Raw genomic sequence first — 209,422 nt, forward strand, 5'->3', positions numbered from 1 at the left:
ATCTTCACCTGTTCATCTTGGCTGTTAATGACAACGAGGTCTGCTCCTCTCTCTAAACAGTCCTGTCTGCTGTCCTCCCAGGATTTTAGTTCAGCAGAAACGTAGTAAAAACTGTTGTTAAACATCGCACATCCAGTTTCACAGAAGCGGCCTGTGAGAACCAATCAAACTTCATTAATGCACGTTTCCTACAATCAAATGCAAGGCAGTGTGCTTCATAAGACTAGAATGCATTATCTAAACAAATATACACTACTCACAAAAAGTTAGGGATATTTGGCTTTGGGGTGAAATTTATGGAAAATGTAAAATGTTCACGCTACAGTGATATTATATCATGAAAGTAGGGCGTTTAAGTAGAAGCATACACTGGTGATTTCCTCATCTCAAACAATTTCTTGAAACAAAAGCCAACAACAGTGGTGGATATACCACAACAAAAAAATGTCAGTGTCAATAACTTGTCATGTGCCCTTGAGCATCAATTACAGCTTGACAACGACGTCTCATGCTGTTCACAAGTCGACTTATTTTCTGCTGAGGCATGGCATCCCACTCTTCTTGAAGGGCGGCCCTCAGGACATTGAGGTTCTGGGGTACAGAACCTCAATGCCTCAACACGGCGACTCAGCTGATCCCATAGGTTTTCTATGGGATTCAGGTCTGGAGAAAGAGCAGGCCACTCCATTTGAGGTACCCCAGCCTCCAGCAGCCGTTCCCTAATGATACGACCTCGATGAGCTGGAGCATCAAACACCTGATGTGAATTTTGCCGTTAAACTCCTTGTTAGAGAACAGCAACTTGTGCAAAAAGTACTGAAACATTGAACAGTTGGACATGTGCATTCAAAAGTTTACAGAAGGTCACATTAAGTTCACCTGTAAAGGTTATAATGCATTTTAGGTTCATCCTGAAATTTCACCCAAAAGCCGAATATCCCTAACTTTTTGTGAGTAGTGTAGGTGTTATGTGCCGGGAAGTGAGGGCTGGGTGATGACGAGGACCTCACAATATGATACACACACATTGCAAGGCTGTGGAGAATGGACAGGAAATCTGCTGCATAACACCTGGGCAGATTAATAAAATATACAGCAAAATAAGGTAGCAAAGTAACCTGTTCCTCAAAATCCCCATTCCTGTTTGTTTCAACAGAATGAGCACAGTGAGCAAACCAAACTGCCATAACATCATCAACACTAAATTATCTGCACTAAAATATATTCTGATCCATTGTCTGTCCATTGTCTTACACAGCTGTACCGTAAATGCACACACACACACACACACACACACACACACACACACACACACACACACACACACGCCTGTTTACTCACTGAGCTCAAGCAGAGTTTCCTTTGTGTGTTGAGTGCAGGTCTTGCTGAGACTCTGCATTCTGTGTATGTGTGCAGACGAGCCAGAATTACACATGAAGAGCCTCCCCTCTGAACAGGCCTCAGCTTTTTTATCTGCAACAGAAATGAACCAAAGCTGTGGACCTGCAGTAGAAGTGAAGTCGAGGTACAAATATGCAACTCTCTAAAAATTAAGATCCAATACAATTAAACTGCACTCTTAATTGTGTTTATGAGGAAACATATTTTGTTTCTGACATGTAAAATACATTTCTAATCATACCCTGTGTATCATGTGGGGCAGCATTTTAGTCAGTTTTGTTGCCTCTGGCCAAGCTTGAGCCTTTAGCCAATGGAGAAGTGAAGTTTAAGCAGTTAAAACCACTTGTTTTGTTGTCAGCAAAATATCTTTCCCTCAAAACATAACTGAGAATGCAGTTTGGCTGTATGACAGTGTCATTTTAAGGAGTCAAATATACAAAATGGATGCTCAGCGATGCAAATATCTTTAAATCTCTTGTGTGATGAAGCAGATTTCTCACATTGCACTGCGAGGGCTGTAACGGCGGCCAAGAGGAGAGCACACAGCAGCAGCAGACACACTGTGAAGACCCAGGGGAGACTTTTCACTGGACGGACGATGCTGCCTGAGAAAATAAATGTCGATGTTAAGTTGAGGAGCACATGTTGAAGGCCGGTTTGTTGCATGTGGTTTTATCTGTGCTGTGTTTTGTGGTGTGGCTCAGACAGAGGACAGCAGCTTTATATGTGTATGTGTGTGTGTGTGTGTGACTCACCTGGCCTCTGCTCTGCTGCGCTCTCCTCTGCAGGTAAGTTGTCTGCAGTGTAGAGAACCACCGTCCTCTCCTCCACCTCATCGCTGCCTCCGTCTGTGCTCCTGACCCCCTGCCCTGCTGTTTCAGAGGGATGCATGTTGTCGTAGATATGACCCCACTCGCTCACCTCCAGGCTCGCTCTGCACCGTCTGGATCCAAGGCTGCTTGACATGAGTTGGTCTCTAGTTTGGCACTAAAACACACCAAAGAAGAACACTGTGTTTCTGCATAAAGACGTTGGCTGCCTTGTGTCTCTTCTTTGTGGTTGTTTTTTTCTGCACTGCGGCTGACCTCCCACCCAGAAAGCAGCAACCAGAAAGAGAAGCTGCCTCTCAGCAGAGCCTTGTGGTTGCTGAGAGCAGAGTGAAAGTATTTCTAAACCAGAGAAGTCAGAGTTGATTTGAGATGCTGCAGCTATCTGGTGTTGTAAATCAGCAACATCTGGCTTTCAGGCTGAGGATAAACTTATAAAGAAATTAAAGCTGATCAATGCAGGGCCTCCCATATATCAGAATTTGCACCTTTTGCACTAAACCTCACTGTGGATCAAACATTTTTCGGAGGAAATCCACAAACTGAAAACTTTTTCACTTGAATGTTTTTATGATCAGTTCTATCTCAAATCAAGTATCAACTTTGAAATTAAATTTAACTTATAATTTCACTTGATAAGAAGGATGTTAATGAACAGTGCACCATTTAAACCTGGAAAAATGTCAATGAAATTCTGTTTATTATCTTCCAGAACGTAACAATTTTGTATGACATTCATAAGACATTAAGACTCAGTTTAAACAGTAATCCATATTCCGACTGCACTCATGCCAGCAATCATTTTAATCAGTACAAGAAATAATTAACCCTGCTGAAAATAACCAGCGCTTGTTCCTGTAAGTCTGACAGAGTGCTTTCAGGGGAAGTGATGCAGTACAAACTGGCAAAACAGAAATCAGCCAACAGGATATATCACCAAGTCTAATGTCAAGTGATGATGCCAAACTCCTTCTGTTCACCAACGATTAGCTACTGCATATTTTATTAGGACGAATGATGTAAAAATAATAGTAATAATAATAATAACCACCTTTGCAGGTTCATTTTCTTTCTTATTTAGACTAAGGAACATGAACATAACGTCTACAGAGTTATTCTGATTAGATCAGATCAGACAAACTTTATTGTCCCCAAGGGCACCCAGAAGATTTCTCTCAGCGACAAGACACGGAGGGGAGTTACAATAAAAAGTGAGTCAAAGAGGCGGCGGCACAAGCTGGAGCTACACAAACAGCAAATAGCAAAAACAGTGTGAACACCAGCTAGGTGTCTGCTGTTCAACAACAGAGGATTATTTCATGAAAAGAGGCAAAAGGCCGAGAGAGGAAAAGATCAAGAATGGCTACATAAAACTGCCTCATGTTAATTTGTCTTCCTTAAAGACAAAACCATTCAAGATTCAGTTAAACAAATGGCACAAAGTATTTTTAGAAGAAACAAAGAGTAATACTCAGAAATAGAGATACTTCAAATGGAAGATTCAGGAGATAGCTATTAAAAGTAGCAGAGATATTAAGAGGGCTGGCGATGCAAAGAAAAAGGAAATGAAATAGAGAAATGACACGTTTATGCCACTACAGGAGCCTTTGTTCGATCCAGGGCAGGAAAAGGGTGAAAAAATTATGTCAGAATACAATGAAGAATTCTTAAATAAAAGTGAGGAATATAATCCTACCATTTCAAAACAGTTAAACACTAAGTGTAAAAAAAACCTGTTGGAGTCGATGACTTTGTGAAACCTGAAAACTGGAGAATTTCCTGGTGTCGACGGTTTATCTGCATCTTTTAGTTGTGCTTTTGGGAAGTTACTGAAGCCCCACTTATGGAAATATGAAGAATGTGTTGATAAGAGGGATTTGACATACAGTACAGGCCAAAAGTTTGGACACACCTTCTCATTCAATGCGTTTTCTTTATTTTCATGACTATTTACATTGTAGATTCTCACTGAAGGAATCAAAACTATGAATGAACACGTGGAGTTATGTACTTAACAAAAAAAGGTGAAATAACTGAAAACATGTTTTATATTCTAGTTTCTTCAAAATAGCCACCCTTAGCTCTGATTACTGCTTTGCACACTCTTGGCATTCTCTCCATGAGCTTCAAGAGGTAGTCACCTGAAATGGTTTTCACTTCACAGGTGTGCCTTATCAGGGTTAATTAGTGGAATTTCTTGCTTTATCAATGGGGTTGGGACCATTAGTTGTGTTGTGCAGAAGTCAGGTTACTACACAGCTGACAGCCCTATTGGACAACTGTTAAAATTCATATTATGGCAAGAACCAATCAGCTAACTAAAGAAAAACGAGTGGCCATCATTACTTTAAGAAATGAAGGTCAGTCAGTCCGGAAAATTGCAAAAACTTTAAATGTGTCCCCAAGTGGAGTCGCAAAAACCATCAAGCGCTACAACGAAACTGGCACACATGAGGACCGACCCAGGAAAGGAAGACCAAGAGTCACCTCTGCTTCTGAGGACAAGTTCATCCGAGTCACCAGCCTCAGAAATCACAAGTTAACAGCAGCTCAGATCAGAGACCAGATAAATGTTCTGCTCTGTTCACACAGAGTTCTAGCAGCAGACCCATCTCTAGAACAACTGTTAAGAGGAGACTGCGCCAATCAGGCCTTCATGGTCAAATAGCTGCTAGGAAACCACTGCTAAGGAGAGGCAACAAGCAGAAGAGATTTGTTTGGGCCAAGAAACACAAGGAATGGACATTAGACCAGTGGAAATCTGTGCTTTGGTCTGATGAGTCCAAATTTGAGATCTTTGGTTCCAACCGCCGTGTCTTTGTGAGACGCAGAAAAGGTGAACAGATGGATTCCACATGCCTGGTTCCCACTGTGAAGCATGGAGGAGGAGGTGTGATGGTGTGGGGGTGCTTTGCTGGTGACACTGTTGGGGATTTATTCAAAATTGAAGGCACACTGAACCAGCATGGCTACCACAGCATCCTGCAGCGACATGCCATCCCATCCGGTTTGCGTTTAGTTGGATGATCATTTATTTTTCAACAGGACAAATACCCCAAACACACCTCCAGGCTGTGTAAGGGCTATTTGAGCAAGAAGGAGAGTGATGGAGTGCTGCGGCAGATGACCTGGCCTCCACAGTCACCGGACCTGAACCCAGTCGAGATGGTTTGGGGTGAGCTGGACCGCAGAGTGAAGGCAAAAGGGGCCAACAAGTGCTAAACACCTCTGGGAACTCCTTCAAGACTGTTGGAAAACCATTTCAGGGGACTACCTCTTGAAGCTCATCGAGAGAATGCCAAGAGTGTGCAAAGCAGTAATCAGAGCAAAGGGTGGCTATTTTGAAGAAACTAGAATATAAAACATGTTTTCAGTTATTTCACCTTTTTTTGTTAAGTACATAACTCCACATGTGTTCATTCATAGTTTTGATTCCTTCAGTGAGAATCTACAATGTAAATAGTCATGAAAATAAAGAAAACGCATTGAATGAGAAGGTGTGTCCAAACTTTTGGCCTGTACTGTAGATAGATAGATAGATAGATAGGTATACTTTATTGATCCCAGACTGGGAAATTCACACGTTACAGCAGCATCATCAATAAAAACAAAAAATAAAATTAAAATAAAATTAAAAAAATTAAAATTAAAAGTATATACAATAGAGACTAAAAATGTGAAATATATACACTAAATACAATAAGGGCTAAGTATATACAATAAAGTGGCCTGAGAATATAAGATGTTTAAGTGTTGAAATGTAAGAAATGTAAGATATACTGATGAAAATAATAAATATGAAAAATGAAAAATACAGATAGTAGATGGTATGGCACAGGGTAAGCTTGACACCATGGTACCAGGAAACCAAGTGGCAGAACCCGACGCCCGGTAATGGGATTCGGCGACTGTCCGACTTGATTTGATCCCATGGAATCACCACTTCTAATAAATAACAGTTAAGGTGCTGAGTGATGGATAATAAAATAAAATAAACTAAACAAGTAAGTAAGGTGCTGAGTAGTGGATAATAAATAAACACTTTAAGGTGCTGGGTAGTGGAGTGTTAAAAACAGAGCTATACTGCAGAGAGAATGAAAAAAGGATGACACGTCACTGTTCTAAATGTGGATTTGCAGTCGTATTTGTTTTGCTTGCAAAAATAAAAACCAGCACATAAAAAATTGGTAACACTTTACAATAAGAGTATAACAGTTAACGTTAGTTAACATTAGTTAATGCTGTAATAGTTAATTAACTGTTAGTTAATGATTATTTACTTATGTTAATAATATCTACAATAACCCTTAAATAACATATAAATTAATACCTTAGCATGAAAAGCATTAGTACATGATTCTTAGACACATTAGATAATGGTTAGTTAACTGTTATTTACTTAATGTTTATTATGGCATTAACTAACGATAATTGTTGTACTCTTATTGTAAAGTGTTACCAAAAAATTAAATATTCCAGAAAAGAAGGCAGTTTTGAATGATAAAATTTTATCGATTTAAACGATACTTTTATGTTAAAAGTAAGGATTAAAGAATGTTGTAAAGTCCCAAATTCTCCTTGGTAGTTTATTCCAAACAATCTTTTCAGAAAATTGGGTGGTTTTTATTTTATCCTTACTTGTAATTTTAACATTATTGCCTAAAAATGATCTAAATTTCATCAGCAGGCCCTCCCAGCTTGGAAATTATAACTTTTGCCCAACAAAACCATCACATGGACTGATGACTAATGACTAATGACTAAAGACTCAAAAATAAAGGACAAAGTGGGTCCCTTATTGGTTCAATACGGGACGTGTCTTTTAGTTGCCAAATTAGGGATGATTCCGTATTTGAAGGGACGGTTGGCAACCCTTCTACTAGAGTAGGCTACAGCTTTAATTTTCAAATACAACCAATGTCATTCTGGACTTTAGGTTAGGCACGCCGCTCTAATTGTCCGAGGCAACACGTTAAGCATTTGGCGCGATTCGGCGTGTTTCATCTGTACTGTGGAAGCATTGCAAATGACCACTTTGGCTTTGTTCAGCATACACTGAAAACCCACACAGCCATCAAAGTCATAGTTTTCCACTAAGTTGAAGATAAGTTCGGTAAGCTTAATAAATTCTTCATTTACGTACTTATAGTGTTAGCTAGTTTAACTTTGTTGTCTTAAACTACCTAAACCTGCTGTGGTTACAGTACAAGCCGGATGCCCAGTGTAGTTAGTGTTACACACTGAATGGGTGACTCATAACATCCAGGTGCCAGATGACTTTATTCTGTAATCACATCAAAAATACAAATTTACAAATGGTTTTCGGCGCTGTAGTCTCTTCACAGCCGTTTTGGTTGTGACTATTCTATTTCCGGCTTTACCGAGACATGACTCAGATTAATTTAATCCACAACATAAACAAATGAAAATAAATTCTGCCTGGCAAAGATAAACATAAAATGAAATGGCCACCTGTGTTCAGTAACAAAATATTAATCTAGGTTCAACATTGTATTTTTCTGAAATTCTCTGAACATTACAAAACAATAACGTCCCACTAGCATGACTGTATAGCTAGCATTAGCTCCCGAGGCTAGCATCAATTAGCTGCTTTATCGGCATTCATATTAATAATCAACATGTATTAAACAATATAAAAGATGTCATTGGGAACCGAGAGGGGAATTTGACCTGAGTCTATATGGTGCTTGTGTACTTAACTCACCTGTAATCACATCAAAAATACAAATTTACAAATGGCTTTCGGCGCTGTAGTCTCTTCACAGCCGTTTTGGTTGTGACTATTCTATTTCTGGCTTTACCGAGACGAGACGTCTCTAGCCACAACCTGGCAAAGCCGCTACTGCCACCTACTTGCGAAAATGAATATTGCCTAAATATTATTATCACGACATCAGGTCAGTTCCTCCTTGTTGCAGGTGCCATAAAGCATCTGAAATTATAAAAATCAGAAAAAAATAAAATATTGGGGGTGCAAGTCAATAACATGAACTATGAACTTTGTAATCAACATTTACCCCTAAAATGTCCAGGGTGCCACATTAGCATCTTTTAACGGCACACATTTTTTGTTTTGATTTCATTTGCTACATTTTGTGGCCATTTGTGGTGAATATGTTATCGATTCAGATTGACGTTTGGTGGCCAAATTCTGGGCGCCCCAGTGCATCTTTCAGCTAATGTTTGATAAACATTGACCTTATTTAAAATAAATTGGAATTACTTTGTGAAACGACCAAAAATATTCACTTAACCGAAGCTTAAACGTGAACAAGCATTATTCAGTCGTCACTATTCAATAACCAGAGCAAGGCTGGCAGCTAACCTAAGCTAACTAGCTAAGCTAGTGAAAAGAACAATCTGCTAACTTTAGCCTATATCTAGCGTCTCCCACAAGGCAGGGGATATGTTTTTGTTCAAAGATTCAATATTCAAGATTCAAGAGTTTATTGTCATATGCACAGAAGAACAGGTAGTTATACTACACAATGAAAGTCTTAGTCTGTTCATTCTCCCCAAAAAGACTTGCATCACATAAAATAAGAAAAACTAGAAAAACAACAACAACAACAACAATAATAATAATTAAAGCTGCAAGCAGCGTTGGACGGGCCCTCGCACCCATGCCCCGCGTTCCCCTCGTGCCCGTCGGGAACGGTCCATTCACGGTGCCATTCACTCAATCACACTCACACACACACACACACACACACACACACACACACGCACACACACACACAGACTCACGCACACACACACACACACACACACACACACACACACACACACACACTCACACACACACACACACACGCACGTACAGGTACACACACACACACACACACATACACACACACACACACACACACACACACAAACATATGCACATGCAGGCACATACACACACAGACACACACACACACATGCACGCTCAGGCACACACTCACACACACACACACACACACACACACACACACACACACACACACACACACACAGTTCTGGCCCAGTTGCTAGCGGTGCTCCTCCAGCAGATGTCGTCCTAAGCTTGAGTTTGAGTTTGAGAGTTGTTTCTGATGCCTGTCAGTCTTGACCAAGGGGCTGAGTGGGGGGAGGGGCAGTACAAGCAGAGAACAGAGCAGAGAAAAAAAAAACAGAGTCCAAACCTGTTAAACTAGTCTTTACAGTGCCCACAAACTTTTTCCAATCCACAGCAAGACCTCCTATTTTTGTAGGAGAATTAGTCCTCTTTCCATCGGCATAGGTTTGGAAGCTGTCAGACTTTTACTTTGGACTCCAGGGGCCTAATTAGTGCCTATGCTCACAGTAAGTGCCTGTTAATTCACAGCAGGCACACCAGGGTCCATGGGAAAAAGTGGAGGCGTTGGTTGTGGACACTCTGACTTTGAGGGCTTCTGAAATCCAAACGGTTTGAAATTTTACTATTTCCTTTAGATCGTTGGTTAAGCACTGGTTACTCTGTCATATATTAAATTTTCAAGCCAATTCGATTAACGCCCTGGGAGGAGTGCGATTTCATGCAAAGTGAAAATTTGGGCAAAAACGTGACTTTCAAACTCAAATTGTGGACTTCCTGTTGGTTTTAGGTTGGGGGCACGAGCACGAAAAATGTCGGGCTTGATGAGATCTACGTTTCGGTGCTGGTTTGGGCTCTCTATCACATTCCTGTGGGCCGCAGCGGCTGCCTTTGCGTCCCTAGGTGGCGCTACCGAGCCCATTTTTGCACCGGGGGGTTCTGTTTTTTGATTTTATCGAATTTTTCGCCAGACCTGGTGTGCGTGCCCAATTTGGTGAGTTTTTGAGCATGTTTAGGAGGTCAAATTGAGCGTCAAAGTGGCGTAATAATAAGAAGAAAAAAGAAACGAAGCAAATACAATAGGGCTTTGCACTGGGACAGTGCTCGGGCCCTAATAATAATAAAAATAATAATGGTTCACATTATAGATACACACAGTGCAATATTGAGTTTAGCAGCATCCCTGCAGTGCAGGAGTTGTAAGGTGTATGAACGCATGAATAATGGGTAATGAGCAGTACTTAAGTGACAGTCACACAAGTGATGATGGGGGGATCAATGTGTGAGGGATTTATTGAGAAGCCTGATGGCCTGTGGGTAGAAGCTGTTTGCCAGCCTCGTGGTCCTGGACTTCAGACTCCTGTAGCGTCTGCCTGATGGTAGGAGTGTGAAGAGTGTGTGTTGTGGATGTGTACTGTCCCTGATGAGGTTGTGTGTCCTTCGTAGAACTCTGGTTTGGTAAATGTCTTGCAGCGAGGAGAAGGCTGCCCCAGAGATGTACTGTGAAGTCTTGATCACACGCTGGAGAGCCTTCCTGTCTTGTGCTGTGCAGTTACCATACAAGACTGTGATGGAAGTGTTGAGGACACTCTCAATCGTACACCTGTAGAAGTTGCTGAGAATTTTGGCTGACATACCAAATTTTCTCAGTCTTCTCAGAAAGTACAGTCTCTGTTGGGACTTCTTGATGATCTGTTGGGTGTTGTGAGACCAGGTGAGATCCTCGCTGATGTAAGTGCCGAGGAATTTGAAGGTTTTCACCCTCTCCACCTCAGTCGCATCTATGTATAGTGGTTTGTGCAGCTCCCTTATCCTTCTTGGATCAGTAAGAATCTCTTTGGTCTTGTCTGCATTGAGGTTAAGATTATTGTCGCAACACCAGGCCACCAGATCTGCCACCTCTCTTCTGTATTCTGTCTCGACCCCACCAGTGATCAGTCCGATGACTGTAGTGTCATCTGCGAATTTAGTGATGCTGGTGTTGTTCTGGGAGGCCACACAGTCATACGTGAAGAGTGTGTAGAGGAGGGGGCTCAGCACACAGCCCTGTGGTGTCCCCGTGCTTACAGTTCTTGTGCTGGATGTGCGGTTGTGGACTCTGACTGACTCTGGTCTGCCTGTTAGAAAATTCAGCACCCAGTTACAGAGGGAGGGTATCAGTCCAAGTGTGAGGAGCTTATCTATGAGTTTGTGGGGGATAACTGTGTTGAATGCTGAGCTGTAGTCGATGAATAGCATTCTGACATATGTGTCCTTGCCCTCTAAGGCTACGTTTACACGTAGTCGGGTATTTTGAGAAACGAATATTTCCCTCCCTCCGTTTTCCAAAATAACATTGTGCACACGGCATCGTTTTCAAAAAAATTTACGTTTACATCAACCCGCATAAATACGCCGTCGAGCGCCATCATAACTACCCCAAGCCTATGGGCGGTGGTGTAGAAAGAAGGAGAAAGCCATGCAAGCCAATCAGAAGCCAAACCAGACAGCAGTCTGCCCAGGTCGGACCCAAAACCGGCGATGCTGATGGTGCCGCGGACTGGCTCTCTGTGTTGGAGGGAGGAGACTGGCCTCCGAGCCCTCATTCATCTCTGCTCCTCTATATAAAAAAAAGCAGCTGTATTGCAAATGCAAACATATGGAAAGTGTCTGCACCAACAGAGATGCGACTGCTACTGTGAATGCATCCATGATCATCACCATCATAGACATAATATACGTATATCATGTCTATGATCACCATGGCCAAATGTAAACATTGCGCGCACTTTTGGCGCATAATGTGACGTCGGCTGCCTGAAACTCTGTATTTCTCCATTTTTCTCAGTTTACATGCAAACGCGAAACAGGAGTTTTCCTAAATCTCCACTTTGGCCGGAGTTTTTAGAAAGAATCGTTTTCAGAGGCGAATTCGCCGTTTGCGTGTAAACGAAGGGCACAAACGAAGGGTAATGTCTCCGTTTTTAAAAATACCTGTGTACGTGTAAACGTAGCCTAAGTGCGTAAGGGCTGTGTGGATGGCAGTGTTGACTGCATCGTCAGTGGACCGGTTCTGAAGATATGCAAACTGTAGGGGGTCCACGGTGTCCGGGATGCTCTTTTTGATGTGGGTCATGATTATCCTTTCAAAGCACTTCATTGTGATTGGAGTGAGTGCTATGGGGCAATAGTCATTTAAGCAGGTCACATTGCTTCTCTTAGGTATGGGCAGTATGGTGGTGGACTTAAAGCAGGTGGGTACAGAGGCTTGTGCAAGGGACAGGTTGAATATATCAGCGAACACATCAGCTAGCTCTGACGAGCAAACCCTGAGTGCACGGCCGGGGATGTTATCTGGGCCTGCTGCTTTCCGTGGGTTTGTTTTACTCAGAACCTTGCGCACATCTGCTGATGTCACCATGAGTGGTGAGTTCTGTGTGCTCTCCATGCCCAACATCCTTCTCTGCTGATCAGGATTTTGGGCCTCAAAGCGCGCATAGAACTCATTCAGCTCATCTGGCAGTGTGGTTTGGCTGGATGTGACTGCGCTGCTCCTCTGCCGATAATCTGTGCAGACAATCTGTCTCAGATGTGCAGTAGTAGCCCTCCAGCTTCCGTCTGTACCGTCTCTTGGCCTCTCTGATGGCTCTACTCAGGTCATATCTGGCCTTTTTGTAGTCCTCAGCAGTGCCTGAGACGAATGTAGACGAATGTGCACGCAGCTTGGCCCTTACATCACAGTTTATCCAAGGTTTTTGGTTGGGGTATTTTCTGTAGTGCTTTGTGGTAGTAACAGTCTCTATACATGTGCTAATGTAGCCAGTAACCACAGAAGTATATTCATCCAGATCTACAGTACAGTCTTCTCTCAAAGCTGCAGTTCTGAACACATCACAGTTTGTACAGCCAAAGCAGTCCTGAAGCACTAGTTCAGTTTCTTCATTCCACACTTTAACAGCTATACTTACTGGGGGAGCTTGCTTGAGGAGTTGTCTGTAGGTTGGATACAGGAACATGGAGATATGGTCAGCTTTTCCAAAATGTGGCCTTGGGACAGCCTTAAAAAAAGCACCTTTCACGTTGCTGTAGACTTGGTCCAGGATATTTTTTTCCCTCGTTGGAAAACTTACGTGCTGATGGTATTTAGGGAGAACAGTCCTGAGGTTGCAGTGGTTGAAATCCCTGGCAATGCTGGGTGCAATTTCTCCGGATGCTTCAGCCAGGCGGCACACGAGGCCCGGCTGAGCTGGTCACTGGTACAGGCCTCAAGGCCTATTGCTAAAGTGGCTATGCCTTTACTGTACAAACTTTGTACAGTACGACTTCTTTATATAAAGTACTGCACATAATTTAAGGTACTTTTATTTGAGTGTTTACATTTGATACTTACAAACCCCTGTACATCTCAGGCAAATGCTGTGCTTTTACTCCACTACAACTATTTGACTTGTATGGTGTGTATATTAATAAGGCTTTAGTTGCGTGTTTAAACTAATTTTGTTTCTGTCAGGTCAGGTGCCGTGACGTGTCTTTCACTGGGACATGTTGTGACTTTATCCTTCTTTCCTTGGCAGCATTTACAAACTCATAGCATGTTGTGTGCTTGTAGATTGGCTATTTTGGTTTGTAGAAACATCACTTATTTTTGGCAATAACACTGTTGTGTGATGGAGTATGAAAACTTTAAGGTGTCTAACCCATTTGTTTTCCTGTCTCTCAGGTGCTGTAAGGTGTCTTCTCTATCATTGGAACGTGAATTGTGAACTCATCCTTCTTTCCTTGGCAGCTTTACAGCAGGTAATGGACTGCCAATCTTCTGTTTTGTAAATGAAAAGCTGATCTGCAAGCTCATAAGGCGTTGTGTGCCTGTAGGTCGGCTGTTTTAGGCAGGGGCGTCATAGTGGGGGGAAAAGCGGGACTGAGCACCCCTGGTTTTAGGTATTTGTCTTACAACTGTAGTCTGTAGTCTGATGATGTCGCTTGTTCAAGAGAACATATCTGTTCTTTCTGGCAAACAACACCGCTGTGCGGTGGAGTATTGAGTATTGTAAAGCTATAGTTGCGTGTTTCTAAACCAGTCTTATCTTTGTCAAGTGGTGTGGAGTGTACTCTTCATTTTGGATGTGGAGTAAGATGTCCTGCCCTTTAGGAGCTAAACTACCTAAACAAGGTACGTGTTGTGAGCTCATCCTCCTTCCCTTTGTACAAGCCCCAGTCAAATAAACAGTAAAACTAAACTAACTTAACAAGTCTGTGTTTACAGATGGCTTTGAGAGTAAGAGAATGGCGAAAACATCAAAGAGAACTGGATCAACTGCTGCATTATCAGGGTAAACTCATGTAAAAACAATATCTGATAGAATTGACAAAGTGAATTCATTTCTTCAGTTCTGATTTTAGTACAGAAAAAACATCCATCCATCCATCCATCCATCTTCTCATTTCGGCATCTTCTCATCAACTCATTTCGGCCGCTTGTATCCGCGATCTTGTCCTTTCGGTTATTACCCATAGCTCATGACCATAGGTGAGGGTAGGAATGTAGATTGACTTGTAAATCGAGAGCTTCACCTTTTGGCTCAGCTCCTTCTTCACCACGACAGATCGGTACACTGACCGCATCACTGCGGAGGCTGCACCGATCCGCCTGTCAATCTCACGCTCCATCCTTCCCTCACTCGTGAACAAGACCCCGAGATACTTGAACTCCTCCACCTGAGGCAGGACTTCTCCACCAACCCAGAGAGGGCATGCCACCTTTTTCTGGTCGAGAACCATGGCCACGGACTTGGAGGTGCTGAGATTCTCATCCCAGCCGCTTCACACTTGGCTGCAAACCACCCCAGTGCCTGCTGAAGGTCCTGCCTCGAAGGAGCCAACAGGACAACATCATCCGAAAAAAGCAGCAATGAAATCCTGTGACTCCCAAACAGGACTCCCTCGGGCCCCCAGCTGCGCCTAGAAATTCTGTCCATAAAAACTATGAACAGAACCAGTGATAAAGGGCAGCCCTACCAGAGTCCAACATGCACTGGGAACAAGTCTGACTTATTGCTGGCAATGTGAACCAAGCTCCTGCTCCGGTCATACAGGGACCGAAGAGCCCTTAGCAAAGGTCCTTGGACCCCATACTCCCGGAGCACTCCCCACAGGGCACCACGAGTGACACGGTCAAATACCTTCTCCAAATCGACCAAACACATGTGGACTGGTTGGGCAAACTCCCATGAACCCTCAAGCACCCTACGGAGGGTATAGAGCTGGTCCAGTGTTCCATGGCCAGGATGAAACCGCATTGTTCCTCCTGAATCCGAGGTTCGACTATCGGCCGAATCCTCCTCTTCAGTACCCTGGCGTAGACCTTCCCGGGTAGGCTGAGAAGTGTGATCCCCCTGTAGTTGGAACACACCCTCCGGTCCCCCTTTTTAAAAAGAGGGACCACCACCCCAGTCTGCCACTCCAGAGGCACTGTCCCCAACCGCCACGTGATGTTGCAGAGGCGTGTCAGTCAAGACAGCCCCACAACATCCAGAGACTTGAGATACTCAGGGTGGATCTCATCCACCCCAGCTGCCCTGCCACTGAGAAGCCTGCAAACTACCTCAGTGACCTCAGCTTGGGTGATGGATGATTCCACCTCTGGGGCCTCAGCCTCTGCTTCCTCGACGGAAGACGTGACGGTGGAATTGAGGAGACCCCCAAAGTATTCCTTCCACCACCCGACAATATCCCCAGTCGAGGTCAACAGCTCAGCACCTGCACTGTAAACAGTGTCGGCAGAATACTGTTTCCCCCTCCTGAAGCACTGGACCGTTTGCCAGAATCTCTTTGAGGCCGACCAAAATTCCTCCTCCATGGCCTCACCGAACTCCTCCCAGGTTTGAGTTTTTGCCTCTGCCACTGCCCGAGTCGCGGCACGCCTGGCCTGCCGGTACCCGTCAGCTGCCTCAGGAGTCCCACAATCCAACATGGACTTGTAGGACTCCTTCAGCTTGACAGCATCCCTTACTTCCGGTGTCTACCACCGGGTTCTGGGATTGCCGCCACGACAAGCACCAGAGAACTGTGACTAGCACAGAAGTCCAATAACAGAACACCGCTTGGGTTCAGATCAGGGAGGCCATTCCTCCCAGTCACCCAACTCCAAGTGTCACTGTCGCTGTTCACGAGGGCGTTGAAGTCCCACCGGAGGAACAATGGAGTCCCCAGTAGGAGCACTATCCAGTACCCCTCACAGGGACTCCAAGAAGGCCGGATACTCTACACTGCCATTTGGCCCGTGGGCACAAACAACAGTGAGAGCCCTCTCCCCAACCCGAAGGTGTAGAGAGGCGACCCTCTCGTTCACCGGGGTAAACCCCAACACATGGCGGCTAAGCTGGGGGGCTATGAGCAAGCCCACACCTGCCCGCCGCCTCTTACCGAGGGCAACTCCAGAGTAGTGGAGGGTCCAGCCCCTCTCAAGGAGCTGGGTTCCAGACCCCAAGCTGTGTGTGAAGGTGAGCCCGACTATTTCTAGCCGGTACTTCTCAACCTCCTGCACAAGCTCAGGTTCCTTCCCTCCCAGCAAAGTGACATTCCATGTCCCCATCGCCAGCCGTTGTGTCTGGGGATCGGGTCGCCAAGGCCCCCGCCTAGTTGTTGCATGCAGCTCACTTCCACTTCTTCACCAACCACCTGGATGACATGTCCAACGAAAGGCTTATCTTCATATCTGACCAGGACAAACTTGCCTTTCAGATCCTGCTGACAGTCGGTAGATGTTTAGGGGAGGTTTTCTGTTTGGTTGTGGAAATCGACTGCAGCTGGATCATAGCACTTGCAGATTCTAGGTCTTGCACAGAAACATGAAAGTTCCCTCCTCTTAATAACAGCTGGCTCTTCAGAGGTCACTTAGTGAATATTCAGTGTACCTTTCACAGCTGGAACATTTGTTGGTACTGATTCATCATACTTTGCAATGGCTTCCTCAGATATCCAATAGTATTTGATGCTAGAGGACTGATCTTTCAGGAAGTTGTAAAGTTCCTCTGCCATTTGCAAGTCAGTGCCTCTTTGGACTTCTGTATCCGCAATGCGCTTTACAGTCCCACCCGCTCCATCAGGAGCTCCTTTGCCATACGATTTCTCACTGAAATTCTAAGTGACCTTCTTGAAGCCACTCAGAAAAGACACTGTGCTGAGAAGAAAAAAGTTTTTCTTGTTCCTGTATTGGGTTACTGGTCCATCACTGATGATATGTAGAGTAGAAGGTGTTGTGTTACATTTGCCCATGACATCCATCAGTACAAGATCCATGTGAGCCCATACAGCACGTTCATCATGGCAGGCAGAGGCAGAGAGAGTGGCGTAGGAGAAAGATGATGAGGCCATAGATACTACACAGGTGTGGATTGTAACTTGCTTGTAACTTTCATTGCTTAGCTTGCAACCATAGTTCTTAGAGAAGTCTACATGAATGCAGACTTCATCCTCATGTAGTTTTTCTTTCAGCTCTCTGAGTGTTTTCACTTGGTGGAGCCAGTTGAACTGGTGCTTTGCTAGAGCATCCAGCTTCTTGTTAAGCAAAGCCAACAGATCTTTCTGCTTTGAGTGACTTTTGCAAAATTAGCAAAGTTTTTCTCTTTCTCCGATGTAATTAGCCTTCCTCTAGAGGACCTTCAAACTCAATTTCAGCAGCACTTCATACAGGTGTGATACATGCAATGCTTGCTGTTGGTATCACATGCAATAACTGCTAGCAACTGTGAAATGCTGTTTCACGAGAAGAATGCCTTTCTGATGTAGTTTGTCCACAAGCAGCTTGACATTTTCATGGTCTATACAAGCACATGTATTTCTGTCAGACTCTTTTGCTGGTGTTACATAAAAAGGACAGTATCTCACGAATTGTCAATATGACAATTTGAGGTGTCTCATGACTGTTGTGTTGTACTCTGCATGGAGGTCCTTCAGGGAGGAAAGCAGTACCCTTCTTTGCTGCTTGATTTTATTTTTCGTCACAGTGTCCTTTTTGCCTGATAACACCTATTCTCATCCCTACACAGAAAGCTGGCCACTTCCTCTCTTCTCAGTTTTGAGTTTTTCTTTTTGTTTTCACTTTTTTCTCTTCATTTACCATTTTTTGTTGTTTCTTTTGCTTCCTCAATTTCCTCTGTAACTTTTGTGTCTTATTTTTTGCTGCCTGGAGTCCCCTTATAACTTTTCTAAATTCAGAACTAAGCCTTTCTCTCTCTTTCAATGCTAAAACAAAGTTTTTGTTAGATCTTTCCTCTGCTTTCTTTCTTCTCCATGCAGGCATTGAGGATGCTTGAGGCTTCTCAAAAATTGGTTGCTCATAGTTATGATCATCAGGGTGATTATGGATTGGTTCAGGATTATCTGGATGCTGAATCTGCTCATCTACTGAAGTGTTCACAGAAGGTGGAGTTAAGTTGAGAACATCAGCAAGCACCTTTTTCTTCCTTCTGTAGTTTCTCTGATACTCTCTCCACTTTTCCCTCATCTTTTCCTGCTTTTGTTTGGGAAGCTCGGCTACTGGAGTACCTTTAGTCTTTCCCTCTCTTCTCCTTTGATAACTACAAATACATGAAAGCAACTCTTACTGACAATGGCTAACCTTTCAGAACACCTAAATCACTACATTACTCTGATTTTAGCCTGACATTCTTTTAGTCTTTCACAGGAAAAAGAAATTGTGTGTGCATGTGACTGTACTTGCATCATGTTCATGTGTGAAAACTACCTTTCTTGTCTTTTTACAAGGTAATTGTCCCTTGCATCAGGATCTGCATTCACTTGTGCTCTGTGATGAGCCACATGACACACCAAGAATTGTCTTCGTCCGACTCCAAAGCATAAGAACCAGAGACGAAATTCTCTGTTTGGTCCGCAAGAGAAAGACACTCTACCATAACACCACGAAAATCTTTCTCTTCCCGGATTATAGCCCTGAAATACTGAGCAGAAGAAAGGAATATGACCGCGTGAAACAAAAACTGAAGGAAAAAGGAATAATGTACTCCATCCTGCATCCGGTCAGACTGCACCTTCAATATAAAGGGACTACAAAAATATTTGACACTCCAGCAGCAGCAGGGAACTTTGTCCGAAAGATGGAGTAGCCAGATGGGCAGAGGAAACCCAACGAACGCTTGCTGCAAATCTGATGAGTCCTGTGAGTCTGTGAGTCCTGATATGAACTTGACCTGGTCCTGACATCGGCAAGAGACACTAAATGGATACCAGTAGATAAATAAAATGAAACGGCATAAGTGAGTAGCATATTGATCCAATGTAAAGTGCCGAAATGACTGAATGCTGACTGATCTGCTTATTGAGGAAGCCTGATGAAAATGACTGAAGCAGCTCATGCTGATCAGCCGAACTTATCAACACCAGTTGAGAAAGAGAATTTTTTTTTCTTTTTTCTTTAATGGTTAACTTAAGGTTGATGGGGGGAATGTGTGCTAAAAGTGGTGACACAAAAACAGCAAAAAAATTATCTACACTATATTACCAAAAGTATTCGCTCACCAGCCTTTACTCATACTATGAACTGAAGTGCCATCCCATTCCTAACCCATAGAGTTCAATATGATGTCGGTCCACCTTTTGCAGCTATTACAGCTTCAACTCTTCTGGGAAGACTGTCCACAAGGTTGAGGAGAGTGTTTATAGGAATTTTTGACCATTCTTCCAAAAGCGCATTGGTGAGGTCACACACTGATGTTGGTTGAGAAGGCCTGGCTCTCAGTCTCCGCTCTAATTCATCCCAAAGGTGTTCTATCGGGTTCAGGTCAGGACTCTGTGCAGGCCAGTCAAGTTCATCCACACCAGACTCTGTCATCCATGTCTTTATGGACCTTGCTTTGTGCACTGGTGCACAGTCATGTTGGAAGAGGAAGGGGCCCGCTCCAAACTGTTCCCACAAGGTTGGGAGCATGGAATTGTCCAAAATGTTTTGGTATCCTGAAGCATTCAAAGTTCCTTTCACTGGAACTAAGGGGCCAAGCCCAGCTCCTGAAAAACAACCCCACACCATAATTCCTCCTCCATTAAATTTCACAGTCGGCACAATGCAGTCTGAAATGTACCGTTCTCCTGGCAACCTCCAAACCCAGACTCGTCCATCAGATTGCCAGATGGAAAAGCGTGATTCATCACTCCAGAGAACGCGTCTCCACTGCTCTAGAGGCCAGTGGCGGCGTGCTTTACACCATTGCATCCGACGCTTTGCATTGCACTTGGTGATGTGTGGCTTGGCTGCAGCTGCTCGGCCATGGAAACCCATTCCATGAAGCTCTCTGCGTACTGTACTTGGGCTAATCTGAAGGTCACATGAAGTTTGTAGCTCTGTAGCAATTGACTGTGCAGAAAGTCGGCGACCTCTTTGCACTATGCGCTTCAGCATCCGCTGACCCCTCTCCGTCACTTTACGTGGCCTACCACTTCGTGGCTGAGTTGCTGTTGTTCCCAAACGCTTCCATTTTGTTATAATAGAGCTGACAGTTGACTGTGGAATATTTAGGAGCGAGGAAATTTCACGACTGGATTTGTTGCACAGGTGGCATCCTATGACAGTTCCACGCTGGAATTCACTGAGCTCCTGAGAGCGGCCCATTCTTTCACAAATGTCTTGTTTCACAGTCTGCATGCCTGAGTGCTTGATTTTATACACCTGTGGCCAGGCCAAGTGATTAGGACACCTGATTCTGATCATTTGAATGGGTGAGCGAATACTTTTGGTAATATAGTGTATTTTCACGGGGATGTGTGTTCATGTGCGCGCCCACAAGACTGGCGGAGCAGGAGGCAGAACTTGCTGTGGTTGTGGTTTATGTCTTTTTTCTTTTTTTTTCTTTCCCCCTATCTATCTATTTTTTATGTATTTGAGTGTTTTCATGGAAACGTTGCAGCCACGTATTCTACCATCAGCAGTGCCTACAACAGGGGTCCCCAAACTTTTTCCTGTGAGGGCCACATAACTTTTCCCTTCTCTAATGGGGGGCCGGGGTGAGTTTGTAACAGAAAAAGTGTGACGATCGCAGTGGTGCCTAAATGTAAACATTGATTGTTTTCCAGAAAGCCACACATAACCAAATATTAATAACCCTTTCCAGGATCTTCACAGAAAAAAAACTCAGGAAATAAATACTAATAACACTATTAATGAAATAAATTACACTATTAATGAAATCAATAAAAATCAAATAACCCTCTCTGGGTTCTTCACAGAAAAAATAAAGTCAGGAAATAAATAGCACTATTTGTGAAATAAATAATAAGCAAATAACCCTCTCTGGGTTCTTCACAGAAAAAATAAAGTCAGGAAATATATAATAACACTATTTATGAAATAAATAATAATCAAATAACCCTCTCTGGGTTCTTCACAGAAAAAAAAAAGTCCATGGAACATTAACTTTCTGTTTTGCGGTGCACAATCTTAACAGGTAAAAGTTCAGCTTAGTTGTCAGAGCAGAATCTCTTACTTAAATGCAGGTACGGTTTTTGCTATGGGCAGTGTGGGCAACCGCCCAGGGCGCAATCTACTTGGGGGCGCACGAGAAAAAAAATCGCCAGTTTTCTAGACTACCGTATTGACCCACACATGCCATCAGTACCATCAGTCGGCATCAGGTGGGCCGACACAGAGCCGTGTAACAAGCCAAGCCTCGGCAGACCGAGGCTGAGCGCTGGCATGGAGCCTCGTGTAGGTCAGATGTTCACCAGAGCGACGAGGCGGTGGCTCGACAGAAACACTGAGAGGCCGTCTGCCATCTGAGATCTGCACTGAAGCCATGACAGCGACTAACAGACCTCACCCTCTACATGAAGTCTAAACTGACTTTTTTCTTCTAAATGTACTTCAGTCTTTTCCATTTATTTGTTTATTTATTTGCAGTGCATACATTAAAAATGACTTCAGTATATTTGTCTTTGTTTAATAGTATTGTTTATTAGTTGGGGATGTGCTATGGCTACTGTCAGGGCCAAGGGTCGTGTTTCCAGCAGATGTTCGGTCATTGGTGGAAATTTGGGAACACTGGGAGCCTCAGGCGGCCACTCCCACCCGGGTAATACTGTTTTTTATGTTATTTTATTTTATTTTACAGTCAGAGAATCTAACCCCATCTGGATGGCTGAATGAAATCACAGACATGGCGGTGTCAGGGTCATTAAAACTCAAAATGCTGTTTGTTAAATTAGTCAAAAAACAAAATGCTGTCAGCTTTGGCGAGGCGGCAGCGGAAAAGAGGAACTGGTAAGTGATGATAAATTCACACTTCTACGAGACTAAAGCCCACTAAGATAAGCCTTTAAGGGGAATATTTTTTGGCTCTGTGTAAAAAAAAAGACAATCTTGGTACTGGATGTACTTTATACTGATGTAGGATTCTAATAATATTAAAAATCAAGCAGTTTTTCACAGATCCAGTGACACCGTTTGGCACATTTGTCATCACTCCAGCTGTTGAGGTTGTTAAACCAGTAAGTGTAAGCACAGTGCTCCCTCCCGGGCTCGCCGTGTCCCCAGAACCTGGTCAACAACACAGAGCAGACACATGTAATGGATGGAAAACAAGACATATAAATCATAATCATTAAATAGGATGGATGATGTCGTACCCTGTGTCGAGACGTGTGCCATCCACCCATGTCCAGTTTCCTCTCTCGCCCCTGTCGCTCAGGCCCAGCCACATTATTTTTTTGAAAGAATTGATGAATTTCTGTTGAATTGTTTAAAGGACAAACACAATTTGCGACTGTGATTGTTTCAGTTTTAGGCAAAACGTAATTTTAGTGAGCCACAAATTTTACAGTAAGCAGGTGATAATTAGCATGTAATGCATTTGAAATTTCTTGGAAATGACTCCACATTTACATCATTTACACCAATCATAACTGAAAACACTCCAAATGATGTTGCAAACAGAATTTAGGATTTTTATTCAATGGTTTTCCTGCAGAACAGAAACACAACTAATTTGCACCGAAGTTGCATCCAAGTTGTACATACAAAAACTTATCACATCTTATCATTTCTGGAATGTCATATTTATGATATTCCAGAAATGCCATGAGTGGTGGCAAGCCTGGTTTCACTTTTATGATCTAATAGATTTGAAATATTTATCTGTAATGGGTTTATAAAAAAAGAAAAAAAGAAAAAAAAGAAAAAACAGCAGCTCAGGGGGAAAAATCTTCACCTGTTCATCTTGGCTGTTTATGACAACGAGGTCTGCTCCTCTCTCTAAACAGTCCTGTCTGCTGTCCTCCCAGGATTTTAGTTCAGCAGAAACGTAGTAAAAACTGTTGTTAAACATCGCACATCCAGTTTCACAGAAGCGGCCTGTGAGAACCAATCAAAGTTCATTAATGTACATTTCCTACAATCAAATGCAAGGCAGTGTGCTTCATAAGACTAGAATGCATTATCTAAACAAATATATGTGTTATGTGCCGGGAAATGAGGGCTGGGTGATGGCGAGGACCTCACAATATGATACACACACATTGCAAGGCTGTGGAGAATGGACAGGAAATCTGCTGCATAACACCTGGGCAGATTAATAAAATATACAGCAAAATAAGGTAGCAAAGTAACCTGTTCCTCGAAATCCCCATTCCTGTTTGTTTCAACAGAATGAGCACAGTGAGCAAACCAAACTGCCATAACATCATCAACACTAAATTATCTGCACTAAAATATATTCTGATCCATTGTCTGTTCACACACACACACACACACACACACACACACACACACACACACACACACACACACACACACACACACACATGTTTACTCACTGAGCTCAAACAGAGTTTCCTTTGTGTGTTGAGTGCAGGTCCTGCTGAGACTCTGCAACCAAAGCTGTGGACCTGCAGTAGAAGTGAAATTGAGGTACAAACATGCAACTCTCTAAAAATTAAGTTCCAATACAATTAAACTGCACTCTTAATTGTGTTTATAAGGAAACATATTTTGTTTCTGACATGTAAAATACATTTCTAATCATATCCTGTGGCACATGTGTGGTGGCATTTTAGCCAGTTTTGTTGCCTCTGGCCAAGCTTGAGCCTTTAGCCAATGGAGAGGTGAAGTTTAAGCAGTTAAAACCACTTGTTTTGTTGTCAGCAAAATATCTTTCCCTCAAAACATAACTGAGAATGCAGTTTGGCTGTATGACAGTGTCATTTTAAGGAGTCAAATATACAAAATGGATGCTCAGCGATGCAAATATCTTTAAATCTCTTGTGTGATGAAGCAGATTTCTCACATTGCACTGCGAGGGCTGTAACGGCGGCCAAGAGGAGAGCGCACAGCAGCAGCAGACACACTGTGAAGACCCAGGGGAGACTTTTCACCGGACAGACGATGCTGCCTGAGAAAATAAATGTCAATGTTAAGTTGAGGAGCACATGTTGAAGGCCGGTTTGTTGCATGTGGTTTTATCTGTGCGGTGTGGTGTGGCTCAGGTAGAGTTCTTATGCAGCTTTATTTGTGTATGTGTGTGTGTGTGTGTGTGACTCACCTGGCCTCTGCTCTGCTGCACTCTCCTCTGCAGGTAAGTTGTCTGCAGGGTCATAGATATCCACTGTCCTCTCCCCCACCTCATCGCTGCCTCCGTCTGTGCTCCTGGCCCTCTGCCCTGCTGTTTCAGAGGGATGCATGTTGTCGTAGATATGACCCCACTCGCTCACTTCCAGGCTCACTCTGCACCGTCTGGATCCAAGGCTGCTTGACATGAGTTGGTCTCTAGTTTGGCACTAAAACACACCAAAGAAGAACACTGTGTTTCCGTGTAAGGACGTTGGCTGCCTTTGTGTTGTGTCTCTTCTTTGTAGTTGTTTTTTTCTGCACTGCGGCTGACCTCTCATCCAGAACGGAGCAACCAGAAAGAGAAGCCGCCTCTCAGCAGAGCCTTGTGGTCGCTGAGGTGCAAAGTGAAAGTATTTCTAAACCAGAGAAGTCAGAGTTGATTTGAGATGCTGCAGCTATCTGGTGTTGTAAATCAGCAACATCTGGCTATCAGGCTGAGGATAAACTTATAAAGAAATTAAAGCTGGTCAGTGCAGGGGCTCCCATATATCAGAATTTGCACTAAACCTCACTGTGGATCAAACATTTTTCGGAGGAAATCCACAAACTGAAAACTTTTTCACTTGAATGTTTCAGTTGCAATCAGTTGCATCTCAAATCAAATATCAACTTTGAAATTAAATTTAACTTATAATTTGACTTGATAAGGAGGATGTTAATGAACAGTGCATCATTTAAACCTGGAAAAATGTCAGTGAAATTCTGTTTATTATCTTCCAGAACGTAACAATTTTGTATGACATTCATAAGACATTAAGACTCAGTTTAAACAGTAATCCATATTCTGACTGCACTCATGCCAGCAATCATTTTATGAGTACAAGAAATAATTAACCCTGCTGAAAATAACCAGCGCTTGTTCCTGTAAGTCTAACAGAGTGCTTTCAGGGGAAGTGATGCAATACAAACTGGCAAAACAGAAACCAGCCAACAGGATATATCACAAAGTCTAATGTCAAGTGATGATGCCAAACTCCTTCTGTTCACCACCGATTAGCTACTGCATGTTTTTTTAGGACGAATGATGTAAAAATAATAATGATAATAATAATAACCACCTTTGCAAGTTCATTTTCTTTCTTATTAAAACTCAGGAACATGAGCATAACATCTACAGAGTTATTCTGATTAGATCAGATCAGATGACCTTTATTGTCCCCAAAGGGAAATTTGTTTTAGGCTAAAAAGTGCCACAATCATAGTAACGTGAAAAACAGTAAGGTTAAGACAGAGCAGTGCCTGGTGCCTGTCCCAAAGAAGAGTCAGCGCACAGATCATAAAGACTTCAGACCTGTTGCACTCACCTCACACATCACGATAACGTTTGAGAGATCGGTCCTCCCTCACATCCGGGCAGGTGTGTCAACTAAGATGGCTCCCCTGCAGTTTGCCTATCGGCCTAGCATTAGTGTGGATGACGCCCTCATATACATGCTGCAGAGGACCCTCTCACATCTGGATACCCCTGATGCCTCCGTGAGATTTACATTCTGTGATTTTTCAAGCGTCTTCAATACGATCCAGCCCTGGCTGTTAAGCGAGAGAATGAGAGAGATGCAGGTGAATCCATCTTTAGTCTCATGGTACTTGGACTTTCTTTCCTCCAGACCACAGTTTGTTTGTTCTGCAGAGCGGGTCTCTGATATAATCCAGAGCAGCCCTGGGGCACCACAAGGTACCGTCCTGGCCCTGTTCCTGTATACCATCTCCACGGCAGAATACACACACAACACCAGTGATTGCCTCATTAAAGAAGGAGAGGATGAGGAGTGCAGGACATTAATTAAGGACTTTGTTAACTGCAGTGACAACAACTTTCTCCATCTTAACACCACAAATACCAAAGAGATGGCTGTGGATTTTCGGAGGAAGAGGACTCAACCTGCACCTGCACCAGTTAACATCAAGGGTTCAGAGGTGGAAGTTGTCTCCAGTCACAGATATCTCAGCATGCAGCTGGACAGCAAGTTGGACTGGAGGATCCATGTGGAGATGGTGTGCAAAAAGGGGCAAAGCCGACTCTATTTCTTAAGGAGATTAAGGTCTTTTAACATCTGCCAGTCCCTACTGCACAGTGACTATCAGCTCTGTTGTCAACACTGGACTGGACACTGGCCAGCAGGTGGCAGAAGAAAGGATGCTGTCCAAGCTGAGGACAGTAATGAACAACCCCTGCAGGAGCACCTGCAATGACAGACTGATTGCACCTAAGTGCAAGTCGGAACGCTGCACGCTGATCTTTTTTCCCTGCTGCAAGAAAACTTTTTAATGAGGACTAGGTCTTCAACGCACAAGCACGTTCTTTTAAGGGTCTGCATGTATGTTCTTAGATTGTTTCTAACTTAATTATGTATAAATGTGTGATGAGATGGCTGCTGCAACAGTGTAATTTCCTGTGAAGGTTTAATACAGTACTCATCAGCAGCAGCATGGCCCAAGAACACACACACTGGAAGCATGCATATTTTTTAAAAGCTCAGCAGTCAACCAATAAATAGATCAAAGTTAATAACACTTGATAAGACCTGGTATGAATAAAGCTGAAGTCATACAATAGAAAATTTAAAATAGCAATTGTTGCACTGAAAAAAATGGCACCTGTTGCACCCATTTGAATAAATATGGTAAGTTCATAGGAAATGTATAATAACATTTTGGTGCTACCATTGATCTAGCAGACATAATAATAACACCTGTTGCAGCAGAGACCTTCAGTATGACGTATGAGTGATCTATTTTAAAAGACTAAAACCATGAAAAATACAAAACTGGCTGATGGTCAGATGTGGTGGGAGCCGTGTGGCCACTGATTTGTGAAGAGGTGGGATCTCCCATCATGCCTTTCATCAGCCTCTTCTCCCGGCCGGGCACAATCACTTCTGTCACCTGGTTTTTGTCTTTATTCTGTCTGCATTCAGTCCAGGAGTCTGTTCACTGTTTACCGTTTGCTGTGCAGTCCAGGATCTGCTGAGCTTCCTGAGGTCCACCGAGTGCTGCTTCATGGCTTCAGCTCAGAAACACTGCAGACCAGGAGGAAGTGAGCTTCTTCTTCTTTGTCTCGTGGCCCGGCCCACCGGGGAAATCCCCGGTTTCCCCGTACACCAGTCCGCCCTTGGGGTTAGGGTTAGGCAAGCTCAGGTGCACCACAAGGCTGTGTACTGGGCCCTTTACTGTTCCCACTGCTGACGTATGGCTGCTCTGCTGGTTTCAATAACAACCACATCATTAAGTTTGCAGATGACACCTGTGTTGTTGGTCTCATCACCAACAATGAAGAAGAGATGGAGCAGCTGGCAGCCTGCTGCTCAACACACAACCTGGATCTCAACACCAAACACACCAACCAGATGGAAGAGGACTGGGAAGACTGGTCACCAGCACCATCAGAGTTTGACTATTTGTTTAATCTGTCCTCGCTATTTTTAACTTATTTATACACACTTTTATTATCAGATTATTTTATTGCTTTTATGGTGAACTGAATACTGAGCAGTGGATGTGTGAAACAACTTTGCTTTAATGTGATGCATAAAAATGACAATAAAGGATCTATCTATCTACCTATCTATCTATCTATCTATCTATCTATCTATCTATCTGCAATAAAACAAATTTTGCAAGCTCAGGAACTATTTTTAAAATTTCTTTTAACCAATTTTATCCAGATATCAAGTTGTTTTTTTCCCACTGACTTCAGCAGTAAATTTAGATATAAAAAAAGAAAAAAGAATGGTCTTCACCTGGGAAAGAGTCCTTTTTAATACTAGTAGTTAATATTACATTTAATTATTTTATCATTTTTTTATCATTCATATTTTTTTCATTCTTTGCCTTCGTAAATAAATTTAATGTGCTTACCCAGCTGGCATTCAACCGACGTTCAACATTGAAATATAATTTAAAACATGTCAGTTGTTGTTTCTACACTGAAACAATGTTGAAATAATATATAAAGCTAACAATTGCGGAAACGTTGACAACCTATCAATAAATCAACGTTGAAATATAAACAAGAGCTGTATGTTGATTCAACCTATTGGCCTCTTCCACCCAGCTGCCATTTTAACATTTATTCAACACTGAATCAACATCATAACTCATGGGTGAATCAGTGTTGAATTTGGTTTTGATTTTGCAAAGCGAATCAATGTTGATATCGTGATATTGTTTCAATGTCTTATGTTTCAACAAGAGTGAACTAATGTTGAAGGCACAACAGTGAATTAATATTGAATTAAGTGTTGATTTTGCAAAGTGAATCAACGTTGATATTGTGATGTTGTTTCAATGTCTTCCCAGCTGGCATTTTACATTTATTCAACACTGAATCAACATCATAACTCATGGGTGAATCAATGTTGAATTTGCTTTTGATTTTGCAAACCGAATCAACGTTGATATTGTGATGTTGTTTCAACATGAGTGAACTAATGTTGAAGGCCCAACAGTGAATTAATATAGAAAATTCCGTTCCCGCTGCTGGGGAGTGCGCGTCTAAATCATTAGGAAAGTAGTAGGAAAGTAGTAGGAAAAATAGTTCTGCTTTGAAAAATGTAACTAGAAAAGCAAAGCAATGTATACTTTTTACACTGTGCCACTTGACGAGGCAGGAGTGCCAGCTGTCTCCCCCATTGACTCCCATAATACCTGGAACCCACAAGCTGAGGAGAGAAGGACAAACACACACTTTTTTAACTCGCCGAATCTCAGGTATTTTGGGGAGTTGGCAAATAAGACACAGTTTGAAAGCCCAAAGCCTTACCTTTCTCATGATACCTTTTATTTTCCGCTCGGACTTACTGTCTTTGAGAAAAAAAGCATTTGTTTGACCAGTACTTTTAGGCGATTTTCTCCCAAGAGCCACTGTCACGCATGCTGTGTGCTCACACACTTTATAGAGCCTCATTTCTGGCTCAGCCCACACAAGCAGCATTAGTCCAGCGGATAGGCTGCCTGCCATGCAGGAGACCAGGGTTCAACTCCCCACCTGGGCAAAAGCGACAATACTCCACAACCTACTAACAGCATAGGGCTGGTGGGTTACCACGTGGTCGCAAAGGTGGCAAGCACATTCAGAGTTTCTCCTTATTAATTTTTAGTGATTCAGATGCGCACCCCCCAGCAGCGGGAACGGAATTTTCTATATTAATTCACTGTTGGGCCAACATTGGGTTCAACATTAGTTCATGTTGAAACAACATCACAATATCAACGTTGATTCGGTTTGCAAAATCAAAACCAAATTCAACATTGATTCACCCATGAGTTATGATGTTGATTCAGTGTTGAATAAATGTTAAAATGCCAGCTGGGTATGGTCACACCTTTTTTTTTTTTTTTTGCTAAAATTTACAATCTAACTTCAAACTCCAAAATAAAACATGAGAAAGTTAAACAAAAATTCCAAGGCAGCTCTTCTTGTGCATTAAAAAGCCTTTATTTGAGGTGGCTTACATGATTACAAAAGCTTCAACATGTTTGGGCCAGAACATGGCAGGAAGAGTTACACAGGTGTCAACCATCACATGTTAAATAGGCAACGTCACTGATAGAAAATACATAGCTATACCATAAATAACCATTAGGGGTCAACAACACATTACAATTAATTTGTTTAGATACATTATATAGAATACAGAATACATATCTGACAAAATATACACAGCTGAGAATATACTGATGACCCACATGGATCAGCAACTATTTACATTTATTACACATTTTTAATTTAATTGAAACATTTCCTATGAAAAGGAAAGTATCTGCTCATAAAAACAAAAAAAAGGTCTGAGATTTATGTGAAATTTATTGGGTGATTCCTCGCATGAATGTGAAAAATGTTCAGAGTGGACAAGAGAAAATGCTGGTCAGCCAAAAAATAAAGCTCAAAATATAAAAACTGTAATTTTATTATTTAATTTTATTTTACTTCATTTTAACACTTGAATCAGTGGCTGCAGCTACTGAAAACAACATTTACAGTTTTATATTGACTTCTTTTCCACATTTAAAAGTTATGGACAAAGTTTAGTTTTCACGGAATGACTCATTTATTTTAATTCATACTCTTATTTCTTTGTTCACCATTATGTTGAACACGTGTTTGCAACGTTAAGAAATAAAGATGTTTTACAAAATCAAGACAGGTTATTATGGGGCCAATTTGACCCCATAATAATTTTTTTTCTCTTCATATTTAATGAATTTTCCTAATGTAATGGGTACTACCGGGTAAACATGAAATTCACATGATATGTTTTCAATGTCCTGTACATACGCATCGGTTAGAAATAACAAAAATCTGTACTTAGAAATAATATAAATCAATTAAAACACCAAAGATAAATATTTCTTTCCAATTTTAGGTCAATCAGTGAGATTTTATGGTGATTTGCAGATTTTTCCATAGTGGCGTAATAGGAATACTGGATGTACAAGTGGGGGTGGGGTGGGGGGATTATGTTTTATTTAAAGGGCTATTTAGGTCGTCAACAAAGAAACATAAAGTACCTGACACATACACTTTGGCAACAGTTTTAATCATAATCGTAAATTTGAACATAAAAGCAGGGTTCCAAAAAACAAAAACAAAAACAAAAAAACTTAAGTTTCAGTTTCGTTTTTGTTGAAACGGTCCTGGCAGCGGCGGGTTGAGCTCAGTCTGCCGTCCCAGTTATAACTCCGCTGGAGCTTCAGTTCCTGTTGTCGGAGCCGCAGCCGCCCAGAGGAGAGCATGTTCTGCTGGGGAGAGCACAGCCGCCGCGCCTGGACTCTGAAAACTAAAGATGGCTCGAATGTCGCCAGAACAGAGGACGGCATGGACTTCTTCGAGCTCAGGTTTCACATGAAGAGCATGTCAGTAGGTGAAAACGTGGCCGCTTACATCAGGAGCGATGACAATGTGTTTGTAATCCGCAAAGCAGGACAACAGAGTAAGTGTCTGTACACAGCACGTCTGTTTGTCCAGCACATCCCTCAGACACACAGGAGGAGGGGGTTCACATCCCGCCGCCTGCAGCCCAGTGTGATGCTGAAGCCCTGATGGTGTCGCTCTGTGTTTTGTCCATGTAGAGAATGTGAAAGGTAAAGAGAGGATCCGGGCCGTGAGTTGTGGGGATGATGCTGTCATTCTGCTGTCTGAAGAAGGCAAGCTGCTCAGTGTGGATGCAGCTTACACTCTGAGGTGAGAAGAAACACACACACTCTATCTAGCAGGTTAGTTATTATCTTGTCTAGTATTACATATGTCTTACTTTTTGTCCATCAAGTAAAATCTAGATTTCTGTCACTGAATTGGTCCCTGGATCCAAAAATAAAATTACTGATGAATCAGAGGGGAAAGATTAATATATGGTAATGTGTGTGTCTCCTGCTCTCTCAGGCCGCTGGAGGCTCCGTGTGACATACTAGTCTCCCAGGTGGCGTGTGGGAGCCAGCACTCAGTGGCCCTAACCAGAGGTAACACACCCTGTCATGTGCAGCTCACACAGGGATCCCATCAGGTCATTTCCCCTCCAGGAAACTAAGCCAAGGCAAATTCATTCTGTGTTGCTGCATGTCAAGGCCATGTATGTCAAGTCCAAGTCCAGTCCTGGAGTCAAACCAGGCCGGACCAGAGATCAGGCCAAGATCAAGACCAGAGTCCTGATCAATACCAAAAATAGGCAATAAACACTGTGTGTGCTTTTCAAAATGTAACACTAATGCATGCACAGTTTATGAAGGATAAACATATAGTTGTACAGTGATTTTCAGGGTTAGGGTTTCTCTATAGATCCTCAAAAATCCAGCTAATGAATGCATAGGTTTATGTGTAATCAGTGTATTCAGGTTGGGGTTATAACTCTAACTGGTCATGTGCCAGGGGAGAAAATAAACAGCTTTTGTAGAGGAAAGACAAGACCAGTCCTAGGTCCAGCACAGCAGAGAGGAGTGTTTTATAGCGGAGCACCACAGCCCTGCTCTGGTGGGCACTAAGTTGTGGTGATGTTGCTGCAGATGGCCAGGTCTACACATGGGGCCAGGACTCCAGTGGCCAGCTCGGCCTGGGGAAGAGGAAGCCCGTGGTCGGGTCGCCTCAGCTCGTCAGGAGTCTGTGGGCCAACCCCCTGGTGCAGGTCAGCGCCGGGGGAGAACAGAGCTTCGCCCTCGCCGTCTCCGGCAGCGTGTTCAGCTGGGGCAAAAACCACCGTGGACAGCTGGGGCTGGGAGACACCACAGGTACTGCTGGGACGGGGAACAGTTTATGCTTTCATTGGCAACATGTTGAAAGATCAAGTCAAAACAAGCGGCTCCCAGCAGTCTGCTGCACAGATTAACATACAGATTGTGTTAATCCCACACTGTATTATCTTGTCATTAACACTGAATAACATTTGTCCAACCTGCAAAGTGAATTCCTGTGTGTTTCCCACAGACAGACACACACCAACTGCTGTTCAGTGTCTGAACATGAAGAAAACTGTTCACGTTTCCTGTGGGAGGGAGCACACTGCCACGCTGACCAAGGTTTGACTCAGCAAGCCTGGTGACACTTCACTTAAAAATAAATCCAATATTATAAGACAGTGTCATGTGCATATCCTGTATCTGCGTGTTGCAGCGCTTCATTAAAGCTACGTCACGTGTATTGAGTTAAATATTCAAACCCTAGCTGACACTGACATACCAAACATCTAGATGTCTCATGCTTTATGTTATACACATTTCCCAGGAATTCAGCAGCACATATTTAGGATCTTTGGAAACACTGGCATCTCCATTAGAGTTTAAAATAAAGATCTGTGATTTTGATTTGAAGAAACACAAGAAATCAGCAAATATCCCAAATGCAATTCTTTTATCCACATTCAGCTTTGTTGTGAAGCACAACAGGCTTTATAAAGTGCTGTGTAAATCAATGTAATGATGATGATTTAGATCTGTCGTACAGCCTTCAGATCCCTGACTTGACATATTTCATTTAAGAAATTGTCCATTGGGGAAAAACTAGATAGTGGGCTCTCCTACAGTTGTGGCTGTGATATGTGTCAGAAATTACAGATATGGTAAAAAAAAAAAAAAAAAAAAAGAAAGAAAAAGAAAAATGAATAAAAATAAATCCAGAGGCTGATGAATCAGATGTCAGGTGGACAGTTTGTGTTTTTATTAATTAATCAGCTGCTTTATAAGATGCTTGCAGTTGAGTTGGCATTTGGTCCATCAGCGCCAACGGTTCAGAATCAGCAGGATAATTTTTCATTTGGAAAATTGACGGGTCGGGCCTGTGCCAGGATGAAAGCACAGGGTTAGGGTTGACTCTGGTCGGGTACATCTTTCATGTTTAGGCCCGTAATAATCTCTAAACATTTGGATCTTAGCGAAACGATCAAACGTCAGCCCTGGAATGATATAAATATAAGAGAAAATTTGACCGAAGAACGCCTGCACTAACATTTATTAAATGATACCGCTATAATTCTGAATGCCAGATAAACTAGGTGGAAAATTTCTCTGGACTTCCTCAAAGGATACACCTGTGCATCGTCGCTCAGAACTCCTCCAGCGAGCCTCCGCTCTCCGTGCTCCCTTCTCCTCCAGGTGCGTTTTAGTGGTGGATCTCCAGGTCACATGCAGCCGGACGGAGGTGAAGCTGCAGGCGGGCTTGTAGACTCATGACAGGCTGATGTCTGGGAAGAGACCAGGGGCTGAATGAGAACTGGAGACGTGGATGTCTGCCGGGTTCCTGTTGTATGGAGATAGCTGAACCCAGGTGCAGGTAGGCAGGTATGGCAGATAAGGATTTACTGAAGAACACTGGGAAGCTGAAGAGATGGAAGGCTTGGGTGAAGCGGTGTGGCTGGCTGGAAGGGTTGGGTGATGTTGCTGGAGGCCTCATGGCAGACTGAGCAGTGCAGGGATGCAGCAGGGCCTGGTGGCTGGTGTAGGGTTTCAGTATCAGGGTGAGGGCATGATGGCCGGCGGGCACACAGGGAGCCGCCCATGCCACACACCGGGAGATGGTGGGAAAACACTCAGGGATCATGGACCGTGTCTCTGTTTTAACATTGTGCTGGTGTGGTTGCTTCTCCAGGGCGGCACAGTGTTCACGTTCGGCTCCGGTCAGTTTGGGCAACTCGGCCACAACTCGTTCAGAGATGAACTGCGTCCTCGAGTCGTGTCAGAGCTCTGGGGGGCAAAGGTCACCGAGATCTCTTGTGGACGGTACGGTGCACTCATCACCTTTCACTCTTACGCAGAGATAGCACCCCAGTGTGTTTGTTCATACTGAAAGTGCAGTTTGTTATGCATCATCTGCTCAGACATCACACATTAGTGCTAACGGGCTCCAGGAGGGTCTACTCGTTTGGCTGTGGAGAGCAAGGGCAGCTGGGACGCAGAGAGGAGAGCCGGCAGTCTGTGCCTCTGCACGTTCAGCTACCGCACGGTAAATATGGATGTTTCTGTACAGTTACTGAGGCCAAGAGTGAGAATGAAAAAAACTTACTGAGATGAAAGAGAATGTGTGTTTTCACAGCTCCAGACGTTACCGATGGTCACCAAATCGGAAACATCTACGCAGGAGGAAACTGCTCTTTTGCACTGTGCGCTGTTAACAAGGTACCAGAGCAGCGACAGGATTCAAATGAGCCCAAAGATATGATGCAGATAGACTATGTTTTTCATTGGAATTGTTTTCTGCACAGGGAGTTCATCAAGGGTTAAACCCCTGCCGTGCCCAATACGTAGCACAGCAATGTCTGGATGATGTCATTGAAAAATGGATCTCCAAATGCAACGCAAAGACCTGGAAAAAGACTCAGAAGACACAGGCCTGGAAAAACACACAGATGTAAGTCAGAATGGAGTCGCTGTTATATTTTGCAAGATGTTTTCTTTTTTTTTCACAGAGCTGCATGTGTTGTCGGTGTTAATGAACGTAATGTGTTAAAACTTCACAGGGAAATCAAACGAATGTTCTCCTCAGCGTCCTGTGTGAATAAAAGCTTCCTCGACCGAAGGTAAAAATCTGTGTTACTATGTTTCTGTGTCACTGCTTTTTAATTTGGGTTTAATTTTTGGTGCCATTACCTTCTTTTGTTCATTTATTTTATCAGTGGTGATAAGCATTTCCAGACCTCACCAAAATACTCGGGGCTGAACTTGTCAATCGCACAACTTGCTTTCAAGAAACTGGCGACAAGGCAGAACCTGTTGACTGAGGTACTGAAACTAGAACTAACTGGTAACCTGTGGTAAATTATGGTTTGGAAGTAAGATAAAAAAAAAAAAAAAAAAAACAGTAATGTAATATCTTACAGATTGCCAGTAGGAATGAATTTGATTTTGACTCTTACTGTCAAGTAAATACATGAATGTGCATTAAAGGCACAACACAATGAAAGTGTCACATGTTTCTGCATACCGTATTTCACCAATTAATCGCCCGGGCGTTTAATATGCAAAATCGACTTGGACCCCGGGCGTTTAAAAGAACCAGGCGGCTATTCGCTGCAGGCCTTTATTTATTTTTGCACCAGATCATTATCGTGATGACAGCTACTGTCCAACATATTTTCAGTCGGTCGATTTAATATTACGGTACACCCTTTTGTTCTAACGTTAGCTAGCGCTCTTATTTTGACAGAAAACAGAAGTGCCGCACAGTTATTGTGCGGCTAACTGTTTACTTCTGCAAAAATAAGGTGAGTAGCCTTATTTTAGGTTACCTCATTATGATGCAAATAATCGCCCCGGCGATTATTCGGGTGGGCGTTTAATACGCAAAATGCGTGCAGACCCCAGGCGTTTATAAGAACCCGGCGGCTATTTGCGGCCGGGCGATTAATTGGTGAAATACGGTAATTCAGCCTTTAACATGCCTCAACCCTTTAACTCCTCCAATGCTAAAAAAAAAGTCTTCCAAAGAAAGAGGAGTTCTGCCTTCATGCAGTGTTGCACAGAAAAGAAAGATCACAGATTTCCTCTTTTTGTAATACTTTGGTTGTATTTAGTTCAGTCTTTGCTTTTTGTTTGTATTTCACATTTGAATGCATTACCTCAGTTTCATTTTTTTAATACTTAATTATTTTTGCATTTATTTATTTATTTTTTTGTTTTGTTTTCATTGTGATTCTGTTTGGCCTGATCGTGACTCCATTACAAAATGTTGTCCCTCTTGCACTAATAAAACACACACACTAATCGCACCATTATGAGTGAATGACCCTGAATGACATTTCTAATCACCAGGTTGAGGCTGTGCTCATGCAGCAGCTGCTCCCCTCCCTCGGTGGGAGGCAGGTGGGAGTGGAGGGACTGAGGATCTACCTGCTTCTCAGCGAGCTGCTCCATGTGATCCAGAAACACAAACCGCAGCAGAGCACACAGCTCGCAAAAGCAGTGGCTGCCGCCATCCAGAGACTGCCTGCTGAGAGCCTCCAGGTCCTAGGTACTGTCCCCACCTCACTGAGACTCCACCAGGCTCTGCTGGCTGGAACAGAGACCACCAGACATGAGCTGGATTTTCTTAGTGGACCTCATTAACCAGTAGTCGTGTAAGGTGATGTCACCAAACCCTGAAACAGCTTCAATGGACCATATTGCTCTTATTTAAACTCCTTGTCATGAGGTGTCTGTCTCAAATGTTTGTTGACTGCAATTATCATAAATCCCTTAAAATTTGCACACTTGAGGGCACCCTGGCAGCTCGCCTGGTCGGGCTGTGTGCTGCTTGGCGGGGCTGGGTCCGACCTCAGGCTATTTACTGCATGTCATCTCTTCTCTCTCTCCTGCCTTGCCTGTCTCTCTCTGCTGTGACTGTTAAATGAAGTAGAAATGCCAAAAACAAATGCATACTTTACATATTTGGCTCCAAATGTGGAACTCAACGAGCACAAGAAATCGGCCAATTTTTTTAAAGGTAATTTCCAGGTTGTTTTCTTGTTCATCATGGTTTTTTTTTTTTAAGAAATCAAGGCAATCAAGTTTCAAAGGGTGAAGATATAACAGCAACAAGCGTGTGCCATGAACAGGTTCTGGTGTGAAATACCGTCTGACGCTGCTATTTACAAATTTTCACGTGCTCCATAGCGGACTGGTGGTCCTCACTGGAGCGCTCGACCATGATTAAATATGTCAAAGTGTGGAAGCAAGCCCTGTCGGAAACCCTAAGCAGTGATGTGACGGCTCCTCGCAGCGCTGCAGTCAAAGACCTGCTGCAAGTCCTTCAGTGCCTCTACAATGTCAGTGCTCATTCTCTCAGTCACATGTTTCTGACAGTGCTGAATGTAATCCTGCTCTTCTACTTCATGTTACAAAAGTAAATCATTTATTTCATGCTAAGCCTTTTACTAAATTACTTTTATGTATTTGTTTTAAAGGCCAATAAGAAGATTGCAGAGCCTCAGAGAATTGCAGAAAGCATGTTTTGCTTGGAGATTGAATTCAACATACTTTTTCTTCTGCGAGATCTTATGCTGTGGCGTGAACAGGTAAAGTACCAGCTGATAAAACTTGTTTCAACAGCTCTGTAGATAAATGAGCCTGTACCGTGCACAGTCCTTGACTATTACAGGGACCTGCGTCGGTGAAAATAAAGTATGCCCTTTCTTCATTTAGGTTGTGGGTGATGAGCTGCCTATCCTCTGCTGCTTCCCATTTGTGATGAATCTGCAAAGCAAGAAAATAATTTTTGACATCAATTCCATATTGACACAGGTATGTAAAGTCTCTAAATGGAACTCGTAAGAAAAAGACTATATTCAGTAGGTTACTGTCAGGTTCCTAAGGAAATCACCAATACATTTTCATTCATCTTGTTAGTAATTTGGCTTAATACATTTGAGACCAGGTCATCTGTCAGCTGTTTAGTGAGTAAGTAAGTAAGAAAGTAAATAAATAAAGTGAAGCGAGGATCATGAATATGCAGCAAAAGCAGGTGTGCAAAACTTAAAAAAGAAAATTTAAATGTTGAAATGTATTGCAGGCACAACACCAAGTGGTTCCAAAGCTCTGGAGGTTTTTCTTCTGGCTTTTTGGAACTGAACCTCCCACCTCGTTCAGTTTCTTTGAGCTGAGGCTGAAGCGAGCATCACTCCTGGAAGGCACCTTACAACAGCTGGCTGATGCTGATCACACTGCCTTAAAGAAGCCCCTTGTGGTAAATACACAGCTCTGACCACGTTGCCACGTTCACGCTTTGGTGTACGTTTGCAGGAAATTTAATACTTGCATTTTTGTCTCCCAGGTCTATTTTGATGGGGATCCACAGTTAACAAATGTCTACATGAAAGACTTTTTCCACAAATTGTTTGAAGAGATGGCATCAGCTAAATCGGGGATGTTTATGTACAATGACTCCAAAACACTGGCATGGTTCCCCTGCAGAGTAAGACTTGTCATTCTCATACAGGCATATAACATTTTTTCTTGTGCATAGCATAAAAATAAGAAATAAACAATAATCACTTAAAATGCACAGTTGGTATGAAAAAAAACACAGCTAACAAGTGAAATTAAATACACTTACATATGAAAATATTACTGCCCTCCATACAAAAATGTATTGAGTGGAATAACATTTATTTTGAGATACTGCTTTCCAAAAGAAACCGTTGATATGTGTATGTGTGTGTGTGTGTGTGTGTGTGTGTGTGTGTGTGTGTGTGTGTGTATAAATGGAATGAAAGTCTGGATATATTAAACACATTCTGACCTTAGAAATAAAAAGAAATAGAAAGTTAACAGCCTGGAAATATGAGTACAAACTCACAGAATTTATGTGTTTTTTCAGTGATGACACCTACAAAATTTGAAGCACTATTTCTGATATTAAAGGATAATTTGTTGCATTTAAACTAGATGTTAATCCTATCCAGAACATTTTTCATATAGGTCATCAGCCTATATTTACCTTCATCTGTAAGAAAAACATTGGTATCGTCAGCATATAGACTAAATATTTATTTTGGTAGCAAATGTAGATTATTGATGTTAATCAGGACATTTGAATGCCAAGACAGTTTTATGAACTGTGCACAGTTTGAACAGCTCAGGTCTCAGGAAAGCCTGAGAAATTTTCCACGTCTCTCATATCTTTCATCACCAATTATAGACAACTCCAGGCGACAAGACGTACTTCCTGTTTGGCGTTCTGTGTGGACTGGCCTTATACAACCAGAGTATCATACACTTACCCTTCCCAATGGCTCTGTTCAAAAAGCTGGTCGGTGTGGAGCCTTCGCTGGACGACATGGTGGAGTTCAGCCCAGTTGTTGGAAGGTAAATCCATCTAAACACTAATTTTTGATTTGAGACACTGATACTGTCATTGTATCTGCTATAGAGTCATTTTGATTTGAAAGAGCTGTAATATTTTAAAGAATTTGTGTTTTGCCTTAATCAAGGACCCTGCTCTACATCTTGGAGGACTATGTGGATGATGATATAGAAAACTTGTACATGGATTTTTCTGTAGGTATTTCATTTTAACCGCTGGCCTAAAATGTTATCCAAGTTGAAATATGCAATCAATTACTCTCAAAGATTATTGCAGTGATCATATATACATCATCACTATTTTTCCCTTCCTTATAACAACAGATTGTCTGGGATGAGAAACCAGTGGAACTTGATCCCCAGGATCCTGGCAAACCTGTGACAAGTCACAATAAGTAAGTCTGTGGAAACAGTAATACTATAAGTCCAGTGCAGTCAGACCGCTAAGTTTTATTTTAAATGAACAAAAGTCAGTTTTAATATATTCTGTATGTTCTGTATGGCATGCATATACATATTGTATACACTGTAAATACATTATGTAAATTAAAAATGCCAAGCCCACAGACCTCTAGCCACATCATTTACATTTTGTGTGATGTATTCCTCAAAAAGTGGCATAATGTTGACCCACTTTAGTTTGTGATCACCAGTGGTGCTGTAGTGTACTTTAGGAAAACCAGAAAGTTTACATGACCTGTGCTTCCAGCCATAAGCATGTGGGCAACATATAACACATGCCAATATAAACAATTCACCTTTCAAAATATTCCAAAGTTAAGGCTTTGGTACTTCTTTGATATGCAAGGCAAGCAAGTTAGGTTTGGTTAAGGTTTGGGCTTGATTTGCAATATTTACTCTGATCTGGTTAAATTAAGGATTTAAGGATTTAGTTTATGTCACCAATAAAACGGTGGCTATGTAGGCTCATTGTTGTTTTTTGTACGTTTATTTTGTACAGTTGGTTGTTTTAGAAAGGCTGAGATTTGTTTAAGTTCAGGGTTTGAGTATTTAGTTTGGATCGGACCCTCAGTGTACAATGGTGTTTTGCCACAATTATGAAGTAAATAAGTTACCTACAGAAGCTTTACAACCCAAATTAAACAAACTCTAATTTTCTGTGAAATAGGAGGGAATTTGTGGAAGCCTATGTGAACTACGCCTTCAGTGCGTCGGTGGAGGAGGTGTTTGAGGAGTTCAGCCGGGGTTTCTTTGAGGTGTGCGAGCGGGACGTGGTGAAGCTGTTCCGACCAGAGGAGCTGAAGGGAGTGATGGTGGGCAAAGAGAGCTATGACTGGGTAAAGCTCAAACAGGTACATGTAGTACAGGTGCAGCTTCAGCCTGGCCTGCTTTCCATTTACTTCATCCTCATGTAATCTGTGTTTTATTGTGAAGGTAACCATGTTTATTTCAATGTGTCATTAACTCTAATTAGAACACAGTGTATCAGGACGTCTACCATAAGGGGCACCCCACCATACTGATGTTTTGGGAGGTTTTTGAGGAGCTGACTGAAGAGCAGAAGAAAGCCCTCCTGTGTGAGTACCCGGTGTCTGCAGCTCAGAGATGTGCTGACGCTAAGCTGTCCTCTTTCCCATGTCACATAAAAATAACATCACCCAAAACATTTGTTTCATTATTCAAAATTATTTAAAAGTTTGTCAATCAAGCCAAACCCTAATTATTTTATTCCTTGATAAAGCCCTCATATGTACCTCCTATATGATTTTGTATTATACTCATATTTGAGAATTAGCCATTTCCTGTGACCTTTTCCCTTGATGCAGGTTTGAGAGTTTTGCCCTTTTTGTGTCCTGTTATTTAATTAATTTTTCTTATGCAACAAAATTAGAGATTTTAAGCCTGTAAACATGGGTTTTGGAAGTGAACTGCTTCTTAGAATATTTTTAGATCATTTCATGTTTTATACTTGATGCACTATAATAAAGTTAATTTTTTATAATTAGATTACATTCTACACAGTGGGCCCTCCTAATGTACTTTGATCTCTATGGACAAAATATATTTATATGAATTTGTGGCTAAATTGTTGTATTTTAATCTTTATATACTCTTCTATGTAATTATTTATATTCCTATGTAAAACTTTCAATTATTTATGTACTTCCAGTAGCACTTGTAATACATCCAGCAGTTGACCTGCTTTCTGAAGAAGCTGCACACTGAGACGATCTGTGATGCCACAGTAAATAAAATCCTAGCTGCTGGAACAGCTCAGTGCTGCCTGCAAGCATGCACTTTCATGGTGTTTTCATAAAAATACATGTGCCTTTATGCTTTGTAACAGATTGATATAGCATAACAGTGATTCAACCAACAGCCGGTTTATAAAAGCTTTTGCATTAGCTGTGGTAAACACATGGTGTCTGGTTGCTCTTTACTGGGAAAACTCCCCTGGCTCAAAGGCACTGACGTGATTAAAGCCACCTACTGAAATTCAAACTTTATCGACAGAAAATCCAAGGAAGATTACATCACAGTGTTGGAGCCGCTGTTTGATTGACAGTGATGTCTGACAAATGCAGAGCACATAACCACAGCAATGTGCACTTACCTTAAAATATGTTCTGTCTTTCCATGGTCGTCCTCCATAGTGTTCGTGACCGGCTTCAACAGGGAGCCTATTCTGGGCATGGACCAGGTCCGAATGATTATTCGAGTCCTGAACAATTCCACCGAGCAGCACTTCCCTGAGGCACATACATGCTTTTCTATCCTGGAGCTGCCCTTTTACTCAACCAAGGAGGTGCTGAAAGCCAGGCTGACAGAGGCTCTGAGCCACAACAGAGGTTTCTTTGACTGATGGAGAATGATTAGATGTACGCAGACAAGATATGTGAAACAATTTATACAAAGGCAAGAGAATGTAAAACAAAGTCCACATAACATTTTAGTAGGGGACTTTGTGACTGGCTGATCAAACAGCAGTAAAATGCAGCTGTTCTGCTCAGCAGTGCTGCTGTGAGCAATAATAAGCAAGCTGAAGTGTTGCTTTAAAATATCACATGTTGCCTTAACAGGAAACTCTTACCTGAAAGCCATGATCTTAAAAAAAAAAAAAAAAAAAAAATGTTGTATGAAGGTATAAATTTAGTGACTGATATATTTTTGTGATAGTGGGTTTGACTTTGTTAAACAGGACAACTTATTCAGGAACATGATCTGTGAAATTCTCCTTAATATGATAATAGTTCTGTGGGTTAAGATGTTTAAAAAATGTTGTATATGGTCAAAATGGTAAGTAATGTAATATTTTTCATAACTGTAATATAAGGAAGTATTTGTTATTCGTATAATAAATTACTTTAAAAAAAAATGCATTCCTCCGTGTCTCTGGAATAGGCCTAATTGACATTATATAACACATAATTCATTACCAAGAGAAATTTGCACTGCACACGGACACAATGGCCTGTCAACACAATAACTCCTGAACGGATTTGCTGAACGGATCACCGTCAGTCTGTGGGTCTGACTCGCCGGCATGCAGCATGTGTTGCCCTCACACCTCTCATGGTCGCTGTGGTCGGAGAAAGTGATCGGTAAATGCAGAAGAAGCAGTTCAGAGCTGCTGCAGTGATAAAGGGGGAAACAGGATGCGTTGCACATAAACAAAAACATCTGATGAGATGTGACGTCAGCCACACAAACACAGCAGCCTTGTCGCAATTACGAAGAAAACTAAGTTTCACTTTCGTTTTCGTTTCCAGCTGAAAGGACGCGTTCTTTACCTGCGATGTCACCCCGATTTCAAACTGTGACTCTGGAGCGCCTGGTCTGCTCACCGGGTGGGTTTTCTTTTGTATTCAGGTTCCTTTTTGTCCACCTCCAACCATGTAGCTGTCGCTTAACTACAAGTTTAGCTTTCCACTGCACCGACCAGTGGTTTCTGTTCTCGGGAAACGAGTTGCCAAACAAGTCTAAGCTTTCGTTTCTGCCTGTGAGTGAGAGTCAGCTGATAAGAGGCAGCCGGGAGCCGCAGCCGCCCAGAGGAGAGCATGTTCTGCTGGGGAGAGCACAGCTGCCGCGCCTGGACTCTGAAAACTAAAGATGGCTCAAATGTCGCCAGAACAGAGGACGGCATGGACTTCTTCGAGCTCAGGTTTCACATGAAGAGCCTGTCAGTAGGTGAAAACGTGGCCGCTTACATCAGGAGCGATGACAATGTGTTTGTAATCCGCAAAGCAGGACAACAGAGTAAGTGTCTGTACACAGCACGTCTGTTTGTCCAGCACATCCCTCAGACACACAGGAGGAGGGGGTTCACATCCCGCCGCCTGCAGCCCAGTGTGATGCTGAAGCCCTGATGGTGTCGCTCTGTGTTTTGTCCATGTAGAGAATGTGAAAGGTAAAGAGAGGATCCGGGCCGTGAGTTGTGAGGATGATGCTGTCATTCTGCTGTCTGAAGAAGGCAAGCTGCTCAGTGTGGAAGCTGCTTACACTCCGAGGTAAGGAGAAACACACACACTCTCTCTTGGGGGTTAATTATTGAATCAAGATGAATGTATATGTTTTGATTAATCTAATTGGTTCTTTTGGCCAATAAATCAATCAATCAGTCACCAGAAAATAGGGCTGGGTACTGAACTTTGAGGAGCATTGAAAAATGCCATGGTACAGAAATGTAATACCTAAGGAGTAAATTTCATCAGCTTCAGTAAGCCAATAAGCATGCAGCATACTTGTACCAGGATTTAATAAAGTTGGTGAGTTTCTATCTAAAGCTACACGTCACAGAGGCATCCAGGAAACACACCCTGTTTCACCCACAGACGATATATAAAATTTAGAAACTTGGTGTTGGTAGTGGTGTGGATGTCGTTCAGTACCTGTACTGAAGTCAAGGTTTTTCTGCCATTATTTGAAAATTTCTCAACAATACGCAGCCCTGCCAGAAAAGTACATGAAAACTCCTGAGTAGTTTTTCATTGTTTTGATTATGAGAAGAGTAAATCATGTGATCTGTGCTGTGTGTGTCCTCCTCCTTCAGGCCGCTGGAGGTTCTGTGTGACATACCAGTCTCCCAGGTGGCCTGTGGGAGCCATCACTCAGTGGCCCTAACCAAAGGTACTTTACCATTTCCAGCAGAATTCATTTCATTTTATCCTGTTGAAACCTCAGAAAACCTCATTTTGTATTTCTGATGGGCATGTGGGCCATCTAAGTCAAGTCCAAGTCAGATCCTGTTCATTTGGATATATTTAAAATGCTGCGTTCCCCGCTGGAACGCGTGGGCGTGCTTATGTTATTTAATTTCATACACTTAACAGGTAATGATATATGTAGTATTTACAACATAAACTTAAAAAAGTACTTTTTATCTCTATCCAATACAATATTTCTCAACGTTGGCTACTTGAAGAACAACCGTCTCCTGTTTGTGTAAAAAATAAAAACCGCGTGACGTCGAACGAGGAAGTTGGAGTCCGTTGAGCACAATCGAGTTCACAGGTGTGAATTCACAGGTTTGGCTATAGCCCTGCCCACTTTTAACCGGTAAATCACCAGTTACGGGTGGCCTGGAACGCAGCATTAGTGTTAATGTCTTGTTTTTCTTCAAACAGGTGAGAACATCTGCCAGTGGGATGAGATAATCCCACTTGTTTGCAGTTAAACATGTTACAGGATTTTCTTCCTAGGAACAAGTATAAATATGTTGAAACACGGCAGAATAGGGAAGATCAGCACACAAGACTCAAGAAAATGACACTTGATTCAAGAAAATTGATTAACATTGGAAACTAGTGATATTATCTTATCCCACTGCAGTATTTTTTCATGTTGTTTGAGGTAAAACACAAACTTTTAGGTTAATTCTGTGACTTATTAAGATGGAGATAAAGTCCAGTACAGCAGAGAGGAGTGTTTTATAGCAGAGCATCACAGCCCTGCTCTGGTGGGCACTAAGTTGTGGTGATGTTGCTGCAGATGGCCAGGTCTACACATGGGGCCAGGACTCCAGCGGCCAGCTCGGCCTGGGGAAGAGGAAGCCCGTGGTCGGGTCGCCTCAGCTCGTCAGGAGTCTGTGGGCCAACCCCCTGGTGCAGGTCAGCGCCGGGGGAGAACAGAGCTTCGCCCTCGCCGTCTCCGGCAGCGTGTTCAGCTGGGGCAAAAACCACCGTGGACAGCTGGGGCTGGGAGACACCACAGGTACTGCCGGGACGGGGAACAGTTCATGCTTTCATTAGCAACATGTTGAAAGATCAAGTCAAAACAAGCGGCTCCCAGCAGTTTGCTGCACAGATTAACATACAGATTGTGGTAATCCCACACTGTATTACCTTGTCATTAACACTGAATAACATTTGTCCAACCTGCAAAGTGAATTCCTGTGTGTTTCCCACAGACAGACACACACCAACTGCTGTTCAGTGTCTGAACATGAAGAAAACTGTTCACATTTCCTGTGGGAGGGAGCACACTGCCACGCTGACCAAGGTTTGACTCAGCAAGCCTGATGACACTTCACTTCAAAGTTAATTGAGTTAATTGAGTGAAATGTTCGAACTCAAGATGCCATTGTTTTATGGCTGCAGCAAATAAAAAACATCTAGATGTCTCATGCATTATGTTACACATTTTCCTGGAATTAAGCAGCACATATTTAGGATCTTTGGAAACACTGGCATCTCCATTAGAATTTAAAATAAGTCAGAGGCATTTTGTTTTCAGGTTGCCAGTCAATGATCAAGGTCATGGCGACCTCACAAAACACATCTTTGGCCATAATTCAAGAAGACGTTTCACACAAATGTCTAATAGGATAAAATGATGAAGTGATGGTAAATGGACTGCATTTTTACAGCGCTTTTCTAGTCTACCGACCACTCAGAGCGCTTTACAGTGTTGGCCTCACATTCACCCGTTCACACACACACACATTCACACAGTGATAGCAGAGGCTGCCATGCAAGGTGCTGCCCTTCAGAAGCGGTCAGGGGTTCAGAGACACTTCAGCTCTCTGGAGTAGCCGGTATTGAAGCAGGAACCGTCCGAGCCCATCCTCCTCACGTCCTCTCCTTGACTGGCAGCTGGGACATGTTCCTCTGCTCATCCATCAGAAGATCATTTGTTTTGTCATGACAGAAACCATTTATTTCTCTGTTTTAACATTGTGCTGGTGTGGTTGCTTCTCCAGGGCGGCACAGTGTTCACGTTCGGCTCCGGTCAGTTTGGGCAACTCGGCCACAACTCGTTCAGAGATGAACTGCGTCCTCGAGTCGTGTCAGAGCTCTGGGGGGCAAAGGTCACCGAGATCTCTTGTGGACGGTACGGTGCACTCATCACCTTTCACTCTTACGCAGAGATAGCACCCCAGTGCGTTTGTTCATACTGAAAGTGCAGTTTGTTATGCATCATCTGCTCAGACATCACACATTAGTGCTAACGGACTCCAGGAGGGTCTACTCGTTTGGCTGTGGAGAGCAAGGGCAGCTGGGACGCAGAGAGGAGAGCCGGCAGTCTGTGCCTCTGCACGTTCAGCTGCCGCACGGTAAATATGGATGTTTCTGTACAGTTATTGAGGCCAAGAGTGAGAATGAAACAAACTGACTGAGATGAAAGAGAATGTGTGTTTTCACAGCTCCAGACGTTACCGATGGTCACCAAATTGGAAACATCTACGCAGGAGGAAACTGCTCTTTTGCACTGTGCGCCGTTAACAAGGTACCAGAGCAGCGGCAGGGTTCAAATTAAACTGACAAGCAGTTTAGCCCAAAGATATGATGCAGATATCCTGTTTTTCATTGAGAAAAAAAAGCTGACTTGTTTTCTGCACAGGAAGTTCATCAGGAGTCAAACCCCCGCGGTGCCCAGTACATACCACAGCAATGTCTGGATGATGTCATTGAAAAATGGATCTCCAAATGCAACGCAAAGACCTGGAAAAAGACACAGCGGTAAGTTTGATTGGATGAAGTAGCTATTTATGTTGCGTATCTTGGTATTTTATTAATCCCGCCACTGAGTCTGGATGCAGAGCTCCATATGTTGTCAGTGTTAATGAACTTAATGTGTTAAAACTTCACAGGGAAATCAAACGAATGTTCTCTTCAGCATCCTGTGTGAATAAAAGCTTCCTTGACCAAAGGTAAAATCTGCTTTCCTATGCACTATTGCCTCTTCTAAAGTTGAGTCATGGTGGATTAATAGCGTGCATTTACTTTATTGTCTGTTTCTTATAGTGGTGATAAGCATTTCCAGACCTCACCAAAATACTCTGGCCTGAACTTATCACTGGCACGACGGGCGTTCAAGAAACTGGTGACAAAGGACACCGTTTGGGCTGAGGTACTGAAGTTAGGAACTGTTTGCCTTAGATGAAGGTTGACAGATACTATGGATTTGTGAGATGCATGTCTGTAAAGATTTCCTCCTGAATGCTTCTGAGGCTAAAATCATTGTCACAAAAGTGACATAACACATACATACAAAACACAACTGTACAAAATCATTTCAAGACATATACTCTGTGTATGTTTGTCCTGCTTAAATAAGTAGAAGGTAAATAAGTCCAGCTTATTTTCAGGCAGAATGTTGAAATTTGATTCAGACCTGAACATTTAGGTTTTGTCAAAATGTCCCTCTCCTCACCTTTGGCAAGACCTAACTCGGTGAAAACTCCGAAAGTAGTTGTTTTTGAGGAAACCTGCTGAGGTGAAATCTCCTAAACTCATCCTGGGGATACACACTCTCGGTCTGTAACCTGGAATAAATATGCTTTTGAAAGTATACACTTTCTTAATGTAATGTGTTACAGATTGCCAGTTAGTAACACAATTGACTAGTCTGTTATTTGGCTGCTTAAATTTACTTTTGGATTATATGTCCTCTAAATCCATAGAACATATAATGTGCAGTTTTTTTCAGAGCTTCACTTTTATTTGGTTAAGTTTGATTTACAATTTGTTTTTGTTTGTTTGTTTGTTTTTATTTTTTTATTTTTTATTTTTTTTTATTCATTTTTTACAAGATTTTACAACTGTTTTTCCCTTTTCCACTCCACCGAAGACACATATATACACACACACACTCATCGCACCGTTATCAGTGAATGACCCTGAATGACGTTTCTAATCACCAGGTTGAGGCTGTGCTCATGCAGCAGCTGCTCCCCTCCCTCGGTGGGAAGCAGGTGGGAGTGGAGGGACTGAGGCTCTACCTGCTTCTCAGCGAGCTGCTCCATGTGATCCAGAAACACAAACCGCAGCAGAGCACACAGCTCGCAAAAGCAGTGGCTGCCGCCATCCAGAGACTGCCTGCTGAGAGCCTCCAGGTCCTAGGTACTGTCCCCACCTCACTGAGACTCCACCAGGCTCTGCTGGCTGGAACAGAGACCACCAGACATGAGCTGGCTTTTCTGCAGCCGTGGCACCAAGGACTTTGTGCTTGGTTCATTCCCTTGTCACATAACATTTACATTTTGTAAATATTTGGAGAACATGTAAAGTCATGTCACCTATTTTGACATATCGTCAGCAGTTGTGATTGTATCTGTGGTGTGCAGAATATACTTTGGTTGCTTTGAAGTCAAGGTTAACTTTTACCCCAGTTCACTCCCATTCATGTTGAAAAATGGGGAAGAAAAAACACACTGAAACCTAAAAGCTGCAATGCATAGATAATTCAACAGAGGTAGGTGTGAATAGCTAGTTGGCAGGCGCTTTGATTAAAACTAAAATTTGATTAAAATTGCTGTTGTCCATTAAAAGGTGAATCTCGCATAGCCTGGGTGATGCCGACTACTTCCAAGAGATGTACCATAAAAAGAAGTGCAGTTGCTGTAACCACAACATGTTCATATTCAGCAGAAAATGCTGGCCATTTCGATAGATAATATATAAAATATAGGAAAAGTGTGTCTTGGACATGGCAGAGCCACATTTTCAAAGGTCATCATGCAAGAAGTAGAAGTCAAATTGATTCCAACCCTTAGATTCAGCAGAAGATGCTGAAAATATCCATATGGAACATGTATGTTTGTTTAAAACCACTGGAACATTTTGAGTAGCCAATCACTGAACTGAACTTTCGTCATGGCTGAGCTCATAAATCTCAGCAACAGCAGCTAAAGAGGGAGCTGGGCTTGGGACTGGCCAGCTGTTGTAAGGCTGCACTATCCAAGTATTCAGTTTTTCACAAGCAGTTTTCACATTTTCTGAACATGAATGGGAGTAGATGAAAGTGAGTTAGTATTCACACTCATATCCCTGATATTGATGATGGACAGATAAGATCACAACTGTTGACAAGAAGTCTAACTAGGACTGGGATAGTCCTGTAAGTTGGCCTACTCTCAAATAACATACTGCAGTCAGGCTTTTTGACAACTTGATCTACATATTTGGCTGCCAGCTGGTGGCCCACTCAGCCCACTTTATTGTTTATTCCCTCTAAAGTATCAGTCACTAATGACAGACTAACCAGCAAACTCAACTCTTTGTGAAGCCTGACCTCCACTGGTGAGAAGTAGGGTGCCTGGTCTTTGGTGGCACCCGGAGAGTAAAACAGGTGATGACATCACCTGCCATCAAAGACCAGGGACTCTAATACTGCATGTTCTTGCTCTTCTTACTTTCCCACAGTATAGCCAGTTTTACACAGAGAAAACCACTACTTTGTTTTTCTGAAGTATGCCATGAACATGTTCTGTTGTAAAATACTCACTGACGCTGCTATTTACAAATTTTCACCTTGTGCTCCATAGCGGACTGGTGTTTGTCATTGGAGCGCTCGACCATGATTAAATATGTCAAAGTGTGGAAGCAAGCCCTGTCGGAAACCCTAAGCAGTGATGTGACGGATCATCACAGCGCTGCAGTCAAAGTCCTGCTGCAAGTACTTCAGTGCCTCTACAATGTCAGTATTTACTGTCGCCTTCATTCTCTCAGTCACATTTTTCTGACAGTGCTGAATGTAATCCTGTTCTTCTACTTCATGTTACAAAAGTAAATCATTCATTACATGGTAAGCCTTTTACTAAATTACTTTTATGTATTTGTTTTAAAGGCCAATAAGAAGATTGCAAAGCCTCAGAGAATTGCAGAAAGCATGTTTTGTTTGGAAATTACATTGAGTGAAAAATTTCTTGAGAAAGATCTTATGCTGTGGCGTTCAAGGTCAAAAAAACAGGTAAAGTACCACATAATAAAAGTAGTTTTAACAGCACTGTAGATAAATGAGCCTGTACTGTGCAATTTTAACATCATGGGTTTGAATCCAATGCTTGAATATTACAGGAACCTGCGTTGGTGAAAATAAAGTATTCCCTTTCTTCATTTAGGTTGTGGGTGATGGGCTGCCTATCCTCTGCTGCTTCCCATTTGTGATGAATCTGCAAAGCAAGAAAACAGTTTTTGACATCAGTTCCAGATTGACACAGGTATGTAAAGTCTCTAAAAGTGGCCTTGAAGATATCTCGAGTCTGTATATGCAGTACTGTCAGGATCCAGAGGAAATCAGTCTCTTATCAGTGTCTCGACTTGATAGATTTAAAACAAAGTTACCTGCCAGCTACAAAAAACGTCAGTGAAATTATGGTACAAAAGCGCAGTGAAAGCAGAAGTGCAGTAATGACAAACACATCTTTTCTAATGCAGATGCCCCACTGGGCCTGCAGGTGGCAGTAAGGGGAAGGTCATTGGTTCACCAGGTGTGAAAGAGCAGAGGTGAAACAAAAACCTGCAGGACAGGCGGTCCTTGAGGACTGGGTCGGGGAACACTACTCTAGTCAACATGATTATTGTCCAAAATAATCATGACAAAATTTCATCACAAAATTTCAACTCTTACAACTACCATTACAACACTTTGGCCTGCTGGTGACACTGGAGGAAGGTCATGCAGTCACCACAATTGGCAAGTATCATCATCACCCATCAAATACATGTGGAGATGTGATCCTCTGGATCTGACTGTTTACTGTCTGACCAACCGACCAATATGGTGACGTAGTGGCTCCTGCTTCCCAGCAGAACAGAGGACAAACTATTAAATCTTGAAATGTACTGCAGGCACAACATCAAAGGGCTCCAGCATTCTTTTGGCTTTTTGGAATTGAACCTCCCACCTCGTTCAGTTTCTTTGAGCTGAGGCTGAAGCGAGCATCACTTCTGGAAGGCACCTTACAACAGCTGGCTGATGCTGATCACACTGCCTTCAAGAAGCCCCTTGTGGTAAATACACAGCTCTGACCACGTTGCCACGTTCACACTTTGGTGTACGTTTGCAGGAAATGTAATACTTGCATTTTTATCTCCCAGGTCTATTTTGATGGGGACCCAAAGTTAACAAATGTCTACATGAAAGACTTTTTCCACAAATTGTTTGAAGAGATTGCATCAGCTAAATCTGGGATGTTTATGTACAATGACTCCAAAACACTGGCATGGTTTCCCTCCAAAGTAAGACTTTTCATTCTCATACAGGCAAATCACATTTGAAGCACCGACAGTTTTATGAACAGTTCAGGTCTAAGGGAAGCCTGAGAAATTTTCCACGTCTCTCATATCTTTCATCACCAGTTACAGACAACTGCAGGTGACAAGACGTACTTCCTGTTTGGCGTTCTGTGTGGACTGGCCTTATACAACCAGAGTATCATATACTTACCCTTCCCAATGGCTCTGTTCAAAAAGCTGGTCGGTGTGAAGCCTTCGCTGGACGACATGGTGGAGTTCAGCCCAGTTGTTGGAAGGTAAATCCATCTAAACACTAATTTTTGATTTGAGACACTGATGCTGTCACTGTATCTGCTGTAGAGTCATTTTGATTTTAAAGAGCTATAATATTTTAAAGAATTTGTGTTTTGCCTTGATCAAGGAACCTGCTCTACATCTTGGAGGACTATGTGGACGATGATATAGAAAACTTGTACATGGATTTTTCTGTAGGTATTTCATTTTAACAGCTGGCCTAAAATGTTATCCAAGTTGAAATATGCAATCAATAATTGATTATTACACTCAAAGATTATTGCAGTGATCATACATACATCATCACTATTTTTCCCTTCCTTATAACAACAGATTGTCTGGGATGAGAAACCAGTGGAACTTGATCCCCAGGATCCTGGCAAACCTGTGACAAGTCGCAATAAGTAAGTCTATTAAAACAGTAATACAGTAAGTCCAGTGCAGTCAGACTGCTAAGTTTTATTTTAAATGAACTGAAGTCGGTTTTAATATATTCTGTATGGCATGCATATACATACTCTTTACACTATATATACATTACATAACATTAATACTTTGCCATAAACCATGGCCTACAGTTTGTATGACATATTCCTCTGATTGTACGGAAGGAGGGAATTTGTGGAAGCCTATGTGAACTACGCCTTCAGTGCGTCGGTGGAGGAGGTGTTTGAGGAGTTCAGCCGGGGTTTCTTTGAGGTGTGCGAGCGGGACGTGGTGAGGCTGTTCCGACCAGAAGAGCTGAAGGGAGTGATGGTGGGCAAAGAGAGCTATGACTGGGCAAAGCTCAAACAGGTACATGTAGTACAGGTGCAGCTTCAGCCTGGCCTGCTTTCCATTTACTTCATCCTCGTGTAATCTGAGTTTTATTGTGAAAGTAACCATGTTTATTTTCAATGTGTCATTAACTCTAATTAGAACACAGTTTATCAGGACTTCTACCATAAGGAGCACCCCACCATACTGATGTTTTGGGATGTTTTTGCGGAGCTGACTGAAGAGCAGAAGAAAGCCCTCCTGTGTGAGTACCCGGTGTCGGCAGCTCAGAGATGTGCTGAAACTCAGCTGTCCTCTTTCCCATGTCACAGTGTTATTGACAGTGATGTCTGACAAATGCAGATCACATAACCACAGCAATGAGCACTTACCTTAAAATATGTTCTGTCTTTCCATGGTCGTCCTCCATAGTGTTCGTGACCGGCTTCGACAGGGTGCCTATTCTGGGCATGAACCAGGTCCGGATGATTATTCGAGTCCGGTATGATTCCACCGAGCAGCACTTCCCTGAGGCACTTACATGCTATTCTATCCTGGAGCTGCCCTTTTACTCAACCAGGGAGGTGCTGAAAGCCAGGCTGACAGAGGCCCTGAGCCACAACAGAGGTTTCTTTGATGATGAAGAATGATCAGATGTACGCAAACAAGATATGTGGACCAATTTAGCAAGGCGAGAGAATTTAAAGAGAATTAAAAAAAACAAACAAACAAAAAAAACCCATCCAAACAGTAGTAAATTGCAGCAGTTCTGCTCAGCAATACTACTATGTACGGTAATAAAGTTGAAGAGTTGCACTTTAAGATTCTATGTATTCATTTTACGGGTAGCTGTTACGTGAACCTGCATGCTCCTCTAAAATATTTTACAGGCAGGTCTTAAGTTAGTTATTAATATATTTTTGTTAGAGGATGTTTTACTTTGTGTTGGCAGTTCGCCATGGAACATAGTTTGTGAAAGTTTCCTTTTAATACATTAATAATTCTGTGAATCAAATGTGTAAAAAACAAACTTGATTTATATGTAGTAATATATGTAGTAATGTATTTGCATTGTCTGTGTTCATGTTTGTTACAAATAATATTTCTAAATGTCATGACTGTAATATAAGAAATGGGTACATGTATAAGTTATTATCTGCACTGGAACATTAAAAAGGCATTCCTCAGTGTCCTTGGTCTCTGTAATACCTGACATTAGATATCACCTAATTCATTAGAAAGAAGAATCCAAATACCTGTTAATTTATTCTGGCATGTTTTAAGTTGATAAAATGTTCTGAAATCTTAGGATCCCCTGTCTGAGCTAGTAGCACAATGAAAAATTATATCTCAAGTCAAAATACAACATTTATCATCTACATTGTATTGTCATACTCCACTGTGATAACTAGTGAAACCTGCTGAGGTTAAAAGTCAGTTTATCTGTTTACCAGATTTATGAAGCACCAACAGGAGCAAGGCAGAATCTGTATTTTAGTACAGTGGCCAAAAGGCTCTGGGGTCTCTGGATGGTGTAGCAGTTTCAGGCACACATGATGTAGAAGTCTTGATATGACCACATATGTGGTGGGAAGTCAAACAGAGGGTGAGCATCATCACAGGGCAAACCAGAGACCTTGCATTATCACATAATTTCCATCGTCAGTGCACGTCAGTACATAAGATACAGGGCACTGCCATTAGTCAGTCACTGAGTCATGCAACTTTACCCAACTCCTGCTATATCACAGTGACCACTAGATGTCGCCATTCTGCTGCTGGGAAGTCTGAGACAAAGGGCAGCGGGATGAGATCATCAAGTAGACTTCACAGAGCTTCAGGGAGAAAACAGTGGCTGATATTAGAAAACCACAAATCACAGCAAAAAGGCTAAAAAAAAAAAAGAAATTTGGTCATGAGAGCATACTCAGTGGGAATCGATGCCCTAGGAAAAAAAATGTTTATTTGAAGGATAGTATACAAAATGCGCACTGGGTGTCATTAGGTCTTAGACAGCATTTTAAGCACAGTAAAAACAGGACCTGAGGAAACGCTATCATAGATGTAATCAATTTGTAATGAAGAATCATAAAAACATAAAAGTACTATTGATGAAATGAGTAAGATGAAAAGCAGAAAATTAAAAAAAAAAAATAGCAATAATAAGTAAATAAAAACTTCAGAGAGTAGATGAGAAGCAGACAAATGTTTGCGAGTGCATGATAAAAAAAAAAATCAGGTTAGCTGTTTAGGTTATGCGGTAACTAGTCGGGGTGTTACTGTAAATCCCTATAGGAATATTACAGGGAAAATACGAGAAAAAAACTTTATTGCTCAGCCTCAGTTATTCACGGGGTAAACTGTCCTTCCTTAGCCGCTGTCAAAAGGAAATTGTCAATACAATGCAGGCATGTGAAGAATGCATGCTGTTTGTGTAGGGAGCCCGTCCTATGGCCGCTGCCCCCCAACCTATTTACAGGGAAAACATTAGCCAGTTACATAACGTTTTCTTGGCGTTCAGAAGGACCCATTCAGTCATTTTCCTCTCTCTCTCTCTCTCTCTCTCAGCTGCGCACGGGAGGAGAGGCTCGCGACCGCCGGGCGCAGCGGGAGCGCGTTGGAATGCATTGACGTCAGCAGAGGGAAGCTGGACAGCGGCGCGTACGGGCACGCACGCGCGCGCGCACGAGATGTTCCGCTCGGCTTTGCGCGCGGCTGTGCCCGTGTATCCCGCACACCACAGCCAGGCTCCGGCATGAACTAACGAGCCAGCTAGGCAGTCATGGAAAAACAGTGTTCATCCCCGAGACGCGAGCATGGAGTGTTATGAAAGAGGAGAGCGGGGAAGCGGCACTGGTGTCTCCTGCGTCTGAATCCATCGCTGACAGAGAGAGTGAGGCTGAGAAGTGGCTGGACCGTGAGGCGGAAGAGCTCCCAGCTGCGGGATATTTGGACAACAATGGTAAGTTAGCGCCGAGGCTTTTCGTTATTGCCTGGCACCGGAGTGGTATGGTGTTGCCATGACGCTGCTGGTGAGAGGCTGTGATAACCACGTTTGTTTTGAGGTGTTCTTCAGCAGACACACACACACACACACACACACACACACACACACACACACACACACACATAGAGGAGAGAGAAGAGCAAGCATGATAACTACATGCGTCTGTGCCAACTCGGGACTGCAGTTGCGGCCAAGTGGAGAACAGCTGGCCTTCGCTATAGGCAGCATTACGCAGTGTTTTGAATCCCATAAAACTGTGGAGCCAAGTGTACGAGCGGCTGTTCAAGCTGCGAGGCCTGTGAAGCCAAGACAAGGTGCTCTCACATTTACACAGAGCCTGCTGTTGCTCCATGGTGATGATGAGGATGGTGATGATGATGATGATGATGTTTGTAAGGACAGATAATGTGACGGTGGTGGTAAAGAGGAAGATGATGCCTGCAAAGACAGTAGTGGTTGTTGGTGATGATGATGCTGTGATGATGAAGATGAACATCTCCAAGATAACAGTGATATTGGCCGTGGTGATGACGATGGCAGTGGCAGTGAGGAAGGTGATGATGGCTGAACTTGCCACCCCAGGGAGGATCTGATGATGACATCGTCAGATCTAATGCCTCTTAGCCTCTTAGCCACATAGGCTGAACTAATGAAAGGCGCGCACGCACGCACACACACACACACACACACAAACACACGAAGACAAACATACATTATGGTTTCCTGTTACAGTATTGATCTGGGGTGCCATTTGTGCTGGATTGGTGATATCTGAGACAGAGCCAACACGGCCCCTCCACATCATAAACAACAAAACACTGTTTCACTCTCTGCTCTACTTTACTCCACTCTATTACATTTTAATGTAAAAGAGTCGAGAAGTCTTTCATTGCTTTATTAAACCTATTCTGTCTTCCTGTCTCTTCTCTGGCTTTGTGAACGACGGTGAAATGTGATCCCATTTCTGGAAACTGTGTTATGGTTGAAGAGGCAGTGGCAGCGGCTGACCTCATCCTAAACCTATTCCCCTTTGGGTCTCAGGCCAGAATTATCGTCAGTCATCACTCGCTCAGTGTGTATTTGACACATGCTGTCTTTTGTTTCTTCCTCCAGGCAGCTCCCCCCCAGCAGTGAGGAGCTTTGCTGGCCTCCCCACCTCCCTCTCTCCCCAACACCCTGACACAGCCCTCCTCTGGATCATCCTTCCCTTTTACCCTTGCTCCGTCTTCTTCAACTGCCTCCACCTCCCAAAGCCGTACAGTGCAGTCTCTCCTCCAACCTCCTAGCTCCCAGTTCCCTTTTTTGCTCCAAACATGGACTCCACTGAAGACATGAGCTCCACTCAGAATGAGCTGGACCATCTTGACGGCAGGGCCGGTTCCACCCGTTCCGATCTCAGTGGCCTGTACCACCTGGGTCGGACGCTGGGCAGGGGCCACTTCGCAGTGGTCAAACTCGCCCGCCACGTCACCACTGGGCAGCTGGTGGCCATCAAGATGATTGACAAGACCAAACTCGACATCATGGCAACAAGCCACCTCCTACAGGAAGTGAGGTACAGAGTAAATATCACTGTAGGAAGCTCGTTACCCAAGATACCAATGGAGAAGGCAGAGAAGATGAGTGTGCAGAGAAAAGGGAGAACTCTTTGTAGTCTGCTTTTTAGGTCAGATTTAATAGGATCACAAACAGGCTGATATTTCAGTGGTGAGCCTTGAAGTCTCTGAAAACAGCCCACAGTTGAAATATCAGCCTATTTGCGATCCCATTTAATCTTACATGAGCCCAAAACTGAACCAAAACACTGTTCCTGTTTACACTTCTGAAGTGCCTTGAAGAAATTTTTAGTTTGTTCCAGAGTTGTGCCCTAGTGAGCTTCATAACTTTAAACTCTGAAAACTAATACTAAAACCAAACTAAAAATCCATCAGATTATTTAAAAGACCACACCAGTGATTCTGCATGTTTAGCTGCTAATGTGCTAACCTACTCATCTACTCATCTTTCCCCAAAGCAAGCAGTTGTTTTTTATTCATTGTTCTGCCATATGAAAATTAGCTTTCTGAGGCTTCACACTTTCTTTACACCGTAATGAAGTCGTCCACATTAGTGTCCCCTAAAGCAGCAGCACTGTGTGTTTTGATGGCTTGGAATTGGGCGGAGTGAAACAGTCCCTCCTCCGGGAAAATAGTCCGTAGGGAATCGACTTTGTTAGCCACAGAAGCAGAACCTTGCACAGTGCAACCAAAAAATCATATTAAAAAATGGATGGATTTTGATTGTATGTTGTGAAATCTTTAGTCGCCCCACATGATTTCCAAAATAGTTTGTTGCAATGTGGGTAAACTGTATTAAATTGTTGTAAACATTCAAAATCAGTGGTATGGACCTTTATCGTTTCTTACTGATCGTCTTCAGGTGCATGAAGTTGGTGCAGCATCCAAACGTGGTCCGCCTCTACGAGGTCATTGACACGCCCACCACCCTCTACCTGGTCATGGAGCTGGCCGAGGGCGGCGACCTCTACGACTACATCCTGCGCCACGAGGGGGGCGTGGCCGAGCACACCGCCAAACGCCACTTTGCGCAGATTGTGCGTGCCGTGGCGTACTGCCATCAGCTCCACGTGGTGCACCGAGACCTGAAGCCCGAGAACGTGGTGTTCTTCCCCCAGCAGGGGGCTGTGAAGCTGACAGACTTTGGCTTCAGCAACTTGTTCCAGCCCGGGATGATGCTGGCCACGAGCTGCGGGTCGCTGGCGTACTCTGCTCCAGAGATTCTGCTGGGAGAGGAGTACGATGCACCGGCCGTAGGTGAGAGACAGAAAGATGTTTGTTTTGCGTAAATATGCTACAACTAAGGCTGGGCCATGTGGACAGAATCAAATATCATGATGTGGAAAATATATTTAAGTTCCTCTGCTTTTTACCTAAACATCCTGTGTAGAATATGACCACACACAAACTTGAAAAACATCCCAGGAACACTGTTGTGTTGAAAAAAGCCTTTTTTATCACATGGCAGGGAATGATTTAAAAACCTGGCTGCTGACCGACGTGTCTCAGCTCCAAGAGCCTTCATCATGATATCTTTGACTGCATACCTTGATACTGATATTGTGATGGTACTGTAGGGATGACTGCATACCAGATTTAAATAGGGATTTCTGATAAACAATGTGAACATGGCAACCAAGCAAGTAGAGGCAAACAATAGAAAGTTCAGAAAATTAAATGTCTTTGTTATAGTACAGCCTTAAAATCAGGAAGAGGCAACACCTATGCCATATCACAACAAACATATCCCAAATCCCAGATGGCACCAATAAAATATTTATATATAACCCCTAGCTACATCTCCAAACACAAACACAGAAGAACAATCCTTTGTGTTTATAGGATTGGCCTGGATTAGGGAATCTCACCTCATTGCTCATGCTGGTGTGATATTACAGCATTTGCATACATTCAGATTATAGCCAGTAACCTGCATGCAGAATCATTCATTCATTCTATTCTGGGATCAGTATTTTAAACCTTGCATGTGCCTTTTGATTAAGTGAAGCGGTTTAATCCCCTTTTTACAACAGAGAACAAAATGGGATTGTCTTGAGTCCAAGAAGTTTCTCTGATCACAGATGTGGCACAGCAACAACAAACTGCTAATCTGACAAATGCTCCGTAATCCATATGCCAGAGTCAGCTGGAGGGCTGTTATGTCTGTCAGCGTGCCCGTCTGCAGGCGCTGCGTGTGTGCCAGTGTGTGTGCATGTATGCGGCGGTGTGTATCCACTGATCTCTCTCGCTCCCTCTGTCTGTCTCTGGGTCTGCACGTGTGTGTGAGCCTGTGTCCCTATTTGTCCCCTTTGTGACCTGTGTGTGTCTGAGCATGTGCGCGTGTGTGTGCGTGCGTTCCTGTACTGTAAATCTTCTGTATTTATGTGCATGTGTGTGTGCATCCCCATGGATTCATGGATCTGTGTGTGTGTGTGTGTGTGTGTCTGGAGAGGATTAGAGTGTGTGTATCTGGGTCAGTCTAAGCATGCCAGCCAGTCCTGAGCCAACTGGGCACACTCTGCAGTGGAACCAAACACTGCAGCTCACCACTGGACTCTCATACTGCATAGCAAGCGTGTGTGTGTGTGTGTGTGTGTGTGTGTGTGTGTGTGTGAGAGAGAGAGACAGACAGTAACATCCATCCCTGTGCATTTAACTGTTATTCCTCCATATTTAGCGTCCAGTCCATACCTCTGGTCACCACTAAGAGAAGCACTGGAGGTGAAAGTGATGTGAGAAACAGAGGCCAGACTCGTGTGTGTGTGTGTGTGTGTGTGTGTGTGTGTGTGTGTGTTCACAGCATGGAGCTTCCTGGGAGGCCAGTGGTCTTAATGGCTAAGCTAGCTGGTCTAGCATGGGGGTTTTGGCAGGGTTTGAGCACTGTTTATTCTGTTGAGTACAAAATGCATCTGCACAGAATACAAATGCATCCCAACTGCAATTAGGAGCTGCTCCTCTGGAAGGACGTTTCCAGCATCATTAAAACAATGTATGTAGATAAGCTATTGCCTGTGGCAAGGATAAGTAGCTGCAAATGGGTCGCAATTAGCATGGATATCATACAGCATCGTCCCCTTTAAGGAACGATATAAAAGCATCATTTCCAAAAAAAGGACTAAAGGTCTCGCCTGTTGTCAGCTGTTCATCTGTGCCGCCTTGAATTCTTGCCTGTTTATAATGGCCTCGGTGGCAAAAGCCCAAAACAGTGTAATTAATATTTTAGAGTTAGGATGCTTTGTTCATTTACGAGCCCAGACCTGTGTGTGTGTGTGTAATGTGAGGATTTATGATGTTAAAAATGTGAAAGTCACGCAGCCACGACTTCAGCGTGACTTTGCTCTAGTTGCTTTAGATTCTTCACGCGTGTTAGTTCTGGTTTCTAGATGCTTTCACACGCTGGACCCTTTTCAACACATTTGTCTCACTTATGTGTCGCAGCGTCCCTCAGCACCGCTCCACAGCTTCTGCTCAGCCGAGGAGCTGCTTCTGCTCTCTACTGCTCGCTTCTATTCTGTTCTACTCAATTCTACTCTATCCCATTCTCTTCTCTTTCTCTTTCTCTTTCTATTCTGGTCTTTTGCACTCTGTTCGTTTCTATCATGACTCAGCCGCTCGATGTCATCGTTATGCCATCACTGGATAAATGTGCGATTTAGTTCCAGACAAAGCAACACCAGTGAATTAACAAAAGTCTGTACAGTACATGATGTGCATGACGAGTGAATAGTCTGTGAACGTGCGTGTGCATGTGTGTGTGTGTGTGTGTGTGTGTGTGTCTTTATGTGGCAAGATAATGCTAAGCAGCACTGAGGAAGAGATGTCCCTCAGAGAGCTCAGCTTAGTAAGGTGACTCATAAACTCATGCGTGCACACACACACACACACACATGCAGGCTACTCTCCATTTGCCCCCCCCCACACACACACTCTCTCTCTCTCTCTCTGTGTGTCTCAGTCCCTCAGATATTTACGTCATGTACAGTGCAAACAGATGAACTGTTAATTCACTGTGGTTCCTTGGTTGGTCTCCTCGGTGTGTTTCCCCTGCACGGCGCGCCGCCTGGGGCTCTGAATTTAACTTATATATAGCTGCGCTCTGTTTGAGGACATTGTGTGTCTGTTTGATGATAGTCATATGATGCAGGAGGGAGACAGGAGAGTCCACGGGGCCCCTTGCTTTCGACAAAGACAAACACCGCTGGCAGTTACATTATCTGCCCATCTATATGTGTGTGTGTGTGTGTGTGTGTAGACTTACGTTCTTTTGATTGACTGTGGAGTTGAGGTCAGGTTAACGGACTAGCGAATGATTTTAAGGCAGCAGCATGTAGATAGATACTTTATTCATTCATCTTCCAGCAGTATCCACAAATTCAAAATACAAAATAAAAGACATAAGAAAAAAAGACACTTTAAAAGGCCAGCAGTACGTACTACTTACTGCACCATCTCACCACCTCCACCATAGTGCTGCATGGTGGCTTGCTGGTTTGTGGTCATAAAATACGAGTGCAGATCTTGTCCTAGAAAAAAATTATCCTCTTCGTCGCCGTGCTCACCACTGAATCCGAGCCAGTGTGTTATGGATTCAGTGTGAAACTTGGCTTGCTAGCGTGAAGTTTAGCAGAGTATGCGAGCGTGTGTGCTGCCGCGAAGTGAGAAAATGGACAAAGTTGGAGTTTGGAAAGAGATGATTATGGAAACGTTCTGATTAAAGAGGAACATAACCTTCATTGATGGAGTGTGTTACGTACAGCAGGATCGTCTGTGTGTGATAGATGACATGAGCTGTTGTAATTCATTTTCCTCACTGGAGTATAAATAGTCATAGTGAAGCTTTGTCTTGCCATCTTGCCCACAAGTGTGTGTTATACCATAAAGGGAAAAATCCATCCCAAACTTACAAATATTTTGATAGTTTTATCAGCGTATGGTTTTCTTTCTTTAATGTGCTCTCTTTTACACATCAATGCTAAATGTCTGATTAAAAGAGACTAATAACAAAATCTGACATTCTGAAGGTCCGCAATCATACAGGGAGAAATCCATCACAGAAGAGGCAGAGATACTAATTTCTCCACTGACAGTAGCCTCAATAGACCTGAATGCAAGATACAGTAGCTAAATGTAAAAAAAATAATGTAGTGTGATAAAATGTGTTGCATTCTGAGTCAGGGGCGTGACTGGAGAAGCTTTCTCTTTTGCTTTTAGTTCACTAACACTGCTGCTGGTGCAGGAGATCACGCTCGCTCTCTAATGGGGCCAGAGGACTTTTGGGAAATGTAGGAAAACATTAAATGATGCAGGACTAGAGGAGGCAGGTTGAGGTGAATTACAATCACAAAATATCTGAGAAACACGGGACATCCCAGATTGATTTCATGTGATACCTTTAAAATCAGCTCTAAGTGTGGCTTTCCCAGTGGGTAAAGTCTGAGGTCTAACTGGGCCGTTACACAGACGTGCTCAAACAAAAAAAAAAAAAACGCCAAAAGTTTCATAATGATTTGGTTTGCTGCCAGAGAGTATCCAGCATCTCTGTGTGTGGACAGTAAGGGCACAGCTCCCCTAAGAGACCCCGTACGCCCCGTTTTACATCAGTGAATAGCTGAAAGGTTTTCCGGACTAAAATCCTTTGTCTGTGGTTTCACATCAGCCAGGAAGCTGCTGGACACCTTTTATTAGGAACCACTTTTCCAAAGCTTTCCAGGCCCACAACCAGCACAAGAATACACACAACACAAGAGAGTGTTTGTCGGCAAATATAATACATTATGTGTTCTGGCCACAAAAAACAACTACACATGTGTTCCTATGGAGGGAAACAGGAGCCACTGATAATGAGCATGTGCTGGGATATACGCAAATTGTTTTTGGTTCCATCTTTGGGCTGATTTTTCCGAGAGATCACCTGTCAATCAAACGGGGTGTCCAGCACTGCAACATATTTTTTCCTTGGATTTTCTGTCGGTGAAGTTTCAGTTTCTTTTCTTTGGTTGTACTACGACTCAGTTCCTATTTATCCCAAACAAACTTGTGTTGCCATGGCCAGAAACGTAAAACAGCATCACTTCCTGTGTGCCAGAGGGTTTTCCAGGAAGGACCCACAGTGCTAAACAGCAAATGTAAAACAAAACAAAACAAAACAAAACTGTGGCTATAGCTTCACTGTTACCACATATCAACTGACTAAACACAGAACAGCAAAACTGATATTTATTTACATGAAAATTATGCAGATTATCATCCTACTTCAAAGCCCAAATTGAAAATACATTAATGCAAGTAAGAGTAGAGTTCTGCAGTACAAGGCCTTATGTGAGTCTGTGTGTGTGTGTGTGTGTGTGTGTGTGTGTGTGTGTGTGTGCTCATGCATGTTTGAAGTGCATGTTTGTGTTGTCAGCAGGCCACTAATGCGTGGTGAGATTGTGCGATATTCCCCTGTGAGCTGAGAAAAGAACACTCCCAGTACTCAGTGGCTGCTCCTCACAGTTGCATAACACTTTTCTATATGGACAAAAAAAAAAAAAAAGGGTGGGGGTGGGGGGGCGTGACCATGAGCGTGCACGTGGATGTACATGGGCAAGAAGAAGACCGAGGGCTGTTGTTCGGACTGTCATGAGTGTTAATGCGGGACAATGTGGCCGCGTCTTTAGCACATTGTAGTAACACACACACACACACACACACACACACACACACACACACACACACACAAATGCCTGTTTATCATTTCCCTTCAGCCTTGCAGGAAACTTGTGCATATTTTAGTAAGAGATATACTGTTTTTTTTTTTACTGTTTGAACTGGTTTCTGCAGGGATGAAAGTTAATCCTCATAAAGGCAAAACGCTACGAAAATGAGATCCAAGTGGAAAATAACCAGAATTATCCTTTAACTGTCTGATGAAATCAAAGTGATTAACCAGAGTAGCATTTAGGCCTATAATCTGGATACACTTCTACTGATTTTTTTTTTTTTTTTGAACAGAAACTGGGCTGTCTCTCTATTCATGATGTGTGAGAGAAACAGAAGAAAAGAGAGAGAGAAAGGAGAAGAGAAGAGATTCTTCTCAGAACAGAGCGACACCACAACAAGCCCTCTGTTTGAAATGGCCTTCAGCTCCCACCTCCCTCTGTGTGTGTGTGTGTGTGTGTGTGTGTGTGTGTGTGTGTGTGTGTGTGAGCCTGTGAACTGGCCACAGTGTTCTTGGTTCAGGGTGTTCTGAGTTCGCGTGGACCTCCTCTTACGCTGTCTGTCTGAAGAAAAGAAAAGAGGAGGGAGGAGAGGAAGGAAAGGGAGGAGAAGGGAAAGGAACACAGTGTCAGTGCCGTCTGTCTGTACCAGGAAGCCTGTCTGTGTGTGTGTGTGAGAGAGTGTGTGTGAGAGAGTGTGTGTGTGTGTGTGTCAGAGGTCAGCCGCCCAGCTGTCTGCGACGCAGGTCTTGTTCTTTCGACACATGAGCCGGACATGAACTTGTTAGTCATCCGTTTGCCTTTTGCATTGTGGTACCAAAGTGGAAGCTTAAATCAAAATTTTCACCTCATCCAACCTCACATTGTGGCCCATCAGGGCCGCCTCCGCCTCTCGGGACAGTGTTCTGTAACCGACTCTGACCTCCGACCTCTGTTCTGCTGTTTCTCCGCAGGGATCAATAAAATATCCTGTTATATTTTCAATCTTTCACGAACCACGAGACTCCCAGTATTCCATAAAAGAGGGCTAGCAGAGGGACTGTAGACTATTTTAAAGCTTGAGGCAATTTGCTATATAAGGCTAATATTTGTGTCTGTGTGTGTGTGTGTGTGTGTTCCAGATATCTGGTCTCTTGGGGTGATCTTGTACATGCTGGTGTGCGGAGTCCCTCCCTTCCAGGAAAGCAACGACAGCGAGACTCTCGTCATGATTCTGGACTGCCGCTACTCCATCCCTGAACACGTTTCAGATGAGTGCAAAGAGTGAGTGCATACACACACACACACACACACACACACCCCTGTAAAATGAAAAACAAATCCAGATTGGTTGCTGTGGGCTGTTGACAGAGCCGCAGATGAAAAGTGGAACCAATAAAATAGTAGAAACCTGTGTTTATGCCATTTCTTGGTTTGAAACTGAATGCAAACTTGTATTCAGCATTCTGCAGCTCTTTTTGTTCAACAGTGGCATCTACAGGTTAGAAGTTGGAAGACCTGTTTTAAATGTCCTGGCCCTTGAGTATTTTTAGGATAGAATGATTTTTTTTTTTGGTCAGTTATAGCGCATTAATGCCTTTGAATACGTTATATTTCAGACTATCTTTGGGCTCAAACACAAGTCAGAACATCTGACTCCTCACATGACTTGGCCCTGGGTCACTTTGATTTCAGGGAAGGAACAGAATAGAGCAGAACATCCTTCTGGGAATAAGCAACCACAACAAGTTACTAAAACACTTTTTCATGATTTATGGAGATGGCCAGTATCAGAGCCGAATGAGGTCAAAATCCTTTGTCCCTAAAATCTGAGCAAAGTTGTGGATTTCTTCTCTTATGCCTTTTTATCTCTCTCTGTCTTTGTCTCTGTCTCTTTTAATTCAGTCACTTTGCTGCCAGTGTTGCTAGAATAGCATGCAAAATGTAAACAAACTGTAATTTATAATCTTGAGTATCTATTAAAAAAAAACTTCTTGTCGTTCCCTGTCAGTCTGATCTTCAGGATGCTCCAGAGGGATCCATCCCGCCGTGCGTCACTTGAGGAGATCGAGGCTCATCCCTGGCTACAGGGTTTGGATGATGCCTTGCTCAGCCCAGAGGACCCTCCCTCCTGGCTCTCAGGCGCCCTGTCTCCCAGCTCACCCCGTCCAGGAGTGCCCGAGTGCGGGGACCTGCTCGCAGCGAGGCCCCCGTCTCAGCAGGCCTTCCCTGGGCCTTGGCAACCTGGACTGAGCCTCAGCCTTCGGCCCCCTCCCCCTGAGGAGCCGCCCATCACCAAGACGCTGGCCGCACTGCAGCAGATATGTGAGGAGGAAGAGGAAGAAGAGGAGGAGGAGGAGGACGAGGGTTTGGCATCAAGGCCTTTGCTCATAGCAGAGGAAGAAGCCACTGAAGAGGGTCAGGCAGAAAGATCAGTGGAGGGGGCGGAGCAGAAAGATGAGAAGAGGGAGCAGAGAGAGATTGTAAAAGACAGAAAAGAGATGGACCTTGAGGCTGAGATAGACGGGGATGTGGGTTCAGACGATGGAAATGATCCCACCAGTCAGACGCCTGAAGTCCCGCGTCTGTCTCCTCCTGGTTTCATGGGAGTGCAGTGCTGTCAGGGGCAGCCAGACCCCACAAGCGCCGAGGAAACGAAGGATGACGAGACAGAACCCAACAACAACACCAACAAACCCGAGTCCGACTGCCACCTCTCCCCCATCTCCTCCCTGCCCACGCCCTCGGCCGGCCTGAACGGGATGGAGGCACAAAGAACAGGCGGAGGAGGACAGGACGAAAGAAGGGAGGAAGGGTCCCACATTGCACTCGGAGGGTCTCGGGAGGCGGGGCCAGAGGCTGCTTCCAGGGCGGAGCCGGGGAAAGGGCGAAGCGTGAAGCTAAGAGAGAGGCTGTTTCAGTTTCCTCTGTGTGAGAAAGCCCTGGCCTTCAACATCCCGACGCACAACAAGACCAAGATCCTGCCCCTGGCTCAGTACAACTGCTGCCATGTGCTATAGGTCCAACACGCCGGGGCGCCCGCCTGCCTGCGTGGGGCTGCTGCACTCCGCTCCCGCCTCCTGTACATACCCAGCAGTGGCACACAGGCTGTTTAGCAGTCAGAGTGACGCCAGCTCCAGAGCACAAACAGCTGAGAGCCAGACTGAGACAAAGCATGTGAAGCGGCAAACTGCTGAGCGTTTCTGCTACACACACCTCGAGGCAGGAGAGCAAAGCCCCTCAGCATGCAAATAGAAAGTGTGCAGGATGGGACGTCTAACGCATCACACACACACACACACACACACACACGCACACAGCACTAGCAGCAGCACAGAGACCAAGCAGAAAGGCACGCAGAGAAAAGCACACGTCGCAACCATTTCCTTTTTGTGTGTTTTCATGTGTCGGTGTAACAGCACAGTAGTCCATTCTCGAAGAACCTCGTCCATCTGCTGCTGCGGACAGAACAGGGGCTAGCGTGGAAACTCTCCTGTGTGCAGCCAGAGGGAACCAGAATGGACCTGGTGCACGGGAAAGAAACAAGACAATGGGAGATGTGACTTTACAAACAGGCTGTCAAGGGCACGACGTGACGACTGCAACTGTTTATACTGAAATAAGCTATAATCTGTATTGTGTAAAAGGTGCCTATTATGATAAAATGGGTTTCATACTGTATGTGGCGATTGTGTCACCTCTGTGATTCTCACTGCAGAAAGAAAAAAAACAAAAAACAAAAACAACCATGCTCTAGCACTACTACTCAAGTACATCCATGATTTCATATGTATAGCCTATGAATTAGAATCAAAATGGGTCTCTTTGTTAAAATCATTGAACCAGCTTCTGCTACAGGGTAGCGTCCCTCGCCCTTTTCCTTTTGCACAACCTGCCTCTTACATGTGTTGAATATTGTAGGGTGGTTTCAAAGCTCTTATTATAAGCTCTTCAAGGAGAAAGACTCTGACTGTTATGATATGATATGATATGATATGATATGATATGATATGATATGATATGACTGAGATAAGATGACCTATATGAAACATATTCCTGTTCCTAAGATGCTGTCAGATATAATAGTGTATGATATGATACTATTGACGGGGATGCAGGTCTTCCATGGTATCTATTTAAACTTATTCTTTTTAAACCCTGTTAAAAATTTTAATAATATTAGACTTTATTTTATTTTGGATGTGGATAGATATATATATAAAAAAAAGAAATACAAAGTTTCTTGATTTTTTTAGAACCTGTGGCGAAGATAGCATTTCTTTCAAGTGATTCTTTAAGAATTTACGAGAGATTTATGGCTCTGTGCATGGTATTAATGTTGTTTATCACAATATACCTCCATGTGTCTTGGATTTAACCGGACATTGTACCTGTATGTAACTTGAGGTGATCATCTACTGAGGTCGACATGAATGATGAATTGCACACAATACTACTGTAGATGTTAGCCTTCATGCAAGCAGTATTCTGGGACTGATGGATAGTTTGATTATTTGACACACTGATGTCTTATTAGGTAGCAGATGAGGCAGACAGAGTCCCTCAATATGATGTTATTTTTTATCATATGATGCCTATGTGTGCTTCTATATTTTCACTTACATACTGTATTTTCCCTCTTTTGAAGCCAGGTTGAGAAGTGGAAAGTTTTGTACAGGAAACGAAGGCCAAAGGGTGTAAAATAAGCTACATCTTCATCTTATATTCCAGTAGAAATAGCTTTTTCCTGACGCTCTCCTGTCTGTGACTGCAGTTACATGGGTTCAAAACATTGGATTTTCAACTTGGGACACGTGCGCCGGTTCTCCCTCGGCGAAATATGGAACAGCTATCATGTGGAATCAGATTATTACTCATCTTTAATCAGCCATGAAAACAGAAAATGTGTCCAAAAGAGGGATAAAATTGCATTATTTGTTCCTGTGTAATTGCAGCATGTCTCCCCCTAGTGTGTCTGTGTCTGCTGACCTGCATTGAAACTAGGACCATGTCTCTATGGAGAGATTAACTTATTTTTTTCTGTATTTATTTATTAAAATGGATTAAATCAACAGGAATGTGTGCGATGTGAGGATTTAACAGAGAATGTGGGTTAGGCCTCGTGCCTGATGATCCACGGTGGAGACCCAGCTGAAGGGGAATCCTCTTTGACCTGGGAGGACTCCTTGGCCTAAATGTGCTATGGCAGAACTACTCTGATAGACGGGGGTGGATATTCCAACCACACAAGCACAATGTCTATTTAATCTGGAAAACAAAGTGACTAAAATCCCAAAGCAATGGCAAGTATGGTAAATTTTAGAATACACTGCACTGACCGCCAACACACAGCCACATATTCCATGTGCACCACTCAGTAACGCTGAAATAAATGAAATCCATTCAGACTCTAATGAAAAACATATGGAATAGTGAATGGACTGCATTTCTATAGCACTTTGCTAGTCTACTAGTCCACTTTGCATTACATCCACCCATTCACACACACATACACACACACATTCACACACGGGCAGTAGAGGCTAACATGCAAGGTGTAGGGTGGTTCATCAGGAGCGGTTAGTGGTTCAATGCCTTGCTCAAGGACACTTAGATACACCCTGGAGGACCCAAACTCTGTTCTGCTTCCTGAAGAATGCCCAGACGCGGGGAGATATTCCACTTGCAAAAATATGGGAGGCCACCAGGGGGCGACAGAGCTAATACTGAACTCAAATGAACAGTGGTCAGTGAGACTTTACCTCAAATTCAGCACTCCAGATTTTAATATTTTGAAAATGACCAGACGCTGCTTTAAGACACACATTTCTGTGTGCTCAGATGAAATCTGTAACCATTTAAGAGGGAATATCTTCTGAAATTGCTATAATTTTTCCAAACATCAATTTCATGGTAGCGTCTAATAATGTCTTCATTATAAATATTAGGACTCATAACAATGACAGGAATAGTACAGCTACTGGTAAATAATTTGGAATCAAAGGTACTGATATCTTATAGCACCGGCCCCATTGACTGCTGAAGTGCTCAACACTGCCCCCCGATGGCCTGTCATGTGATCTGTCTGGTGATCAGAACCATGTCACTAACTGTACATGGACCCCTGGCCAGTTTGATTATTGCAGCTTAAAGTTTTTTTTTGTTTGTTTTTTTGTTTTTTTTACACACACACACACACACACACACACACACACACACACACACACACACACACACACACCCCGGCCCCCCCCAAGAACAAAACGGAAACCGACTGATTGCTTTTCATGGATTTATTGTTGGATAACCAGCAACCGTTTAACTCTGTGTCTGACGTGAAATACTGATCCTTGAGCCAGGCTGTCTTAAAACGCATGTCTTCATCACCTTGTCTACCCCTCTGAACAGAGCACACTCAGTTGTACGATTAGTGTTTCGAGCTGCAGCCATGGCAGAAATCTCTCTGCAGGTATTCTCAGTTACTGCAGCCACCGGAGTGTTTTCCTTCTGAGAAGATGCACAGTCGAGTGAAAAGGTTGTGTTAGCCTCCTGGTGGCTGAAAAGAATACAAACTGCTAACAGTGAGAACAGTGACTGTGGTGAACTGTAGTGCAACAGAGGCAGTATCAATTAGCAAAAAAAAAAAAAACACTAAAAGGCAGACTTCTGCAATGGCTGCATATGAATATTTATATATCAAGTATATTAGTCAGATGTGCCTGATGTGAACAGTGCAGTAACACTCATAATATGAATGTATAGTATAGGAATATAATGGTGCAGCGTACCCAAGCATAGTTTAGAGGCAACCAGCTGGTTGATGAGTAACTACCAAAAACCACACATTAATGAATTTATAGGCTACATCTGGAAATTCAAAGCATTAAGCAATTCTTTGGCTGTTTACTCCTCGACTCCAATGCAGAACCTCCTCAGAGAATCTTTTTTTTTTTTTTTTTTTTTTTTTTTTTGTAGGCCAGTCTACACAGCAAAAGGTTGCGTAAACTCAGGCCTTAAACATTTTCCCACAGTCATACTATGATTATTCAGGGAGGAAAAGTGAGGAGAGGACAGCACTGTCCCAGGAGCCAGAAATAAGGCCACAAGTGCAAAGATTTCAACAGTCTAATAAGGCATAATTAAAGTGTTATACTTTGGGATCAAATTTGCACAGTGTATGTCTTAGCATGTATTTAACGTCACGCAACAGCAGACATAGAAAACAAAAACACAAGCAAACTCCCTCATGATAAAAAGCTTCATGGTCGCTCTCCTGACACTCTGACGTCCGGTGATATGGGTGCAGTTCCCACTTATTTTAAATAAAATATAATTTATAATGTAATATGACACTTTTATCCACCGATCATTATTTGTGCTGAACACTGTAGACTGAGACTCTGACCAAACTGACTGCAATATAATGCTTTTTTTCTCATTTGAGAGTTATCATTTTACTGAAAATAAAGACTAATTTGTGTTTATGTTTGCTTGCTGTTTGTCTGTGGATGGTCATCGCCATGACGATAATGTCCTCTGCTGCTTTAACTTCGCATCACCAACTGTTCACCACGAGCAATCAACAATATACACCTCGCCTATCCCTCATTAAATAAAGATTTTAAAGGGAAACAGGAGCGGAAAGGCCACTTTCCATCCTCACTTTCCCTCATCAAATATGAACAAATCCCTCGACAAAAGAACCATAAGCATCGTTAAGGGGCATCTGTACACATAAATACAAACAAAACAAAATACAAAGCACTTCTCTGTTGCTGTTTCAATTGCACAATTGCACTTGCAGTGTACAGGTACCTGTAATATAGGTGCAGTTCAGATAGCGTGTTTTGCATAAGCACCATTCATTTGTGACAGCAGCACACACACACACACACACACACACACACACACACACACACACACACACACACTTTAAAAACTCAGCAGTATGTGAAGTGGAGCTTCCCCTCTCCTCGGCTCTGAGTGCAGACAGCAGTGAGGTCCTGGTTCTGAGAGGAACAGTCCAGGTTCGTCTGCAGATCCATCAGGACTCTTCAGACAGCTGCTTCTGTGAGGGAAGAGGAAGACGAGTCACAAACAGACTCAGACACCTTGGTTGATGGTTTTTAAATGGTTGTTCAAAACTGGTGAATTGCCACAAAGAACTGGAAGAAAGAGTGGAGTGCAGTGTGTGGAAGGGATGTGTGAGTGTGTTTGGACCTGCTGTCCCAGCGCCCGCATGGATGTGAACTCGATGTGTTCTCTCTTCTTCCGGAGCCAGTCGGGCTCATCTGGGATCAGGCAGGCCAGCACCATCTTGGTTACAATCAGGATGTGCTGCAGACACAAATACAGGAACACAGAAAAATGTCAGAGGAAACACACACTGTACATTTTATACAAGGGCTGGTCTGTATGATTAATTAAGTTTTAATTAATTTAGTTTCCAGAATGGGTTCGCTTTTAAAAAAAAAAAAAAGGGGGGGAAATGGACAAGAAAAAAACAGTGCATTTTCCTCGAGGGAAAATACCAAAAATGCAGCACTGTTTGCTTAAGTAGCCTGAATAAACAGACAGGAGCACTTTATTGTGGCAAGTTCAATTGTTGTTGTTTTTTTCACAAATCAAAACCCATTTTTAATGAGTTCCATGGTGAAATGAACGAAGTACGAGCAGTGAGCATCCCTCCCTGCCGTACCTCCAGCAGCACAGCCAGCAGCAGGCTGTTGGTGCCGCTGATCCCGGCCTCCTGACTTAACTCTCGCATCCGCGGTGACAGCAGCAGCAGCCAGCAGTTGGAAATAACAGAGACGAAGCTCAGAATCTCAAACGCTATCTGAAACACACAAACAAGCAAACACAAAGAAAAGAGAAAGCAGATTTGTAACCACTGGTAATGAAGCACAATTTGAAAAAAATGGCCAGCTGAGCCTGAGATAAATCCAGAGGGGAATTTGTAAATTAGCCACCCTCAGAGCATGTGACTCGCTCACCGTGCTGCATCCTGCTCTGCTGCACATTCAGCAACACGCTTCTCACATTAATGGAAAACGGATGCACCCTTGCCACATAACCCAACCATTATTTACCATAATGCAGTTTTGTGCTCATTTCATCATCACTCTCCAGTGACGAGAAGACAATAACAACAACTGTTGACTCACTGGTGTTGAAGTGGGAGTATAGTCAGCCTCAGGCATTTCTCTGCAGATGCCTTGTATCTCATTTATACTCTCTCTTCTGTTTTTCTAATATTCTTCTCTTTTCTGTTGTATTCTTCTTGTGTGTGTGTGTGTGTCTGTGTGTGTGTGCATCTGTTGACCTGCCAGACGCCCATGCCAGCCACAGGGGCAGAGAACGGCTTGCGGAAGAGCTTGCAGATCTTGAAGGCGTCTGATCGTATCTCTGTCAGGTTGTTGAGGAGCAGCAGCACGGCCGTCAGAGGATACACGCAGGAGAAGAGGCTCAAATACCCAAACTGCACCAGGAGCTCAATGTACTCCACAAACAGGCCCTGCAGCAAAACAAGAGTTAGGCTGCATTTTAATTCGTACGTTCCTATGCAGGAAATCAATAAATATGAAACCACATAAACAGGTAAAATGAACTTCTGCATCCACACTGATATGATCAGCAGGTTCACCCACAGGGAAAGCGGGCAGTTTGCGCTGCCTCCTGAGTTTGTCCTCCTCTGGGTCGTCTTCCCTCTCAGTCCTGTGGGGGGCGCTGATAAAGTGGTCCACCAGGAAGGGGACGACCACCTCGGTTACCTGGTTCACCAGCTGCGTCACCACCAGCAGGGAAGCCAGACGCTGCAGAGAGACAGGGGCACAGAATGAGCATGCCTTTACTGACATTCACAAAGCTGATTTATTACCTTTCTACTCAGCTGAGTGACAAAGTAAGTCATACATTTGATCACTGGTGGTGACTGATTGATTGATTTTATTTAAGTAATTAAAAATATGGTACACAAATGTGCATACAGTACAATAAAATTAGTCCAGATATCACAATAAAGTCACATGACTTATTTCCATTGGAAATAAGGACACAATAGTAAAAGGCCAACAAATGAGAAGTCACCTTGCGAAGCAGAGGGAGGTCCTGCTTGTAGAAGGCGATATGGAAGAGCACAGCAAAGTAGTTGAAGAAGGTGAACTGGAGGAACAGAGAAAAGAACAGAAATGAGACCTTTGGGTTGAGGGAACGTACACAAACATGGACGTCCTGATGGTTTGAATAAAGATAAGAGAGGAGAGAAGAGGATAAACTGACCACCAGGACTTTGCCCGTTAGATGGTTCTGGAAGGCTGACTCCTCCCTGTGGTTCTCTGAGGAGAACAGCAGACATGTTTAGGCCATCAAAAAATGTCAGTGGTGTGAAATAATGCTGTCTGTTTCCACTGCAGTTTGTCTCTGAAACGTTTATAAAGTATCTCTAAACCACATGTGTCGATCCAGGTGCCATGGAGGCCGAGAGGCTGCAGGTTTTCACTCCAACCAAAAACCACCAGGTGATTTCACTGATTAACCCATTTTCAATAGTGGACTAATCAGTGAAGTCACCTGGTGGAGTTTTTGGTTGGAGTGAAAACCTGCAGCCTCTCGGCCTCTGTGGCTCACGGTTGCCTACCCCCGTTCTGGAGGTATTGAGCCAGAATAAAGCAAAAACATTTATTACGAAAATGACAAGGAAATTTGTTTAAAGGTTGATTTGCATTGGAAACATGTGAGATTATCAAATTCTGCTGACAGAATCTTAAGAATCTTTCAACACTACATCATGACTTGCTCAGATGGATATTGATTCATAACTTCCTGGCTCCCTCCACTTCCCCGTCTTCCCCACTCACCAAATTCAGTCAGGGACTGGGCCGCTGTCTTGTAGACAGTGGCCAGTATGTTTGTATAGACGATGTGGGCCACAGAGGGCAAGTAGAGCAAAGTCTGAGACAGCAGGGAATCCCAGTCCTGGTGCAGCTGCTGCACCTGGGCCTCCCCCCAGTAGAAACCAAGCATCCCCAGCACCACCAGACCTGCAGCACAGGACAGAGGAGGGCAACAGCACTGAGAATTTCTGGATCAGCCACCATTGCTGGAATTATTAGGGGCCGGGCAGCCTAAGCTGCCAGGACTCCTGCGTATTCCTGCGTTTTCTTCTTTCTTTCTTTCCTTCTTTCTTTTTTCCGAGGAAGTCCTACTTCCCATGCACGAAAAATCACCAAATTTTGCACAAAGGTCCAGTCCCATGCCAGATTACCTCAGATGCAAACACAAGCCAATAGTCCTGATGGTGGCGCCACAGCAAGCCTCTAAATTTTAAAACTTTGAAAATTCATAACAAATCAACCATATGTGCTACAGCTTTGCAACTTTCACCAAAATGTAGCCCCAATACTGAAGAAACTTTTGTACACTTAAACCTATTGCAAATTATGAAATCATCACTCTGTATTTTTTTTTTAATCTGTAAAACTTCTTAAACCTATCTCCTCCCACAATTTTTGCTCAAATGTCACCAAACTTGCTACAGAGCATCTTCAGACTGTCCTACACAAACAATCCACACAGATTTTTGATTTATCAAAAATTGAGCCTACAGTGCTTAAAAATATTTGACTGTAAATGGTACTCTAAACATACACTTGCAAATTCTTTGTAAATAAATCTTCAATGTTCATGAAAAAATTGACAAAATTTTGGAGTCATGGTAGATGATGTGTGGCAAATTTCAGAATTGTATCTCAAAAACTGAATTTTTGACAGCATTTTGAATTTTGCTCTTGTGTGAACAATTGGAGTCAATGCAAGAATGACATTTTTAAACATCAGTTTTTCACTTATGGAGCAAATCAATCATTGTTAAAAACAAATGATCAACATCTCCATGCTGTCTAGATGCAATATGTATTTTCAGATTTTTGTCTTAATAACTGAATTTTTGACAGCTGTTTAAAATCTGCCTTTCCATGCATGGATGGCTGCTGTCCTGCATGTCAGTGATTGGCCCAGACAGTTTGTGAAGCTGCAAGTGAAGTTTTAGCTCAGTGAGACAGAGGCCAGTCCTCGGTGTCGAAGATTGTGAGTTCAAGCCTCAGCTTGTGCAACATTCCCATGTGCCAAAACTCACCAAACTTTGCACAAAGGTCCAGTCCCATGGCAGATCATCATTGTCAGATTTTTGTCTTGATGACTGATTTTTTTTAATGGTTTGAAATCTGCCTTTCCATGCATGGGCAGCTGCTATCATGTGACTGGCTTAGTCAATTTGTGAAGCCTCACATGAATTCACACTTGCCAATTAGCTCAGTGAGATAGAGCCTTGTCCTTTATGCCAGAAACTGTGCGTTCAAGTCTCAACTGATGCAAAATACACATTAAAATACCACCTTTCTTTTCATCTTCCTATTCTCCACTTGTTGCTCAGAATTGCCTCAAATTGCCCGGCCCTGACCACTGCTGCGCAGCAGCTATATATATATATATATATATTTTTTTTTTTTTTGGATGGCGATGCAGTCCCTTTGCACTATTTTGCCCACAACGAATTTCCCCCAGGGGACAATAAAGTACATCTTATCTTAAATTATCTTATCTTATCTTTATTGTGCAGTGCAGTTATTCTCTCTACACATGCAGGGCTCGGCATTCATCAAGTGCTGAATTGTAGCGTGCCTCAGATGAATACATTTGCTCCTCTCTCCAATACCTAAACTACAGTAGCACTCAGAGAGAAGAAATCAAGCATCATAACATGCAGAGGCTTGCTTACATTACTTTACATACTTACAACTTACATTAATTCCCACCAGCATCAGTTTCAGGTTGGGACTAGACTGACAGAATGATTTAGCGCCTCCTGTGGAGAGTCTGATAGTCTGAGTTAACAGACTGCATATCTTTACACTGTTTAAACTGTTCGTACCATTTAATGTAATTTAATATTCCTGTGTGCATATGGTGTATATAAATAATATAAACATAATGCACATACTTTACAAATTTGTAAGGCACATATTTTATATGTGATGATGAAAATGTATTCATTAGGATAAATCCCTTGAGAAGAACCATCTCATTTTAGAGGGGGTCCTAACATACAAGTCACAACACAAAGACAGAAAAAACTAAGATTTTAAAATAATAGAAAAGACAAAAATAAAACTACAATTCAACAGACACAATACAACTAAGACAATCAGCAGACAAACATCAGAAAGATGAGAAGTGTTTGAGTGAACACAAACACTAGATGGCCACTGAGAGGCCATGAGCAAATGTTAGCCCAGCAAAAATATAATTAATAATACTGAATATACACAGAATTTTATATCATATACAGGTATAGCATCATCTAAAACATGTGCAATTAATCTCATAACAAGAAGACAGACATTTTTAAACATGTGAAATGATTGTATATTTGAAGGTAAGTTATTGGGGTCTGAAGGAGCCTTAAACATGAACGCTTGTTTTCCAGCTGCTTATCTGATTGAAGGAATGGAAAAGAAGTATTGTGTAGAATGCCTCAGTTGATATATTGATGAATGTGGTACCAAAACTTTTGTAGATGGTGAGTATACTTAAAATGTACATATTTAAAGATGAACTGATGAAATATTTTTGTCCTATAGGCTATATTTCAGTGGCTGTTTGGCTGCAGTGGCTGTAGCCTTCATTGCCAGATACAGTAAGCACTGTGCCCTGTGCTACTCCTCTGATCTACCTTCGCTGTTGGATTGGAGGCAGCATGAGCAGGTTTCTGCTTTTCACTTTTTCTCCATCCTGCAGCACCACACGGTTCTCTTGAATATGGAGGTGCACCTTTAACTCTCTGATGTCTTTCTCCAGAGCGCGGCAGGCTATCTTTACCTTCATCAACTCCTCTCGGCCCTGTGCCACCTCGGCCTTTAGCGTGGCCAGTTCTTTCTGCTTAGCCTGGTTCTCAGCCTTTAGGACCTCTATCTTCCGCTTTAAGCCGTGCACTTCCGTCGCCATGGTTTCAGTCCTCCTCTTTGTCCTTTTCAGTCTGACTAATGCCATGTTCCTTTCTTGCTTGAACTTTCTGTAGTTCAAATAATCAAGATATGTGATCCAGTTATACCTCTCATTTTGGATCTTCAACCTCTGAAGCTCTGTTTCATATTTCACTTTAGTTTGTAGTAGCCGGAGTCTCTCGTTCTCCTGCTCATTTTCCCTTAGTATGAGTTTCTCTACGTGGGCCTCAATTTGGGTGGGGGCCATAGTTTTGCTCAACCTTTCAGCAAGTGTAGTTGCCTTCAGGGTCAGAAGTGCATGCCACTTGGCTTTGGCCTGGCTCACGAGGAGCTGAGTCTTTGCTTCTAGTTCTTTGCTGGCACGCCTGGCTTGCTCAGTCATGATAAACGTGTCTTGCTTCTCAGGCTTCAACCCAGGCAAACCTTGGCGAAAGGCAGATTGTAGGTAAGTGGTATCACGTAGTCTCAAGGGAGGAAGTTGAGAAACTGTTGACAAAGTTTCTTTGTGTTTGTTAAGGTTAGACAAAGTGTCTTTGCCTTTGTTAAGAGGAGGCAACGTGTCTTTCTTTTTGATAGGGGAAGGGAAAGTGTCTTTGCCATTGTTAAGATGAGGCAAAGTGTCTTTGTGTTTGTTAAGGGGAGGCAAAGTGACTTTGTCATTTTTAAGGGGAGGCAAAGTGTCTTTGTGTTTGATAGGGGAAGGCAAAGTGTCTTTGTGTTTGTTAAGGGGAGGCAAAGTGACTTTGTCATTGGTAAGGGGAGGCAAAGTGTCTTTGTGTTTGATAGGGGAAGGCAAAGTGTCTTTGTGTTTGTTAAGGGGAGGCAAAGTGACTTTGTCATTGTTAAGGGGAGGCAAAGTGTCTTTGTGTTTGATAGGGGAAGGCAAAATGTCTTTTTGTTTGTTAAGGGGAGGCAAAGTGTCTTTGTGTTTGTTAAGGTTAGACAAAGTGTCTTTGTCCTTGCTACCATGAGGAAGACGGTGTCTGTTTGTGCTCAGTGGTTTCTGTTTCTTGTCGTTGTCCATGATCTGGTGATGCAAGGGGAAATCTTTCACGTAATAATCTTTTTGGATGGTGAGCAATGACTCCTTCATTGCCTGTAATTTTGAAAGCTGCTTTTCAGCAGGATGAAGCTGCTCCTGAATCTTTTTCTGCTGCTCCATCAGTTGGATTTTGTCATTGTCCAGTTGTGCTGACTCATGTGTCAGATCCTCCAGAATCCTCTGCTGTGTGAGAAGTCGTGTTTTTCCTTTGATAACTTCTTGCATCAGTACTTCTTTATCAAAATCTGCTTCATGGTCTTTAGAATCTTCCAAAAGCATTGTGGATTCTACATGCTGATTTAATTCGAGCTTCTGTTGTGACTGTCTCAGCTGTTTCTCCAGCTGCCATACTTCCACCTGCAGCCTCGCCACTTGACTTCTGTGTTCAAACTTGAGTGCGGCTTCACTGATGTCTGCCAGGCGCATTTCTGCGACTTTGTAAACACATTTGTTAATCTCATCTGCTGTTGCAAATGATAGATTGTGTTTGTCTGCACTGCGGGGTGCCAGGTCCCACGCAAGTTTGCTGACAAACTCTGCAAGTTTTTGTTGTGTTAGTCTGTGTTGTATGGATAACATCAACATTTTGTGTAGGATGTGTTGTTTGGTTAGGGTTAAGGTTGGGGGTGGCGGGTCATAGATCAGCGGTCATTAAATAACCTCCATTTGCGCTGCGTGGCATCATCGACACGGTGACGTCACAAAGCGCGTGTGCTTGTCAGTCTCTGGGTCTCTGTGCGCGTGCATGTGATGCAAATGCCTTTCTCCTGTAGCGCGTGTTTCCTGTCCCATCAGCCCACCATTTATTGCTGTTACGTCATCACATTTCCGCGGCGTATATTAGGCAGCGGGGCATACACAGCACAGGTCTTGGTATTCATTAAGTGCTAAATTGAAGTGTAGAGGAATCAATTTGCTCCCTTCTCTTTTCTCTTAATGTGAACTACAGTAACACCCGTAGTTCGTTTTGTGGTCCTTGCTTCAGCAGACTGCATGTGAGCTGGCTCAGTAATAGAGGAGGAATTTAATATTATGTTTCTGTATTAATAGAAGTCACAACATACTCAGGCTTACTTACATTACATTACCTACAGTACACACAGCTTACGTTGATTCCCACCGCCATTTACTGTAAATTCAGAGTAAAGAGAGTAAAGCAACTGCGCTGCTTTATAAATGTCATTCTGGTTCTGGATCGCTCCAGTAGGGGGCAGCCTGGAGCTTGTGACAGCCTGACGACCGCACTGAATCGATCTGTTTGAACAGTGACTGTTGAGCCTGATGCGGGAGTTACATCAGATCAGCTGCGAACACAACGTCGGATCATTGACTAAACGGAGCGCTCTTAATTAATGTTCAACTTCAGACATATTTCCGTATCATCATTAGGCCAGACCTGTATTAAGGAAAGCTTTTGTCCAGTGTGAAAACTGAGTTTGGCTGTTTTGTTGTATGATAACAGCGATGCATTTTGTCCTGGACTGTATTCATGATATGTGATTTTGTAATCTGTGTTTTATTATGTTGCAGCATTAATGCACAGAGAGTTGGCTCGCCCATTGTTGAGTGAATAAGCCTCTTGGGGTGCCAACTTTTCCTTTGGGCTGTTTCTTTGCAGTTTATTTTGCTTTATGAAACCCTGTTAGTACACCTGTTGTTAGGGTGCCAGCTTGATATCTGTCACTTAGCCTGAATTATAAATAGCCTGATATTACTTTACACTGTGTTCCAACTTATTATGCAATTTGGATTTCAGTGCCATAAACATTTAATTTTTTGTTTTTCAATTAAACTCATGGCTGGTATTGTGTCTTAGGTCTCTTTGGGTCACTGAAATCAATTTCAGACACCTGTGATAATAAGTTTGCCAGGTGAGCCCAATTAAAGGAAAACTACTTAAGTAGGATGTTCCACACTGCAGCCACAGGTTTCAAGCACCATGGGGAAGAGAAAAGATCTATCTACTGCTGAAAAACGTGATTTAGTGCAATGCCTTGGAAAAGGCATGAAAACGTTGGACATTTCTCACAAACTTAAGCGAGATCATCGCACTGTTAAAAGATTTGTGTCTGAGTCAGAGCACAGACGGGTTCGCTCAGATTAGGCATAATTAAGAGGGTTTCAAACAAATCCATAGAATCAAGAGGGCAGCTGCTAAAATGCCTTTACAGACCAGCAAACAGGTATTTGAAGCTGCTGGTGCCTCTGGAGTCCCGCAAACCTCTCGGTGTAGGATCCTCCAGAGGCTTGCAGTTGTAAAAAAAAAACCTTCTATTCAGCCACCCCTAACCAATGCTCACAAGCAGAAACAGTTGCAGTGGGCCCAGAAATATATGAAAACCAATTTCCAGACAGTCTTATTTACTGATGAATGCTGTGCAACCCTCGATGGTTCGGATGGATGGAGTAGTGGATGGTTGGTGGATGGCCACCATGTCCCAACAAGGCTGCGACATCAGCAAGGAGGTGGCAGAGTCATGTTTTGGGCCGGAATAATGGGAAGAGAGTTGGTCGGCCCTTTTAGAGTCCCTGAAGGTGTGAAAATGACTTTGGCGAAGTATGTAGACTCTACATACTTCGCTCAGTCAGAAACTCTACATTGTAGAGTTTCTGACTGTCCACTTTCTTCCATGGTACAAAAAGAAGAATCGTACTTTCTGTAGCAAAATCATCTTCATGCACGACAACGCACCATCTCATGCCGCTAAAAATACCTCTGAGGCATTGGCCTCCATGGGCATAAAAGGAGGAAACCTCCTGGTGTGGCCACCGTCATCCCCTGACCTCAACCCTATTGAGAACCTTTGGAGCATCCTCAAGCAAAAGATCTATGAGGGTGGGAGACAGTTTACATCAAAACTGCAGCTCTGGGAGGCTATTCTGACATCCAGCAAAGAAATTCAACCAGAAACTGTCCATAAACTGACAAGTTCAATGGATGCAAGAATTGTGAAGGTAATATCTAAGAAGGGCTCTTATATTAACATGTAATTTGGCCTGTTAAGATGTTTTTGATTGAAATAGCTTTTGATGTCCATAAATATGACCTTCTAATGCTGCAAAAGTCAACAAATGACCATTTTCAGTTCTTTACAACCTACAAAATGTTTTGAAAATCTGTTGTGCATAATAGCTTGGAACAGTGTATTTTGAGTTTTTTATTTTTTTAAAAAATACTGTTATCATTTTGAGTTTTGTTCAGTAAAAATCAAATTATACTCTAACTGTTGGTGACTTGAAAATTATACTGACTGTCATTTTCATTGACTATTTAGGAAAATTGGACAAAAATATCATTTGCATAATATGTTGGAACACAGTGTATGTAACTCATAAGCGCGTATGTTGGGGAAAATGGGGGCCGGTCCAAATGAAAATCCAGGGCTGAATTTTGTTCCCAGTCCGACCGTGCATACGCTGGTATCAGATAAATAAATGAGGTTCAGGCTTCACCTTCCTTCCCACATGTGCAGTAGGCCTACATTCAAATGCCTTGTAGTCTGATGCCAAGTCTGAGATCTGAGTGGATATTCCCAGAAAGCAAAAATGCATTGAATCAACATTGAGATATGGTCATGGCTTAAGATTGAATCAACGTTGATGTCAGACGTTGAAAATAACATTGAAAGCGCTCGTTATGATCAACATTGAAATAATGTTGAATTTTCAATCAGTCTCAACATTGATTCAATATTTATTCAACTACATTATGTTCAACATTGAAATAATGTAGAATTGTCAATCAATCCGAACATTGAATCAATATTGATTCCTCTATAAATGCATTGAAATTACATTGATTCTACATTGCAACAATGTTATTATTAAAGGACCATTACATCACTTTTCAACCTTCATCTGTAGGTTTTAAATACGCCTCATTCAAGCCCAAAATAATCACTTTACTCTTCATTCATCTTCTAAACCGCTTTCACTAGGGTCGCGGTGCTGGAGCCAATCCCAGCGCTCATAGGGCGAAGGCAAGGAAACACCAGTCCATCGCAGGGCAGACAGACAAACACTGACATTCACACACACAGTCACACCTAGGGGCAATTTAGCTTCTCCAATTCACCTAACCTGCATGTCTTTGGACGGTGGGAGGAAACCGGAGTGCACGGAGGAAACCCACGCAGACACGGGGAGAACATGCAAACTCCACACAGAAAGCCCTGCTAGAAAAACCAGCATAGACCAGCAAGGCTGGTCACCAGCAAAACCAGCATGGGGTATGCTGGTTATACCAGCAAAACCAGCATATGTTGTGTTTTGGTGCTGGTGACCAGCATCCCATGCTGGTTATGCTGGTCACCAGCATTCCATGCTGGTTATGCTGGTCCAGCATCCGATGCTGGTGACCAGCATAACCAGCATGGAATGCTGGTCACCAGCACCAAAACACAACATATGCTGGTTTTGCTGGTCACCAGCACCAAAACACAACATATGCTGGTTTTGCTGGTGACCAGCATCCTGTGCTGGTTATGCTGGTCCAGCATCCCATGCTGGTGACCAGCATAACCAGCATGGGATGCCGGCCCAGCAAACAGGCCTGCAGTGGCCCTTTACAAGCCCACTTAGGGCTCACTGGCCCACTTAGGGCTGGCTAGAGGGCGCCCTCGCTAGGCCCACACTGATTTTGCAGTTAAATCCCCCTAATAATCTAAAACAATAAATCAGTTCCACACATAAATGTATTTCAGCTAGTAGTGTAGTTTCTTTTGGGAGTTCCATACATCTGAAATGGATGTGGTCATTGATGTATGCATTGTCAAAAATGTACAATAGTCAAAAGGATTCCAATCAATTCATTTATTAAATACAAACACATTACACTGAATGAAAAATGCTCTACTCTGCACATTGCAGCCTTATTCATTTAAGACAGGGTTGTCAAACTGGTGCCATGGAGGGCCAAGAGGCTGCAGGTTTTCATTCCAACCGAAACCTCCACCAGGTGATTTCACTGATTGGTTCCTCCTTTCTGATACAAGGTGAGGTAATCAGTGAAATCACCTGGTGATCTATTGATATCTATTGTTCGTGACCCCCTAGCTCTTCCTACTAAACATGGTCAACGGAACATGAGAGGAACTGTAGTCAAAATTCAAATATGAATGATTCAAATTCAGTTACTAGTGACACATTTTTCAGCCCATACTTCAAACAAAGAAAAAGCAAAAACTGCAAAAACTCTGACCTCTGATGCTGAAAATATATTCTTGTGTGCTGCTAACATGTCCATACTTCAATTGAGGTGATGTATTGATTGGCAAAGCTCACTCTTCCCCCAAAGTCTCTTGCTAGCGCTCCATTCGTCCACCCGCTGTCTCTTGAATTCCGTAGCCACACCTTAATCTCATCCTCAACTTCAGAATCCTGAGGACTTGGCTGGAGGGAGCATTTTCTTACAGCCTCTGAAACATAAAAGTAAAGGGGCCTATATAAAATAATGTGTGTAGTGAGCAGTATCTATATGCTATTTCTAATACCAGTGTTACCAAACAGTCATTTATTTTTGGCGGGCCGCCACAATATCAACACTGTCCTCCACATATTAATTTTCTATTTCCAGAGTTGCGCACCATGTTCAATCACTTAGACAGCGTAGCAGTGAATATCATGTTAAATATGCTGACAGAGTGGATGTATTCCTTCTTTGTGTGTGTGTGCTTGAGTGAGAGAGAGATATACCTTAATCTCTCTACTCTGTGTCACAAACCAGGAAGTCAAGATCAACTCCTCTTCTGTCTGTACTTCTTGGTTTTCTGTCTCTGTCCTGGAAGAGAGAGTAGGGTGGGAACAAAGAGGGAGAGAAACAGAGGGATGGAGTGAGAGAGAAGGAGAGTAGAGAAAGAAGGCCAAGACGTGGGTAATTTTCCTTGTGAAAGACAATAAAAGCACGTTACAGTATCTGTTTATTCTAGAATTCACATTGTTTGTTTGAAGATAACATTTGACATTATGAGCATATTTGGGTGTGTCATTTGTTGTCATTTGTTGTACAGGGCTCCAGACTGCGACCAAATGGTCGCTTTTTGCAGCGACCCTTGAGACAGCGCAAGCATATTTGGCAACCACTTGCACGTGTGCAACTTGTAAATTTGCCGACATTTTTTTTATGTCTAAAAATGTCCAGGAACTAGCGGTTATGAAGGGAAGGAGTTTTAGGGAGGTGTCGTTCGGACCTGATCACATCTGGATCAGCTGTCAGTCAGTTCAATAGCTGTTTGTGTCTGAGCACATCAGTGCTGTAATATTAGGCTCATAGCCATCTGAGTTTCTCTCTCTGTACTGTTACCTGATCAACAAACATCTGCACTGAATAAAAACCTGCATGCAGTATTTAAACTGTGCACTGTGTCAGGCAGAGGCACACAAATAAGTTTTACTGAAAAGAAACGTTCATATTTTTGATTATTAGTATTGTCTGTTTTCACTGATGTCCTGATTTTAAAGTCACGGTTTAATAACCCATAATTTTATAAAAGTGTCTTTTGTTCATCACACTTTATTGAGGCTAAATGCTTCAGGAAATTTTTTCTTTTATCACTTTTATCAGCGCTCAATGGTCAGCCTGACAAGTGTTTTTTTTCCCCCTAGCAAACAGACTCATCTACTCGCTCTGACTTAAGTCCATAAAAATAATCCAAATCCATAACAGTTCACATGGGAAGTAGCTACTGATGAAAAGAAAACTATTTCTGATGAATGCAGTCATTTAAAAACTGACTGGTAGTTCTGGAAAAAAAACAGCTGCTTGGTAATATTATCTCTGCTAATACTGACCACCATGCTGCCCATTACAAGTCACTTACACGCATCAGACACCGGCCTCCAAGTATCACTTCATTTTTAGCCAGAAAAAAAGCTGTGTACGTTAAGCCCTGACTTCTAATAGTCTATTTTAACGTACAGTAGCCTTTAACGTACAGTAGCCTACTTGGTACACAATACATTTCTCTCGCTGAGTTTCTCCACTGTGCTTGCCTCCTCACTCTTACACGTACTGAACTCCGTTTTACACTGTGGACCCTCCACGACTAGCATGAGTAAACCGTGAAGTGCCGTGAGGATGCGCAAACCGGCGCAAACAAAGTGGACTTGAGTAAGTAGAGGGTGTAAGGCCATGTTTAACAAATGCCCCCTCTGTCTCCTATCCGCAGAAACATAGTACATACGGAGAGACTGTGACGTTAGCTGAAAAAGGCACAGACCCACACCGAGGAGTGTAGGTGGTGTGACCCACGCAGCTGACAAATCATTCCCGGACCCTCAGCCTTCCTCACGCACACACTCAGACAGGTGAACTCTCTCCCCCTCAACATGGATTATTAAAATTATAGTAAAAGAAAAACGTCGGCAAATTCCACGCACAACGACGCGCGTGCTTTGCGAGAGAAGCTGTGAAAATATTGGCGCTGTCTCAAAAACGGCAAAATGCCACGATCTGGTCGCAGTTTGGAGCCCCGACTGTTGTCAGAAAATTAAATACTCTCGCGGGCCACTGTGGTAATCGGACATGAGGAATATGAGAAACAGGATGATAGGGACCACTAGCCCAACCTTATATTTATTTTTCGCTGAGTGAAGTTTAAGCTAAGCCAACCGTCAACGTCAAGGTTTGGTAGCTGACAAAGATAGCTAACATTCGTCAACGTTCGAAAAAATGGCTAATGGTCTGAATTAACTAAAACCATACTCAAATACAATCCCAGGAGAACACACACTATGACAATATTTGCTGTAACATTAAACTTTAAGATGAAACATTACAATTAAAACTCACCTCGGCAAAATACCACCTTCAGCCAGAAGAAGTAACGGTCGCGTTCTGTTCCGGTGGGGATGTGAAGAGGCTCAAGTGCGTAGTGATATATGGCACCTCTTCAGCAGAAAATAGTTCCAAGCACGGACGTAATTTGGGGAGGGGGCAGGGAGGACATGTCCCCTCCACTTTTTCAAAAGGCAGTTTTGGTCCCCTGCAGTTTTTACTGTCCAAAAACAATGTTACGCTATATTAAATGGAGACCGGTCAAGCACTGGGACCCAGCGGAAAACGGCCGCTCAAGCTGAAGCCTGTTTCCCTTGAGACCGCCCACAAGCTCTTCGATTGGCTCTGCCGTTTCTTGCTAATGTGTGATTGGCCGTTCCCGCTGCCACTCACTGGTTGTAAACAGCGCCTGGACTTGCTCTCCGGTGAAAAAAGGGGAAAAAAGCGATGCGCATCACCGGTGTTTAGCTCGTTAGCCAGGAGTCCGTCTTCATCTGCCACTGTAAGTCCAATGATCGACGACACTATGTGTTTGGAAGCTTTGGCTAAATTGATTATGTTAAATGTTAATAGTTAACTATTCTGTGGTCTTTGAGTCAAACTGACCCGTGTTCACTTTTCTTTTATATTTAAAATTATATTTTCTTCCATATAACTGCCTGAAAATGGCAGATGGTTCTCTGTTACACTCACTTCAAATAAAATTGATGATCACTACTTGCATTGAATTATGGATATATATATATATATATATATATAATTTATTTATATATTTTTTTTTTTCAGTTTCTCCCCTCCTGTGATATTCCCTGGTCAATTTGATCTGCCCATCACTGGGTGGTGCTGGGTGGTGGTCCAAACACTTGAAATGATTTCATTTCATTTTCACATATACCAGTCTGCGATAATCCATCCATTTATATGCCTGAGTTTAACTATTGTCAAAATAATTCAGAATTTCTGCTTTTTTTTTTTTTTTAACTAAAAAATGAGGTATAATTTTATGTAAATGAGGTCTATTGACCAAAAAAATGGTAAACTGTTAATTTTGAACCCTGCTAAACCTTTTAAAACATCTATTATCTATTATATTATCTATTAAAAATTATAGGCTTTTCTTGTTAAAAACAAAAAATAATATTTGTTGATGAGTTTTTAAGTGATCATGTGTAGACACAATCCAATTCAAATAATGGATTTTTTATGCATTCTGTGCAGAGGCTATAAATGCAGTCTCTCTCTGAATTTCAAATTACATTTAAAAAAAAAAAAAAAAAAAAAAGCCGCCAAAGCGTGGGAAATGACTTTGGGCTGCCTGCACAAAACCAGCATGGGCCCAAAGGTACAAAACTTGCTCTGGACCCAAATGGGCTGGCCCACACTGGGCCAACATGGGCTTTCTGTGGGCAATCCACTATTATGGGCTGCTTACGGAGAGCCCGTGGTGAGCTCAGAGCTCTGGGCCTTGCCTGGGCAAGCCAGCACTGGGCCGGTGTAGGTTTGGTCTGGGCTGGCCCTAGCCCACAGTGCCCACAAAAAGCCTGCGTGGGCCCCACTGGGGCATGTTTGCTGGGGGATGCTGGTCACCAGCATGGGATGCTGGTCCAACAACATCCCATGCTGGTCCAACAACATCCCATGCTGGTCACCAGCATGGGATGCTGGTCCAACAACATCCCATGCTGGTCCACCAGCATCCACCAGCATTTCCATGCTGGTCCACCAGCTACACCAGCATCAGACCAGCACTAACCAGCATTAACCAGCATAGACCAGCAAAGAATCCATGCTGGTCTATGCTGGTTTTTTTAGCAGGGAGGACCTTGGGTGGGAATCGAACCCAGTGCTAACCACTGCACCACCGTGCCGCCCCACTTTACTCTTTTGGGTCTCCTGCAGTCTCAGGAGAGAGCAGGTCTCGCGAGCTTCCCACGGCACGCCTACCCCTGCGGGGGTGGGGGGCGGGGGCACAGATGCACAGCATACCATACATTGAAACCATGTCTATTTAATGTTGACATTTCAACATTGAAAAACCAGCATCTATACAATGCTGATTCAACAACATTTTTTCAAATGTTGAAATGGTAGCTGTAATTAAACATTGAATCAACATAGATTTATCAACCTCAACCAAAAATAACCAATTTGACCAAAATTCAACGTTGAATCACTGTATTTTGCTATCTGGGTTCCCTGTTTCCTGTATAGGCCCGTTTCCACCAAAATGTTCCTGGTAGTATTTGGGGGGCAGGAGCTGCTACAGGAACGTCCTCTCGCTCGGCCCTCTCACCTGCCGTGTCTCCACTGAGAGGGCCGAGTAGGAGGAAGGTTCCTGTAAAGTCACCTTGCGCGATCAAAATGTGTGTTGTTATAAAAGCCTGTTGTTAGTGTTAGCTAACGTCCGCTAAAGCTAACGTTAGCGCCCCTAAAAATGCCGGCTAAAAAGTGTGTTGTTAACGTTAGCTAGCACGTTAGCGTTAGATTGGTAGTGTTGGCCGTGTTGCTAGGGACGCCTGCTTTCTGTTGACATCACATCGCGCCGTGAATAAACCCAGGCATTTTTTCGGGGCCACTCAGAGTCCCTACCCCGAGGCAGGGCTGTGTTTTAGCCCGTGTAAAGGTTCCTGAACTCTCTCTTTCAGGGTGGTTCCGGCGGTGGAGACACGCGACAACGGCCATGGCCCCGTAAAAACTACCCCGAAGTTCCGGCGGTGGAAACGGGCCTAAAGTTTATGTTCATGTGTGGTTCAGATGGTGCTGGTGTGACCAAACTAAGAGGAAACTCACTTTTCCTCTGCAGATGGTGACACAAACCAGTGAAAAATACTAAAGCACAAGACAGTGGAAAAAAAAAAAAAAAACAAGGATAGAAACTAGAACAGGTCATTCCCCACTCAAAACTCCCCTGACGTTGATGCATCATCAAATACATGGCGAGTTAGCCCCTGTTGCTCTGCACCTCAGCTCCTGTCCTAAAGTGTTTTAAAGCCAAATAAAGGCATTCTGGGGTGGAAACCTCCTTGTAAAGGACCGTATCAGTGATTTTACATGTTTAGCAAATCTACAAAATGTATATACACTTCATGTTTCTGCTAAAATCGTCCTCCAAGGCAAACAGTCGTATTTTAGAACTCTGATATCACTTTTCCTCCCTTTTCTCCAGCTGTTGGTTTCCATTCGTTCCACTGCCTCATGAAAATGAACTTGCAGAGACTTCAGATCTTTTTCACACCAGTTTTCCATCACCGGAATAAAGTCGTCCACATTAGTTTTGCTCAGCTCAAAATGTCGTCGGAGAGATTCCCAGAGAGAAGTTTTCCTGTTTATGCATATTACCGGTGGACCTGAACATTATTTCCTGGTAATTGATGACTTAGAGTAAGTTTTTACCTCTGTGATAAAGAATACCCAGCAAGGTCGATTAGTCGTAGGGTGTAATGTGTTTATGAAACACAATATTATTCACAACAATCCCAGTTCCTATTAAGAGGAACAGGGAATGTTGGATCTTAAGCTAAAAGTTTGAGTGAATAGCATTTCACTGCATCTGTGAGCATTTGTGAAATATATTTAACATTATTTATGTCTTTTGGAAAAAATATAATATGGCAACATTTCTTGGTGAATTCAATAATTTCATTCAGTTGTAAAATGTATGATTTTAGAGGAAAGTTCCCACCTAGAAACAGGCACACCACGGGGACTGATGCCACGGCAATGCGCAGGTTCCTCTTCCAATCGGGGAACAGCGGCTCCACGCGGCCCGTGACGGGGTTGACCCCCATGTCGCCATGGAAACCGGGTCGTGGCTCGGCAAAGCGCTCGGCGAGGTGGAAGGATCCCCAGCGGTAGGAGAGGGAGGCACTGCGACGCTTCCACAGCTCCATGACAACCGTGGACCACAGCATGCTGAAGACAGCCTGGACCATGTGACCGCTCACCGAGCCCTCCTCATCACTCGGGACGTCTGACCCCGAGACTGAGTCCACCGCCTCCTTTTCAACCGCACCTGCACCGAGCAAGCATGAGCCACTTTATTAGCTCAGTTTCCTCTTGAACAGCATGCAACTAAAAATACACCCAACAACAGAACAGAAGTCCATCAATAACACACATACAAATACACACATTTACCTGAGAAGTACGTGATGGCCACGCCCAGTACGGCCGGCGGGAGCAGAGACCAGGTGTAGAACTCGAGGAAGCTGAAGTAGAAGGCCACCGTACCTCCAAAATATGAGTGGACCTCATCTGGATACAGGAGACGGCAGCAAGACAGGCAACTCACAGTTATGTGTCACTTATGCCTTCATTCACACATTGTTTGCATGTTGTTTTCACATAAACAATAAGTTGTTAATGCATTAAAGTCGCAAAAAAAACAACATTTTCAGAGCCTCTTGCTTCCTTAATTTATTTCCTGTTGAACCAGGTTATAGGGCCTGGGGCTTAACAAATTTATTCTGGCATGAAAACATTGCCACAAGATGATTTTTTTTTTTTTTTTTTTTTTTTTTTAATTTCATTTCATTGTGACTTTAACAACATGTTTGCACTGACCACACACTGAAAATTTGTGGTTTACATGCAAACAAAAGGTGCTGGGCAGGAACCCAAACTGGGATTACTGAGTATACAAACAGGTGACCAAATGGGCTGCACTCTGGGCACGACGGGTTTTTATTTCCATGGGAGTGTGTGCCGTGTACTCCACTTACCCAGAGGCTGAGTCAGCTGGTTCCCTGAGTACCAGGCTTTACTGAGAGCCTTGAGTTTGTCCTGGTGGTGGAGGGGAAGCGTGTCCAAAATCACACCAGCGTGCTCCAGCTTACTCCCTGCAAATGCACTCACTATTACACATCTGGCCGCAGCGTAGACTCGCGTGCAGACAGCGCATCAGAACAAAGGCAAAGGAGGGCCCAGTTCAAAACGACAGAGCCCACGCGGCTCCGGCACACAGCAGAGGGCCATTTAACGATTAAAAGAGAGTCTAGAGAAGAACCGCTGAGGTAAGCAAAAAAACAGATACACATGGGACATCCAGACACTGGCAGGACATGGTTAAGTCACCGCCCCTCTCTACGCCTGTCAGGATTACAGAGTTATTATTCTTTCCGGTGCACAATCTGATGAGATACCACATGTTTACAAGCCAGCGTGGTTCATGACACGGCAGGCAAACAACAAACCAGGATGGATGAGTGGGTTTGTCCCAGCAGGGCTGTGAATGTGTGGCTCAGACGGGACGCTACAGGCAGGGGGGAGAGCACACCACACAATCTGAGAGATGATTTATTTATTTTTTCAGTTTGGTGACATTTTTGATCATTGCTGTGGATTTTTTTTTTTTTTTACCTTGGTGTATTAATATTGTGGGAAAAACAAAAATTATGGAGCCAGGGTGGGTGGGTAATATTCTGAAACAAAAACAAAAGAATTTCCATGATTAAATTTTAAAAAATGTATGCGAAAAAAGTCACAAATTTAGAAGAAAAAAAAAAAACGTGAATTTAGCAATAAGGAATTCCTGCTGATTTTAGCCCAGAATCACAAGATTGTTTTCTTCTGAATCGTCCCGAGTCACAGCAACGTCTCTTCAGAGTCCAGATGCTGATGAGAAGATTGCAATTTCAGGCTAAAATCACCAGGATTTCATTCTTACTAAATCCCAGAGTAGAGGAAAAAATATTTTTCTGAGTTTTTTTCTCATAAACTTGTGATTTTTTTTCTAGTAAACTTACCACTTAAATCTCAGAGAATATTCCTCTCTCTATATTGCCCTCCCACCCTGGCGCTGTCACTTTTCCCCCATTACAATGGCCCTAATACACCGCTGTATATTTTTGCTCTGCACTTCATAAAAATCCCTCGTCAGTCAAACAGAGTGTGCAGTAAAGTTTCTTTTACTTACAATTTCCAATTTCAGCGGCTGGGATTTCAGTCTCTGTAAACTGATTTGCATTGTAAACAGCTGCAATCTTCCCAATCCACCCCAGAGTGATCTTTTTTTTTTTTTCAGATTTTCAAACAAAATGATTCGTAAACATGGATATTGAGATGAGCGTCAGGTGAGCACACTCACAGATGTTGTCGCGCTGCTGCAGGGCGAGGCTGTCGGGCAGCCCGGGTATCCTCAGGTCCCTCTGCGCCCGCACACCGTCCAGCTCATACTTCACTATGTGCTGTCGCTCCGCCAGGGTCAGGAAGACCTCCATGTTGTCTAACACACACACACACACACACACACACACACGGACACAGAGCAACACATGGACACAAACACACAAAAATATATATGTTAGGACTATGCAGACCAACAGCACAATGTTGCCCTCTGTGCTCCTGCCAAAGTGTGTTTATGCTCATCCACGAGTCAGACTGTATTTTTGTGAGTGCATGCTGTAGCTTCCACTGCCTCAGCTTCATACAGGATAGCATCCCGCCTCTCTTAACTGGAGGGTACCGGAGGGCAAGTATTTCTCTAATTACCAGTGACCTAAATATGGTGCCTTGCAGCGCTGCCATGCTCACCATGCACACTACCAACCTGCTGGCACCAGGTTCACTGCTGGGAAAAGTTTAACTTCTCTCAGGGCACTGACTTCATGATTTCATTTGGGGGCAAAGTCTGAGTGAACTCTTCCTTTACTAAAAGCACCTGGAGTCGTTGATATTGATCAAAAACCCTATTAACCAGCATAAGTCCATATAAGGAGGCTGGTGGCTAATATCAGTGAACATTAAGTAACATATCTTATACCATGGACTGTGTGTTGCACTACTGCACACGTTCAGCTCATATTTAATTTGGTCATCCATTAACGTGTAACCATGGCAACATTAAAAAGCACAGCTGTCAAAGCTGACTCCTTATCAGGTTTTTATAGTTTCCTCCTCTTTCCAAAGTCCTTTTCTCCATGTCGAGCCTTGAAACCTGTTAACACTCACCCACTCCTTGATTATCCCTTATGTAACCTCAACCCTGACCTTTTCCTAACTTTAACCATTACAACAAGCTTTTCCATTTACCTTAACAATAAGCTTTTCCTCACCTTAACCAAGTATTTTTAGTGGCTGGCAGGCTACTTTGTGAGCTGGTGTGCTAGCTGGCTCAGGGAACGCTCCTGTGGGTCGTATTAGAGACGCTCCTGTGGGGCGAATGTGCTACTCTGTCAGGAAACGCTCCTGTGGGTCTTATTAGAGGGTCCGAACAAACGACCTCTGTGGCCGTGTGGGCTGGAGGATCGTGTTGGAGGGTGTGTTTAGGCCTGGTCACCTGAGTCTTTGAAGTTGTCGCGGTCATGGTAGGAGAAGGCTGCCATGTCCCCGCTGCGATAAGGCTTACACAGGCCCAGCTCCTCTGTGGCTCGGAGTAAAGTGCACTTTGGGGCAGAGACCACGATGATGTCACCGCAGGCATCCTCGCCCGGGTGGGCCAATAACGCAGCACCTGGGGAGGGAGAGCACAGTGGAGGGATGACTGAACTTGTTTTAAGGAAGTGAGGGAAGAAAAAGGGATGAAGGAAAAGAGGAGAGCAAAAAAGAGGAAGGAAGGGATGACGCGTGCATGTTTAGTTAAGTTGCCAAAGAAAATGAGGGCTGTCCTCAGGAAATAACATGATGAAAGGACAAACTGATGCTAAATGATCTGAGGAAAGGCAAATAATCAAGTGGACCTCTCCTCCCTGCCTATTCTCCAGTAATTATTTTGCTAATTCAGTCTAATCAGCTTTCCACCATGTTTTTGAAAGAAATGAAGTGACTTTGCTTTTTGTATCAAAGGGATATAATTTACTGCATATCAGAGTTCATGTGTGTAGCTGTTCATGTATGTGCAGCGTGTATTTATCTAATAGGAATGCATTCTGCTGTTCTTCACACACAGTTCCATCTCCTGATTGGTGGCCTGAGAAGTGAACTACTCATAAACTCAGTATCGCTCTCATTTTGCATCAGCTGACTTGAACCGCCTCACGTTGTTAATCATCCACCCATGGCATTTGTTTAATTAACATGATGACATGCAACTGGGACGATATGCAAATGCATTCAAACGAGGTCCATCTTGCGGAGCTCCTGTGCCGGGATTCCCCACGTTCAATCTGTTTTTGGTAACACTTTACAATTAACTACACAAAATCCTGAGCAGTTACCGAGGACTGATAAAGAATCAACTGCTGGTTAACAAAAAGCAGCTCCTGAATGACGAGGACCATATAATACACTAGCTAATGGTTAGTTACTTCAGAAGAGGCACCAAGTTAATGACCCATTAGTTCTAGGAGTCTGCAGAGTGGCCACTTACTTAAAGCATCACTCCTGATTAACACTGAGTGATGCACTAAATCACACATATCCAATGACAAATCATTACATCATTATCAATAACTATTTTGTATCATCATTTCTTCATTGTTATCTTACCATTTGTTACCTTTTTTTAAATTTTGAAACATGACAGGACATAATTCAGTGCAAGGTGATTACATTCAAACAGTCTCTGGGTTACTGCAGCTTGTCACCCTGAGTTAGTCACTTTGCTCACCTCCATCCTTCACCGGAGCTCCAATGAGTCTGATGAGCCACTTCTTGGTCTCGGGGCGGACCTGGTCTCCAAGCTGGACCAGCACCAGGGGCTCGACCCGCTCCGACACACAGCAGGGGCAGCTCACCTTGGTCCAGCCGGGCCCCATGCCGCCATCACTCAGGCTGCCCGGCCACTGCGTCTTCTGAGCCGCGTCGCCTCCGCAGCCGCCATCATCACCATCACCACCTACCGTGCTCATGGTGAGGCTGAGGAAGGAGTTGGTACAAACTGTTTCAGATTCTCCTATTACACTTTCTGGCCTGAAAGCTCATCTACCTTACCAAAAGAAGTTTTTTTTAAAACCACTTGCAAAGCCACTTGCAGTGCTGTCACCTCTTTAAAACCCACAATGCATAAATGTGTCACTTTGTAAATTACATTTTGTTAACATTTTCTCAGCTGGGATGACACCATCAAAATATAACAAGAATAAACATGCAAAAACAATTGCATATGTATTTAAGCAGAAAATATTTTGCTGCATAGTCAGATACAACTATTGTTATTGTATTCTATTGTGTTCTATGCAGTGCTCAGGTCAAATAACAATGAAAGAACAGAATCTAGCTGGCTTTGTTTTATCTTAATAACATAATCATGAACAAACATAACCATGTTAGGAGCAGATTATTAGCCTGTAGAGATAATGCTGTGAAAACACAACTGGACCAGTTTTTTTTTTTTAGCTAGAAGCCAGAACATATCTACCTGTTATCAGACGTCCATTTGCAACAAGCCTTGTAATATCCTCACTCTGGCTGCAGCTGACATTTTATTCCTCATCATTTACATAACGGATTGCAGCTGTAGTTTGACTAGAATTAGTCATTTTATTTCATAATTGCCATTTTACTGTTGCATTTGCATCAGCACTTATTCCCACTTGTCATGGCAGTGGACAGGTTAGGGAGCTGCTAGATTTGCATGTGAAGCTGAACATGCAACCGTCACAGCTTGAAGCCCCAGCGCTGATCTGCATGTGGCTCTTCATCATGCCTGCACTCACAGCTCTGACAGCTGCTGGCTGCACAGGCGTGAAACACACACCCCTGTGTGACATCTTGAGAGGAAACAGTGGTTGCTGCTATGCTACCAGCAGATCACAGCACTTCCTGTGTTTTGCTCCTAACACATCTCACTGGAGTTTAATGAGAGAGAGAGACAGAGAGAGAGAGAGAGAGAGAAAGGGAGAGTAAAGGAATGGCAGAGAGGATGACTCAGGAACCTGAATACCTGGTGGGGTGTGGATGTTGAGGTTCTGCTCTCCAGTCCTACGGCAGGCCCACTCCCCCTCCAGAGTCCTGCTAGACAGCACAGAGAGGGAGGGGGAGATTACAAAAAAAAACATCAAGGCAGACTTCCTGGAAAGACACCACAATCAAACGATCACACACACTTACCCAGCCCCGAGTGTGAGCTTCTTCTTCCCAGCTCTCTCTCTCTCTCTGTGTGTGTGTGTGTGTGTGTAGGTTTGTGTGTGTGTATGGCAAGAATGCGGAGAAACTTCCCTGGACTGCAGGGCGTGGAGGCTTGTTTGGTTTATACCCAGGCTCCTCCCTCTCTATCCCTCACTCCGGCTGCTGCTGCTGCTGCTGCTGCTGCTGCCCAAGGTCCTACTGCTCCTCCTGCCTCTGCTGCCTCGACTCCAGGCTGAGCCAACAGCTGAGCACGAGCTGGGCATCAAACCTCAGACCACCTGCTGGCTGAAGAGACAGGTAAAGCATGTAAAGCGTAAAGCTCACAGTACTAGAAAAATGAAGTCTGTCATATTCAAATGTATGTGCCATGCTTGAATTATAAGGTTGCTCTGCTGTGAAATCATTTAAAATGACCCAAGACTACAGATGTGTTTCAGCAGAACGTGAGTTTGTGTTTCCTAGGATAGAAACGGCATTTCTAATTGACTTTCATTAATTCTCCACAGTCTTTCCCTTATAAGCAACTGATGCCTGACCTGAACCCTAACCAATGAGCCAAACTGACCTTTTAACACAGCTGATGTGTCGTGACGTGTCCTGGTCAGTTCTGCATATTTTAGTGCAAATTTCTCTCATTCAGAACATAATAAGGGTTTGTTTTCGTTGAAGTTTGTGTGAGGTTGACGGCCATTCTGGGGTAAAGCACCTGGACTGTTTCCTGCTGCAATTTCCATTTTATTTGTTACCATCAGGCATGAATTGTCTGATATTAAACGTCAAGACAAGACAAAGAAAAGTCGTGGGCTTCCTGAAACCTGCGCCGTCAGAGATAACTACTTACCACTGGGATTTCTTAGGACTTTTGATATGTTATAACCAACATATTTATGAGACTAAAAAAGTTGAAAGAGTTTCTGCTGCAATTTTTAGGTTCACCCGCTTTTTGTCATAAAATGCCTATAGTATAAGATCAATGAGAGACTGGACATCTGCTTCATCTCGCTTGATCCTTGGACCCTGTAGATGGCTCACAATGACTCATAACAATAAAATAGTATGAGTATATTATATATTTCCTGAATCCTTATGGTCCTGTGAGTATACCAGTTTTTGTATGTTGTGTCCCTGTTGTTCTTAGATGACACATGGCTAAAAGGTAGTATACAGTTTAGGCGAAAATTGTGTAAAAATGTACATTGTTGACAGTTTAATGTGCTCCAGTGACCTCTATATTGGTCAGAAAGATTCACAACTAGGCTTAAATGAAAACTTAGAAGGTCTCCTTTATAATGATACCAAGGACAGGATATTGTTAGATTTTGACAAATAGCATGTACATGAGCCTAAACCAGAATATGCACCAGCATCTAAAATGCAAATTTCTTAAGGGGGTGGATAACTTCATGCGCTGAAAACTATAATACAGCTACCACTCAGGAATGGTTATCATAGCAAAATATTATCTATGGACATGTATCTTTTCAAAAATCTTAAGGAAGTTTTGCCACCTTGAGTGGTACCGATATCTGGTCTGGCCCATGGACTAAGAGGGACATGCTCAAGATGCTGTATCACATATCTATCTATATCTATATATTTATGTGCATACACACGGTAGGGCTGCAAATAAACTAGTTCAGTTGATTAATTAAATTATAAAATAAATATGTAATAAAAATATAATATATAATAAAAGAGAGGTCCAGTATGTATAAGGATGATCAGATATTTGAAAAGAAAACTGAGGAAGGCAGATTAGCTGAGGCCTTCAAATAACAGCAACCCAGGTGATTTGAAAAGGGTTTTGTACTTATGATTTATGTTGTTTTTTTTCCCTGCCAGTTTATGGTTAATTCAGTCATGCCAGTGTCAAAGACAGCAGGGAGAATGTACTGTATGTCTGTAACATCGTGCATGGAAGCCTGTTGGGTCACAGGAGGGGAACAAAAAGCAACACGATACACAGACATCCGAAATATACAGACATTTATTTACAAATCCATCTGCATTTGCATAGACATTTTAAATTCCAAAAAAATAGTTAGAAGATATTACGGTAAACAGATTTAGGAAATCTCATTTGATGCTGCATAATTTAGCACAAGGAAAATTTCATGTCAGAATTAAAGCTTCCAAGTTGTATTTTATTTTTTTTCTCCTTTATCATATAAATATACATAAATAAGATCTGCAGTTCATTCCAACAGATGGAATCATTTCTCTTTGCCCAGCAGCCATCGCAATCATGAACATCATACACATTATTACACTTTAATACCATCATTGTCGTCATCTCCACCATCATTATCAACAGCGATAATCAAATATTTTTGGTTCTTTATGTAGATGCTTTTGTGCAACATCCTCATCACTTCTGAACAGGTAAAAAAAACATGACCATTCATCCCCACCGGCACCGTGGAGCACAAGACGTTTTGAAATCAGCTGTGCTGTGTGTAACATGAGTCCTTTGGTGCTGAATCAGTAGGAATGACATAAGCCAACAAGCCCTTGTGGATCCTAGTAAAACCTGCTTTATTAGACAGTGATGAAGTACAGCTTTTTTTTTTTTTTTTTTGGTAAGACAACCTCTTTAAGGCTGAACTGGTGCATTAGCAAGTTATTGCTGCCTTGAATTTGTAGAAAAAGAAAAAAAGGAATCTACACTGAATTTAACTCTTATGAAAAAAGTTAAAAATATCTTAAAACATGTTTTGCATATATATATATGTATTATATATATATATATTTTTTACACGTGTAAGAATGTATGTACATATTTATGTCAGTGACTCTTCAAACTAGAAAAACTGGATAAAAACTGTTTTTTGCAGGAAGGAGATTCTCTGGGTAAAAGGGTTTTAATCAAGACTGTTGGGCTTCAGTTGTCAGTGTCGGCTGTTCAGAGACAGTCTGAGGATCCGCCAGTCACTGTCAGGACCTGCTGCCGTCCAGTCAGATGCCTGATTGATCGTCATCCTGCGGGGATCTGCAGGGCCGGCTCAACCAGTGCTGGGACGGGTTGGGTGGCCCCCAACCCGTCCCAGCTGGGTCGCTGAAAGATCACAAAAAAGGCAACAAAAACCTTCTTGTTGTTTTGAATTTTCATCAAATTTCCCAGAATCTTGCAGTTTAAGATCTGCTGTGTCGGTTCTGAAACAAATTACTTCTGAAACTGTGAGGAGGAATTTAGACCTTTGACCTCGAGATCCCCACAGCAGGAGGTCTGGCAGGCTGGCCTCATGCCTTCAGCTCTGTCTCTCTGACACCAGCCATGCTTTTCTTTCTTTCATCCACTCACTCATTCATTCATTCATCTCACCCTCTAACTGCACCTACACACTAACGCATCCTCTGGCTGAAAACATCTTTGACAACATAAAGCTTGTGCAATAAGGGGGAGGGGGGGAGTCACATATCCTCTTCTGTACAAAATGTCTTAGCTGCGTAATTAATGACAAAAACTTAGAAAACAGAGGCAAAATAACAGCAAACCTGAAAAATACATTTCCTCAAAGTGGTTTCAAACATTGAGAACACCGCGTTGCATTCCTGCGCGTCTATTCTACTGATTAATAAGTTATATCGGAGCGGTCGGACAAATCTCAGTATGTTCAGATATCTGAGACCAGATGTTCAGTGTGAAGCTGCACTGAGAGCAAACACAGTGAGTGAGGCTGCAGCGCCCCCTGCAGGGTAAGAGCTGCAGGCAGCTGTAGTTCAGTGGCTGGCGGCGAGCGGCAGGTGAGCTGAACGACATCGTGCGGCTTTGTCGAGCAGAGGTTTTTTACGGGGGAAGGCTAAAGACTGACTGGGCGTTTAAAGCGTGAACCTGGCGTCATGGTAACGATTCTCTCTCTCTTTCTGTCTCTCTCTCTTTCACACTTTCAATCAACTCTCTTTTCTCCCGTCCTGCTCCCATGTCTGTCTTCTACATTCACCCACCTTCATTCACTTCCTGTTGCTCGCTCTCCCATAGTGAGTGAGGCATGGACAGTGTGTGTGTGTGTTTGTCTACATGTTTCTGTGTGCACAGCATCCCTTCCCCACCTGAAAACGTCCCATACACCCAAGTATTTTGTTTATTTTTTTTTTTTACAATGTGTGTTACAATGTGCACTTCCGTTTTTGTGCATGTGTGTGTAAGTGTAAGTGTGTGTATGCATGTGTACGGGTCCACACTCTCACCCACCATGGCCCACCTCCTGGTTGTGGCTTTATGATGTGCTGATTGGTTAACAGCTAATGACTGACAGGTGAGTTTTGTCCAGCATAGAGCGCAGCAGAAACTGTGGTGTACGGATTATTATGAAGGATACTGGGGACAGAGCAGCATGGGACAAGCTGAGGGTGGGGTGTTGACTATGATGAAGCAGCAGGCTGATGTGTATTATGGCAAGGAGGCGTGGTTTGGATGCGGCGGGCTGTGAGGAGTCAACATTTGGTCTTCATGTCTTGTGGACGTTATGGCTGCAGAGACTGAAGAGGCTGGGTATGTGGATATGGCATGTGGCTTGGTGGCTACGGAGGGAGGCTGATGATGAAACAAGTCCTTTGGCCCTCGGGTTGGAGCCGTTTCTGCTCTAGAACTTCTCATCGGGGATGACTGTGTTGAAGGGGTGGTCCCAGAACGTGGAGGTGATGCCGAAACCTGGACAGAGGAACAAAGAAAGGTTAGACCGTGAGACACGAGGACTCAAGATGGACAACACGAAACCTCCACTAGTGTCCAACATCTATCCAACCTGCTGTTGCACCCGAAAACATATGATCACCACCAAAATGGAATCAACTGTGATTGAAATCTATTTGTGCATTTTGGAAACATCCTGCTGACAGACAGGCAAACGCAGCAGCAGGGGTGGAAACATCAAAATCACATCAGGACAAAAGAGGCTGATGGTCTGTCCGCTGTGTTTCTCCTCTCTGTGTTTCCCGCTGGGCGCTCACCTGCTCTCTGGTGCTCAAAGTGGTGTTTGACGTGGTAGGCCTTCAGGCTGTACAGATACGAGCCCTTCTTGGGCGAGCCGTAGTGAAGGTAGTAGTGGATCATGTCGTACACCACGTAGCCACACAGACCCCCGACGAACACGCACGTCGCGAGGACCTCCGGCAGCGAGCGCTGCAGGATCACGTAGAACGTCCCCACCACGATGGAGGCCAGGCCGGGGGGGAAGACCAGCCGGGAGCCGTCGAACGGAGACTGTGGAGCGAAGAAGACGCTTTGTTTGGTTCTGCTTTTCTGGAGGAAATCTGTTTCAGTTTCAGACCAGGTAAGCTTGTGTGAAACTGAAACTACGCAGCTTCAAAAGTGGAACAGGCATACAGTTGTGGATTACTCCAAAGTAACTGTTCCTGTTTTGTGCTGTGAAAAAACCAAACAGATTATTAACCAAATCTAACCTGGTTGCTCACAATGGAAACTGCAGGAGGCTGAGAGACGCTGCCGGTTTTCTTGGGTCTTATTTGCTTATGGAAATGAAACTAATGTCTGAGCTGCTACATGTGGCGCCTCTAATCTTTTAAAACTACTTACAATTTGATCAGCAAACATCACTTTTCATTCTTTGAAGAAAATATTAAGAGAGCCTTATGAAGAAATGCCAGGAGTGTACAGAACAGAGTAGAACAGACAAGAATAAAACACAACAGAACAAAACAGAATAAAACAGAATAAAACAATACAGAAGAGAGTAAACCAGGCCAGAGCAGAACATTTCTCTCATGAAACCACTGCGCTCAGCAGCTGTGTGTGTGTGTGTGTGTGTGTGTGTGTGTGTGTGTGTACCTTGTGGTGCTGCCCGTGCAGCAGGAAGTGGATGGTGATGAGGTAGTAGTTATGGGCCGGCGGTTTCATGTGAAACACAAAGCGATGGATGCAGTACTCGATGAACGACCACAGAAACCAGCCCATCATAAACAGCACCGGGAAACTGTACTTATGGATCAGGATGGAGTAGTCTGAGAACACACACACACACACACACACACACACACACACACACACAGTACGTATGTAAAAGCAAACACATGTTATTGCACAGCTATGTGAAGTGTTATGTATCTGAATGGGTGTATGCAAGTGTGTAACCATGTGTGTAGTGTGTATGATGCAGGTGTGTGTGTGTGTGTGTGTTACCTGAAGTGAGGACAAGCCTGGTGGTCTCCTGTGCCAAGGTGGTGTAGCAGTGCCAGCTGAGATAAAACACGATGGGCAGCCACACCGCTGGCACCCAGTACCTGAACAGACCGCACCGTCACTTTTTATCCAACTTTACATTCAAACTAAAACGCTCAGACAAACAGGTGTGACTCTGTGTGTCTGGGAAGGAACAACAATCAGGCCTTTTTCCAAGGTGTTGCATTTTATGTGAATTCATAACAATGACTGAATATAAAGAGCATTGGGCCGCAGCCTTAGTTTTTTTTACACCTGCGCTCTTATGATGATGAACTCCATTGAACTTGTACACTGAGAGCACGAACCAGTCAGTCCAACTACTTCATGTAAATGTCCCATCAGTCCCCAGAAAAAGGCATGAGAGCACAGGGCCGAGTGCACACGCGCACACACGCGCACACACACACACACACACACACACACACACACACACAAATCACACGCAGAACCTGATCAAGCTACAAGAAGTCAGGAATGTGCAAAAGTCTAAAGAGGGCGGAGCACCAGACTCCATACGTAAAAACAACAAAAAAAATAAAACTAAAAATAATTCTGAAGTGGAGGCCCTGCTGTAGGGAGTGAACACCAAACTAGTAGTGGATATAAAATAACAGGAAAAGATAGGCATGGGATGGTATTCCTAATTCAATCAATGTATCTGGAGGCAAAAAAAAGAAAAAGAAAAAGAAAAAAGATAGTGTTTTTTTTATTATTATTTTAAAACCCCATAATATTTTGTAAAATAATGAAAATAATTATTTCAAAATATATTACAAATGATCAAAATGTTACTGCACTTGAAATCCTATAATATTATACGACTACAGAATTGAAGAAAATGTATTTTAACCAATTAGTTTGCACAAACATGTGAGCTCTGTGCATAAGAGTGCTCTTGATTGTACGTAGAATCTGTTTTTACCTAAGAACAGATTCCAAATAAATCCTCATGCATCAACATGTCATGTTTTCATCAGCAACAGGATCAATTAAATCTATTTCTGTTACAGTCTTGATAACAACCAAAAAAAAAAAAAAAAAAGATTTATCACAGTCTTCTGAGCATCTCTGCCGTTAATTCCTGACAAGTTTTTCAGGTAAACAGCGAGACAGAGTGTGTTTCCTGACTCACCAGGAAGTCTTGGTGCTGGCCTCCAGGAAGGGGTTTCCAAACAGCCGAATGGGCCTGTCGACTGGCTGGTGAACCCACGTGTCGTATTTCTCTCCCAGGTAGCCCACCTGCCAGGCCAGGGGCTTCCGCCAGTCCACCAGATCCTGTTAACACACGCATGCCCCATGAGAAACTGGAGGAAAACGTGCTGCACGGCTCCGTGCTGCACCGGAGCAGAGGGACGGTGTGTATGTGATGCTGGAGGACAGAAGTGCAGTGACAAATGATGGCCAGCAGATGGCAGGAGAGAGCTAGAAATAGATCAACCACTCTTAGGGACAAGCCAAACTGGGAAGTGACTGGTGTGTGTGAGCGCTGTGTGAATATGTGTGTGTGTGTGTGTGTGTGTGTGTGTGTGTGTGTGTGTGTGTGTGTGTGTGTGTGTGTGTGTGTGTGAAGTGCTGCAGTTATCACACATATAACTGAGCTCAGTAACCACAGATTGACTTGAGCTGCGTTTACAAGCTCTTCAGCAACACATATTTTATCATGTTTTCTATTTTTAACTTTGCATATTGGTACTGCCTTCTGTAGCACTTGTTTTTTATGTAAAGTGCATTACAAATAAAAACTATTACTATTATTATTATTAGATTACTATTATTATTATTATTATTATTATTATTATTTACAGCCACACGTGTGACATGCAGCAGCGGCGGTACGGCTGCACGATCAACTGAGATCTTGACTGAGATCTGCCATCAGTTTTGCAATATCCACAGGAATGTTTAAGATTGGGAAAGCGTGCTGCAGGAAGCCGCGTGCAGACACGTACAGTGAAATCGTGATAAGACCGCAGTAACTCCTGGACTGTTCACCCATAATGTCTGAAAACATACCATAAACACGGCACGGTGTGCACTTCAACCCCTCACCATCACTGTGTCACATCAACACGGCCCTGACCCCGCCACTCCTCGCTGCTGTGATATCAGCCATCCAGGAACTCAGGCTTTATTCTGCTGTACGCGGCTCATTTTAACTCCAAAATGTGATTCAATAAAGAATGAGGCCGGAAAAATACAAAAGAAAAGTTGACAGAGGATATTCCCTTGATTCAAGTCTGTTTGCAAAAAACAAACAAACAAACAAAAAAAGTGCTGGGTGGAGTCCAGAACAAATCACTCTTCCGCAGTGATCTGGTTTAATTTTTTCTAACTGATATAAAGGTCTAAAATAATAATAATAAAAAAAAAAACACCTCCCCTTAACATTTACCTTCACCATAACCACATGCTGTACCTGAAACTCTTCACTCAGTCACCACTGACACCGTTTTCCTGGCACGCATCAGAGAAAACACAATCACACCAAGATTTCTATGTGAATGTTTCTCCTCAATCTTCTGTCTCTCATCGCTGTCTGAACGGGGAAACACTCAAGGGAGTGAAGAAAGTGAGTGGGACATTTAACAACAAGGAAAAAGAACAGATGCTGGGATGAACTCTTGATAACTGGTTAATGTACGGCACATACACTACTCACAAAAAGTTAGGGATATTTGGCTTTTGGGTGAAATTTATGGAAAATATAAAACGTTCATGCTACAGTGATATTATATCATGAAAGTAGGGCATTTAAGTAGAAGCGTACACTGGTGATTTCCTCATCTCAAACAATTTCTTGAAACAAAAGCCAACAACAGTGGTGGATATACCACAACAAAAAATGTCAGTGTCAATAACTTGTCATGTGCCCTTGAGCATCAATTACAGCTTGACAACGACGTCTCATGCTGTTCACAAGTCGAGTTATTGTCTGCTGAGGCATGGCATCCCACTCTTATTGAAGGGCGGCCCTCAGGACATTGAGGTTCTGGGGTACAGAGCTCCGAGCCTCTACACGGCGACTCAGCTGATCCCATAGGTTTTCTATGGGATTCAGGTCCGAGAAAGTGCAGGCCACTCCATTTGAGGTACCCCAGTCTCCAGCAGCCGTTCCCTAATGATGCAACCTCAGGAGCATTGTCGTCCATGAAGATGAAATTAGGCCTGTGTTGTTCATGCAGGGGCACAATGACTGGATTAATGATGTTATTCAGGTAGCATGGGCTTGTCACTGTACCATTCACAAAGTGTAGGGCAGTTCTGTACTGACATGTCGTCTTGGTCTCATGATGTCAAGATGTGAACAGCATGATGAGGAGGACTGTTTAAATACCAATTCTAATTGAACCAGAAAATTTGTTGGTTGATTCATGGATCAAACACCTGATGTGAATTATGACGTTAAGCTCCTTGTTAGAGAACAGCAACTTGTGCAAAAAGTACTGAAACACTGAACAGTTGGACATGTGCATTCAAAAGTTTACAGAAGGTCACATTAAGTTCACCTGTAAAGGTTATAATGCATTTTAGGTTCATCCTGAAATTTCACCCAAAAGCCGAATATCCCTAACTTTTTGTGAGTAGTGTAATTGTCCCTCCTGACAAGTCATTTAGTTGCACATTCAGGCTTAAAATTTTACATTTATATATATATATAAAAAAAAAAAAGTGTGTGTGGGGGTGGGGTGGGGGAGGGTCGGTCAACACCTCAAAGAATGAGACAAATCGGTTCCTGCCAGTTTTCGAAGGAAAAAGTCTTCTTGAAATGAGCAGCACTTTTATCACTGGTCAAAGCTTACTTTTACTCCTTGGCTTTTAGCCAAGCCTGAGAGCTGTATAATCTTGTATTTTATGGCTGTTATATTTTTATGTTTTTATGTTTTTATGTCTCTTTTATGTTTTGATGTCTTTTATGCCTATGTACAGCACTTTGATCAATCTGGTTGTTTTTAAGTGTGCTTTATAAACACATTTGGATTTTTATCAAAATTACATGTGGATTGTGCAAAACTGAGGGTTGGCTGAAGTGTGGAACGCTGAGACTCAACTGACCAAAAATATGCAATAAGCACAATTTAGCAATGAGTTCGGCCTCATACTGAGAACCATGTAGACTCAGCCACCAAATTTAAAGCTTATTTATTCTTCACCTTTTCCTGTATTCAGTTCATTCTAAAGGGTCCTAACTTGGATGCAATTTAGCATAGTGCACCTTTAACCCTGCATTATACTGAACAATTACACTGAAGTATCATAGATGACTGATAAATAAAATTGGGTGTGTATCATTTAGTCTTTTACACGTTTACACTGATAATCTGGACTGACTGAGCTTTACAGATGATAAAGAAGGTAGAAAATAACTGTGTAAAACTGCTGGGTTTTTGTATACTGGTATTAGATAAGCATTTGTTGATCCTTCTGGTAAATACTAGTTATAATTCACCAGCCTAGTATCAGCTGTCCTCACAGCCACACCACTGTAGTTAGTTTCCTCTAATAGAAACTCACAGGTTCTATTAGCGGAGCTGCTGCATGGAAAATTTTAAAAATGCCAACAAGAAGTTTTGTCATTGCTCAGGAATCAGAGCAATGAGAATGAAAGAAGCTGACATGGCCGGTAAAACAAACTGTCATATCATCAGTCAGCACCACACACACACACACACACACACACACACACACACACGCACACACACACAGCTATTGCAGCAACACTCCTGCTTCACCAGTGCAGTTCAATAAAGTGAAATGTCATGAAAAGCAGAAAAAAGCTTCCCGGCATGGTTTTGCTGTGCAGAGCCGACTCGCCACGTGACAGCCTCACTATCGGAGGGAGCAACCACCGATTCTGACACTGACGCTGGGCAAATTAATTTCAGCTTCACATCTTGATAACGTAGTTTATTTAAGGCAGTTTTCAGGTTAGCTGGCAGACTGCGGCCGTGTGAGCAGAGCCGACACTGCAGCCACATCATAAACCACAGCCATTTCCTGCATTTATACTCTGCAGCCAAACAGACTGGATTTCCAGTGTGTGTGGTGTTTTTAGTGGAATAACTAAAGGGCATTTTATGTTTCTGCAGTCTGGCCACGGTCAGGTTTACAATGTGCATCTCACTCAGCACACGGACACCTGGCAGCAGCGTGAACGAGACCAGCAGGTTGAGCCTGTCGTTGCGCCGAGCCCCGCAAGGACGACGGCGGCTCGTCTGACAGCACATCAGGGAGGACAAAACACTCTGACAGCCTTATTTCATCAGGCTTGCACAACTCAGATCAGTGCATACCTGTGTGTGTGTGTGTGTGTGTGTGTGTGTGTGTGTGTGTGTGTGTGTGTTTGTTAGTGCATGGATGAATATTTCTATACTAGAGCTGGGCGTACATATCCACGTCCCTTTGAAACCTGAACAAATTCTTTTCCTTTCAACCACATGGAGAGGAAAAAGGCGAGTAGCAAATCAGCAAAACACATTTTTTTTTTTTTTTTGTAAAATACAACAAAATTATGTTTGTAATTATTAAAATTAGATATTTAGGTGCCAGTGATGCTAGATTGACATGGACATTATTGTGTGAACGCAGCCCGAGGCTGCTGTCACAAGCTGTTAACCCTCTGAAACCCGAGCACATTCACTTGGTTTCTTATAAAAACATGGTGACTAAGGTGATGAGGAAATTAACATGAAATGACCTGAAAATTAGCTAAAAATGAGTAAACAGTCAGTCAAATAAATAAATAAATAAACTCTTAGTAATTATTTAACAGTGAGACTAGACGATGTCTGGGATTTTGGATACTGTAACATCATGATCAGGCACAAGTGTCTTTTCCTCGCCTTGAGGTACTCAAAGATAGTTGTCATGGATAAAGACAGTTGATTAACTGATCAGTCCTCATCTATACTTCAAAATAAATAATGTCATCTTGATGAACAGACGGCTTGGCTAGTTCAGGCTTCACAGCTGCAGGAGGATCAGACCTGGGACTATAATCCTCAGTTTAGGTGAAGGAAAGGGTTAAACACAGACATGTAACGGTGAGGCATGAGGTAATAACATGTAGCTAGCATTTCTGTGTGTGTGCATGTTTGGACATGCTCTGGAAGTGTGTGTAGCATGAAAAGTCAGGGCGTACGGATGAGCGTGTTTTTGAGCAGGGCGGGGTGAATGACCGGCCGGCTGCTCACTCCACCTCCATCGACCGCTCACTCTCTGGTTCCTGTTCTGAACACGGGACAGACACAAGCGTTCTCCTCTTTACCACATACCAGCTCTTCCCACACACACACACACACACACACACACACACACACACACACACACACCTTATCCAGGTCCACGGCGCTGCATCGGCTGTACGGGGAATCTTCTCCCTCCTCCCTCGCCGCTGTCGTCGTCTTCTCCTTCGTTCCTTCTGTCTCTTCGGGGTTTGTCCTCCTCTCTCTCAGCGTCTGAGGAGAACAAGGACACGTGTGGGCATGATGAGCAAAACAAAGCTGGACTGATGACCAGTACGGCACTACACCTCCCAGAATTCACCTGTCAGTCAGACACTGGGACGCCTTTTTCCTCAGATCCTCTGCTGATGGAGTTTCTGTAGGTGGCGCTCTTTTCTCTGTCTGTTCTAATTACCCAGTTCTCCTTTTATTCATTACAAAGAAAGCACTGATGCTGCCGTCAGAAACGTAATGCAGCACTGTAAGACATCAGGTTGGTGGAACAGAGTAGCAAAACACTCATATGACGATATCAGGGAATATTTTTGGTGTAACTCTTACTGCACCCTGTTGTTAATTTTGCAGACAGATGCAAGGAAAAGGCACAAATGCAGAACTCGTTGGCGGCTTGTGGTTGATGTAACCATGTTCCTCAGATCATCTGTCCTTGTCAAGTGACACTGAGGCCCCACCAGCTGCAGGACCGCTGCTCTGTACCTGACCCTGACCCTGACCTCTGACCTCTGACCTCCATGAAGGGAAAAGAGAAACTTCCCTACGATAAAGCAGCGCACTCTCACCATCAATATGAGTCACCGCTGCCATTCCCGCTGTCAGCAGGTTGAAAAATGTGAATGCTACGGAGAGCTGAGTGAAGTGTCTGCCACAGCGCCACACCGGTGGACTCAACGAGTTTGACCAACACTTGCACACAAACTGTCATCACACGTTGATATAAGCACTGTGGTGTGTTCTTCCACTCTAAAAGTTAACTCTCCATTGTGACAGACTGACTGATTGGATTTATGATTACTATGTGATTTGATGTTACTTCCTGCTGGTTGTCTAATCTAATCTAATCTTTGCCATAAAAAGCCTCAACAGGACAATTGTGTGCGTTATGGGTCACATTGTCTTTTATCTGCAGTTCAGCCGGCCTTTGCTCTTCCTTGCTGAGCGTCATGTCAGAGCTAGGGCTGTAGCCAACCAAAGAAAATCTTGGTCGACTAAAGTCCTGAAATTTCGACCAAAAGTTGACTAATTGGGGGGCTGCAGGAATACAAAAAAAAAAAAAAAAAAAAAAAAAAAAAAAGTTACTATTTTTAGATTAATTAACTGGGCAGTAGCCTACCTGGTAGCCTTGTCCGCCTAAATGAATTATAAATAAACATAAACAACAAGTATTTGCAGTATATTAAGTCGTTTTTGACCTAATTATTTTGCACAGAATGACACACTGGAGTTGCTTGGCTCTGACAGCGTTGCATCACGTGCACCTACGCAATATCATAGCCTATGATTTCCAAAAATAGTACTATGTCAAGCTGCCGTCATCACGGGTGTGTGCGCCTGCAGTTATAAAACGATTAGACTAAAACTTTGAAATATGCCAATTCTGATATGTTTATACTCAAAACTGACGGAGCAACCTGACGCAGACATGTTAGCTTACCGTTTTAGGTGATATGTCATGTTGGTCATTGAGCTGTGATAAGCAAACTGTTGTTTGCAAAGTTTGCATTCGACTTTTTTCCATCTATTTTGGTAAAATGCTGCCACACTGACGACGTCTTTGACATGGTAGAGGACCAAATGTTCATTAAACCTTCTTAATTAAGCAAATATTCGGAAAACCAGATCTAGTTTTTTCTTCAGTTCAGAACATACGGGCCTACCTATCTGTCTCCAGTGGGTTGGGCTAATCCAAAACTGTGAAAACAAGGGGGGTGTTCTGAAGACAGACTGTTACCTGTGAAACAGGCTGTTCTGAAAACACCCCCATTAGCACTTAGTGCTTTACTCCTGATAAAATTAACACGGCAAATAATCGACCAATCAGATTTTGGTCGACCAAGAACGTATCGACCAATAAATCGACCAGTCGACTAACAGACTACAGCCCTAGTAAGAGCCTCATCACTCTCACATTTCTACGGTTATGGCCACAGTCAACGTGCTCCCTAACGCTCCACAACACGGCTATGACCATCAGCCTGTGACTTGCTGGTGCGGTGCGGTGTAAAACCCCACATTCCAGGAAACAGAGCCGGAGAGACCTCAACTGAAGTTGCAACCCTGATCAAAGTCATTCTGAAACTGGAACAAGGAAGCGGTGAGGTCCCCCACATTTTACAGCGGTTTATGAGACGCTACACGTGACAGTGTGATGAACATGTGATTAACAAACAAACAAATAAGCAGAAGGAGCCCAATCACAAGACTGTCATCATATCTGTGAGAACAGATTTTGGTTTTTGACGCCGTGGTACCGGGGCCAGGGAGGGACATCTCGCTCTGTCCTCTTTTTCTGTGACAGAACACGATACAAACCGAATGTGTTACATAAATAATTATCTCCTGACCCTTCACTCATTTGCAATTGGCTGCCGCTGGTCATCGCTTACCCCGTCAGCTCATGTCAGCCCGGTGAAATATTTATCAGCCGGTCGGTTTCAGCTAAACAGATGATTAACCTTAGCCGCGAGAAGGCCTGTACACACACACACACACACACACACACACACACACACACATTCATGTCCCCTATGGCTTGTTACGACCTATCACCTTGGCAATCCAACAACTACAGAGGCAACACGACACCTCCATTATCGCCCTCTGTGCTCTTTAAAAAGTCTTGAAAGGCACTGAATTTACTCACCTAAAAATAAGGTACTACAATATCTTCTTTCAAAAATCTTAAAAATGTTCAGACATGAGAAGTACAATTTTAAGACTGCGTGGCAGATCCATCACAAATTAACTTCCCACAAGACGACTCTTAGTATTTTTGTTTTTTTAATTCCAACACGTGCATTTCAAATACCCACAATACACTGGGTACATCAGACAGCTTCTGAGCTGCTGTAAGGCTTATTTTTACACTTTAATGGAGCTAGGCTAATGACTCCCATAGACTTCTAGTGTTTATGCTAAGCTAACATGACATGCTACTGGACGTACAGGAGGTGAAAATGGTATCAAACATCTTGTCTCGATCTGGGTATCTCGGAAAAAGGCTCAAAGCCGAAATCGCTGAGCACAGCCAAATAAATGCATTAGCTCAAAGATACACTCACACACACTTTGCCTCCCATTCATGTCTCTGAGAGTCTCTCAGAGCAGCGGGACAGATTCATGTTGGAGAAATCACAGAGTGGACACACACTCTGATACAGAGGGTGTGTCAGAGGCACCATGGCCTGAGCAGTCCTGAGAGAGGAGCGTTTGTTTTGCTGTTGAAGAAGCTCCTACCTGGTCCACTTCTATATTATTTGGTCCTAAACAAAGGTGCTTCAACAGGGACAGATGAAGAGAAGGGACACTGATCAGGACACGGTGTGGAGCAGGAACACATTACGAACAAAGCTGATGATGATGATGAGGAGGAGGAGGAGGAGGAGGAGCAGAGTGAGTTTAGTGTCAAACTGAAAGTTGACAGCTTCCCCAGGCGCCCCAAGCTGCGTAACCACTTCATGAAATCAGAACTGAAATAAATGCACTGTGTTTCTGCATCACTTTTCTGACTTACTGACCTCTCAGCGCACTTTACACTGTGTGCCTCACAGTCACCTGTTCACACACACACACACACACACACACACACACACACACACACAAACAGTGAAGGCAGAGGCTGCCATGCAGTTAGGGGGTTCAGTGCCTTGCTCAAAGACACTTTGACCGCTCCTGAGCCACACTGCCACATAAATACCATTCTTGTTCCAAACTGTTGTAATATGAATTTTCACTGCTCTCCATAGGATTAGATATTATTATTTCAATATTTTTTATGTACCAATTTATGACAGGAACAATTTTGCTGGTCATAGTTTGCAAGCCCTTCATAAGGTTTTTTAGTATTGTGGTCATACAGTAAACACAAGCTTTTGCACAAAACAATATTGCATTTAAGTTTTCTAAGAGTTATAGTATGTAACTGTAGTTTGCATGAAATAAACCCTAAACATTTTGATTTAAAAATACTATATTCTGTTATTCTGTGTATTAAAGCAAAGAGAAGTGGTTTGGGGTTTGGTGTTGGGAAGTCAGGCTTTAAAAAAATCAGCAAACAGGACTGGACTACAACAGCGGTTCTGGATTTTCTGACCACAGACCTGATGTCAGTGTTTGATCAGATGTAATCTCAGGGATCCAATCTGATGAGATTTGATATTCCTGTCTGTGTTGTAGATTGGCAGATTAACAGTGAAGAGTGGGAAATTGATAAACTGTCATTCCTGAACATTCTCTCACTGGGTCGACTTCTCAATGAAATAACAGTGAAATATAACCACTGAGCAACAACAACAACAACATGCAACAGGTGCATCTCTACATTTTTGAGCTCATGTGGGTTGATGACTCTGACCTTGACCACATGTTGCACGGAATCAATCAAGCGCTTCCCAGCATGCACCTCAAACACGTGCATGGTCTCATCTAAATAAAGCTGCAAATCCTGAAACTGCAAAATCGGATTACGAAAGCTCCTCTTCCTCAACGCCGCCTTCGCCCCTCGGATGATCAGTCAGATGGCGTGACCAGCCTTCAGCACAAGTGCATCAACATCCATTCCACCAATCTAGTTTTCAAATATATTCACACACACACACACACACACAGTCTCGGTCAACGTATTTGCCAACCATACAGTGCAAACACACGGCTCACACGCTTCAACCTCAGCAAATATGCACAAACTTCCACATACGTTAAAATAAAAACTCGGTGACAGACAGTAAACAAAATACATACATGAGGTGTCACCGCGACACACCACCTATTGCATAATGCACCGTTAAAGCAAAGCGGCCTCAATGTGTGACACAGAGGCTCCCTCTCCAAGGAGCCGACAGTGGAAACAAACAGGTAAACAGGAGCTGGAATCACCTGCCTCGCCTCCAAACAAGCAGACGGGTCAGAAAAGCCAGAGGAGCAGCAGCTCGGAGGCTCGGATGCACCCAATTTGCTGAATAATAAGAGCAGATGTGGTTTTATGAGCAGTGTGTGTTTGTAGCTGCTGAAAAGAGGAACTGAGAAGAGCGAAGAGCAACGCAGACGGATCATCCAGAGCTGTGAGCAACCTGCAGAGCTTTCCTCAACAGCGCATATTTTTAGATGTTAGTTATTTCTGTCGGCCACATTCATGAAGCAGGAAGTGCTTTTTTTATTAATAAACTCGACTGGTTTTGTCCTTGAAAGCATTCCTCTCTGGCTGCACCTTTCACTGGTCGGCTGCTGGTCTAAATTATTTTGTTTCATTATATTAAGTTATTCATTTATTCAGTGTTATTCATTTGTTGTAAATGTGTTTACTTGCGCCCAATGTTTTATTTTGGACACTATCCATGTATTTTTTGTGGCCACAACTTCCCGGTTACTGTCCTCCCACCTGCAATGAAATATACTCTACAAATAAAGTTTTACTTGCTTGCTTGCACTTTGCGTAGCTTTAAAATGCCAGCTTGATGGTGTTTTAACTCTTCTGCTGCGGTGACTTCACTACCTTGTATACCAGAAAACTTCTGGACACAGATTTTTCCGGAGTAAAGGGATTATCCAGCTGATCCACAGTGACACCACACAGCCTTGAAACTCCTGATCACTTTCCATTCCAGGCTGCACTTAGCAAACTTTAACTGGATTTCTTGAACAAACCTTGGACAGATAAAATCAATCATGCTCCGTGAGAAAACCCTCAGGGAGTTTCAATGCGATCTTGTAAAAATTTGAAAACTGCGTGGTTTCCTGGGGCTAAGCCCTACCTGCATGTTGCAGTTCACCTTCACTATGTAACGTACGAATCCCCTCCGGTATTTTAAAGGTATGTATGCAGATCTGAAAGGTATCAGGTGGCCGACGCACAGAGGCACTGCTCAGCGGTGGCTCTCTGTATTTGTAGGATTTTCCACACAATTCCCACCGGAGTTGAAGCAACAATGTCGCAGTGGTGCTGTGAAAATCTAACAGTTGACATTTCCATAATCCCGTCACGCAACAACAAATGGAAAAATGTTTTTTTTCACTCCTCGACTGGTTTATTAGATGCTTTATTAGATAAGTGATGATGGAGAACGACAGGTAAAGTGGGGGAAAGAGCAGCTCATGAGCGAGATTAGCCTACATGTTTGAGATTACACAGTGACTCAGACTGACCGGACAGCACAGCTTTCCCGTTCACTACATCGAACCAATCAGCAAAACAGGAAGCAACTCACTAATGACTGCAATGACTGTTTTAATTTGTATGACTGTTTTGAGATGATCAGAGCTCAGTAAAAATGACATGCATATGACTGCAGACACACCTCCTCCTTCCATCCTCTACCATGAACCATAAATCAACCACACATGTGTGCGTGGGTTCAGAGCGGCTCTAATCAGGACACGCGATTGCTTCCGAGTTCCTTTGAGCTTCATAGAATTTTAATATCAATGGATAACCAGCATGAAACTCGAGCTGAGGCCAGGCAGTGGCCCCTTCCCGGTGCGTGACCTACATCTGCCTGCTGGAAAAATCCGTTTTGCCACATGTGCCACAGACATGGTAACCCGAAAACTGACCTGCAGCTACAATCAGAGGCGGTGCAGCCGTGTGCAGCCACAGCGGCACCACGCGTTGTTCTAGTTCTTAATCTGCTGGACTGTGGGTGTAACGAATGAACTGAATGTGTTTTGTGGGTCTCTTGTTCGTGGAAACAAAAAAAAAAACAAAAAACATGACAACAAAATGTGTCAAAACCTCAACAGCTCATAAACTGACAGGAAGAGCATCTAAAACCCAAACCACGGGTAAACGTCACTGAACAGCAGAGAGGATTTGTTCATGTTGCACACAGGGACTCTGTCACCCCACGTTTCATCCAGCGCTGGGCTGCATATCAAGATTATATTAACTGTGAAATGAGACGAGATAATATGGTGACATGCTCTACGCGGTGTCTCTTCTTGGTTTTAAAAGCTGCAATACAACTAAGGAATGAAGTTTTATGAACTTATGAGACTTATACTTCCGTAGCCCCAGGAGCAACAGATTCCAGTCTTTATATTTTCCTTTGGCCTGGCGGCACAATGTTGTTCACCCAGTTTGGGCTCCAGAGGAAGTGCGCCTGAGACCAGCATCATTTGTGTCCTCTCAGGTTCATGATATCTTGTCCTTATTGCACATGTCTGTCTATGTAAACAGTACATTTTGCAGTGCAGATGACGTGGAGAATTTATTTATTTATTTATTTGCAAATTTCTGCCATTCTCCTAGCACCCATCATTCAGGTGTGCAAAGGAACCATTTGAAATACATATATTTTTAATAACTACATACACGATACTGGTATGTTGAACTGATGATGCATTCTTCAGTGCAACTGATTAAAAAAAAAGAGAGAGGTTAAGGCCGGACATGATATCAATATGAAATTGATATTGTGATTTAAGACCAGATAACGCCTGGGACTTTGTGTTATCTTTTCCTGGTTTCAGAGGCTAAATTACAGCGAAGGTGTGTCACATCCACATCAAAATCTCATTCTCTCAGTCCATCCCTACGACATTATCACAAGATCGACACTGACGCATTTGGTTAACAATACTGATATTTTTAACGTTTGACGTGATATTCGCCCGGCCCTAGAGAGAGGCTGCTCTGTGACACTGTGAGGGGAAAGAAATATGAGCGGAGAATTGTGTTCAAAGGCAAAATTCAGGTCTCACTCCTCGCTCCTTGTCACTCTTTCTTCTCACTGTCTTTCAGTCTCTCTCTTCATCAGATTACTATCGACTCCTCCGGTTTCACTGTCCGGCTGTGACACATTGTCTTCTCGTGGCATCGAGACCAGCGGCTCCTGAGCAGATGAGCCATGCGGGCCGTTGGTAAACACTCGTGGCGGGAGGAGCAGGAGGAGCAGGAGGAGCAGTTGTTCCCGGTCACCTCAGACTGTGTGCACGCAGGCCGGCCTGTGGGCGCACTGCAGACAATGAGCGACACGCATGTGCTGTTGACATACGTCGCACGGCACAGCGGCCATTGTCATGCCTTGAATTACACCTGTTGACTGCATTATACTGGAGAGGAAGACCTTTGAGACCTTTCATTATACTCATTAAGCTCATACAGCACAACAGGAAAGACTCACAACCATAACTGTCTCTTTTCATATTTTTTATGAAAAGAGAGTTTTTTTTAAATAACCTGCTGTGCATCTTAACACTAAACAGACAAAATTATAATTTATCTATGGAAGGGAGTGTAATAAGTAGGGCTGAATTTTATGTTCACAAAAAAAAAAAAAATTACTTTGATATTATGGTTGTGATGTGATCCAAGATTTTAAGGTGAGTGATAGTTCTGATTTTGTGCATGACATTTTACTGTTTTTTTGTGGGTTTTTTGCATGAAACTTTAGTGTTTATGGTGAGAGATGATCGCATGAATGAAGTTGGAGCAAAACATTTTGAAAAGATGTGCTGCATTTTGAAAGCGGTGCCAAAGACATGAAGGCAAAGAGCCTTAAAACACTGGGCCGCTCTGTCCCGGGACGAGGAGGAGGAGGAGGAGGAGGAGGAGGAGGAGGAGGAGGAGGAGAAATATAAAAGAACAAGTGAGACACAACAAAGGAGCGGGTTAGAGGAGGGTGGCGGTGTGCCCTGGTACCATCCCAACACAGAAACTACAGTCTGCCTCAGCGGGGAGAGGAGGAGGAGGAAGAGGAGGGCGATGAAGGAGCATGTGGGGAGAGAGGAGCGGGAGTGACGTCTCAGGGCAGCGCGCGCCTCATCACATCCTCAGCCAGGCTTCCTTTGGTCTGCGCCACGGCGGGAGGGTTCACTTTACATTTGCTGGTTTGTTTAGGTTCACGCTGTCGAGGCGGAGGTGAACCGGAGCTTGTCGAACAAAGTCACATGACTCGTAAGCAGCTTGTTTATTGGACAGAAACAAATCCAGTCCCTGTGCTTTTACCTGAGCATGCTGGACCTTTAATGCAAACTGACCCTCTCCGGTGTTCACAGGTGCTAAAGGGATGGCAAACCCAGGTTTTACTTATTTAGTGTTATTTTAGAGTTCTGTCTCCATCACCAGCCAACATGTGAGACCAAAAGCCTGAAAATAAATGGAATAAAATGGAGTTTTAGGAGCTGCATTTTCTACAGTAATACATATCCGGTAGAGATGCACTTTAACGATATTGCTGCAACTCATCTGTCCAGTAAAGAGGAAAATATCCTGCTGGTTGGAACTGAAATAACTGTGTCTTACAGGTGCTATAACTAGGTATATGTTAGTTATTGTGAGGAAAACCACTTTGCACAGACAGAGAGAGGCCTGTTTTCTACACCCAATGATGACACTAAAAAGCAATTTCATGAAAAAAAACGTACCATTTCTTTTAAGGGCACATGAAGATACAGCTGAACCTGGGCATCAGTCCAGACATCTGTCATCTTATACACATCAAACGTGTTTTTTTTTACGGGGTCGCTAAGAAAAGCAACACAATTCTCCAGACGTGAGCGAGGACTGAGCCGTGCAGTTTCAGGTGTGCCAGCGCGGTTATTTGTTCCCACCTGAGTTTGAATGCCGTTGACCCCGGCAGACCACACAAACCAAACTGCAGGGGTGGACGCCCCCGCGGTTAAACGAGCCTCTCCAAACACGCCTGGTGTGAACACATCTATAGAGATGTTGGACGATGTTCTCCGGACGGTGCTGGGCGGGGAGCAGAGCGTGGGGTGGAGCTGCGAGGGACTGGACACATGAACAAAGCTGATGCAACAATGCTTACATGCTGAATAATGTATGAAAAGATAACGTCTGGAGCGCACAGATGCAGGATTACAAAACTTTACTCGTGCAAATCAAAAGACCGAGACTGACATTTCGACACACAGCATGAAAACAGAACTGTTGAAATAAACTCTGCACTAAAGGGTGGAAGCTAAAACAGCCAATGCCCTCCCGGCGCAGATCCAAAAACACGCACAAAATGCAAAAACACAGAGACATGCTCAATTTCAGACATCATACACAACAGCGCAGATTCACTTCTTCATTTCGGCCTTGAGGTTTGGCGGGCGGCGCGGGTCCAAAAAGCTTTACCGAGTCAAAACCTCACTTTTATTTACTCTCTCTACTATCATCTGTGTGCTCCGGATATGATCTCCTCATTTGCATGCAGGCTGCTTTCTGAAAGGCCTAAAACATACACCAAATGTTTTCTTTCAGTTATGCGTCAGCAAGAATCCCTTCCCCTTTGCTAGACAGCTGACTCTCATTTTACTTGACATGTTTTCGGTCACACCAAACACTCAGCCAATAGGGTTTCTGGGTGTTTGGGGAATTCACATGATACTACAAATGAATCTCTGTCCGTGGAATGAAGACTCTCACTTCCCCATTTACTTCATCTCTCTGCGGGCCTATTTTTATTCACATCCCTTGCTTGGTCGGTGTTTAGTGTTTGTTTTTTCTGTGTTTCAGTGGAAGGCCTTATCAGGATCTTATTATTTCAGCAATAAAATGTGAGTGTATGTGCGTGTGTGCATGTAGTTCTATTGTTCAAATTTATTACCGTGCTATTTATCACTGGGGCTGGGCATGGGGGCGTGGCAGGAGCTGGAGGAAGTGTGTATGGGCCAAAGGTCGGGTTAGTGCCAGGCAGTGCTGTGAAGGAGTGTGGACGCAGGGCGCAGTGGAGTCCCCCGGGCCGGAGGCTGAGATTTGATGACAGGATGAGGGTGAAGGCAGAGTTTGTGAAAAATTGTCATGCACATCCCCTTTGATGGCTGGTGCCGGCCCAAAAAAACAGTCAGTAAAGAAATACCTTGCCTTGCCAAAGGTTAAGGGAAGTCCACACGCGGCGTATGCTCCATAATAATTTATTTGCTAAGATGCAAAACCATTTGCATCTTAGCAAATAAATTATTATGGAGCATAAGCCGCGTGTGGACTTCCCTTAACCTTTTGCAAGGCAAGGTATTTTTCTACTCTCAGGATGAGGGTGAAGGCCACGCACACGGCAGTCTGCCTGTGCCTGAGAGGTAAAAACAGCATCCAGCCTGCTTCTGACAGCTGAGGTGACATGCTGCATTTACGTAAACAAAAACAAACAAACACACAAAGGGACGTCGGAGGCCAAGGCTCTATAGGCGACTCCGGTCTCTGGTTACACTGTGGATAGAGGGATTGTCTCGCACAGTTTATGGCAACGCTGACATGGCAACCGCTACATAAGAGTGACACGCACGTCCTGACAGCAGCCGGGCCTTAAGACGCTCTGACTCCAAGCTTCATCTCACCGGAAAATTTTTAATATGCCACCGTTAGTTCATTTTAAGCAAAAGTAAAGGCAGCATGCCAAAAAAATGTCAGGCTGGGCGATATTCACAAAATCAAATATCATGATATCTTTGACTTTTAATACCTTGATATCGTTATTGTGATGACATTGTGGCGCTTTGGATATTTACAGACAAGAGATCTTTAATAAACACATGAGTGAGGTGGATAGGATGATCAGGCAAAGTGAGGGAAACAACAGAACATATCAAACACTAGGAAAAGACAACACTTCTGCTTTATCACCATATTACAGGATGAAAAGTGCCAGACGATATCTAGTTACACAACACAGTATTCATATCAGTATCACTACACTGCCCATGTGACCGCGTATATAATGTCCATGTGAACATTTTTAGAGAGAATATGTGCATTTCCAGGTGACGGAAACCTGTTCACACAGACTGAGCGAACACACCACAGGGTCTAAGATCCACGGCCGACACTTTGAAGCACAGGACAGGGCTCAATAAAAAGGAATAGAGTTTATAATAAAAACTGAAGCTGGATCAAACTGTGACGGATGAGAAATTATTCATATTGAGTAAGCGTATTGTTGTCATATTTGTCTGTGTGCTGTCATATTTCTGCATTGCCTCAAAATGTCACTGCTGCCTGTACAAGGCCTTGAGCTCTGAATGGAGACACACACATGCATCTTCTCTCTCTCACACACACACACACACACACACAAACACACACACACACACACACACACAGTAAAAGGATCAACCAAACACTTTGAGTCTTAAGTCGACTTGGGGGTCTCCGACATATTCTTGCAAACATGGACAAAAACCTGACGACAACACTTCTTGCCTAAAGCGTCATCTTGGCTTTAACAGGTTCACTCCAGACGCTGCAGATGAGCGCAGAAAGCAGGTATTTACTGGTGAAGTGTCCGGCACCCTGTGCTCATTAGTGTTTGAGCCCCATCAGATCTCACTGGAACACTGTTTAGATAGTGGTGATAGTCAAATACAGCGACACTGTCACAGGTAACAACATGACAGGCGAATAAAAATGCAAACTAGAGCAGTACTTGAAGAGACGCTTCAGCTGTGCCACCTGTGTGTAACGTGACGGAGTCTGACCTCACCTGTAGACTGGGACTCTTGTTTAAGTCTTTGGAAGGTTTCCTATTGTAAATGTCCATCGCCCACTATTAAAAAGATCGATGACGCACAGTGGGCTGCAGTGAGCATATACTGCCTGTTTCTGCCCACAAACAAACTGAGTGCTCTTAACATGGACATCTTAAACGCTTCAATGAAAATCACTGAAAAAAGACCATATCCATACAAGGGTTGGGCAATACGAACAAAATCAAACATCACAATATAGTTGGCTGAACGCCTTGATAATGATATTGTAGAGGAGTTGTCATAAGATAACGTCATTAGTAATGTGGCTATAATGACCAACATAACAAAACAGCTAAAATGTTCCACTAAGTTCAGAAACTTGTCTTCTTTTATGGTAAAGCAGCACAGAAAATCAAGAGAATATAAAACATAATGACAACATCCATAGTCGCATTATAACCTGGTTAAATAAAGGCTATAATAACAAAATCAAGAGAATATAAAACGTAATGACAACATCCATAGTGGCAGATGACATCTAGTTTCATGATATGGGTGTAATATAAATATCCTGCCTTGCCTGACATGGTAGCTGTCAGAGTTTGTCTCAGTGGGGGGTTTCAGTTCGGGCTGACACGACGAAGCAACAATGGAGAGCCGGTGGCAGAACAATCACTGAGCTGCTCATCGACTACAATCAGAGCGACAGAAACCATGAATAAACAAAGATATAAGAGTCACTTTGTTCCGAGGGACCCGCACACACACAGGCTCATCTGTGCTGCACCGCTGCAGTATTGGCACGGCTGTCATGGAGCGGAAAAGTCGGCCAGTGTTTAATAAATAATCTAAATGACCCTCTAATGTTGTGCCGATGTGTTCATCATCATCATCATCATCCTCATCCCGTGTGCAGCGTGGAGACGGACGGAGCAGCGGACTCCCAGAAGACACTCAAACTGAGAGGGCAGACAGTTGAGAAAAATGAAAGTGAAATGCAGCCATTAACTCCTGTTTAAAGTGGCATCTTTTACTGAAACTGAGTTGATCAAAAAGCTAGGCATTGTCTCCTTTAGTGTGTTTGTTTTAATGGTCATACGCACACTGTAGTAAGTGTGGGCCCTGGTGTGCTTCCCTCCACTCAGCCGAGCAGCAGCTGCAGTGTGGAACTGTGTGAAACTGTCGAAATATGTGACCCTCGTCTCACATGAACACATTATCCAATCTGAAGCTACACACGGCCCGTTGTGTGATTCACAGTTGATAATGATGGCATGAAAATCACCTGACTGTGCAGTTAGTAATGATTAAATGCTATCCTGTCTCTGCCAGCACACACACACACACACACACACACACACACTGGCAGATGTGGGAGCGATAACAACACAACCTCTCCTGTCACCAGGCCACAAACACTCACATATCCACCGACTAGTCATGTCTTTGCCAAGAAGCGCTTAACTTACCGCCACTTAATCATGCAACCACAACTGAGTTAAGTGTGGCTGTATGCTGTGTGGCTGAGCAATGTGCGTGTGTGTGTGTGCGTGTGTGTGTGTGTGAGAGAGAGAGACAGAAAAAGGAAGACAGGAATGTTTCGTAATGTTTGTTGTGATCACCCAGTGAATTCATGCCTGTCGTGAATTGAGGTGACTGCATTTTTCAAACTCATGACCGGTCAGCATGGGAGGTGCTGCGCAGTGGGTGTGTGCACATGTGTGTGTCTCGATACGCGTGTGTGAGTGTGTGTGTGTGTGTGTGGGTGAGGTGTGATTAACAAGGGAAGGAAAGCCAAAGATGCATATGAGCAGTTTTTCCGTTGGGGGGGTGTATAAGAAGAATGCATGTAGTATTTTGTGTGTGTGTGTGTAGTAGTAGTAGTAGTAGCAGTAGTATGTGAGTGTATGTGTATGTGTGTCTAACAAGATCACTTCTCTCCCTCTAATTAGCAGAACCTGTCTAACCTGAAGGACCAGGAATCAAGATTCCATTCTCTCTGTCTCTCTGTGGTGGTGTGTGTGTGCCTGTCGGTGTGTGTGTGTGTGTGTGTGTGTGTGTGTGTAGAATCAGAGGCTCTGTGTAGCTACCCGGTTTGTCCGAGGGGTGTCAAGTTACAATACAGACGGCAGTGAGCTCAGCGGCCTACAAACCCAGCAGCCTTGCTGCCCATCATACTGACAGTGTTACTGTATGCACCTGTAAGCCGCCGCTCTCCAGACCCACGTCTGATAAATTAATGTCCCTTTTGTCCCACCAATACAAATCGACACACAAACAAGAGCTCAAAGCTGCCTGAGAGTCATAAGTAATAGCAGTGAGCCTTGCAGATGATTACCAAACATGTTATCATAGCCTGTTGAAAAAAATGCGGCTTTATGAGGCCGTAAAGTCCACCTTGCTGCCTTTTATGAAACTGGAAGCTGAGAAAACAAGTAGGAGCTGGTTAACGCCTCTCCAGTTTTTGCCTGTGGGCTTCCAGTCAGGCGTGAATATAACAGCAAGAAAAACTGGTGGTGGTCCTCTGACTGAAACACTGTCTGCTGGCATCCTGTTTAATCATTTGCATTTTTTTAAGTCTTCACCTTCCTTACACATGAGAGTGCATATTCTGGCTTTTTTTTTTTTTTTTTTAAATGATAGCCGATCCCATGTATCTGAGAAACCTACAACACTACACCCCAAATCCAAACCCCAGTGAGTGAGGATATGGTGAAAAGTCTTGAGTTCAATTATCATTAAAGGCAGAATGAATAAGAAAACAATGTGAGCCACTGGAAGTGTGTGTTGGTGTGTGTGTGTGTGTGTGTCTGCAAAGACCCTGCCTGGATTTTCTTGTTTTGCTGAGCTCGGGACTCCTCTGGGTGTCGGCCTTTGGGCAGCGGGTGTGAGCCTCCCAGCCAATAACAGATCGATAGCACAACATCCAATAGGAAGCTACGAAAACAGCAGACGGTGGCGGCGGGCTAAATTTATTTGTCCTAGGTTGGTGACAGAGTGTTTTAGATGTTGTGTGGTCGTTTCATTCCGTCGCCATCCTAGGAAAGGAAAACTCGCCGCTGACGGTTAGCTTAGCCGAGGGGGAGGAGGGGCCACCTCTGAAAGTTGTGTTTACAAACCGCAACTGACAAATCTTCTTCTTTCTGCCTTTAAACCACCAGTATCGACAACCAACCCTGTGAAACCTTCACTGATGTATTATTCTGCACTTTGGGACGAAAATACTCTCTTACCGCATTAACTAGATTGAAACCCTAGTATTTGAGTTTAGATGGCAGGATTCAAGAGATTTCAAGGGCCTGCAGATAAAGTCCCATTTCAACCTTTAGTGACCCACTGTACGGTGCTGATCTGAACTGGATTTAATATGCAGGCTTTTAGGCAAACAAACGGGTCGGCTTTGTCAAACAATGACTCACAGCTTAGCATCTCCGTTTCTACTCGGCTCAGTTTGTGATTGTCACCTTGCATAAAATGTGATATCCCAGCATGTAATGAGGGCTGGTGGGGAAACTGGCCCGGTCCTCTCTTCCTCTACCCAGCCTCCTCCTCTAGAGCGGCTTTCCCTCCTCTTCCTCCTCCTCCTCCTCCCTCTGCTCCTCTGGGTGTGTCTGAGAATCTTCTGTCTCTCACTCACCTTCCAACAGCTTGTTTTTCTTTGACAACAGACCTGCGAGTGTGTGTGTGTGTCATGTTCCCCCCCTAGGCTATGGGCCAACCGGCCCCATCCACAGTCACTCACACACACACATACACACACACACACACACACACACACACACACACACACAGTCGACAGCGTGGCCCACCTGCACAGGGGAGCACAGACACCCTCAGGACTGACTGAATGGACAGAGCGAGACAAACGATACATGGAAGAAGGAGGGGAAGAGGGAAAGGAGGAGGAGATTTTCCAGGCCACAAGATCGTGCCCACACCCCTTAAACACTCATTTGTCAGCGCTTTACAAAACCATCCTTTTAATCTCCACACACTCCTTTTGTACTCCCAGTCATTTTTGGCAAGCCACACAGTTTCAGTGCGGAGAGTCTTAACAACAAAAAGGGACAGTAACAGTGGCAGGCAGTGGGAACACACCTTCATTATGTTACCTCGCAGAAATCCTCTTTTCATAACTCAGCATATGCCCAGTTTATACTTCAAAATGTGCAGAAGTTCAACCCGAGTATTTTACATGATTACCTCGGTGCATCTTTTCCTTTTCTTACCACAGATGGGTAGCAGCTTCTCACAGTTTAGGATTTACACTTATGGCTAAAAAGATCTGCCACCAGTTGAAGTTACTGCATGAGCTCTTAGATCACAGCAAACAGCAGCAGGAGGAGAGGGATACTCTACGTCTAATATCAGACTCCTGGGAGGATCTGGGTTTACCTTCAGCCAAATGTTCAAATCAACTGACCCTCTCAAACACATCCCCTCTGCCTGTCCATCCACTCTTCCCTCCTCTCTCTCTCCACCTCTACCTTTCACTGTCTATATCCTCCAGGTGTTACCATGGTGACCAGGGGGGCCACCTGAGGCCCGCAGCCCAGCGGTAATTGCAGCGTCGGCAATCTCCATGGTTGCAAAGGTACACACTGTGCCAGGTAATGCATCGCCACGGTGATGAACTCTGACCCAGAGCAGCGGAGAGGCGTTGTGAAAGAGGCGGGTTCACCTGGACGGCTTCCCGAGAGAGACGGATGACACCGACAGCGGCTCGACCGTTCTCTCGCGTTCTCTTTGATTCCCGCCACATTTCTGTCTTGAAATACGAGCCAAACGTCTGAATTCACTTCCCAACGTAAAGCCTTGCAGGGAAACTGACCGGGACAACACAGTAAATATGTCTGATAGAGTTTCATGTTTCATACTGCCGTAACAACACTGGCATTTGGACAGGTAAAAGGAGAGCGAGAGAGAGAGAGAGAGAGAGAGAGAGAGTCTTTTATATGAATCTACACTGACATGCAATCCAATTGAAAACACAGTTTTTCTGCAGATTTCAAAAAAATTGGTCATTTGATGATGCAGAATCTCAAAATATGACAGAACTAGTCGCTTAGCTTTAACTTTCTTTCCTTTATGCCTTATCGCCACCTATTTGTGTCTATTTTCTCCTTGATTTCCCCTTAACCAGCTTCAAAGTTAACAAAAACTTTTTTTTTTCATATTACTTCCCTGAAACCGCATCACACTTATATTGAGCGGAATATTAAAACCAAAGATGCCATTGTTTTATGGCTGCAGCATTACATCAAATAGATTGAGATGTCTTGTGCATCATTTTCTACACATTTCCCTGGAATTCAGCAGCACATGTTTGGTATCTTAGGAAAGCTTGAGATCTTCAGTTTGAAATAAAGAACAATGCTCAGCCACACCAATGTTACGTTAAAAAAAAAAAAAAGAGCCAACATAATTATTAAACATGTTCCTACAAATATGTCAACACTTGTGAATGCTAGTTAAGGTGTGGCGTGTCCTTGTCCTCGTCTGGATTTCATCATGAAGTACGACAGAGAACAACCTGCAGCCTCTCGGCTTCACAGGCATCCAGGTTTGGATGCAGGTCGGTCAGCGGCCTCGTTCTGCGCTGATCTGACAGACAAGCTCAGAGCGCCAGCAACCGTCAGTAGAACAAAACCAAAGACTGAATTCCTCAGTTTTATACGAATATCATTTGTACAACATTATCCTCTAAAGGCAGATTTTGAGCAGCATATTTTACCCACCACCTCCCCCCCTCCCCTCTGCTGACAGACAATCCCGTCAGTGAGAAGGAGCTTCTTGCAGATGAAAGCCTGCATTCCTGCGCTCCGGCAGGCCGCCCTCTGGCATTCCAGCCACACAAGCCATCACCACCCACCACTTTGACCTTTATTATATTCTAATCTACACATTTCTACTTAATGACTCACTCGGTTCCCCTGCATGGTGTGCTAACCTCATCTTCACCTCTTTTTCCCCAAACACCACGGGCAGTTTTTGGCCTAGAATTGAGCAGAGAGCTATTCCGATCTGTTTGGTTCATTACAATCTGCCTCGTTCTCCTCGGCTTTTCGCTCGGTGGCACTCCTCCACACCTCGTCTGTCGTTAATTCATTCATGTACACACTCACTTGCTTGTTTATGATTCCACTCATTCCACAATATGCCTATTATCTCCCTGACTTCATGAATGTATCATCACATTCTCCCCTACACCGGGGTGTAGAGACTACCAGCGTTCTGAATTCATTTACATTTTTAGTAAAGAATCAGAAAACAGAAAGACAGAAGGAGAGAGAGGGAGAGGCAGGAGGAGAAAGAATGTGTCATGGATTATTAAGCAGTGCATTTCCACATCCTGTCCCGAGGTAGGCAGGCCGCGCGCTGGCGGGGTTGTCAGAACAAAGCTGCCGGAGCTAAGAGCAAACAAAGGTGTACCTGACAATGGCACGGCGTGCTGATTAGAGGGATCAGAGGCTCCGGGGCATCGATCAAGCAAGCAAACCCAAAGAGATGCATGCACACACTGTGGCATGCAACTACAGCGACTGAACGCTGTGTGGGTCACCTACCACTTCATACGTTTGGTGGACGGACAAAAGAGGTTCAGTTGTATTGAATACTGGATTACAATTTAAGTCTCTGTGACACTGGTCAGCTGTTATTTAATTGCTGCTACACAGCCATCAGCATTTCATGCACAGCACGTCACAGAGACTACCTGTCACCCTGTGTGTCCAGGAGAGTCACGCTGTTTTCTTTGGATTTTCCACAGATGAAATTTGAGTTTCTTTGTTAAGCCACGATGGCTATCGCTGCTCTCAACCCAGTTCTTCTTGTTCTGTTTCTTCCTAGCAAACTGGAAATGTAAAACGCATCATTTCCTATACAACAGAGCATTTTTCCCAGTAAAGAGCAAATGTAAAAGCTTTCATGAACTGGATATAGACTGAATCCTCACTGCATTACATCAATCAATAGCACATTTATATGAACCTATTGCAGGTTAAGTCGGCCTACTGACATTAAATGCCAATCACTGGATTTATTTCCATGGTGGAAAAGGGCCCTCAAACACCGGCTCTGAATGGAAGCGATCGGCCCTCAAAAGAAACCTGTTTTAAGTTGTTGACTGTGTCAACAGCTCCTCTGTTTGATTGTAAACCCTCACAAACGCATGTGCGTGCCCACAAACGCACACACACACACACACACTCAAAAGAAACTATTGTCTCATCTCTTACCTGACAAACTCCTGCAGGCCTGGGATCCAGTCCCAGCAAAGCCTTCCACTGCTCTGTCTGCAGGGACGCACCTGCCTTACACTGTGCCGTCCCACTAGACACTCCATACACCTCAGCTTTTCAGGAATTAAAACAAAAACAAACACTTTTATGTTCAGTGCCGCTGTGACACTTATTCAGCACATAATCGACCTGAACGAGCTACAAAAGGACCTCAAATTGCCAGGAGTAGTTACGCTAGGAGAATTTAAAACTATTTTAAAGGACTACAAAACCAGTTCTCTAGGACAGTGCAACTGTGTCTGATATCTTGCCTATAATCTGAACTTTGTTGTGAATGTTATGTTTTTTTTTGCCTGTTGGAATGTTTTTAGTGTTGTAACTCTGTCTTTTGCTGCCTTGCTTGGCCAGATCGCTCTTGTAAAAGAGGTTTTAAATCTCAATTATGCTTATCTGGTTAAATAAAGGATTTGATTGATTGATTGAAGCTTTCAGTTCAATAAAGACAGAGTTATGAGTCAACCTGAGGGCTGTTCAAACATCAGGACTGTTGCCTGGTGGTGGAACATGTTGGGGGTGACCTGCTTTGAGGAAATCTTTAGGTGTGAGATCCTGTTTGTGAGAAGAACGTTTTTAAGTCCCAGCGATGTGGCATTTATGGAGCCTCCTGCTGCACTGACGTGTGGGAACAAGCTGCTGGGGCGGGACATTACCCAGAGAAGTAACGCTCAAAAGTGTTAACTTGTTGTAAAATGTGAGGTTTTTATTATTGCCTGACTGATAAGGTATTTTTGAGACTAAGACCAATACCACTACTGATTTTAGAGAGGAAAAACGCACTGATTACAAATATGGCAACCGATATAGTTTATTTTAGAGCACTGATTTTACACCGATATGACTATGCAAAATTATTCAGAGGGCTGATTTCTTAAACAAAACACCTTATTAAAGAGTATTCGACATTATTATACACTGTCAACCGATTCTAGAAATAATAAAGAATCAATAAATAGCCACATAAACAGCAGTACTATTCGGTATCAGTCAACTTTGAATAAAGAATAAATGAAAAATATATTTATGTAGATATTATAGGTATACGTACATGAACAGGAATTACGAAAAAACAATAAAATTAATTTCTAAATTACCTAAAGCATCTTTTTCTGCCTTATGTTCTGTAAAAGTTTTCTTTGATATAAAAAATGCTAACTTTTGTGCATTTCTTGTTAATTGGAATACTCTGTCATATGAAAGTAGCTAACAGTTTTCACTTTAACATGCCTGTTCTCCTCTAAAATGTATAGCTAATAATGGACAAATATCTGCTGACTACTTGTGCAAGATGTCACTTCCCTCTGTTTGCACTATGAGCAGCTCTCAAACATGAACTTTTCTAAGTCCTGTAATGTCTTTAAATGTCTACAGAGCCTTACACACAGCATTTGTTTGTATTCTGTTCAAACATGGTGGTGCAGCAGAGCAGCCTCGCCTGAGACACAGAGAAGTGGAGGCAACGTCTCCTCGGCTTGGAGGAGCCGGCTCTTTGGTTAAGACTGTGGCTCCTCTCCTAGGAGCCGGGACTCAAATGTTACTCATTCAATAAACAAGATTGGACACTGACTTCAAGAACGTTCTTGTTTGGTGAAATTCAAGGATCCTTTCTTACTTCAGTGTTGCCAGAGTCTTTATCCCCATCAAAAACTTTCAAGACCATCCTTGATTTTATTCTCAAATCGAGAAATTTTCAAGGAATTTCAAGCCATGGGGGGAATCTGAATTAAGGCAACAGCTGCACCTTGATTATTCCCAGACAGTGTGGGTGCAAAGCCACATTTCTAAGGGCAGTAAGTGACATTTGTGTGAGGTGATGGGACTGCTGATCAAAAGCACTGGTTTATCCATTACTTAGTCAGGTGCTGAACTCTCTGACTGGCAGAACTCCCGTTCCGGGCCTGTGCTTCTTATCAATCCCTCCCAATCTCTTCCGGAATCGACTCCTATTTTCAGCTGCTCCGCAGAGGAGGGCAGCACGGTCCATGTCACTCTCGAGCCAAAATCAAATCCCAAAGAGGTCTTATGATTGCAGTGTTTGGCATGGTGATGGTTACCGCTTCACTTGACGTTTCAGTTGTCTGTATGAACCGCATGTCACTGTTCAAAGCAGTGTGGCCTGACAGTGGAGCAGCCTGTCCTGTCATTTTTCACATTATTAGAACACGAATGGGAGTGAATGGCGGTATGTTAGCCTTGACCTCCAGGTAATACGATCATGATTGTTGACCACAAGTACGAACAGGACCCAGGCGGCCCTTTCATTTTGTTGCAATTATTTGTTGATGGAGTCAGTGACCATTTACAGGTCCATGCCAGTGATTTTGAATACTTGGCCCAAGAAATTGCATAATTGATGCATTTTGTAGATACTGGCCTATTCTAACCATGCAAAATCACTGGTATACGGTTCAAAAAGTAACAAAAAGGATTAAACTCTGTAAAAAAGGCAACAGTGAAACAACTCTGGAGTCACGTCCGGACTGAAAGCATACGTCCTCTTTCCCCATCGGCATTTCATCGCTCCGTGTTAATCAGACTCAACATGCTTCAGGCAATTAAAGCCAACTGGCAAATCATTACTGAGAAGAAATGTGGCTCAGTTCACCCTTTGCAGTTATATCAAGGTGCCAGGTGGTCCAAGATTAACATATTGTGCCATAACAGGGGAACAAAAGCAGATGGAATATTTGTGCTACAAGGGGAACGTCATGATGACTCATTTGCAGTGATATGGTTTTGAATTAGTCTCGTGACCTTTTGTCTCATGTTTGACACAACCTTCCCAGCCTGTCGGACACCCTGAGATGGCTCAGCAGGCCGGGAGGCACCCTGCCCCGTGACCTTTGCTGCCCGGCATCTCTCTCTCCAGTCTCCTGCCAAGCCTTCCTCATTTCACATTTTAAGCCTGAGCGTGACTGGCAGTTAACACTTAAGACATTCAGATGAAATAAAGAGTAGAAATGAAGTGTGAATAACCTCTACTTTCCATTAGACTGTGTGATGGCTGCTCTTGTGAAAAACACCAACTTCTCAATGTGTGAAAAGTGTGTGTGAGGGTGTGGATGTGTGCGTGTGTGCGGTCTGCATCATCAAACTGCCACACACAGAGGCCATCTTCACACTGAATGACCAACGAGCAGAAGGAGGAACAGGCCAAGTGACAGTTTTTTTTTCCGATCGGGTTTATCAGCAAATAAGGCGTGAGGGTTCAGAGAAGAGAGAAAAAAGAAAAGCAAAAACAAAACAATAAAAAACAGCAGCTTTAACTGTACAAATTGCATGAACCTTGGCTGCAGAGGTGTGGGCAAGCCATGTAAATGCCAACTTTGTCAGCAGGAGATTTATGCAAACTCTCTCTGACTTTCTGTTGCTCTCTCTCTCTCTCTCGCGCACACACACACACACACACACACACACACACGCACAGCAAAACTGGGTGTGGATTCAAGTGACGGCAAGTTTCCGGTTTCCCTCAAATTTACCCTGTCAATGGTCCCGGCTATACGAAGACAGGACAGACCGGTTTCCCTCTCCCTGTCCCTCTCTCTCTCTCTCTCTCTCTCTCTCTTACACACTCTAACACACCTCTCTTGAATCATTCATTAACACCACTGACCCCCCACCCAGCCCCATTTATTGAAGCCAGGTCTAACATGTCACCTGTGGGCCCTCCCTTTTCGTTCTTTCTCTCTGAGATTATACAAACAGATTTCTCTCTCTCTCTCTCTCTCTCTCTCTCTCTCTCTTTTCCCACCCCTAATTCCCTGCCCTATAATCAATATTGTGCCAAGTGACTGGATCAGGGACAAGGGAGTTTCTTCACCTTGGAGCAACGCCCATAAGTCAAGTGAATAACGATTACATCTGTTAGGTGCTGAGCCGCAGGCCCCTATCGGCTTTCCGCTTGTTGCAAAACCACCGAGCTTTGGCAAAGTCACTGCTTGCACTGTCACCTGCTACCCCACTGAGAAAAAAAAAAAAAAAAAAAAAAACAACACACACACACACACACACACACATCCCAGCTTGCTCATATTCCTTATACGCCTGATGATGACTGATGGGACACTATTTTTTTGCTCACTACAATAAATTCTTAAATGTATGGCTCATCACATGTCTAAGAGGTAACCCTGGTCCTGAATACTCACCTTTATGTGGCTTTTTTAAGATATGGGTTTTATTCTTCAACTACTTGCTATTGTACTGATAGAACCACAAGATCACGTTTGGACTGGGGTAGGCCCACACCCACAGCTCAACAAACCAAAGTGACACCCATGTTCGCTTGCACACCCCCACAAAACCCAGCATGAGAAGAAAAATAATGTTCAGGTCCGATAAGGGTGTAACTTTGTTGATTCACCCTAATTATGTTATGGAAAATAATTCCCAAAGGGGCCACGGCCTTTAGAGGCTACTATTTCTAGTATACCTATTCTATTATAAGGTCAGTTCTCCAAGATCATGCCTCAGAATAATGAGCCATATGTTTTGCTCTTATTCAGATACTGTGAGGAGAGGAGACCGCAGGGCAGAGCGACAAAGTTTTTCCTCTCGAGTTCCTCTCAAGTTCTTGTCTGTGAACTTTGCATGTGTGGGTTTACAAGATGAGGTCAGTGTGTATGCATGGGACAGATAACCATGTATGTGCAGTGAGTCTCTGTGTGTGTGTTTGTGTGTACCTGTGCTTCGTCGCTGGCCAGCTCTCCGATGTAGTACTGCTCCAGCCAGCGCCGGGCGTTCTCCGAGTGCCGGTGCGGGGGTCCCTGCATCTCCCGGCTCACGTCCCTCCCGGAGCGGCGGAGGATGAGCGCCTCGCCGCCGGGGTGCATCCGCAGGAAGCCTGTCACGTCGTACACCCGGGTCCCCAGCAGCACCCAGCAGGAGTCCTTGGTGCAGTTGCGGGCTACCTCCTTCTCCGAGAAGAAGCGCGGGGACGTGGACGGAGACATCCTGTCAACTAACCGAGAAGCTGAACTCAAGGAGGGGAGCGGGCAGACCTCCTCGCAGGGCCGTCGACCTGACCGCGGACTGGGCTGAAACTTTGACTTCTCTGTTGACAGAGACACCCAGCGGAGCCCTCAGCAGCTCATTAGAATAAAATTGAGTATTCATGAGCAGACAGCGCGAGGGGGCGGGGCTTCTGCTGATTTCTGGCGCCTGGGAATAATAATGAAAAACGAGCGGCTGACGTGAAATACAAAAGTTTCTGCTCATACTGCTGGAAAAACACTCCTCAGCTTTTGGAAGAAAAATGTCTTACAATGTTGACTAATTCTGGTGAAATTAGATCATTTGGTAAATTTTATATCAAATAAACACCATTCTCCTTACCTCATTGCATTTCTTTTGGTTTGCGACGTTAAATTAATCGGAGAAGTGGGCGAAGTAACCCTAACCCTAACCCTAACTCCAAACTATAACCTCCAAAGTCATATTCACCTGAAAGGTGGAGAGAAAAACGTTTTCTACTGCATGAAAGGTAAATGAGAGGCGCTTTTAAAGTAGGAAGCTCGTATCTACCATTTTCCATGTGTAAGTGAATGCAGCATGTTATCTGCAAAAACACCTGTTACTTTGAACACAACACGAGGGCGATAGTGAATTAAATGTTACACCGGAAAATGTATTTATATAGAAATAAATATCAATACAAATATGAATATATAGTGTAGGTGGCATTGCAGGTTAACTCTATGAAACCTCGTGTAGGTCGTTAAGGCAGGAAACATGACAGCCTCTGAGGAAGTGCCATGTAGTCCGTCTCCGCTCGCTGACCACCTCAACTGTTTCACTGCGCATTTAATGTCTGACACGCAACAGAGCATTTGTTAGGTATTGACGTTTGTAAAACTTTACATATATAAACTTTAGAGAAGAGCAGGAATGTTGTGCGCGATGCACTTTGGCCACTTCCTTAATGACGCATCAGGACGCTCAGAGTTTCAAACCCAACAATGTTTACGAAATAATAAAACAGGCCTGTAATAACTCATCGATTGGATATGGGGCGGGCTGCTCTGACTATAAAGATAAGCATCTCATAAGTCAGAAATCAGTGGCTCAGGTGAGGCGGTGTGGAGGCTCAGGTGCGCACCTTACACAACCCAAACACAGCAGGTTTATCTAATGCGCTGCCTTCACGTGCTGTCGGAAATATCCCTTACCAACATAGCCCAGACTGAGCAACACCGGAAACACTGGAGAACAGGAGAGAAGAGACGCGTGGAAGGCGGCTCAAAAAGACACAGCATCACCAATCACAATTTGTGAGTCCCTTTTTTTTTTTTTTTTTTTTTTTTTAAATATCCGACCCAAATCGCTTGAGTTGTATTCACGGCTTGGTTTGTGCGGAGCGGGAGCTCACAAGCAGCACGAGAAGACAGCGTGTCAACCAGGACTTGTCCAAGAGCGCCCCCCTCCGTGTGTCGGTGTAACTGCAAACAGCGAGTCAGAGCGACCAGGGGCAGGACAGAGGGGGTGTCATCAGACCCACCTCCTGCTGTCCCACCTGCAGTGTCACAAACACGGGTTAAACGGATGGCCAGGTTTTTTTTTTCCCACCAGGTTTCGTGATCGTTTAGAAGTTATTGTTGCATGCTGGGGCTCAATTCAAACTAATGGGGGCCAGGGAGCTAAATTGATAGAAAACAAGATAGATTGATAGAGTTGCATTAAAGATTGATTGACTGATGGCAGCTCATATGTTTCTCAGGTTTGTCCTGTCCTGACTGTGTAACTGGGGGAGAATAATTTGAAGCTGACGTTGTAATGTGGAATGGAATGGAGAGGATTTGTAGCTCATACTGAAATATCTGTGTGCAGGATTAAATTAAATAAATGCTTTTATTATTCAATCCAGTGTAACACATTAGCATAAGACCACACTACAATATACAAACTCAATCAAACACAACACATTATTCCTTAAAGGGGCTGCATGGAGAAAGTGAGGTGATGTTGCTTGATAAAACAGCAGGTGGAGGTGAAATGATGTCACCACTTTTTTTTTTTTTTTTTGCACAAAAACAGTCTTAAATGTGTGAGTTTCAGCTTCTCTGATGGCACTAATCACGTGTACCCTGTTAGCTCTTGGGGTGAAGTTCTGCAGGTGGTGGGACCTGCAGCCTCAGCTGTTGGCATAAAACAACAGACTTCCCAGGTTAGTGATACATCTTTATGAAAATGTCAGCGACAATATCCCACCATTTCCTTTCTAAACAGTTAACTTCTGCGCTGGAGATGGAGATTGAATGCTGGTCTGTTTTTTTTTTTTTTTTTTTTTTAATCTTTATGTATATATGTATATGCTGAATCCCCTAGATATGCTTCTAAAATCTATATAACCACAACATTTGTATTAATGGTGCCTTTTGATTTTGGGCAAAATTGCACTTGTTTGCCACACACAACCATCCCACTGTCAGTGATATATTTTAAGGGAAAGGTGAGCGTTATTTTCCATCAACTCCCACTATTAAAAATGAGTTTATAGAAAACAAAACAACACCAACCAGAAACAGGAAAATCACCGGTATTCCTTTCCCACCAACAAAGAACTGGTTCTGTTCTAGTTTGTGCACCAAATTTTGAACCGTTCCTTGCATTTTCACCAAATATAAACTGGTTTCTCATCTGGAGCCAGAAAATAGGATTTGTCAAGGTCAAACCCAGCGGCAGTTATTATTCAACCAGGAAAAATGGAGACTACTACTAAGAAACTTTGTGATCTGGATAAAAATAATGTTTCAAAATGTTTCTGACAACACCAAACAGAGATCCCCTCACACTTAATAAAAAATTCACATATGCCTTCCTATGGGCAACAGCTGTGCTCTTCCTGTCACATCCTGCTCATTTCTCCAGGAGAGAGTCAGCACAGCAGGCAGAGTTTATTATTCTCAATCTGAACCCTTTCAGGCTCAGATGATGTACGTTAATTATTGCAGCAGGTCTGAGCGACACCACAACAAGTCACCACAACACCACAGGATTGATGCAGTGGTTCTACAATAAAAACCAGTTCCTCGATTCCAAGAATTTTCACCAAACCAGTTTGAGACCCAACAAATGGCACGTTCATTTTAAAAAGTTTGGAGCCAGCGGAGTGTAACGACATGAACGTCAGGCAGTGCTGAGTGTTTAATATGAGGCAACCTCAATAAAAATAGTTATACATTTTTGTTGAAAGACCTTTTTCAAATTCACACGACGCAGTGTGTGAGTGGCACAGCTTCAGAGCTGCTGTCAGGTTTATTTTTTTCACTTTGTGTCCTTTTCAAGTCTCTCTGCCCATAGGAACCAAAAACAGTGAACATTGTGTCTCAGTGTGGGGAGGCTGTTCATGCCGGCTCACTGGAAACACTCAGCTGGAACAGAGGCTTCATTCAGGCCATCAGTCACACCTGTGTTTACCTGAATTAATGTGAAGTGAGTAAAGCACACTGTATTGTCCCATTAGACTCAAACATGTTTCTGTTTCTGTATCGGTGGTGCAGCTCCTCCCCGGTAAGTAACTTTCCTCTCTAAACCCATCAATCAGTCACATCATCTTTTCCCGTCAGTGATGTGCATAGCTGTACTAACCGGTGACGTGTAACGCACTGATGCATAACATCTTTGTTCAGGCACATCAGCTTACACCGTGTGACGCCTCGCTCCCTCCGCACACTCTTTGTCTCTTAGGGCCTTTGTTATCCATCTACCTCCCTCACCACCACCGCCCTCCTCCCCTCTCTCTCTCCCTTCATGTCATCTCTCTCTCTCTCTCTCTGCTCCCACACTCTGTCACTCATCTCGCTCTTTTTTCCTCATTTCCAGAATTACTGGCACTGTTTCTAAATATACCGTGCATAACAAAAGAGGCTTCAATAATAGACCACTCCTCAGCGGCCGTAACCTGAAACGACAGGTGTGTAAGGCTATGTGTGAGCGAGGGTGTGTGTGACCTCACCGGTGTGATGTCAGAGGTGGGCGGAGCTTACCCGGTGTGTGCTGGGTGCTCTGATAGGCCCACATTCAGGCCCGCTCGGGACTGCAGCTATAAGAGGGTGGCAAGTCAATGGCCTGACAAGAAGCAGCTCACATCTTCACTACAGAGCATCTCAATGGCTACGGTTGTTCCTGTGAGTATCACTATATGTGTGTGTGTGTGTGTGTGTTTCAAACTTTAAAAATTGCTCAGTAGTGAGTTCATCCAATGCATGGAAGCAAAGATGGTTAAATGTGCTTTATGATATGCATATGTTAAAGGTTTTATGCTGTGAGTGAGTGTGTGTGCGATGCATTGTCATTTAATGATGTGAGGGGTGTATTAGAATTTGGGGCATGGATAAAGAAGCTGGCTAAGGTGGAAATAGTGGAGGATGACATCAGAATTTCAGGAGAAGCTGTGCGAGGTTGTTTTTTTTTTCACGATTACTTTCACAAATTATAGTTTTTTGAATAATTAATTTGCACATGATAATTGAATGTGACATGGATATTGTGGATATAGGTTACCGAGAGAGAGATATAGGCTACTAGTTTGGCTACATGAGGCCAGCCTTTTGTTTATCTGTGTGTGTGTATGTGTGTGTGTTTGTGTGTGTGTGTGTGTGTATGTGACTAAACAGCGGACAGCCAACTGTTGGTAGGCAGGTGCACATGATCAAGTGTCACTGCTGTAAATGAATCTGCAGAACAGCATTCTCTTTGTGAGATCAATCCTTGGTGTGTGTGTGTGCGTGTGTGTGGTGTACATCTTGTCTTCGGTTTCTGATTGAGAGGGTGATTAAGTCTGCGAGAGGAAGACAGCAGCTCATAGCCTGATTAAAGGGGTGTAAAGTGTGTGTATGTGTGTGTGTGTGTGTGTGTGCGTGTGTGTCAGAGGGTGATGTTTGAGGTGTGAATGACAGCTGAGCCTGTAGCTTTCCACTTCTGCTTTCCATGGCCTCGCTCTGTGTCACTGCCCACACTGCCACCTCAGACAGCAAATAAGAACAAATATTCACCGTTCATGCATCAGTAGGTGAAACTGGTTCATGTGAAGTTTGATTTTTTTGCACATTTTCCCTAATCTGTGCAAGCTAAAGAGGATATTGGAATCAGTCGACTTGTCAAATACCAAAACGTATGACAATGTGACCAAGTTACATTGGAGCTGAAACAATAAACCACTGGCACATGCAGGTTCACATGATACTGGAACAGCATCGCTACCTGCACTCAGGCAGCAGCACCTACAGCAACATGTACAGAGAGATTATACCGAAATATTACAGGAGGGGCTTCCCGCTTCATGGATAAGAGCTGAGCCAACATAAAGAAAAACCAAGCCCCTGTGTATATAATTCATTCAAAAAGGCTTCATTTTCATGTTTTAATAGTTATTTTTCTTTTTTGGAATGATTCAATTTGATTCAAGTTTGCAAAACATGATTCAAGTCAGCAATTTGATTTTTTTATTTTTTATTTTTATTTTATTTTATTTTATTTTTGCCAAAATTTTATTTCTATTTAGTATAAACTAGAGGAATAATATGAGTCCTCTGACATTTAAAAATCAGGTGGCAGAATTATTTATCCATGATTTCTTTCATAAAAAAGAAACAAAACACATCACTAATAAGAAACAAAACAAAACCTGCAGTTCATAGCACTCTGCTGGTTCATCACATGGTTTGATTTCTGTTTTTATTAATAATAAAAATCACTAACATTTTAAGTCAAAGCATTTCATATCGATTCAGGGTCACTCATTCTATTTATTTCTATTATTGTATTGAATTCTTGTATGTACCTGTTTATTATGCTGCTCCTGATCAACGAGCAAAACTCTTAAACAATGTATGAAACTATGAAACTATGACAACGCATAACAAAGACCTCTCTGTCGTTGGCAGTGTGCATCCTGCTACGCCCCAAACAGCACTCAGCTGTTAGGGAGAGGTCCCGGGGGAGGCGACTATTTCTCTCTCATCACATACCGGGGCCCCCGCTCCGCCCCACGGCCCCGCCTGGCATGCCACGCCCCCAAGATGACCCTGCGGCAAATCTGTCGCATGTTGAAGGTGATGAAGCAGGTCAGGAACCGAGAGGCTGCCGCCGCTGCCGGCAGGTGAGACATCTCCCCGTTCATACCTGAACCAAAACGAAGGAGGTAAACTGGGAGGGTATTGCGTATTGCTTCATGTCTTCTTGTGCCCACAAGTTTCAATGGAAAATAAATTTAAAAATTTAAAAAGCAGATTTATTATTCACTTACTGGATTCAGTTATGTAGGTCAAAGGTCAGGGTCAGGTACAGAACAGCAGCCCTGAAGCTGGGAGGGATTCGGTGTCTTGCTCAAGGACACTTCAGGAGTGACTGGTGTTAAACTTTAAAAATATGGCAGTGACTCCTGCTTCTTCTTCCTCTTATGCCTTTTGTTTCAGACTGGACAAAGGCTTGGTAATCAATCAGTCAAGTCAGAGGAGGTATATGTGGGATTAACAAAGCTACGTCTTTTTAAAGACAGTTTTTGTCTTTCTGTCTTTTTCCCAGCAGTGGTACCTTTACACAGTAACCCATTTGTAAGAACAAAGGAGAAGGACTTCAAAACTGCAGTAAAGTTGAGATCTGTGTGTTTATTGCTGGTAACTGAATGTCCCTTCCAGGTGCTTTAAGTATCTATGAGGTTGGGTATGGGTATTTATTTATTTATTTATTTATTTATTTATTTATTCATTCATTCATTCATTCATTCATTTACTTATTTATTTATTTATTTATTTAGTTCGTTAGTTAGTTTTAAATTTTTTGCTTGAGTTTTGCCCTTCACTACATTTTAAATCAGATCCATTCCATTGATCCATCAGATCAATGACAGACTGTGGGACCTTTCACAATAAAAGCTCAGTCAGCAGATGAGAAGAGGAATCTACTTTGTTGGTTCTACTTTTTGTTGTTTCCAAATTTCCAATAATGGAACCAGGACCAGGTTAGATAGATAGATAGATAGATAGATAGATAGATAGATAGATAGACACACACACACACACACACACACATATACATACACACACACACACACACACACACACACACATATATATATATATATATATATAGATAGATAGATAGATAGACAGATAGATAGATATAGATATATGTACATCTATCTGCATCACCTGTACATTCTGTACAGGTGATTTTATGTTCTCCTCTCTGCTGCTGGTATGAAGAGCCATCCTTGAATATTTGCTATTTATTATTTTCAACCAACTTAAATGCCAGTCAAGATGCATGCAGGCATTCTAACATCGGAAATATACAAATATACAATACTGACAATTTTGTGTTACCGCAGTTGGAAATGATAACAGCCATCTGTACAAACCCGGCCCCGTCTCTCTGGGGTTTTCGTTGGCCCTGTGATCTGAGCATGAACACATCAGTGGCTCCATCAGTGGATGTAGATGTTGATAATTAAATGCTATCATGTCTCCACCAAGATACACTCTCAGTCACACCTGCTCTGCTGTGTGTGTGTGTTTCTCCACAGGAAGCAGGGGTCTGCAGCTCCAGTGCCAGCATCGCCCGCCAGCAGGTCGGACAAGAAGTGCATCCCGTCTTGTTTCAGACGCAGACGCAGCATTAAAACCTGTCGGCTGACCCATGACCCCCGGGTGGCTGCTAACAGCCCTTAACCCCCATCCCACCCCGTCAAACCTCCCTCCTCACTGACAGCCGCAGCTACCACAGAAACACTGGAGATCAACTGGAGGACAAATTTATTCAAACCATTTCGAACTGGAGAGCGAGTCGTTTGAGGACGATGTGCACGTGGCTTGCAGTCGACAGAAACTGACATGATGACACTCCCACAGCCCCTGCAACCGACAGCATGGACACTGCTGAGGTGTTTTTTGTTTTGTTTTATTGCAGACAAGGAGGACTGTTCTTCATTCATCGTTTTGATAGGCCTTCCCGATTGTGTCTTACTCAACAGGGTGGAAATTTACCGACCCCTTTTTTCCTTCCCTCTAGCTGTGTCATTTTGGTCCTCTGACCTCATCTCCACGCCTCACACCACTTTTCCCTCGAATCCCATTTGGAGATTGGGGTGTGAAATTCCATCAGGCAATTCTCCTAATGTTGTGTCCTCGTCTCATCCTCTTCCTCCTGCTGCCGTGCCCAATCCAAAACTTAATAAGATGTGGAACATTTGCATCAGCAAGGCCAGAGGAAACCAGAGACGGGACATTAGGACTTTGTTTAACTGCTGATTGTCTTTTTTGTTGTTGTTTGTTTGTTTGTTTGTTTGGTTTGTTTGTTTGTTTTGATGTTCTTGAATTTGTGGGAGGGAGCAGTGGAAACTGAATAAACAGATCAAATCCTAATATGATAAATGAATTTGCATGTGCACAATTCAATAAATTATTTCTGAAGACCCAACCAGTGCAACAATGCTGCACTGATAACAAGCAAACATGGCACACTACTGCAGATTAATTACTAATATATCATCAGGTCTGTTAGTTTTACTTGATATCAGCTTTCTTAAAACAATAATTCAGCTCTGCCAGGAATCAGACTCTCACTGTTATAAACTTTGCAATGAAATGGCAGCTGTCTGCTGTTTGCCTGCTGTGGTGTTTTGTGAAGATTTGTTACTTTGATGTGCAATAAAATAGCATGAAGTCACTGATTCAGAATTATGATTGCTTATCTAGTGTGTGTGTGTGTGTGTGTGTGTGTGTGTGTGTGTGTGTGTGTGTGTGTGTGTCTGGGCTGAGGAGTGTTTGAGTTATAGGAAAAAAAAGGAAACAGCTCAGACAACAGCTCTGGATGACTGGGCTGATATTCCAAGAGAACACAAGTTGTTTTTTTTTTTTTTTTCTGTTTCTCTTAAGTGTGTAACTAATGCTGAGCCTGTAGGCTTTCATAAAAATAGCAAACAATGAAAACATCACAGCTTTTTGAATAACTGCAAGCCTGTACCCATCAACCAGTCAGTCAAACTGCCTTTTGTCTCCTGAACTGATGTCTGGATGATCCCTGCTCTTATCTTGTCCCAGCGCCGTTTCACAGGGAAAAATGTTCAATTACAGAAGCAAGATGTTCTCACAGTGACTTCCTAGTGACTTTAAAGAGCAATGCCATCTATTTAAACAACTCTCCTGTGTTCCTGCTGGTCCCCAGCTCATTTCAGTGGACATCTGTGAGCTCGCACCTCTCCTTCCTAAAGCTCGAAACCAGAGAGAAACCCCTTGAATTAGTGATGTTATCTGGCTTGGCACGAGCTGTTCAGCTGTCACACCACAGCGAACAGGCAGGCCTATAAACCAGACTGTAAACCCCGTTTGGGCGCGGGAACTGTGAGCAAAAATCTGAGGACAAAAAAGCCAGCGACCCATGCCCATGATTAGTTTCCTACTGCATCACAAATTCAAGTGTTAGCTCTAACTTTTCTAACTTTAGATGAGAGTGGTGCACCAGTGAATGTCCACAAGTACTAACTGGAGGAGCACAGGGATAACATGACTTTTTAGAGGGTGGGTGGCACTGTCCTTTAAATGCTTTATTTAACTGCATTCAAGACCTCTCACAAGCATCAGGTCAGATCAAGATTCAACCAGCGGTCCATGACCCCCTGGTGGTCAGTGAAGGTATTGCAGGTGGTGTCTGCTCATGCACTCATGCATTGATTATGTAAATGAAAAGCCTTATTGCAATTTTCAGTGAGAAGTACAACAACAAGAAGTTTAGAACTATAATGTTTTTAAATGATGTATTGTTAAGATACCAATTGTTAAACTACAGCCAAGTATTTTTCTAGTTTTCTTGTGAAACCATTCCTCTGTTGCAACCTGGAGCAGAGACCTGAGAGCATGTTCTTGCATGTATAATTTTGTAGGCCTTTCTACGTTTTTTAAAATTTCCTTGAACATAAACTAGAGACTGAAGGAGCGCTCAGTATTCAGCCGGCCACAGAGCTAATGTGAACCGCTGGCTCCAGCTCAGCCACTGGTAACCAGAGCTCTGGAGGAGCTCACCAGTTCTACCCACAAACCTCCTCCAGCTTTGAACATGGAGCACATTGAATATTCGTGTGTGAACTTGAAGTGAAGTGATTATAACGGCATTAAACAGTCATTTCCAAGATAGAAAGCTGCATTTCAAGTTTCACTGAGCAGTTTTTTGTATTTTTTTTTTTTTTTTTAACAGGAATAGAAATGATTTGGCCTTGATTTATCAACACATATTCGGTGCACACGTATGCCACTGATAAATGTGATGGACAGACACAATCACACCTGTTCAGAGGTCAAAATAGAATCGGTCCTCAAAGAACTTCTCTGACTCCAAGCATTTGACCAACCCAGCACAAATCAAGTGAAGCCATAACCCGGACAGGCAGCAGACACACAGCAGCCATTCTGACCTGAGCAGCAGGTAAACAGGATTACTGCTGACATGAAGGTGCAGCTCCCTTTGGGCCTGACAGAGCCAGGAGAGACTCTGCTGCACTGAAACAGACCAGAACCTTCATTAATGCAGTATCACCTGTGTTTACCTGCTGTTTCAGGTTTTCAGGGCTGTAAGAACTGTCAGTTTTCAAACTGCATGTGATTCACACCAACTCACTGGCAAGGCAACAGGCAAACCAAAGGCTTTCAACAGCCTACAGGTACAATATGTGACCCATAACTGAGACAAAATGAATGATTAACTAAAGGAAAAAAATGCAGCTCCTGAAGTCCTTCACTCGCGGACTAAACAGCATGAAACAGCTCACCTGTTCTGGTGTGATCAAAAAACTGAACCAACAAGATGTGTGAGTGTGTGTGCGCGAACAAGAGACCGGCGGCCCTCGCTGATCAAAGATGACCGGACAGCAAGCCGCTGCTGATCAGACAAGCCTGCTGCTGAATGTTTCATGTGCAAACATGTAGAAAAGGTACAGCAGCAGGCCTGTGTGTATGTGTGTGTCTGTGTGTGCGTGCGTGCACATGTGCATGCGTGTGTGTTCATGACTAAACAACGTGAGTAAAGAGTCAGGTTGTAGGACAGGAAGCCAAAGCTCCAATTTCTTTGCTGAGGAGGAAGTTGATACTTCAGAAACATGCAGCTTGAATTACAGCATGCATGCACACACACACACACACACACACACACACACACACACACACACACACACACACACACACACACACACACACACACACACACACACACACACACACACACACACAGAACAACTAGTGTTTGGTGACCTGTAAAAGACACCCATGTACAATTTATCACGGCCGCTCCATTCCACAAATACAACTGTAATTATCTTAACATTATCATATTATCTAAGGGAATCTTTACAGAACAACAATATGAGACAAGTGAATCTGCTGCAGTGCAATGTTACTTTATAATGCTAGAATAGTGAAATTCTTGCATTTTAATTAAACTGCACCATCTACACTGATAATCACACTTGATTAAATATGCAAATCTGTCATCCACTTCAACACTGATGTAGTGTAATCAAATATCTTAATATGAATATCAATATCTTAAGCATAGCATAACAGGCTTCAATCACAACCTATTAAATGACACCATCCTTTTGTCTGTTTAATATCTGGTTCATGCTACAAAGGAAGACAAGCTCTGAAAATTGAGCCATTGAGTTTTCTCAGAGAATTTTCCAACCATTCACTGTGCGCAGCGAGGTCTATTGAAATGAATAGTGGGACAATGGCCTCCAACGTTCACTGAAGCTACACCAGGGATGCTCTGAAGACTGCTGCAATAATGTCATTTCTGAATTATTCAAAACCTTGTAGAATCAATGCCTGGGGGGGGGGGAAATGAATGAAATTAAAATGGTTTATGTTGAAATTAAGACCTTGTGAATTCAAATGTAACACAGCACGAATACTTTTAAAGGAACACTCCAACATTTTGGGCAAAATCCCCCTTTTTCTGACCCACCCAGACTGATGCCAGCTGTTTGACACAGCTCCACCTCTGTATGTCCAGCGGATTACACACGACACACTGTGCTGGAGTAATATCGTTTCTCAGATTATTCACAAACCTTGTAGAATCAATCCCTGCGTGTGAGCTTGCTGGAGAAATATCATCTGACCCCAGTTATTTTTGTTGTTTGGAAGAAAGATGGGGAAAAAAATGATAGTGGATTTAGACCTTCGGACCCCAAAATAAATAATTACCCGGTCAACCTAACAGCCACACCCTTATTTCAGATCAGATTAGATTAGATTAGATTCGATCAGATATTAGAAAGCTTTGGAGTGCAGAGGTCACGCATATTTAATCTTTCTCTGATTGTCAGAATACTCGCTGGACTGTTTTTGCTGATCAGCATATCATTTTGAATGGCAAAAGAAATGTGTGTGTGTGTGTGTGTGTGTGTGTGTGGGGGGGGGGGGGGGGGGGGGCAGGGCTGCACAATACGGCTGAAATTTCATACCTCGATATTTATGCCTAAACACCTTGACAGTGTTGCGATATGACTATGGGTTCACAGTCTTACCTAAAATGTTAAGTGTAGTGACACATTTCAAAAAACAGGATAAAAACACCAACCGGATGTAAAAACACAGTTACTTCACATTTTATTGATCAAAACAGACCAATCACCATCTTAAGCTGCATTAAAATAAATAAAATTAAAAATTAAACATGTTGCTGCAACCTCTGCTTTGATGCAATCATTTAATGATATTTGCAACAGTGAAAATTTCACCCTAACCCTAAAAATGGTCCTCCCCATCATCCATGTTGTCGCCTTTTGAGATATTATTGCAAGTACATATCTAAATAATGATGTGGTAATAATGATATACTGTTCTATAACTGTTTTTCTGTGCTGCATGTGAGACACATCTCGTTGTACCATGCGATGACCTCTGAACAATATCAGGTTGTAAACGTGACACAAGTCAAACTCAGCTTCCATATGCACCCCCTCACCCCCCTCAGTGACTGATGGGCCTCCTCCCCTGCCGTCCCACGGGCCGCTGCCTGCCTGCTTCTGTTACTGTACCTGCCGAGCCGGACAGACGTCACCTGGAAAATTGCAGTCTGAGGGTTTGGTTTTCAGCTGTGACTGCATATGGACTGAGCCGAGTGTGATGACGCACTTCAACGTAAACGGCGGAACAGAAAGCCGAGGGTTTCAGTGGAAATTATAAGATTATTTTGAATGTTTGCACCTGTATAAACCACAACAATAATCCCTAAAAACCAATAATATTCATGTTTAGTCTCACTGATAAGGAGCCAGCGGCAGTTTGTCCGTGATTAAGATTTGATCAGAGGCACTGCAGCCTCATGAGTCACACACACACACACACACACACACACACACACACACACACACACACACACACATTTTCCATCAGACCAACATGGGCCATTTATTAATCAGGGTGTCAACAGGTATCAAGTTTTTTATTTAATATTTTAAAGAGAAATGTTAATGAAGTGAATTTAGAGAGATTTATGGGCAAATCTTTTCTTATTCAAGCATTGCAGAAAATGTATTTGGTCCAGTGGAAAGGCATGTTTTATCTGGGAATACAGGGATATAGGAAATATGGGAATATGGCATAAAGGTGGTGTTGGGTTCATCAGGCTTAAGGTCTTATGATATCAGAAATGTTGATGCAACTCATTTCGCTAAAAAGATGAATGAAATAAAAATATTTATGTTGAAAAGAAGACCTCATGATTTCAAATGTAACACAATTTGAATACTTTTAAAGGGTTAGGGTTAGGGTTTTTAAAGGAATATTCCAATGTTTTAAGCAAAATAGCCTTTTTTCCGACTTTGGAAAAAGGCTTATTCTTAGCATAAAGTGAAAACATAAGCCTTACAGCAACTCTGAAGCTGACTTATCTACACAGCACATCGTCTGTATTTGAAACACATCTTAGATTTTTTGTTTTTTTAAATGAGAGTTGTTTTTCCAGAAAGCTGTGAGTGTTCACTGGTTATAGTTCCAGCCATCTGACTTCTCCTGCACTTTTAACTCTTTAACAATCAGAGCCAGAGCCTCAGTCAGAGGCAAAAACAAGCATTTTCAGTGTGGACGTAACGTGACGGGCAAAGTCTTCCCATGTGATCACACTGCAGCCCAATGTTGCCGCTTCCAGCTGAAGCAACTCTATAAACTTTTTGTCCTATCAGCCATTTGGAGCCCAGACAGTGGGAAATACAGGGCCCAGGTTGAGAAAATCCACAATTATCTTTTAACTTTGACTATTTTCCTGTCAAAAAAAAAGAGTTTCCCTTAATAGTTTCAGTCCAAACATGGTGATATACCACTGAACGTCACAATTTGAGTTTCTAGGCCCACACACCAACCCGACATCAAACAACTAGCTATTGTAAAGGCAACAGCCAACCAGCTCGTACGCTGTGTCTGTGTGAGAGGAAATAACTCTCCCTACCAGCAGGTGGCGGTAGCCTCTGTCTGACCATTTTCACATGACGGTCGCTCACCACAAATGGTTTTGTGATATAGCTCCTCCTAATCAAGAATATGTCTGATCAGAAGCTGCAGACGACGTAGGTGTGTCAAACAGCCAATCAGAATGCTCTCTCTCACCGACCGGCACAGAGCTCAGTCAGCACCGACGAGAAACACAGTCACTCAGGACACAGGCAGGAGTTCATCTAAATAAAAATCATTTATTTGTCATTAATATTATTATTATTATTATTATCATCGTCATCATCATTCTATCTAGAGAGTCCACCATGCCACTGTCAGAACTGGAGTAGTGTTAAGACGTCTGTCTGTCTGTCGGGGGGGTGGGGGGGAGGGGGCACACGGGTCAGGATGGGACAGACAGACAAACGGAGGGATGGATGAATGATGGATGGATGATGAAGGGACGGGGGAGGGGAGGGGAGGAGGGGTTTGTTGTTGCACAGGCTCACACTCCTGTTCATTCTCCATGCTGATTCAAACAAAGAGGGCTGGACATGAAGGAGGGATGGAGGGAGGGAGCTGGGGATGAGAGAGAGAGAGAGAGACAGAGAGAGACAGAGAGACAGAGAGAGAGATGGGATGAATTGTCTTTAAAAGTAGCTTTTCCTTGTCGACCTACATGAGGCTGAGTTGGGACAGAGAAGTGGGATGGGGGCAGAGAGAGAGAGACAGGAAGAGAGAGATATAGAGAGAGAGAGAGAGAAAGAGAGAGAGACAGCTTCAAGCTCATTGGTCAGGCTGCTTGACAGGGAACCAGGACAAGCCAATCACAGACTGATACAGAGGAGGAGGTTGTATGTATGTAAGTAAGTGTAAGTGTCTGCATGTGTGTCTATAGCTGTGTGTGTATGTATGTGTATGTGTATGTGTGTGTGTGTGTGTGTCCGTGTGTCCTTAAGCACATATCTGTGAGTGTGTAACTGGTCAGCGTTACTTTGATCCATTGTCACTGTACACTTGTCAAAGTTACTGTCACAACCGGGTACAAAGTTGAGGTAACAAACATCCTTCCTCTTCTTCCTCTGAAAGAGAGAGAGAGAACGACAGAGCACACGTTTACTCCGAATGCTGGAAATAAGCAACAACACACACATAAATACAGGAAAAACATATGCTTGCTTTGTTGATTTAAGGAATATTTTTGATTGGATTTAGCACCATGGACTTTATCAGTTACCGGTTTATTAGGGTTAGTAAAATCAGCAGACAACTCTTCGCCCCAGGAAGTTAAATGTCTTTCTATGCAGATGACCGATTCCTTCCATCACCAAAAATTACCTTGATGTGCATGTACATTTTATTTTTCTCCATTTATATTTTATTGTGTATATGTAGTTTTTTGCTTTGTTTGATCCAAAACATCATGAAAAATCAGATTAAAATCAGAATTCTATTTTAATGTTTTTTTTTTTTTTTGTTTGCTCCTCTGTAATAATGCGTATGTGTTTATATTTTGAGGTGAAGATTATTTTTTGGGGCATTTCTACTTTATTAGACAGTTGACGTATAAAGACACAGCAGAGAGAGGGCAGCACCGGGACATCGCCTCCTCTCAGGTTTGAGAAACAAAGGGGAAAAAAACCCGCCACGCTGACAGGAACATACTGACAGTCAGTTTCCTGCACAGGTCGCCTTCGTTGTTTATTTAATTACCTGTGTTTCATCGGGCTGTAGTGTTGCCACTGGAAACCATGTTGTTGTCCGAGTTCGACAGAGACTGCTCCTTCACTACTGGGTCTGCAGGAGGACAGGAGGACAGTGAACCGCCAGTCCAGACGTCCACAACAACAACCAAGAACCAGCTTTGTATCGAAACATCAGTAAAACTAATGTCCTGAGCAGCGCTGAAAAGTGTGCAGGACTTTCGTAATTCTTAAGACTGTCATTGCATGGGGAGACAAATACGTCAGCTAACAACTGTATTCAGGATGCTTCCATCAATTTGAAAGCCTTATGTTATAATGTTATTTATATTATTAATTTATTTTTATAATATTACACCCTGTAGAAGAGTGTGATGAATATTAATCTGAACAACACTGCAAACCCTGAATTTAGTCTCACCATATCGCTGTGTGTGTGCTATTGGTGAACACATTTTCATTAACAATAAAAATAATAATCCTGATAATAATACTAACATTTGCAAAAAACCAAAACTAAACTACAATTACAATGTGCACACAAAACGAACTAAAACAAAATACAACTGTGGATAATGACGCTTTACTTTTTCTTTCTAAGTGCAAGAGGAGCCTCGATTCAGTGGCAACAGAAGTTCAGCAGCCCAAGCCGTTAATGCTGCTCCTGAGTCTTATATGCATGGAAAATATCTAAATTTGTAAATGCAACTTGAAACCTCACTGAGACTGAAATTTTTTAAAGAAATTATTCAAAGGTTACAAGAAAATGACTTGGAAATTAGCAAATAAATAAATTAAAAAAAAAATTAAAACATAAAAAAGAGAGATTATTAAAAATAAAAAAAAACATAAAAAACAAGGGAAAATGTCTAGAAAAATACAATTTATATTCATCAGAATCATATTTAAAATTATGTGGAAGTTGCTTCCTTGGTTGCTTCTTTGTTTATGTTTGTATTTTACTTTTTTATACTAATTTTCAGTTCATTTTCTTGTAACTTTTTACTTTTCTCTTGCAAATAATGGGGTCACTTCTTTATAAACTGCTCATTGCCTTTCCCTGCGTTCTGAAAGAAATCAAATGAATCCGTTCAGGTTTAAAAATGTCCGGGTCCACGTGTGCATGGTTTGGTGTGTGTGTGTGTGTGTGTGTGTGTGTGTGTGATCCGTACAGAAGTAGGGGTGCTCCATGGCCTCTGTGGCTGTCAGTCTCTGCTGGTGGTCGTAGCGCAGCAGCTTGTCCAGCAGGTCCAGCGCCTCAGGACTGACCAGGTGTTGGTTCTCCGTCTGCACAAACTGCTCCCAGCGCTTCCTGCTCTGCCTGCACACACACACACACACACACACACAGATCAGCCCACTCAGTGCCGCTCAGGCAGTGTGTTGTGTGTGTGTGCGAGTGAGTGTGTGTAATGGTCAAAGACAGTCAACGGTACTGATCACAATCTCTCATGACGTTTTGCAAACTTAAAGCAGGACGATCAGAAGTTCGCTGACTGGCTGCCGCTCTGCTCTCGGTCTGGGGAGAACTGTGTGTATTTGTCCCCAAGGCGACTATTAATTATTCTGTTTTTCTTTCAAGTTTTAATTCATTGGAATGAAGACAATTTGGTGTATCTATTCATTTCATCTAATTTCTTGTCTCCTTGGGGAAATGTGCCTTGGGTTCATCATAATGAGCAGACATCGAAAACAACATCAGGCACCAAGACACCCTTTTTTTTTTCAATTTCCCCAGAACACAACAAAATGTTTGATACCATTTTTACTTTTGTACATCCAGCAGTTCAATTCCTATGGGTAGCATTTTGTGTTAGCTTAGCATAAAGACTTAAAGTCTATGGGAGTCATTAGCCTAGCTCAGTTAAAGATGCGTACACAGTGTGTGAATAAGACAGCTTCGGAGCTGCTGTAAGGTTTACTTTATCACTTTGACAGAGCCAGGCTCACGACTCCCATACACTTCAAGTCTTTATGCTAAGCTAACACAAAATGCTACCCACAGGAATCAAACCACTGGACATATCAAACGTCTTGTCTCAGTCTGGGTAAAACGCTGGAGTGTTCCTTTACATCTGGTTCATGTCTGGCACGTTGGCACTCTGTAGTGATTCTTCTGTGATATTCTGCTGATCTACTGCGAGTGCAGAGCAGCAGCCCTGCAGCTGTTAGGGATCCTGCTCAAGGGCACTTCAGCAGGGAGGCTGCTTTCCACTTGATGGACAGCTTCCCTGCGTCTGACTCCAAGCTGCCGCCCTGAGGAGGTTTCTAACCCTGTGTGCAGCCTCAGGGCAGCAGCTGTGTGAGCTGGGCGGACTGGGACGGGGACTGGGACGGGGACTGGACTTACTGTCCCAGCAGGTCTTTGAAGCGCGGGTCCAGTTCGATGTGGTATTTGCGCAAGTAGCCAAACAGCTCGTCTGTTCCAAGAACCTTGGCGATCCGCACCAACTAGCAAACACAACAGACCGGGGATCAGAACCCTGTGTGTGTGTGTGTGTGCGTGTCAAAACAAGCATGTAACCCTCTGAAGCCCACAAGTTCACAGGCAGGCTTTTATTTACATTTTTTTTAAATCCTTGGAACAAAATTCCCTTTATCTCTTTCTGAAAAAAATTAAAAAATTGCTCCTTTGGCATATGAAGCTGCTTTTCTTTTTCTTTTATTCTTCTCTTTTTTTCTTTCTTCATTCATTTGTTAAGTGCACTGTCAAACTAACAAACAAAACTGTCAGTGTGGCTGTTTTATTTATTTATATTATTTATTTATTGATTGACAACCTGTGCTTTCCAGTATAAAAATCACATCTTCATGAGTTAAAGCAACATATTTTTTTTCCAGAAATTTTGTATAGAGGGTCCAGTGAAACAGGTTGAAAGGTGTCATTGACAGCAGTGTAAAAATACTGTACAGAGAGAAATCAGTAAACAACAAGCAGCTGTGATCAAACCAACTGACTCCTTCAAAATAAAGGTCAACAGAAGCTCAGATCCTGTGTTGGTACCTGGTCATAGTTGTCCTGTCCATGGAAGAAGGGCTCTTTCTGAAAGATCATACTGGCCAGCATACAGCCCAAGCTCCACATGTCTAGACTGTAATCATACATCTGCAAAACACACACACACACACACACACACACAGACACACACACAGACACACACACAGACACACACACAGACACACACACACACACACACACACACACACACACACACACACACACACCTGTTGAGTGATGACAACATACACATTCCCAGTCTATCCCAGTTTGATTCAGTGAAAAAGCTGATTTAAGAGATGATTATTTATCAAAATGCTAAAAAAATATTGTGATTTTGTCCACATAGCCCAGCCCTACTTCCTGCACAGCGTTTCTCATCTGGCAAATTAAATACGGAGCCACTGCCCACATCAGCTGACACACAGGTTTCATTAGGCATGTCTAACAGCACACACTGCCTGGTGTGTACCTGCAGCGCCCCCTGTTGGCTCACCTGCCCACAACTCCTGCAGCCGCTCTCTGTGCGGCTCTGTGTTTGGGATGAGGACGGACTAGTTACTGGTCGCCACTGAGCATCGAGGGCTGAGAGTTAGAATTTTTCAATAATCGGTGTCATAACGATTGATTTAGATAAAGGGGCCGGTATGAAAACCACTCAGATGCTCAGATGGGGCAACATTTCTGATCTTATGGTTCGGATTTTCGTTTCCCTTTTCATTGGATTTGTATTTTATTTGGTTTTACAGAACCACAAACACGTGCCGCTGTAGTGGCCGTTGTAATTTATTCAGAATTAATTAAATGCTTGTGAAGGCATTTAAATAAATCCTGCTGCCTTTCACAAGCATCCATAACACAGCAAACCTGTCGTCGATCCAGCAACACTGACCTGAACCTGAAATATATCATTAGTGTGTATGTAGTGAGGACCAGAATGTACGTTTAACCAACAGAGTGGAGACATTTTTGGGAGGTGAGGACATTTTGTCCGGTCCTCACCACGACAGAGGTGAACTCTGGCTGACTGGTCAAGGTAAGGCTAAAGGTTTGGCTCAGGCATATGTTGGTTATGGTTATGATCAGGAAAAGACTGCAGAAAGCTGCAAAAAATGAAGGGAAGTCAGTTTAATGTTCTGTGTGTGTGTGTGTGTGTGTGTGTGTGTGTGTGTGTGTGTGTGTGTGTGTGTTACCTGGTAGTCCACCAGGAGTTCGGGTCCTTTGAAGTATCGTGAGGCCACCCTGACGTTGTACTCCTGTGCAGGGTGGTAGAACTCGGCCAAACCCCAGTCTATAAGACGGAGCTGTGCAAAGACAAGATTCACACTTACTGCCCTTCATTTTACTGGATGAAAAAAATAAATAAATAAAAAATAAATCATTAAATAAAAAGTCACCAGTTGCTTGCCTTGATCGCTTTGTGTAGCAACGTGCACTGGTACAGCTGCCTGCGTGTATGTGTGCATGCCACAGCCTACAGGTGTGTGTGTGTCTGTACTGTCTTAATTCCCTCCCATGGTAGGGTGCCGCCCCCTGCTGGCCAAAACTAGGAAGTGTCTGATTTAGAATATATTTGGATATTTATTGGTAGTATGGCATCTATATCACAATGTTTTAAGTGCTAATCCTCTTTTTAAGTGTTTTTTTTTATTATTATTGTTAAAAAAAATATATTTATTTTATGTTTTGTCTCCACCTTTAGCGCGCAGTGCTGTGGTATTTCTTCCAAAGATCACCTGTCAGTCAAACGGTCTGTAGAGCGCTGTGACCTCTTTTTCCTTGGATTGTCTGTCGCTGAAGCCTGATGCAGTGTTTGACGCAGTTTATATTCAGCCATGGTGGCTATCAGCGCTCATGCTAACTGCTCAGTATTACTTCCTCTGTTTATTCCAAACAAACCAGGAACGTAAAACACATCACCTCCTGTGTGCATCAGGCAAGTTTTTTTTTTTTCCCAAGGAAAGCACATCCATGTACATATTAAAAATTTGGTGAACTCGCTATGGGGCTCAGCTGATGCTGTGTTATAGGAAAAGCAACAAAACAGATATTACAATGAAAATGTTGTTGGCTATTATTTTAAGGATCTTACTCCCACTGTATCCACACACACTACAGGAACTCCATCTGGATAAAAGCCTCTGCCAAAGCTTCAGCAGCTAACAATGATCTCTTCACAAAAGGGGAAGAGCATAAAAAAGGAAAAAACAGAGGAAGAGTGGGATGGAGTGAGAGTGAAAAAAGATTAAAACAGGAAAAAAGATGGGCTAATTTAGTGGGGAGAGACAGTATTCAGTGTCTGTGTGTGTGTGTGTGGGTGGGTGGGTGTGTGTGTGTGGACAGAAAAAAATAAACATAAAAAAATGCACAGAGCGTCACCTACCTTTCTCATCTGGTGGTCGATCATCACATTGTGGGGTTTGACGTCACGGTGCATGATGCCCATACTGTGACAGTAGTCCAGAGCCTGAGACACACACACACACACACACATACATACACACAAGTGCATGCACAATCTTGAGAACCAGCCACAATATTCAGCAAACTGCAGCGTACAGACATGCTGGACATCAGCTTGTGATGATAATCCAAAACAGATTATACACACATTCTCATCAATTTAGTTTAATGCCATAAACAAGCAGATTCCAAAAAAATGACAGGTTAACAACAAGTGATACTGTTAAATGATTTATCTCCATTAGTTATTTTACATTTCCTCATAATAGCCATCAAAAATCTGAAGGGAATGAAGGGAGATGTGTTGCTGAAGCAGCCTCACCTTCAGTAGTTCATACATGTAGAAACGGATATCAAAATCTGTCAACTTCTGATACAACTCCTGCAGACCAAGGGGAAAAAAAGAGGAATCTGAGTGTGACGTAATGATGAAAACACAATATTGTTGTTGAACCTGCACAATATGAACCAAACCACTAAAAAGAAAGAGCGGCTGCCTGGTGCAAAAGGGTCCCTGCACATTTTCCAGACTTTTCCTCGACTTCTCGGCTGATTTTCTTCAGATTATGTGCAGCATCCCAGACACTGACGGAGCCATGTTTATGATGCATGTTAATGCTCCAACTGTGACATGCTGGTGCGTTCTGTGTCTTTGCTGTTGCCAACTGTTGATTAATTCAGCGGCGAGGGTGAACACTTAAAGCCTCGCTCTGCACTGTCTGGCTTAGAGACGCTCATCAGGCCTCGGCTGTCCGCCTGCTGTTGGTGCACTGAGTAAAAAAACGATGAGGCGCCAGGTGCTGACGAAGCTTTCACAAGATCACTGTGATTTCTACCAGAGATGGCTACCTCACCATGTCAGAGATGCCGAATGAGTGATTTCACACACACCTTGCACCGTACTCTTTTTTTTCCAGTTTAGGATCCTACATCAGCTGTGTTTTTGATATTTTGGACGGGTGAGCCGTTTCTCAAAACTTTTCCCATCCTGTGGCCTGCCCGTTCAGCGGCAAACATACTGAGCTTCTCCAAGTGTGAACAAAATCAAAATACCCTGCTTGTGCTGGTGTTGTTATTTCTGAATTTAGTGTTATTATTTCTGAATTCCTCTTTTTAGAAAACTGCAAATTCAAGCAATAGTCTGGAAACTCAAATGTTTTTCCATATTCTCTTCTCTTTTTTCATGCTTATCCAAATGTGGAAATGATCTAAATCATATTCCACACTTTTTTAATACTTTTCCAGACAGTGTAGAAGCCCTGCTGGACCATTTCATGTCCCTGACTGAATAACACACGCTTTACTATGAAAAGTGCAGTAAAGAAATAAATGGTTGTGACAACAAGTGAAAGCAAATTCAAGACGCCCCAGACCCCAGAAGAGCATGCAGCACAGAGGTGATTATTGTACCTTGAAGTCTGTGTTATTGATGCATTCAAAGACCAGCGCTGGAGTTCTGGACTGCACAGCCACCACAAGGGGACAGGAGAAGGGGAGGGGGGGGACAGAGGGGAAAAAAAAAAAAAAAAATCAGCAAAATCATAGAAAAGGCCATTGAAAACAGAGCTGGACTCAGTTCATCTCTGATTCAATCAAAAAAATTAAACAAAAAGAAAAAAAAAGATTACCCCATTAGTCACTGATTTGACAGCCTTGGCATGCTGAAGGCTGCTCCACTGAGTCAAGCAGATGTGTGTTCTTTCACTGGCTACGCTGAAAATGAGTGGAACCCAACTTCAATAATATCAACTGCGCTATCATCACCGTCTGCCTGGTAGCTGGACGGCACGGATGCAGGAACGGCGTCTTACCGATAAGCTTTGGCTCACCGTGGTGAAAGCATGGACCAGAGTAATTTACAGAAAATATATCTAACACAAAAAAGCTGAGTACTTTCCTCCTGCCTGGTTTGGTCAGCTCAGAAAAGTTGCAAATGCAACAAGTGGTGAAATACATGGTGTGGCAGGCGCCTAAACAATAACCCATTGTTTAAACTTGCTGATATGACCTGTCTGCCCCATATAAAATCATCAAACTCTGACTTTCCCTGTCTGAAACTCCCAGATTTTAATCACTTTCTAGAAATTCCAGGACCAACAGGAACACCTTCCCTCTAACCTTGAATAAAGTATAATAAAGTATAATTCCCTCACTTGGAAAACTGGATATGAAATATTATCCACATGCTAACTGTTAGCCTCCTGCCACTGAGGTGGACTTCCCCCCGGCTAACACTCTGAAAAATAACCGCATTAATCCAATTTGAGAGTTTCAGAAAACTACTTTTCTCAAATTACTGTTTAAACTGTGTTTTTCCTCTCATCATCCAGAAAGATTCGGTCATTTCTGCACTTCTTGTATGAGAGCCAGGAGGGAAATAAAATAATATCAAACCTTTCAAAATGGGTGAACTATCCCTTTAAACCACAAAATGAGCAACAGCGAAATTACAACTACATTTTTTTCCCCCCACATGCCAGCAGCCGTAAGCTCTACCCCCGCAATCATGACGTGAAAGTGATCACCACACAAAGGAAGCTTGTCAAGACAGAACTAATAATAATCCAGTCAGTCCATAATCACAGGCAGCCCTCATCTTCTTCCCACAAATGATTGGGTCATCTGCAAGACCTACCACCACTTTTCAACACCCATTATTTGTATATATATGTATTTTTTTTAAATCACCGTGACACTATTGGTAACAGCTTACTTGTGCCGCATCATCCATACATGGCATGGATGGAAGGTGGCCGTTGGACGACATGCTGCAAGGAGAGCCAGTGTTGGAGATTGAGGGCAGCTGAACGGGAATGCCTCTAAATAATTAATATTCAATCAGGGGCTTGTCTGCTTTGCTTGAAATTTGGACGCCGGCGTACTGACAAACAAACCTGAGTGCAAACAAATCCATTAAGTGTGTAAGAATAAACACCGGGCTAATACCCATAAGAGAGTCGTTAAAGATTAATCAATATAGTAAGAATTAAAACAGGCTTGTGATTTTGTTATTTAAAGGACGTGAACAATGATTGATTCACAGGGGACATGGTGAGATTTTGGTCAACTTATATGTTGAGTGATGAGAGTATAGACGCCAAAATCATACACATGCGCCCCGAGGATCATGGCCTAACACTGAGAGAGTCAATAAGAGCATGAGAACTCCAAAACTAAATGGTTAATAATCTTAAAGGCTATGTGGTTAAGTCTGGCAGTTCTGTGTTTTAGACTTATAAAATGTGCATAAAATATTTCATAACATAAAAAAAGAACTACAGTAGCAGGGAGTGCGTCCCCTGAGGTGAAGGTGGTGGGCGATGGGAGACTGAACAGCTAAAAATCACCGTGCAGCGGATGAATACATGGTTGCTCACCTGAACTAGTTCCAAAAATAAACCTGCTATATTGAGCTGTAGATAGTTTGTCTTTACATATGATTTTACAGAACATACATTTAACTTTTTATTGCTTTGGATAGTGCTAGTTGCCTACTGTAACTCAACATAGTGCATGCTCCAATGTTAGTGTAGTGAATAATTTGTTTCAGGTTGCATTTTGAGTTTTAAAAAAATCTCTGCGGGTGTTTCCTTGCAGCTTTGTGGTTCAAGGTAAACATCATGAATCTGCAACATCACAAGTTCAAATCCAGCTGCACATATTTCATCACAATCCCTCTCCTTCACATTATTCCCATACCGCTCATGCATATGTCCTCTCAGGAGGTCAGAGAAACCAAAAAGACTTTCTAGGGACAGCAGGGAGAGCAAACAGACTCAAGCGCCTACCACAGGGTCTTTGACTGTGTCCACTAGTCGGATGATGTTGGTCCCTCCTCGCAAGTTCTCCAAGATCTTGATCTCCCTCTTGATCTTCTTCTTCTTGACCGGCTGATTAAACACGGAGACAAGAGAGATAAACAAAGGAGCCTGTGGAGGTTAAACTGACAGCAGGCGAGTCTGGCTGCATACTATTTCTGACTCCGTCCTCGTCGTGAGGCTGGTGATTCTGCTGATTCCGCGAGCTCTGCCGCTCCTGCTTTCTTGAGCATCGGCCCGTCAATCTTGGTTATCTACAGACATTTGGTGGGAGTGGGAGGCTGCTGCCGTGCATTAAAAGACTGACAGATATTTGGAGAGCGTGGCTTTGACTTTGTGACTTGCTAACTAGTGCGGAAGGTATCCGGTTCCCTTGACTGTATCGTGAAACGACATCGGCTCAAAACAGCATGCCTACGTGTTTTTTAAGTGGTTGTAAATCCCTGTTTTAACAGGTGAACAGATGCTCCCGCAGTAGGATCACAGTTGTATGGAGCTGCATCTCTGATTACAGGCCATTTCAGCCACAGGCACAGGCCACGGCCAACTGAGACGGATCTGCTCTGACCCCACATGGGTCAATACGTCATATTATTGTGGTTATGATTTATAAAATTAGTGCTCAGATTGGGCAAAAGCCTTCGCTGCAAAAAATAAACACTGTCATTCAAAAGATTTTTGGACTGGTATGAGGAAAAACAACAAATGGACTGTGTGTCCTGAAAATTCTGATTGGACATTTGTGCTGAAAGCTCCAGCTTTTTGGAGGGAATAGCAGTTGCAGAGTCCCACACAGGCTGAATGCACATGAACCAATCCAAAAACTCAGACTGTTTTTCTAGTTTCCAGAAATATAGGCAAATGGAAATATTGACCAGCAGCTGCTGTGAACCCCTGAGAAAAATACTGCGGTTTGACTTGCTCACCTTGAGGATCTTAACCACCACCTTCTCATTACTGGTGATGTTGATGGCCTCAAACACTTCGCTGTACTTCCCTCTGCCCAGTTTACGAACAAGCTGGTAGTCCTCCTGGTTGCTGCAGAGCGAGAGAGAGAGGGAGAGAGAGAATTACTCACAGAGAATTCAAATCATTGCAATATCATGCATGCAAAGCAATACAAAAGGAAATGTAAATTCCTGCTTGTCCCTGCATCATATGCAATCATGTCAACGCACAGGTTGTTGAGGCTGTTGCAGGCAAATTCCTGTTCATGTACTTGTTGGGGAGTGTTTCTGTTATTTTGTGGGCCTGTTAAGACTCACAGGGAATGAGATGGGGAAGTGTTGGAGGGAGTGCAGAGCAGGATAGAGGGATGGGGCACCACCATATGTTTATCACAGTCTCACACCTAGATGCACAATAATAGTTCTTCATCTGCTACCCCCCTCTCGCTCCTCTCTTGCACAAACACCCACATAAACAGAGAATGTGACTCAGTATCTGCTGTGGTTGGATATCACAATAGAAAGTTCACTACAGCCAAGGAACTGGGCATGTGCAGGGGCAAGAGCCACAGTCCCAGTATGCCAGGAGAGGTCCTGTCTTTACTCCAAAATGTTTTGTGAGTGCTCTCACCTCCAGCTGGGGACGTGGGCCTCGTAGTCCCAATACTCCCGGCTCTTCAGCGTGTTGACATCTGCGTACACACGGGACTTGCTACCGGCCGCTGGACCCGGCATGGCGAGACCCGTGGCTCGGCCGCTGCGAGTGTGGCGAGATCCGTGCGGAGGTCAACTCGGGGCGGTGTGGGCGGCGTACGGGGCGGGGGTGAGGGTGGGGGGTAGGGGGTGAGAGGGGTAGCGGGGGCAGACCGATAACGAGATGATTTTGTCTGTCCGTGTCAAATCGAACGGGGGCAGCCGGTTAGCTTCCCCCTCAGGCGAGCGGAGTCAGACAGACAGGAGAGGAGAGAGGGAGGTGGAGACCCGGAGGGGCCTGCCGGGGTACGCCGCTGTCAGTGCCCGCCCAGCTGCGCTCTTCGGCCGGCTTGTCAGTGGCAGCAGAGCCGGTGGGGCTCGGTGGATCAGGGAGGGATGATAGCACAGCTGAGGTTAGAGACGGGGAAGGGGTGGCATCGGGGCCGCTGAGGTAGACGAGAGAAGAGACAACCGCTGGTTAGCATAAATCAATGGATTTCATCAACACTGAGCCCTGAAAGGCCACAGAGGAGGAAGAGGAGGAAGAGGAGGGGTTCGTAGTAATCAAAATGTCACGGGTTAAAACTCCGAAGCCACTCTGATTTCGGGCCCTAAATCCAAAATGTGAGCTTCCTGCGCCAGCCGGGACAAGGGGGGAGATCCCGCTCGGTGGTCCGGTGTTATCAATCAGCAGCTGCGGTGACAGATCGGCAGGCGAGAGAGAGAGAGAGATAGAGAGAGAGAGGGGGGGAGAGAGAGAGGGAGAGAGGGAGGGAGAGGGAGAGAGAGAGAGAGAGATGGGGGGTGGAGTAGGAGAGATCGATGTTGTTAGCTAACGTTAGCCTGAGATGCTACCTCAGCGCGGAGATGTCGCACCGACGGTGAGCGCTTGGCGCCGTGCACAACCGGCGGAGTCCGCGGCATGTGCGGCCTGTGCGGGGCAAGCAGCGCCTCAGAGTCCCGATAAGACGCCGGCGGAGCTCCGGGATTCGGCGCTTTCTTCTGCACAGAGCTCCCCACTCGAGACCGCAGGGGAGGCGGATTGCGATTGATGAGCAGAGAGCCACCCGGATGTGCAAGCGCCGCCGCCGGGGTCAGATTGTGGAGTGAGATGCGCAGTTCAGCCGCGGGGAAACAGCACCCTCTAGTGGTGGGGAGAGTTGACGCATAACTTCAGCAGTTTGATAAGATTGTCCCAAGAAACCTCATTTGATTACATTTGTGTCGCTACATGCGGTTTGGTGCAGAATTACATAACAGTCTGTGGAACTATAATCAAAACACCCACTCTTTTACATTTTGTCACTGTGCGAACATCCAGCGATGGTAGTGAAATTTAAATATTACTTATGCTGGGGATCTCTCAAGAGTAAATTTAGATTTTAAAAAAAGAGAGAAGAAAAAAATCAACACCCAAGTGTTATCCACATGGCCTTGGACAGACCAACCACAATGCAGGAGCAACTTTATGCAAAGCCCAAGATGTGCTGGTCTGTGACAGCCGGCTGCTGCTCCATTGACAAAGATTGCAAAGCTAATTTGAAGATGTAATTTGGCTGAATTTTCACAAGCTGAAGGGGCTATGCTACGTACCATTCCTAAGGAAACAGGACCAACTCTTCTGTCTTGTTTGCTTGTCTTAAATATGACACACCTGCAGCGCTGTGATGCACTGACAGCTTTTGGCATGCAGGTTGGACACATTTCTGCTATTCAGTCATGCTGGCTGCAACAGGCGCCACTGTCACAGTATGCAGAGAATGTTTGGATTTGCTTTGTGGTTGTTTTTTGGAAATGACACAGTGGCCTGAAGAGAGGCGGGTTTGGGACTGGGCAGTGCAAGTTTGCATGGCTCAGAGAGGCTGACAAAATCTGGACTAGGAACAGAAATGACTGATGTAAACACTCTCCTCTTCCTTTGATACTAGCATCAAAATAGCAGCTCAGCTGGTAGGGAATGAGTGTCTTGCTCAAAGGCACTTCAGCAAGATGTGGCAAGATATGGGCTTGAATGAATCCTCTGGTTGATTCCCCAGTCACTATAAGGTGTCGTTGTCCAAATATCTGGAGCATTATTCTAACACTGGATATAATGCTGGACAGATCAGTCAAAATGATTTAAATATGCATGATTCTCTCCAGAAAGCTTGGGTGGCATCCAGGGGGTGTTCCCTTGGTATCTAATGACAGAGAAACACAATTTGTATGCCCTTCTGTTTCTAAATTGATCATATTTCATAGCACTACTACCACTGTTGCACCATAACAATACAATATATGCCTATAAACAGAAAAACTGCCCACTGTCAACACGTGCAGTCGTTTGGTCACTGTAAATAAGGTCAAAACAGCCTTTTCAGCCGCCCAAAATAAACTAGAGCAAACTAAACAGTGTGGGGAAAATTAAAAAGCAGATCAATAATATTTGAAAGCCCAAGTGAAAAAGTTTTTAAATTATTTTTTTAAAAACGGCAGTCAACTGGTGGCCAAACACAAGATAATACAAATGATAGATAATAGATAACAGTGAACAAATTAAAAAAAAAAAAAAGAAAAGAAAAGAAAAAAGACCAAAGCTAAAGAAGCAGATCAGTTTCAGGATCTGTCTCTCACTTCTGTTTCTCAGAAAATCTTCGTTTGGTCGCAGGTTTGGGTTACAGGTGCAGCTACAACACAAACGTTTCCCCTCCAATGGGTTTCAACTGGAATAACCAAACGTGACACATGCAGCTTTATAAATGAAAAAAAAAAAGTTTTATTTGTTAGTGCTGTGTGTAATTGAATGCTACATACATACAGATAATCTTAGCATGAATGTACACATACTGTACGTCGCCACAATGTTTTTTTCTTTTCTGACTTTTTTTTTTTAAACTACATCATTCACATAACTACAGTACAATTTGAAAAAGCTATAGGAGGGAACAGTGCTTCGAGGGAGAGGAGGAAGGGGGGTGGGGAGGGTGGGGGGGTCACCAGTTCCCTGGGACAGAATACAGGAACTAACACAGCAAGCATGCAGAGAGCAAGAGACACCAGGGTCTGACGGGCAAGCGAGGGGAGAACTGCTAAAGGAACTGCATGATTTGTTGTAACACAGGAGGAGGAGATCGGCTAGCATGGAGGTAAATCGTTGTCTTAGTTTCTTTTAGTTCTTTTTTTCTTTCTCTTTTTTTAAAGCTGGGGCTGATTTAATTATTTGTGCTTAAAAGGGGGGACACGTTTCCCCTTCAACCCCTCCCACATTGATCTGTTGGTTATGAGAGGTGATTTTTTTTTTTCCTTCAGGGTGAGATGTTTCCTCATGTGGACGCTCAGATTTAAGGTGCATCACCAATTCCTCCAATTGGTCGTTTACTGTTCAAACTGCATGTGCAGCACACCAGGAGATGTGCCACCGCGCTGGGCTTGAACAAATCTTTGGCTTTTAAGGTTTACTGCTGAAACTGCTGTCATACAGTGCTGCTTTCCGCACTGCATGTGAGGTTCTGTCAGGTTCTGTCCTGCACCCGGTTTTTAATTATTAGTTATTATGCATCGCTTGTGATGTCCTAACACCAATTAACCTTTAACTAAAATCCTGATTTTTTTTTTTTTTTTATTAAAGGAGGGGAGGGGTTTGTCCTGATGACATTCTTGACATCGCAGTAACATAACCACCTTTCACACCACCACCCAACAGTATTCTTCATCTTGGTTATTCATATAGAAATCAAGCTTTTGTCTGTGTCTGTCCTAAAAAAACAAACAAACAAACCAAAACAAAGAACAAACCAAAAAAAACCCTATGTCTACATTATGGAAGATGAATACTCTGATGAATGAATGAATACTGTTTATGAATACTGTTTATTTCATCTATTTCAACTCCACTAGTCCATTAGTCTACCTGCTATCGCTTTATCCCCAACATAGCCCAAGGCCCTGGTCTCTCCCTCTGAGAATATAGATATTCATATCAATTTAAAGAATATTAATTAAAAAAATAATATAAACACAAATGTGGAAACATAAAAAAAAAACATATACAGTACTTTTTTCCCATTTAAAGTTCCAACTGTTCTTGGTTATTCAATGCCAGATTTAAAAAAAAAAAAAAAATCAACTAAAAGAAGATGAGAACAGCCATCTGACCTTGTGTTGTGATGATAAAGATGGACAGGGACAAAAAGCGGAAGGCGGAGGAAAAGGAGAGCAATGCAAAATGGAGGCAGAGAGACACCCTGGCCTCACTTTAAGGCCAAAACTTAAGAAAAAAAAAAAAGATTCACAAATGTTACTTCAATCTCTTTGCCCCCTCCGGTTTTTATAAAATATTTGTCAATACTGCACTCAAACCATGAGTCAAATAAACCATTCAACAGCAGGGTCGGTATGGTGGTGGTGGTGGTGATGATGGGGGGGCAGAAAGGGAACAATGAGCAACATGGCCGACATGTGAACTGATGTGTGTCCCAGAATTATCGAGTGTAACTACAGTCTCATGGCATTCATCAAGGAGGGCGTCATTAGCTTCGGTATAAACCCACCCTGACACACAAACGCTGAACGTGACATGACAGCGAGAACACAGTTAACAATAATTATGTTTAAAAAAAAAAAAAAAGAACATAACTGGACATAAGAGGCAGGCTCATCTTGCTAAAACAGCTTTCCAACAGGCCAAAAAGGTTAGTAAATTGTAAATTTAAAATAAAAATTAAAACAAGGCGCAAATCTGTTGAAAACAGTTTACATTTCTAGTACAGTTCTCTTCAGTCTGGATTTCCCTGTTTGACAGAATACCATGTTCATTCTTGTCTCTCCACCTCAGCAAGGGAGAGCATCACATACACGCGCGCACACACACGCACGCACACACATACACACACAGGGTGCTCTTGGAGATTCCCTGAAACATACCGATACAATCACTACATGGACTACAAAAAACAACAAGAAAGTATTTGTCAAAACATCTCACATGGTAAAAAGTAGCAAGAATACAAAAACAGTCAATCGATACGGTTTTCTTAAAAAGAGAAATTTTGACATTTCAAACTGAACTGGTAAGTATACTCAAGTCACACATCCGTACTATGTACAGGCTGAAAGAGGACGTGTAATGGCAGAAATCAGACATTTTCAGTACACATAGTCTAACAGCACTGACCTCTGCAGGAATATGACAGGTATATTAGTGTGAAATATATATTTCTATATATGTCCATATTAAACGGTGAGATTGATGGTAACCATACGTTTTTTGTTTGTTTTTTTTTAGAATGATGATAACTTCGGCTGGTTGGTTAATCTTCACACCTTTGGGATTCGGTGCTGCTTATGGTGTTTTGGTACAAACTAGAGCGGCCACAGTTGTCATGGCCCACATCAACATCCACGTACACTCACAGACATTTTATCATCGGAATCATTTCACAATAGCACAATACAACCCCCCACCGGCCCCTCCCCCCAAACCTTTTCCCTCACGTGATACTAAAAACATAAGAACTCTAAGCCAAGTAGCGTACTGGGTACTTCATACATAAAAAAGATAAAAATACTAAAATCCAGAGGGGGTGGGGGTATGGGAGGGGCAGAGGGAGGGAAGGGCGCGACGTGTCAGGCTAAAAGAGTCTGTATGTGCACACTGTTTCTGTATTAATGCAAGGATATGAAACCTAATAAAGTTTTCAATCACCCTCCACCCAACTATAGAAATACGTGTGTTTTGTGCGTGTAGTGGGGTTAGTCAAACACTACAGTCTTTGATCCTAAACAGCAAGAGGCCGTCAGCACTGGAGACACCGATGGAAACAGGAGAAAAGGAAGGTAGCAAAAGAAAGGAGGGATGAAAGAAAGGAGGGTCATGAGAGAAAAAGAGGGCAGAGAAGGACAGAGAGAGAAAAAGAAAGAAGAATAATCCCCCTCCATCGGTTAGCCAAGTAGTGAGGACAGTCTCTGGTTGGCTAGGTCACTTTAGATGGAGACTGGGTTGGCTCCCCTATGATCCACTCAATTTCCTTATACAAACTTACTGCCAAACTTTATTTACAAAACACAAAAAATGATTGGTTTTGTTAAGACAATGACTGAAGGCTGATGTGACATTTCAAATTCTTTTGCTTTTTTGCAGGATGGGTTGGTTGGTCCATGAGAACGGCTGGAGGGAGTTTAGGGAGGGATGAAGGTATTGGCTAGATCAAACTGCACGACAACCGAGTCTGCATAACAGTCAGACTTGGTTGGCAGTGAGTATGATTGGTGACAGAATGGTGACAGTACTGCCCCTTTAAATTTAAATTAAATCTCATTGCCATCGACTGTCTGAGAGTGGATGCTGAGGTAAAGGGGGGGACAGGCTTGAAAAGATGGAAGAAGAGGGAAAATGCGGGCAGGGAGGAGGGAAAGCTGCCTCAAGATTAAGGAAGGCCAGGGAGGGGGGACTGTTAGGTTTCAAGTGGGTTAGTAAAACAAGCAGGACCTGATGCAGGACTGCTGGGAGTGAATGGACTAACAATAGCCAGGACTGTCCTGTGAATGTGGAAAAAGTTAGGCTGAGTGAATAGCCTGCAAAGGATAGACAGGAGGACAAGAGGTTCAGAGGGACAGTGTGTTGAGTGCACTGGGTCAGTTCAGGCCTGTCTCCGAACAAAGCAGAAGGAATTCACTGGTGGACATTATATGCAGGGGGGCACAGGGTAGCCCCCTCCCTCAGCTGTGTGCTGCACGGTGTGGTCCTGCAAGGAGCCCAAGTCGCTGAAACGCTCGCCACACCACACACACTTGAACTGGCCCTCTCTGGAGTGGGTGCTCTGGTGCTTGTGCAGGTGCTCCCGCTGTTTGAAGCCCTTGTTGCAGTTGGCACACTTGTAGGGCTTCTCCCCCGTGTGCACGCGCCGGTGGCGGTTCAGGTCTGACGAGTACTTAAAACGTTTCTCACAGTCAGGGCACTTAAGTGGCTTCTCGCGCGATGGATCACAGCGGTGCTGGACGAATTCTGATGAGGAGAGAAATCGCCGGTCGCAGAGCGAGCACTTCAGGGGCTTCTCTTGGCAGTGGGAGTTCTGGTGACGCTGCAGCGTGGAGCTCTTCTTGTAGCCTTTCCCACACACATCACACTTGTACGGCTTGTCGGGCGAGCTGTTGGACGACTCGCCACACTTGTGTCTGAGCAGCTCTCCTGACTGACTGAACTCCTTTTGGCACGAGGCGCACTTGAACAGGTTGTCCATGCCGTGGACGTGCTGATGGTAAAGCAGGTGAGAGGGCTGCATGAAGCCTTTGTCACAGAGATTGCATTTAAACGGCCGGTCGGTAGGGTCCTTATGCGTACGTCGGTGGCGCACCAGCGCATACTGCTGTTTGAAGCTCATCTGGCACTCGTCACAATGGAACGGACGCTCCTCTGAGTGTGTGCGCTCATGCTGGCGTAGATCAGATGGGCGTTTGAAACCTTTTCCGCAAGTGGCACAGCGAAAGGGCCGGGCACCCTGCGGATGGCAGGGATGGTGTAGGAGCTCAGAGGATTCTTTGAAGTGCAGCTCGCATAAGTTGCATTTGAACAAGTGCTCCCCGGAATGGGCGTACATGTGACGAACTAGGTGGGACCGGTGCTTGAAGCTCTTCTCACACACAGCACACTTAAAAGGCCGTTCGTTGCTGTGTGTCCGCTGGTGGTGCGCTAGATGAGACGACTGGCTGAAGGCCTTGTCACATGTGTCACACTTGAAGGGCTTCTCTCCCGTGTGCACTCTCTCATGGCGGGTGAGCTCTGACAGGTGCTTGAAGCCCTTCTGGCAGACAGAGCATTTGTAAGGCCTGTCTCGGGCTGAAGGGAAGGGCAGAGTGGAAGAGCTGCTGCTGGCTGATGCCCCGTCGCTGTTAGACTGCTGGGGGTTGGTTGCTGACGAAGTAGGCGTGACGTTGCCAGAGGAACCAGGTCTGTAGGTCTTCTCACAGATCGAGCACTTCATCGGGTTGGTGCTGTTATGGGAGGTGTGGTGCTGGGCAAGAGATGTGAGCAAGGAGAAGCCCATCTTACACACCCCACACACAAAAGGCTTCTGCTCCACTTGAACACACTGGTGCTCTAGCAGGTCAGTTGCCTGATGGAAGATCTTCATGCACTGAGTGCACTGGAATGATCTGTCCTGACTGACCATGCACTGGTGCTCGTGTGGGTTGGCCAGGTGGGAAATATCGTGCCCACAAGCCCCACACTTGTGCCCTCCCTCGGTTCCTACCTGTAGGGAGGGCTGCTGAGCCTGAGCAGGGTGCTGCTGCTGACTGTGCTGCCCTCCTCCATGCTGCTGACCTCCACCATGTTGCTGGCTGTGCTGGCCATGCTGGGTCTGCTGCTGCTGCTGTAGAGACGGAGGGTCCGGCTGCAAGACGATGCCGTACACGGCACAGCCCAGCGCGTTCTCAGTGCCCGGAGGGATGGTGTGGACGACCGGAGGGGGAGCGACAGCATGTTGCTGCCAGGCCTCCGTCATGCGGGCTCGGGTGTAGGGGTTCAGTTTGGCAGCTGGTGTGGCCCAACTAGGGTGAGAAAGGGAGATTGGGAGATATTTTGACTAATGGGCTAAAGAGTTCAGGGTGTGTGAAGAGCAAAGGACAAAAAACTCACTCCATTTCAATAAGTGGCACTGAAGAACTGGCAATGGTGCTTGTTGAGGGGGCCGTGACGGAGGATTTTATGACTGAACAGCGATGCGATGGACGACGGCTGTTTAGAGATCAGAGGTGCATGGGGAGGTTGAGGAAAATCCACAACATTCACTTCTGTTCTCAGTCTTCTGTATGGGGGGAAAAGAGGAAAAAAGAAAGCGAAACAGTCACTGTCCGATAACAAATCATTGTCAATATCAAATGTCACTCAATAATAAATCATGAAAACTACTGAGGTTTTGAACCGGGGCGTTCCAGCGTTAGGTGACACTTCCAACATCTCCTGAGCCAAAAAGACAAACCACTGGCCACAGAGATATTTGGGTAGCAAAGCATGGTTCACATTTCTGAGATTTATCTTGCTACATCTGCTATTTCCTCCTACTTTTACAGCCTGCTTAGACTTGTTTTTGTGGGAATTCAGCAGAACAAGAGCCATGAAACTTACTTGGTCAGAGACATAGTTGCTTCATTACATGATTTCAAGCAGCTGCATGCCAGATTGTGTTAAATGTTTGGGTAATAAAACTGTCCCAAAAGCAGGCACTTTAACAAGCGTTCCTAAACCATCTCAGAGTCAAACTGCATGTGAAACATCAGGTCCAGTAATCAAAGTCTCATTTACATCAGACACAGTAATCAACCAGCTGCCTTGAAGTCATGTACATGAGGATCGGAAAGATCTGGACGCCTTTCCAATGGACAGGGATTGTTGACACTTCTGTAAGCGTCCCAAAAAACGACACTTTATTTTGTAAAACGATCTGTTGTGCACAGTGCCTTATTTGAATCTCTCCAACATCCGTCAACGCACAAAAACATAGCATGTCAGCACTGGTTAGCATCCCATCCCCACTGGCGACTAACTGGTACATTTTAATCAGCATCACACTTGTTCAGTAGTTCCACCCCTTTCAAAGCAGAATCACAAATGTTCAACGATTTGCGGTGAACACTGGAAGTCAGCGTCTGCGCATCATATTCATCTACAGGCAAGAAGAGATCACTGAGAGCAGGATGAGCTAGCTGGCTAGCACGGCTACTTGCTAACGTAGAAAATAGCTAAGGTTAGCATGCTAGCCGCTGGGAAAATATTAGCGAAGCAGCCGTGTTACTAGCTTAATGCGCCGCACCAGTGATGTGGAAGGCGGTATTATACGTACATTGAGTGTCCATTAAAGGGTTATTTGAAGCCGCTGGAAATTTCTCCATAAAATGCTAGCTCGTCTTAGGTAGCTAGGCCCGAAAATACGTCCCTTCTTCACATCCGCAGACAGCTCTCGGATGCTCTCTTGTTCGAGATCTGTGGCTCCGGGGGCCGAAAAATATTGGATTTGTAGCTCACTGAATGGGCGAAACTTCCCTGTAGTATTCAAAACTGCCCCCGAAATGCTGTTGGTTTACACGCACAGTCGTTCGGCAGCTTTGCCATCATCCCGGCTGGTGAAAAAAACAATAATTTTGTTATAAATTGCTAGCTGGCTATCGGCTAGCTTGTGAGTCCCTGCCCGCGCACGGGAACATGAATAAGTCAAGAGTTAATTGGCATGCTCACAACACGCCCGGAACCCGCTCCGGGTGGCTTTTATCACACCCTGCACCGCAAACACCCGCGTTTACCACACCGTGACACCGTGTGCACTGTCTGCCAGGGGAAATTCAATAGGAAAATACTGTTTACTGTTCATACGCATCCCTAAACACAATTATATCTCCCAAAAGTATCACCATGTGTAAACCATGCCGTAGAATAATTGTATTTTGGATAAAATAAGCATTCTAGCGGAGATTTTTTTTTTTGCTGGGTAGTAAACAATACATCGGCTGTTTAATGTCACACACACACACACACACACACACACACACACACACACACACACACACACACACACACACACACACACACACACACTGTACTCTAATGTGGACTAGCTGTGAGGTGGAACTGTGTAGCGACGCGGACGGTGTTTCCGTGGGACATGAATTGGGTTTACAACAGGTTGTTTACATCGGAAGCGCCGGGTTCAGAGGAGCGCACGCCGCTGATAGGTCGACACTGCCGGGGATTTAACGTGCAGATGACCGGTCACGGCTATTTATTATTATTGGTGTAAATTAGTGTTTTTTGTCGGATTTGTTCACTTTTCGTAATGTGTGCGTCATGTGTAGCTGGTAGGTGCCGCTGACATTGAGACGAAGCTCCGCTGCAGGATGTTGGTCGGCTACAGCAGCAGCTCCGAGGAGGAAGAGGAGGCTAACCCTGACCCTGACCCTAAGCCTAAGCCTGGAGGCAGCAGCGGCCGACGGAGAGGCTGTGAGGAGGAGGAGGAGGAGGAGGATGACAGCCCGAGGAGGAAGAAGCTCAAAGCGGAGGAGCGGGTCGCCACAACGAGGTGTGTGTTTAGCTCAGCCGTGCTCTCTGCTCCTCAGCCCGGCGGAGGTTCGCTGTGATTGAACCCTGCCAGCATCTCTGGGCTCAGTGTGACCACATTCAACGTTTAACGTCTCTAAATACGTGATTAACCGTGTTTTTTGCCACCTATGTCATGACTTTTCCTGATTTTAAGTGGGATAAGTGGGTAAACAAGATATTATCGTGATGATATGTTTTCAGCGTCCTGCGTATTTGGTAACTTTTGAGGTTTTTTGGGGGACGCCGAGGAACTGGAACATGCCATTTCAAATTGTCAGAACATAACAGAGGTTAATGTGACATTTGGGAAAATGGGTGCGGGAAGTGGTGCGGTATGTTTTACGTAAAAGGGATATTTAGGAAGTCAACAAGACACAAAAAGTACCTGACACATAAACGTGGGTAACAATTTTTATTCTAATCCTTCTGGAGGTTTAAATTTCTGGTGTCAAACTGACGCCAAGTGATAAAAAATGTAAGTAAATTTGAGGCTGACAGGAGGGTTAATTCAGTGCTTCCCAAAAGAGTCTTCAAGGACCCCCGTGTCCTGTGGGTTCTTGTTCCATCTCTCTTCCTGCACACCTGATCCATTTAAAGGGACTGCTGTGGGAACAACTGAATTATTCCTCCTGTTGGCTTCAGATTCACTCGTCATGCTCACACTGATCATACTGATCATACTGACTGAGTGTGGTTTATCCTGTCTAGGAAACGTATAAATCTACCCTCCGTTCCTGAGGTTCTCATTCACGGCTGTTATCTCATCTTAACTAGAGTTACAACAACACAAGTCTGGTTTGTGACATGAAGGCGTTCAAGAACTCCTGCCCAGTATAGCAGCCAGTAAGGGACATTTAGTAGAATCCAAATCCAGTTCTGCACCATTGCAGACGGTCTGAACACCTTACACTGTTTGAGATGAGTGCCACAACTTATAGCCTGACCAACATTTTTATGTTTTTATTACGTTTTGCTTTATACAGGAGCTGTACTCACATGATCATCCTGGGCTTCATGAGTTGTAACATGCTACTTTTTAATTCCAGGAAACCTCATTTTTAAAATTTAAAGCAAAATTGAACTTTGGTGTACTGCTGTGTTGTCCAGTCCCCTGGCTGTGATCTGAGTCCACATGGAGCTGAAACCTCCTCATCAGCTGCTCTGTGCTCCTCTGTGCGGATAATCCTCAATACTGGATTTGTATCTATCACTTAGTGCAACAAAACAGTTACATAAAAAACACAAACAGTGGATTATACCTATGATAAATAAATAAATACAGTTCTGGTATCAATTTTTTCCCCTTGCAATTACAATTATTTGTGAAACTATTTTCTCCATTCCCTCTGCAGAATATCTACTATGCAGCAGTTTACTGCTACCTGCTGGATCTTCCAATTCAAATAAGAAAATGACAAGAAAAGAGTTGTTTAATTTCCTTAACAAATGACTAACAGGACTTATTATTTTTTGTATTGCATAAGTGTTATTTGGGATCAGTTTTGCAGTGTGATAGAAGTGAAAGGAGAGATAGAAGCAGCGTTGTGGATTACCAGCCCATGAGAACACAGAGCAGCTGATGAGGATGAGGATGTTTAAAGTTTAATCTAAAGGGCCGCTGTCAGCTGAGCAGCAGCCCTGTGCAGAAACCAGGCTGCTGTGTTGTCCCTCCGTGCTTAAAAGTTACTGTCAAAGTTACTGGTGAGCGCACCCTGCCTGTCAGTGGTGTGTGCCTGTTTTATCAATTAATCTTGTGATATCTTCCACATTACCACAACTCCAAGTGTCACATATTAGGGCTGGGCTATATATTGATATTATGTATTTACCATGATATGGCATAATATCTATATTACTAATAATTGATCAGCAAAAATCTCTTGTGTTTAAATATCTTATGAAAACACCAACAGTCATCCTCTCAGTATTGTCACAGTATTTGGTATTACGAGGTCTTTGGTCAAAGACATCATGATGTTTGATTTTGTCCATATCGCCCCGCCTGACTCTCTGTGGTACAGCAGTTGAATGCACTCGTCTGATTGGACCATGTTTCTGCCAGGCTCCCTGTTCCTGGCTGCTTATTGGCCATGTTCCCGGAGGAGGTGGAACTGCAGACTGAAGACAGCTCCCTTCATGGTGGACGCGTCCGCTCCTTCAAACACGAGAGAGGGAACTGGGCCACATATGTCTACTTTCCATGTAAGACCTCTACAGATTACGGTGGGAAAAAACTACCACAGTGAGTTGTTCTTGTATTAGGAGGCGTTTGAGGTTGTGGCGTGATGAGAAACTCCAGTCTGCAAAGCTGAGGAGCGAAGTCCATGTATGTGCAGTGCCGTTTGTAAGCTGCTATTGTGGAGGTGTAAACACACACTAATCTGTTTGCTGTGTACACACACATATCTGCGGTGGGACGTCACTGCCCACATGGCTGCTGTTACTTTTAATGATTCACAAAAGGAAATATTGATCATAGCTAGGCCTTTCATAGTTACGACATAATTGCATGGTTGTGATTATTTGAGGTGACAGCGGCCATATTGCATAACGTCAAGTTCCATGTTTTCATCCAAATGTTGAGGGGATTTTAAGCCAGCGCTAGAAATGTGGAAACATATAGAATAAAAATAGATATGTTTTTGTTGTTTTGTTTTTCAAAGCCTAAAAGTTAAAAGTTTCCATTTCTTTATACATTCCAGCACACAATTCTTATAAATGTATTTTCTTCTTCATTATGTGTATGTGTATGTGTGCAATTATTAAGGTTATGCTACAATTTTGGCATAAAAAATCATGATAATGACAGCCCTAATCATAGCTCATAACCTCAAATTCATATGCACGAAAAAATGTAAACATATTGAAAAAGATATTTTACGTTCTAAAGTTGTTTTACACAACAAGACAGCAAATTGTATCGCACGCATCTCGCTTTTCGGCTTTGTAGATGGGACGGCACATTTGTGTAGCAAGTGTGGCAGTTTTTCACTCCCATAGCAGTGAAAACACACCTGACAGACACAGACACAGTCTCTCCCTGTGCCAGCAGACCATCCTGACGAGGAGTTTGTGGAGCTGCTGGACGAGCTGCTGTCGGCAGCGAGGGCCCATGGTGTAGCTTTAAGCCAGCAGGAGGAGTTCCACCTCAGCCTGTCTCAGACTGTGGTGCTGAGGCATCACTGGATCCTGCCCTTCACACAGAGGCTCAAGGCAGGCCTGGCCCACTGCAAAAAGTTAGTTCATCATCTACCCATGCACAGGGGACAGTTTGATTATAAATTAAAAATGGGATGGTGTGCAACTCAGTGGAAACTTTTCTTACTTTTTCTCTGGAAATGATCATGAATTCAGACATTGCTGCCAGTGACAGAGCACCTACACTCTACACTACCTACACTACAGTTTTGGACAGTTTGTGAGAAAAATATTCTTACAGATCCACTATCAAATCTCACATTGTGTGATATGTTTTTCTGGTTGATAATCCTCAGTTAAAGAGTGATGTGGCCTCAGTCACAGTGACCACTGTCAGCACGCAGCACGTTTAAATCTAAAGGTTTAGGTCCAGGTATCTCAAAAATATATGGGATTTTGAGGCTGAACATGTGGAAACCCTACAGTCATTGCTAAGCTACAACTATAATTCTTATTCAGTCAGGCAAGTCGATTAAGGCCACATTTCAAGCAGCAGCCTGCGGGCTAAGTCGCACTGGGCTGGGTAGGGTAGGGAAAAAAAAGCATGCCAAGTTTTTAAAATCACATCTGATGCTGACGATTGTGAAACTGTTTTTCCAGGTGGAAACTGACGGGTTGTGTTTGTGTTTTCCAGGTTTACATGCTCAGCAGGAAGACTGAAGGTCTATTGTAATGCTGAGAGGACCAGGTACAGTCAAGATGCTTACAGTCTCCTAGGATACAGATGCATTCCTGTCAACTTTGTCTAATTGTGCATCAGAGTAACTTTTTGTCTTACCTGCCAAAGTCAGATAACCACATTTCAAAACTTCAGGTGCATTTCTAAGCTTTGTCTGTCTGCATTAGCTATGGTAGGTGTCTTTTGATTGACTGGTTTCTTTATGGTCTAGTTGTCTGTCTGTGTGTGTGATTCTGCGTGTCTGTCTGTCTCCTACAGGACGTTTTTGGGCATGGAGGTGTCTACTGGGCATGCTCAGTTGCTGGATCTGGTCAGAGTGGTTGACAGAACTATGACAGAATTTCACCTGGATACTTTCTACAAGGTCACTGATCCCAGCCTCTGACAGCCTTCGCATCGTCTGTCACCGTCATATGTCATGCATCATTCACAAGCCATGATTTCAACACTGCAAAAACTCAAAATCTTACCAAGATTATTTGTCTTATTTCAAGTCAAAAATGTCTTATTACTAGTCAAAATATCTCATTACACTTAAAATAAGACATGATCACCTCAGAAGTAACTTGTTTTTAGACAATTGTCTCTTGTTTCAAGTGAAAATTTGCTTGAAACAAGTGAAAATTTGCTTGTTTCATTGGCAAAATTTGTTGCTTGTTTCTAGCTAATTTTCACTTATTTCAAGTGAATTTTCACTTTTTCCACTGGCAAATTTTGCCAATGAAACAAGCAAATTTTCACTTGTTTCAAGTGAATTTTCACTTGAAACAAGTGAAAATCGTCTAAAAACAATTTATTTCTGAGCTGATCATTTCTTATTTTAAGTGTAATGAGATATTTTGACTAGAAATAAGACAAATAATCAAACTGTAGCTGAACTACTAAAGCCACAATAAAGCTAAATTGAACTTGGGTAGAGTGTTGGGTTATGTAATCACCCAGGCGTGATATGGGTCCCCATGGGTTACTTGGTCTGTACTCCTCTGGGCTGTTAATCCACAATACTGTACTTGTGTCTCTCCATTCACGTCCATAGTGTGGCAAAGCGGCTCTAAAAATAACACGTGCAGCACAGAAACATCAACAAAGGGGATTATGTAAATATATAAATGATCAAATCCTGGTGCCAATGTGTTGCTGATGTTGTTCCCTCTGCTTTATCCTCTCAGGATCCGTCTTTCCATGTGAGTCTGGCCTGGTGTGTCGGAGACTTGACAGGCCTGATGAAAGACTGCCTTCAGGAGCTGCAGGTATCAGGATCTCCCTTCTTACAACTTCACCGCCGCTCTAACACTGACCTGTAATAGTGTGTTCAGTTGTACAGCAGTCATTTCACTGTTCCTCCTAAAAACAAACTCAGTCCAGTCTTTGTCTCAGCCTCAATCAGACCAGTTCCTACTGAAGGCCTGGACTGCCTTGCACGGAGTTTATCGCCACTGTTAACATGCATTTGTTTCTTTTTTCTTTTTTAGCGTCTTGTTGATGAACATGAGGACGGGCCCTTTGCACTGAGGCTGGACTGTGAGGAGTTGCGCTGTAGGGCGGGAAACAAGACGTTCAGCTTTGCTCTGGAGCCCTAAAACCTGACTCGTACCCCTGACCTTAGTTCTGGCCCGCACTGCAGACTGAGCAAAAACGTCCTCCTTTCCTGAACTCAGGAAACTCCTTCTGTCCTCAGTGTCCATTATTTTTGTCATACTCTCAGCACTCAACAGGCAAACAGCTCAGTCTACTAAAACTAAGTGTATTCCTGTTAGAGTGCTTGCAAAACACAGAAACCTATTGATTTACAGTTACAGAGACAATCAAAGCTCAGAATCTAAAATGAGGAAAGCAATATGTTGTTACTACATCCCAGTTTCCAAATGTTGTATGTCTTTTCTAATGGTAAATAAATGTGTTTTTCTAGTTTCATGATGCTTTTTTATAAAAGCCTGAATAGGAAAGTTACAGCACTGCTACATTTTGGTTTCAGCATTAAACACACAAGAGCATGACGATGTGTGTCAGCAGCTGCAAATGGTGTAGAAAGCCTCACTGATGGGAAGTTGTGGATGCAGTCGCTATTGAAACGTAATCAAGTGTTTCCTGCCTAAGGTCACACCGTCTTTTTTTCCCCCCACACATACGAACCGCAGATGATTTGTTCTCATATGATGTATAGGAGGGTTGTGTTTTTCCCCCCTAACATTTAAAGTTTGGTTATCAGAGGGACATGGCCAACAAAGAAAAGTCAAAGGCTGAACGTTATATTTTAAATATTTTACTCAATAGAAGGCAGCACATGTTCATGACACACCACTCGTGATAGTTCTTAGCAATTCTGATATTTATAGGATATCATCTTGGGTTTGGCCCAGCAAAGGGGCAAATGGCACCGTACAATCAGTCGGGTCAGAGAGAGCTTCAGGCTGCATTTGCACAGGGACAGATTTTTAACTTTACATGACACCAATCTGAATTTTATTCCTCTCCAAACATGAGGGGTGAGAGAAATAAATTAATAAATAACTGAAAACAAACACTGTTTAAAACAACAATGAAAAGATCAAATTTGTATTTGTAAAGTGTCAAAAGCCCCACCATTTGAGCCAATGTAAATCCAGCCTGTTGAGCCCCTGGTTAGAACCACACCCACATACAAATGTCATTTAACCCATTTCACTAGTTTCAGGAGAATGAATGGGACACTCCGCTTGTCTGGATGGAGGTTGGCGGGACGATGGGCGAGAGGGGTTCAACAGGAAAGAGGAGTGAGCAGCAGTTACATGTTAAAGATAGGCGTGGAGTTATGAGAGAGTCAGGCGAGTCTTTCTCAGCACAGGTGGAGATGCACAGGTGAGCCTTCTCACTGTTAGTCTGTGTGTGCTGCCAGCAGGCTGCTGAGTCGCTTCAACAGTTTTCCTCCTGAAACAACGGCATGATTCTGTCCTCAGAGGAGAAAAGACCCCCCTCATGAGGAAAACAGTCTCCAGAGCAGAATGTGACTTTACCTTTTTTTTTTCTTTTTTCTTTTTTTTGAGGCTGTCCATGTACCTGATCATTTTGAAACAGAAAAGCTCAACGATTTGATCACAGTAACGGTTCAATATTCTTAAGTGTCTTGACTCAGCACTTAACATACAGCACACAATAAAAAGAGGAAAAAGCCACAGGATTCAGGGACACGGCCATCAACTTGATTACATGCAAAAATTAAACAACTAGATCACAATGAATGAACATAAAAATGATTAAAAAATTGGCAATTTAAGGATAAATGGAAACAAAAATCACTTAATATTCTGATTAGTTTTGTTAAATGCTTTAATCATACACTAAGCACTGAAACCTGTGACCTATTGCACTGAACAACAAAGAAATATGTGCTTCACCATTTACCCTAAAGCGAGACATTAGAATCAAAGGAGTTAAGATGTCTCCTCTATAGCATTAGTAAAAATACCTCAGTGTTGAGTGGTAACTCAAAAGTGGCACATGTATCCCTGGTTTATGCTGTGACATATACTTGCGTGCAGTATACATCCTGCACCTGTCCTGAAATATATCAATTCAGTTGGTAAAATCTAGGATTGGTTTAAAAATTAGAGGCCAATATAAAAATCCTTTTGTTTTGGTTCTGCTCAACCGTAAACAATTTGACATTAACATACATTTGTGACACCATAGCCATAAAACTGAATTTGTAAGACAAAATTTCGAAGTTGTTCCTGATCAGAGCAGGGTGCACAGGGGGACAGTGTTCAGGGAAGGAGGAGAGAAGAGACAGTCCATGTCAGTCCATCATACGGCTGTGTTTGTACGTGTCTGTCAGGACAGGCAACAAGGTTTTCATGTTGTAGTGTTCTCTGCCAGCGTCACGGGGAGAACAGCACGGTCTTAATGTAAGCCACGGTCGTGAAGTTCAACAGCATGTTGACGTGTTCGTTCCCAGGCAGCTCCAACAGCGTCACTGGCTGTTTCTGCCGCCCTATCCACCGCCGGCACTGGGTGGCGCTCCGCAGGTTCACCGTCCCGTCGCCGTCCCCAAACACCACCGTGGGCTCTACGTCAGGGAACTTGTCAGAGTACTGGAAGGTCTCGGAGGTGGGCACGCCGCTGCCGTACAAGCAGTGGACGGCCACGCCGGGCGGTGTGAGGTCGGCCACCAGTGGCTCCGTGTCCTGCCGCATCAGCCAGCCGTCCTCAAAGCCGATGTCGGAGAAGAAGCGCTTGTAGTCTCGCACGGTGTAGTTGGTGGTGGGTGTCTGGACCAGCACCTGGGTGTTGATTGGAAAAGAAATGGTCTTTTATTTGCTCTGACTCATGACATTTTGTGTTTCCACAGTAGGGGTACACAAGATGCTGAAGAAACACCAAATGCATACTAAATCATTTTAACCCTGAATAATCTTTCCAGCATGCACTGATATCTTTTAATCAGTGGGGTAAAAAAAAATCAAATCCTTTACTTAACTAAAAGTAGCAATGTCATAATGGAAAAATAGTTGAATAGAGTAAAAAATCCTATTCAATGTTACTGAAGTAAAATGTCGGTGTCTGCTGTAAAATGTGCTCAAGTATCAAAGGTAAAAGTGTCGTTCTACAGAATGGCTCCTATAAGAGTGTTAAAGCATCCAACATTAACCTGTAAGAATTATTTCAAGGTTGTAGCTGTCAACTCCTCCATATACAGTTGGCTAGTCAATACTCTACCAATATGTATAATTAATGCACTATCAATGCATTAGATTTTATGAACTTACAGTATGTTTAGCATGTAAAACCTGTTCTTCAGAGAAACCAGTAACGACAGCTGTTAGATAAATGTAGTGGAGGAAAAGTAGTGTCAATACTCAATACTGGAGTTCCTCCAGACTGTGTGTACTCAGGGGATGTCGGTGTGTCACAACCTGAAACCTGCCCCACCAGCTCAGGAGCAGCTAATCCACCCACAACAATTTTATTAGTCAGGGTTTAAGGGGAGAGTTTTAGCATCATGTGGTCTAAATGCTGCCTCACAGCTTTTCCATCCGGAAACGCTGAATACTTGTCATGTTGTCTGGCATGGAAAAAAAATAATGTTTCAAAATGATGAAACATGATAGAAATACTGGCTATCAGCAGCTTCAATTCAAAAATGCAGGTAGGGGCTATTGAAAAAAGTGTTTCTTGTATTCCTTGATTGTGGCATTACTCAATCTGGTCCATTTCCTGGTGGTTTGGTAGTAGGGTGGCTTTTCCTGCTGAATTTCATTTTCTGGTGTATCAAGAAATGACTGCATTTAAGATTATGGAGTAAAAAGGGCGGGCAAAGGAATTTGCAAAAGAAAAAAGTAAAAAGAGTGATGAGAGAAAACAGGGGGAGGGAAGAAATTTTCTTTTGTAAAAGAGAAATGAGTTCTGGGCACATCTTAAAATGCGCATACACACACACACACACACACACACAGACCTTATCTGCGGGCCAAGAGTGGGCGTAGGGGAAGAGCCATGTGGTGGAGACAGCAGAACGCTGCTGGGAACGAATCTTTAAAGGGCTGATCACCGGGATCCGGTTATTATCACCTGTGGGCAGCGACGCAAAGAGAACTGAAACTTTCCAGCACAATGGATTCCAACCCGGTGTTAAAGGCATGCAGAGACATATTATATTATTATTATTAACGTATAGCTTGAGCATGAACGTGAGGGTTAGGAGACACATCTACCAAAATACAGGATCTGATGCAAACACCCTTGGTGCAATGTTGGGTGAGCACTTGTGTAGAAATCCAGCTAGTTAGAGGAAGGACAAAGGGTGAGAGTGGGCACTTCAGGGAATTCACATGAACTGAAAGCTGCACTGAATTCCCCTTTTTCACCTTTTAGCGGTGTGAGAGATAAATGTTGGAATATTTCAAAGTCTGAAGGACTTCATTGCCCAGAAATCGTGCACAAAATCAAATATCTTTGTCTGAATACCTAAATATCAATATTGTGACATTATTTTTGGGATGACCACTGATGCTTTCACAAGGTATTTACACACAAGAAATGTTTGATGAACAGTCGTTAGTAATGTGAATATGATGACCAAGCATGTGGATGGAAATAATACAACAGAACAGAGCAGTCTCATAAGTTCAGAAAAATGCATCCGTTACTGTAATGCAGAAAAAAGAACATTCTTTGCTCTTGGGTTACAAGTTTTCACTTCCTGTGCACCAGGATTTCCCAAATTTTTTACCATATCAAAAACTGGTTTTGGCAAACAGGACAAATCTATGGTGTCTCAATTAGTGAACATGGCACAGTTCCCTACAGTTTGTGCTTTTGGCTGATCACACAAGTTTATTTTTACATACAATTCTGGCCCAGTTCAGCTTTAGCTGCATTTATCCCTCATGTGCATGTCTTACCTGAGGTGACCACACGGAGGGTTTTGGCCACCCCGGCCCAGGGTGGCCCCAGGGAGACGAAAGCCTTGATGTATCTGTCCTTCCAGGCCTGCGGCTGCTGGTTGAGGAAGTACAGCGTGTACATGTTGCCCATGCTGTGGGCAATCAGCACCACAGGCCCGCCGGCTTTCTCCGCCATCTCCTCAATCATCTGCTGCAGGGCCAGGAAATACTTCTTATTCTCATCTGGAGGAGGAGGATAGGGAGCGAGAGAGGATATTAAAGATGTGGTGACAGGGTTCCCAGCATAGCACTCATGAAATTCAAGGACTTAGTGTAACTTGATATGGAGCACTTCCACAGCTTACACGTCTTATTCCTTCCTGGAAGGTTTTGAAGGGGTGATCAGACTGGTTTCACAGCTGGGCTGGAAACCACCATCTAATACTATCAATGTATGGAACAAGCTGAAATCCCTCGACTTTGCCTGTCTGGGATATGCCTCTCATCTCTATAGTATTACAGGCAGCCCATGAACAGAATGAACTCTGTAAAGGGACAATATTGCTAACAGTAACGCTATAAACAATAGCTAAACAATATTGCTAAAGAGTTCATCATTTCTGGGTGATGTTCACTCAATGGAAAGTGCACATAACTATAGTATGGCCAGTGTGTGTGTGTGTGTGTGTGTGTGTGTGTGTGTGTGTGTGTGTGTGTGGGTGTTGGGAGGTTCTCACTGGGAGCTTTTCTCCAATCGTAGGGCGCTCCTCTGACATCATCATCTCTGGTGTAACCCCACTCAACCAGAGCCTGGACTATAGTAAAGAAATACATGCCTGTGGGAAAGACAAAGGTGGTATTATCCTTTTGATAATGTGATTTTTTTTTTCTCATATTGTGTGTGTTTGTCCGTGTGTGTGTGTATGTGTGTGTGTGTGTGTGTGTGTGTGTGTGTGAGAGAGCAGGTTTGGGGTCTTGAACTCACCCACACTGCGCTTGTTGGGGTCCAGGTACTCCACTGAATACGTCTGTCCGAACCCGGGGACGCGAATGTCCACACCAGGTGGAGACAGGGTGGTATGAGTGGTACTGTTGTAGATCAGCCTGCACACACACACACACACACACACACACACACACACACACACACCATGTCACAGGGAGGATCTGTTCCTTATCAGTTAAGAGGAACTGGGAATGTGGCAAGCAACTCTTAAACGCACACTTTCACCTCTTGATACAAAGCAAGAGAAAAGCTTCCTATTTTAATTCAGAAATCACCTCAGTAATGTCTCACTACCTCGTTTTTCTGACCTCAAACCTCAGTAATAACACAACTCTACACACTGGTGGAAAATCTAACTTCAGCTCTGGATGGACCAAAAACACTAACAAACTGTGGAACTGATTCCAAGTCTCATGCAAATCATCAAGCTGTTGGTTGTTCAAGTATTACACTAACTTCATTTTTCACTGCCTTTTCACTTTGTTACATTTAAAGTGATGTTGAACTGAATGGCTGAGCTAATTCAGTATCTAACTTGCATGTCTTAGTTTTTAGCCGATCAAACGAACACACACACGCACACGCACATATAGATATATGTGTGGGTGCATGTTGTTGTGACTCAAAGGTTAGTTTGTCCACTGTAGACTGATAACTCTGTGCTTTGCTGTGGGCCTACAGGAGTTTGCAATATTTGGCTGGTCACCTTTACCCCCTCCTTGTCAAATCAAGAGGCCGCCATCCTCTACTCCAGGACAGGGTTAGAGGACAGGATCAGACTGACATGTTGATTCAGTGATATATCAGGTCGATATATACCCTTTTTTTTTTTTTTAATACTGGATGTTGGTGTGTCCATGTCTTCCCTCTTTGATATGAAAGAGGTTATTCTATAGGTCCTTCATTAACAGAAACTAACATTTCTCTTACTTCGCATTTGCAGTATTCTCTATTCATTTTGTTTATTCATTTAATTAAAAACAGATTTACTCTAGTAATCGTTTTCCTGTTTATTTGCAAAGTAATTTTCAATGTTTTTTTTTTTTTTGTTTGTTTTTTGAGATTATGTTTTTTGGCATTTTTGCTTTATTTGATAGTGACAGTAGAGAGAGACAGGCAAGGCAGGGTAGGGAGAGGGATGACATGCAGCATATGGCCTTGGTTAGATCTGAACCCAGGCCGCAGCAGTAAGGACTCAGCCTTGATATGTGGTATGCGCTCTACCACATGAGCTACTAGGGCACCCCAGTTATTTTCAAAGATAAAGATACTGAATATCAACACAAAATATCAGCAACTATCAGCTTCATTTAAAAAAGAAAAATAAATAAAGATGAATAAAAAGAAAAAAATCAGAAGAAGTGTTGCTCAAAACATGTCATTCAAACCATAGTCCAGGATACAGATTTCCATGTTGTGATGCCTTAAAAAAATGGAAAAAAAAAAAAATAACAAAAAATAAACAAAACAAGAGATCCAAGAGATTTGACAGAGGGAAGTACTGATAACCAAAACCTAACTTTATGAGCACAGAAAAAAGGAGAAAAGCAGATAGATGGACCACTTCATCACTGATGATGAGATGCTATAATGCATGCAGACAGAAAGTCCAATACAAACAGATGCATACGCTGTACCTGATGTTGTCTATCCAACAGTCTATGGCTACAGGGACCAGCAGCTCCAGGTTGAGCCACAGAGTGAAGAACGTGTCAGTCTTCTTATAGCAGATGTAATGGACGACACTGGGCTTATCCAGCTTCGCCTCCAGCTGGTTTCCCAAATCCCCGGGAACTACAAAGAACAACATGCACACAGTGTTACAGCAAGGTACCCGTCAGCAACAACAACCAAAAAAATACATCGACAGGGTGGGGATTTTCTATTTTTTTCTAGGTTTCATTTATGTGGTAAACATGTTATTTTGGGAGCTGTTCTATCATTCTATATCAAGGGTCTTTTTGCTTTAATACACGTTACTACTCTTGCCAGAAACCGACTTGCAACAAGTTCCAGGTTCACAAATACAGACAATAATGTAAGCATGGATCACATGAGTAAAGGCTAGGGTTGCAAAATTCCGGGAATTTTCTATGTTGGAAACTTTCCATGGGAATTAATGGGAATATATGGGAATTTACAGGAATTTACAGGAATAATCTGGAAATTTGCAAAATTGCATGTTAGCCTATAAGCAGGAACTTAATGTAGTTGAAAAAGAACCATCTTCCAGCATAATCCTGGTTAAAACAACCAGATTTAATACAAATTCAGTTGAATTTCTGCCCTGCACTGTGCCTTCCTGGGTAAATATATTTGACCTGTGGTATTAAAGTTTAACTGGAAAAAATAAGTCAAAATGTGTTTATACAGTAGCTATTTAAGAGGCTATCTATCATGGTGCGAGCTAGCTTAACTGTGATGCTGGTTCTTCTGCCTTCTGCTATCCAGTTTTCATACAAATACATTTATCATAGAAGAATATAGGTTATAGTTTGATTTAGCTGCTAACTGAGGAGTGTTCATCTATTCATTCAGCCTATTTCTATTCATTTATCCACCATCAATCTTGAAGGACTGAGAAAAAAAATCTACTCAAAATAGGTCAAAGTCAAAAATGTCATTAGTTTGCACGCATGTCTGCTTATGACAAAACAAAATTTCCAAAATTCCCCAGCTGAACTTCCCATGGAAAGTTTCTGGAATGATTCTGGAAATTTACCAGGAATTTTCCACCCCTTTGCAACCCTAGTAAAGCCACACTAACCAGGATAAAGGCAGAAAGACATTATCATTCAGTGGTTTTCTCAGTGTTATGTTGCCTGGACACAATACACAAAATATTTTCAGGCGATGCCAATGAATCAGCAATTTAAGGCTGAAGTTATTCTTCATAATAGATTTGCTTCTTGTAGCCATGAATTACCTCCCTTGAGTAAAAGGCCTAGTCTCTATTTACATGGCTTCAAAATACTGTGCATGTGTTTGACAAACGCCACCAGAGGTCAATAGCCACTCACTGGTCTGTTCAATAGCAGAGATTAAACTGTGGCCCCTCTGGACAATCAGTGCAATAAAACTCAAGACTGTATCTGACTTAAGACACATGGTAAGGTTCTCTGTCTTCATTTTCTGAGGATCTACATTTTTCTCTGGACCTGAATTTATTTTTGCGGGATGTTTTGGATGGTCATCGAACAAATCTTTCCTTTTTAAGACACTAATCCATTACCTTACACAGTGTTATTCAACCTGTATTATAGGGATGGGGTGGTTATGTTACAGCAGCATCACAGTTTAACAGAGAAAATGGACTTTCCAATATTTATCTTGGCTACAGCTAACAGAAACCGTGAGGGCTCTACTGCTGTCATGTGTAGTTTGTGGTAAATATTTGATTTACTACAAATTATCAGCATGTGCAAGAATGAATAAAGTTATCACAGGCTTCACTTACCACATGAACCTCCAAGTGTGCAGTATAAACAACTAAACAATACAAATAAAACTTACAAGTCTTCTTCCAAGTTTCACCACATGAAAAAATAGCCTGCAATCCTAAAGTACATTGATCAGCTGTTAAACACACAAGCTGTTAACCACAATTTACAAGCCACAAGAAGCAGAAGGAGAACTGTGAGCCGGACTGCACACACACGCATACTTATCACACATGTAATATATATAGACACAGGCTGTGGTTGTAACTTGTCCAAATACAAGATAAAGCTTGTGCAAGTTAGAGACATTTATACTTGAAAAGGAGTACCAATGACCATAGAATGACATACTGCCAGTAGTATTTAAATTGGGGATGTACCTGCTATATTTTGCAGATGAAAAAAAAAATGAGTTTGAAGTGTTATAGTCCACTTTAACTTGTAGAGTAGTCTAAGGCACTGCTTCTTTACAATCCTGGGAATTTCAAAGGGAAGTTGGCAGCATAGCTGTAGGGTCACGTTAGGCTCCAGCTGAGTCATATGACCAGGAGGCTGCTCTGGCCATAAACACTCAGCATCTTAGCTAGCACACGCACAGGAAACGCATTTAAATGTCACTGGCTGAGAAGGGACTGCAGCGGTAGACAGATGTGATGATATGCATCCACTGTCGGAAATTCAAATTAATGGTGCTATACGGTCGTTGTTGGTGCACGTTTGAAGGCTGTAGGTGTACATATGCGTGACTTCATGAAGGCAATGTTGCGGGAAATCCCATTCAAAAAATCCGCGAGCATTTTCAGTGTGACACACACACACAATCTCCCAAAATACATTGATTCTCTTGAAAATTAAACAACTTCCACGCACTGTTACCAAACGCAAATAAAAGGGTAACGTTATGGTTGTTAAGACACCGGGAAAGTTGATATTTCTATCAACAGACGTGCTTACTGTAGGCCGAATGGAAGAGCGTCTACTGAATAATAAGAACACTTAAGAGTCATATTTCAGAGGTAAAGTATTTTGCCGATAAGCGAGGCCATATTTACTACCTTAAATTGTGAATGGGGTTTGGTGTGTCGGGCTTGTAAACAAGGCAGTGACTCCGGTGGCTCGCGGACGATGCGGAGCTGGCTGGCAGTTGCTCAACCGCCAGCTCGTTACTTGGAAATAGGCGAGGACAAACACCGTGTGTGACCCTAAAATAACCTATGTGGACGGATAACACACTTACTGAGGACCACGGGAGGTCTTTGTGGCTGACAGGACTTGTTGTTGAGACATTTGTCCAGCGGTCTCCCGCCGAGCCCAGCCGACAACAGCAACAACAAGCCGACCTGAAGCAGCGAAGAGAAGGCGGTTATCCGGTTCCGACCCGCCATGGCTCCCGATGTCTCATACCCAACCCGTCATGTCCGTCTTCCCGGTGTCTGCAGGCGTGTAATGTCAGTGGAGTTTGCTAGCTTGGTGTCAGGTCGCGAATGGCAGTCCTCGCTTGTTTCTCTATCACAAATGATGTATTCCTCTCCGCTGGCGCCGCTGGCCGCTGATGAAGATCACGAGGTTCACAGCAGATCACAGAGCAATCCACCCGGCATCACAACTCAGACAATCAAGTCGGAAGCAATCGACCTCAGATGCAGTCGGACGCGGAGTTGAGCTTTGTTCTGAATCTAAATTACAGACGCAGACACGAATCAATCAGCCACCAATCATCATTTCTAATAAAAAAATGTGTTTTAATTCACAGGAAAAAGTAGAATAAATTCGGCATGTCTCAGAGACACAGCCATATAAAGCATTCAAATTACTTCCAACCCTAAGTCCTAGGTGTGTTTGTAAAAGTGTATGTTCTCCAAGGAGAGGTTTATGATTTTATACAAATTTAACAGAAAATTATGAGTCATCAGAGGAAATAAAATATATTTATAAGGTCTTTATAACCTGCCTATTCATTACCACAGACACTGGAACATGTATATAGAGAATATAGTTTCCTTAAGTGTGTGTGTGTGTGTGTGTGTGTGTGTGAGTGATTGTGAGTGAGCAGATAAGTATGTGTGGAGATTGTGGATGGGTAGGTTGTTGGGGTCCTGGGACAGAATCAGTAGCACAAACTGTAAACAGTGATGGGGCAGGGTCCACCTCTGTCAAAGTATGTTTTCAAGATACTGCTGCCTTGCCTGCAAACAGATTAATCATTTATCAGAGGAAAACAAAGCAGGACAGAGTTTTTCCCTCAGTTCCATAAAGACACAGTGAAACAGTGTGAAACCACACCATAAAACACTGATTTTGACATTTATTGACACACAAATTGTGAAATGTAAAATATAAGAGAAGATACACCTTTAAAATAATAACAATGATCACAACAACAACAACAACAATAATGGACGTCACTGCATCCACCGTAGATCACATCACTGAAATGCCACTATCAGAGGGAAAAAAGTCAGGGTCAAGACCACACTGACAGTCACCAGGCTTTAGATTAGGGATCAAGGTTAGGGGCCGAGGGCTCCGGGTTAGACCATGTGCTAGTCCAGAGTAGCCAGGCTTTCAACAGATTGCACTTTATTGGCTTGTACAGAGGTGCTAATAAAACCTGGACAAAGTTTAAGGTGTTAAATAATAAAAACATGTTGCTGGTAACATAAAAATCGAGCACTTCTTGTGTTTTGTTCCTCCAAATGTCGAAATGCATTTATCTGCTATATCTGTCCCGGTCTACAGTCCACTTCTTTGGGGGTGTCTGAGTTGCCCTCCAGAATGTGCTGGATTTGGCTGAGCACCTTCTCATGGAACACCATCTCCAGATGGGGCATCCCTCTGAACTCTGTCACATGGACTGGCTCATCCTGCCGCCCCTCCCAGCGCTTACACAGACTCATGCTGAAGCTGTCTACTGTGTCGTCGCCGTCAGCATAAACAATGTCCACTGGATCCGCATTGGGAAATTCCTCGTCATAAATATATGTCACTGGAGTTGGGAGCCCCACACCGTACATGCACCACACCTCGACGCCGGGGGGCTTCAGGTCAGCAGTCAGGTTCTTGGTGTCCTCCCACATGTACCTGGATAAAATTTTAGGACGATGGATTCATGAGATTGAATTAAAAAAAATTCTAGAACCCTGGTTATTACATAGTATTACTGATTCAAGGTTTAGTTTTGTGAATGAGGCCCAATTACTGATTCCTAAGTAGCATTAAACTAGTAGTTACCAGCCATCCTCAAAATCAATGTCCTTGAAGAAGCGCTGGTAGTCCTTGCTGGTGTAATTGAAGGATGGTGTGGAGATGAATACATGGTCTTTGGGCCAGGCATTGTCATATGGCAGCATCCAGGGATTAGTTGTTGTCATCCTTTGCTCTTCGCGGATCTTGATGTTGGAAATCATTGGGATGCCGTCGTTTTCACCTGCAGCACACAGCGAGACAGAGTTTGTATGAAATACGGGAGGGTTACAGTCACAGCATATTCAGATGCAGGTCCAATATGAGAGGGAAAACTGTGTCAGATGCACCCAATTAAATGCATCAAATAGAAGATACTCACTTAAATTAGGTGGTATCATTTGAAATGCTTTTGCCCCTATTTTTCAGATTCAACCTGGTAATCTGATGTAAACTGATGTAATGTCAGTGTCCTCTCTCTTTTTGTTTCTCTATTCTATTCCATTTGATTCTATTCTACTCTATTAGATTCTATTCTATTCTACTCTTTGCTATTCTATTCTATTCTAAGCTTTTTTTTCTGAAAATTGATTTCTGTGGTGGTGTTTGTCCTATGGAGGTTATAGTTTACCCAGAACTCCCCTATCCTGTGTAGTTTGCTGTTACCTGATGCAATGACCCTAAGTGTTTTAACAGCTCCCCCCCAAGGAGCTCCCAGGGAGATGAAGCCTTTAATGTATTTGTCCTTCCAGGCTTGAGGCTGGTGATTGAGGAAGTAGAGGACATAATGGCAGCCCATGCTGTGGCCCAGCAGGTAGACAGGCTGCTGGTACTGGTCGTACATCTCCTCCACCAGGTCCTGCAGCCGAGATAAATACTCTCCATTCTCATCTGTGGGAGGAGGGAAAGACAAGTCAAGTCGGGGGACAGGATTTGAATGTCAGCAATTTGTGCATAATGTGTAATAATACTAGTAATAGTAATGCTTATAATAGTTGCAGTATTACTACTACTAATACATCTCTCTATTAAACAGCCCCCGTTAGCACAAAGACTTTTACCACATAAATGAACATGCATAAAGCAGATTACGCCGATATAAAAAACAAGTCCCACTACTCATTTTCTAAGGAAACTGAATGGCTGTTTTCTTGTTATTTTCCGATTTGACTGGGAAAGCAGATCCGGAAGAGAGCATCTGCAGAAAACTTCAATATTGCCAGGAAGGGACAACCTGATAATGCTATAAAGCTATAAAGCTATAAAAGTGAATGGAGTGACACAAATACAGCATTGTGGATTAGCACAGAGCAACACATGAGCATATTTCGCCCTCATGTGGACTCACATCGCGTCCAGCTATTCAACCCAACTTTTACTTTTAGTCACTCCTCCAGACTCACTGCACCTACAGAAAGCACCAGTGCCTTAGTCAACACAGGTACTGTATCAAAACATTTTTATTCTCTCAATCTCTCCAGATACATTGCTCACTGACTATTGGTGAGTATGTGTTGCAGATACTTTATAACGAGACATACGGTGATTATTTAATCAACCAGTTACAGTCTCTGTAATGTGCATGTACAATCTCATGTGTTTGTGCTACTCACTAGGAGCCACTCTCCAGTCATATGGCGCTCCTCGGACCGTCTCATTGCGAATATAGCCCACGTTGACTAGATGTTCCACCATAGTGTGAAAATAACCTGCAAAACACAGCAGAGAGTAATTCAATATGTATTCAGAACAATGCACATTCATGTTTTTTTGTTGTTTTTAGCTCTATGTCCACTCCTCTTTTAACCAGCAAGTATCAATTAATAGTGCATGAACTGATATGATGGCAAGTCAACAGTCAGAATCAAATAGCACATTGCATACCACTAATCCACTAATCCATGTGTGTTTCTCTCACCAGTCAGTCTGTTGTAGTCTAGGAACTCAATGGGATACGTCTGGCCAAATCCTGGCACCCGCACCTCCACCCCTGGTGAGTTGGATGTCCGCCGAGTTGTCCTGTTGTAAACAATCCTGGGGCACAAACATGAACATGGATGAAGACCACAAAATTTAAAAAAAAAAAAAAAAAAACAAAGTCTCCAAAGAATTTCCCCTAATTATAGTTTTTAGGTCTGCTAGTGGCTGCCTGAGAGCAGACCTCAAAAAAATCTATTAGACCTCTCATAATGCTAAATTATGACAGGGGACTGAAAACAGAAAAGGTAAATCAGAACAAGATGGTGGGAATCTTCTCTGGTTTTTTTTTTTTATTATTATAATTTTTATACTTTTTCAGTGTCTAAGCTAGGTGAGAAGGCAAAATAGAGTCTGATGCATGATACGAGTTAGTAAAAATTGAAGGTTGAAAACAGAAAACTGATTTAAACTTTGCCCTAGGGCCAAGACTTTTTTTCCCTACACGTGTAACTGCCGTAAAGAAAGACAAACATGCAGATCAATACAAAGAAAACATCAGGATGAGTCAGACGTAATGTTACCTAATGTTGTCAATCCAGCAGTCTACACCTATGGGCATGAGCATGTTGAGGTCTATCCACAGGGGAAACCAGTGCTCAGTTTTCTTGTAGCACATCCAGTGGACCAGCGCTGGCTTGTCTATCTTTGCTTCCAGACGGTTTCCAAGGTTCCCTGGCACTAGACACAGATGTACAAACAATACAAAAATAATACATGGTTGGTGTTTCTTTCTAATATATACAACAAATCAATGTATTCAAAAACTGCAAGTCCATCTCGCTCAGACTGGCTGGTAGAGGTTAAGTATACTGTACATGTACATTAAACACTCTTTTCAGACCTTGAGTGCTCGACAGGATCTGGGTCAGTATGGAGTGTGGTGTCTGCTGAAAGGAGCCAGGAAATAAGTCTATCACCTAGACCACTACATGCTTGCTGAAAGTTGGTTTTCTTACAAAACATGAAATTACACAGTGCCATTTCTGTGTTATGACTGAACAGCAACAATTTTCATATATCAGAGTCCCCTAGGAAACGTGGAAATGGTCAAATTCCTCACTTTCCAGAGCTGCACAGGAAGCCACACAATCAAGTGAAAGCAGAATGTTAAACGATGAGGTCCATGGGACAATACTGACAAAAAATGGACATCTTTGGCCAAAAATGTTTTATAATGGCTATATTTGCCTAATATAGAGGCATGAGTGAAAGCTGGGGATGGTGTACGTGTTGGCACTGGTTGGTCACTATCCTTGTGAAATTTTACAATCCCCAGCCCATGATACATTCTGCTATTGTCATTCATACACACAAGTACACCGCCATTGTGTAACTATTTTAATGGCAGTCATTGTGCAATTGGATTTCCCCTCATAGCACTGCTGCTCTATGATTATGACAGATCCTCTGGCAGACGGTGCATTATTTAAGGCACATACATACATACATAGAATAAGAGTAGAGCAAGCTTGGCTGCAGGGGATGAAAGCTCCAGCGAATGACAAGCCCTTACAGGGTGCTGAGTCCCACAGTTTAACAACTCCTTTTTTCCACTGTTACGTCCCCCCCCCCCCCCCCCCAAGTAGAACACAAATTTGAGAAACAAAGGTTGCTAATGGGGAAAACTAACCCAAACTGCATGTAACAAAAAATAAACAAACTGGGTCTTGGATTCAAAAAGGTGGCAGGGGATTATTTCTCCTTCCTGCCACCCACTAAATCTATCAAAATGATAGAAGAACTAAAAGAAATACAACCCAGTAAAAGAAAAGAGTGGAAGTCAGTGGACCCGGAGAAGGCAAAACACAAAACAACCCCACACAAAAGCCTGGTTTATCCCTTCTAAATACCAAGAGAGCCAACTGATGGTGTTGACTCTCACACACTCACAACCAAAAAAAAAAAAAAAAAACTGAACTGAGCAGCAACTGCTCCTCATATAACCTCCCAACCCTGCTGATTAATCAAAGACCTTCAGCTGGGAGTGGACACCACAGGTGCACCCACTTTGTCCTAACGAGCAGGATGATTCTTGTGGGGGGAAAACAAAACTCCAGTACTTAACAAAACAATTCATAACACCTCCGCCATAAAAGACAACAAATCTAACAGATTTGTTGACAAATCCTAAACAAACTCCCACTCCAATATATACACTACTCACAAAAAGTTAGGGATATTTGGCTTTCGGGTGAAATTTACGGAAAATGTAAAAAGTTCACGCTACAGTGATATTATATCATGAAAGTAGGGCATTTAAGTAGAAGCATACACTGGTGATTTCCTCATCTCAAACAATTTCTTGAAACAAAAGCCAAAAACAGTGGTGGGTATACCACCAATGTCAATGTCTCAATAACTTGTCATGTGCCCTTGAGCATCAATTACAGCTTGACAACGACGTGCTCGACTTATTGTCTGCTGAGGCATGGCATCCCACTCTTCTTGAAGGGCGGCCCTCAGGTCATTGAGGTTCCGGGGTACAGAGTTACGAGCCTCTACACGGCGACTCAGCTGATCCCATAGGTTTTCTATGGGATGCAGGTCTGGACAAAGTGCAGGCCACTCCATTTGAGGTACCCCAGTCTCCAGCAGCCGTTCCCTAATGATGCGACCTCGATGAGCTGGAGCATTGTCGTCCATGAAGATGAAATTAGGCCTGTGTTGTTCATGCAGGGGCACCATGACTGGATTAATGATGTTATTCAGGTAGTATGGGCTTGTCACTGTACCATTCACAAAGTGTAGGGTAGTTCTGTACTGACTAGACACACCTGCCCACACAGTAACACCACCACCACCAAAGGCTCGTCTGGTGACAACAGTGGCTGATGCATAGCGCTCTCCTTGACGTCTCCAACATCGTTGGCGGCCATCATTTCTGCTCAACATGAATCGGCTTTCATCAGAGACCAGCACTGAGGCCCACTGGTCCCTCGTCCAGCGTAAATGCTCCCTGGTCCATGCAAGACGATGACACCTGTGCCTGGTGGTGTGGTCGGGTACCCTTGCAGGTCGTCTAGCACGCAGACCATGCTGATGTAAACGGTTTCGAATGGTCTGACGTGACACTTGGGTGCCTCTCACCTCCCTTAAACGTGCCTGGAGTTGGGTGGCATTCATCATCCGGTTCCACAGGGCACTGTTCACAATGAAGCGGTCATCAGTGTGGGATGTGGCCAAAGGACGTCCACTTCTATGCCTTTCTGTGACTCTTCCAGTCTCTCTGTATCTCTGTTGCAACCTGCTGATGACACTCTGTGACACTCTAAGCTCAGTGGCCACTTCCGTCTGAGAACATCCTGTTTGAAGCCTCGCAATGGCGAGGTGCTGCTGATCAATTGTTAGGTGTCGTCTTGGTCTCATGATGTCAAAATGTGAACAGCATGATGAGGAGGACTGTTTAAATACCAATTCTAATTGAACCAGGAAATTTATTGGTCGATTCATGGATCAAACACCTGTTGTGAATTTTGCCATTAAGCTCCTTGTTAGAGAACAGCAACTTGTGCAAAAGGTACTGAAACACTGAACAGTTGGACATGTGCATTCAAAAGTTAACAGAAGGTCACATTAAGTTCACCTGTAAAGGTTATAATGCATTTTAGGTTCATCCTGAAATTTCACCCGAAAGCTGAATATCCCTAACTTTTTGTGAGTAGTGTATATACGTATACATATATTGTTATAGGACTAAATAAAGGCTTCAGTTTAAAAAAATTGGAATTTTCTGCCAATTCTTTCATAGTTCAGGCTTTATAGGGTTAAGGGTAACACACCCCTCAGCAAAACGGACTGTGACGCTGCTGTGTCACGTAGTATTGTCACAGGTTGCTTTTTAGCATCATCTCCGGGCAGAGACATGAATCCCTCTGTGGTAAAGGGCTTAAACTCATCTGGTACATCTTTTTTGACAGGTTCAAATTCCTCAAATAAAGGCCCACTGACTGGGGTCCTCCCAGCAAGGCAACGGTTGTGGTTTTCTCATTTTTCTTTTGCAGAACAGGACAGTCACAGACCATGTGACTTTTTGTATGGCAATACATTCAGTCTGACCTGAAGTGATCAACCTTGCAGTGGGGATAGATCCTTTTTGGGGTTGATTGAAGATTTTGTGTTTTTTGGGTTGGTGTTTGGTGACTTTGGAGGAAATGTAGGAAATGTTGTTTTATGCGTGAGTATACACTCGTCAGCCAGGACAGCTGCTTTTTCGAGAGTTAAATCTTGATGTTCATTGAGATACGTAGCAATTCTCTCATGCACACAACGCTTGAACTGCTCTAGCAGAATTAGATTTTTTAAATCCTCCAGATCCTTCACATTTTGCGATTTACACCAACTTTCAAACAAACTCTGTTGCCTCTAGCAAACTCGACATGAGATTGTGTCTCACCTTTTCGGGATTTTCTAAATTGCTGCCTGTACGCCTCTGGCACCAACTCATATGCCCGAAGAATGGCCTCCTTCACAGTCTTATAATCTGAATTCTGACAAAGAGGCATAAACACTTTGAGCTTTACCTACCAACACACTTTGGAGTAGCAATGGTCTGAACTCCTCGGGCCATTTCAAAGTGCTGGCAACCCACTCAAACAGTATGAAATATTCATCAACTTCTTTTTCATTGAATGGTGGCACCAGTCTGCCATTACGAGCAAGATCGAACTCCCTAGTCATGGGCTGTTGTGTTGACTTTATTCTGGAGTTCTTCAAGTTCTAATTCCTTTAAACGGATGATATGTCTTTTCTGCCTTTCGCTCTCTCTTTCTTGATACAGTGGTCCCTCGCTATAACGCGGTTCACCTTTCGCGGCCTCGCAGTTTCGCGGATTTTTTTAGTGTAATTTTGCATGCTTTTTTTTTTTTTTTAAACAGCGCATTGTGTTCTGCGTCCTGATTGGCTAAGGGAGAACCCGCACATTGTGTTCTGCGTCCTGATTGGCTAAGGGACTGTGTAGACCATTGTCAATCAATCTCCTCCGTGCCGTGTCTCCTGTACAGTACAGAATGCATTCATTCTATAGTACTGGACCTGAAGCGTGGCTGGGGGGGGGGGCGGGGGGGGCGCGCGCCCCAGGCCCCAGCTCATGATAGGCCCCCTGACAAGGGGGCTCTTGACGGCCGATTGCTACAACCACAGCAAATCTGTTTGTGAGGCAAACAGATTTCAGGGTTTCCCCCAGAAAACTTGCTAAGCCTGGTGGTCGGGCCGCTGGGGGTGGGGGGTTGACTCCAATAATTTAACAACATGTTAAATTATTATTATTATTTTAAAAATGTAAATTACTTATCAAACACACCTGTGATAACATAGATTGAAAAATAAGCCAGAGTGACACCTCTTCTCTGAATAGACAAGCTAAGCCAGTGGCGACTCTTCACTTTGTTACACAATCTATGTCAGTGCGCTGCGGTAGCTGGAAATCTTCTGTGCCTTTGCCAGACATACGTTCATATTCCACTCAAAAACGACATTTCATTCAACGTATGTAAAATCCTGCCATATTCCATGTAGCAGCGCAACTTGGTGGGCGTTATCCTGGTAATTTCTGCTCTGACAACGTGCTAACATCTGTGCTAACTCGCACTGGCTCTGCCTCACCATCGAGCCGCGGCTCGGTCGGCTCGTTGGGGATGCACTCCCCTCGGCCTGGGGGTGAACGAGCCTGTTGTTCGCCTGCATAATGAACCGTTTGGTTGTCAATTTTGATTTTTTTGGCTACCTAAGTTTGGTTAAACGGCTGAACGAGGAAGACAAGACAGAAGAGAAAAAGGAGAGATATGCCAGAGTGATGAGTGAAGAGCTGGATCAGCTGGAGAGGTCAGGAAATGAAGCCGGTACGCCCGGTCAACGTCTTGGCCGTCAAATGTCTACAAGACTACCTGACAAACACCGGGCAAACAGCTGATTTCTCACCTGTAAGGAAAGAAGAGCTGAACAAGATCCTCCATGAATTTTATGGAGTTTTAATTTCTATAATAAAGAGAATGAAATGCCTCAGAGGATTCAGCACCACGGACAGTACCTGTAAGATTTTCCACGGAGATGTGCGGCTGTAACTTTGATCTTGTTGTGTTAATGTTAACGGTTATTAATCAGCCTAATAATCGTTATTAATTTGTTTATTCTTTGAGTTTCCTAGCCCATTGATTTATTTAATTTGTCAATTTGTTTGCATCTGTACATTGAAATGAACATTTAATAAATCAACACATCTGTGAAAACTGTCCTCTTTATTTCAGAGGTAAATTGATAACAACCTGAAAAGGTGATTATATAACTCTGTTCAGCCTTAATGTGACTGCTTACTGTCATTACTTTTGCTGCTTAGCCACATTAATTGGAGCTGACATTAAATTGGAGTGACACACCCCCAGCTGAAATAAAACATCTGCCGGTGAGTTTATTAAAAGATAGATTTTTTTATTCTGTTAGATTAAAAATGACTGAGAAGTCGGAAGAAGTATAACTATCAGTCCAGCTACAACATGATTTAGCTGGCAGAGCAGTTTTGTGTTGTTGTGTGTGGTATGTATTCAGTTTTGGGAAATCATGATGTCTAGAAAACATAATAAGCCCAAGCTGGCTGGCTGACAAGGATTTTAACGTCAGATCTCATGTATTTCCGTTGAAAAGGAGAGAATACTAGCAAAAAAAACGTTTAGCCTATATTTTGAGAGCGAAATACCCACAGTATGAATACATTTTGATTATGCATTTTATTTTGTTGGTAATAGTTGTATAATCGCATTGTATTTTGTGTTGTGTGTTTTTTGTTTAATTGTATGAAGTCATGATGTTTATTCATAGCATAGGTTACAAGTCCACGCATTTTACTCAATGGCCTTGGTGCCCTGGAATGTGGCCTTAATGCCCTAAAAAAAAAAAAAAAAAAAAAAGTTGCAACACCAAAGGCCAAATGGCCTTGCCCCTAAAATTGTGTAATTCCCACCCACACCAATCTTCAAACTAGTAAGGGGGGAGGTGATTGGCTGTCAAATGTCACTCCTAGCCTACTGTAACGTTACTTCCTTGCATACATGATGCATCATTTTGATTTGATTGAAATCTGAAGTTTGCTGACGGTTAGCGTCTGATTGCATTCAACGCTAAAATGGGGAAAAAGTCGGGATGGCAAAAAATCAAGGACAAACAAAGCAAGAAGAACCTAGTGGCCTTGTGTGCTCCACTTACTAAATATTTCTCAGCTCAACCCTCTGCTTCGACATCTGGCCAGCTGGATACTCGCCCCGCTAAGCTTACCAAAGTAAGTGGCACACAGCTTGTTGCTAACGTTAGCATGCCTATCTCTGAGGATGATGCTAGTGGTAGCGGTGAGGAGGATAGCGAGTCTGACACGGCTGAAGAATGTAGTGATGATGGAAATAATGATGATGATGTTGATGAGAGAAAGGACATTGATACAGGTGAAGATAGTGATGGAAATGGAGATGATGCTGCACACGTTACTGCTGCTAATCCTTCTCACGTTAGTCAAGAAAATGATCTAGTAGAAAAGCCCGCGGAAACAGAGGCTGGGATGAGGGCAGAAGCGCCTCCAGAAGTATCCACAGACCTACTTAATACTAAAGAGCAATACCCTACTGATCCCTTCTTTCACAAGGATAAACCTCTGACACCTCAGTTCATCAGAGCACTGATAGAGCATGGCCCTTGCCAACCGGGGCTGAGAGATGGATATGATGCTTTCCCATGCGATGAGGAAAAAAGACGCTTCCGCCCTGTTTGGTACAAACGCACTATTGGTCAGTCATCATGCACAGTGGACCGATACTGGTTAGTCTATTCTCCGAAGTGTAATCGTATGTTTTGCTTTTGTTGCTGGATGTTTGGTAAGAGTGCGGGGCGTCAGTGGGCGAAACCAGCGCAAGGCGTCTCAAACTGGAGAAAAGGCGTAGAAAGAATAGAGCAACATGAAAACTCAGCTGCGCATAGGGAGGCCGAGAAGATGCTTTTAATGGCCAGATTTCGCATTAGCAAAGACAGCACAGTGGTCTCGGAGCTGTTGAAAGCCGAGAGGGAGCAGATAGAGAGAAACAGGAGGATTTTGCATAGGCTTATTGACAGCACCTTATTTTTAGCAAGACAGAACTTGGCATTTCGAGGACACAGGGAATATGCCGGTCTTGGTGCCCCTTCTTCAAACGAGGGAAACTTCTTGGAGCTATTAAAGTTAATGGCCCAGTATGATGCTCTCCTTGAAGAGCACATGAGAAACCCAGCGACGCGCAAAGTGACTTACCTGAGCCCTGATTCACAGAATGAGCTGATTTCAGCCCTCGCTAGCGAGACACTGAGCTCTATTGTCACAGAAGTAAAAGCAGCAAAGTTTTATTCTGTAATCGTTGACTCTACTATTGACATTAGCAGCATAGACCAGTTCTCTCTATCCCTCAGATATGTCACTAAAACTGGAAACAGTATTGAACGCTTTATTCAGTTTGAAGAGCTCCAAAGCAGCAATGCTGATGCATTTTATAACGTACTTGTAAATGCACTCAATTCGTTAGGATTGGATGTCAAGCTTATCCGGGGGCAGGCGTATGATGGGGCAAGAACAATGTCGGGTCACTTATCGGGATTGCAGACACGGGTGAAACAACAGTGCTCAGAGAAGGCATTTTACGTGCACTGCTGTGCACACAATTTAAACCTGATCCTTCTGGATGCAGCGTGTTCAATGGGTGATGCCAAACTTTTTTTTGGTACACTAGAATCGCTCTACTGTTTCCTTACTTCCAGCCTACCCAGATTTAAGATCCTAGAAGAGGAACAAGCCAACATGCAGTTGGAGGAAACTATACTAACTTTAAAAAGACTGTCGGATACCAGATGGGCATCGAGGAAACAGGCCACTGAATCTGTCATTCAAAGTCTACCAGCTATCGCCGCAGCCTTGGAGAGAATAAAAGAACACGACCACACTTCACCAAAAACAGCAGCTGAAGCGGATGGCCTACTTCACAAAATAAGCACATTTGAATTCAAATTGATGTTGTGTATTTGGAACGCTATACTGCAGAAGACATACATTTTATCTAACTATCTCCAGAAAAGTTCAATAGATATCAACACTGCTGTCCAGCTGATTGACACATGCATGGCACAGCTCAACGATATGCGCACCGATACATCATTTGAAGAAATGGTCAAAACTGCCCAAGACATGGCTCGGAGATGCAGCACCGGAATGAATGGAACGGAATTCGCAGAAGTGAGAGGAAAGAAGAGAAAAACCTTCCATGATGAGCAAGCAGAGGATGAAGTGATAAGGGATGCCAAAACACGTTTCAGAGTACAGTTTTATTTTATTATTTTGGACACCATGGTGCAACAGTTTGAAAAAAGGTTCCGAGATTTCCGCCAAATAGCAGCTCTCTTCTCCGTTCTCAACCCTAAAAACTTCTCCAGTCATGACGCAGTGGTCAGAATAGAGAATCTCGCCAACTTCTATGCTGGAGATGTGTCCACATCTGACCAGGTGGTCAACGAATTTAGGTCTTTCCGTGCGCTGTGTAATGAGTTAGACATACAGTTGTGCACCACAGCCGTTCTGCCATTCCTGATCTCCAATGACATGGACCGGGCATTTCCCAGCATTGCCATTTTGTATCGAATCTATGGAACACTGCCAGTCACCAGTGCAAATGCTGAACGCAGTTTCAGCCGCCTGAAGTTGATTAAAAACTACCTGCGGGCAAGCATGAAAGAGGCTCGACTCTCAAACCTCGCCTTACTCTCCATCGAGAAAGATATTGCGATCGATAAAGAAAAGGTGGCTGACAGGTTTGCGAGGATGAAGGAGAGGAAGATGGCACTGCTTTAAGACATTTAGGCCTACTGTATATAGTTCAGCCTTTTTGGGATGTAGGCCTATAGGCCATTTCAAGTCTGTTGGACTTTTTCTTTTATTCTGGACTGTTTTTTATTCTTTTCAAAATGGACAATGGATGCACTTGGATTTTTTTTCCTTTTAAATTGGGCGATACTGGACTAATCTACGCTGAAGACACCATTGGTGAGTAACTTGTTTCATATTATTGGCTTAAAGTTGTCATAAATCTGTCTAGCAAAATCTGTCTACCACCGTGTTTCCTTAATTTGTGTTGGTATTGTTGCTGTCGCTCGCAGCTAGGTCTACTTTGCTCTGCTTGGATTGATTAGGCTGTGTGTCTTGGTTGTGTGGAAGGCTGTGTGGCTTTATGATGATTCATTCAACCATCACATTATTTGGTAAAACCATGGCGCTGACCATGGTGCTGAAATAGGCTGTTGTCGCTTGTACGTTAGGCCTACTTTTTGTGTGGATTGATTAGGCGTATGTGGCTTGGCTTGATTGTGTGAATTGATGTGGCTGTATTATGATTTAACCATCAAAAAGTACCATAAATTATTTGTAAAATCCATGGCACTAACCATGGTGCTGAAATAGACTATTGTTGGCCAAGGCTAAAGTGTTGTTTTGTAAAATATCAGCAGTTCACTCTTCATCCGATAAATCCATGGCATTGCCATGGTGTTGAAATAACACTACAAGCTTCTTTGACTCCTTACAATAACAACAACGACAACGACAACAACAACATTATAATAACAATGATAATAATAATAATAATAATAATAATAATAGGCCTAATATTAACAATAAAACACTTTGTATAGCATTTTATTCCTGATAGGCCCACTACAAGGCCCCGCCCCCCCTGCATTAACCAGTCAGCTACGCCACTGTACTGGACTTATTTTTCTACGAAGGTTTGAACTTTGAGAGTGTTTAAACAAGAGAGAAAAGTGAGAAAATGTTAATGCCAGTCTGAGAAAAGTGTATAAAATGTGTAGTGAGGGGTTTTACAGCCTTAAAACATCTATAATAATTGTAAAAAATAAAGCTGACTACTTCGCGGATTTCGCATATTGCGGGTTATTTTTAGAACGTAACTTCCGCGATAAACGAGGGACCACTGTATTGCATTCTTTTATTTTTATGTTCCAATTTCAGTTGTTCCCACTCGAGCTTCATTTCTAGGCCTAATTGTTTTAATGGAACACCCTCAGCTTTCACTCTCTTCATCACTAGCCTCTGATTTTGCCTCAGTGTCATCAGGGAGAAACTGCTTCTCCAGCAAATAAGAAACCACAGCCTCTTTAATGTCATCCTTCCTGCTGCCTGCCTTGACTGTGATGCCATACTGAACAGCAATTTTCAACAGATCTGCCTTCTTACAAAGGTTGAGTACCTCCCAAGTGGGGGCATCAACAAAGGACTCCAGACTGAACTCCGCTGTATGCAGTGAACAGTTTTCAAAATTTTGGAGCAACCAAAACAAATTCCTATCAGTAGGTTTATTACAAAGATCCCGGACGAGCCCCCAACTGTTACGTTTCCCCCCAAGTAGAACTCAAATTTGAGAAACAAAGGTTGCTAATGGGGAAAACTAACCCAAACTGCATGTAACAAAAAATAAACAAACTGGGTCTTGGATTCAAAAAGGTGGCAGGGGATTATTTCTCCTTCCTGCCACCCACTAAATCTATCAAAATGATAGAAGAACTAAAAAAATACAACCCAGTAAAAGAAAAGAGTGGAAGTCAGTGGACCCGGAGAAGGCAAAACGCAAAAAAAACCCACACAAAAGCCTGGTTTATCCCTTCTAAATACCAAGAGAGCCAACTGATGGTGTTGACTCTCACACACTCACAACCAAAAAAAAAAAAACTGAACTGAGCAGCAACTGCTCCTCATATAACCTCCCAACCCTGCTGATTAATCAAAGACCTTCAGCTGGGAGTGGACACCACAGGTGCACCCACTTTCTCTTAACGAGCAGGATGATTCTTGTGGAGGAAAACAAAACTCCAGTACTTAACAAAACAATTCATAACACCACCCTAAGGTTAAGGTTAATATGAATAAATATCCTATAACTACTTCCCTCTCTATTTCTCCAAAGGTTCCCTGTGTTGTAGTCTTACACCATAATCTGGGCTCTGATGCTCCCTCTGACAGCAGTAATTTGGCGTTTCCCATCAGTATACCACCTCACCCATGCAATTCCTGATACCTACTGCCCTCACCTCTTTCATGAATCAGCAAGGGTCTTTGATTGACTTTGACCTTGAGAATGTATATCAGTGGAGCATTTTATCATGCCATTGTCTAAAAACTGAAAAGCCTCACAAGAGACATGTTGCTGTTCTCAGTGAAAGCTGACTGATGAGCATGGCCAGGGGAGCACCATTTGATCCTGTTTAACTGGGCCATTCTAGAGATGCATACAGTAAAATACAGGGTCAAATGTACAGAGTACAGTGTATTCATGTACAGTGTCTAATTATATTGCAGCACAATGTTATGAGTGAGTGTTGAACTCTGATCAGACTATTAGGAGGGAACAACCCATACAGTAATCAGACCTGCTGCATGGCAGTGATTGCATCAGTGATCTCCTACAGTACTGTCTTCAAAGCTAATGTTATTTTATAGTTTTATGGTTGTTGCAATGTTTTAATACCCAGAGAGATAGCATGGAGGATTCTAGGAAGATTTCAAAACATTTATCTGAACTCTATACATACCAATAATATACTGATGTTACACAGTCAGTCTTGTGCACCATCATGTCATGCCACAAGGCTTAATGTAAATTAAATAGAGCACAGAGGACTACATATGAACCCAGATAGACCCCGCTTGCCTAAGTCAATGTGATTGTCATGAGGTAAAATTGACCTGTGTGTCCACAGAGGCTGACCTGCGACTTGCAACATATGGGTTTACATGCAGGGGGAAAAAGACAGCCAAGATATTTATCTGACTTTTAACATGATTATAATTAGAATATGAATTATAATTATTATACAAGGCAGGGATGGAAGTAATTCATTACATTTACTCACCTGCCTGTAACTGAGTACTTTTTGAGTAGTTTTTAAAGTCAGCAATTTTACTTTTACATAGGTATACTTCACTATATCTAAAATGACATCAATTACAGAATACCAGTATACACCTGGAAAACAGACTATTATTAAGCCATTTGCAATAAATGGTTAGTCAGCAAACATAACTCTGTGCACTTTGTAATTTTTCCATTTGACATGATCAAGTTTGAACTTTGCATTCTCCTTTTAGGGCTGCATTTCTAACAAGTAAGTAACTTCTCTGTGGAGGATACATTTAAATTAGCTACTTTTACTTTCACTAATATATAGATATACTCTACAGATAAAATTTAATATTTTATTTTATTAACTTATAGAGTCTATCTATCTAACCTTTTACTTTTACTTCTACCTAAGTAGAATAAGTAGCAGTCCATGTCCATGAGTAGGACATTGCAGTCCTAACACATCAGCTTTGTGAACAAAAGGCAGACAGAGGCCTTTGATGTCCAGCCAGGTTCACAGCCCTCTGTCTGCCTGTTGTCTGGACTCAGACCAACAAACTGACCACAAACAAGCCACACTTACCGATGATGAGCGGCGGAGTGCTGCTGTTGCCCGATGCCCTGGGCTTGGCGCTGGGGGGGAAGAGGACGTCGACGAGCCAGAAAGCTGAGGCGTGATGAAGGCCCAGCAGAAATATTGAGAGCAGTGCCAGGCAGCAGCGTCCTGTCGGTCCCATGTTTCCTCCTGCAGCTGTGGCAAAGCAGGCGCTTCGCTTTGTCTTTGTCTCAGTGGGTCAGGATGCACACGGCCTTTAATGCTGCCGGGGGAGGGAAAACATGAGCTCAGTCCACTCACTTTTACTGTATGTTGCCTGACCCGCAAGTGGCTGTGCACTTTTAGCCCCTGCGCTGAGTAATTACATGTAGGCCACATCTGCCACCACGGCCGGCCCTCTGTCCTGATGTCTGATTCATTTGTTAGGATGATAAATCAGTCAGTTCATTCAAAGCCAGGCCCAAGCGCACCCACACATCATACAAGGCTGCACGCGGACAAATAAAACGTGCTGGCTATCAGTTACCCATTGTCCTATTGATTTCTCCAAATCACATGTATTTACACAACACAGGGTCAATGACTGACGACGGGATTCCCGCAACAAAACGAGTTTCTAGTAACGCAAGCAAACTTTTAGACTCCACATTTTAATTTAATTGGTATGAACTGCAGGTAGTGATAAAGAACGTAACGACATTCAGGGAGTTTTACAAGTTGAGATGAGTTTATAGCTTCTCTATACAATGCTTAAACAAACAGAACTCAATTCTATGTTAATAAAATGCAAAACGTGGTGATACCGTACCGTGAGTGCTGAACTGCCCTCTTCCCATCCAGACTGCCGGTCTGTCAGCTCCGCAGGGGAGCCGTCCTCATAAACCACTGCCGCCTTCAAGCGCACCTTGGAATTTTCACATTCCACTTCGTCAATTTGGTTCGCCTTTGCTTTTTTTTTTTTTTTTTTATAAAACAGAAGCAGGTAAAACGAAATAAAAAAAAAAACTTGATAATTTTTGGTAGCTTTTATCTTATTTCAGCGACCAAGGTATGTATAGAAACATCCTTTGAGAGGGAAAAATACGTGTTGTCATTTAATGACTGGTTTACACGACAAAAATGACTATTAGCTAAACGGTAAACAGAAAACTAAAATGCGCAACGTTTCTTAATTATTTTCATATAAAGTATAGTACTACTCTCACCTTCAGCTGTCACATGGTCTCAATCCCTTAGACATTACACTCGAGCAACTTTTTATTTATTTATAATTGAATATTATCGATTTCCGAGCAATCCTTGAAGGCAGCATGATTCGGTGTAGTCGAGACGTTGACTGTTGCCATGGATACAGAGATCCAGTACAACACGGAGCCCAACAGACGCAAAAAGTAACTTAAAGGTACTGTTGCTCTGGCTGTAATATGAATATTAATTTACCTTTCCTCAGTCGGACACGGTGTTTGCCAGGGGAACACGTCCATGGTTCTTCAGTAACGGTTGAACTCTGTCTTTAAATACCAGCTAAGTTTAATGATAGATAGCCACCTGTAACTGCCGCTCATTCAGATAAAAAGAAAGGTAAGCTAGCATTAGCTTTTTTTTTTTTTTTTTTTTTTTTTTTTTTAACTGTGTAAGCTAGTGCTCCAGTAACACGGCAGGTGAAGGTAAACACTGACCTCCAACGTTAGTTACCCTCTGTATCAGGGGGGAAAATATTGCTGTCTATGTTTTTCCTTAAATTATCCAAACTTCCCGTAGCATCAGTTTGATGGTAACGTCATATTCAATGATATGTACAATGAGTTTATGTTACAGAGATTTATACAGGAATAATAAGGTGTGATTTTAAACCATAACTCAACAAACTGTTCAGGTAAATAGTTAACGGTGAATTCAGAGACGTGGGAGGGAAATCATAGTACCTGACAATCCAGGCTAGACTGTATGTCTGTTGCATGCACGTGGCGTACAGTTTTAAAAACTTCTGTCCGTTAATCCTGACAATACAGTGACAGACAGCAGTAGAGTCGGGCCGGGAGGATATGCTTATCTCCTGATTTGACACTATCATTATACTTGGGTGCCGATTTAATGTGTATTGTAATTCTTAAGTATTGCGATTCTACAAGTATTGTGATTTGATATTCCGATTTATTTTTGTTTTTTGAATTATCCTCTAGTTTGTGGATGTAAAGTCACATGAAACTGTGATTGTCTTAAAGGTCGCAACAGGTCATTTTATACAGTGATGTCAAGTTTGAAAAAATGCTCTGACTGCAGTGAAATGGCTGTTATGGGGGCTAACATCATCACACATGAATCAAATGTGGCTCATTGAATCCACAAGAGTCTCAGCTTTCCAGTCAAAGCCAGTTGATGCAACTCCAAGACTGTTTAGGCCCCAGTCTGCACAAACACACCATCTTACAACAGGCCAAGAACACGTGTGGACTGCAGGGTTTGTGGCCCAAACTGCATGGGATTAGCAGAAGGTGGGCATGTCTGCAAAGGGGAGAGATGTGGCTGCCCAGAGAACCCATTTTTATTCAGAGAGCTGGAGGTCAGAGGTCAGAAGACCCCTTTGAAAATGCCACTTCTTCACCAAATTTTAGCTGAACTTTGGAGCAATATATAGTCCCCTTGCCAACAACCTCACATGACATGCTCGGTACTTTCTTAGGCTACATGATACCACTATCATACTAATAAAATTATTTTTTAAAAATCACAAAGAAGATTTGACTGATGTAAATAGATTTTTCCCCATCCCTAGTAAAGAGTAGACCAGTATTCAATATGACCTTAACAATTCAGCTTAAAAAGAATGTGTCAAACACAAAGATTTACTTTTGCACCCAGTTTGATGCTTTTACGAAGAACTGGACACTATTTTGACATATCACCTGGTCTACCTTGGCTTACCTTTGTGTATGTATGAGCAGATGTGAAATGAAGCTACCTCTCTTCTGCTGAAGTCTGATCTTAAGCAAATCTGCATCTAAATACGTGAATGTCCCATACTATGTCTCTCTGCAAGTTACAATAAATGGAATTAGACAGTGAAAAGCAAGATGGCGGGGGGCAGCAGGGGAGTAACGTCAGTACGACCCTGAAACTCCCAAGGTGAGGTTACACAGCCTGCACCCACACACTGTAGCTACATTACACACAAAGCAAGGACACAAATCGTGAAAATGCACACATC

General features: G+C 43.2%; 12 protein-coding genes and 1 long non-coding RNA gene across 24 annotated transcripts in view; 4 read left to right on the top strand and 9 right to left on the bottom strand.

Annotated features, from left to right (window-relative positions):
- Positions 1-8,912, bottom strand: part of LOC115360466 (CD209 antigen-like protein E) — a 9,795-nt gene extending 883 nt beyond the window's left edge. The window contains exons 1-4 of the mRNA XM_030053395.1: positions 8,871-8,912; positions 5,339-5,361; positions 1,902-1,963; positions 9-151 (exon numbers count right to left, since the gene is read on the bottom strand). Of these exons, the coding sequence (XP_029909255.1) occupies positions 9-151; positions 1,902-1,963; positions 5,339-5,361; positions 8,871-8,912 (270 nt within the window). The remainder of the gene's footprint in view (positions 1-8; positions 152-1,901; positions 1,964-5,338; positions 5,362-8,870) is intronic.
- A 13,371-nt stretch (positions 8,913-22,283) lies between these two features.
- Positions 22,284-24,726, bottom strand: LOC115360468 (CD209 antigen-like protein E). The gene is made up of 6 exons (XM_030053396.1): positions 24,588-24,726; positions 24,333-24,437; positions 23,863-23,934; positions 23,259-23,401; positions 22,678-22,778; positions 22,284-22,588 (listed from the first exon to the last, which is right to left on the bottom strand). The coding sequence occupies exons 1-6, from the start codon at positions 24,724-24,726 to the stop codon at positions 22,456-22,458; spliced, it is 693 nt and encodes a 230-aa protein (XP_029909256.1). The 3' UTR covers positions 22,284-22,455.
- A 6,689-nt stretch (positions 24,727-31,415) lies between these two features.
- On the top strand, positions 31,416-43,219 carry LOC115361228 (probable E3 ubiquitin-protein ligase HERC3). Its single transcript, XM_030054595.1, has 23 exons — positions 31,416-31,587; positions 31,727-31,838; positions 32,037-32,113; positions 32,654-32,875; positions 33,072-33,163; positions 34,728-34,858; positions 34,957-35,081; positions 35,172-35,254; positions 35,341-35,486; positions 35,596-35,655; positions 35,752-35,857; positions 36,887-37,085; positions 37,727-37,878; positions 38,017-38,127; positions 38,255-38,353; positions 38,622-38,795; positions 38,883-39,023; positions 39,750-39,916; positions 40,042-40,108; positions 40,238-40,308; positions 41,043-41,226; positions 41,349-41,451; positions 42,529-43,219. The coding sequence occupies exons 1-23, from the start codon at positions 31,473-31,475 to the stop codon at positions 42,735-42,737; spliced, it is 2,946 nt and encodes a 981-aa protein (XP_029910455.1). The 5' UTR covers positions 31,416-31,472; the 3' UTR covers positions 42,738-43,219.
- A 708-nt stretch (positions 43,220-43,927) lies between these two features.
- Positions 43,928-54,305, top strand: LOC115361227 (probable E3 ubiquitin-protein ligase HERC3). 2 transcript variants are annotated; one of them, XM_030054593.1, is made up of 23 exons: positions 43,928-44,131; positions 44,271-44,382; positions 44,925-45,001; positions 45,863-46,084; positions 46,281-46,372; positions 47,073-47,203; positions 47,302-47,426; positions 47,517-47,599; positions 47,714-47,832; positions 47,964-48,023; positions 48,118-48,223; positions 49,017-49,215; positions 50,640-50,791; positions 50,942-51,064; positions 51,216-51,314; positions 51,946-52,107; positions 52,195-52,335; positions 52,456-52,628; positions 52,754-52,820; positions 52,960-53,030; positions 53,238-53,421; positions 53,545-53,647; positions 53,815-54,305. In XM_030054593.1, exons 1-23 carry the CDS (start codon positions 43,933-43,935, stop codon positions 54,030-54,032), a joined length of 3,018 nt encoding a protein of 1,005 aa, XP_029910453.1. In that variant the 5' UTR covers positions 43,928-43,932; the 3' UTR covers positions 54,033-54,305. The 2 variants fall into 2 exon arrangements, with proteins under 2 accessions (XP_029910453.1, XP_029910454.1); XM_030054594.1 differs by lacking the exon at positions 50,942-51,064.
- A 1,754-nt stretch (positions 54,306-56,059) lies between these two features.
- Positions 56,060-69,691, top strand: snrkb (SNF related kinase b). Its single transcript, XM_030054598.1, has 5 exons — positions 56,060-56,344; positions 57,503-57,944; positions 58,808-59,202; positions 65,762-65,903; positions 66,631-69,691. The coding sequence occupies exons 2-5, from the start codon at positions 57,703-57,705 to the stop codon at positions 67,637-67,639; spliced, it is 1,788 nt and encodes a 595-aa protein (XP_029910458.1). The 5' UTR covers positions 56,060-56,344; positions 57,503-57,702; the 3' UTR covers positions 67,640-69,691.
- A 1,870-nt stretch (positions 69,692-71,561) lies between these two features.
- ano10b (anoctamin 10b) lies at positions 71,562-97,533 on the bottom strand. 2 transcript variants are annotated; one of them, XM_030054596.1, is made up of 16 exons: positions 97,426-97,533; positions 97,259-97,329; positions 95,984-96,231; positions 94,715-94,888; positions 93,521-93,658; positions 92,157-92,273; positions 91,573-91,689; positions 91,118-91,447; positions 75,476-75,658; positions 74,898-74,953; positions 74,706-74,780; positions 74,267-74,431; positions 73,942-74,133; positions 73,318-73,455; positions 72,840-72,956; positions 71,562-72,687 (listed from the first exon to the last, which is right to left on the bottom strand). In XM_030054596.1, exons 3-16 carry the CDS (start codon positions 96,222-96,224, stop codon positions 72,664-72,666), a joined length of 2,067 nt encoding a protein of 688 aa, XP_029910456.1. In that variant the 5' UTR covers positions 96,225-96,231; positions 97,259-97,329; positions 97,426-97,533; the 3' UTR covers positions 71,562-72,663. The 2 variants fall into 2 exon arrangements, with proteins under 2 accessions (XP_029910456.1, XP_029910457.1); XM_030054597.1 differs by having other exon boundaries at positions 97,259-97,326; positions 97,426-97,526.
- LOC115361232 (uncharacterized) lies at positions 84,422-87,493 on the bottom strand. The gene is made up of 3 exons (XR_003928402.1): positions 87,451-87,493; positions 85,356-85,440; positions 84,422-85,078 (listed from the first exon to the last, which is right to left on the bottom strand). It is a non-coding gene; the product is annotated as an uncharacterized LOC115361232 (long non-coding RNA).
- Positions 97,534-99,957: 2,424 nt separating the features above from the next.
- fa2h (fatty acid 2-hydroxylase) lies at positions 99,958-134,915 on the bottom strand. The gene is made up of 7 exons (XM_030054571.1): positions 134,471-134,915; positions 109,954-110,079; positions 104,757-104,899; positions 103,583-103,683; positions 103,232-103,404; positions 102,394-102,646; positions 99,958-102,094 (listed from the first exon to the last, which is right to left on the bottom strand). The coding sequence occupies exons 1-7, from the start codon at positions 134,738-134,740 to the stop codon at positions 102,027-102,029; spliced, it is 1,134 nt and encodes a 377-aa protein (XP_029910431.1). The 5' UTR covers positions 134,741-134,915; the 3' UTR covers positions 99,958-102,026.
- A 14,534-nt stretch (positions 134,916-149,449) lies between these two features.
- On the bottom strand, positions 149,450-162,919 carry csnk2a2b (casein kinase 2, alpha prime polypeptide b). Of its 3 annotated transcripts, XM_030054151.1 has the most exons (13): positions 162,690-162,918; positions 161,773-162,280; positions 161,121-161,232; positions 160,165-160,266; positions 157,787-157,837; positions 156,699-156,758; positions 156,297-156,380; positions 155,107-155,217; positions 153,920-154,021; positions 153,266-153,366; positions 152,088-152,236; positions 150,926-151,009; positions 149,450-150,294 (listed from the first exon to the last, which is right to left on the bottom strand). In XM_030054151.1, the coding sequence occupies exons 2-12, from the start codon at positions 161,874-161,876 to the stop codon at positions 150,933-150,935; spliced, it is 1,053 nt and encodes a 350-aa protein (XP_029910011.1). In that variant the 5' UTR covers positions 161,877-162,280; positions 162,690-162,918; the 3' UTR covers positions 149,450-150,294; positions 150,926-150,932. The 3 variants fall into 3 exon arrangements, with proteins under 3 accessions (XP_029910011.1, XP_029910010.1, XP_029910013.1); XM_030054150.1 differs by having other exon boundaries at positions 161,773-162,918; XM_030054153.1 differs by lacking the exon at positions 157,787-157,837 and having other exon boundaries at positions 161,773-162,919.
- Positions 162,920-165,020: 2,101 nt separating this feature from the next.
- znf319b (zinc finger protein 319b) lies at positions 165,021-172,224 on the bottom strand. Of its 2 annotated transcripts, XM_030054145.1 has the most exons (3): positions 171,653-172,224; positions 170,449-170,617; positions 165,021-170,360 (listed from the first exon to the last, which is right to left on the bottom strand). In XM_030054145.1, the coding sequence occupies exons 2-3, from the start codon at positions 170,451-170,453 to the stop codon at positions 168,497-168,499; spliced, it is 1,869 nt and encodes a 622-aa protein (XP_029910005.1). In that variant the 5' UTR covers positions 170,454-170,617; positions 171,653-172,224; the 3' UTR covers positions 165,021-168,496. The 2 variants fall into 2 exon arrangements, with proteins under 2 accessions (XP_029910005.1, XP_029910006.1); XM_030054146.1 differs by having other exon boundaries at positions 170,449-172,224.
- On the top strand, positions 171,118-178,693 carry usb1 (U6 snRNA biogenesis 1). Of its 6 annotated transcripts, none has more exons than XM_030054154.1 (8): positions 171,118-171,212; positions 172,659-172,882; positions 174,965-175,104; positions 175,952-176,138; positions 176,735-176,788; positions 177,038-177,143; positions 177,949-178,029; positions 178,252-178,693. In XM_030054154.1, exons 1-8 carry the CDS (start codon positions 171,150-171,152, stop codon positions 178,357-178,359), a joined length of 963 nt encoding a protein of 320 aa, XP_029910014.1. In that variant the 5' UTR covers positions 171,118-171,149; the 3' UTR covers positions 178,360-178,693. The 6 variants fall into 6 exon arrangements, with proteins under 6 accessions (XP_029910014.1, XP_029910015.1, XP_029910019.1 ...); XM_030054155.1 differs by having other exon boundaries at positions 175,955-176,138; XM_030054159.1 differs by lacking the exon at positions 171,118-171,212 and adding an exon at positions 171,342-171,358.
- Positions 178,694-179,008: 315 nt separating this feature from the next.
- Positions 179,009-189,172, bottom strand: pla2g15 (phospholipase A2, group XV). The gene is made up of 7 exons (XM_030054149.1): positions 188,825-189,172; positions 185,785-185,941; positions 184,127-184,245; positions 183,879-183,977; positions 183,160-183,384; positions 182,214-182,326; positions 179,009-181,038 (listed from the first exon to the last, which is right to left on the bottom strand). Exons 1-7 carry the CDS (start codon positions 188,970-188,972, stop codon positions 180,637-180,639), a joined length of 1,263 nt encoding a protein of 420 aa, XP_029910009.1. The 5' UTR covers positions 188,973-189,172; the 3' UTR covers positions 179,009-180,636.
- Positions 189,173-189,869: 697 nt separating this feature from the next.
- lcat (lecithin-cholesterol acyltransferase) lies at positions 189,870-207,091 on the bottom strand. Of its 2 annotated transcripts, XM_030054147.1 has the most exons (8): positions 207,023-207,091; positions 206,242-206,476; positions 193,272-193,428; positions 192,689-192,804; positions 192,384-192,479; positions 191,437-191,661; positions 190,819-191,014; positions 189,870-190,668 (listed from the first exon to the last, which is right to left on the bottom strand). In XM_030054147.1, exons 2-8 carry the CDS (start codon positions 206,393-206,395, stop codon positions 190,305-190,307), a joined length of 1,308 nt encoding a protein of 435 aa, XP_029910007.1. In that variant the 5' UTR covers positions 206,396-206,476; positions 207,023-207,091; the 3' UTR covers positions 189,870-190,304. The 2 variants fall into 2 exon arrangements, with proteins under 2 accessions (XP_029910007.1, XP_029910008.1); XM_030054148.1 differs by lacking the exons at positions 206,242-206,476; positions 207,023-207,091 and adding an exon at positions 197,275-197,328.
- Positions 207,092-209,422: the final 2,331 nt, after the last annotated feature.

Source organism: Myripristis murdjan, chromosome 6 (assembly GCF_902150065.1).
Source record: "Myripristis murdjan chromosome 6, fMyrMur1.1, whole genome shotgun sequence".
Taxonomy (NCBI): domain Eukaryota; kingdom Metazoa; phylum Chordata; class Actinopteri; order Holocentriformes; family Holocentridae; genus Myripristis; species Myripristis murdjan.

What these genes read in the sequence shown, in the direction of transcription:
- snrkb (XM_030054598.1), top strand. Translation starts at nt 57,703, where the DNA reads ATGGACTCCACTGAAGACATGAGCTCCACTCAGAATGAGCTGGACCAT. An exon ending in CACCTCCTACAGGAAGTGAG is followed by an intron (nt 57,945 to 58,807) that starts GTACAGAGTAAA and finishes GATCGTCTTCAG; the next exon opens with GTGCATGAAGTTGGTGCAGC. An exon ending in GTTTCAGATGAGTGCAAAGA is followed by an intron (nt 65,904 to 66,630) that starts GTGAGTGCATAC and finishes GTTCCCTGTCAG; the next exon opens with TCTGATCTTCAGGATGCTCC.
- csnk2a2b (XM_030054151.1), bottom strand. Translation starts at nt 161,876, where the DNA reads ATGCCGGGTCCAGCGGCCGGTAGCAAGTCCCGTGTGTACGCAGATGTC. An exon ending in ACACAGTCAAAGACCCTGTG is followed by an intron (nt 157,838 to 160,164) that starts GTAGGCGCTTGA and finishes GTGGCTGTGCAG; the next exon opens with TCCAGAACTCCAGCGCTGGT. An exon ending in CATGGAGCACCCCTACTTCT is followed by an intron (nt 151,010 to 152,087) that starts GTACGGATCACA and finishes GTCCTCCTGCAG; the next exon opens with ACCCAGTAGTGAAGGAGCAG.
- LOC115361227 (XM_030054593.1), top strand. Translation starts at nt 43,933, where the DNA reads ATGTTCTGCTGGGGAGAGCACAGCTGCCGCGCCTGGACTCTGAAAACT. An exon ending in ACCGAGATCTCTTGTGGACG is followed by an intron (nt 47,204 to 47,301) that starts GTACGGTGCACT and finishes TCATCTGCTCAG; the next exon opens with ACATCACACATTAGTGCTAA. An exon ending in AAAAGCTTCCTTGACCAAAG is followed by an intron (nt 48,024 to 48,117) that starts GTAAAATCTGCT and finishes TGTTTCTTATAG; the next exon opens with TGGTGATAAGCATTTCCAGA.
- LOC115360468 (XM_030053396.1), bottom strand. Translation starts at nt 24,726, where the DNA reads ATGCATCCCTCTGAAACAGCAGGGCAGAGGGCCAGGAGCACAGACGGA. An exon ending in TACAGCCCTCGCAGTGCAAT is followed by an intron (nt 23,935 to 24,332) that starts GTGAGAAATCTG and finishes CTTCTACTGCAG; the next exon opens with GTCCACAGCTTTGGTTGCAG. An exon ending in TAAACAGCCAAGATGAACAG is followed by an intron (nt 22,779 to 23,258) that starts GTGAAGATTTTT and finishes ACAATTCAACAG; the next exon opens with AAATTCATCAATTCTTTCAA.
- lcat (XM_030054147.1), bottom strand. Translation starts at nt 206,395, where the DNA reads ATGGGACCGACAGGACGCTGCTGCCTGGCACTGCTCTCAATATTTCTG. An exon ending in TGACTGGAGAGTGGCTCCTA is followed by an intron (nt 191,662 to 192,383) that starts GTGAGTAGCACA and finishes CTCCTCCCACAG; the next exon opens with ATGAGAATGGAGAGTATTTA. An exon ending in ACTTAGGGTCATTGCATCAG is followed by an intron (nt 191,015 to 191,436) that starts GTAACAGCAAAC and finishes TGTGTGCTGCAG; the next exon opens with GTGAAAACGACGGCATCCCA.
- LOC115361228 (XM_030054595.1), top strand. Translation starts at nt 31,473, where the DNA reads ATGGACTTCTTCGAGCTCAGGTTTCACATGAAGAGCATGTCAGTAGGT. An exon ending in ACCGAGATCTCTTGTGGACG is followed by an intron (nt 34,859 to 34,956) that starts GTACGGTGCACT and finishes TCATCTGCTCAG; the next exon opens with ACATCACACATTAGTGCTAA. An exon ending in GCCTGGAAAAACACACAGAT is followed by an intron (nt 35,487 to 35,595) that starts GTAAGTCAGAAT and finishes AAAACTTCACAG; the next exon opens with GGAAATCAAACGAATGTTCT.
- fa2h (XM_030054571.1), bottom strand. Translation starts at nt 134,740, where the DNA reads ATGTCTCCGTCCACGTCCCCGCGCTTCTTCTCGGAGAAGGAGGTAGCC. An exon ending in TGGCCAGCGACGAAGCACAG is followed by an intron (nt 110,080 to 134,470) that starts GTACACACAAAC and finishes TGTTCTCCTCAG; the next exon opens with ACGCTGAGAGAGAGGAGGAC. An exon ending in CTTTGAGCACCAGAGAGCAG is followed by an intron (nt 102,095 to 102,393) that starts GTGAGCGCCCAG and finishes TCCTCTGTCCAG; the next exon opens with GTTTCGGCATCACCTCCACG.
- usb1 (XM_030054154.1), top strand. Translation starts at nt 171,150, where the DNA reads ATGTACATGAGGATCGGAAAGATCTGGACGCCTTTCCAATGGACAGGG. An exon ending in CAGGGATTGTTGACACTTCT is followed by an intron (nt 171,213 to 172,658) that starts GTAAGCGTCCCA and finishes CGTCATGTGTAG; the next exon opens with CTGGTAGGTGCCGCTGACAT. An exon ending in TGTAATGCTGAGAGGACCAG is followed by an intron (nt 176,789 to 177,037) that starts GTACAGTCAAGA and finishes TGTCTCCTACAG; the next exon opens with GACGTTTTTGGGCATGGAGG.
- pla2g15 (XM_030054149.1), bottom strand. Translation starts at nt 188,972, where the DNA reads ATGGCGGGTCGGAACCGGATAACCGCCTTCTCTTCGCTGCTTCAGGTC. An exon ending in CCCCAACAAGCGCAGTGTGG is followed by an intron (nt 183,978 to 184,126) that starts GTGAGTTCAAGA and finishes TCTTTCCCACAG; the next exon opens with GCATGTATTTCTTTACTATA. An exon ending in CCTCCGTGTGGTCACCTCAG is followed by an intron (nt 182,327 to 183,159) that starts GTAAGACATGCA and finishes CGCTGCCCACAG; the next exon opens with GTGATAATAACCGGATCCCG.
- ano10b (XM_030054596.1), bottom strand. Translation starts at nt 96,224, where the DNA reads ATGAGCACGGTAGGTGGTGATGGTGATGATGGCGGCTGCGGAGGCGAC. An exon ending in CGTGGTGTGCCTGTTTCTAG is followed by an intron (nt 75,659 to 91,117) that starts GTGGGAACTTTC and finishes CCTGTGCTGCAG; the next exon opens with GTCTGGTGGTGCTGGGGATG. An exon ending in TGCGGGCGCTGGGACAGCAG is followed by an intron (nt 72,688 to 72,839) that starts GTCCAAACACAC and finishes CTTCCCTCACAG; the next exon opens with AAGCAGCTGTCTGAAGAGTC.